We start from the raw sequence: 288,358 nt of genomic DNA, 5'->3' as shown, positions 1-288,358 counted from the left end.
TTGATATATCCATTCAATTTCTATACCGCTGTCCCAGGAGAGCTCAGAACCGTTTACATAAGTTTATTCAAGTACTCAAGCATTTTTCCCTGTCTGTCCCGGTGGGCTCACAATCTATCTAATGTACCTGGGGCAATGGGGCGATTAAGTGACTTGCCCAGGGTCACAAGGAGCAGTGTGGGATTGAACCCACAACCCCAGGGTGCTGAGGCTGTAGCTTTAACCACTGCACCACACTCTCCCCTTAGGTTTCTCAAAATTTAGGGATCCTTTTACTAAGGTGCGCTAACTGATAACTGAGTGCATCCCATGAACCCCTCCAACCAACCCCAATTGTAACAAATCAAAGAACATTAAGGATATCACTTCGAGCCCTGGGACTCAAAGATTGAATGTAGGGGAGTCAGATGGATAGAAACAACTTTGTCCGCCTAGGGGTAGTAGGTGCCCATCTATGTTCCAATAATAAAATGGAATGAAATGAATTGTGCCATGCCCAGAAGGAAGGAAGGAAATCTCCAACCCACAGGGAAAGCACTTCTTTTTTCCCCAATACTCCCACTTTCCTCATAAACAGTCGCTGCCCACATTGAGGAAGACAAAAAGCCTTGTATTTATCCAATAATAGCCCTGCAGCTGATAAGGGGATACGCCGGTTCAAAATGCTGGCAACATACTCAGTAATCTTTCTCCAGAAGATCCGAATTTTGGGACATGTTCAAAAAGCATGAATAAAAAAATGGGTACCCAAATTGCATTTCTGACAACCAGAAGACTCACTATATCCTGATTTATGCAATCGTTCTCTAATAAAATATGCCTTATGCAAAACTCGAAATTGACATTCCCGAAGATCAGCATTAACTGAGATTTCCGGTATACGACCAATCAACTTCGAAAAATCCGCGATATCAACCTCTACACTCCAATAAGTAATAAGAGTTACGGTCCACTCCAGGGACCAAACTTTGAAGAGATTTATACAAACCCGACACCCGAAAACCATTGTCTAAGAAAGGTTCCAGAAATTCCCTAAGTTTCTTGTCAATGGGAAATAACAGATCCTGACAATCCAAAGAGCGAACATAATGTTGCAGTTGCTTATAGGCCAAAAAATCCCCTAGCTGAAAATGATAAGTTTTACAAAAATAACCCCAGGAAAACAATGTACCATCTTCCTGAAGAACCTTGGAAAGCGTCCAAACCCCCGCAAGAGACAGTCTACAAAAACTAATCTAATCTAAACCTTAAGTTTATATACCGCGTCATCTCCATGAGTATGGAGCTCGACACAGTTTACAAGAACTTAAATAGTAGGTAGAGAAGAAGAAAAAGGATTACATGAACTTATGTGTAGAAGGGAGGAGAAAAAGGCATCCCTGGTAAAAAGTGTAGATTCCATAGAATGGGTAAAATACCTGTGGAATGACTATTACCCTGCCACAAAGTCACCGGCTCTACCCAGGCCTTACGAAGAGACTGCAACAATAGGCTAGACTTCGCTGAAGAAGGCAATGCAGTAAATGGCACCTGAAGAAGAGATAATATACTTCAGGGGGCCGAAAGAGCCATTTTGAGAGCCTTGGGGGTAAAATCCTGACGATCTGAAAACCATTCGCCCAAAGAACACAAAGCACAAGCCAAATTGTAGAGGTGAAAATCGGGAATACCCAATCCCCCCCTCAATCAATTCCCCAACAAATATTTAAACGCTAACCGTGGCTTTTTCTTATTCCAACAGAACCGCGATAACATGGAGTGTAACCAACGAATATCCCTTGTGTTCAACCAAAGTGGTAACAGCTGCAAGGTGTAAAGCCATTTGGGAAATAAAGTCATGGCAAGAAGTTGGATACGGCCATGAAGCGATATAGGCAAGGGGGCCTAGCGAGACAGACACTCTTCCGTATACTGAAACAAGACATCTGTATTCCATTTATATAAAGTAGAAACAGAGGTGGTAAGTTGTATACCCAAATAACGGAAAAAAACTGAGGCCCATTGAAGCGGGAAAGAACCCACCCAATCTCGCTGTACCTGCGGCATGGTAGCCATTTATCCAAATTCAGGCAAAACCCTGAATAATTTCCGTATTCCCGAAACGCGTCCATGAGACTAGTCAGGGAGGTCCCAGAATTCTCCAAATGAACCAAAAGATCATCTGCAAAAACTGAAATTTTAAATTCCGAAGCTCCGATCGAAATACCCTGAATATCCGGATTAGCGAAAACATCTCGGAGCAAGGGATCTAGAGTCAATACAAATAAAAGAGGGGACAAGGGACAACCCTGCCGAGTGCCATGTGCTATCGGGAAAAGCGAGGAATTGAGACCATTCACCCAAACCAAAGCCTGAGGCGCTTGATATAACACCCAAATTGCTGATTGAAAAAAGCCAGTAAGACCATACCAATCCAAAACAAAAAACAAAAAATCCCAGGAAACCCAATCAAATGCTTTTTCGGTGTCAAAACTGATAAGTAAAGAAGGGAGCTCCTGCCATTCAACAAATTTCAGAGAGGCTAAGATCATACGAAGATTTTTGGTGGTATGTCGCCCCCGCACAAACCCAGCCTGAGGAGAAGCCAATAACACTGGTAAGAAGCCAGCTAATCTGTTGGCCAAAATTTTGGCAAACAATTTGGTCTCTACGTTGAGCAGAGAGATCGGGTGATAGGAAGCCGAATGTTCTGGATCTTTATTCGGTTTCAGTAATACAATGATTTTGGCAACGTTAAGAGAATCTGGGAGCTCCCCGGATGACACAAAATAATTAAACATACGGGACAAAACAGGAGCTATGGACTCCTGAAGCAATTTATAGAATTCTAGATGAAAGCCATCTAATCCAGGAGCCTTAAGCAAAGCACCCGAACCAATAACCATGGATATCTCTGCCTCCGAAATAGGTCTATTCAACTGAGCCCGATCCTGCTCAGATATCTGAGGCAAAGAAAGACCATCCAGATATACCCCTCTCCATTTTTCTCTCTCTGTCACCACACCCTCCCCTAAGCTCTGGCATCTCTCTCTTCTCCTTTCTTTCCTTCCCACCCCACGGTCTGGTATCATCCCTTCCCCTTTCTTTTCTTCCATCTCTCCCTCCCCCTCCAAGCTTTGACATCTCCTCCTTCCTTTCCCCTTCCTTTTCCCTTGGTCTGGCATACCTTCCTCCTTCCCTCCATGACCTGGCATCTCCTTTCATTCCTTCCCTCATCTTTGTTCTCCCTCCAGTTGGGTACAGCAACACTCTCCCCAATTATCTCCCCAACTGCTCCCTTTCCTCCTTCTGTCACCCAAGGCCTGGTGTCCTGAACTTTATCGGGAAGCAGCAGTGTTTACAATTCACTGCTGATGCTGGCTTCAGGCCTTCCTCTCTGTGGGATCCTGTCTTCATGTAAAAAGGAAGTAGGCAGGACCCGGCAGAGAGGAAGGCCTGAAGCTGGCAACAGCAGCGAATTGTAAATGCTGCTGCTGCCTGAAGAAGTTAATGGTGCCAGGCCTTGGAGCGCCCGAGGCAGACCGCTTCTCCCCCCTCCCAGCTGAACCCCCACTGACCCTCCTATCTCTCCCTCCCATGCAAATCCTGCTGACCCTCCTAGCGAGATGACCGAGCAACAAACCTCCCTCCTGCAGTGTTGGCAGCCGCAGCATGCTAAACAAGCTGCTTCGCGGCTTTTTCCTGCCGGTGAGTCCCTCTGCCATGTCACTGATGATGTCATCAATGATATGGCAGAGGGACTCGCCGGCAGGAAAAAGCCGCGAAGCAGCCTGTTTAGCCTGCTGCGGCTGCCAACACTGCAGGAGGGAGGTTTGTTGCTCAGTCATCTCGCTGGGAGGGTCAGCAGGATTCGCAGGGAGGGAGAGATAGGAGGGTTGATGCAGGGGGGGCCGTTGCCATTGACAAGATGAGTCATCCTCCTTCAGCGGGCCCCTCTCACAGTTTCAGTCCCTAGGCACATGCCTACTGGGCCTATTGATTAATTCGGCCCTGGCTCCCAGAGCTCCCTGCTCTGTTCAAACTCCCATGAGTTCAGCCCCTTGAATCGGGTTCTCCCCTGTAGCAATCTCTGTGCAGCGCTCCCCTGAGTAGACTGTGAATGAGGCAGGTTGTGGCGGTGGAACAGCTTCTGGAGGAGAGAAGAAAACCTCCAATTCTGAATCTCCAGCCACTCTTCCAGCGGTAGACCACTGTAGCTGCCCCACTTACTTATCCAGGGTATATTGGATACACATTGAGTTCTGCCTTTATAAATGTCATACACAGTGTGACTACAGAAACTTGGACATTGATATTCAGATGGCAAAGCTCAGCATTTTGCTGACCACCACCAACATTATGCCCAAGGTGAGGCCTTATCTGGGCTCTGGCATTGAATTTTTGGGTTTTTGGAGCCAGCAAAACCAGTCAATAAAATGTGATATTTGGCACTTAACTGTCTTGACTGACTTTTATGTAGTTCTAGTTAAGGGGTTATTTTAGCCAGTTAAGTGCTGAATATCGGTATTTAACTGATTCAGCACTTAACTGGCTAAGTGCTGACTCTAGCCCCAGAATGCCCCCAAAATATGCTTCTTTTTTGTTGGGCACTAACCAGTTAAGTGCTGCCAAAAAAGACTGGTTAGCCCCGAACAAGCAATTTAACTGGCCTGGAGCCATTTCTGACTGATTAAATCACTTTGAACATCAGCCCCTTGGTTACCACATTCATCACTTATATTTGTAACATGAACCCCTTCTCACTTCTTATACTTCCATCATTCCCCCTTTCTGCTTTCCACATTGCCCCTACTCCTTCATCCCACCATGCACCTTTATGAAATCATTAACAATGCATATCCTTATTGTTCAAAATATGCATACTATTTATCCCTCCTTATAAAGAACCTCAGCGATGCCACTCAAAGCTCAGAATCTTCATTACTTTAAGCTTCATGTGTCATTTCATCATTGGTTCTCAATTTCCTCGCTTTTATACTTAATTTTATATAACTCTTCGATTTAAATTTTTAATTAGTACTTATTTGGACTTAGCTTGTGGTTTCATATGTAGGAGATTTACGTATGTAGCCAACATGTTTCGCCCGATGCTCATTGGGCTCATTGAGTATCATTGGGCTTTAATTTATATCCTTTATGAAGTTCTGTTTTCCCAAATGGTTTATTATCATTTTTTGGATGCACATTGCTGTACTCATTCTGTTGGCTGCCCCAAGGCCACCATCTATCGAGCTTGCATAAAAGTGCAGAAATATCTACAACACTGCAAGCTAAGGCTGTGCTACTTCAAATAATTCCTTTTCTCTACTTAAAACATTTGACTTGCTAGTGAATTAAATGAGCACCTCTTCTCTGTTCATATTAAGTGCACAAGAAACATGTGGCTAAAATGACAAAAATACAAAACGAATGCATAGTTAATGCTTTTAGCACTTAAATACCAAACCAATGCTTCATCGTTTGTAAGAAAGGAGAGATCATTTAGGGCTCCTTTTACTAAGCTGCGATAGTGTTTTTAGCGAGTGCTAAACCCACACTACGCATCTTGGAGGTCTCGGTGGGAGAAACGCTAGCCACAAGTGACCATAACATGGTATGGTTCAACCTTAGGAAAGGCTTCCCTAAATCACAAACAAAAACGAGGGTACTCAATTTCTGGGGCACTGACTTCACACGCATGGGAGATTTCGTCCATCAGACGCTGCAGGATCAAGAAGCAACTGATAATGTGGAAGCAATGTGGACAACCATGAAATTGACCCTACACGAGGCAACTAACCGCTACATAAAATCGGTAAATAAACAACAAAGGAACAAAAAACCCCAATGGTTCACTGATGATATTTCGCACCTCGTCAAGGAAAAAAAAAGAGCATTTCTTTCATACAAACGTACGGGGAAAGGAGAAGCTAACATTGAATACAGGACTAGGTCTGCAGCAGTCAAAACAGCAGTCAGAGAGGCCAAACTTGCAGTGGAAGAAACTCTAGCAAAGAACATTAAGAAAGGGGACAAATCCTTCTTCAGGTATATTAGTGACAGGAAAAAAAAAAAAAAACGGGTAGTACGCCTTAGAACACCGGACGGGAACTACGTGGAAACTGATTCCGATAAAGCCAAACTACTGAACGAATACTTCTGCTCGGTCTTTACCTACGAGGCACCAGGGCACGGACCACATCTGGAAGCAATGTCAAGCACGGAAGACCCATTTCAGAATTTTGAGTTCACACCAGCTGACGTCTACAGCGAACTGTCAAGACTCAAGGTGTGCAAAGCCATGGGTCCGGATGAATTGCACCCGAGAGTGCTCAGAGAACTGTGCAATGTCCTGGCAGAACCATTAGCCATGCTCTTCAATCTTTCCCTAAATATGGGGAGAGTCCCCCTGGACTGGAAAAAAGATAACGTCGTTCCTCTGCACAAAAAGGGTTGCAGAGCAGAGGCTGCGAACTACAGACCAGTGAGTCTCACATCGATAGTGTGTAAAATCATGGAAACACTAATTAAACATAAATTAGACACGATCTTGGATGAAGGGAATCTAAGGGATCCTAATCAGCATGGATTCACTGAGGGTAGGTCATGCCAATCCAATCTCATCAGCTTCTTTGATTGGGTAACAGGAAAGCTAGACTCGGGAGAGTCTCTGGACATAGTGACTTGGATTTCAGCAAGGCTTTTGACAGCGTCCCACACCGCAGGCTTCTAAACAAGATGAAATCGATGGGGTTGGGCGAAACAATAACTGCATGGGTCAATGATTGGCTTAGTGATAGACATCAATAATAAATAATATTATTATTATTATTATTATTATTATTAGTGATAGACATCAGAGGGTGGTGGTCAACGGCACCCTCTCTGAAACATCAGAAGTGACCAGCGGAGTGCCGCAGGGCTCAGTCCTGGGTCCACTCCTTTTTAACATATTCATAAGGGATTTGACACGAGGGCTGCAGGGTAAGGTAACATTATTCGCCGATGACGCCAAACTATGCAACATAGTAAGTGAAGGCTGTTTGCAGGATAATATGACACAGGACCTTCTTGCGTTGGAAAACTGGTCCTCAACATGGCAGCTGGGTTTCAATGCTAAGAAATGTAAGGTCATGCACCTCGGTAGCGGAAATCCATGCAGAACTTACACCTTAAATGGAGAAACATTGGCTAAGACCTCAGCAGAACGAGATTTGGGAGTAATCATCAGTGCAGACATGAAGGCTGCCATACAAGTAGAAAAGGCCTCATCCAAGGCAAGACAAATGATGGGATGTATCAATAGAAGTTTCGTCAGCCGGAAACCAGAAGTCATAGTGCCACTGTACAGGACCATGGTGAGACCTCATCTGGAGTACTGTGTGCAATTCTGGAGACCACATTACCGTAAAGACGTGGTTAGAGTCGAGTCGGTTCAGCGGATGGCCACTAGGATGATCTCGAGGCTCAAGGGTCTCTCGTACGAAGAGAGACTGAACAGATTGCAGCTCTACACTCTAGAAGAACGCAGGGAGAGGGGGGACATGATTGAGACATTTAAATACATCACAGGACGTTTCGAGATGGAAGATGACATCCTTTTTCTCAAAGGACCCTTGGCCACAAGAGGGCATCCGCTTAAACTTAGAGGGGGGAAATTTAGTAGTGACACCAGGAAGTATTTCTTCACGGAAAGAGTGGTGGATTACTGGAACAAGCTTCCGGTGCAGGTGGTCGAGGCCACCAGCGTGGTTGACTTCAAGAATAAATGGGACATCTACGTGGGATCCCTACGAAGGTCGAGTTAAGGAACTGGGTCATTAGCATTCAGACTTATTGGGGTGGGTCAGTAGAGTAGGCAGACTTGATGGGCTATTGCCCTTTTCTGCCATCATCTTTCTATGTTTCTATGTTTCTAGAACTAAAGCCAGCTCAATGCTGGCATTAGCATCTAATGTGCGCGGCAATTTAGGGCACTAAAACCACTATTGCAGCTTAGTAAAAGGAGCCCTTAGACTTCAGAACATAGGTCTGGATTCTGGAACCTGTGCCGACTTTTTTAAGTGCCGGTGGGTACACAATCTCAGTTAAAGATGCTATTCAAATGACGTTTTTAACCGAGTTTCAGGGCGTATACCAGCACCTAAAAAAAAAAATTCAGCGCTGGAGTTGCGCCTACATAGGCGCTTTAGGCCATCAAATGCCACTGTAGGAGTTAGTGGAGTTAGGTGGCCTAAAGTGCTTACATAAGCATGATTCAGGCAAAGATAGGCATCCGAAATGTAGGCCTGGAAAACCCTGGCCTACATCTCCAGCATCTATCTTTCCCGCAGGCACGATTCTGTAATCAACGCCAATGCGTGATTGGCGGCTGCTTTATGTGGCCACCGATATCAGTGCTGTTTATAGAATCTAGGCCATAGTTTATTGTTATTATCATATAACATTATTGAAAAACTGTTTTCCTATATGTGATTCTTTACGGGGGGGCGTTACATACAGTAGATCTCTCCTTCCAGTAGATATTTTGGGATTTTCAACTGAAAAGCTACAGGTATTACATAGTCAGCATTTTCACATGAATTGTTTGCCAAATCAGACTGGGCTGGGCACTTAGACATAGCTTAAATACTCCTAGCTTGGGTGTAGATTTCCTCCAGGCAGGATGAAGCAAGGTTTTGTTTAGTGTCAAGTGTTCCTTCTCTACTGGTGAGACGCTGTGACTCAGTGTTTATCCAGCAAAATATTAATTGAAGTGTCTTTGTGTGTGTGTGAGAGAGAGAGAGTGAGTGAGAATGCATACACTTCTCTTCTTCACAGTTCTTTCTATATGTATATACTGCACTTGATTGCAGTTCAGTTGAACTGATGTCAGAAATTTGTCATCATGCTGTCATTTGTTTCTACTTGTAAGCCACAATTTGACAACTGAATTGCACTCACACTTGATCATGTTTGAGCATAAATCCTTTTGTAACAAACTGTAGTCTTTAAAGCTACACAAGCTACACTTTTATTCTATATCTTTTATGAGGGCCATTTTCGATAGGACGTCTAAGGTCCGACTTTGGACATTTCTCACAAAATATCCAAAGTCGGAGGTGGAGGAATGGACATTTTTGAACGGGACTTTCAAATATTTTTTTTCCCGAAAATCTCCTTCAAAACATATTGTAGAGGATAGCAAAGCAATTTATACAAGACCTTATGAATGTTCTGCTAGTCTCCACCAAGCTAAATGTGCCAACTGATTTTCTATGCCTCATACTGTAGCTATTTTTCTTTAAAATTCAAAAACAAAGCCAGAAAAAGAAGCTATTCATCCAGACAGCCTGATGATTATCATTAGCTAGAGAAGCTCTCCCTTTCCACTAAGGTGCACTAACCGATTAGTGCACGCTAATTGATTTAGCGTGCGCTAAACGCTAATGTGTGCATGTTTGTCTATGGACGCGTTAGCGTTTAACGCACGCTAATTCGATTAGCGTGCACTAATCGGTTAGCGCAGTGTTCTTCAACCACCGGTCCATAGAAATTTCCTGCCGGTCCACAGGGCCAGCACGTACATCAGGCCCAAAACAGTGTTCTTCAACCGCCAATCAACAGTGCAAACGATGCGGCATTATCATCAAGCCAGCTCCCTCTTCCTAACTGATTCAGTGCACAAAGCCACGGGCAGTGGCTCCTAAGGGCATCCTGTGCCTGAACCGTAAGCCTTCTCTATGATGTTGCAACGTCAGAGGGAAGGCTTCCAGATGAGGCACGGGACGTGCAAAGTGCAATTAGTACTATTATGGGGGCGGGGTCTGGGGTAGAGATGGGCGTGGTCTGGCCTATGACTTAGCACAGTGTTCTTCAACCACCGGTCCACGGACTGATTCCGATCCACAGAATAATTCTTTTACTTCTGCCGGTCCATAGGTGTAAAAAGGTTGAAAAACACTGGGTTAGCGCACCTTAGTAAAAGAGGGGGTGAATGTGAATCCAGTAAGAACTGGGCACTCTCTTCAATGTGATATACAACTTCTGGTATATGTTTTGCAAGTTTCTAATTTTTATCAGCAAAGGCTGCACTACTTTGCTTTATCATAATTTTTGCTGAACGCTCAAGAAATGTTTCATGACTGAGCATATTACTTCTTCAGGTGAGCTTTTGGTTCAAATTCAGTTATATGGCTTCTTTTTCCTTTTTCCCATTTAGGGGCCCTTATACTAAGCTGCGCTAAAAAGTGTCTTGCAACATTTTAACACACGGGTTACCCACACATTGATGTCATGTTTTAGTGCAGCTCTGAAATAGCCACGGTTTGGCTTTCCCTATTAATGACCACATGCTAATTTCAAAATTAACACTTGGCCATTAGCATGTGAGCCCTTTACCATCACCTATTTCGTAGGCAGTAAAAGGCCCGGATTTTATATAGGGTGCTGAAATCGGCAGACATCTAATAAGCGACCACTGATCACGTGTCAGTCATGCAATTGCACCCTATAGATAATTGCCCCTCCATGAAAGATAGGCATGGAAATGTAGGCCAGGGTTTCCTGGGTCTACATTTCTAGTGCCTATCTTTGCCATGAATCGTGCCTAAGTAGGCGCTTTAGGCCACCTAACACCACTTCCGGCATTAGCCGTGCCCATAGTGGCGTTCCGCGGCCTAAAGCATCAACATAAGCACGATTCCAGAGCGTATTATTTCAGTGCCAGTAGGTGCTGTAACAGTGCCATTTTTTGCCATTTTAAATGGTGTTTGTTAATTACTTAGGCGCCAGTAGGGTGCCATTTCTAGAATTTCCCCCTAAGGCAGGGGTGTCAAAGTCCCTCCTCGCGGGCCACAATCCAGTCGGGTTTTCAGGATTTCCCCAATGAATATGCATGAGATCTATTAGCATACAATGAAAGCAGTGCATGCAAATAGATCTCATGCATATTCATTGGGGAAATCCTGAAAACCCGACTGGATTGCGGCCCTCAAGGATTAGTGCAAGGCGAGCCTATTCTCCATCCTCAAAACACACCCTTGTGCTAAAAAATATAAAATGCATTTTTTTTAGCACATGGGTGGCATGCACTGAGCCCACATTTAGCAAATGGCTCTTGTACACAGCCCGCTAGCGCCATTTTTAAGCCGCGGTAAGCACACGTTAGTGCGTCTTGCTGCTTAGTAAAAGGGCCCCTTTATTTGTATTTATTTTTGTGGTTTATATGTGCAAATATTTATGAACAGCTTGTATCAATTAGAAAAATAGAATACTAATGTAATCTCTACCTTTGAACAGGGTTGTATTTCTCTACAGTACGGCAGTTCAAAGTAGAACTAGTTTAGCAGCTTTACTGGGTGGGTACTTTGGTGAACAATTAGCCCTGAGCACTGAAACTATCAGACCTCACCCTACCACACCTGGAAATTTTATCTACATTTGTACAACTGGAAAAACAGATTGAACTGTGAACTTGACAAAGTCTTTGTCATGAACTGTGTATAAATCGATCTTTCTTGATTCACCTGTTAGGGCTGCAGCTTTGACTTTAATTGTGCTATATTCTGATATTCTTGTATAGCAATTCATACTACCTCTGTGAAGTTCTAATATTTTTCTGTTTTCACAGCTCCACCCTTCAGATGCTGAAATCAGAAGACACCAACTTGCACCATAGTACACTAGCAATGTACTAACCACAAGGGATGAATTGTAAGAAAATGCTGAAAACTCAATTATTCGCCAATGCCTTCTTATGTTAAGGTATATTTCAGTTGATAAGCACCTTTTAGAATTTTTTTCTAACACCAGTATATGATTTAAAGCTTGGTTGTATTTCTGAGTTTATTGAATTTGCCTTCTATCCCTGTTTATAACAGAGAGGATTAATGATGTTGTTTAGACATGTCTATGTTATATGTGATAATCGTAGGGAAACAAGATTTGATGTATGTGATATGGAAACCACATAGTTGTATGCGGTATATAAATTTTTTAAATAAATAAATAAATATTTGGTTATTCACATTGATCTGAATAATAAACCATCAAATATCATTTGTTGCTTTATTTTTATTTTAAAATAAATTGCAGTAATATTCAGTATGCTATATTGTGTACAGTAACCGAACTATGCATGGGACATGAAGCAATTAATTTTTTTAATAGAAAAGTAAGGATAATGCCACAATCAAACTACTCATATGTTGACACCTAAAAATAGTACCGTTTGAACCCATAGCTTGCATGGGCATGAGCAAATGGGGTTTGTTCCTGCCCAGCATGTCCCGTCCCGTCCCCCAACCCCCTTTCCCCCCCCCCCCCCCCGTGACCGTCAGGTACTGTAACGTAGGCCCAGAAATGCCTACAAGAGTATGAAGGGTCTTCAGGTAGGAGGAAGCTTGTGAGCGTGTTCTGGAGGGAGGCTGCTTTGGGGGGAGATTAGAGAAGGGGTAAGCTTTTGTGGAGGAGGGGTCAAGGAGATAAACTCTTGGTGAAGGATTCAAGAAGTAGGATGATCTTGGAGGGGAAGGGCTGATCTTGGGGGAGGTTTGGAAGAGGACAGATTCTTGTGAAGGGTTTCAACCCACTACTGTACACAGTTAACTTGCCATGTAGTGGGTTAAATATTGTACCTACCTGGTTGCATTTCGGGCACATCTACATCCTGTCCAGATCCCAGATAGTCAATGCTGCTACCCGTATAGTTTCCAGCACTGAATATCTGGGCCTAATTCAGCTTGCACTGTCAAATGACTTCTGCCAGCTGAATATTGACCAGTATATTCATAAATCATGACTCTGCTCATGCTCTGACCAAACATTTCCCCTGAGGACACCTATTTATTTGTTTATTGGGATTTATTAACCACATTTATGAAAAGATTCACCCCAGGCAAAGTACAGCTGGTATAGCTTGACATAAAACTTGCATCTTTAACAATATAACAATAGCAGAATGGACCAAATATGAACAGATATATGATCAGTGAGGTAGAATGAATCCTAATAATAGATATAACCTGATATCGTGTCAGAAATATATTTATTTTTAGTATTTATATACCACTTATAGCCTAAGTGGTTTACATTCATATACTCAAACATTTTTCCCTATCTGTCCTAGTGGGTTCATACTCTATCTAATGTACCAGGGGCAAAGGGTGATTAAGTGACTCAGCCAGGGTCACAAGGAGCAGCATGGGATTTGAACCCACAACCTAAGGGGGCTGAGGCTGTAACTCTAACCACTACGCTACACACATATTAAAACAGCACAATAGAACAATCATATGACAGAAATATGATAAATTTCAACAGGGTACAAATGATATATTGTAACATATATGGAAGAACGTTCATGGTACTTATATCAGCATAGCATAAATGAAACCCCTTAATAGTCAATGTATTAGAGCAGGGATATCAAAGTCCCTCCTTGAGGGCCGCAATCCAGTCGGGTTTTCAGGATTTCCCCAATGAATATGCACATAGATCTCACACATATTCATTAGGGAAATCCTGAAAACCCGACTGGATTGTGGCCCTCAAGGAGGGACTTTGAGACCCCTGTATTAGAGCATTCATACAACATAGAAGTGATGCTCATAATGGCAGTATAATACAATGAAATGTCTTAATTGGCGGGAGAGGGGAGATATGCTAGAGACGTTTAAATACCTACGTAGCATAAATGCGCATGAGTCGAGTGTCTTTCATTTGAAAGGAAGCGCTGGAATGAGAGGGCTTAGGATGAAGTTAAGAGTTGATAGGCTAAGTCAGGGGTAGGCAATTCCGTTCCTCGAGAGCCGGAGCCAGGTCAGGTTTTCAGGATATCCACAATAAATATGCATGAGATAGATTTGCATCTCAAGGAGGCAGTGCATGCAAATCCATCTCATACATATTCATTGTGGATATCCTGAAAACCTGACCTGGCTCCGGCTCTCGAGGACCGGAATTGCCTACCCCTGGGCTAAATAGTAATCTAAGGAAATATTTTTTTACAGAAAGGGTGGTAGAGGCGTGGAACAGTCTCCCAGAAGAGGTGATAGAGACAGAGACTATGTCTGAATTCAAGAAGGCGTGGGATAGGCATGTGAGATCTCTTGAGCAGTGTTTCTCAACACGCAGTATGTGTACCCTTGGGGGTACGTGGGCTGCTTATTGGGGGTAAGTGGCCTGGCCGCCACTGGGGATCCCTCCCTGCCTCCCTCGCTACCTGCCTGTCTGTTCGCCCTCTGCACCCCCCCCCCCCATCTCCGAAGCTGACCCTATTACTTCACTGGAGCCGGACTGACTCCCTCCTCCCCCAACAGCACTCCATGCAGGGACGCAGGCAGTGATTCAAATGCTGTGTAGCTGACCCGGAACCTGCTACCTGACGTCAGAGGGAAGACATGTGGGCCAGCCATGTGTTGCGTGTGAAATGCTGCATGTTCCGTTCCTGCACAGAGTTGCTGCTGGGGGAGGATGAAAGAAGACCGGGAAGGTAAGGAGAAGAAAGGGAAATGGATAGAAGAGGATGATATTCCCGGACCAAACACCAGCCCTGGTCACATTAGTCCCCCCAAATATTGGGGATGCTCAGTCACTCACAGTACCCACAAAGCTGGTGGCTATAGTGACTAATACTCTTACACTAACCTAATTTATGTTTCTGCACCATCTCCTCAGCAGTACATAACTGGCTAGGTTTGGGTAATATTGCTGAGATTCAGTGAACTATGAAAAGCATGATTTAGATGAATTTGGTGCAGAAAAGATATTAATGTGAGTGTATAAATTAAGGCCTGCCATTCATGTGCCTAGATTTATGAGCCTAGGGCTGAAAATCAGTGCTAAGCTCCTTTTCTCTGCCCTAAATTCATCCCCTACCCACAGATCTTTAGATTCATAAATTTAAGAGTTTGCTGAAATTTTGATTATAAATTTAAGCACATCCCCAGTAAAATTTACGCCAGTCTAGGAGTATAATTTCTCAAAAGTAGAAGCATAACTCTTTGGAATATTGAGCTATATAGTTTTTAAACCATGTGATTAATATTATTGATAAAGGGTGATTTCTAGAATTATACATAATAAATTCACATAGACGAATAAGCCTATGCTTTTCCAGGTTGTACCCTGCACCCATTCCCACTTCAGACAGCTGAGCAGTCTAAGCTTCTGAACATGCACCACATATCATTTTATGACTCCATCCTCTTTGTTTGAGTAAAATGTGATTACACACAGCTTCTGAGTGTATTTTCAAGGCCTGCTTTATCTTACTTTTCCCTGCCCCTTCTATGGAATACTCCTCCACTGAGCTTTCTCTTTGCATTGAACCAAAGGCTGGACTTCATTCCTCTCTTATCACATCTGCTTCACAACTGCATTTTGTGCTTAATGTTAGAGCTAGCCAGCTACAATTGTACACTGAACTTTGAACTATTCAAGTTGTTGTTTTTTGTTTTTTTTTTTGGGGGGGGGGTTATTTTGCTGTCATGAGAACAGTCCTGTTCAGCCTTATCAGTTTATGTTTACAATTTGCTGATTAAGTGTGATTCACTCAAATTCGAGACAGATTATGTTCCGCAGAAATATGTTACCAGAGTTTTGTTGACTTACAAAAAAAAAAGCAAAATGAGTATGAAATCTTGAATAAAACTGTTTTATCTAGGATTATAGCACAGAACCCACTCAGATCATACAGTTCACCAGCCTCATTTCAATATAGCTAAACCTCATTGCTTCTTTTCTATAGAAATGTATCTTCTGGTATAAAGCTTATCTGCAGACGTAGGGGGATGAATGACAAGCCCAGGTTCTGAAGTCTACAGGGCAGAAGGTCACAAAGTCAATAAATTACCACATGCTGTTGAATGTCACTGAATATTAGCATTCTGGCCAGCTACGCTAGCACAGCTTAATAGAGCGGGAGAGTCTTTTGTCCCGTGAAAATACACATTAAGCAGTTTTATATATTCTACCCTCCCTATTCACGTTTGAGGTGGATTACAATAGAAGGAACCTAAAAAAACCTTAAGGGAATGAAAACTATGCATAAAAACAATTTCAAAATACATTGCATTCTTAACCTGCTGAAAAGTTAGTATTAGCAGATTTTCCAATCTAATTTGCTCACATCGAGTAGCTGAGATCATCAAATTGATTTAGAGAGTATATTTTTTTTTAAAAAAAAGAATAGTTTTAAAGCAAGATTTTAATCTATCATAGTTACTCAAATTGACTACTTTTGCTAGTGAAGCATTCCAGTTTGGCTGCTTGATAGGAAAACTACATTGAAAAGATTCTGGAAATGTCAGTTTTAATTGATTTCTAGTTCCATATTTTGAAAATAAAACTTTTATCAAGTTAATCATATTTCTGTGTAAATCTTTTTATTGAGCAATGACAACAGCAGGTATAACCATAGCAGAAAACAAGGTTTACAATAACAACCAACGTCGCGAAAGACAAAGGCGTGCCCAGACAATTGAGCGCAGCGCGGGGGCGCGCACCACTCAAAATTACTGTTTTTAGGGGCTCCGACGGGGGGTTTTGTTGGGGAACCCCTCCCCACTTTACTTAATAGACATCGCGCCGGAGTTATGGGGAGTTTGGGGGGGTTGTAACCCTCCACATTTTACTGTAAACTTAACTTTTTCCCAAAAAACAGGGAAAAAGTAAAGTTTTCAGTAAAATGTGGGGGGTTACAACCCCCCACAACGCCCCCACAACGCGGCGCGATATCTATTAAGTAAAATGGGGGGGTTCCCCCCCATGACCCCCCGTCAGAGCCCTAAAAACAGTAATTTTGAGCGGCACGCACCTCCGCGCTGCGCTCAATAGTCTGGGCGCGCCTTTGTCCCGGCACGCTTTTGACCTGACACCCAACCAACTACCGCGGAGGACTGGACTCTGATGTCCTCCACGATCCAGATCAATATCCCAACCCCCCCCCAGAAAGAACCCCACCCTCCCCCCTTCCAGAACCCCACCCTCCCCCCTTCCCCCCACCCCCTCCAAGAAAAATATACCCCAACACCCAAATAGGGGGAGGAGAAACGTCAAATAGAGATATGCCATTACATCTGGAGTCTATTCAGGATATGGCTACGATTCGCAGGGGACAAAATGTTCAAGTATGGTGTCCAAGTGTTGACAAAGTCTCTGCTCCGGCGACGAGAAGAACATGCCAAACGGGCCTCTCTTAAATATCAAACAATATAGTTTGAAATAAATTCTTGCTTCTATTGATAACCAATGCAACTGAATATACTGTGGATTGATACTTTAAATGTATATAAAGTGCAAATCAGTTGAATGGTCGTATTCTGTACAGTTTACAGTACCTATGGGGATTGACAGATGTACCATCTACCAGTTAACCGGTACCCATGGGGATTAATAGATGCCGAATAAATGAAGCTTTTGGTTGTTTGAGACTTACTATTAAAAATAGGCCTAACTAATACTATATCTAACGTGACCATTTATTTTTTTCATCAGAACGGGACATCTATTAATTGTCAGTCTCGCCCCCAATCCCGCCCAATCCCACCCCCAATTTCTTCCATTCATTTTTCATGTACACATAATATCTTATTAATTCATAATGGTAACCATAAAATTAAAAAATCCCCACAAAGCACACTATACGCAGAGAAAATGTTAATTATCATTTATATTTGGGGGGGTTTCAAAGATGTCAAGGCAGATGACTTTAAAATATGCAATGTCACCTCAGTAACTATAGAAAAATAGACAAATATAATGCAAAACATAGACAGCAGATATAAATTCATAAAACTGACATATTTTGATCACTAAATTGAAAATAAAATATTTTTTCCTACCTTTGCGGTCTGGTGATTTCATGAGTCTCTGGTTGTGTTTCCTTCTGACTGTGTATCCTTCCTTTTTTTCTTTCTTTCTTTCTTTCTACACTCAGGCCCAACAATTGTCCCTTTCTATTCCCTCCCTCCTTCCTTCCTATGTCCTTAGTGCCCCCAGTGCCTCCTTCTTATGTCCTTAGTGCCCCTTCCTATATCCTTAGTGCCCTCATTGCCTCCCTCCCATGTCCTTAGTGCCCATTTCCATGTCCTTAGTACCCCTTCCCATGTCCTTAGTGCCACCAGTGCCTCCGTCCCATGTTCTTAGTGCCCCTTCCCATGTCCTTAGTGCCCCCAGTGCCTCCTTCCCATGTTCTTGGTGCCCCTTCCCATGTCCTTAGTGCCCTCAGTGCCTCCTTTCTATGTCCTTAGTGCCCCTTCCCATGTCCTTAGTGCCCTCAGTGCATTCTTCCTATGTCCTTAGTTCCCCTTCCTATATCCTTAGTGCCCTCAGTGCCTCCTTCCCATATCCTTAGTGCTCCTTCCCATGTCCTTAGTGCCCCCAGTGCCTCCTTCTCATGTCCTTAGTGCCCCCAGTGCATCCTTCCTATGTTCTTAGTTCCTATATCCTTAGTGCCCTCAGTGCCACCTTCCCATGTCCTTAGTGCCTCCTTCTCATGTCCTTAGTGCCCCCAGTGCCTCCTTCCTATTTCCTTAGTGCCTCTTTCTATATTCTTAGTGCCCCCAGTGCCTCCTTCCCATGTCCTTAGTGCCCCCAGTGCTTCCTTCCTATATCCTTAGTGTCCCTTCCTAAATCCTTAGTGCCCTTAGTGCCTCCTTCCTTTGTCCCACTCACTGCCTTCCAGCCTTTGTCCTACCCCCTCCCCCGAAGCCAGCCTGCCTCCCTGCTGCAACAAAGACTGCCTGCCTACCTACTTCCCTCCCTCCAGTGCCCAATTCAACCCCCCAGGTCCACCACCACTGCCTGCCAGCCTCCCTCCTTCCCTTTCTGCTGCGCTGATTCAAATCCCCCTCCCCCCATCCGCCACCGCTGCACCTTCTTCTTGCCACCCAGAAGCCTTCTTCCCAACATCAATTCTGACATTGTAGAGGAAATTCTGGGCCAGCCAATCGCTGTCTGATTGGCCCGGAACTTCCTCTCCGACGTCAGAACTGACGTCAGGAAGAAGGCATCTGGGCGGTAAAAGAAGGTGCAGCAGCGGCGGCCCAATGGGTTTAATTGACGTGGCAGGGAAGGGAAGCGATCGTCGGTCCTGTTGTCTCCGCACCGCTTCGGGACACTGTCCCTGAAAATGGGACATTGTGGCGTTCCAAAGCAGTGGTCAGGACAATGGGACGGTTGGTCCAATAACGGGATGGTCCTGTTGAAAACGGGACGTATGGTCACATTAACTATACCCTATACTATGCCATACCATAAACTGTCCCAGACAAACTATCGAATATATGGTATGAAAATTGTGGGCATACTCAGGTGTGGCATGCCAAGTTTACACTTAAATCTCCACCAGAAATTGATTTTATTTTCATTTTTATTTAATGTATTACAGTATTTCTTAGATTTTTTTTTCTGGATGTTTGAGAGTTCTGGTTAACAGAGAGTCCCCTGTAATTGTTTGGAAAAACCTGAATAAGCAACATTGCAGTAGGCCAATTTGGGCAACAATAATGCTTGAACAACCAGTCTAAATTTGTCTGCGTAGAAGTACTGTACTTTCAAATTCTTCTGAGGTATGCATAATCTGAAAACAACTTCTTATAAGAGTATTTACTTCAATTTCCATAGTTATTTATTGATCAAGAGTAATATGCAGAATTTTCAATGTAGATTTTAGATTAATAGTCATGTTATTTAGCACAAAAAGTGGCTTCCAATCACATATCAGTCAAGGCAATCAGAGCATTAGGGAGGGGGAAAGGTCACCATTTTGAAGAGGCAGCCCTATCGGCATAAGGCAGTGGGCACCCCTTCGATTTTTCATCCAAAGGAACAGGGGAATGTGGAGGGGTGTCAGGGGAGTGTGGAGTGTCAGGCTTGATGGGAGGGGATTCTCTTTGGAGGGGTGCTGGGGTGATTGGTGGGTGGGAGGGAGAGAGGGAGACAGGTATAGGATTAGCTGGTTCAGCTAATCATGACAGGGGAATCCCAATCAGCTAAGCTGGCAGGACTCCCCAAAGCTGCAGTTTAAGGGAGTTCTGCCAGCTCAGATGATCGGGGTTCCCATGCCATGAACAGCTGATGGCATACCGTGGACTATTTAGATATTTAATTTTGACATTTCTGACAGGGTAGGACAATTGGGTACAATTGGTAGAATGAAAATTGGTAGGAAGATCTATTGTCGCTCTAACAATTTTCTTCATACCAATTGTCAGGATTCCCCAGCAAAGAGAGGTGCTGGAAATTGTAGGCCAGGGTTTTCTATGCCTACATTTCCAGCATCTATCTTTGACGTGAAGTGCACCTTCGGAGACATCTACCAGTGCCTGTCACTTCTGTCATTAGCCACGCCTTTAGTGGTGTTAGGCACCAGTGGGCACCTCTGGAGGCAGGATTCCAGTTTAGGTGCTGGTAGGTACTTTGAAAGAGTAGTGAAATGCCATTTAAAATTACATTTTTCACATTACTTTAGGTGCCGGCTCCATGTTTATTAGCTTTATGATAACAAAAGTCATGTGTAATTTTAAATGAATGAATCTAAGGGCTCCTTTTACTAAGGTGCGCTAGCATTTTTAGCGTGCGTTAAAGATTAGCGCGCGCTAACCACGCGCTAAATGAAAAATACTAACACAAGCTCTATGGAGGCATTAGCGTTTAGTGCGTGCGGTATTGTAGCGCGCACTAAGCGTGCGCTAAAACCGCTAGCGCACCTTAGTAAAAGGAGCCCTAAATATTCCATTCCTCACCTATATGATCTATACAAAGTTATGTACTAGATTAGGGGTTTCAAACCATGGCCCTTGCCAGGATGGGTTTCGGGATTTCCACAATGGATATGCATGAGATCCATTTGCATTTAGTAGAGGCAGTGCATGCAAATAGATCTCATGCATATTTATTAGGGAAATTCTGAAAACTGGGTTTTGGGCCTCGAAGAACAAGTTGGGCATCCCTGCTTTAGATCATTTATGAAAATTCAAAGAAAGATAATAGAAATATCAATAAGAATAATTTTATAACAGACCACTTAATTATTAAAATTATCCCAAGTAATGTACCTGCACCACATTTATACCTGTTCTTAGACATTAATAAGTTTGTACAGTTATTTTTATATATTTTTTATAAAATATGCACATATATTCAAACCTTGTCTAATCCCCACCCCTTCCCCCCGTAATTGCCTCCAACCAGGTTGAGCAAGCTTATAAATATACAGGCTGCATGATCATAAGATTAAGATCATATAGCTCAGGCAAGTTTTAAAAAGTCAAGTTAAGCATGAAAATACTCTGTTTTATGTGCAGAAGTGTCTTACAAAATTAGAACATAAGAATTGCCGCTGCTGGGTCAGACCAGTGGTCCATCGTGCCCAGCAGTCCGCTCACGCAGTGGTCCCTAGGTCAAAGACCAGTGCCCTAAATGAGTCCAGCCTCATCTGCGTACGTTCCAGTTCAGCAGGAACTTGTCTAACTTTGTCTTGAATCCCTGGAGGGTGTTTTCCCCTACAACAGACTCCGGAAGAGTGTTCCAGTTTTTCACCACTCTATGGGTGAAGGAAAACATCCTTACGTTTGTACAGAATCTATCCCCTTTTAACTTTAGATAGTGTCCTCTCATTCTCTCTACCTTGGAGAGAGTGAACAACCTGTCTTTATCTACTAAGTCTATTCCCTTCATTATCTTGAATGTTTCGATCATGTCCCCTCTCTCTTCCCCTTTCTACCTCCCTTTTATTTTGACTTCAATGTAATTTTGTATCTTCCCCTCCTATTACCACCAAAAGCACCCAAAAAATGTCCTGGCTATTAGTGGCAACTTATAATTTTAAAAAAGACAATTTCAAAATATTCAGCAACACCTGTCCATATAAAATGGACAGATGTTGCTGAATAGGCCTAAGACTCGCGGGCCTATTCTGATTGGCCTAGGTGCCTTAGGCCCCACCTGTGGGCGGGGTTTCAGCCGCCTGGGCCAAGACTCCCGGGCTTATTCTGATTGGCCCAGAAGCCTTAGGCCCCACCTGTGGGCGGGATTTCAGCCGCCTGGGCCAATTTGGCCCCATTCTGGAGCCAGCTGGCCTGCCGGACGGGCGGGCTTGGCACCCGTCCGTCCAGCCAACATTTCAAAGGTATGGGGGGTGGGATTGGGGGTGGGGGGTTGTGGGGTCAGCAGAGGGTCCAATCAGGGGTTCGGGGGGACACTCATTGGGGGGGTTGTGTCAAGGGCAGGAGGGCTTGGGATCCCTCCTGCCCGTATTGTAGTGGGGGATGGGGGTAGGGGGTCCACCTGGACAGGGGGGGTCGTCGGTGCCGTGGGGCATTTCTCCTGCCACGGGTCGCAGCAGTTCGGGTAGAGGAGTGATGGCATCGCGGTAGGGGAGATGAGGCATCTCTCCTGTCGCGATCATCGCTGTAGGGGGTAGGCAGGTAGCTGGGGCTGCTGAGCTGATTGCAGCAGCCACCATCAGCTCAGCGGCCCCTTTTTCGGCATTTAGACCTGTTTTGACTTCATCTAAGTCCAAAATGTATAAATGCCGACTAGGCAACCTGCCTAAGGTTTTGGTTATACCTGCTGCATGCCTAGGTGTAGGTCTTCCCACCTCCCGCCCACCGCCCGCCCTTTCCCCTCCTCTAAACACGCCTCTTTCTTCTCTGTGCGTTTAGTGGCAGGGGAAAGACCTAAGCTGGTTTTAGATACGTCTAAAACCAGCTTTGGTTATGGGTACTTGGACGATCAGGATTTTTGATCGTCCAAGTAGCCATTTAGGACACTTTTTAGATGGTTTTTTTTTTATTATGAACCCCATATGATCCACATAGAACTCTATGTTCTTCCCAACAAAACCTTTTAGCGGTCCCTTCAGTACGCCAACTGATTTATGATACAACGCAGAAAACAATCTTCTCTGTGACCACTCCCACACTGTGGAATATTTTACCTCTAACCTTGAGACAAGAAAAGAATCTCAGTAATTTTAAATCTAATCTTAAAACATTTCTGTTCAGAGATGCTTTTGAGATTTATACTTAATTTTTTAAATCAAAATCTCAGACATCAGGCCTTACATTAATGATTCCTTTTGTGCTTTTTGTTTCTTACCTCCCCTCTCTTTTACTTTAAGCAATGTAACCTTCCCATTTGCCCATCTGTATCATGTTGCGTCTGTATGATAATTGTGAATTTGTTCTCTTTATTTTATTTTTTAAAACTTTGTATTAATTGGAAACCGCTTTGACTATAAAAGCGGTATATCAAGATTTAAATAAACTTGAAACTTAAACTTAGGGCTCCTTTTACAAAGGTGCGCTAGCAGTTTTATGCCGCGCGCTAGCAGCTACAACCTCCTTTTAAGCATGCGGTAATTTTTCGCCTAGCACGTGCTAATCTTGTGCGTGCACTAAAAATGCTAGCGCACTTTAGTAAAAGGAGCCTTTAATGCACCGTGCTGGGTGCATCTGGTAGTGCTATAGTTATAATAAATAGTAGTAGTAGTACTATATTGCTTCAAAGGGGTGAATAAACATGTGGATAAAGATGAACCAATCAATATTGTGTATCTGGATTTTCAAAAGGTTTTTGACAAAGTATTTCATGAAAGACTTCTGAGGAAATTATAAAGTAATGGGATAAGAGGTTAAAACCAGAAAGCAGAGAGCAGGGTTATATGATCAATATTCTCATATTAGAAGTCACTGCCTAGGAAAAGAATTCTGGTATCATCATTGATGATATGTAAAACCCTCAGTTCATTGTGCAGCGGCAGCTAAGAAAACAAATAGAATGTTAGGAATTGTCAAGAAAGGAATGGAAAGCAAAGATGAGAATGTTATAATACTCTTGTATCGCTCCATGATGTGGATGCACCTCTAATACTGTGTGCAATTCTGGTTGCCGCATCTCAGAAAAGATATAGCAGAATTAGAAAAGGTACAAAGAAGGGCAACAGAAATGATAAGGAGGATAGGACGATTTACCTATAAAGAACGTCTAAAGTGGGTAGAGCTATTCAGCTTGGAGAAGATAAGGCTCAGGGGAGATATGGTAGAGGTCTATAAAATACTGAGTGGAAGGGAACAGGTAGCTATGAATCTCTTGTTTACTCTTTCCAAAATATTGGCATTAGGGAACATTCAAAGAAGCTACCAAGTAGTAGATTTAAAACAAGTCAGAGAAAATATTTCTTCAGTCAACTTGTAATCAAACTCTGGAATTCATTGCCAGAAAATGTGATTAAAGCAATTAGCTTAGCAGGGTTTAAAAAAGGTTTGGCTAATTTCTTAAACAAAAGTCCATAAACTATTAAGATGCACTTCGAAAAATCCCCTGCTTAGTTCTAGGAAAAGCAGCATAAAATCTGTTTTATTCCTTGGGATCTTGCCAGATTCTTGTGACCTAGGATGGCCTCTGTTGTAAACAGGATACTGGACTTGATGGACCTTTGGTCTATCCCAGTATGGCAACTCTTATGTTCTTATGTTCTCTATTAGTAGGGATAAAATGTCTTTCTAGTTGTGTTCACGCTCTTCGCAATGTTTTAGTAAGTTCTAAAACTTCCTGGTACTGCTTTTTATTTTTCAGATGTGTATAGTCATGGTACAAGTACATGGACTTGTTGTGCCACTGAGGCTTGCATGCATCTGAGAAGCTGAAAGCTACGCCGTTGGTAGTTTCACTACTAGCAGGGCCTTCCATGGCAGACAGGTTTCAGCAGAGATGTCAGACTAATGATGTACCACCCACCTGAGCAGCAACAGATGGACAGTGTTGGAGGTGAAAGATCATATTTGATACATCAATGTTGACAACATTGAATTTATACTGTGCAGAATAAAGGCCTGGCAATCTAGTTCTGTATTCTGCCACGAAAACTTGATGATGTTCAGCAAGTTGCTAGGACTAGAACAAGAGTTGATGATACCTAATGCACACAGGCGATTCTCTCCTCTCATCACAGCCTTTCCTGCTTCCCAAAACAAGAGCAGGTTGTCAACATGTTAGGAATTACACAAAGAATACATTTCCCATTTGGAAAGCAACATCTTCTCCCAATCACCTAGGGTATTGTCAAAGTGATTTCTGGTCGCAGCATGCAAAAGTCCAAGGCACAATAACTGAAGCATGATTAGACACAGCTAACAGGCCTATTTCCACAGAAAAACTTTTGAGAAGAGATGTTTCGCTAATAAAGTATAATCTATGTGAGTGTGTGTATCATGAACTTGGGATAAATATGTGTATTCCCATTCTAATAGAGGAAAAGTTCACCAGACATCTAATAGGCCTAATCCCTTACCCAGAATATGACCTCCCCAAGTTCCCCTGCTAATTCAGTTCCCTACAGAGCTATCTTTATCCAGGAAGGGATCTGCTATATCATTAAAATCATCCCAATAAGTATATTTGTTCCAGAAAGACCCACTAATTTGCTTAGTAATTAGGTAGAAAATTATCTTTTTGGGTCATTTGGCACATAGAAAACTACAAAAATTAGAGGGTCCCCAAAACAACATACTTGAACAATGAGCTACCTCTCACAATGATCCTTAATGACACATTGCTCCTCAAATACTGTTTATGAATAAGGATACTGCTCCCACCTATCGACTGACTGAGCCAGATGAAAAGTAATATTTTCCAACCTATTCTAGGATCAACATTTTATATTCTACATCTTTCAGACCAATGATATATTAAGGAATCACTTATTGATGGGTCATGTGTCAATGAGTGATTCATTAAAGTATGAGCTCAATTTGATTGATGATAACAAATTTAACCCTCAGTTAAATTAGAAAAGGTATAGAGAAGGGCGGCAAAAATAATAACAGGTTTGGGATGACTTTCCTATGTAGAGAGGCTAAAATGGCTAGAGCTCTTCAGCTTGGAGAAGAAACAGCTCAGGGGGGATATGATAGAGGTCTATAAAATACTGAGTGGAATGGAAAGGGTAGGTGTGAATTGCTTGTTCACTCTTTCCAAAAATACTAGAACTAGGGGCCATGTGATGAAGCTACTAAGTAGTAGACTTAAAACAAATCAGAGAAAATATTTTTTCACATAATGTGTAACTAAACTCTGAAATTTGTTGCCAGAGAATATGGTGAAATCAGTTAGCTTAGCAGGATTTTAAAAAGGCTTGGATAATTTTTTAAACGAGAAGTCCATAGGCCATTTTTGAGATGGCTTGGGGTACTCCATTGCTTATTCCTAGGATAAGCAGCATAAAATCTATTTTACTACTTGGGATCTAGCTAGGTGCTTGGAACCTGGGTTGGCCATGGAAACAGGATACTGGGCTTAATAGACCTTCGGTTTGTCCCAGTATGGCAATTCTTATGTTTTATCCAACTATATACTGTAGAAATGCACACACATATAGAATGTTGCATTAGAAAAAAAATGTTCAAGTCTATATTGTTGAGAACAACAAAAAAGGAAGGAGAGGTCCAACCTTATCTGCAGAAAAAACCAACCAGGAACAAACAAAAATCAACTGCAGATGTGTACAAGATGCAGGCAGAATTTATTGTGACAAATATAAATTTATAAAAACCTTTTTCCCAAACAAGGGACCCGACACGGTCCGTGTTTCGGACAAACCTTCGTCAGGGGTCCAATATGCAAAAAGGTTTGAAAAATATGCCACAAAAAATATGGAATAAAAAATCATAAACCAAAAGGTCCAATGTGCCGAGACTCGCCAACTCCTGTAAAGCGTCTCACCGTGTCGGGTCCCTTGTTTGGGAAAAAGGTTTTTATAAATTTATATTTGTCACAATAAATTCTGCCTGCATCTTGTACACATCTGCAATTGATTTTTGTTTGTTCCAAGTCTATATTGTTCACATAATGATATATGTTCATCTGGCCTGAAATTAAACTATAAAACACTGACCTGTGAGTTTTAAGGATTTATCAAACAAGAGGAGGATTGTGTATCGATAGTCATAAAAAGTTACAGTGGATTCCAGATGCTCAGGTATTGTAACTGTTTTAGGCATGAGGAGGTTGCTGTATGCACCCTGTAAGAGCAGTTAACGTAGCTGTTTTTAAGAAAGGTTTGGACAGTTTCCTGAAGGAAAAGTCACGGGGGAAGCCACTGCTTACCCTGGATCAGTAGCATGAAATGTTACTACTTTTGGGGGTTTTGCCAGGTACTAGTGAACTGGATTGGCCACCATGAGAACGGACTACTGGGAGATGGACCGTCGGTCTGACCCAGTAAGCTGTCTTATGTAGTAATTGGGACTATGAGAAATGGCTAGGTGTGGTGTGGCAAGTGGGTGGAGAGACAAGCGAAGCTCATAGCTGCCAAGTAAAGACCTCAGCAGCAAGCTGCTTTCTCCCCTTTTTTTAGTGTTTGCACTCAGGTACCAGATGAGTAAGTTTTACTAAAACTCAGGGCAGGAAGACAATCAAGAGGGCTGGGGAAATGTAACTTTATTTTATTGTGCTTTTCTTTCCTGTGTTGAAGGATTAATGGGAGGGAGATGAGTGAGAACTGTGCAATAATCTGGCCAATACAAGATCAGAATACAGACAAGGGTGTTCATTGTTGAGGTAAAGTATCCTTAAACCATCCCTGCCTTCCTGCTGTTTCTTTCTTTGTGAATCTTCTCTTCTGCTTTTTTTTTTTTTAGGTGTGTCTTTATATGATTAGCTTTATATGACTAGCGAATAGAAGACAAGAATGACATAAGCCATTGAATCATGTGATGCTAATTAATTTTGTCCCTAAAAGTCAGCATTTAGGTCCAAAAAGTAGTCACTAAGGTCTGGATTCTATTGTTAAATGATTTTTATTAGAGCCAGCAATAAAACACAGATAACAACATTTCAGCCAGAGAAACAGGGCTCCAATTTTGATTAAAAATTTCCCCCAAACCTCCCCCCCAAGTCCAGAGTCCCCCAACACCCTCTCTAGAAGGATAAACATAGGATATGAGACATATAGTGAGACCTCAAGTAGTACACTCAACAATTCAAAATACAACTTCTGGCCACAGGAGTCATCGTGTTCCAGAAAGGCTCCCAGACAGCCGTAAATCGCTCTCCCCTCAAAGTAGAAAGATCAGAAATGCCCCGACGTTCCCAAGACAACAAAAGAATCATCTGAGTCCATCACAACGAGGTAACTGGGGCCTCTGAATCCAGCCACTTTAGGAGGATGCACTTCAAGGCCGGCAAAATGGACCAGCGAAGAAAGGCACTCAAACCCGGCTGTCTGTGATCTAAGGCCTGGATTCTATAAAGTTGCACACCCAAATTTACAACAAATGTCCAAATTTGGGCATGCAAGTTATAGAATAGAGCTAATTGCACATCTAACTTACCCCCTCTTTTACAAAGCTGCGCTAGTGGCTGCTGTGTGGCAAAAGCCTCAAAACCCTTTAAATCTCTATGGACTTCGGGGCAGTTACAGCAGCGGCAGCTGCTAGCACGGTTTTGTAAAAGGGGATTAATTGTTAAATTAGGTGTCAATTAGTTTAAACACCACTAATAGCCTGTAAGTGGTGTTTATTGGCATGAATTTGTAACTACACATGTACACGTGTAACTACACGCGTAACTACACGCTATACTAGGGCTGCCCAAGTCCAGTCCTCGAGATCTACTGGAAGGTCAGGTTTTCAGGATATCCACAATGAATATGCATGAGAGAGATTTGCCTGCACTGCCTTCTTGGTATGCAAATCTTTCTCATGCATGTTCATTGTGGATATCCTGAAAACCTGGCCTGCTAGTAGATCTCAAGGACCGGACTTGGGCAGCCCTGCGCTATACTATAAATAGGCCAGCCGATATTCAGCCAGTGGTGGTAAGAGTTTTACTAAACGATGACTGTCGCCTGCTAGATTGGCCTCAGATACTTAGTTCCAGGCACTGGCATAGAGAGGGTTGGAGGTGTCTAGGAAGGTGGTGTCCACCCTCGCCCTCTTCTCCATCCCCCACTCTTTCCCTGCCCCCCCCCCCCCAACACGCGCACGTCCTTTCCCTTCCCCCGTACCTATTTAGCTTCCTCGGTGTGAGCAGCATGCCCCGTGCTAGCATCGGCTCTCCTTCTAACATCATTTCCTAGTTGCGGGATCCAGAAGTAACGTAGGAGGGGAGCGCCGAGGCCGGCGTGAGCAGCAGGTTGGAGCTGCTGCTCGTGCCGGCGAAGAGCTAGAGGTACGGTGGGGGGGGAGTGAAGGTGTGTGCGTGGTAGGGGAGGAGTGGGAAGGAGCAGGGGGGCGGAGAGGAGGAGAGGTGCTGGCACCCCCCCCCCACCAAGACACCCCGCCCCCCCTTACTACGCCACTGATTCTAGGCCGTTTTCAGGCACTTGCATGTCTGGGCACTGTATTGACTGCACCTAACAGCCTAGCTTCTGAAAAGCTTTGCTGTTAAATACTTGTAGTTTCTAAATATTTTGATGTACTATCTAATTAATATAAGCACAAGCCGTTCTAATAATTACTTGAAGCAATGCCATATTTCCCACCCTATCAGGAGGTTATTCCACTTAGTTTCTCATAATGAGAGAAAGTCCTTTCTAGGTTGTGCATTCCAGTCTATCATCCTGTCCTCATTCTTCTGCAAAGCATTGTGATTCTGAACTACAGTACCCTGCACACCAATATCAGCCCATTTCAGAATTATCCACTTGTTTTCAGGGGCCATTGCATCAAGCAAGGAAAGATAGCGAAGAAAGTTTAAGCCACAGCATTGAATTCAAATGTGCTCTGAAAGATTGAGATGTTGCTATTACTTACATACACTGTATATAACTTCATGCTACTACTCCTGGGTGTGACATGAGTGGGTGGAGGTATGACTAGCTGTTAAAACTGGTGCATGGGTTGGTACTGCACAATAGCTATCATGACTGCTGATAGTGCAGCTGAATTTACTGCCACTTCAGGAAGAGGTGGTTAAGTGTAGCTATGCTACTAGTAGCCTAGTAACATAGCCACAAACAAAATGGTGGAGGTTTGTGACCCCCCCCCCTTGCCCTTCCCCATACATCCTTTAATTCCCACCACTCCTAATTACAACCCCCTCTTGCACAATAACAAGCCCAACCATCCTGATCACAAGACCGGCTCCCACCATAAGCTAGAACCCCTAATCACAATGTCCCTGACACACCAATTATTCACCTTACACATATCATGCTCCCATGACAGAAAAAAAAAACTAACCTTCAAAGCCCCTTCTCCTCAGGACCTATCTGGGGTCTTCAGTGGTAATTTAAGGGGTCCTCAGTGGAACGCTGATCTTTGGTGAAAAAGATGTAAGAAATCTACCTATACCAAAGATGATTTTCAATAGTGACGATACAGAGGAACTGAAAGAAATCTCAATGAACCTGGAAGATGTACTGAGCCAAAATGACAAATCAAAGAGTAGTAAATCACCTGGACCAGATGGTATGCACCCCAGGGTACTGAAAGAACTCACACATGATATTGCTAATCTATTGTTATTGATTTATAACCTGTCATTAAAATCATTTGTGGTACCTGAAGATTGGAGACTGGTTAATGTAACACCAGTTTTTAGAAAGGGTTCCAGGAGTGATCCGGGAAATTATAGACTGGTAAATGTGACTTCAGTTCTCGGCAAAATAATGGAAACTATTATAAAGAATAGAATTATTGAAAACATAGATAAACATGGATTAATGGGAAAGAGTCATCTTGCATTCTGCAAATGGAAGTCTTGCCTCAATAATTTGTTTCATTTCTTTGAAAGCATGAATAAACACATGGATACAGATGAGTCAGTTGATTTAGTGTATCTAGATCAGAGGTGTCAAACTCAAATCACATAAGGGGCCGAAATCTAAAATGCAGACTAAGTCGTGGCCGGATTTTTTATTAAAATATTGCCCCCTTTTTTGCCAACCTCTCTCCCTTCATCTCGCTCTCTTCACAGCCGTCGTGCCTTTCCCTCCAGTGCCGGTACGATGTCGCTGCCAGGCCGGGGAATCTGCCGGCCTCGGTGATTCGGGAGTGCTGTGCTTGGCTCCTCCTCCTGCTTTTTGCCTACTGCGGTCTGTTTCCAATGAAGCGCAACTTCCTGTTTCCGCCCAGGTGGACTGCAGCGGATGGAGGGCAGGAGGGGGAGCCACAAATGGCACTGCTGAGTTGCTGCTGAGGCTGGCGGACCTTCCGACGTGGCAGCGGCAGACCAGCGCGGAGGGGAGGACATGCTGGGCTCAGAAGGGGAAGATCGGGAACGTTGCTGCGGGCCACATAAAAAGGCCAGGCGGGCCGGATTCGGACCACAGGCCTTGTGTTTGACACATGTGATCTGGATTTTCAGAAAGATTTTGACAAGTCCTTCATGAGAGATTCCTGAGAAAATAAAAAGCCATGGAATAGAAGGCAATGTTCTGTTGTGGATTAGGAACTGGTTAATGGATAGAAAACAGAGAGTAGGGGTAATTGGTAATTTTTCTCAGTGAAGGAGGATAAATAGTTGAATCCCACAAGGATCTGCATTGGGAGCGGTGCTATTTAACATATGTATAAATGATCTAGAAATTGGGATGACAAGTGAGGTGATTAAATTTGCAGATGACACAAACTCTTCAAAGTTGTTCAAATATATGTGGACTGTGAAAAAGTGCAGGAAGACCTTAGGAAATCAAAGACTGAGTATCCAGGTGGACGTGGGCATATATACATAGGTAGAGTTTGGGTATAATGTACAGATACATGTGTAATTTATAGAATTCTATTGTTTGGACAAGGTCCTACAGGAAAAGTTCATAGTCTGCTATTGAGACAGACATGGGGAAGCCACTGCTTGCCCTGGAATCAGTAGCTACTATTTGGATTTCTGCCAGATATTTGCGACCTGAATTGGCCACTTTTGCAAGCAGGATGCTGGGCTAGATAGACCCAGTATGGCTATTCTTATATTCTTAAGAATGGTTCTGGATAATTCCAGGGCCAGCCAAACCATTAAGCAAGACTAGGTGGTCATCTAGGGTGGTCTTTGGGAGGCGGAGGCAGCAAAATGCAGCTACTGTCAAAGCAAAATACATCTCTCCTGCTCTTGGGGGTGGGGAGTATCGGGGGGTTGCTTGACAGCAGCAACATTTTCTGTCAAGCCTTACTTTCCTGTCAGTGCCTGAGCCAATCAGTGCTCAAGCACTAATCAGAAAGTAAGGCAACAACAGCTCAGACCTGTTGGTAAATTTTGGCCTCAAATGTGGCACAACAAGGTTAGAGAATCGCTCGGAGTGCTCATTTTAATATTAATGACCTTGTTGTACTACATTTGCATGGCAGTATCGGAGACTGTTAGAAAACACAGAAAAAATCACGGAAAGCCTTTTTAATAATCTGCCACTATAATACATGCACGCTAAACCGGCTGGAACCAGTTTAGCGAGCACATTAAAGGCAGATTTTAGTTTTGAGAATCTGCCCCTAAGTCTCGAGAGCCACCCACACACAAAGAACCATAAGTGCTTACTTTTTCCTGTGAAGTCAAGTTCAATATTTAACAACATGAGGCCCAATTATTCAGGTTTATATTAGGGTTTATATATAGGGTGATCATGACTGCAGAGTTTATAAAATTCTTGGAAGGTGGCTGGGGTCCTAAAAATTAATTGAAGGGAAATAAATCCAAAGGTTCACCTATGGTACCCAATACTCTTGCACCAATCCTCTGTAATTCTAAATCTGGGTGCCTTCTATAGGTGCTGGCTACGACACCTATTTCAAAGCCTATTCTAAAGCAGGTGTCATAACCAGTGCCTACTTTTCTTTACACTGTAGAATACTAGCACAAAATTGCAAAACGTGTAGAACATTTAAGTGTGAACACATACACCAACCCTGTAGCTAAATAAAAACTACACCTAGAGGTTAGCACATATGAATAGAACTTTAAAGGCACAATTATAGCAAAGTATTTCCAAGATAAGCTAAAAAACCTAATAGTAATTACTTCAGTTTATACAGTAATATTCTAATAGATAGTAAATAGATTAAAGAATCTTGGAATTTCAGAGGTGACACTCATAAGACCAGGTTAAGTCGTGAGTGAGCTTCCACTATTTATCTTCACTAGTTCCATTTGTTTAGTTGTTTTTCTCTTATTTTTTTGTATTGTATGAAGAAAATAATTGCTCAGTCATCTGAACCCCGCTCTATTACAGCTTGCGGGACATGGCAAAGGTGTGAACATCTGATTGTGTGCCCTACCTGGACTGATCCCCAAACTCATACTTGCATCAAAACTTGTAAATTTGGATCATGTACATCTATAAATACAGTAAAACCTTAGATTGCAAGTAACTTGGTTTGCAATTGTTTTGCAAGACAAGCAAAAGATTTGACTAAATTTTAACTTGATATACAAGCAATGTCTTGCAATACAAGAACATACAGCATACACGCGTCACATCATCATAACTGAGCCGATGGCTCTTCTCTCTCTGACGCTGCAGGAGTGTAGTGACTGTTCTAAATGAGTGAGGTCTTGCAATACAAGTACATACAGTATTTTGTATTAAAGTTTTGGGTTGTGAAACAAATCGTCTGAGTTTCCATTATTTCCTATGGGGACATTCACTTTGATATACGAGTGCTTTGGATTACAAGCATGCTTCTGGAACGAATTATGCTCGCAAACCAAGGTTTTACTGTATTGTTTATGCTATAATGTGCACTTGTAATTTAATCTATATTGGCAGGAGTAGTCGTACCATCAAGACTAGACTTACTGATCATAAATCCAAGATAAATAAGGGCTCCTTTTACAAAGGTGCACTAGGGCCTTAATGCGCGCAATAGCACGTGTTAAATTCCTGAGTGCGCTAGCCAGGCAGATTTTTGGCTACCACGCGCTATAGCACGTGGTAATTTTGTGCGTGCGCTAAAAACCCTAGCATACCTTCGTGAAAGGAGCCCTAAATCTGAAGAAGCCCCTTTGGTTAATCATTGGATCGCCAAGGGACATGCTTTAAGTGATATTAAATGGCGCAATATTGACATTGTGGATAGTGGGTGGATGGGTGGCGAAATCCAGAATAAACTGAACTACAAAGAACAGATGTAGATTTTTAAACTCAACACTGTGGAACCATATGGGTTAAACAAGGAGATTAAATGGATGACTGTGGTTTGATCCCTGAGGTTTGTCTGTCTAATAAAGTTGCTAATTTCAACTGTTTTGTTTTCTGAGATCGTCTGACCGCGGCGTCTGTCTGCTGTTTAAAAAACGCCGCAGCCATTTTAAGCTTCCTTTTGAGATCTTCTACAAGTTGTGATAAGTATAAGGTAAGTTTTTTTGACTGACATTTTGGATCTTAATACTTACGATATATAGAGATTTAAGTACATCTTTTGTGAGACTCCGTTTGTACTAATTTGTTGCACCCTTGCAGGGGGAGTGCGCCTTGAAACAGCCTACCCGGCGAAACATGATCGTATCGGCGGCATCGTCTTCCCTCCCCGACGCGTCTAAAAAGCTAAGTCACTGATATGCAAAGTTTTTTCTGGATATAAAGTTTTAAGTATTTATATACTACTGTGGAAACTGTGCAATATCCTTTGAAAATATTATATTTTTTATGCACTTTAATGCACTTTGAAAAACAACTAAACAAACGGAATTAGTGAAGAGCAATGGTGGAAGCTCACTCACAACCTATCCTGGTCCTATGAGTGTCACCTCTGAAGTTCCAAGATTCTTTAGCCTATTTACTATCTATTAGAATATTACTGTATAAGCTGAAGTAATTGCTACTAGCACATATGAATAGTCATCTGGGTCAGTCTGATGGTTCATCTAGGCCAGTGTCCTGCTTCCAAAAGTGGACAATCCAGGTCAGAATCCCAAATAGAAGTGACATTCCATGCTACTGATCCCAGGGCAAGCAGTAACTGCCCGTGTATCTATCTCAAAAGCAGACTATAGACTTTTCCTCCAGGAAATTGTCCAAATGATAGACTTCTATAAATTGCACGCTTCCATACATTTTGCCCAAACTCTATTCATGTGCATGCCCACCAGCAAAGTAAACACCATCAAACACGGCACATACATATCTGCTAGTTAATATTCTGTTTGTAGTCATTTACATGCAGAAGTGGTGAGAATTTCGTAAAACTCGGCTTTCAGTGTTAGCGATGATCTTGTTTTCAAAGGAGGAAGTTAAGCACTTTGATTATACTCTCGTCTGTGTTGTGTTGCAGCTTGTTTGCAGAAAGAGTGTTAAGCTATTGCTTAACATCCAGTGATCTATTTCATATCTACTGTTTGTGACTCACAGACTCTAGAAAACTCTTAGAAAAATGTTCTTATATCCTCTTTTGAACTTACCTCTGCAGCCCTTCTCAAGAAATATAAAATAAACAGTGCCTGTTATTTAACATGCATTAAAAGATAAGTTTTCAAAGCACTTAGACGCTCAAGTACCACGGAAACCTATGATGCCTTGTGTGTCTAAGTGCTTTGAAAATGAGCCCCTAAACCTCACCCCAGCATCCAGTAGCTACCTTTTAACTGGTACATGCTCATGGGAACAAGAAGCATCAGATCAAGCAATTGTTAAGTGATTTTCAAATGAAAAAGGGAGTTGACCGTGGCAGCAAGTCAAGATCAGACAGCTAAAGCCGTAAATTACGCCTACACGCCCAGTAAAAAAGAGAGAGACTGTAGATATTTTGCTTGCAGAGCTGCGTCCTTGCCTCAGTAATTGTAGCATTTTTTTTTTCATCTCAAAGTAATGCATCACAAGCCTGTCCAGAGCTGAAGGAAGCTGTGATTCTATATCTCCACTGCTAGAGCTTTTATTTAACACAAATGAAGGCTTAAAGGGTAATTCTGTGTTCTAAGCTCCCTCAATTGTGCGTGTGCTGCATATGTAAATATTTAGAATAACGGCATATATGTGCATATGTATTCAAATATGTGCATAAATGCAAAAATTCTGCCTTTGCAGGTATTCTGCAAATACCTGTTTAAATTAGATGGGGTGGGCACAGTTAAGATGGGTTGTATGTTAGTAATAAGTCAAGTTATTTTAGCACAGGGTCTCATTGCGTGCCTACTATATGGTAAAATAGCATGTATTAGGTATCATCTACTCATGTTCAAGTCCTAGCGACTTGACGAATTTCAGATCTAAAAAGAAATTGGTTTTGTGCGAGTCCTCCAGCGTTGTCCCCATGGTTGTTTTTAACATGTCCAAAAATCTGGTTAAGAACATAAGAATTGCCATACTGGGACAGACTGAAGGTCCATCAAGCCCAGTATCCTGTCTCCAACAGTGGCCAACCCAAAGTCCCAAGTAGCTAGCTAAATCTCAAGTAATACAACAGATTTTATACTGCTTATCCTAGGAATACGCAGTGGATTTCCCCAAGCCACCCTCTTTGCCTGGTACCTTCGATCTTCCCAAACATGATGTCCTTCTCCAGTGATCTCTCTCTTCTGATGGTGTGACCAAGATAAGTCATAACTTCATCATTTGGGCTTCGAGTGACATAGCCAGTTCGATCTCTTCCAGAATTGATTTGTTAGTTTTTCTGGTGGTCCACGGCACACATAAAATTCTTCTCTAGCACCAAAGCTCAAATGAGTCAATCTTCTTTCTGCCTTGTTTCCATGTAGTGTCCAACTTTCGCATCTGTAACTGACTACTGAGAAAATAAGTGTGTGGATCTTCATTTGAAGTGCTATTTCCTTGCCTTTGAATACTTTATCGAGAGCCTTCATTGAAGAGTGACTAAGTGCTATTAACCAAGTGCTATTCAATGGAGTATTTCTTCCCTGTTAGTTGCTTCTTTGTTTACAAAAGAGCCCAGAAGATTGAAATCCTTTAAAAGCATGACTTGTAGTAAAAAAGCTCATCTTAACAGTACCTCACTTTGATAACTTCCCCCCATAGTTTTTTTTTTGTAAGGGCGTGTACACAGGGGTGAAGCATGAGTGGGACATAGGCTTCCACTTACACTCAGAACTTCTCTTCTCTGTTAAAGAAAATTTCAAACTAGTCAACCTATAATTTAAAATGGGGATCCTGAACTGCACACTTCTGAACTGTATGTTGGCTTGCAAGAATATTAAGTGAATGAATAAAAAGGTGTGGTCACATCAGTTCCTCTCCATGAGAACAGTTTCACTTTGGTATAAAACAATATTGTTGGCCTATTTTTTTTAAGAACACATTCGCATTCTGATTTCACATTTGGGCATTGCAGAGCAACCAGAAGGGTTGAGGATGTTGTTATAGTGATTCTAAGATGAAGGCATAGCAAGTCAGAGCCCCTGTGGTTTCTCCCTCTGATGCAAAAATGAATGCTAAAAAAAAAAAAAAGTAGGCTGCATCCTAGTTCTAAAGCCTGCTAGAACCTTGTTTAACTGAAATGCTCAATATGTGTGAACTTTGCAAAGGTTTGCAAAGGTTTCCCCTAGATTAATGAAGACAACAAAAAACAAAAGTGCGCTTATCTCTTGGCACTTCCAAAATAAAGACGCTGTGAAACTGAACAGTTGAAAATAATCATGGGAAAAGCAAGTTAGACTGAAGTTATAATGTTGTTTAATAAAAACATGGCTCACTTCTCCCCCACAAGGGAGCAGGATTTAAGGAGTTTCAGTAGATTGTGATGACGAAAAGGACAGGAAATAATCTTGTAGTGCATGAGCTTTTGAGATCACAGAAACTCCATCCTCAGAAGACTTTGAAAACAAACAGTCTTGGAATGCATGCTATAATTTACATGTGTAGTTAGACAACATCTTCCTTAACTCATTCTGCACAGACCTAGGAAGGAAGTATATACTGCTCAAGAGCTAGAAACACATTTTTTTAAACACTCCACTAAAAAGAAATGTATTACCTACAGTATAACTTGTTTGCTAATCTTTCTTTCTGCCACTTCAAGAAAGTATAAAATCCCCAAATGAAATCTAAGTAAGTTTAAAGCTTTTGGGGATTCTGCCCCAAAAGTACTAAATATAAGAATTGGGCAAAAGTTCCACTCAGCTTTCTCTGAAAGTTTCAGCTTGCATGACTCATTGCTGCATAATGCTAGGTCATCATCAAGGAAAAAGATTTAGATATCATCATGGACAATATATTGAAATCTATTTAGTATGCAGCGGCAACCAATAAAACAAACAGAATGTTAGCAATTATTAGGAAAGAAATAGAGAATAATACAAATATCATAATGCCGCTAAGGGTCTCATTTTCAAAAAAGAAAAAGGTCTTCAACATGGCATAAAGGAGCAGATGGACGTTTTTCTCGCTAAACCCTTCCAATTTGCTATTTTTGAAATGTATTTCTGTGGTGGTCTGCAGTGTCTACATCTGAAGGGGGCATGTTGGAGGTCAGATTTGTGTAGGACTAGAGTGAGCCTAAGATTTAGACATTTTCTGCAATAATCAAACATTTTAGAAAATGTCCAGGGCATAATTTGGATGTTTGGGGCTAGACCTGTTTTAATAACAAATAAGTGCCAAAGAGGTACCCAGACAGACCAAATGAACAATGAAAGGATGAAAGCATGACCCCCCCCTCATCCTCTCCCCTAGTGGTCATTGATCCCCTTCCAGTCCCCAAAGATGTGAACGAAACAGTACATACCTACTTGTATGACAGCTTCAGATGTTATGGCCAGTCCTAGTAGAGGAGCAAGCAGGTTCCTGGCATTGTGATCTAGTGATCAGTGTCAGTGATGTACCAAGGGTCCGCCCCATGTGCACGCCCCAAGGGAGTGTACAGCTGGCACGCTGGGTCTGGAATAGAGAGCTGCACGGGAACGGGGACGACGGGAATCCCGCGGGACCCGCGGGCATCCCGCGGGTTCCCCCTTTGGGTCACGGGGATCCCGTGGGGACGCCCCTAGGATCACGGGGATCCCGTGGGGACGCCCCCTAGGGTCGCGGGGTTCCTGCGGGGCTGGATGTACTCAGTCGCACGGCTCTTCTCCCTACCTTCTCTGCTTGCAGCACAGAGCCGAACGGAAGTCTTCCCGACGTCAGCGCTGACGTCGGAGGGGAGGGAGGGCTTAAACAAAGCCCTCCTTCCTTCCGACGTCAGCGCTGACGTCGGGAAGACTTCCGTTTGGCTCTGTGCTGCAGGCAGTGCAGGTAGGAGGAGAGTAGCCTCGCGGTTCGAGTGGCTACCAAGGGAGGGGGCGGTCCGCCCCGCCACACCCCGCCCCCGGTTGCAGCACAGCCGGCCAGGTCCCCTTACTTTTGTGGCACTTCCCCGACCGACCGACAACAGCCCCGGTCCGACAATCCTCCCTGCCCTGTAGCCGCGAATCTAAATTATCTTCTTACAGCAGCTGTAATAAGGTAATTTAGATTCGCAGTTAAGGGCAGGGAGGTTTGTCGGACCGGGGCTGTTGTCAGTCGGTCGGGGAAGTGCCACAAAAGTAAGGGGACCTGGCCGGCTGTGCTGCACCCGGGGCGGTAGAGAAGGAGTGGGGAGAAGGACGCTGAAAGGCCATGGGGAAGACGGGAGGGGGGGGGAAGGACTCTGAAAGCACTTGAAGACAGAGGAGGGAGAAGGACGCTGAAAGCACATGGGGAATACAAAGGGGTGGAGAAGGACGCTGAAAGGCCATGGGAAGGGCGGGGGGGGGAGGACTCTGAAAGCACTTGTGGAAGACAGAGGGGGGAGAAGGATGCTGAAAGCACATGGGGAAGACAAAGGGGTGGAGAAGGACGCTGAAAGGACATGGGGAAGACGGGGGGGGGGTGGAGAAGGATGCTGAAAGGCCATGGGGAAGACAGAGGGGGGAGAAGGACGCTGACAGGACATGGGGAAGATGGGGGGAGAAGGACGCTGAAAGGAAATGGGGAAGAGAGAGTAGGGAGAAGACGCTGGCAGGGAAGAAGACAGATGCCAGACTATGGGGGGAGCGGAGAGAAGAAGATGGGTGCCAGACCAATTTGGAAGGGGGAAGAAAGGGAGAGGCACAGTAACAGAGCAAATGGAAGATGCAGAAGGAAGAGAGACAGTGGATGGAAGGAATTGAATGAGAACATGAGGAAAGCAGAAACCAGGCAACAAAGGTAGGAAAAGAATTATATTTCTTTTTTTTATTTTGCTTCAGGATAAAGTAGTATATTAGTTGTGTTGATAAAAATTTATAAACATTAGAGGCTCTGGTAGAAACCCATTTGCAAAGTATGTATTCTTCCCAATTAATATTTTCAAATTAATAAAGTCTTTTTGCTTATTTGTAAATGGGTTTCTACCAGAGCCTTTAATTCAGTAGCATAATTAAATGAAATAATTATTTCTGAAGTTTATAGGGACGGGCGGGGACGGAGGGGATTCCTCGCGGGGTCGGGTGGGGACGGAAGGGATTCCTCGCGGGGACGGGTGGGGACGGAGAGAATCCTCACGGGGACGGGTGGGGACGGGTGGGATTCCTCACGGGGACGGGTGGGGACGGGTGGGACTTTGGCGGGGACGGGTGGGGACGGGTGGGATTTCTGTCCCCGCGCAACTCTCTAGTCTGGAACTTCCCGCTCTACTCTGCTGCAGGACCTTCCTGTACCTCCCCATGGCTGCCGGTCCACCCCCTCTAACATCATTTACTTGTTCCAGAGAAGAGTCGGCAACCGTGGGAAGGGGCAGCAAGGTCTCACGATGACTGCGTCTGCCGGCTCTGCTCCAGGACAAGTAAGTGATGACAGAGGAAAGATGATAAACTTTAACTGTGAGGGCCACAGAAAAAATAGGGTACTTGGAGGGCCACAGAAAAAATGTCTTATTAACAATTAAAGGAAAGATTTATAAACTATAAAGAGTTTTACCTCATGCAAAATTGTCATTTCTTTAATAAGACATTAACTATTTTTTTTCTGCGGGTGTGAGTTTTTTGCCAATGACAATAAGAACACCAGCTGAAAATCATCAAAGATTGCTGCGTGATATAAGTTTTTGAGGATTTTTCTCCACCTGTTTTATATCTTAATGTTAGATTTTATTGTGGTAACCCACTTCTGGTGAGTGACATTTTTTTGAATTTTTGGTTTAATTGTCACTACGATAGTGTTCTTGAGAGATGTTTAAATACCTACATGGCATAAATGTGCATGGCTGAGTCTCTTTCATTGGAAAGGAAGCTCTGGAATGAGAGGGCATAGTTTGAAGTTAAGAGGTGATAGGCTCAGAGAGTAATCTAAGGAAATACTTTTTACAGAAAGGGTGGTAGATGCATGGAACAGTCTCTAGGAAAAGGTGGTGGAGAAGAGACTGTGTCTGAATTTAAAAAGGTATGGGATAGGCAAGTGGGTCTCTTAGAGAGAGAGAGATAATTGTTACTGCGGATGGGCAGACTAGATGGGCCATTTGGCCTTTATCTGCCATCATGTTTCTATGATGTTCCACTTTTTTCACTCCATATTTTTCCAATGGAATGAAAAAAATGGAAAATCACTGGACTAAGTGTAAAGTCCTCGATGGAGACCACCCCAACTTTGTTGTTTGGGCTGAGAACTTTTCAGAGGACCCTGGTATGTAATGTGACCTTGTTACTAATAACACACATTAAAGATAGCACTAACATAGAAGCAAACTTTAGCATATTAAGAACATAAGAACATAAGCAGTGCCTCCGCTGGGTCAGACCTCAGGTCCATCCTGCCCAGCAGTCCGCTCCCGCGGCGGCCCAAACAGGTCACGGCCTGTCTGAGACACCAGAAGGGGCCCCCTTGCCACCTTGGTTTCCCATTGAGTTTTATCTTCCCATCGAAGTCCTAACCCTCCGGTCTTGCACATGCACGACCTGGTCAGATTTCTATACTTATTACTTGGTTTGCTTTCTATACCTGTGTTACATCCCAGCACCTCTCTCAGTATCCCACGATCCCCCTATCCCTCAGGAATCCGTCCAATCCTTGTTTGAATCCCTGTACCGTACTCTGCCTGATCACTTCCTCCGGTAGCGCATTCCAAGTGTCCACGACCCTTTGGGTGAAGAAAAACTTCCTTGCATTTGTTCTGAATCTATCTCCCTTCAGTTTCTCCGAATGCCCCCTCGTGCCTGTTGACCCCTTCAGCCTGAAGAATCTGTCCCTATCCACCCTCTCTATGCCCCTCATGATCTTGAAGGTCTCTATCATATCTCCCCTGAGCCTCCTTTTTTCCAGAGAGAAGAGCCCCAGCCTATCCAACCTCTCGGCATATGGGCAGTGTTCCAGCCCTCTTACCAGTTTCGTTGCTCTCCTTTGGACTCTCTCAAGCACCGCCATGTCCTTCTTGAGGTACGGCGACCAATATTGAACGCAGTATTCCAGATGTGGACGCACCATAGCTCTATACAATGGCATGATGACTTCCCGCGTCCTGGTTGTTATGCCCCTCTTTATGATGCCCAGCATTCTGTTGGCTTTTTTCGAGGCTGCTGCGCACTGTGCAGATGGCTTCAGTGATGCATCTACCAGCACACCCAAGTCTCTCTCAAGACTGCTGTCTCCCAATAATGCCCCCCCCAATTTGTATTTGAACAGCGGGTTCTTTTTACCTATATGCATGACCTTGCATTTTTCCACGTTAAAGCGCATTTGCCATTTGATTGCCCAGTCTTCCAGCTTGTCCAGGTCCCTTTGCAGGTCCTCACACTCCTCCCTAGACCTAACTCTGCCACACAGTTTGGTATCGTCTGCAAATTTTATAACCTCGCACTTTGCCTCTTTTTCCAGGTCATTGATAAATATGTTGAAGAGTAACGGCCCCAGCACCGATCCCTGTGGCACACCGCTCGTGACTCCCCGCCAGTCAGAGTATTGTCCCTTTACTCCGACCCTCTGCAGTCTACCCGACAACCAGTGCTCGATCCATCTGTGCACATCCCCTCCCACCCCGTGGTTCCACAGTTTCCTAAGCAGCCTTTCATGTGGCACCTTGTCGAAAGCCTTTTGAAAATCAAGGTAAATGATGTCTATAGGTTCCCCATTGTCCACCCGACTGCTTATTCCCTCAAAGAAGTGCAGAAGGTTCGTTAAGCATGACCTTCCCTTACAGAATCCATGCTGGCTTGTTCTCAGTAGGCCATTTCTCTCGATATGCTCGCAAATACCATCCTTGATCATAGCTTCCACCATCTTCCCTATAATTGAAGTCAGGCTCACCGGCCTGTAGTTTCCGGGGTCACCCCTCGATCCCTTCTTGAAGATAGGTGTGACATTCGCCAATTTCCAGTCCTCTGGTACCTCTCCAGTTTTCAAGGATAGGTTGCAAACATGCTGGATTGTGCCCGCTATTTCTTGTCTTAGTTCTTTCAGAACCCTTGGGTGGATCCCATCCGGGCCCGGCGATTTGCCGCATTTTAACCTGTCTATCTGCTTGAGGACATCCTCCTTACTTACCTCTATGTGTTCTAATTTTTCAGCCTGTTCCCCACTCATGAGTTCCTCTGAGTCTGGTATATTAGATGTGTCTTCTCTCGTGAAAACCGACGAGAAGAACGTGTTCAACCTCTCAGCTACCTCTTTATCCTCCTTGATCACTCCCTTCCTATCCCCATCGTCCAACGGCCCCACCTCCTCTCTCGCTGGTCGCTTCCCCTTTACGTAACTGAAGAATGCCTTGAAGTTTTTCGCCTCCCTGGCCAGCCCCTCTTCATATTTCCCTTTTGCTTTTCTAACCTCTCGGTGGCATTCCTTTTGGCATTTCCTGTGCGCCTGGTGATTTTCCTCCGTTGGGTCCTTTTTCCATCTCCGGAAGGACACTTTCTTGTCGTTTATTGCCCTCTTTACTTCTGTTGAGATCCAAACCGGGTCCTTTGACCGCTTGTTCTTTCCACCTTTCCTGAAACTTGGAATGTACATTCTTTGTGCTTCCTGCAGGGTGTCCCTGAATAGGGTCCAGGCGCTTCCTACAGTCTCCATCTTAAGGACGTTTTTGAGCTTCCTCCCCACCATTTCCCTCATAGCAACATAGTTCCCTTTCCTGAAGTTGAGCGCAGTTGTTGCGGTCCTCTTTACTGTGGGTGTCCCCCTTTCTAATGTGAATCGGATCGCGTTGTGGTCACTGTTGCCTAGTGGTCCTCCCACTTCTACCCCTCTTGCAGGCCCCCCTAATCCGTTTAAGATGAGGTCAAGAGTAGCACTCTCTCGTGTTGGTTCCTTGACTAGTTGCTCCATGAAGCAGTCCCTCACAGCTTCTACAAATCCTGTTTCCTTAGTGCAGTTGGAGTGACCCGTACTCCAGTCAATCCCCGGGTAGTTGAAGTCCCCCATCACTGTTACACTTCCAGTCCTGCATTCTTGTCTCAGTTCAGCTTCCAAGTCGTGTCCGATTTCCTCCGGCGTACCAGGTGGGCGATAGTACAGCCCCAGTTTTATGTCTGTACCCTTGTTTCTCGGCAATTTGACCCATAGCGATTCCAGCCCCTCTGCCTTCTTTGCCATATCCATCCCGACCGAGTAGATAGAGTCCTTTATATATAGTGCTATGCCTCCCCCCTTCTTGTGGGTCCTGTCCCTCCTGTAGAGCTTGTACCCTGGCAGTGCCACATCCCATTGATTTTCCTCTGTCCACCATGTTTCTGTAATTCCAATTATATCCAGGTCCTCCCCCTTGGCTACGACCTCTAGTTCACCCATCTTGGCCATGAGGCTTCTTGCATTGGCGTATAAGCACCGCAGGTCCTGTCGTTTTTCCTCCACCTCCTTATTTACCTGGGCCGCCTCCCCTTGAATTTCGGGCAGTTCTCCTGTTCCCTGTGCTTCTGCTTTGCCCTTAGCCTTTACTCTCGCAGCTTTCGGTTTCCCCACATTTCCGCCACCCCTCTCCCCAGCTTCTCCTCTGGGTTTTCTAGCCCTACCGGTCTCCTCCTGGGCTATCATCCCTTGAGGCTCTGTTTGATCCCCCTCGCCTTGTGGCACCCCTATATTGCCCTCAGTTTTCGCCCTCGTGCCACCCAGTCCCCCTGTGTCTCTATGCCCCTTAGTCTCTTCCCAGCAAGCTCCCTTTACCTGATGTTTCCCTCGCTGTCTGATCATAAGATCCACCGGTCTCTCTACTTCCTCCTTGCAGTCAGCCCGTTCAGCATCTGTTCTGGATGCTGTTGTCCGAAGCGTCAACATCAGATCAGCTGTCGGCTTTCCCCCTCTCCTCAGGATGCATTACTTCAAAATTGTACAAACAAACTGATCTGTGTTTTTTCATTCATTTTTATTGGTGTGAGAAAACAAGTCCATTAGATCCACCGTAGGGAAAACAAAGAAGTAGAGCAAATAAAATCTAAATCTAAAGTCTTTATTAGAAGTACTCCCAGGAATACAAAGATGTGGCCGATGTGGCAGTGTTTCACCAATATATGGCTGCCAGATTTTTCTTTTAGAGAACATATCCAGGGAAATCCAGACATTTGGTAGCCCTACATTTGGGCACATCAAAGCTGGAAATATAAATGTGCCATGGAAATAGCTAATTTTTATTCTTTTTTCCAGAAATTTAAATGTGGTCATAGGTAGAAGTCTCTCCTCACTTGAATGTTATAAAAACCTGTTACTAGGTAACCCATAATAGAAATGTTATCTATCCATACACACACACAAATAAAAAGGAACCTTTGTCAAAAGTCAGACTTTGAACTCTTCCAATGCTGTTTTATTGCTGGCCAGAACTAGGATTAGGCAAGTTCACTGTGATTAATTTCAAGCCAGGATGAATGATATTGGTTATTCAGAACTGCAGATGACATTTCATATCAAGAATGTATGAACTTTCTAGTCATAAAATTGATAAAACCTATAGATATCTCCAAGATCTTGAGACAAAATCCATTGGGTTTTCTCCTATGGATTTCAGGAAAATCCAGTATGGATTCTCAGAAATCTGAAATGGACAATCAAATTCACAAATAAGAACATAAGAGCTGCCAGTATCCTGTTTCCAACAATGGCCAACCCATGTCACAAGTACCTAGCAAGATCTCAAAAAGTAAAACAGATTTTATGCTGCTTATCCTAGGAATAAGCGGTGTTTTTTTCCAAGTCCATCTTAATAGTGCTTATGGACTTTTGTTTTAGGAAACTATCCAAACCTTTTCTAAACCCTGCCAAGCTAACTGCTTTCATCATATTCTCTGGCAATGAATTCCACCGTTTAATTACACATTGAGTGAAGAAATATTTTCTCTGTTTTTTAAAAATCTATTATTTAGTCATTTCATTGCATAATCCTAGTATTTTTGGAAAGAGTAAACAAGCAATTCACATCTATCCATTCTACTTCACTCAGTATTTTATAGACCTCTATCATATTTCCCCTGAGCTGTTTCTTCTCTAAGTTGAAGAGCTCTAGATGCTTTAGTCTTTCTTCATAGGGAAGTCAGTCATCCCATCCTCTTTATCATTTTCATCTCTCTTCTCTGTACCTTTTCTAATTCTTCTCTATCTTTTTTGAGATGTGATCACCAAAATTTCATAAGATATCCATGCAATTTTCTGTATTGTGTTGAGTTTACCAAAAATAGAATCTCTCTCTTGCAAAAAAGTTTATCTATCCAATAGAGATGAGCATCTATTATCACACATTTTACTTATTACTGCACCATAAACATTGAGTGCATGCAAAATTGATTTAATGTTCACTAGCCTGCCAATTAATGTATGTAGTCAATTTTAGGCATTAAAAATATCTCTTAGCATGAATGTGTGAAAGAAACTGCAATAATTTTTTTTTTTTTTAAATTGGAGCAGAAAGACCCAAAGATTGTTTTGCCTGTACATATCCCTATGAACCATTTCAGTAAATCTGTTGATTTTCCATAGGTTCATTGAGCTGGTTTGTGAAAGAGGCCTGAACATTGTTAGAATCAGTGAGGCCCAAGTCATACTGGGCACGTACTCGACTCAGATCACAAAACTGTGAACCAATTCCCTAAATCATCAAACTGGCACAAGATTAATTCACTGGTTGGATACTCAAATAAATAATAATATTTTTAGATACGAGGGGGTGCTGAAAAGTTCTCAGCCCAACTAACAGACTTCCTAAATTGTGAATGTTATTTTGCCACTGTAGCTGAAAAGAGTGTTATCTTATTTTGTTAAGTGCCAATTTGCAGAAACCAGATCATTGATTGAATCATATCCATGTCATTCTCTTCTTGGTTGGGCTGAAAACTTTTCAGCACCCACTCGTATATAACACAAATGATACCCAATTTCATGTATATCTATTTAAAAAATAATAATATACTCCTTTACAAATAATACTGCTTGTTCAAAGCTGTTTACAATGCTACATTCCTAAAAATGATTTTTTTTAAAAACCAAAGCAAAAGAAAAGCATCTTCCTCTCACAGCACAATCTACAATACTGTTACCATAACAGGCCCAATGAAGACAATTCTGTAACACTGCTTCTATATTTAAATGCTTACTTTCCTTTATACTAGTGTAATAGGTAAGATACAGTGGCGTAGTAAGGGTAGGAGGCGCCCCCCCCCCGTACCCTCCTCTCTGCGCCCCCACATCTTCCCATCCCTACTCCATGCTTGTGCTTTCCCCCCCCCCCCTGTACCTCTAAATCTTCATCAGCTTGAGTGGCTTCTGCAGCATGCTCCTCGCACCAGTGTTGGATTTCCCTCTGACATCACTTCCTGGCTCTGTGACCCGGAAGTGAACCAGGCTGGCACAAGCAATAGGCAGAAGTTGCACATACTAGCGAAGATCTACAAAGGTATGGGGAGGGGGAGGGACAGCATGAGCATTGAGTGATGTGGCTGGGCAGAGAGGTGCCAGCACCCCCACTAACAAGGCGCCTGGGGCGATCTGTCCCCGCCCCCTTTTACTATGCCACTGATAAGATGCATACCTATCGTTTATGTGCAAGCACTTACACCAACCACAGAGCTGGTGTGAAGGTCAGGTGACTTGCCCAGTTTTACAAGGAGCAACAATAGGAATTAAACCTAATACTCCAGCATCTTAGCCCGCTGTACTAACCATTAGGCTACTCCTTCATGTCTAAAGAGCCGATATATGTGTGTAAATTTTGGTATTCTATTATTTATATGCATAAGGGCACACCCCAATCCAGGTTGTTCCTAAAAGCTGTCCATGTGTTTGTCCATCTTCCTAACTATGTGCTGTTGCATTTAGGCAGCTTTTTATGCAGAGTTTTGGCATTTACACATATATGTACATATGCATGTATATTTGAGGATTATAATCACTTATGTGCCTATTCAGCATGTTTTAATGTACAGCGCTGTGTGCATCTGGTAGCACTATAGAAATAATAAACACTAGTAGTAGTAGATGTTAGTGCCTTATTTGTAGAGATGCTTTTAACTGCTAATTTTTTAGAACTTCATTGCTATTTTAATCTTTGCCAGATTTTTACTTGTCGTCATTTCCTTCCGTATCGTTTTTTTCCTTGTCTCCTTTACTGTCGCATATTGTATTTCTCCTCCCATTTCCCTCAAGGGTTTGTTCATGTCCGTCGTTTTGTCTATATTAATGAGGTCGTCTCCCCGTAATGAGAATTGTATTACATGTTTTTTAGACTTGTTCACCGCTTTGTATTAAGATTAAGCGATTCATCAGATTTTAATAAAACTTGAAACTTGATACTCCCAGTAAATTTCTGTCTGGTAGCCATTAGAATATAAGTAGATATCTGAGGAAAAAAGGAATATCAGTGAGGAAAGTGGAATTTGAATCTCAGTTTCCCTGGTTCTCAGCTCATTGCTCTACTCCTTAAGATCACTCCTTTTCCACATGATATTAGCTGCCATAATATTGCTGGCACAAGTCATAATTATGTGAGAAGGGTATTTAGACAGCGACTTTGCTGCTCCTCCTCCCCAAGCTTGTCAATCTGGGACTGGTTCACATCAACATTCAAGATATCACACTTGAAAACAGAGGTAGAAATTAGCTTGGCAAATTTAACTAAACTAAACTAAACCTTAAGTTTGTATACCGCATCATCTCCACAGAAGTGGAGCTCGACACGGTTTACAGGAATTAATAAAGAAAGGAACTCCAATGGAAAGAAGAAGGGCTTAGTAAAAAGGAAGGAAAGAGGGGACTTAGTATAGTGGAGAGGGAGGGAGTAGTTACATTTTAGAGAAAAGCCAAGTTTTCAAATGTTCATTTACAAAGTATGTATTCTTCCCAATTAATATTTCCAAATTAATAAAGTGTCATAGATTATTTTATAAGTGGATCTCTACCAGAGTCTCTAACGTACTTCAGTTGCATAATTAAATGAAATAACTACTTCTGAAGTTTATGGGAACGGGTGATTATGGAAGAGATTACTTGTGGGGACGGGTTTGATTCCTGTCCCTGTGCAACTCTCTAGTTAGATGTAAAGCTCCCTCAAAAAGGTGTGTTTTGAATAGGGCTAGAAAGCTACCAAAAGGAGCAAGAAAGCTATAGCATGATGGCTGAAAAAGTTGATTCCACTTTCAAACATGACAATACCTAGACAACTGCAACCTTTAGATTTCTATTTGGACTGGATCCATTTTGGAAAAAGTAAAACCAAATCTTTCTATTCTGAGCTAGCATTTGAGAAGAAACGTCATCTTTCTGTTAATCTCTAGCCAGAATAGCTGGTTTCATGAAGCTTCAAACTTGTACGTTTCTCTCACATTTCTAACAGCTTCTCATTTCTGTTCATTCTTGAGACAATAACTATATTATGAGCGATCTTTAACTCTGCTATCAGTTCATCTGTGAAGTTATTGTGAACTGGTTACACGGGTGGCTGAATGTTTTCTTGGGTGTGTTCACAATGTTGACAGAAAGCCACACCTCACTTCTCCTATAGTATTCATCTCTTACAAGTATGCTGCTCCGTCTCTCAGACACTCGCATCCAGACTAGCACCTAATACCATGACACATTTTTGTACTGAATCATATATTCATATTTTAATTTACAATAAGACAGATATTTTTGCTTCTTCATAGTTTCATTTACCTTTCCAGCAGTTTCATCTTTATATTTATCATTTTGAGTCACAGGGTGTCCAGCACTTGAGTTATCTGATGGGCACATTTTCAGAAGGTTACTAGGAATTAACACATGTACTGTGCAATAAAAAGTTGCATGGATAGATATCCTGAATCCACCTGGAAGTATATGCATATTTTCATAATGCCTATGGGGTTCATAATCAAAAAAAAAAAAAAGGTCTAAAAAGTGTCCTAGATGGCTACTTGGACGATCAAAAAGCCTGATCGTCCAAGTATCCATAACCAAAGCTGGTTTTGAGACGTATCTAAAACCAGCTTAGGCCTTTCCCTTGCCTCTAAATGCACAGAGAGAAAAGAGGCGTGTTTAGAGGAGGGGAAAGGGGGGGAGTGGACAGGAGGTGTGCCGACCTACACCTAGGCGTACAACAGGTATAACCAAAACCGTAGGCCTAATCGGCACTTAGACCTTTTTGACTTAGACGAAGTCAAACCAGGTCTAAGTGCCGAAAAAGGGGCCGCTGAGCTGATTGTGGCTGCTGCGATCAGCTCAGCGACCCCAGCAACGTGCCTACTCCTCCACTGCAAGCATCGCGGCAGGAGAGATGTCTCATCTCCCCTACCGCGATACCATCACTCCTCTACCCGAACTGCCGCGACCCGCGGCAGGAGAGATGCCCTATCTCTCCTGCCACAGGTCGCGGCAGTTCGGGTAGAGGAGTGATGGCATCGCGGTAGGGGAGATGAGGCAGCTCTCCTGCCGCGATGCATCACCCCCCACACACACACAACATCGGGGCAAGAGGGAGCCCAAGCTCTCCTAGCCCCGGCGACCCCCCCCCCCCCTCCGACACGAAGGGGCCAGGAGGGAGCCCAAGCCCTCCCGGCCCCGGCGACACCCCCGACTGGATTGGGCCAGGAGGGAGCCCAAGCCCTCCTGGCCCCAGCGACCCCCTACCCCCCACTAAAATATGGTCAGGAGGGATCCCAGGCCCTCCTGCCCTCGACACAACCCCCTCCCTCCAACAACCGCCCCCCCAGAATCCCCAATCTCCCCCCCCCGCTGACCCGCAACCCCCCCGGCCGACCCTACGATCCCCCCACCCCCCTTCCCCGTACCTGTTAAGTTGGCCAGACGGATGGGTGCCAAGCCCGCCCGTCCGGCAGGCCAGCTGAGTCCAGAATGGGGCCAGATTGGCCCAGGCGGCAGAAACTCCGCCCACAGGTGGGGCCTGAGGTGCCTGGGCCAATCAGAATAGGCCCGGGAGCCTTAGGCCCCTCCTGCAGGCGGGACCTTAGGCACATAGGCCAGGTTGGGCCCCAGCCTCTCCCTCCTCATTCCCTATCGCCAGGCAGGCAGCAAGCAGGCCCCGGACTCTCCCTCCTCATCCCCCAGGCCGGCGTCAGGCAGGCAGAAAGCAGCAGGCAGGCCTCGGCCCTCTTCTTCCTATCCCCTGCTGCCCCTCTTCCTCCTCCCCCACTCCCCCCTGCGCATACCTTTTTTTAAAAACTTCTGGCACCTCATTCAATAAGATCAGCGCACAAGGGTTGCTGGTTGCTTGGTCCCACTGTTTCCACTGAGAACGGCAGATGTGGCTGCCTCCTCTTCTGTTCTCTCATGGCATAAGCAGCACACCAGGTTGCCTGCCTAGTCCTGTGCCGCTTCTGCGAGAACTGAGTTCTGTCGGAAAGCGGCACAAGACCAGGCAGGTAGCCTGGTGTACCACTATGCCACGAAAGAACAGAAGAGGAGGCTGCTACATCTGCCGTCCATTCTTGGGGAAGCAGCGGGGACCAGGCAGCCAGCAACCCTTATGCACCGCTCTCAGCAAATGAGGCACCAGAAGTATTTTTTAAAAGGTATACGCAGGGGGAGGAAGAAGAGGGCCGGCAAGCAAGGGAGGGTGGCAGCATTAAAATAAGTTAACAGGAAAGGGGGCGCTTTGGGTATTCGCTCCATTAGATGTACTCTTATTTCTACCCATTTTTTGGGGGGGAAAAGTGTGTCTGATGGAGCGAAAAATACGGTAGTTACTATGTATTATACTTTTTAGCACAATTCAGCAAACTACTAAATCCGCTGAGAGATTTAATACTTCACGGTAATTTTGATCGGCAGTGTTACCCTGTGAATTTGTAGATTAAACTGCAATTCGTTGCCATCTTAAATTTAATGTGAATTATCATTCATTTAAATTTTCATATATTTTGGTTTAGATTTTTAATTCAAGTTAGCCAAGTGTTGCACAGTTTGCTAGGGGAACCTGGAATGAAGAGGTATCCTGATCAAGCAATTCTCCCATGAAACTTATATTTTGGACAGAAATCATATCCTACTAGTGAGCTGCCAAATGAATTTCCATCTCATAATCACTCTTGTCTCTGCTTGATAAGCAGGTTTTAAGAAAGAAAAATCAGAGCCGAGCTGGAATTAGCCCAAAATATAACAGGACAGAACAGGCTATAGCTGAGAAAATTAGAAGAGCACAAAATTCCTGGCTCAGAAATGACCCCAGTTAAACCTGAACAGGCTTGCCCATCCCTACCTACATGCAAAAATATGTTATTCCTTAATCTTAAATTTGATTTTTTTTTAAATGCATTGCCTTATTAAGTGGATTACTTGCATATATCTTAACAACTCATAGTGTAGTGAGGTTTCCATGGTGTGAAAAAGGCTTCTATTTTTTGAAGTTATAGAAGCTGTGATGTTGGGTTCTGATGTTAACATAACATCATATTTTTATACCATATAACCATAAGTTCAATGCAGTTTACAATAATTACATAATCTACAAAAAATAAAATAAAAAAGCCATAGATTACTACTCAGACAAGTACTTAAACTAAACTAAACTAAACTAAACTAAGCCTTAAGTTTATATACCGCATCATCTCCACGGAAGTGGAGCTCGACACAGTTTACAAAGCTTAAAAATATAGGAAGAGAGAAGAGAAAGAGTTTACAAAGCATAAAAAGAGGGGATGTAATCAGGAGAAGAGATGTTATATGCTAGGGAAAAGCCAGGTTTTCAGTTGTTTTCGGAATAGTTGGAGGGAGCCCAGGTTCCACAGCGGGACAGTGAGATCGTTCCAGAGGCCCGTGATTGTGGAGAGGAGGGATCTCCCCAGTTTACCTGCGTGGAGGATGCCGTGTAGAGAGGGGAAGGATAAGACTTAGGGAAAAGATAAGACTTCAATTGTTTCCTAAAGTGTTCATAAGAGTGAGAAGTAAGTAACATTGAACGAAAGTCTTTGTCATGAAAATCTGCTTTGAAATGAAAGCAGATATGATCTCAGAGGTTTGTTTGTGTGTCTGTTTTTTTATTTTTTTTAAATAATTTTATGTATGTAAATTATGTATACTGTTTAGTTCTAAACGGTATAGAAATTTTTAAAATAAATAAATAAATGATCATGGTATTTCTTACCTTTGCAGCCTTTAAAAGAGGGAAATACAAACAGAGCATGTGATTTTCTAATATTCTCATGGGGTGCAATTGAAAATCTGTCAGCTAAATAAAGTGGGGCTTGTCCATAGATGACTTTGTAACATATGCAACCCAGTTTAAAGATAATGTGTGCCTGTCACAGGGAGCCAGTGCAACTTATGATAGAAAGAGGTTACACAATCATATTTCTTTAGAACTTAAATCAGTCTGTATGGGGTTTTTTTTGGTGTTTTTTTTATCTTTATTCATTTTAAAGCTAAAAATAAGTGCAACATATTATACAGACATTTTACACTTTAACAGCACTTAAATTCTATCAACTTATATTTCATGACAAATACATATATCATCCCCCCCCCCACCCGCCCCCTTCTACATATCCAACAATTGCACTCAAATTAAAAGTATTTCTCCACCCTGGACGTGTATGTTCAAAGGGCAAAATCAACAATCACTCCTTACATAATCTTGTCAATGGCTCCCAATCCTCCTTAAATTTCCTTTAATGTCCCTGCTGTATGGCAATCATACGTTCCATTTTAAAAATGTGGCATAAAGATTCCCACCAGAAGCTATAATTTAACTGATTCCAGTTTTTCCAGTTCTTCAAAATGAGTTGTATGGCAACTCCCATCATAATAAAGAGAAGTTTATTATTATGGGAAGATATTGGGCTTTTAGCCCTCATTAACGTGCCAAATAGCACGATATTGTAAATCAATGCCACTGGATTTTCCAATATTTTATTCACTTGATCCCAAATGGATCTCCAAAATTTAAGTATCAAGGGACAATAGAACAGTAGATGATCAAATGTCCCTACATCGAGATGACAGTGCCAGGATCTGTTAGACTTGGAACTATCTAATTTCTGTAATCGAACAGGGGTCCAAAAAGCTCTATGTAACAGGGGTCCTCTGTACACGCCGAGCCAGTCAGGCTTTCAGGAACTTCACAATAAATATGCATACAATGGAGGCAGTATATGCAAATTTATCTCATGCATATTCATTATAGATATCTTGACAACCAGACTGGCTTGGTGTGTTCTCCGGACTGGGTTGAAATCCCCTGCTTTAGATAGATAGATACTATAGATCAGTGTTTCCTAAGTCAGTCCTGGATTAACCCTTTGCCAGTCTGGTTTTCAGGATATCCATAATGAAGATGCATGAAGTCGATTTGCATACATTGCTGCCATTACATGTATGCAAATCTCTTTCATGCATATTCATTGTGGATTTCCTGAAAATATGACTAGCAAGGGGTTACCCAAGGACTGACTTGGGAAGTACTACTGTAGATAAATGCAACCTGTTTTTAATTTGTAGCTATCAGCCATTTAAGAATGCATCTGTCAGAAGTACCCAAAATCTTTTGACTGTCATTTTATCATTTTCTAGGTGTGACAGGGTGAAGTTCCCTGTCCCTGGTATTCCACAAGAATGAGTCTGAGCAGCTAAAAGAAGGAACCTAGCTAATTTGCATAAGAGCTGCAAGTGCTGCTGGGAGCTGTCTACTCACCCTGAGTGGACTGTGGTGCTGAAAAGAACAGCTCCCCACACAGAGCACACAGAAGATGACAAGTGCCTTTGGAACTGGGTGATCCTCAGGAGGAGAATTGCAGGCCTCTGACCTAACTCCCAGTAAGTCCTTAAGGACAGTGCCTGACTGGTGCTGACAGGGAGCACAGTGAAGTGAAGTGAAGTGGAGTAGAGTAGAGTAGAGTAGAGTAGAGTAGAGTAGAGTGCCCAGCTGACCAGTCCTGACAGGGGGGGACTGGTGCAGCAGTAGGAAGTCCAATGGTAAGAGGATCTGTGGGGATCTATACACTGGCAGAGAGAGATCTAGCCCTGTAGTGAAGCCCAGTGGTGGGAGGGTCAACAGGGGCAAATACACTAGCAGAAAAGAGCTAAGAAATAGCCAGAGGGCCTGGTAAAGCCTGGAGTCAAGGAAGTGGCTCAGGCTTGATGACCAGTGGTATTTCGAGATGCGTTCTCTTCCACTTAATATTTATCCTCTCAATCTCTTTTCTATCTAATTTTACTCTTTTAAACATTCAATATATCTTATCCCCATCCAGCATGTTTTTTCCTAATCCCTCTTTCTCCTTTTCTTACTTACAATGTAACTTTACCCATCCATTCCCTCCCTCCTCACTGTCAAGTTTGTCTCGTTATTGTCGTTAATGTTCACTATACATTATTTAATTTATTTAATATCTTTTGTTTTTTATTTTTTCTCAATTGTTTCTACTCTTACCTGTAAATTTTTTAAATCCAATGTAAACCGTCCAGATATTTGCTTGATGGTCGGTATATTAAAATCTAATAAACTTGAAACTTGAACTTGGTGTGACCGGTAAAGATGAATCCAGGCAGTGGGGATCCAAGATGCCAGGGAGTGAGGGACTGGCGGTGGCCCCACAAGGAGAGTCCTCTGTGCTTGCTTCTGCAATAAGATGACTGAGGGGTTGGGAGAGCCCTCATTGCATGCGTGCAGGATAAGATGACTGAGCGACATAGAAGCTGGAAGAGTCCAAGGCTGAGGCAGGATGACTGACAGCTGACCGGTGGAGGGACTGGCTAGGATAGTGGTGACCTGCAGAGAGACCGGTACATGGAACCAGTAGTATCAGTGTTGTAAACTATTGTGCCCCTTATTTTTATTAATATTGTACTTTTGCCTAAAATTTGGATAGGCGTGTAATCAAATTTTAAATAAACTATGAAATTATTGGACAGAGTTCTGAGCAGCATCCGGTGAAGGGACCCGTAAATGGCACCAGAAGCTGCCAAAGACCTGGAGGGCCATTGGAGGGTCAGAAAGGACTTGGGAGAATACCAATGACCAGAAGGAGCTAGAAGGCCTGGTCGGGGATTCAAATGTAATGTACGGTGTGTGCTTAACCCTATGTTTGTGTTGTGTAAACACAGAACCCAAGGTGCCTGAGGATGGATATTTGATGTGTGTCACCACTCAGCCCGATCACATGACAACAGGTTGTATTTTATGAACGTTTTTGCATTTGTCCATGTAAAAGGCCTCATAAAATTAAGTCATGCCTAAGATTTGAGTGCTGCACACCAGTGTATACTTGTTCAAAAAGCTCAGGGAGGAGCATGAGCAGAGCTTGGGTAGAGTCCTGTTTTGCATAATATTTTGTAAATGACATGAAGAAAGACTTGAAGAATGGTCTAAAATTTGGCAGCTAATAAATGCAAGGTCATGCATTTGGGCTGCAAAAACCCAAAGGAACAGTAAAATTCAGGGGATGAAGAACTTTTGTGCACGACAGAAGAGCGGGATTTGGGTGTGATTATATGTGGTGATCTTAAGTTGGGCAAACAGGTTGAAAACTTGACAGCGAAAGCTAGAAGGATGCATGGCCAGCTAGAGAGGTATGGCCAGTAGGAAAAAGGAGGTATTGATGCCCATGTATAAGACTTTGGTGAGACCTCATTTAGAATATTGTGTACAATTCAGGAGACCGCATCTTCAAAAAGATATAAAAAGGATGGAGTCGGTTTAGAGGAAGGCTACTATAATGGTGTGTGGTCTTCTTCATAACACGTATGGAGAGAGACTTAAAGATCTCAATATGTATACTTTAGAGGAAAGGCAGGAGAGGGGAGATATAATAGAGACATTTAAATACCTACGTGGTATAAATGCAAATGAGTTGAGTCTCTTTCAATTGAAAGGAAGCTCTGGAATGAGAGGGCATAGGGATAAAGTTAAGAGGTGATAGGGAACAAATTGCGAAGTTATTAAATTTGCGGATGACACCAAACTCTACCACAGGGTTGAAACCATGGAAGACTGCGAAGATCTGCAAAGGGACCTAACGACACTAGAAGAATGGGCCAAAAAGTGGCAAATGAATTTTAACGTAGGGAAATGCAAGGTCATGCATGTAGGGAAAAAGAACCCGATGTTCAGCTACAAAATGGGGGAATCACTGCTAGGGGTAAGTAACCTTGAAAGAGACCTGGGAGTGATGGTAGACACATCTTTGAAGGCATCGGCACAGTGCGCCACAGCCTCAAGAAAAGCAAACAAAATGTTGGGTATCATTAAGAAAGGTATAACGACCAGGACGAAGGAGGTCATCCTGCCACTGTATCGTGCAATGGTGCAACCGCATCTGGAGTACTGTGTCCAGTACTGGTCGCCGTACCTCAAGAAGGACATGGTGGTACTTGAGGGAGTCCAGAGAAGAGCAACTAAACTGATAAGGGGTATGGAAAACCTCTCATATACTGACAGACTGAAAAAGCTGGGGCTGTTCTCCCTGGAAAAGCGGAGACTTAGAGGAGACATGATAGAAACCTTCAAGATCCTGAACGGTATAGAAAAGGTAGACAGGGACAGATTTTTCAGATTATGGGGAACCACAAGTACAAGGGGGCACTCGGAGAAATTAAAAGGGGACAGGTTTAGAACAAATCCCAGTAAGTTCTTTTTCACCCAGAGGGTGGTGGATACATGGAACGTGCTTCCGGAGGCTGTGATAGGCCGGAGCACGTTACAAGGCTTCAAAGAAGGTTTGGATAGGTTCCTAGAGGATAAAGGAATTGAGGGGTACAGATAGGAGTAGCGGTAGGTTATAGGGATAGTCTGGGACCACTGCTCAGGCAATGGGCCTGATGGGCCGCCGCGGAAGCGGACCGCTAGGCGAGATGGACCTCTGGTCTGCCTCAGCGGAGGCAACTTCTTATGTTCTTATGTTCTTACAGAAAGGGTGGTAGATGCGTGAAACAGTCTCCCGGAAGAAGTGGTAGAGATAGATACTGTCTGAATTCCAGAAGGCATGGGATAGGCACGTGGGATCTCTCAGAGAGAGAATGAGATAATGGTTACTGCAGATGGACAGACTAGATAGGCTATTTGGCCTTTATCTGCCATCATGTTTCTATGTTTCTGTGTTGAAAGGGCACACCACACTCCTGCCATGTTGAGGCCTATCGACAGACACCCAATACTGATTGTGATTAATTTCTTCAATACCCCCTGCTAATAGAGATAATGCAGAAAGCTAGACCTCTTGCACCAGTAAAATATGGAAGAAACAACTTACTTTTTGTGCCGGATCTTAGTAAAACAACTGTGCACAATAGGAAACAATTGCTGGCTTTCTGGCCTAAACATAAAGCCATTGGTGCTAGATTTTTCATATTTTATCCTGCACGCATGAGGGTCACCATCACAACCAAACAAAAAACTTCACTGACCCTGCTGCTCTTGCATCTTTTATTGAAGAAACAGCCCCAACACCGATTGATGAAGCCTGAATATCTCAGTCCTCTCCTCTGGATATCATGGTCACAGTCTTATTACAGTATTCTGTATCACTGCTTGTATTACAGTGAATCACAATTCACTTATGTTTATCTCTACTTTCTACTTATAACGGCTTCCATTGTGGCAAATTCTGGAGCACATTATGACAGTTATTGTTTGGTACTAGGCATGCAACACTTTAAAAAATTTTGCTCTCGGTTAAATGAAAGATACCTCATTCCTGCAATAGCTGATTTAAATTCTTTGAATAATCAGCACAGGCATCTGAGAGCTTATGAGCATACAACGATCTATATTGATGACAATTAATATAGTAAGTCCTGTTTCTCAGTTTGTGTTTATTAAAACCTTTGACATTCAATGAGATCAGTGTAAAAGATATTACTTATTGATAGTTAAGTATTATATGTGGGTGCAGCAAAGTTGGTAGCCAGTGAAGTGTTAAAGCACATTGAAATTTATCTGGTGATGGTAGTGTGTAAGATATATTGCAAAATTTATAGATGCAGATAAGGTAGATATGTGATAAGTTAGACAATCTGCGCCTACTGTTTAGTAAGGGCCTTAATGCCCTGGTTATGCAATTCGATATGAGTTCTGCCTTTGATCTAGTAGACCACGGGAAACTGCTGCAGTGCCTAGACGCAATTGGTTCCGTGGCTTCCTTATGTCCCGCACTTATCAAGTACGTTTTAATTATGAACTTTCAGATACCTGGAGCAATCCATCCGGTGTGCCACAAGGGTCTCCGCTATCTCCATTGCTCTTCAACGTCTACATGTCCTCACTAGGCACGCAGCTAACCCAGTTAGGGATAAAACTATTTAGTTATGCAGATGATTTTACGATCATCATCCCATTCGTTAATTCTATCTCTGAAACTATTCCTAAAGCTTTAGAAGCCATAAACGTGATGGCGCACTGGATGACAACCTTTAGACTCAAACTTAATTCAGAAAAGACAACTTTCTTCGTTGCGTTGCCACATCCGCTTGACACCAAATCACCACTATGTATCAATAATCTTAATTACCCTATCCAACCTACCATAAAGATACTAGGTGTAACTTTGGATCAGTGCCTACCCATGAGAGACCAGTTGGACTCCTTGATCAGAAAGGGATTTTTCACTCTCTGGAAACTCAGATCCATTAAAGCTTATTTCGATAGAGTGGCATTCAGAACCCTAGTCCAATCCCTCGTACTGAGTCTACTTGACTACTGTAACATCGCCTATTTAGCAATTTCCCAAAAGAACATGCAGCGTTTACAATTGATGCAAAATGCAGCGGTCAAACTGATCTTTGGGCTGAGGAAGTTTGGCAGGCAGCCAACGACAGAATGAGGCCGGATTGGCCCATCCATCCCAAAGCTCCGCCTACTGGTGGGGCCTAAGGCACCTAGGCCAATCAGAATAGGCCCAGGAGCCTTAGGTCCCTCCTGGGGGCGGGGCCTTGGGCACATGGTCGGGTTGGGCCCATGTGCCTCAGGCACCGTGCCCAGGTGGGACCTAAGGCTCCCGGGCCTATTCTGATAGGCCCAAGCGCCTTAGGACCCACCAGTAGGCGGAGCTTTGGGACGGATGGGCCAATCCGGCCTCATTCCGTCGTTGGCTGCCTGCCGGGCAGGCGAGTTTGACTCCCGTCTGTCCGGCCAACTACACAAAGGTACGGGGAAGGGGGGTGGGGGTGTCGTGGGGGTCGGCCAGGGAGGTCGCGGGTCAGCTGGGGGGGGCAGTCAGAGGTTCTTGGGGGGGCGGTCGTTGGGGGGAGGGGGGTTTGCGTCGAGGGCAGGAGGGCCTGGGATCCCTCCTGCCTGTAATGTAGTCCGGGGTGGGGGTAGGGGGTCGCCGTGGCCAGGAGGGTTTGGGCTCCCTCCTGGCCCGAACAACTAATGGGGGGGGTCACCAGGGCTCCCTCCTGGCCCAATATTGTCGGGGAGTTGGGGAGTCGGCGGGGCAAGAGGGCTTGGGCTCCCTTTTGCCCCGATCGTGTCGGGGAGTCGGGGGGGCAAGAGGGCTTGAACTCCCTCTTGCCCCGATCATGTCGGGGGTGCCGTGGTTGTCTGGGGCAAGAGGGCTTGAGCTCCCTCTTGCCCCGATTGTGTCGGGTGTCGGGACCGCCAAGAGGAAGCAGCAGGACACCGGTAGGAGCTTTTACATGATGGGGGGGGGGGTCGGGAGGCTGTGGGGGTGCGAGCGGTCCTTCAGGGTGGGGGTGCGGGTGCGGGTGGGAGTGCGTGCGAGCGGTCCTTCGGGGTGGGGGTGCGGGTGCGTGCGAGCGGTCCTTCGGGGTGGGGGTGCGAGCGGTCCTGCGGGGAGGGTGAATCGGACGTCGGGGGGAGGAACTATGTAAAAAAATTTTGTACAACGCGCTCACGCGTATACCGCGCAAGGTTATGCACGGTTTGTAAAAACACGTATAACGCGCGCGTTATATGCGTGAAAATACGGTAAGCTGTTATTATTATTATTATAAGTAGACCACATGTAGATACATTGTGGGGCATCATGAGTGCTGAGAGAGGACAACATATAATACCCTACAACCTCCTATAGCATATTAGATGTTTGTCATATCAAGTGAACGCTTGTAACAAAAAACAGTGAAAGAAATACAAGAATAAGAACATATACTCATACAGTTCTAGCAAGTAAACAAAACTAAACAATAGTTAGCCAATAGCTATACACATCCTGAAATCACTGATTGTATCTTTGACAATTTTACAGTATTAAGTAACATCAATCTAATGAGCTGAACTGGTATTATAAAATAAAGCTATACGTAACAGATATTATGTTTCCCCGCTTTTGTTAAAATTTCACTGGCTCCCAGTAATCTCTAGGGTTTACTTTAAATGTGCCTGCCTAACATTTAAGTTCTTGCATGGCACTCTTCTCTCTGTAATTCCTCTATCCTGGAACTCTGTGAGAAATTGAGAAGTTTTTTAAACTAAGAAAAAGGGGAAAGCCAACAGTCAACCGAGAGTCGATGGTTCAGCAATCGGTATACCCAGAAGATACCATGCAGAAAGACAGCAGGGAAGACTCACCAGATCATAGGCAACACAAAATCCTGACAGACCGAAAGGGACACAAGAGGGAAGGAAATGCAAGAAAGTAACAGGCCGCAAACTCAAGTGTATGTACACGAACGCAAGAGCCTAAAGAATAAGATGGGTGAATTAGAAGCTATGGCACAAAAAGATAATCTTTACATCATCGGCATCACAGAAACATGGTGGAACGAGAAAAACATCTGGGACACTGTGCTACTGGGATACAAGGTATACCGCAGAGTCAGAGTGGCTCAAATAGGTGGGGACATTGCCCTATACGTCAAAGAGGGAATTGATTTTACCGGAGAGAACATGATGAATAAGTTAGAATCTCTATGGGTCAAAATTCTGGGAACAAATGGAATGGAAACGAAGATCGGCATCTACTACCGACCCCCAGGGCAGTCCAAAGAAATTGATGGAGAAATGATGGACAAGATTAAACTCAACTGCAAAAGAGGCAACGCAGTTATCATGGGTGACTTCAATTATTCAGGAATAGACTGGAACCTAGGCACCTCCTGCTGTAGTATGGAGACCAAGTTCCTGGATGCTGTAGGTGATTGCTTCCTGGAACAACTTGTCTGAACTTAATTCTAAAAGGACTACGAGGACCAACGCAAGGTGTAGAAATAGAGGGGATATTGGAGCCAGTGATCATAATATGATCCACTTCGACCTGGACACAGGGGAGAAACATCAATCCAGAATGACGGGCACGGCGCTGAACTTCCGAAAAGGGAATTACGAAGGGATGAGATTCATGGTGGGGAAGAAGATTAAGAAGAGGATAAGCACTGTAAGGATGCTAGAACAAGCATGGTACCTTTTTAAGGACACAGTCACTGTGGCGCAAAATCTATATATGCCGCGTATCAACAAGGGACCCAAGAGTAAAAGGAACAAGGATCCAGCATGGTTCACTGTAGAGGTGAAGGAAGTGATCAGAGATAATAAAACTTTGTTTAAGGAATGGAAAAGGTCAAAAACAGACGAGAACTGGAATAAGCACAAACAACATCAACGCAGCTGCCATAAGGCGGTAAAAGGGGCCAAAAGAGACTACGAGGAAAAAATAGCCATGCAGGCAAAAAACTTCAAGCAGTTGTTTTGATATATTCAGGGGAAACAACCTGCGAAGGAAGCGGTGGGGCCATTCGATGACCATGGAATAAAGGGAGTGCTAAAGGAGGACAAAACTATCGCCGACAAACTGAACACATTTTTTTGTGTCTGTGTTTATCAAAGAGGATATATACAACATACCAGAAGCCGACAGGCTATTTGCAGAAATGAAGACGGGAAACTGACAGGGTTGATGGTCAGTCTAGAGGAGGCATGCAGGCAGATTGATAGGCTTAAAAATGATAAATCCCTGGGACCGGATGGCATCCATCTGAGGGTAATCAAGGAAAGGGGCTATAGCTGAAAGGGGCTATAGCTGAACTGCTTCAACTAATAGCCAATCTGTCGATCAAATCAGAAAGGATTCCGGAAGACTGAAAGGTGGCAAATGTTGTGCCGATCTTCAAGAAAGGTTCGAGGGATGATCTGGGAAACTAAAGACCGGTGAGTCTGACCTCGGTACCAGTAGAGACGCTGGTAAAGGACCACATCATTGATCACCTTGACGGACACAATCTGATGAGGACCAGCCAGCATGGCTTCAGCAAAGGAAGATCTTGCTTGATGAACTTGCTGCACTTCTTTGAGGGAGTAAACAGGCAGATAGACAAAGGCGACCAAGTCAACATTGTATATATGGATTTTCAGAAGGCTTTCGACAAAGTTCTGTATGAACGACTACTTTGAAAAATTGCGAGCCATGGAATCGAGGGTGAAACACTCACATGGATTAAAAACTGGCTGGTGGATAGGAAACAGAGAGTGGGAATAAATAGACAATACTCGGACTGGAAAAGCATCACAAGTGGAGTGCCGCAAGGTTTGGTGCTTGGGGCCATGCTCTTCAACATATTTATAAACAATCTGGAAATTGGCACGATGAGTAAGGTGATTAAATTTGCAGACGAAACTAAGTTATTCAGAGTAATAAAGACGCAGGAACGATGCGAAGATCTCAAAGTGTCATAAACACGCTCGAGAAATGGGCTGCAATATGGCAAATGAGGTTCAACATGGATAAGTTTAAGGTGATGCATGTTGGTAACAAAAATCTTATACATGACTATAGGATGTCCGGGGTGGTACTTGGAGAGATCCTCCAGGAAAGAGACTTGGGAGTACTAGTCGACAAGTCAATAAAGCTGTCCGCGCAATGCATGGCTGTGGTGAAAAGGGCAAACAGAATGCGAGGAATGATTAAGAAAGGGATCACCAACAGATCAGAGAAGGTTATCATGCCGCTGTACCGGGCCATGGTACGCCCTCACCTGGAATACTGCATCCAGCACTGGTCGCCGTTCATTAAGAAGGACACAGTACTACTCGAAAGGGTCCAGAGAAGAGCGACTGAAATGGTTAAGGCGCTGGAGGAGTTGCCGTACAGCGAGAGATTAGAGAAACTGGGCCTCTTCTCCCTTGAAAAGAGGAGACTGAGAGGGGACATGATCGAAACATTCAAGATACTGAAGGGAATAGACTTAGTAGATAAAGATAGGTTGTTCACCCTCTCCAAGTTAGGGAGAACGAGAGGGCACTCTCTAAAGTTATAAAGGGATTGATTCCATACAAACATAAGGAAGTTCTTCTTCACCCAGAGAGTGGTGGAAAACTGGAACGCTCTTCCGGAGGCTGTTATAGAGAAAACACCCTCCAGGGATTCTAGACAAAGTTAGACAAGTTCCTGCTGAACCGGAACATACGCAGGTAAGGCTGGTCTCAGTTAGGGCACTGGTCTTTGACCTGGGAGCCGCTGCGTGAGCAGACTGCTGGGCACGATGGACCACTGGTCTGACCCAGCAGTGGCAATTTTTATGTTCTTAGATCTATCCAAAAGCTTAAATTATCTTTCCCCTCATTAAAAGGCATTATCTATATCGGAAAATTAGGGAAATCTCTCTACTTTAAAATTACTGAGCTTTGGAATAGCTTTCCTGTTCTGAAAGCGTGGCTATTTTCAAAAATGTAATTTCTACTGCTCTCTATATAACCACTAATTCTTATTATATTTTCCTTTCTTAAACTCTTGTAAACCGTGTCGAGCTCTATCTTTATAGAGAAGATGCAGTGTATAAGCGTGGAGGGGCATAATCGAAAGGAACGTCTAAGTTTGTTTTTGTCTAAGTCGCCCAAAGTAAAAAACAGCCTAGGACACATTTTTGAAAAATACGTCCAAAATTTTTTTTTGTTTCGAAAATCGTCTAACTATACGTCCTGCTGATCTGATCGTCCAAGTCGCTAAATCGTTCATCTTTATACCACATTTTCATCCAACTTTTCGTCCAACTCAAAAACGCCTAGAACAAGCCCTGTTGGATGTGGGAGGGGTCTGCAAAGTGATGGACTGAACACCCAGACATGGCACCTAAAGGGTGGGGTACCTTACAGGGCACTGCTGTGAACTTCACAAAAAGGGTGCCATGTCTTCTCCTCACTACAGCTCCCTTATAGGTCATGGTGAGCCCCCAAACCATCTCTCAGAATCCCCTAGACCCACTTATCTACCACCTAATAGCCCTTATTGCTGCAGGAGCCACTTATTTGCCAGTACAAAAGGGTTTTGGGGGTGTATAGGGGAGTGCACATGTTTAAGAATCAATGCAGTGATTACAGGGGCTTATGGGCATGGGTCCTCCTCTCCATGAGTCCCTAACCCACCCCCAAGATGGCTTAAGCCACCTCTGTGCTGGATGACTAGGCTTTCCTATGCCAGGCTGCTAGGTGATGATGGTCTGGAGGCTGAATTTTAAAGGTATGATTACAATTTTTATGGGGTGGGGATGGGGGGGGGGTCGGTGATCACTGGGGTAGTGTGTAGGGGGTCTGTTTTATGTTTTTGCAGTGATTATCTGGTGACTTTAGGTGGGTTTTTGTGACTTAGACCATGTTTTAAATGGTCTAAGTCACAAGGTCCAAGTTCTGTCGATCCTAGGCTGTATAACTTTTGGTTATATATGGTGTACGCCCTGCCCAACTCCCGCCCTCGACACTCCTCCTGAAATGCCCCGTTTAGCTTTGGTCGTTCAGCGGCACTATGAAGGCCTAGGTCATTTAGAAATATGTCCAAAACCCGTTTTTATTATCGGCACTTGGACGTATTTGGACAATGTTCATCCAAGTGCCGACTTAGGCCAGTTTTTGGATGTTTTTCTCTTTCGATTATGAGCCCCTTAAGGTTTAGTTTGGTTTAATGAGCATATCGTAGTTACCTGTAGCTAATGAACAGATCGACTGGTACATTAAGATAATCCAGATCTTGATTATAAACATATAATATATATATGCTAGCACATTGTGAGGCTATTATGCAGGCTGTGCAGTGAAACAAGAAATTGTAAGGAAACAACATTATAAAGCACTGTTATAATGGATATCTATATCCGCTTAAAATATGCTAAACTAATATGTATAGAAATACCAAATATAAAATGTGTTAGCTGTGTTAGTTGTAAGTCAGTGTTCGTTTATTTATCAGTCTCAATAGTCATCTGTAGATGCCCATTATGTCATGAAGAAATTTGCAGACTTAGTAGGGAAAGATTCCATCGACACCAAAGAATGCAACCAGTTCTGTAGTTTAGCACAGTGATATCGCACTCGGCAACCACTGGAGAGATCTCCACAGCCAACTCTTCGGCTTTTTCAGGGGTCTGAAAGTTAAACTGCAAACATAACAATACATTATGGTATATCCTACTCGTTTAAATATCCAACAATTAACATAATGAACCCACAGTTATTCACTATGCAGCCTTGCTAGGTTATAATGCAAAAAATGGCGCTGGCGACTAACAAATGCCACGCATGCGCTTTAATACTCTCTGTTGGTAATATCACTAATACAATAGCGCATGCTCATAAACATCTCTTTTGCTTAAATCTAAGCTAAGACTGGTGATTATGAAAACTAACTAAAGTGAAAATCAAAAAATTCTAAAGATTAAAAATTATTATTATTATTAAACATTAAAAGAATGAACACCAATCTACTGATACATTTAATCCCCTTGGTTTTAAAGTGCCCATATTGAAGATCCAACGGGATTCACGTTGCTGTAATTTGGAAAACTATTAGATGTTTCCACACAATTTGACATTACTCAATCTACTGATAACAATGCCTCTAAGTCGTTTAAATCCATAATAGGTATGGAAATTAATAGTGACATGCTTATTGAGTACTGAAAAAAAAGAAAGGATACCAAGAGTTTTATGGATTGCTAAGGCTCCACAGATTTTCAAAGATGATAGTCAGTTCTTGGAAACTTGGAACAAAATTTTGAATAAATGTGCACTTGATTTGATGTTATTAATAATAGAAAATAGTAATAAAATCATTAACCAACAGAAAGAGCAATTAGATAAGGAGATTGGGTATCATTAAGAAGGGTATCACGACCAGGACAAAGGAAGTCATCCTGCCACTGTATCGTGCTATGGTGCGCCCGCACCTGGAGTACTGTGTTCAGTTCTGGTCGCCGTACCTCAAGAAGGACATAGAGGTACTTGAGAGGGTCCAGAGAAGAGCAACTAAGCTAATAAAGGGCATGGAGGACCTCTCATATACTGACAGACTGAAAAAGCTAGGGCTTTTCTCCCTGGAAAAGCGGAGACTTAGAGGAGACATGATAGAAACCTTCAAGATCATGAAGGGCATAGAAAAAATAGACAGGGACAGATTTTTCAAATTAAGGGGATCAATAAGTACAAGGGGGCACTCAGAGAAATTGAAAGGGGAGAGGTTTAGAACAAACGCCAGGAAGTTCTTTTTCACACAGAGAGTGGTGGATACATGGAATGCCCTACCAGAGGATGTGATAAACAGGAGCACGCTACAGGGGTTCAAAGAAGCTTTGGATAGGTACTTGGAAGACAAAGGGATTGAGGGGTACAGATAAGAGTAGAGGTAGATTATAGGGATGGGATTAGAGGTAAGTTACAAAATTAATCAGGGACCACTGTTCAGGTACTAGGCCTGATGGGCCGCCATGGGAGCGGACTGCTGAGCAAGATGGACCTCTGGTCTAACTCAGCGGGGGCAACTTCTTATGTTCTTATGTTCTTACTAATTTAAAAGAGAAGATGCCAGAGGGGGAATTCACTAGTAACTTCAAAGATTTAAAGGAAAATATGGATAAATTTAGAGACAGTCTTAAGAAGAACAAAATGAAAAAATTTAGACAAGACGAACAAGACTATATTAATAATAAAGTTTATCCTTGGATGTACCAGCTAGATAAGAAAGATAAGAAGACAGATGAAGCAACCAGTTCTGATACCTGTTCATTCCCCACATCGAGTAGTGATGGAAGTTCCTCCACTTTTTTAAGAAGAGGCCAGACTATGAGACGGGGGTCGCATAAGAGACAGCGTTCAAGAGCCAACACCAGATCACAGACCCAGAAAAATCAGTGGTGATTAATCTGTCACAGAGAATATTGAGTGTAGCTGAATTAAGAGTGCTTACCTATGGCTTATTGTTTGTACTATCTACTCCTTTTGATGAATTTCAGTTTCATGTGAAAAGTTTATAAGAAAACTTCAGTTAAAAATTTATTTTGCAGCTCAATTTTCAACACAAGACCGCACTACCTTAGCTCCAAAAACAACATGGTCTCCACCCATACCATTGGATCCAACAGTGACTGTATTCAAACAGTGTATACTAAAAGACATCTCAAAGTGGCAACAAAAAGGTAAACGTTTTTTCAATAATTTAAATAAAGAACAGCAGGCTGTCAATACCCTAAGAACAGATGAAAGGATAGTAATTAAAAAAGCCGATAAAGGAGGGGCAATAGTTGTAATGGAGAAAGAAAAGTACCATCAATAAATTTTGGGACAACTAAATGAAGAGGAAATATACGAAAAATTGGCATTAGACTCCACTAAAAGGCTACAAAGACAGATTTTGAAAATAACAAACCAGGGATTAACAAAAGATTTTTTTTAACATTGAAAGATCATAAATTTTTGAATAGGAAAACTCCAGTAACACCAGCTTTTTATGTATTACCTAAGATACATAAAAGCCTAAATAATCCTCCAGGTAGACCAATAATGTCATCGAGAGGTTCATTATTAGAACCTCTCTCCATGTTTGTAGATGAATTCTTAAAACATGAGGTATTAAAAATTGAGTCATATGTACAAGACTTAAGAGACGTGATGGTCCAATTAAATGATATTCGGAGTGATAGTTTTCCTTTTATTTTGGTTTCTTTGGACGTCACTTCATTGTTCACATCAATCCCCCAGGATGAGGCCTTAACAACTATTAATAAAGTTTTCGACATGAGAGAAAGACCATATACCATACCCACATCTTTTTTAGCACACTTGGCAAGGTTATCAATGAAGGAGAACTTTTTTCTTTACAACAATAGATTCTACAGACAGCTAAAAGGAGTAGCAATGGGGGCGAAGTTCGCCCCTTCTATAGCGAATTTATATATGGCGGATTTTGAGGCTAGCTGGATCAAGCATTCACTTTTTAGCACTTGGGTGTACAGATGGTTCCGGTACATTGACGATGTGCTAGTATTATGGAAGGGAAACAAGGAAGATCTACCCAGGTTTTTAGTTTGACTTAATAGCTTTGATATCAATATAACTTTTACAATGAATTTTTTAAAAAAACAATTGGTTTATTTGGATTTATTAATCATTCAACAAGATGAACATTTTGATTTGATATTCATACCAAGCCTACAGACCGTAATACGTTTTTGGACTTCCGTAGTTGTCATCCTGCAAGCCTCAGGATGAACCTTCCGTTTTCACAGTTTTTGCGCCTCAAGAGAAATTGTTCAACTAATAACAGCTTTAAGAAACATTCTAAAGCCTTGATGAAGAGATTAGAACAACGGGGTTACCCCAAAAATGTTTTAAAGAAAGCTTTTAAACATGCAAAATACTATCAGAGAGATTGGCTGCTACAGAAAAAAGTTTGATCTGATGAGAATAAACTGAACGATAGTTTTACCTGTGTGCTTTATTATTCAGCACAAGGTAATGAAATAGCAAAGATATTGAAAGAAAATTGGAAAATCATACAAACGAATTCTACCTTTAACAATTCAGATTTACTGATAGCTTTTACACGCAGTAGAAATCTTAAGGATATTTTGTCTCCTACACTGAGCAATGTTGAAAAGCAAATTCGGGTGCTACCACAAAGATTTTACAAGTGTGTTAAATGCAGCATTTGTCAAATTACAATATCCCAAAGAGAATTTGTTAATCCAGTAGATGGGAGAAAATATTACATCAGACATTTTTTGACCTGCACATCAGACCACATAGTGTATGTGATAATTCGCCCATGCAATAAATGGTATGTGGGTATATCAACGCGACCGTTTAAGACAAGAATGGCAGAACATAAATCTAGTCTAAAGTGTAGAAAACACAATGCTCCCTTAGTAGAACATTGTATGGAGATGCAACATCGATTTTTAGACTTGAAATGTTTCTGCATTGATAAGAAAGCTTCACATGTAAGAGGAGGGGACAGAAGGCGTAAATTACAGCAACGTGAATCCCGTTGGATCTTCAAATTGGGCATTTTAAGATCAAGGGGGTTAAATGTATCAGTAGATTGGTGTTCATTCTTTTAATGTTTAATAATAATAATTTTTAATCTTTAGAATTTTTTGATTTTCACTTTAGTTAGTTTTCATAATCACCAGTCTTAGCTTAGATTTAAGCAAAAGAGATGTTTATGAGCATGCGCTATTGTATTAGTGATATTACCAACAGAGAGTATTAAAGCGCATGCGTGGCATTTGTTAGTCGCCAGCGCCATTTTTTGCATTATAACCTAGCAAGGCTGCATAGTGAATAACTGTGGGTTCATTATGTTAATTGTTGAATATTTAAATGAGTAGGATATACCATAATGTATTGTTATGTTTGCAGTTTAACTTTCAGACCCCTGAAAAAGCTGCAGAGTTGGCGAAATGGGGCCCATAGGGTTGCAAGCCGCAACGAAGGGTTGTAAGTTGCAACAAATAATAAGGAGCAAAAGTTACACCAGCATATAAGTAAAAGTTAGGTGTTGGTTTTCATGCTGCTAGGTTGTTTTTTAATATTAAGTATTTGATAGAGCACTTTATTATTATTTGGTACTAGGCACGCAACACTTTAAAAAATTTTGCTCTCAGCTCAATTAAAGATACCTCATTCCTGCAACAGCTGATTTAAATTCTTTGAATAATCAGCACAGGCATCTGAGAGCTTATTTGCATACAACGATCTATATTGATGACAATTAATATAGTAAGTCCTGTTTCTCAGTTTGCGTTTGGACATTGAGGACTTAATCCACTGTGATTTGTTAAGAAAGGTTTTAATGACTCAACAAAAGAACACAAAATATCATCTTATCGAAACAATTCAGCTAAACTGAAAGCCTACCCTTTCCTTCCCCACCCCCACTCCCCACACAATTTTTATTCAGGTGCTGTAGAAAAGAAAAATGGTGCCATCACTCTAATATAAAGGAAATTTTAATATCAGATCATGAGGCAATAACTATTTCGTTGAAAGACATCTCCTCTTAAAATATGAATAGGAAAAGGAAATTCAACTCTGCTCTTCTGAACGAACCGGGTTCATTGACCATATAAATTCTTCTATTCAAGAATTTTTCACTTTCAATTTACCTGAAGACACCAACTGGTCAAATACCTGGGATGCATTTAAAGCATGTATACGAGGGGTCATTATGACATTTTCAGCTAAAACAAATAAGAAGAGGAAAAAAGAGTGCTGTAACGTAGAAGATGACATTAAACGATTAGAAGGTCTACATCAAAATGACATCTCAAATATTTCTCTTCTAACGAAGCCTCACAAATTAAGATTTAAACATAACTCCATATTAAGTAAGGCATCTGCCCAATCGGTTTTCGTTAAAGCTGCAAACTACTATGCGAAAAAAACAAAAGTGGACACCTATTAGCGAATTATTTGAAAAAAAAAAATCAGATAAACCACTAATTACTGGCATAAAGGAGACATCTCTGGACAGGAGGGATGCCCACTCCCTCCTGCCGCTGGCCCCATCATCCCTGAACACTCCCCAAGATCCCCCTGCCACCCCCCTGAACACTCTGTACCTTTCTCTAATGGCCAGCAAGAGAGATGCGCAGTCCCTCCTGCCAGCAGGCCTGCCTCCATAAAATGGTGGGCCTTCCCCTTCCTGCATTCTAGGCCAACTGGAGTCTTAGGCCTCTCTCCAAATGGCCTCTAAAGGTTAGTACAATTCTTATTGTCCACGAGAACACTAGTTTCATTGGAAGAACTGAGCTAGGAAATCAGGGAAGTGCCCTGCCCCCACCTTCACAAACATGCAGAGAAACGTTTAGCATTTACCTTTGACTTCACAGTAAACTCTAGGTAAAGGGGTATATTTCCTCTCAAACCATTTCACATTCTGGTTCTGCAATGTTATTTTATAACTACTAAGAGGGGGTACAGTCGTATAGATATGGAAAATCAGAGAAAGGAACGTACTGTATGTTGGTTTAACTGACAGACCACACTCACACTTAATCAGACATCAATAGACACAGAAGCCAAATAATAAGAGTTCCAGGGAACGAGTTCCACTATTTGAGACATTAGATAAGAAACATATGCCTAAGTGGAAGCGCTCCTAAAAGATAAGTTTTGCTATTTCCTTCACAAGCATTACATGCGTTAATTTGAAATGCATTTCATACCTGTAGCTGTAGCTATTTTAATTTGTTTTACACAGATTTGATCACTGATTCACACAATATATTCAACGGAAGAAGAAGATTTTTGTGAAAACTATTTACGAAAAACTGAGTGTAAGAAGATTTCTATATATATGTACGGAGTTTTTTTCAGACCAGTGATGAAACATGAGGCTTAGGGTACTGTATAGTCCCAGCCAAACGTGGATGAGGCCCGTTTTTCTCCGTCCTTTTTTTACTCACTCTTATTATTTGGCTTCTGTGTCTATTGATCTCTGATTAAGTGTGAGTGTGATCTGTCGGTTAAACCAACATACAGTACATTCCTTTCTCTGATTTTCTGCAATGTTATTCACATTCTCAAGCTCTGAGACTTTAGCAGACATTTCAATATCTTTGCTTGTATATTCTTCCTGAGCTTGGCAATCAAAGCTGCTCTCATTAACTGCCATTTCTAGCCGAGAGCTGGCTACCTTATCACTGCCATCAGCCTGATAAGCCTTGAGGCATATAGGAGTCCCCACTTGCCTAGCAGAATCCTCCTGTCATGACCCCAGCCAAGGTAGGTCTGGTCCCAAGTCTGGCTCAATGTGTCTCCAGTATCTTTCCCAGTTGTTTCTTCCTGGTGTTGGTCTCTGAGGTGAGCTCCGAGGTGAACTCTGAGGTGGCCTCCTGCTGCTGTTTAACCCACTGAACTGAGCCACTCAGCTTCCTGATTGGCTGCCAGGTCAATTGTTCCCTGAGGTCTGATGTTACTCTGTAAGAACTTTGCAACCCTCTCCCACTGTCTGTTGCAGCTTTGTAAAAGGGTGTGAAACCTTTCCCTGCCTGTTGCACTCTGCTTTGCTTATTCAAAGGCAAATAAATCTCTGCTCCTGCCCTTTCTAGGTTTATAGGAACTGCCTCTGTGTGATCAAGGTTTGCAATGCTAGAATTGCAACCAGTGGCAGGGTTGTCACTGACTTGCATACTGTATGTCTTAGGGCTTGACCCCTTTTGCCTGCCACAATATATATACCTTTTTTAATTACTTCATACAAAATGAGTTCCCATGGGAATGGGGAAAAATTTGTCCCCGTGTCATTCTGTACTCTCCAAGACCTCAGGTATAAAAGTATCTGTCTATAATATGTAAACCACTTTGATTATAACCACAGAAAGGCAGTTCTCGTATCAAATCCCATCCTCTTTCCCTTCATTTATGTATTTGGTTTTATATCACATCCTCCCCAAAAAGCTCAGAACAGTTCGGTACGGGAGTTTTACAGTCATAGCATTACAATGCACCATCACTTAATATTACTCTTAGAACATCGCATGGAAATGCAGCTTTTTTTGCATGGCAATGTGACTACAAAATTAAAGAATTATAAAAATTACAAAGTTACATAAGGAATTTAAGTGATGCATAGGGTACAGATTATCCTGTTTGGGGGATGAGGTTCAAAGTAAGGGAAGTCTGTCTAATAATACAAGTTCTGTCAAGATTCTTGGACCTAGCAAATGATCACGTGCAACTGTCAGGTGGTGTCATCCTTTATGCTGAGCTCTTTTGCAAAGCCTCTAACTTTCCATTGTACATAGCAAAAAGACCAGGAATGAATCGTCACCCTCTCTCCCCCTACTTCCCAGTAATTTATGGGTTATGACTGTAATCCAGAATAATTTTATTTACAATGGGGTCTTATCATTCCACAGGAAAAATGCAATCCCATAGACTGAAGCATAAAGTGTTAAGAAAGGATGGTTGAGAATATCAGAAATCAGCTTGGACAAATAGTAATAAATTTCTCATCCAAGACTTACAAGTTTCACGTTTCCATCATTACATTACATTACATTGGTGTCTTCTATTCCGCCAATACCTTTCAGTTCTAAGCGGTTTACAAAAGAATTGGTCTGGGCATTCCCAGGGAGATTACAGGGTTGATAGTTGGAAAATGCATTAGGATCTGGGGAGTCGGGAAGGTTTAGTTAGATCAATTGACAAATTTCTTGAATAGCATAGTTTTCAATTCTTTCCTGAAGGTTATTCACACTCTATAATAATCAAATATATTCTTTATTGCTTCTTTCTTTAAAATACTTTCGATGGTGGTTCCTTTCTCTCATATTCTTAATAAATAGTCCTCCACCCAGCAAAGAAATAAAACATCTTAAATAGATGCAAATTTTAAAGCCCGGCAGGACCCGTTTCGCCTTTCTCTAGGCTTTCTCAAGGGTTCAGTACTGACGCTGCATTTCTGGCTGCGTCACTCCAGATAACAGCTGGGTGCTCAACTGTTGAGCACCCAGCCTTTATGCTTTAGTCTATGGGATTGCATTTTTCATGTGGATGTCTCCTTTTTGACCCCATGCACCGTCTTTAAAGAAACTAGTGTGGTCTTTTCATTCCACCATAGTAGACTGAATCCAAAGGCCTTCTATACTAAACTAAACTAAATCTTAAGTTTATATACAGCATCCTCTCCATAATTATAGAGCTCAGTGCGGCCTTCTAAAAGAAACCCAAGGTAGATTAAAGTCAAACCACCTGATATTCAGCACTATGTAACCAGCCAGGTATGACTCCTGGCCAGTTAGCGTTTGGCTGGCTAACTGCTAATATTCATCATGAGAAAGCCAGCTATCTATGCTGAATATTAGTACTTAGCTAAAACTTAGCCAGCTATATCGCACAATAGCCACCGATTTTAAGCGCTGATCAGTCAAGTTTCATAGCCAATCAGGCCATGCAAATAGTTGGTCTATCTTTGTCTGCTATAACTTAGCCAGCTAGTGCTTAAAATAGACTTAGCCAGCTAACCCTCCTTCCACTCCCCCCCCCCCCCCCTTTTATCAAGCTGCACTAGAATTTTTTAGCGGGGGCTGATGAGGTAAGTGCTCTGACACTCATAGGAATTCTATGAGCATTGGAGCATTTACCATGCCAGCTTGCACTAAAAACCTCTAGCGCAGCTTGATAAAAGAGGCCCTAAGTTTAAGCTGGTCAAAATTAGACCAAATATTCAATGCTGGTCACTAGAAATGGCCAGACACTGAATATCTGGGCTCACCACTGACTGTGGAAGTTAGCTGGCAACCCAACTGCAGAAAGAATATCAGTCCCAAAGACCTCTCCAGCTTCATCCAGGCTATGAATTCATTAAATTGCGCTCTACAAATATGGCTGGGAGCTGTCAAATAAGGATCTGCAGTCATTATTACAAAATGTATCTGCAATTAGCTTCTTTCCAGGTGGGCAGAGATCATCTAGCCATACGATCAGACTGTGATCACATGAACTCATATTGAGGATTTTATAGTATTTTTAAAATAATATATGTATTAAGTTGTCACAATTAACAATTGTGATTCAATAAACCCTCCTTGTTTTTATTTATTTTATTTATTTATTTATTTAGATTTTTATCCCGTCCTCCCAATAGCTCAGAACGGTTTACAAATGAACATACACAGTGCGGAGTAACTAGACATATAAGTAGTACAACAGGTTTAGTGGTTGGATTTATAGTTTTTAGAGAGAATTGAATACCGGGAGATTAAGCAGAGAGAGAGAGGGGGAAATTGTCAGAGAAAAAAAATACCTGAATGAGAGGTGGAGCTTATGGTCATTAACCCAGATTGCAATTATTTTGCCCAGCTCAATTTTAAAAAAATATCTTTTGCTTTTATCTGTAAAAGTGATTTAAAAATGTGCTGTTCATACTATATGTAAAGAACACTATAATTATTTCTGGTGCTGTGAGTAATTTCCATGGTGCTTTCCCAGTGAGACTTGCCTTCAGTCTGCAAAATGTTCTCTTTAGAATCCAAGGAAAGGTTTCATTGCAACAACTATCAAGGCGTGTCTCCAAGTTTTTACCTGGAAGCAAGAATGACGCTCTCAGGTGTTTCAGGTGAGTCCAGCCCAAGAGTTTTGGGTGGGGAGACTGACTCTGTTATAGAGCATCTTTAGTGCATCCCTCAGAGTAAGGGAGGCACCTTCAAAACCTGGGTGTATGAACATCTAAGTGTCTTTTTTTTCTAAGATCATAATAGTCACGGAAGGGCATAGGACTACTTGCAGCAGTGGGGTTTTGCATCTGACAGGAGAGAGAAGGGAGAGAGAATGGACCCTCTCCCTTACCGAATACTGACTGCTCTGTTCATCTTAGTGGTAAGTGGGCTTAATGTCATATACTGACTTTTTCAGAGCCTCCTGAGGAAATTCTTCTGAGCACGTTACCGCTGTGTAGAGCTATGCCAACGATTTCATTTCTCTGATCCCTTTTAGAACTAATTGAGGCACAGCATTCATTTCAGAAACTCTTGTGAGCATCCAGCACTCAGCTCTTTCAAGACGTTTCGCAAGTTAAAAGTATTTGTCGATGAAGACAGCTCAAAGAAACCAGCCTTTATTTGTGTCTGTGTTTTGTCATGTCTACATCTGAAAACAAAACAACAACAAAAAAGCAATGGTTAGATGCTAAACATCTTAGCTTTTAAATCATAGTCAAAGATCTCTCGGGCCGTTATTGACGTAGTGATTATGATGTGACAGATCGACTGTTCTATAGAGCTGAGAATGTCATAGATTTAGAGAAGTGAAAGGTGTTCTGTTCTCAGAGATTGTTCCTTTTGTTCAGAAAAAATGTGGTATGATGATAGGACAGACTGGTTCTCAGTAGTATTCTTGTGCTTGTCGCAGAGAGAAAATCCTTACGTGGAGAGGGAGAAGATAATACAAAAATCACAAATGTTCCACCAATCTATAATTTACTATTGTCTCAAATCTGAAGCATCCTTCAAATTGATGTGATCCTATTTCTCTGTTTGTTTGTAATATCGTGAACATCAGTTAAGAACTTGGAAGAGTTTAAATGTCTTTAGCCTGAGTGGCTGGCTCTGTTTTTCTTGTGTACACGATAACTTCTGGAGTGCTGGTTTTCAAGATAAGGACCTTATGAACAGCTCACCCTTGAGAACAAGCAGTGGGGCACACCGATCAACAGGTCTTGTTTTGACAGTAAACAGAGCAAACCGTAGAAGGACCACTGTTTCTCGTTCAGTAAGGTAGAGCTCATCAAAACACCCCCGCTGCCAAGTAAACGCCCTCTGTCTTGGCAAGAGATCTGATCGAAATGAGCTTCTTGATTGATGCAATAGCTTTTGCTCCTTTCTCAGGGCTGAAAGGCTGTGCTGTGTGTCGCAACAACACAGGCCTGGTCTCGGTATCACTGGAGAGAGTTACACTCAGGCTTGCGCATGCCTTTGGTATATATTATGCTTTGGGCTCCTTTTACGAAGGTGCGCCAGCATTTTTAGCGCATGCACCTGATTAACGCGTGCTAGCCGAAAAACTACCGCCTGCTCAAGAGGAGGCAATAGCAGCTAGCACACACGGCATTTTAGCGCACGCTATTCCACGCGCTAAGGCCCAACGCGCCTTCGTAAAAGGAGCCCTATGTGACGTACATGAAAACAATAGTGTCCAATGCAATTGTGTTGTCTATTCCTTTAACAGAAAGTGTGGTCTGCTTTTCTAGCAAGTGCTCTTGCATAATAATATGGCCTTATTCTTAAGACTTGTGTGATTGAGCAAAACCAGAGATTTGGCATAGTTCATCGGCAAGTGTATAAAATAAATTTGAGGTTTAATGCAGACACCTATAGTTTTAGGTAGAGAATGACACAGGGACCAATTTTTCCCCGTCCCCGCGAAAGCTCATTTTCCCGTCCCGGAGAGTTCTTTTCCTGTCCCGTTCCTGCAAGCTCTGTCCTCATCTGTACAAGCCTCAAACACTTTAAAATCATAAGTGTTTGCGGCTTATGCTGTTAAGGCAGAGTTTTCAGGAATGGGACAGGGACAGCGACAAAACTTGCGGGGACGGGACGGAAAAATTGAATTCCTGCGGGTACAGGGAAAAATGCGTCCCCATGTCATTCTCTAGTTTTAGGTATGATCAGAGACTGGATGTCAAAAGCTGTTTAGCATGATTTCATCAACTTGTATGAGGAGATGCATGCCTTGACAAAGGCCTATATGACAGTATTTTCTGCTGGAATGTAAAGAGGTTACTTCACAGCCTGCTCACAGCATCTCAGACATTGAAAACATGCAAATCTCTGTAGAGCTCTGTATCTAAATACTGGAGCTGAAAAGAGGATTTAAGACATTTACAATTGATGTGACCCAGTTCTAAAAGATAATATGACCTTTAAACTGAGGGATAAAAGCCTGCCACTTCAGGTCCTAGATGGGATATTAATTGCCAGTACCAGTGAGAGTCATGAACCAGAGACCGTGCAGCAAAAGCAGCCATCTGATATGCCCACTGCATAGCCCACTCTTGCTATTAGAAAATGAAATTTAATTTGAATCCATTGTTTTCATTGTGCTTTTATTTTTGTAAAACGCGGCAGCTACAGCAGAATTTAGCTAGGCTTCCGTCATCATTTAATACCCACTGATTGGCTAGCACTGAAGTTTTGATTTCAAAGCAGAGTTGGTACCTTTGAAAAGGAATGCATTCTTTCATGTTTGTAAGCTATTTGTTTGAATGGGAGGAAATAGTAGTGAACGATGGACTGTAATTCGCCCAAATGAATCTGGTGGCAGCAGAATCAGTCACAAGTGTTTGTATGAGACTACTGTACGCAGAAATTAGACAGCCCACTGTTATCTAATTCTGGGGTCCCTGTATACAAAGGGAAAAAAATAACAGTTGGGGGGGGTTGCCACATTCTTTCAGTATATGGGGGCCATTCTTCTTTTTTTAAACGGTTTCTTAGATAATACAACTGCAACAAGTATGCATGAAAAAAAGAGGTGCATAGAAGGTGCACATACTTTTTAAATTCAATTGCCTCTCTGCAAACAAGTTTTAGGATGAAAAAAAGCGCAGAGGTGGAAAATGTCCAGATTCACTTTATTCTACCATTTCTAAGAGAGGGATTTTGAGATTTTAACTAACCCATAAAGAACTCAAAATTTCTGATCTAACATTCTAAATCAAAACCACCCACAAGGCAAATATAAAAGGTATTTTCAAACATGGAACTTAACAATAGTTATTCTGTATAAGGTGGTACGTTAATTCTAAATTATTTTGCAATATACCACATCCCTTTTTTAAATAGATAAAATCTCTGATGCAAACTAACAATCTTAATTTGACTTTTCACCTGCTATTTTGGGAAATTTTGAAATGAGCTTACACATAAGGAAAAGCCCTGCAGCAAAGCTCCTGAAAGCCTGGAGCTGGTTTTGGAGCATTTGCAAAACTTTTCGCTTTGCTAATTTATCTTGCCTGTGGATTTGACTCAGAGAACATGCCATTGTGGAATGCTCTGTGTCTTGAGGAGATTTTGTTTCTATTTGTCTTGAAAGCAAATGTGTGATGCTCCAATGATAGATTTTATTGACATGATGGAATCCTATTAGCTGCCCCTGTTCAAATGCTTGGATGAGTTCAATAACCTTTAGTCAAATTTCCAGCCAAGTAGTGCTTTACTTTATTTATTTATTCAATTTTCTATACTGCTCTCCCAAGGGAGCTCAGAATGGTTTATATGAATTTATTCAGGCACTCATGCATTTTTCCCTGTCTGTCCTGGCAGGCTCACAATCTATCTAATGTACCTGGGGCAGGGGGGGATTAAGTGACTTGCCCAGGGTCACAAGGAGTAGTGTGGGTTTGAACCCACATCCTCAGGGTGCTGAGGCTGTAGCTTTAACCACTGCACCACCCATACTTTCTTCTATTGTAATGCAGTAACCTGTAATGTTACCACCTGAACCATGTACTATAGGCTTATTACATTGAACACACATTTTCTTCCTGTTTATCCATATTTAACAATGCTTATCATCTACTTTAATAAACATGTTGGACAGTACCCAAGTGACATTAAAATGCTGAGTACTCCATACTAAGAAACATGTAGGCATGTTTAAAAAAATTGAGAAAGATTATAAATGTTAGACACAACTATACAAGGACTTGCATTATTTTCAGAGGGTTTTCTCTCATTTTGCAAAACTCCTGAATGAAATTAATAAAGAAATGTGCATTTTACTTTTAAACTAGGGATCTGCATTCATTCCGAGATGAATGGGTTAATGCGATGAATGAGTCCATTTTCAGTTCTGTTATATTTCAAATGAAATGAATGGACATGGGTCCCAAATGAACTTAAAATGATTCATTCCCTTTCATGTTGTTTTATTATTTTTATTGCGAAGTTTTGTGGTATTTACTACTAGGAGTTAGAAGACATCATAACCACAGAAGGCCCCACGGGAGAGGAGCAAGCGGAGATTGTTCCTGCCCCCCAACTGTCTGGGACTTAAGGGAGTGAGTTGAGACTTTGGGATGTAAGCAGTCGGAGAGTTTGAGTGAGGGGTACCCCTAGCCTAAAGGGGTGGAGCTCCAACAGAGAGCAGATTGTGCTATTATGAGCACTAGGTTTGAACTTGGAAAAAGTGAGCGGGCCTCTGGCTCACCAGGAATCTGAGGTCTACAACAGGGGAGAGTCTGCAGGGAGCGATTCAGACCCTGTGTATTTTTAGGAGTACCTTTGGGACAATGTGTTTTTTTCATTTTACTTGTAGCCCTATGACTGGGAATAACCAAAGCTTCTAAGAATGAGAATTCAAATAAACCCTTTTTTGCAAAATTTACCCATGGATTCAATTGACCCAAAAGTTAATTAACTAAATTTCAGAGTCCAACAAAGGCTTCCCATATTGACTTCAAAACATATGAATGAATCAATGAGATTCTGAGCTCCAAAAAGACAAACCAAACGAAACACAAACTGATCTGGAGCAAAAAAGAACAACCATGTTTTCATTGTGTGCTTCCAATTTGTACATATAATTCCTTAGGATGAGAATTAGATTAAATTAAAAGTTTAAACAGTAATATAGTTGCATACATTGTAACATATTAGATGATGGTAGATATGGACTTCCATGGTCCATCCAGTCTGCCCAACATACCATATGCTATGATTACAATATATTTTGCATTCATGATTCCATTCTGTCTTTTTGCCGTTTTCGGGACAAAAACTGTAGAAGTCTGTCCAGCACTGACCTTACTTCCCAACTCCACATCGTGTTTGAACACTGTTTGAATTTTGGATGGTGATTGTGCCACTACTTGTCCTCATTAGCACTGTGTTTTTTTATTATTTTTTTGCACATTTGTGCACTCAAATTCACTGTTAGCACATGAGACGGTCCTATAATGGTGTGCGGGTTCAAGTAGGCTTACCACTTCAAACATTCATTCAAATGCTGGGATGATGTTTACCACCCCTTATGTTTGCTTTGTCACACTGAGGACCTATCACGCCTTCATCACGATTATTATTATATGCTTTAATTATTATTGTTTTGAGTTTCACGAGTCTATTAAGGGCAATCCAGTGCACGTGGAAGTTTATGCTCGCTCGTTTTTTTGGCATTTGTTGCTGTTTTCGGGATCTTTCAAGTATCGTAGCAGCTACAAGAGATTTTTTTGAATCATAACATCAAATGATAACCCAACTTGAGATCTCCGTAGAGGATGGAAGTCCTGTAAGGCTTTTCTCAAAACATACCCAGACCATTGCCCCCTTGCCATTTGCACACACATACGTTAAGTTTTGATGTGACTGTGGCGTTGGCTACAAAGAGGTTTTGTTGTGGATTAATGTAAAATTTGGCAACCTTAAGGCATTTTAGTATTTACCTAATGATTGACACCTGACGCAGGCAATTTTGCCGAATCACATCCTCTGTTGGGTTCAATAAATTTAGTTTGTTTGCCTGGACTTGAAAGTCCTTTGTGGGGTTTTTTTTTCATCTTTTATTTTACCATAACTCATGTTATTTTATGCAATGAGACCTAGGACTCCTTTTACGAAGGAGCGCTAGCGTTTTTAGTGCACGCACCAGATTAGCACGCGCTAGCTGAAAAACTACCACCTGCTCAAGAGGAGGCAGTAGTGGCTAGCTTGCGCGGCATTTTAGCACGCGCTATTCCACACATTCAGGTCCTAACGCGCCTTCATAAAAGGAGCCCCTAGTTACTAATAATCTGAATTAATAATACAATAATATGTCTTTATCATTGATAACTTCCCCCCCTAAGATGTTTATATAAGATAAATGTTTAAATGCTGGTTCCTGCATGTATGAAATGTGAATAGGGCTTGTAAAAAATAGGTACAAAACAAAACGGGATAAAAATCCACAGTAACTTGTATCTTGATGAACCAACACAAATATAATGTAAAAATAAAGACTTGATTGTAGCTATTAAATAATTCTCAAATATAGGTGATAGTGAGTGATGTAAATGGGGACCCAACACGGTCTGTGTTTCAGCAATTTGGACCTTACTCAGGATTCCAGACTTCCAAACATTACATAAGATATGTTTGAAACAATATGTAATTCCATGCATCATATAAATAGACAGCGTGCAGCGATATGGACAATATAATATCACAAAACTGATTTTCTTGGGGGGTGGGGGCATTTTTGTCCCTCTTTGCTTTTTCTTGAAAAATGAGGGCCATAAATATCCTGGTGTCCTAATAAAATTGTCTCACCAAAAATGCTGAAATCCCAGCTACAATGCAGCCTTATTTTATGATTCCACATGTGCTCCGCCCAAACTTTGCCTCCAAGCATGCCTGCATGTAAGTTGTATAGAACTACAGGCTTTTTTGTCACTATATGTGCTTCTATGCACATAACCTTTGTGTTAATTTTATGAGACCTTTCACAACAAAACACCTTATCTAAAATATCCCCCTTAGAATGTATGCACACGTTGCCCACCGACCTCAAAGCACTTGCAAACTTGTGAAGAGCAATTGTGAAATACTGGGGTTTATTTTACTGGCCAGCTTTTAGAAAGGCATATCAGATTATTATCAGGATTTGGCTCACACCTTTTCAGTAATAGTTTAAGGTGAGTTACATTCAGGTAGGTAGATACTTCTCTGTCCCCTCGGGCTCAAAGTCTGAGCTTGTACCTGAAGTGTCTCTCTTGCCTTTATACCGGGGTAGGGAACTCCGAACCTCGAGAGCCATATTCCAGTCGGGTTTTCAGGATTTCCCCAATGAATATGCATGAGATCTATTTGCATGCACTGCTTTCAATGCATATTCATTGGGGAAATCCTGAAAACCCAACTGGAATACGGCTCTCGAGGACCGGAGTTCCCTACCCCTGCTTTATACAATAAAGTTAGGCATCCAGTAGGCACATTTTGATAATTTTTCTAAACACCTCATTATAAAAGTACTCCCCAATACTATTTCCCAGTGCTATACATGTTTCACTTAGGTGTAACCCAAGCATGAATATACTTGTACACTGATAAAAAGAACAAGAAAATAATCAGAGGAAAAGTAGGGTAAAAGTGATAGGAACTTTGGGGGGCAGGAATTCATCAAGCAGTGTAATGGCCTTAATGCACCTTAACACGTGTTAAGCAAATTAGCATGCACTGATCCCCAAATTCTGCATATAGCACCTTAAGATGTACACTCAAATCATTGCACATGCCAATCTGTGTGCACAACTTAATTAATAAGACCAATTGGTGCTAATTGGCAATTAACACTTCACAATTGATACTAATTGGCACTAATTAGGTGTTACACACACAACCTGGTAGGCACATTCGATAAAAGCGTTGTGCGTCAGTTCTAGTGTGCGACTCTAAAAAGGGGGCATGGCCAGAGGAGGAGCAAGGGCAGATCGTGGGCATTTCAAAAAGTTACGTGCGCTGATACAAAATGCGCCTGATCTGCAGACAACTTAGGCGCAGATATTTGGACCTGGTTTTCCTTGGCCTAAATGGGTGCACCTAAAAGTTCTGCCGTGCACCGGTGCTGTGTGATTCTATAAGGTGTGTGTACATAAGAACATAAGCAGTGCCTCTGCTGGGTCAGACCAGAGGTCCATCACGGCCAGCAGCCCGCTCACGCAGCGGCCCATCAGGTCCAGGACCTGTATAGTAATCCTCTATCTATACCCTTCTATCCCCTTTTCTTTCAGGAAATTGTCTAATCCCTTCTTGAACCCCAAAACCGTACTCTGTCCTATCACACCCTCTGGAAGCGCATTCCAGGTGTCCACCACCCTCTGGGTACAGAAGAACTTCCTAGCATTGGTTCTGAATTTGTCCCCTCTTAACTTTTCCGAATGCCTTCTCGTTCTTGTATTTTTCGAAAGTTTGAAGAATTTGTACCATTTATAGAATAATGCTAAGCTCCTTGCTATATATAGATTCAGGCCCTAAATGCTAAAATCCCTAGGTATAGAATGAGCTTTTAGCATTTAATACATGCTAATTCCTTTAATGCAAGTGAAGGCCACACTTGATGAATTCTCCTCTTAGTACTAATATTTAAGACTCATGTTGCTAACAACATCATGTTAATATACTTTTCCATGCCTTTTATTAGTTTTGTTTGTTTACAAATTACAAATATTTTTAGTTGGTTTTAAATACAAAGAGGCTGTCTGTTTTAAGGGTCATGGCATACAGATGCCTTTTAGGGGCCCTTTGACTAAAGGCCTCTTCTATTAAACTGCGCTAGCAGTTTTTAGCGCGGTGAGCCGCGCTGAATGGGCCGCGCTGCTCCCGACGCTCATAGAGTTCTTATGAGCGTCGGGAGCAGTGCGGGCCATTCAGCGCAGCCCTCTGCGCTACAAACTGCTAGCGCAGTTTAATAGAAGAGGGGGTAAGTTTTGCTAAAAAGTGGCCAGCCTTATTACTAGTGCAGGGCCTTCCCATGTACTGAGGCTATTTTTAGCATGGCTGTAAAATAGCCGCATTTATTATTCCCTCCATTAAAGGCCACAAGATAATTTCCCCATTAGCACGTGGCCATTAGTTTGTGAGCCCCTACCGACACCTATTTTCTAGGTGGTAAGGGCTCCTGTGTTACTCCCACATTAATCAGTTGGGACATGACAATGTAGCTGTACTAGTAATATTTCTCGTTGGAGTCTAATAGGCCTTTCAGCCTACAGACAGTTGCATCCATGCTCCTGAACTAGTAAAAGCTGTTTTGCAGGTTAGATAGAAAAAATGTAAATTATTCCTATTATTCTGTCTATTTCGTTTATAAATTACAGGTTTACTTTTAAAAGAGGTGAGACACTAGCCTGAGACGAGCAAATGAGATAGGGTGGGGTGGGTGGAAGGCATAGTCATTCATCTAGTTCAAAGCTGGATGTTCATAAAGGGAGCAGAATAATTAGAATACAAGTTTTGGACCTGTTTGTTATGCAGAATGACTGTACGCATCTATAAGTCTCAAAGGGGCAGATTCTTCAAACGGCGCCATTTTGGGAAGCCACCTCCAAAAGCAGCATTGATCACATGTCAGTCATGCAACGATGTCTTTTGCAGAGTCGTGTCCATGGCAAAGATAGGCGCTGGAAATGTAGGCCAGGTTTTGAAAGGCCTACTGTACATTACCAATGCCGTCTTTCAAGAGAATAGCAGCTACGAAGTGTTTTTTGTTCCTGCTAATGGTGCCTAAGGTCACGTCCAGCATTAGTCATGCCTACTGTGACCTTAAGTATTGCAACAAAGTATCTAACTTGTTCCACTTAGAACCAAGTAGTAAAGAATGTCAGCTAGATCCTCAGATGCACCACTCCACGTTGAAACAACTTTCATAACGTTAAGCTTGATATGCATTGTCTTCACCGGATCGACTCTAATGAATACTCTATTTGGATTGCTTTTCAACAGTATTTAGAACCTTTTATATTAAAGATAATAAATTATGTATTCAAACTTATCTTTTAACATTCGTGGTATCTTTTCTTAGGGACTTTCTGTTGCCGACATGTTTCGCTAGAGGAAGCTTTTTCAAGGCTGGGTCCCTAGTCGTTATTCGCCATAATCTAGACCACTGCTTCTATGTGAACAGAAGCAGTGGTCTAGAGTAGATCCGGTGAAGACAATGCACATCAAGCTTAACGTTATGAAAGTTGTTTCAACGTGGAGTGGTGCATCTGAGGATCTAGCTGACATTCTTTACTACTTGGTTCTAAGTGGAACAAGTTAGATACTTTCTTATTAATGAATGAATGTCTAGCATTATCCTAAAGACAAAGTGCAGTGATTTGGATTATATCTTAAGTATTGTAAGGCACCTCCATAGTTGAGAGAAAGGTGTCATTTATGGAGGCGTCGTTAGGTACCTCCGTTTTTGGTTGTTTTTTTTTTACAGGGTATTAATTGGTTTTTAATCAGTGCAGTCAATTCACCAATTGAACCAATTAAAGCAAGTTAGGCCATGTTAGTTTCTTATATATTAGTTTCATAAAACAATGTTCCATGAAAAACATTCTACCTCTGCTGTAATATTTTCACAATATTTTCAAACACCAGAATTACTCAAAAATAACTGGACTAAAGGTTCAAGATCAACAATACATCATTTTTTTTCAGAAGTGCAGACCTACCGGTACATCTGGAAAGGAAATCTGCATGGCTTATAAAGTTTTTAGATACTTTTTTAAGGGCCTAATTTACAAAGCCCTATAACGCAGACAGATGAGGTAAATGCTCCGACGCCCATAGGGACTGAATGGGAGTCAGAGCATTTGCCGTGTGGCACTCGCTGGCGTCACTTTGTAAAAGGGGGCCTACGTTGATCCAACCAAAACTACCACAATTTTCAAAGAAAGAAAGGAAAATTTATCCCGGTGCTATTTGACTCCCCAGTTACAGTGGAAGATTCTTTTAAATTTCATGGTGTTTTTTTTCGATAGGGCTCTTACATTTCATGACCAAGTCTCAAAGGAACTTAAATCAGGCTTTCTGGCATTACAACGCTTATGTCCTTTGAAGAAGTTTCTTGACTTATCAGTCTTACATAACCTCTTGCATGCCTTTGTTATATCACACTTAAATTATTGCAATGCGGTGTGCACGGGCTTATCTCAAGAGTTGAAACGTTTACAACCCTGTAAAATATCACTGCTCGATTTCTTTGTAATGCAGGTCCTTTTGATCACCGTGTCCCACTTTTGAAATCACTTCACTGACTGATTTGAGTATTATACGCACTTTAAGATCTTATGTTTGGCTCATAAGATCTTATGTTTGGTTATGCAGAATGACTGTACTCTTCATCAGAGTACTCCTTTATATCATTCTAATTTGATTGCTGTCTAAACACCAGCCAGGCCCCTTCACTCACTGGATGCCAATCAGTTGGTCTTGCCTCCACCTTCTAGAGCCTATATGAATCCACAAGACACTCAGTATTCTTTTTCTTAAGTCTTAAATTATGGAATAATGTAGCTCATTTGAGCAAAAAAAGCCTTGAAAACCCTCTTTTTTGAATTAGACTTTGCTTAACATTCCTGGGAATGGTTTCACAGGACTTCTGAATAGAGGGGTTTTGTTTTGTTTTGTTTTTGTTGTGGTGGTGGTGGTGTGTATGATTACTGATTGGTGTTCTTGAATCCATCCTTTTAATTATGTTATTGATTTCCTTTCTTTTTTCATTTTAGATTGTACACTGCACAATTTCAAATAAATAAATAAAAATAAAAGTTCTGCCCACTATTGCTAGAATTCTGTACTAGAATTCCAGATATACATACGGCCAGATTCAGTAAATGGCACCCAAACCCCCTCTTTTACAAAATTGTGAAAGCAGTTTTTAGCGCCGGCCAGTATGCTGAATGCTGTGCGCTGCTTCGACACTCATAGGAACTCTGTGAGCATCATAGCAGCGCACAGCATTCAGCGCACTGGCCGGTGTTAAAAAACTGCTTTTGCGGTTTTGTGTAAAAGGGGGAGAAGTTAGGTGCTTGCAAGAATTCACACTTTCAAGAAAGGGATTAAAGGAGTCAAGATTTTTAGTCAATCTTTGATCTTTAAGTTTTCTCAACTTTGGAATGATCTTCCATTTCTTTTAAGGAGTTCCGGCTCATAAATCTTTAAAAACCACTTTATTTGCTAAACACTTTGAAAATTAATTTCCCGAAACTTAATCTTACTCTTTATGGTTTTTATTTGTTAAGTTAATTATTGTAAACCGAGTTGAGCTTTCTTAGAATGATGACTCGGTATATAAAGCCAAGCCTTAGATTAGATTAGACTAAACGCTCTTCTATAAAGAGCATTCCGGGCTGAGTGTCCTATATAAAAAAGTGCTTAGAGCAGATTACTTATCCAACTTTAGGCATGAGGACTTATACCTGCTGAAATCTGCTGTAAATGTTGGTGTGCATCTCATCAAAACAACAAAAATAGAAGGCTGGATGTACCAGTTTGTAGTTTACTAAGTGCCTAAATAACTTAAAAACAATCCAAAAGAATGTATACAGTCACAAGAAACCCACAAGAGAAAAAACAAATAATGTATTCAATAAAAATGACCCAACATTGGCCGTGTTTCAGCAAAATAAAAATGACTTCCTCAGGGGTCTTATAGGGTCCTTGGCTGTCTTAAATATACAAACATAAAAGTCACAAAAAAAATCCTAGTTAAGGGGCTACAAACAAGCAGCCAGCTCACAAGGCTCATGAAACCAGACTGCATTGGAGTCTCGTGAGCTGTGTTGCTTGTTTTTTGTGACTTTTATGTTTTTATATTTGACAGCCAATGACCCTATAAGACCCCCGAGGAAGTCATTTTTATTTTGCTGAAATACGGCCTGGGTTGGGTCATTTTTATTTTATATATTATTTGATCTTTATCCTGAGGGTCACTTGTGACTGTATACACCCTTTGTGGATTGTTTTTAAATTATTTGGACGCTTATTAATATACAAACTGGTCCATCCGGTCTTCTGTTCCACAATCTTTTTGTTGTTTTGCTGCTTAATTTCCTTTGTGGAACCTTTTGGTGCTACTTGGATTTTGTTGTTATGGTGTACATCTCATAGCAGTTTTCAGGAATTTACGAAATAATTGCAGCTGGCCTATAAGCCTAATGGAGTCAGAAAGTTCATTCCAGATCTCTACAAACTTGAAAACAAAAGATTGACTGAGCTTCCCAGCAGATTTAATTCCCTTAAAGGAAGGGAAGGCTAACTTATATCTTTGTGTGTTTCTCAAATGGCAAAGTCTAAGGGTATTCCAACATAAGGGGACAAAAGGATCAAATATTCCATAGAGAAGCTTGAAGATTATGCATGCGCGTTTAAACTGGATCCTAAAGCGAACTGGGAGCCAGTGAAGCTTTATCAACAAAGGGGAAACATGATCATACTTTTGTTTCCCAAAAATGAGTTTAGCTGCAGTATTCTATATTAACTGAAGTCGTTTTAGACTGCTCTGCTTAATGCCCATATCACTGTATCCAAATTTTGGGAGCATCCATGACCCACCCATGCCATTCTCATGACCACACCCCCTTTTGAGTTGGTCACAAAACAATTTTAAAAAATAAGAACATAAGAATAGCCATACTATTAATGTGTGTGTTGTTGTACTTCACCTTGAAAAAGGCAGATTATAAATAAACAAACCATAAACCATACTGGGTCAGACCAATGGTCCATCTAGCCCAATATCCTGTTTCCACAGTGGCCAATCCAGGTCACAAGCACCTGGCAAAAACCCAAATAGTAGCAACATTCCATGCTACTAATCCAGGGCAAGCAGTAGCTTCCCCCATGTCTGTCTCAATAGCAAGTGTACAGTGTTACCGAATAGCATGTAGGCTGATCCAAGCATAAGTCTTCATTAGTGCCAATTGATATCAATAATTGATTGCTAATGGTTCGGTAACTATGTTCTTCTTAGGCTTCCGTGGTTAGTGTCATGATTGTTGTAGCTGTCCAGGACTCAACGCTTCTGGGTAGGTAGAACCGATGTGAAGGCTGAAACATCAGTTCTACCTATCCAGACGCAGCAAGACTCAAACAACTGCAACAGTCAGTAACTAATTATTTTGCACATTCATCTGAGATCCACACTCATATCTGAGCGACCTTCATAGAATCTAAGGAATAATTTTCACTTGCAGAGCAGTACAATAAAATTCAAGTTTCAAGTTTATTAAAACATTTTTTATACCGCTAATTCAAATTTCTAAGCAGTGTAAAGCCTTAATGAAAGAAAGCTTTTAAAACACAAATAAAAATTGGTGTTAAAATATTATACAGTACTATACTAGGTTAGTAGACTTTTAGCATAGGATACATATACTGACTACACATAATTTGGGAAGTAGGGTTGAATTACAATAATTATAATAAAGAACACTTAAGGGTTAAAACAATAAGTGGGGAAAGGGACTATTGCTGATTTAGTCCTAAAAAGGACAGTTTTATCCAAAAGCATCCTCAAATAAAAATGTTTTGAGTTTTGCTTTAAACTGCTTTATCGAGGTTTCTGCTCGTAAGTGATTGGGCAATGAATTCCATAGGGAAATTCCACAGTGACGACAAAGTTATTAGATCTCAGCAAATTGATTAGTTTCAAAGATGGTACAATTTAGCAGGTTGATATGGAATAAGGAGTCTATCAATGAATTCGGGTTGGCTATTGGAATGAGTAGTAAGGGTTAACAGTAAAATTTTGTAACTAATTCTGTGCTCGACAGGCAGCCAATGAGCGTTGATTAGAAGGGGAGAGACATGGTCATACTTCTTTGCGCCGTAAATGATCTTAATAGCAGTATTCTGTATTATCTGAAGGCGTCTTATTTCCTTTTTGGTAATGCCCTTATAGAGGGCATTACAATAATCTATGCAGGAAATATCCAAAGAGTGAATTAGTGTGTTCAACGATGAGGGATTGAGCAGTTTAGCAAGAGACCTTATCATTCTGAGACGGTGGAAACATTTCTGAACCACCGTACTGATGTGATTGTGATAGTAAAATTTGCAGTCGAAGGTAACTCCCAAAAGCTTTAGAGTAGATACAAATTTAATTGAAAGCGATTCAATTTTCAGAGGGGCCTGAAAAGTTAATCCCTCTTTAAAAGGAAAGATCATTAGTTTCGATTTATTGACATTGAGTGATAACTTATTTGAATCCAACCATGACAAAGGATCACTTACAGGTCATGGACCTGATGGACCGCCGCGGGAGCGGACTGCTGGGCGCGATGGACCCCTGGTCTGACCCGGCAGAGGCAACTTCTTATGTTCTTATTTAATTTTTTCGAGTTTTTGATTAATGGAAACGACATCCCCGATGTAATTCAGGTCAATAGGATGAATTAATTGCACGTCATCAGCATATGCAAAGGTGGTAAAGCCGATAGATTGACCGACTGTCAGAAGAGGGGATAGAAAGATATTGAAAAGTAATGGAGATAAGATAGAGCCTTGCGGAATACTGTATTCAGTAGATGAGGGTTCAGAAGATGAGTTGTTAAAGATAACCTTGGATGATCTATCAGAAAATTGGGTTCTGTCCTTATTTTTGATAAGGGAGGTTTGAACTTTTATTGCAGGTCTTCTGACATGATCCAGTATTCAAAGCAATAGTCTACACCTCTTCACAGGATACAGGCATGTTTAAACTGAATTTCCATTTAATAAAAATTGAAAGACTTGCAGCAATCATCATAACAGCTCATTTTTCCCCCCATCAGAATAAAGTTTGGGGTCATAAGGTTTGTACCAATTTTGCTGTGGTATAAAAGAATCCCACTACTTTCAAAGACTTCAGTTGATCCAGAATACTGCGGCTAGGCTGATCTTTGCAAAAAGTAAATTTGATCATGTTTCTTCTTTTGCTAAAACTTCATTGGCACCCAATTATTTCTAGAGTCTATTTCAAATGTGCCTCCTTTACATTTAAGATCTTGCATGGCATCTTTCCTTCCTTCCTCAATTTTGGAATTCTACAAGATCTGAGATTACCAGTCCTACTCAAAAACTTAAATTATCTTTTCCTACACTGAAAGGTGTCATCTGTACTGGAAAATTAGGGAAGTCTCTTCCTTTCAAAATTACTGAACTCTGGAATAATTTTCCTGTCCAGTTGCGTGATCTGGGCTCTCTCCAATTATTCCAAAAACATCTGAAAACTTGGCTTTTTTCAAAATTGTGATCTTTGCTTCCCTCTTATTATCCCTATTCCTATTGTATTCTTATTAATTTTCTGATAACCGTGCCAAGCTCTATCTTTATGGAGAAGATGCAGTATATAAGCCTAAGGTTTAGTTTAGTTTAAAAATGCTTGCTCAAAAGTGAATCAAAGTTTGCATCAAACCAAAACTGGCACAGAGCTTTAACAAATGAGTCCCCCAAATTTCTTCATTATGGGGTGGGGTTGTTTGGTTGTTGTTGTTTTTTTGTTTTATTTTAAGAAATGAAAAGGCATTTGACAGCACTATGCCCTTCTAATCAGGAGGATTGAAGGATGACATTGTTACTGCCAAGATATCTGAAAAAAATATATATACTAAGGCATACTTGAGTATGAAAAATAATGGACAAGCAAGTAACTGAAGGTCAGATTCTGTAAATGGCATCTTCATAGGGCAGTGGCTACAAAAATGGTGCTGTTCATTTGTCAGTCATGTATAGGTGCTTTTAACAGAATCGTGGCTATAGAAAAACAGGCGCCAGTAATGTAGGCCAGAATGCCTAAGTTTGATAGAGAATCATGGCTCATGGTGCCTAAGGTCATCTCCGCCCCCTAACCACACCCACTTTGACCTTAGGCACTGTTAAGCACCATGCGTAGATGTGATTCTGGGGCCTACTTTCGTAGGCGCTTCCCGGAGCATACTATTTTTTAACAAGCTTTTAATTGGTTTTTAATGGTGTGTTCAATTACTGCGCTGATTAAAACCAATTAAAGCAAGTTAGATAGCGGTAGGGCACCTACCACCTCCTAACTTGCAGCACTGCTTCTAGAATTTGGGCCTGAATGACTATTGGTGATCATAAGCACACATAAGGAATATCTGACAGGTTAGATCAGCAAAAACTGGCGATACTGTACAAAGAGCATGGTCCAAGAAGTAGAAGACTTTTATGGCATAAAAACATAAGAATAACCTTACTGGGTTAGACCAATGGTCCATCTAGCCTACTATCCTGTTTCCAACAGTGGTGAATTCCACTGAACACTCCACTCTTTCCATGCATGCTCAAGCTGAATTTGATGTTCCTCTTACTGTTAAAGAGTTAGACGTATATGATATATAATAGTCCTTCTAAAGACAGCATTAGAAATCTGTTCCTTGCCATTTTACAATCATTTTAGCTTATTTTACATTATTCTAGACTATTTCTATTTTGTTTCTCTTCTTTTTATTTTTTTTTCCCTCTTCCCCTCTCTTTCTTTTTATATATATTGTATTTCTGCCCATTTCCTTCCTGTATCGGTAAGTCAATGTTTGTTAGTGTGTCTGATCGTTTGAAGCATTGTTTTGCCATTTGTTTTTAATGTACGTTTTTATTAAACCCTGTTTTTATATATTATGTAAAACCGCTTTGAATTTTGATAAGGCGGTATATCAAATTTTAAATAAACCTGAAACCTGAGAATGTGTTCTTAAAGGCCTAGCTATCAACAAAGTCTCTGGACTGGATGGTCTTGTGAAAAAGTTCTATAAAAGGTCTGGGCTGAGTCTTGCACCTCAACTGTTAGCCTATTATAATTGTATTAAGAATCACCTGGATAAGCAAGGTAGATTCACTGGAACTACTAGTCCTAATACCTAAACCAATTGGATCAAAGCTTTATATTCTCGACCTATCTCTCAAATTTACTAAACAACACTTTATGCACAGATGTACAACTATGAAGAAAAACTAAGCAAGATTACCCTCATCCCCTCTTTTATTTAATTTAGGGCTCCTTTTACAAAGCCACGTTAGCGGCTTTAGCGCGCGTGACTTTTAATCACACGCTAACCCCCACGCTAGCCAAAAACTACCACCTGCTCAAGAGGAGGTGGTAGCGGCTAGCGTATCTGGTGGTTTAGCGCATGCTATTATGCAAGTTAAACCGCTACAGCGGCTTCGTAAAAGGAGCCCTTAGTTCTTGAACACCCTCCTATCTGCAATTAGGCAATCCCCTGATATGCAAGGTATCAAAGTGGGTGCTTTTAAGACTCTAATTCACTCACTAGATCATTCTGGAATTTGTAGCTCAAAACTGATAGTAAGCTACTTTAAATGATTAAATTAAAGAAAAATGTAGTTGAAATGGGGAGAAAAAGCCTCAGGGCTTAGTCCAGGACTACTGTCCTCTCAAACTGGTCAATGCTCCTCAGAGGCATTAAAATAAAAAAACTTCCCCTTAAATGTTTCAGTGCTTAACAACAATTTGCTAAATCAGTTCATTTAAATACACTTATCTTAACAAAAAGAGTGTGCATAACTTCTAATTGTGGTAATGTTTACTACAATTGCCATAGTTTCTAACTCTGATCCCGATGACGACGATGACCAGCGTTTCTCCTGTCTGGCTGCTTCTGGGCTGGAGGGATCTAAAGGTTTGCTTCAGCATGTCTGTTAACTTTTCTTTAATTTAATTATTTAAGTAGTTTATGACTATCAGTTTTGTGATACAAGTTCCAGAATGATCTAGTGACTGAATTAGTGGGTTTAGATTGTTTGCCTTCATTTGTTTCATGATTTATATTTCGTTTGAAGACTTAGGGGATATCATCTTTCTGCACTGCAGTCATTCATTCATTTATTCAATTTTCTATACCGTTCTCCCAGGAGAGCTCAGAACGGTTTACATGAGTTTATTCAGGTATTCAAGCATTTTTCCCTGTCTATCCCGGCAGGCTCACAATCTGTCTAATGTACCTGGGGCAAAGCGGGGATTAAGTGACTTGCCCAAGGTCACAAGGAGCAGCGTGGGTTTGAACCCACAACCCTAGGGTGCTGAGGCTGTAACCACTGCGCCACATTACCAGCTGAAATCTCTATTTTTTAAGCAAATCTTCTTTAATACAGACTCAAAACAAAAGAAAATATACTCATAGTTGTTGCATGTAGAGTTGTGGCTCTGGACAATGCCCACCCTCTATCAGTGTAATTCCCTGATTCAGGGACTGGGAGGGGTACTTCAGCTGCTGATCAGGATAATACTATGATCTTAGAGATTAACATTACTAAGGATTTTTAATGGGACAGTGCTTTGTACAAGCCATGCTGCTGCGAAAACATAGAGAGGTAACTTCAGTTCAGAGAAAGAGCAGTAGAGAATAACAAAGAAAGCTGCCAGCCCAGTGTGTTACTGTGTCAGCAACCACCAGAAAGCATCCCACAATACACAGGGGGAGCTCATTCTTAAAGGCACAGTTGCAATAACCTGCCACAGGCAGTGCATATGTATTAAAAGCAATAGTAAACACACGCTTCAACACCAATAACCTGCTCCCAAACAAGTAGAAAGCAAATAAAATTAGCAGGGATTCAAGATATGGTTAAATAAATTCCTCCTGAACCAGAACGTACGCAGGTAAGGCTAGACTCAAATAGGGCACTGGTCTTTGACCTAAGGGACGCCGCGTGAGTGGACTGTTGGGCACGATGGACCACTGGTCTGACCCAGCAGCGGCAACTCTTATGTTCTTAGGTTCTTATTACTATTCATTAGAAATCCTTGCCAATTCCTGCCATCTTTTATCCACTTGGCTGAGAAGTATTTGAAATTTTCTGGCTACAAGGTGAATTGTCTAAAGTCTGAGATTATACCCTTAAATAATCTGAAGCTACCCAGAGACTTGATTGATGTGCAGTTCATCTGGGCCCCACGGCTTTCAGATATTTAGAGATATCCTTGCATAAAGATTATGACCAAGTGCTTTCTCTGAAAATGGAACAGATTAAGAGTATAATGAAAAAAATGTCTGTATAATGGTCCCCTCTGAACCTTTCCTGATGGGGCAGAATGAATACCTTTAAAATGTCTCTGGCTTCTTGAATAATGTATATATTATTGATGCTCATTGGCTTTGCCATAAATTTTTCTATAAATGGTTGGATTATATTAAACACGGTACTCTTTTTCCTCTTTCCATGCTGGGCACTGTGCTGCCACTCTCCACCCCTGAAAAAAAGGAAATCATTATTTAATTGATGCCACTATTTTAGGTTGCCAAGACCAAGTGGACTCATTGGTTAGAAGGAGTTTTCTTCACTCTCTGGCAGCTTTGGACTATCATAGAGAAATGCAAGGTCATGCATGTAGGGAAAAAGAACCCGATGTTCAACTATAAAATGGGGGGATCGTTGCTGGGGGTGAGCAACCTTGAAAGAGACCTGGGGGTGATGGTGGACACAACATTGAAAGCATCAGCACAATGTGTGACAGCCTCAAAGAAAGCGAACAGAATGTTGGGTATCATTAAAAAGGGTATCACGACCAGGACGAAGGAAGTCATCATGCCGCTATATCGTGCAATGGTGCGCCCACATCTGGAGTACTGTGTCCAGTACTGGTCGCCGTACCTCAAGAAGGACATGGCAGTACCTGAGGGGGTCCAGAGGAGAGCAACTAAACTGGTAAATGGTATGGAAAACTTTTCATACGCTGACAGGTTGAAAATGCTGGGGCTGTTCTCCCTGGAAAAGCGAGAGACTTAGAGGAGACATGATAGAAACCTTCAAAATCCTGAGGGGCATAGAGAAGGTGGACAGGGACAGATTCTTCAGACTGTGGGGAACCACAAGTACAAGGGGTCACTCGGAGAAATTGAGAGGGGACAGGTTTAGAACAAATGCGAGGAAGTTCTTTTTTACCCAGAGGGTGGTGGACACATGGAACGCGCTTCCGGAGGTTGTTATAGGTCAGAGCACACTACAGGGTTTCAAGGAAGGTTTAGATAGGTTCCTAAAGAATGAGGGGATTGAGGGTTACAGATAGATGTAGAGGTAGGTTACAGAAATGGTCAGGAACCACTTCACAGGTCACAGACCTGATGGGCCGCCGCAGGAGCGGGCCGCTGGGCATGATGGATCTCTGGTCTGACCCAGTGGTGGCAACTTCTTATGTTCTTAAAGCATACTTTGAGGCTTCATCATTCAGAATTCTGGTACAATCCCTTATACTAAGCCATCTGGACTATTGTAATATTGCCCACCTGGCAATCTCCCAGAAGAACTTGCAGAGACTACAACTGGTGCAGAACGCAGTGGTTAGGCTAATTTTCGGGTTGAAGAAGTCCGATCACATAACCCCCTTCCTACCGACTCCTGCACTGGTTGCCAACGGAGGTACGTGCGAAGTTTAAGCTGGGATGTTTCTGCTTTAAGGCACTATACGGTTTAGCCCTTAAATATATAACTGACCTCTTCTCCTTCTCAACCAACAAACATAAGAGAAGCTCACACCCGAAGTTCATCTTCCCACCGGTTAGAGCAGGGGTAGGGAACTCCGGTCCTCGAGAGCCATATTCCAGTCGGGTTTTCAGGATTTCCCCAATGAATATTCATGAGATCTATTTGCATGCACTGCTTTCAATGCATATTCATTGGGGAAATCCTGAAAACCCGACTGGAATATGGCTCTCTAGGACTGGAGTTCCCTACCCCTGAGTTAGAGGATGTAAACATCTCCTCTCATATCAAGCAGCATCATGGGGCAAAGACCTGGAAAAAGTACTTAGGCATGCAAACAACTATGGTAAATTTAGGAAACACCTAAAAACATATCTGTTCTTGAATTACCTAGGTAGCTGATCTGCACAATCTCTCCCACAACAACCGCTCTCATATTCTGTTAGTCACTAACCTCCAACTATGTAAGTTCTACTCAATTGTAGCATTCTTTTTAATCATTGTAAACCGCATAGAACTTCACGGTCCTGCAGTAAATAAACTGCTATTATTATTATTATTATTATTATTTAGATGAAATAGCCATGAATCCCTTGTGGTCAGAAAAGCATATGGTGATTTGATACAACCTCTACTTAAAAATAGGTGAGAAAGTCATATCCTAAAAAAAAAACTGACAATATGCACAGGTTTGGTCTCTTGACCCACTATTACAGAATGGTCACTTTCGAACCTTTGCAGACTTTAGTCAGCAATGTCCTACTTTGAGAGCTTGTGAATACTAATGGATGCAGTTGATTCACTGTGTTAGCATGAATTTGAATATGTAAATTTATCTGAACAGGCTGACATTAGGGAAACTTGTGTGACAACTAGTACTGAAGGGAAGACAGTGTATCATATTGAAAGACAAGCATGATGTCCTGCCTTCTGGACGGCAACTATATTTGGCAAGATGAGCGTTTTTTTGTTTTTTTTACCTAATTGGCCTATGTTCTGGGGCACAATTAACCAAACTCTCATAGCAGCTGGAATGACTCAATCCTTATTTTTCCTTATGCACAGAGTAGTCTGGACACCATGGAGAATGTTGCATGCCAAGCTCAGTGACACTGGTGTTTGTTGGCATTGTTCGTACCATGCAGGCATCCTCCCTCATATACTCTTTCAATGCCAGCATGTTAATTCTTTTTGGGAGGATGTCCAAAAAAACATAATTAAGATGATTCTAAATTGTACCTTTGACTTGTCTTTAGATGTCATAATACTTCATTCTCTCCACCCTGCTTTTGCTAATATGCTCTGTCAACCAAAGCTTATTGGCATGCGTTTTGCCATTGGTATCCAACTGATTCTTGCCAACTGGAAAACCATGAGGTTTCTTAACAGTACGTTCTGGTGGAACACTGTCTGCCTCTACTGGCGGAATGAACTTCAGGCGGTAAAAATGATGCAAGCTTATCACAGCCTCGTACCCGCTTGGAAATCCATAGAGATGGTTCTTTCTTGCAGATTTAACATAGCAAAATGTCTCCTATTCCCTGTCATTGTTACATTAGCTGTTTTGTTATTATTTTGCTGTTGGTTATTATGTACGATGATTTGGAAAAATCAACAAAAAGATTGAACAAAAAAAAAGTCCACCACATCACAACCCCTTCACCTCATCTTGGAAATTAGCTATAAAAATCACTATGATAAAGGCCCCAGGCTTTCTGTGCATTAAGAATCCCCCACCCCCCAGCTTATTTGATAGTAGCAAAATTTGATGAATTCTTCTACTTGGCAGTGATGTCTGGATTCCATACAGCGTGGGAAAGACTTTCAATATAAATCCTGCTCTTCTGTTCTGTAACACAAAAATGGAGCAAAAATATTCAGAAAAAAATAGCTACCATGCAAGTTAGTGTGGGCTGACAGGTAAACAAGCATTTTGCAGTAGCCTGCTTTTCGGGCTAGGGCTTAATATTCTTTAGTGAAAGGTCCCCCTTCTTTCTTAACATCTTCCTAACCTCTTCAGATCCTTCAATCTCTCTACCACACACTTCAGATACCCTTCCTCTTTTCTCTTCTATCTCCAGAGGCTTTCCCCACAGTTCCTCTGGTTTCTGCCAGATGTGGGACATTGCCTCTGTAGGAATCAGCACAGCCCATCCCTCGCCTCAAGGCAAGATCCATCATGCTTAAAATATTTCAGACAGGTGTTCATCTCATTTTTTTAAGTTAGTCATTTTTACCAGGTTAGATGGGAGAGTTTATTAAATACTGTATTTATTTTTTTCAGCTGAATTAGACAATTACGTTTGTCTGTTTTATGCCTATTACAGCATGTGCATAGTGGAGCAGTGTTACGAGTGTAATTAACCCCCACCCCTTTTTAAAAAAAACGCGGAAGTGTTTTTTAGCGCAGGCCGTTGTGCAGAATGCTCTGCGCTGCTCCCAAAGCTGATAGGAACTCTATGAGTGTTGGGAGCAGCGCAGAGCATTCAGCATGCCAGCCTGCACTAAAAAACGCTTCTGCGGTTTTGTGAAAGGGGGGATTAAAAATAAATATTTGTTAGAAGTCTTAATATGCCAGTTCTCTGGGTAACTTGCAACAGTGCTTAGCTAAGTCTTACATTTTGAAAGATATCTCTACTAATTAATTTAATCCACGTAATAGTCATAAGCGCATGCCCTGTAGCAAGGAAGGTGACAAACATCTGATTATTATCTCTACAAACACTTTTTATATATTTGAATACAACTTTCAAGTCCCCTTTAGTTTTCTCTATTCAAAAACTAGAGTTATCTCATGGCTAAGTGTGGTTTATGTATAACTTCATTGTGCAGACCACTCATCACCTTTAAACACTTGCCCAAATCAACTGCTATTACAAGACGAGGAATCTCTTCATAACATTTAATACTTACTAGCTATCACTTTCCATTCCTCCAGCTCCAGCTCCAGCTCCAGCTATAAAAGAAACTGCACAGACCTGCCTATTTCTTAGAAAACAATAATAATAATAATTTATTTCTTATATACCGCTATACCGTGAAGTTCGAAGCGGTTTACAATAAAGATACATTTGACAGTACATGAGGTAGAAACGGTTTACAAAAAAGATACGTTTAGTCAGTACATGGGATGCAAGAATACTGCTGCTATAGTAAACATATACAAAACATACATAAATTAACTTCCCCTTTTACTAAGCCATGGTAGAGGTTTCTACCATGGTTCAAGGCACTAAGGCCCAAATTCTGTAATCAGCGCCTAAAGTTAGGTACCTATTTCAGAGGTGCCCAACTACATAGGCACCTATCTAAATTGAATAGCATGCTCAATTAAGCGTTTTAATCAGCACTGATTTAAATATAGGCACCTATGTAGGCGGTCTTCAAAATTTAGGCTGCCTTCAAAAAATAGGCACCATGCATGTTAGGCGTGGGCGTGACTACATGTTAGGCGCTTTCTTACAGAATCACTGCTCTTAAGCGTGCTTAAGCGTTCGCACGGGCGCCTACCTTTTTGTTCTGCCTAGAGCTGGCCTATTTAATGGGCGCCTCCAAAATAGGCACCGTCCAGTGCGATTCACTACACAGCACCCAATTGTGTTTGAATCATGCTGAACGGTGCCTATATCGCTGCCCAACTTTTGGCCGCTTCTTATAGAATTTGCCCTTAAATGCTCCGATGTTCATAGGAATTCTATGAGCGTCGGAGCATTTAGTGCTCCAGGCCATGGAAGAAATCTCTACCGCAGGTTAGTAAAAGGGGGGGTAAGTTTGTTAAAACCCTCCCAGAAGAAACACCTTTTACCAGTGAAAACATAAGATCTGCCACAGAGTTCAGCCAGGCTTGCAGAGGTTGCCCTTATTGCCTTCTGCAGTCAGCTTATTATAGCAATGTCATTTGGCATTTTGTTCCACTTTTCACTTATCCTAACCATGTTTGCTAGCTATACTAGTTTAGCTATGACTGCATACTGTTTTAACACTTCAAGAGAGGAGACATGATCGAGACGTTTAAGTATATTACCGGCCGTATCGAGATGGAAGAAGAGATTCTCTTTCTCAAAGGACCCTCAGCCACAAGAGGGCACCCGCTCAAACTCAGGGGTGGGAAATTTCATGGCGACACCAGGAAATATTTCTTCACCGAGAGAGTGATTGATTCTTGGAACGAGCTCCCGGTGCAGGTGATCGAGGCAAAAAGCATGCAAGAATTTAAGAGCAAATGGGATGCCCATGTGGGATCCCTTAGAGCACAGGTGTCAAAGTCGGTCCTCGAGGGCCGCAATCCAGTCGGGTTTTCAGGATTTCCCCAATGAATATGCATGAGATCTATTAGCATACAATGAAAGCAGTGCTTGCAAATAGATGTCATGCATATTCATTGGGGAAATCCTGAAAACCCGACTGGATTGCGGCCCTCGAGGAGGGACTTTGACATCCCTGCCTTAGAGGGTTAAGCCAAAGGAACCTGTCACCAGGAGTGAGATCCCTAGGATAGTAGACTTAGGGGAGGGTCAGTAGAGTGGGCAGACCTGATGGGCTATGGCCCTTATCTGCCATCATCTTCTATGTTTCTAAGTATATTTAAAAATTTATCTAGAGTTACAATCCTGATTAAAGATGTCTTGGTACCTCCAAACAAATCATCTTCCTTTCACCGCTTCAAATGCCTCTCTCCTTTCCCATCCCTAGCTTTGACAGTGTGGGATCAGCCAGCAAACCAAGACCCTCTGCATGTGTATCTTAAAGGAGGCTACCTAGAGTAAACAGTTAAACACTGAGCAGCCCTTTCAAAGCTTGTTCAATACTTTGATTGATAATAGGGAAAGGCCATGGTACCTAATAGATCGCACAGTGTGGAAAGATGGAAATTGTTCATCTGCTTATTCTCACTTTCTATTATAATAGTGAATATCTTACTTTCTACCCAGCTTTACCCTCAGTTCCCCACTGCTAAGTATCCTCAGTGCTTGTTCAATGCTTTCTTATATTCCATTATTACTTTTGCCCCACCACCTTGGTTAGGAGACTACTCCATGCTTCGACTACACTTTCTACAAAGAAATGCTTCATGTTACTCCTGTCTACCGCCACATTCAAACCTGTATCTTTTGAAATCTTCAAATTGATTTACAGAGGCGCTTTATTAGTTGAAAGCATTCAAAAGAGTGATTCCTATCACTGGAAAATACCATATCAACCATTTTATTGCAGTGGGACCTGTAGCAGATAATATAGGTTGCCTCCCCCCTCCCCCTCTGCCTAAGTAAAGTCAAATGCCCAAAAAGATGTTCTGCCTGTGAAAATGTGCAAAATCTTTGGCTGTATAATTTACCCAATAAATTTCTCACTCATTAAGCATCCCATTGTAAACTATTCTCAAGCAGTAGACAGATTGCAAAATTTATATCTTCTGGAAGTACTGCATACTTTCACATTGAAAACCGCCAAAGGCACAAAGTACCCATTGATATTTTTACTTTGTTTTTGCGTAGGTGCTTTTTGAAAGGAAAAACATGAGTGTACATTTGAAAATGCAATCTCTAGTGATTATTTTCTGTCTGGGAATAGTATGCTGACTTTTAGCTGCATTGAGAAAGGGCAATTTTTAGGTGGCTGACTTGTTTGGTTAAGATACTTTCACTCCCTCTCCTCTCATGGCTTTGGAAATTTATCTCAGATCAATAGGAGGGATTTTGAATATTTTTTTAAGCCACAATGGCCAATATTTGCTTTGAATCCAAGTATGTACTAGAAAGAATATTGTGAACTAGGAAGCAGCAAGAATTAAATATACAGCCAGTACAATAGCACATTTGAAGGACTATTATTAGCAGTAATAATCATATATACGGTATAACACTACCAGGCATACAAAGAATTGAATTGAGAAACATAAGAGACAAGCCCTGCTTCTTGGCACTCACAATCTAGTTATGACATGAGACATAAAAGAAATAAGAGTCTGAGGTAAAACAGTGAATCCATGGTTAGGAAGAACTAAACCAGATGGATTATAAGTAGGATTAACTGTACCCAAGAAGATAAGAGTACAAGAACATAAGAACAGTCGTGTAACTTCATGGAGTGTCCGCTAGTACTAGTCTGTTGTACTTTCTGACAGAGTAAACAATCGATGCACATTTACCCATTCTACTCCACTCCGGATTTTGCAGACCTCTATCATATTCCCCCTCAGCCATCTCTTTTCTTAAGCCATTCCTCATATGAGAGAAGTTCCATCCTCTTAATCATTTTGGATGCCCTTGTTTGTGCTTTTCTAATTCCACTATGTATATATTTTTTTGGAATGCAGCAGCCAGAATTGCACACATTAATCAAGGTGAAGATGCATCACGGAGTGATAGGGACATTATGATATCCTTTATTTTAATTTCTATTAATTCCTAACATTCTGGGGCTTTATTACTAAAGTGAATTAAGCCGTAGTGCATATTTAGCATGCTAGACAAGGCTTACCACAAACTAGAGTATTTTGTGGCATTGTACCTGGGGTATTTTGCCTGTTAGTGTGCGCTAAAAAGTGTGTTACTCATTTTTCAACATTTTTTTGTAATCTGTCAAGGGAGACAAAAGGGCATGGATGAATTATCCAGCTTATGTGTTCCTATTATTATGCACTAACTGGATAACACAGGGTTAACATGAGAGCCTTTAGCTTAGCACCTCCTAAATAGGAGGCAAGAAGTGCTCTCATGTTAGAACTTAGAGCTTGGGAAAGTCCTAACTTAGAACACACTAAGCTCAAATTTTACTGCACTCTATTAAAACACTGAAGTGTCCTGTGGTAAAAGTCCAATGTGCATGTGAAAGTCACGCACTAAAAATGGAAAAGAGATGGCTGAGGAGAGATATGATTGAAGTTTACAAAATTCTGAGTGGAGTAGAACGGGTACAAGTGGATTAACAAAAATTACAAAGACTAGGGGACACTCAATGAAGTTAAAGAGAAATACTTTAGAAACCAATAGAAGGAAATATTTTCTCTCTCAGAGAATAGTTAAGCTCTGGAATGCATTGCCAGAGGATGTGGTAAGAGTGGATAGCGTAACTGGTTTTAAGAAAGGTTTGGACAAGTTTCTGGAGGAAAAGTCCATAGTCTGTTATTGAGAAAGACATGGGGGAAGCCACTGCTTGCCCTGAAATGGTAGAATGGAATACTGCTACTCCTTTGGTTTTGGCCAGGTACTAGGGACTTGGATTGGCCACTGTGAGAATGGGCTACTGGGCTTGATGGACTATTCTTATGGCTATTCTTATGTTCTTATTTTTCTCTGAGAGAGTATGACTAGGGGTAGAGAGTGGGTGTGAGTGTGAATCAGCGTAGTCACATTTCTGCATGCTGTTTTATTAGCATGGAATTAGCACATGAGCCCTAACTGCCTACAAAACAGATGGCAGTAAAGGCTCATAGGTTCAAGTTCAAGTTTCAAGTTTTATTTAAAATTTGATAAAACACTTACCAAGCAACTTTCTAAGTGATTTACAAAAGTAAAATATACATTTAAGACCATAAATGATGGATACACACCAGGACATACTTTACAAGGGAGGAAAAAAAGGTGGAACTACAATTTGTCAGGTAAAGCACATAGAAAGGGTAAAACATTAGGGAGGGGTTAAAAAATGCCTAGAGAAATGGTTTCCCAGAAAGTACCTAAATGAAAAATATGAAAAGAAGATAGGACTTACAGGAAAAGACTGATTATTTTTCAAAAGCGTCTTTATAAAGGAAACTTTTGAGTAAACCTTTGAATTTCTCTAAATTAGTTTCCGCTCTTAGATTGATCGGTAGATAGTTCCACAGTTGAGGAGCGGTAATCGAAAAGATTTGTGTGCAGATTTGTGTGCAGAATTAAGAGTTTATCTAAGAATGCGGGAAGCTTGGACTGTCGGATTTTAAAAGTTAGGAGGGCAATTTTATAGGAGATTCTGTGAGGGATCGGTAACCAGTGTGCTTTCTTGAGAAGAGGAGTGACATGGTCAAATTTCCTTGAGTTTGTAATGATTTTTATTGCAGTATTTTGTACAATTTGCAGACGTCTGATTTCCCTTTGTGATACCACTTTGTACAGGGAATTACAGTAATCTAATTCTGAGATCATGAGGGAGTGCATTAAGACATTTAAAGCTGCAGGTTGTAGGACCTTTGAAAGGGACCTAATCATCCTAAGTTTGAAAAAACAATTTTAAACTACTGAGCTTATTTGGTCGTGATATTTTAATTTCTGATCTATTACTACCCCTAAGATTTAATGGTTTTACCTCTTCCAGAAGGACTTTGTGTAGTTTGATTGGAGCTGTTAATGAGAGTCCTTCCTTCCATGGGAATAACATTGTTTTTGTTTTGGAGATATTTAGGAACAGCATAGTTTCACTCATCCAATTGCTAATCTGTTCCAGTTTAGAGGTTATCATTGTTATGTCATTTGGATTTTCTGTGTTTAGCGGGTACAAGAGTTGAATGTCATCTGCATAGGCATACATTGTAAATCTGATTGATTGACCTAATGTCATTAATGGAGCTAGAAAAATGTTGAAGAGGAGGGGGGGAGAGAATCGAGCCCTGAGGAATTCCAAAAGTGTTGGTAAAGGAAGAGGAGGATGAGTTGTTGAAAGACATTGTTGATGAGTGATCTGTGAATTATGAACGGAACCAGTTAAGGACAGTATCGGAAATACCAATTGAAGCTAATCTATTTAGGAGGAGAGAGTGATCGATGGTATCGAAGGCTGAGGAAAGATCAAGGGAAATGAGGAGTACTGACATGGTGATCAAGAAAGTAGAGTATAGTAGTTGTCAGCCTGCTGCGTTTTGAAGCCTGTCTGATTCGGATGAAGTGTTTGTGTTTTTACGATGCAGTCTGTTATTTGATTAAAGACTATTTTTACATTCAGCTTAGAGAGAAATGGAAGATTGGCTGTGGGTCGATAATTTGTTTCATCAGCCTGAGAAGCAGAACAGCCCTTAATAATAGGTCGAATAATTGATTTTTTTCCATGCTTTGGGGTTTTGGCCTGTGGATAGACTATTCGCAATAAGTTTATGAATGATTGAACCAAAAATGGAAAAGAAACGTTTGATTGTAAATGGAGGGATTAGATCTAAACTAGAGCCCTTTACAATGATGGACTGAAATAATCTTTTGAGATCGTTTAAAGACAGGATATTAAAGTTTGCACATTTTAAAACTGGCAGGATTTGGTGATCTACACTCTAAGTGATCTTGGAGAGTCCTTTAGAGTTACCAAAATCGTTGCTCTGATATTTTCAACCTTTTCTTTGAAATGATTTGCAAGGATCTGGGCAGTAATATTGTTAGTATGTTTATCATCATGTTCCTGATGGGTTGTCGTAAGGGATTTTAGAATGGAGAATAAGGATGATGAGTTTCTCACTTTAATAATACGATCCAAGTAGTAATTTTATTTTTTCTCATTAATTTTTCCTTTATATTATTTATTTATTTAAAAAATTTATATACCGCATACAACAATGTGTTTCCATATCACATTCATAAAATCTTGTTTCCCTATGATTATCACATATAGCATAGACATGTCTAAACAACATCATTAATCATCCCTGTTCCTTGTTCTTTGTATTTATTTAAATTCTCAGGTGTTTTGTTTGAATGCCATTAACTGATTTTTCGCTAAAGCTAACTCTGCTGAGAACCATGGGTTCTCAAGTCTCTTAGGGTGGACAGTATGGGTCTTTATCGGTATCAGAAGATATAAGAGATCTTGAATTGCATTGTTCCATAATATGAGCTGTTCATCTATGGTCAAGTCTTCCAACGCTTCTACACTCAATGAAAATGATGTTGAAACAGTGGATGGATCCAGCTTGTTATATTCTCTGTATGTGATTGATTTTGGTGAAAAAGTTGGTCTACCAGATTTTAATTGGTATTGAAATGTAATCAATGAGTGGTCCGACCATGGGATTGTGATTATGGAGGGAGAGGAAAAACAGGAGGCATGTGAGTTAGAGATAAGGATCATATCTAATATACAACCCCCGGTATGAGTCGGGGCATTGATTAAAGGGGTTAAATTTAGGTCAGGCAGCAGTTGAACAGACTCTGATGTGAAGGCATTTTTGGTGATGGATGCACATTAATGGCAGCGTGAGCATATGGCCATTAATTTGTAAAATGAATACTCAACCATTTTCTGGCAGCAGTAAAAAATGACCTTAGCATGCAGGAAATATCCTGCATAAGGGCGCCTCTAAAGTCACTTTTTGCCACAGCTTAAAAAAGGGCCTCATGAGATGGGAGGGCAAGGGCAAAAAGTAGGGAGATAAAGACTTTGTCAAACCTTAATTTGTACAATAGGAGAGAGATCCCAGCACCTAAGAAACTTTATTCAGTTTTTCAAAGTCTGTCTTCATCTTCCTCTTCTGAACCTAATTCTTTAGCTCCCGCAGCAGAATCCCTTTCCCAGTTTTTCTACAATAAACTTCTTGATTTCTGCCGCTCATTGACAGTGTCATCATCTGTAACTTTAATCATTCCTTCCCTTCCCCCCCAAAAAAAAACCCTTTTGCTGGTCTGTGGAAGGATATTAGTCTTTCTTCCTCCCCCTCATCTTCTTCATCAGCTCTTTCTCCTTTCTCAGGAATTTCCTCCTGGACTTCTTTCCAGCTTCAAACACTTCACTCTATTTCTAAAACTATTCCATGTGAAGATTGCTTTCTGTTCTTTGGAACCCTTTATCTTCCTCTTGGTTAAAGGCTTCAAACAAAGGCCTTCTCCCTAAAATCCTTGTATTGATTTATCATTGACTTTTTTTCCAGTAAGTTTCCAGCTAGATATCATTCATCTAATTCTGTTTTTTAAAAAAACTCTCTCTGAATCCTTCATTACTGTCCAGTTTCAAATCTTAACTTTTTGTAAAAGATTGTTGAAAAAGTAGTGTATACTCAAATATCTTCTTTCATTGAGAAAACCTTTGATCTTCACCCTAGGCAGTCTGGGTTTCAGACTTTTTACAGTACTGAGATCATTCTAATTGCTCTGTTGAATGAGGTTTATTCCCACATAGATAAGCATAAGATCATCCTGGCTGTTTTACTTCACCTTGGCTGCATTCAATTTGGTTGATTCTCACACTTGATTTTCTTTGGTGGTGATCTGGCATGGTTTTCTTCATTTTTCTCTAACCACTCTTCTTCTTCTTCATCTTCTCAGCCTTTACAGTGTGGGGTTCCTCAAGAGTCAATTCTTTCTCCTCTTCTTTTCTACTTGTTTCTTAGCCCTTGTAACAATGTTTTGGGGCCTGGAAACACAGCCAGATACAACCAGCAATAGTGCAGAAAAGTTCTTTATTGGCTTTAAACAAAACATTCTCTGAAGCCTGTTGTTTCACAGAATTAGGCACACACAAAAAAAGTCTCTTGATTTGACAAACAAAAGTCCTGAGCTGAGCTGAGCCTGGAGCTGGTACTGCCATGCCCTAAACACAGACTGCAAAAAGTCTTCTTCCAAACAGGTAGCAAGATCTGGTCCTAGCCAAACCTTAGAACAGGGCTCACATGTAGTTAGTACAGTGTCTCTCAAACTTTTTTTAGCTCCGGCACATTAAACGGAGCACATGTTTTTCGCAGCACATTATAATTGAAATTATAAAATTGCAAAGCCAACAAAAAATTAAATTTAAGAGGTATTTAAAGTTATTTAAGTAATTATGGGTGACTATAACAACAGTGAAACTAAAATAGATAGAATAGAATTACTAATCAATGTGATAGATGTGCTTGTTTTTGAGTGCAAATTAACTCAAAACACAGCTCGATAGTTGACAAGCAAACACGCATTTCATCATCCACCATCTGCAGTCGTTCTCTTTTTTTAGTTTAATTTCTGTCAGAGCTGAAAATCCAAGTTTGCAAAGATAAGAAGATCCAAATGGTAACAAAGTCTTGATTGCTTTTTAGCTCAAGTTAGGATATCTACTGCATAAAAAATAAAACTAAAATTACTTGCCATTAGTTTTCAAGGACCAATCACGTCAAAAAATTATGCTCGTCTGAGCGGTTTTATCCTTACGTACACAGATGCTCATAACATTGACAGATTATTGCGTTCGTGACGTACATGTCATCTATTCTAGTGTATACTTATGAAGGGAATTTTTGAAAATAAAGTAAAATTCTGGAATCTCTCATGGCACACCACTGGGCCATGGCACAAAGTTTGAGAGATACTGAGGGCTCCTTTTACTAAGGTGCGCTAGCGTTTTTAGCGCACGCTACGCACCAAAAGCTAATGCCAGCTCAATGGTGGCGTTAGCGTCTAGCACGCACGACAATTTAGCACATGCAAAAACCGCTAGCACAGCTTAGTAAAAGGAGCCTTGAGTTAGTACAAAGAATTGGCTTACCTCAGCCAAGCAGAGTGAAGTCAAATAGTATGCTGGAGCCACTTCTTCCTCCTACTCCCCAGGGCCTCTCTAACCTAGCTCTAGCACTGCCTTATATACTTTCTGGCAGCTGCTTCCCTGACTCTTCCTGCTCATATCACTTCCTCCTAAGGAGAAGCTACCTGTGTTAAGGTGGTTCTGACGATGTGAGGGAGTATCCAGCAGGGTGAATGGTAGTGTCCTGTAGACTCCCTCAAAATCCACTTACAAGTCTTATTTAGTCTGTTAGCATCTCATCCTATTGCAAGCATAAAGATATTCAGGTAGCATCCACAGTTGTTTCTGCATTTACTTTTCTTCTAAGTAAATCGTTGTATTAATTAGCAGCTACACTGCACAATCTTTCCCCACAACTGATCGCTAAACTTCAACTCTGTTAGTACTACTCAATCTAACATATTTAATCATTGTAAACTGCATAGAACTTCACGGTCCTGCGGTATATAAACTGTTATTATTATTATTATCATTCAAATGATGTCTTGGATTTGGATACAATATTAAAGCTTTAGATTCTCACAATATTAACTTGAAATATATGCTCTTTAAATCTGAATAGAAAACGTGCTCTGTTTGGCATGCCCTTTGCCAACAATAGCATTATGTAACAATTCAGAAGCCAATCCATTACTGGCTGTTTTGGCTTCCAAAAGGCAAATAGTAATTTAATGCTGCGTTTCATAAATATCTATTGCAGCAAAAGAAGATATTTGTCTAGTATTTGGTTAGGTTTGTGATTTGCAAGGGAGTTAAATACAATTATTTGGAGGAAGAGGAAAGTAGAGCCTGCATTTCTTGGGTGAATCTCTTCATAAAGGCACTTTATAAATCTTAATAGATAAATCAATATATTTTAACATTTTTGCCTTAGAGGGGTATGTGGTGAACAGTAAACAGCAAGTAGGATGTGGGGTATCTTAACTTAGAAGGCATTGAGTCAGTCAATATAAATGGCTACATTATACAGCACACCATTATAGAGCCAATCAGAATTACTACAATGAATATGTATGAGATAAATTTAATAAATAGGAGACGAATTGTATATAAATCTATCCCATGCATATCCACTGTGGTAATCCTGAGTAGGTGTGCCTTCTGGAGAGGGTTAAGGAGCACTGTTTGAGAAGGTGACATGATGCTTGCAGGGATAGGATATATGAAGGAATAAAGTATCTGAATTATACGTGAAATGCTGGGGCTGCAAGACTGGTGGTGCAATGATTGAACCCTTGTATGTATTCCTACTCACCCCCTTTCTGAACCACCAGGGATTTAGAAGTACTGTAAGTATGGGTAGGGCTGGGTTCGATGGACCTTTGGTCTGACCCAGTATGGCAATTCTTAAATGAAGTCTCAGGGTCCAGTACCTCTAGACTTGCTAGCCTATATGGAAGTGGATTGTGAGACTGAGCCCATGGGAACAACGTAAGATTTGAGGATTGTACTGTATGTTTAAGGGAAAGCTATATGGCCATTATTTCTTCATTCCAAGGACAGTTATTAGCGAAGGGTGCAAAATAAAGACAGAGATAGAAACAAGTGTTAATTTTTGCATTTAGATTTTCTTTTCTTATTTTATATATAATAATTACTCACCTAAATACCATAATTTAGTATATCCCAGTGAAATCCTTAGCTGATGTTACTACACATTCTCAACCAAAGTAATGCCAAATGTTAGGACCTCCGTTCTGGGCTTGTCATCTCTTACAAGGACAGGCAAGCTACAAAATGAGCCCTTCCTGGCGAGTGTGAAAGGGGTTGGTCCTCTACCCATCCCCCTTCCCACTTTGATTGAGCAAAAGTTCTATGCAACCTGTACACTCTATGAAGCACATTCCCCAACTCTCATCACTACTCATATTAATTTCATATCCCCTCTGGTCTATGGAGTAGGGGCAGGAACAATTCCCAGTCACTCCTGCCTCAGCATTCTGACATATCACTAGAGGTCAGGTGGCACTTCCAGGACAAGACTAATTAGGAATTGTTTTGCTCCCATCCCATTCTAGCTGATTGCTAGAAATTTGGGCTAAAGCAACATAGGACTATTGTTCTCTGTGCTTGGGCTTTAGGACTGAACCTGATTCCCAAAATTTGGGAATCTTATGAGCATTGGGAGCAGCGCGGGCCATTCAGCACAGCTCTTTTCGCTAAAAACTGCTAGCGTAGTTTGATGGAGGAGGCCCTAGGTGTTTAAACAAATTTATCAAATAAGTAGATTTTTACTGACCTTCTGAAAGTTTGATTAGAGAAAGCATGAGGAATAAGATGACTTAAACTTTTATTCCATTTACCAGCTTGAAAGGAAAGAGTCCTATCAAAATGTCATTTGTAAATATAACCTTTCAAGGTTGGAAAGGTAAACTAGTGTACATGGCTAAAATGTACCTCCATTTTAAGCACAATCCTTACACCACACTATAGCTGGTATAAATGTCTACTCCTACACTGAGCAACAAGAATGAATATACGTTATGGAATTCTCTAATCACACACAAACTTGCTTGCACTGCTACATTCTACCCAAACTTTACCCACGTGCATGCCCACACTGAAAGTATTCACTGTGTAAATAATATATGTACTTTAAATACTAGTCTGTATTTTATGAGGTCACTTACATGCATAAACATGTGTATAAATGACTAAACTATCAACATTTATATGCATTCTTCATGTCTAAATCTAGATGCCACCTTAAAAAATGATCCTCTGAATGACCTGAGGTAAGACAGAAGAAAATTAGAATTTAGAATAGACTTCCTTATCAAAATGAGGAGCAATTATATTGAAGGGTTTCCTGCCATCTTGTTTCTATAGGAAAAGCACCAATCTAGCCATTTTAGAGTTTGCTTATAAATTTATAGATCAATTATACATGTCTACCATTCTGTCAAGATTTAAGAAATGAGCAGAAAGGAAAACCACAGATTGCAGAAAACTGACAGGCCTCTATAGAATCTGCTGGATAACTACAATATTATATTTTAGTATTAAAAATGGCAACAAACCTGAATCATCCAACCTCAAATCCCAACCCACCTCCCCCAAAAAGACACAAATTGTTATGTTAGTTTCTTCAAAAATATGAAAAAGATTGTGAAAAACAGCATATCCTCAGCTAAGCAACATATGTTCTACTTTCTCTCTGTCCATATTTGCATATGTAATATACTGCCAGAATTTTATTTCTAGTTTTCTAGTTGAAATGTGCTGGTTTTGGTCTTCGATTAGATCACTGATAACATTCATATTTAAACCATAAAGTTTCCTCCTGCTTCTTTGGAACCACTGCTGGGATCTACACCACAAACCTTCATTTGCAGCTATCTGGAGGTTATATGCTCATCCAGCTTATTTCATTCCTGTCACTGCAGTGACAGTCCTTGGCTGGGGACCATTGCACAAGGGCTCCTTCCAGATCCCTGTAGTCATGAGCCCAAAATCCAGCCACAAGGAGTCATCATTGCTGATGCTGAACAACTATGACTCTGTACAGGCCAGCCTCATCAAACCCAGACAAAGGTGACCTGCCCCAGGAACTAAATCTGGGTTATTCTGCATCACCATGTGCCACACTGCCACCAAGGACTAGCCCTTACTATTAGCTTTCTGAATAAGTTTTTTTTCACTCATGTCTGAGACAGACTGCTCCTGATTTAAAAAGCAATGTTATGAAGTACAACATCTCTAAAATGAAAGTCTTCTGTCCTAAGGAGGCCTTCATTCCAGAACTTTCACTGCATTTAGAATGGAATTTCGAGTCAATACACAAATAAACTAGGTAGAAGAACCTTTAGGTCCCCTTTTATGAAGCCACGTTAGGCTTTTTTTTATCGCTGGTCATGGCGTTATTAGCCCCGACGCTCATAGAATTCCTATGAGCGTCAGAGATAATACCGCCACGGCTGGCGATAAAAAAGCCTAACGCGGCTTCATAAAAGAGGAGCTTAAACTTTTTGTAGCACTTCTAAATGTGTAAAGCATCATACCTAGTAATTTTTTAATATTTGTTCCTTTTCTTTGTTTACTTCTAGGTATCTTTAGAACTTACAAATGGATGGAGAATACAGGTAATGTAGAACATCTTTGTGCTATTAATTAACACTAGAAGAAATGTTTTAACATTTCTGTTTTTTAAGCAGGAAAGGGGAAAATAGCAGTTATTAGTTTATTACATTTATTTGCTTGCTTATTTCAGTATAAAATTTCACAGTGAAGTACAATAAAAGACCATCACAATGAAAATTAGAGTAAAATTAATGAACACGGACATAATTCCCACTTAACGTTGCCTCCCTTTTCATACAAAACCAACTGCACAAAATATGCATCCTACACAATCCCCTCAAATCTACTGTATAAAGAACAATGTTTTCAATTTCTTTCAAAAATCTATATAGCTCATAAGGCTGGTGGCAATATTTTTTTGCACAACCTGGAACCTTGGTACCCAATAACCCAGTGATGTTCATCAATTTTTAAGCTGGGGCCTCTTTGGGTTCTAATGAGTTGATGGAGAGGGAGGGTCATGGCACTGCTGACATACTATTCAAGTTTGCCTGTATTTGTTTCAAGCAGGTCTGGGGACTAGCGCCTTCTTACCTACTACCACACTTCATATTACACAACCCCACACGACTAACCAGAAACCGTAGCATATTTACATACCCAAAGATCACAGGCTGCAAATACAAATTCTTTTTGGACAGGTCCTTCATGTTCTAAGCAAGCAAACAGCAGTCCTGGCTGGGAAAATGCATTAATGGAACCAGGCTGACCTAGGCGCATTCCGGAAAGCAATTAAAACCTTACTATTTAATAAATTCATCTCCTAAACAGAAACCTCACCACTTACTAAGTTATATTTTCCCTCTGTCAATCTTGGTGTAATATGCTGTCCTTTTATCTATTTCTTATGTAATAAACTGTATTCCCACTTCTTGCATTCTGTAATTTGCTGATTGTCCAGCCTTCTTCGATGTGAACCACCTAGAAATCTTTCGACTGTGGCGGTATAGAAGAATAAAGTTATTATTATTATTATTATCCATCCCTAATGCCTACCACCTAGAAATCTTTCGACTGTGGCGGTATAGAAGAATAATGTTATTATTATTATTATCCATCCCTAATGCCTACCTTCAGCCTTCATTGGGGAGTATTCTCAAGGTTGTGACCATTTCCGAATGCATTCTCTTGTCTATTCAGAAATGCCTTGACCTTCAAACATGTACTCATGCCCCATCTACTTTTCCCTTTCTCTCATGAGCCTGGGTAGAGAGACAGAGTAGCAGAAAAAAAACTGCCAGCATTGCAATGAAGGCCACCAAAGAGGTCTCCAGGGACTGCCATTGGCCCCCAGGCCTTGCATTGAAGAACATTGCAATAATCCTATAATCTTTCACATCCATTTTAAAACTTATCCCCAAGAGGATGGGAACATTGGAAGGAGTTACTAGAATGCTGTCAGCTAAGCATTCAACTGAAACATTTAATCAAGGTCATTCATGCTACATGTTGGCATGGCATAAACAACTGTGCCTAAATGTCGGTGTGCAACTTGTGCTAGCATTCTATAATGGCAATTACACACATAGGCCCAGATTGTCTAACCGGCGCTCTTGTCAGCTTCCGTCTTAAAAGCGGCCGCTGATCACGTTTCAATCACGTGATGGCACCGGTTAGAGAACTACATTTCCGGCACCTACCTTTGATATGAATCGTGCCTCTATAGGTATTTTATGGCACCTAATGCCACTATATTTTATGGCACCTAATGCCACTATAGGTGTGGCATTAACCACACCTATAGTGGCATTAGGCACCATAAAGCACCTATGGAGGTGCAATTCCGGTGCTGATTTTTTAGGAGCCAGTAGGCGCCTTGAAAATCTGTGAAAAACAGTATTTAAACTGTGTTTTTCACTGAGCTTGGGTGCCTACTGGTGCCAAAAAACTGGCGCCGTTTAGAGAATCTGGACCATAATGAGAAATGGCATGAATCATAGTGCACAAGGTGGGCACCTATCCCCAGTATTCTATAACAAAGCCCCAAATTATTGGAACACCCCTGACCTGCCCATGCCCCTCCCATGGCTGTGCCCCCTTTGGAAGGGTTACCAGATTTTACTTTAGTAAAATCCGGACCCCCTAGACCCGCTGCCAGGTCCACCCAGTTCCACCTATCTCCGCTCCGTTATGCCCCAGTCTTGCCCCCAATCCCGCCCCTGCCCTGCCCCCGCTGCCTGCTCTCGTCGGGCAGAAGAGCATCTGCACATGCACGGATGCAACGCGATGACATTATGTGCACGTGTGAATGATTTCATCGCGTGGCATCCGCACATGTCCTGTCCGACACAATCTCGAGAAAGCTTTTCAAAACTCAGACAAAGTGCCGGGTTTTAAAAGCCGTCCGGACCCCCAGACTTGTCCTCAAAAAGGAAGACATGTCCATGGAAATCCAGACGTCTGGTAACACTACCCTTTGGAGTTGCATGCTATGTGATTTGGGTGCCCAGTATTATAGAACTGTGTAAGGGCAGATGCAATGCAACTTCTAATTGGTGCCAGTTAACAGCGATAATTGATTGTTAGCGTCCAGTTATTGCTTGTTCATGACTCGTTAACAAATTATACTGCACATGCATGTAAATTCGGGTACCCAAATCTGGGTGCCCTTTATAGAATCGAGGGGCAATTATATAGCTTCCTGGCATCTTAAATTTTGTAATATGTTTAGAATTACCCCCTGTTCTTAGAAATTTCCAATCGTATTATTCACAACAAAGATAAAGCAAATAGCTTTAGGCAGTTGAGTGAAACTGCCTAGGAGAGGCATTTGTGGTGACCAAACAAGTTAAATACCCAGAGGCCAACTTGTCTCTAACCTAATTTTAAAATAAATCCTCTTCTGAATGGAAAACCAATGTAATAGCAGCAATGTAGTCGTTCAATAATCACCAAATGTATTCCAATGAAGTGTTGTGTTTACTTTTAAGTCAGCATAGAGTATCCCAGGGATCCTTAGACCACCACCCATGTGGCAAAACTCAATGTGGTTTCATTCCTCATCAATCCCAGTAGAAATGATACTCATATCACTTATTAATATTCTTATTGTTATTATTCTTATTATTCCTCTATAACATATTTCTTAACTTGATGCAGAAAAGTGAAACATGTGTAAACTTCTTTATGACTTAGTTTTTATATTAGTTCGTCCCCTCACCGAGTAATAAAGTCGTAGCATTTTTCCATCAAGTTGGTTCCAGTTTCTGGTTTTCTTTGCTTTCTTCTGCATTTTTTCCTCTCTCTCCTCCACCCCCATGAACAAAATGTCTCCATCTTTCTCTCTCACAGTGCACCATCTCTGTTATTTTCTACCTTGCTGCATAGGGAGTGAGAAAGGAGAGAGAGAAAGGTGGGGATCCAGAGTGCATCTTTCCTACTCCCTCTCCTGCCAAATGTAACATTTCTCCATCTCATCCCTTGGCTCCTGTACAGCATCTTTTGTTCTTCCCCACTATCCCTATACCCAAAATTTCTCCTTCCATCAACCCTCTCCACCACCATGTTCAACATTGCTCCCTCTTACATCCCTTTCAATCTCCCACCCTTCCCTCTCAACAGCCAATATATATCCCTCCTTCTTCTCCACCACTATCATGTCCAACAATTCTCCCTCTCACTCCACACACCTATGTCCAACAATTTTCCATTCCTTTTCCTTCCCCCTCTGGTAGCATTTCTTTTTCTCCCTTCCCACTACCCCATCTGTGCAGCATCTCTCATTTCCTCCTTTACCCCCACCCCCAGCCCTTGCATTTGTCCTTCCCAACCCTCTCCCAGTATGTGCAGTATCGGTCTTTCCCAACCCCCCAAGCCCCTGAGCATCTGTCCTCTCTGCCTTCCCAGCTCCCTACCCCAAACCCATGGCATGTATCACATTATTTCCTTCCTTCCCCCCTAGTGGGACCCTTCCAAATGACCTCTTTCTTCGGCTTTCGACTCTCAACTCTCAACTCCCAATTCCCCCACACCTACCTCCTCCCCGGTGTTTGTTTTTTTAAATCTTCGGGCCGTGTCAACGAGATCAGTTTGCTGCCATCGACCTGCTCCAGAATCCTTCATTCAGCAGCAGCCCGCCTATGCAGAAACAGGAAATCATTGCTGAATGAAGACTTCCGGGGCAGGCCAACAGCAGCATGCTGATTTTGTTGATGCTGCCTGAAGATTTAAAAAACAAACAAACACCGAGGAGGAGGTAGGTGGGGGGGAGTCAGGAGTTGAGAGTCAAAAGTCGAAGAAAGAGGTCATGCAGCAGGGTCCTGCTGGGGGGAAGAAAGGAAAATCTGAAATCCTGCACTATAGATTTAATTCTTATTTCTTTCCCAACTTACAGATAGGATATCTTTTCATGTGACACCCACAGGACCTTTAGACAGATTCAGCTTCAGAGTTGTAAATGTGCAGAAAAAAAAAGAATATATTTCCCATGCTTCCATAGTAAGGGTTTATTCAAAAAAGGGCTCTTTCCAATTTAGTGCCAAAATTTTGTTCAATGAGCTATGTATTACTGAAAGTGTCTTGGACTTGATATACTGTCTTTCTGTTGGTACAATCAAAGTGGTTTACATATGTAAACTATGAGGAGACAGTGAAATTTTCTCAGCTCAACCAAGAAGAAAATGATATGGAGCCATGAAACCTACAAGTTATTCCATATTTTTCATGACACTTTTTGTTTCATTTCAAATCCTATCTTAGAGAAGAATTCATATTAGATAGATTCAAGAGTTCCCTGAAATCCTTTCTTTATAAGGATGCATTCAAAAATTAAAACTATCAGATTCAGCTTAACTAATCATTAGAATGCTTAATAATTATTTCTTATCTTTTCAATATGATTTGTTGCTCTTGTCCTTCCCTAACCTATCATTTTACCCCTTATTGTCCTCTTTTTCTTTAAACCATTGTAGTTCTTCCCCCATTTCCTCTTGTTTCTATTTGTCTGTCATCTGAGTTTGTCCTTGTTCTTATATTTATGAGTTCTTTGTTTCCCCTAATCATATGTACTTTGCTTTGAAATGTTGTTATAAGCGTTTGTATCAAATTGTAAATAAACTTGATGGTGCTCTTCCATTTAACAAACAGATATGTACATTAAAAAATAAATTCTATAAATTAATATCTGAATTATTGAATAAAAAGCCAAAAACTTGTCTTAGAGACATTTGGAGCATTGAGATAAAGCAGCATATTTCTGCATCTCAATGGCCACGAATTTGGACTTGAAGGATGAGATGTACAGCATCAACCTCTATGAGACAAACATGGTTTTTTTTGTTACATAGAAGTTTCTGGACCTCTGTTCGTTTTAAAAAATTAGACAGTTCTAAATCTAATAGATGCTGGCACTGTCATCTTGATATAGGGACACTGGATCATCAGCTGTTCTATTGTCCTTTGATACTTAACTTTTGGAAGTCAATATGGGGACAGATTAATACCATACTGGAGGCATCAATTCCATTGACGTATGAGGTAGTAATATGCGGAGCGTTATTGCATAGTAAGCCCCCCATGGACCGCTATAAATGCCGGCTTTTCCTGATTATGACCGGGATAGCCATGCAAATGATTACTCGCAATTGGAAGAATTGGGATCGCCTTAGTTTTCCTTTCTGGTGGGTGAGCTTATACTTAACTTATAAGTATGAGAAAATGAACGCTGACTTGCTGGGGCATAATAAGATATTCAAATTGGTTTGGGGTCCATTGACATCTTTTTTGTAAATTTGTTATAGTTGCCCTTTATCTCTATTTTCCATTGTATTGCACCCACACATCCGGGGGGGGGGGGGGGTGCGGGAGAGGGGTATATCTTTTCTTTTGGTATTATTCCTTATGGTAATGATAGATGGGGGAGGGAATTTTTATCTTTTGTATAGATTCTGATTGTTTATAAGTGCTTATTTGATTATTATTATTTGTATGTAAATTGTATTGCACTTTTTTGTCGGCATTAAAAACTAGAACTAAAAAAATGAAAATACAGTACATATTTCAAACAGCAGTTCATTAATACTGAATTTTATTCAAATTGTGTGGAAAACTGAATATTCAACATCATTTTTATGTACAAGGTGAACAGAATGAACCCGCGCAATGCTATACACATCTCAAGAAGGCAAAAACGTGAATGGGTTGTACCACCTGTCATGATGAGAGAAGAGGAAGATAACTCATACAGAAACCCAATTGCCAAAGTAAGTATTGAAGCTATGATAAAAAACAAGAATTTGTTTTAAAAAATCTAGATTTTTCAGGATTATATCAGGGGTGGGAAGTTAATATTTCTACAGTATTTTATACTTAGAGGAAGATTTTGGAAAGAACATATTAATCAGAATTGAAACAACCATGTCAGGATGTGTCATATTCCGGTATTATTTCAGAAAAGGATCTGCTGATGTAGAGCCTTTCCTAAAATATACAGTATACAGAAAAGAAGGTGAATGGGCTGGCTATATGCGGTGGTAGCATCCGTTTTGCAGTAACCATTATCCAACGGGTCCTTTTAAAAAGCTGTAGTAAAGCGTGACCTTTGTGCACCCTTATGCTGGTCTTTCCTGTGCATTAAGTCCATTTTTACCACAGCCATAAAAATCCTGATTTAAAAAAAAAAAAAAAAAATTTTTAATTAATGGCTGTGTGCTAATATTTTGCAATAATCAATGGCAAAGAACTTCAATTAGGAAGTGATGTCAAAAGGGAGCCAAGGCCGGTGTGAGCAGCAGGTGGTATGTGGGGGTGGGAGCAGAGAGGAGGAGAGATGCCGGCGCCCCCGCAAAGATGGCACCTGGGCTGCCCCCATCCCTTTTACTATGCCACTGGAAGCATGCACAGATAACAAAATTATCAAGAGACACTTGAGTGTGCCCTGCAGTACGGCATTTTAAGCTGTGGTAAACACACATTAGTGCTTACCGCAGCTTAGTAAAAGGACCCTTTATAAAGACAGAGAGGCACCCATATTGTTTTAAATATTCCTAAAATAGGTGCTTATTTGGATTTCCTACCTAGGAGACCTATTATAAGATTATATTCTTTAGTGCTGGTAACTATGTGACAGTATGTGACATAACATGTATATAGAAAACTTTCCATCTAATTGCACCATGTTTTATTTCAATTCCTCATGTAAGTGTACTCTCTTCTTTTGTTTTAGGTCTATTCAGACATTGCAATAAAACAGCTAATCATGTACAGATGCTATGGAAAAGGAATTGATGAACCACCTTATGGAATATTTGTTATGGATCCCATGACTGGAAACTTGAACGTAACAGGAATAGTTGATAGAGAGCAAATTCCTGTGTTCTATGTAAGTAAAATAAACACTCTGTGAAGGGCAATCACTATTGTAGTAAAGGTTCATGGGAAGTGTAAGTAGCGCATAGTCATGCTGTGGGCACCTCCATTTAAACACCCTAGTGCAGTGGTCTCCATTGCAAAGGCTGTGAGCCAATGGAGACTTTCTGAGATCTCTGTGAAGGTGGCCCGCGGAACCTGTGCAGAATATCATCTTCCCTCCCTCCCCCCATCCCCGGTCAGAATCTGGCACTCTTTATATCCAGTGTTGCAGTCCTGCTCCTCTGGCTGTGGGCAACGTGAAAAAAGTAAACATGCTGCCTTCGGCGACCTGGAAGCTTTCTCTCTGCTACTGCTTCCCTCCTATGTGGGAACAGGAAGCAATAGCAGAGGGAAAACTTCCATGGCACCCAATTGTAGAATTGCTCTGCACATGCTTTCTTTCTTTATGTATTAGGCTTCCACAAACATCAAAGTTAGGCCACAGATGACCGAAGACAACAGTCTTTCTTCATCAAAATAATGTGCTTTTATTTTTCAATCCGTGCATTGGAATTTGTTTTTAGTTATTGTAATAAAAGCTGTTAAGCTGAAAAGGTTAGATGGCCTATTGGCATTTCGAGCAGGAAATCTAGAGTTGGATATACTGTAATTAAAATATTATGTAGCACACCAGATTATAGAATTTTTCAGAAGCAGATTAAAACAATTATTCTTTAAATATATTAGGGTGTGTTAACGTATTGGTTAGGATTTAATGTTTTAAATTTGTAATTCCTGATTATGTTCCAGTCATGGTTTTATTGTAATCCGCCTAGAACTGAAAGGTTAAGGCGGAATAGAAGTTAATAAATCTAGTGTAATGTAATGTTAGTATAGCTGGATTTAAAAAAGGTTTTGACCTCCTAAAGGTTGAGGAAAATTCTATAGACAATTAAGAAATCCACTGCTTATCCCTGGGTATAAGCAACCTCAACCTATCTACAATGCCCAGCTACTTCTGACCCTGATTGGCCACTGTTGGAAATAGGATACTGTGCTTTGTGTTCTTTAAGTTCAGCATTTAGTCTTCATTAAGCGGTCCTTTTACTAAGTGCTGCACGTGTGCCATCTTTAAGAAGAGCATGCAGTATCCCCCTGTGATAGAGTGGGGCAGCTTGCTCAGGCGAAGAGTTGCATAGCCGGACAGACAGACCACATTCTGGGCATTCAAGAAAAAACTATTTTATTCAACAGTGGTGCAGAGCCTGTTTCTTCATAGGCTCCTATAAGTGTGTTCTTCAAATAAAACAGTTAGGCTTTTCCCCAGTTTTTCTCAAACACAAGTCCCCTTCTCCATAGGGCGTGCCATGCCCCAAATAGTCTTTATTCCATGTGCAGGGAACAGTTAAGAAGCATTTTGTCCCAGGTCTTAGCAGGAACTAGAACAAAGGCGAGGGTTTTAAATGCAGTAGAGTCTTACCTCCTACAAACTCTGTCCATGCCAAGTCCTTCCAATCAGCTTCTTCAGCTCCTGGGCTCCCTCTAGCACACCTCTTCTTCTGGGTCTGGCTCGGCCTTATAAGTTCCCCTGAGTCACTTCCTGGTTTCCTACTTTTCTCCCCTCCCCCTTCCTCAGGAAAACTCTTTCTCACTGCTGCTGTGGTTGAGAGACAATTTAGCCAGGAGGGGGAGTGCCCGGACCGGGTGGATTTTTATCACCATATTTTTTAGCATTGTACTTTTTAAATTGAATTTTTATGGTTTTATATGTCAGTGTTTAATAAATTATCTCCAGAACATCTGTATCCACGGAAATAGAAGTGTCATGGGGATATTTCTCAGAGTTCTATGCATAATTATAGAAAAAGGGGCATCTGCGCCTAATTTTAGGTGTGAGGTTTAGCGCCATGTTTCCACTGGTGAAAATGGTCACATCTAAAGTTAAGCGCTGTTCTATTCCATAAGCCGGGGTGTCCCTATAATGAGGCCAACTGAAGCAGCGGCCTCAGATGGCATTGTTGAGGGAGCAGCATCTTGCTACCAGCCAGCCTACCTGCTGGTTGGCTCTCTCTGCCGTTCCCCTTCCCGGCATCTAATACTTTCACTCTTCTACCCCTAGTTCAATTTGTCATAAATGTTGCTGGGTGGCAGTAGCAATTCACAGAGCTACCCTGCTGCCGGTCCCGGCGTTTTCTCTCCATAGCAGCCCGCCCCAACGGAAACAGGAAGTTGTCAGAGATGGTAGCTGCAGTGGAAAGAAGATGCTCTGTGAATCGCTACTGCCACCTGGCAACATTTATGACAAATTGAAGGTAGATGCAGGGGGAGTTGGAATGGGAAAAATGCCGATTGGGAGGGAGAAGGGTGAAAGCGGAGAGCCTAATAGTTGGGGCAGCCCCTGTCTCACCCCCATTTTGGATGCTTGAGGGGAGGGGGTGCCAGCTCATCCCTTGCCTCGGGCAGCAGATTGCCTTGAGCTGCTCCTGCTATAAGCTGTGTTTAACTTTAACTGTCACTTAAAGAATAGCACTTAGGCATTTTTTTCTGTGCTGATTTTTTAGGCTTAATGTATAGAATTTAGTCCTATGAGTGCACTCTCTTAACAACAGACATGCACAGTCTGTGTCTGTATATGGCCATTTGGTTGAGGTTGGGCTGGGGAGGGCTTCAATGGCTGGGATGGTGTAGATGGGCTGGAGTGAGCTTTGACAGAGATTTCAGTAGTTAGAACCTAAGAACAGTACTGGGCAGAGCTTTTGATTCTTGCCCAGAAATAGCTATGAAGAAAAAAAAATTTAGATTGAATCAGGTTGGGCAGACTGGATGGACCATTTGGGTCTTTATCTGCCGTCATCTACTATGTTACTATGAACACATAAATGAACTTTTTTATGGGTGTGCCCTACAAACAATATGAATCAGCCTCACGGTGCTATTATTTTTAATGATTCACCTGTGACTGCACATTGCAGTGAGAACTATTAGAAATGGTTGGCCGATTTACACATTGGCATCAAAAACTGTTGGGATACAACACAAAAAAAGACTCAGTTTCTCTATGGTTTTCAAGTGAGTTTGTTTATATCCATCAATTATTAAATGCACTGTTGTTGTTTTCCAGTTATATGTAGATGCTTTAACTATGTCAAATGTTAAAGTGGAAAAGACGCTTGAGCTTCGTGTCAGAGTTATGGATATTAATGACAACCCTCCGATATTTACACAAAGTGTTTTTGTTGGGTCAGTTGAAGAACTCAGTGCAGCAAGTAAGTACCAAAATATCCTAAAAGACCCATGAATCATGAGATAATGAGATATCTCAAAGCTCAAAGAGTGGTCGACTGATAAGCTGAGAGTCTTGATAAGGTTGATATCTTTGCAACACGCATGTGAATGGTCTTCATTATGGCCTCCACGAGGACTTCTGTGGCAGAAAACCAGCTCAGTAATCACTTAAGCATGCCATCACACACTACGTTTTAGTGATAACTGTAAACCTTTTAGCCTTAGAACATATACTGTATGTATTTGCGGTAAACTGTACACAAGTCAACCTATACTAGCTATTTTAACACCCATGTTAAATTTACTTCATTGCCTCGCCTGAGCAAAGAGGATTGATAGCATTTTCATTACTGTATTTAGATCATGAAGAAAATAGGGATGATCTAGTTAACCAAACAAGCTTACAAAAATCAAACAAAAGACTTCAGATAGAAATTTTCCAAAAATGGAAAGCAACACATCATCTGTGTTCAGTTCATACACTACAGTATAAATTTAAATATAAATTGTGTTAGAAGGTAAGTTGTAACATCCTTTGTAAGCGAGATGCAAGTATCTTTGCATCAACATTAATTGTGATTATGATATATGCTATGATGTTTTTGTATAGTTCTGTTTTATTTTGTTAAAAAAACTTCAATAAAAACTTTAAAAAAAAAGAAAAGAAAAGAAGGTAAGTTGTATTCGTATGGAAATTATGCACCAATTATGGAATTAATTCACCTAACAACTTAGATTAAATCATAAAATCATCCCTGATTTCAAAGGGAAAGGGAGGAAAACCAAGAAAATAGGAAAACATATTATAGCACTCCTACATATTATAACCTTTTCCTATCGTAATAAATTTTATGTTACGCTGGTTCCAATCGTAATTATTTTAGCAAAATTTTGTATTATTTACCGTTATCATTTACGGCTATTGTAAACATAATGTAAATAAGTCATAAGTCTGTAAATTCAAATATTTTGTGTTCTTGGCTCTTTATTAGTCCATACAGATTGTTTATCCACGATGGCAGCGACATTTTTGGAATGTCCCGTCATCTGGGACACACGATAGGAAAAGGTTAAGCATTGGCATAACTGGTCTAAGGGCTCCTTTTACTAAGCTGCGATAGCGTTTTTAGCGCACGCTAAACCCACGCTACGCGGCTAGAACTAACACCAGCTCGATGCTAGCATTAAGGTCTAGGCATGCGGCAATTTAGCGTGCGCTGATTTGCCGCACACGCGAGACCTTAACGCCAGCATTGAGCTGGCGTTAGTTCTAGCCGCGTAGTGCGGGTTTAGCGTGCACTAAAATCCTGCGTGCGCTAAAAACGCTATCGCAGCTTAGTAAAAGGAGCCCTAAATCTTTTGTTGTTGTTGTTGTTAGTTCCATAAAATCTATGTCCTTGTCCTACTATAAAATAGTTCATGGAGTATAAGAATTACTGTTAATGTAGCTAAAATAGAAAAAGAACACACAACCATCAGTTAGAAGGCAGTGGAGCACGGTCCACACATAATATCTCTACATTGAAAAGCTAAAATGCTTTAAATTATTGGATTAAAAGAGCTGAAAAGGTGCAGATACAGCCTTTAAGCAACTGCAAAAACTTTTAGTAGACTTTTAGTAAAGTACTGCAGTTAACAAAATACCTTTAGGGGACGCTGAGACCAGAATTAAAATATGGCGGTCAAAAATCACCTGCCCACCGCTAAGCTCAACCAGCGGTGGGCGGGAGTGGGACATGGGCCTGAGTCCCCATCTCTATGGTTGACTATACACCCACTAGGCTACTCCAGGAACCTGCTTGTTGCTCTACTAAGACTGGCCATAAGATCTGAAGCTATCATACTGAAAGGTATGTACTGTTTCATTCACATCCTTGGGGGGTGGGAAGGGGTTGGTGACCGCTGGGGAAGTGTGGAGAGGTCATGGTTACATCCCTCCAGTGGTCACCTGGTCAGTTAGGGAACGTTTTGGCACTTATTCGTTATTAAAACAGGTCTAGCCCCAGACATTCAAATTATGCCCTGGACATGTTCTTAAATGTCATAAACGCACCCTAGTCCCGCCCATACCTTGCCTCTAACATGCCCCCTTGAGATTTAGATAAACTACTGATCAACAGCATAGATATCTGTCTAGAAAACAGGTTTCGAAAATAGCGAATTGGAATAGTTTGACCAGAAAAACATCTATCTGCCCCATTATGCCACGTTTTGGACGTTTTTCTCTTTTGAAAATGAGCCCCATATCAAACGTGCCAACAATCATAATTTGGCCTCTTCAAATTTAATGGTAAGCTTTATATTTTCTTCCATTCAAAACCCATACAATTTCAAAATCACACAAAGTAGTGCATATCATAAATCTGGATGTGAAAAGTAAAAAAAACACACAAAAAAAACCCAATCAGGGACAAAATAGATAAAAGTTGCTACAAAAACTGATTTCCCCAGTGAGGGCAAACAAGAAATATTCCCTAAAGTGGCAGAGGATATGAAAAGAGCAGTGTAAAAATATGAAACCTGACTTTTAAAATAATTGAAAACTGTGTTCTGCATTAAATGATATCCTTGAGAGGTACTTTCTGTTATACAAGGCTTACAACATAGAGCCCTGGATTTATTTTTGTTTTGTCTTTTTATCCCTATTTATTTAATTCATTATCTATCCTGTTTTCCCCAAGGTTACAGGTTGTGATGTGCATCAGAAAGCATCTCTATGTTTATACTGGAAGTCAGTTGGACAATGGGTCTTGATTTAAAGAATTTTGTTTTATTGAAAAAAATTCCAGGCATGCATGGCTTCCATATATTGACGGACATTTGTACTTGGCATGCTAACAAAAGATAATACGCTGTATTGAAATTCATAATCCAGTGCTCCCACATTCTTTAAATGTTGTAGTATCCATCATAGGTCTTTTAAGGAAATAATTCACTATCTGCAAGGTGGAGTTTATCGGTTTCATCTTTGTAATGGCCCCATCTTCCACAGAGCCCAATGCATATAAAACAATAGTTAAGCACTAATGGGGAAAAAGTCACATTTTTTTCTTTAACCAAGACTCTCAGCTGGTTCTATTCCTGCAGAAACAAAGGGAAAGGGAAGAAAGACTTTGAGGTCCTTTTACTAAACTGTGGGAAAAAGTAGTCTTTGCATGCCCTTAAATGGGTCTTTCCCACAAACCAGTGGCCTAGCCAGAGGGCTGATTTAGGGTGGGCCTGAGGATTCATCTCTTCCTCGCCCTTCCCTCCCCCTTAAACTAAAGGAAATATCTGAGCTGGCAGGGCCAATAAGTCCCGCCAACAAAAGTCCTGCTCCCAACAGTGTTGCCTGCAGCAGTGTAGAACCAAGTAAAAGGAACAGAAACCCCACTAAAAATACAACAGAGAGAACAAGTGGGGAGTGGAATAAAACACGTCAATCTTGAGACAAACAATCTTTTATTTCTATAAATTCAAAAAAATGCAGGAACACATGAATAAACACATGCATAAAAAGGTCCTATGAATGTGAGGTTCTAATGTTGAAAGGTTCCAGTTGATGGCCCGACACGATCTGTTTTTTGGCCCCCAGGTGGAGGCCTGCCTCAGGGGTGTGTCTATTGGTCCACTAGGTGAAACTCCAGTGCTGGGAATACAAACTGTAAAACAATCTTTAAAAAGACTGTAAGCATATGCGATGTTGTAGAAAAGCCAAAAAGGAACTTAAATCAACAGGGTACACAGAGGTCTCCCACCTACAGCAGTGTCCCAGAGTTGCCAGCCTCCGTAAATGCACACAAATTGAATGTGCATAAGGGATGGGGTGGCAGAGCTCAGGAACACTGCAGCTGACTGTATAATATGTATATGCTCTTTCTGCAAAAAGGAGGTCTTTGGCTGGTGGATTCCTGCCAGCTGTGCCAGTGGAGCATTGATCATGGCTACACCACTGCCAAGCACTAAGGCCATTTTTACCACAGCTCTAAAATGGCCAGTTTACCATTATTTATATTAATGGTCATGCACTTATGCTACCATTAGCAGGCAGCTAACAAAAAAAAAAAAAAAATCAACCTACCAAGTGAGCATTTACTGACACACATTTTGTAAGTGGTAAGGGCTCATGCACTATTCCTGTGCTAACCGGTCAGCGTATGATAATGTAGATGCACTAACTGAAGGGTCCTCTCTTTGTGGAAATCCTGAAAGCCAGGCTGGGTTGTGGGCCTTGAGGACTGGATATGAGGACCCCTGAGTTAGTAAAAAGGCTTCTCTATCTCCCTCTTTTACTGAGCTGCAGTAGAGTTTTCTACCAAGGCCCAGAGTGCTAAATGCTCTGACGCTCATAGAATTCCTATGAGCATCAGAGCATTTAGGCCCTGATTCTGCAAAACGCGTCTAAAGGCGCCCTTTAGGTGTCTAATTAGGCATCCTATGTAGAATTGCGTTTAGACGTCTAACTTTTTAGGTGTCCTTTAGAGCAGTGGTTCCCAACCCTGTCCTGGAGGACCACCAGGCCAGTCGGGTTTTCAGGATAGCCCTAATGAATATGCATGAGAGAAATTTGCATATAGTGGAAGTAACAGGCATGCAAATCTGCTCCATGCATATTCATTAGGGCTATCCTGAAAACCCGATTGGCCTGGTAGACCTCCAGGACAGGGTTGGGAACCACTGCTTTAGAGAATCAGGTTTTAGGTGAGATTTAGACGTCCAAACAATGTCTTTAATGTTATAATATTTTATTATTATGTTATTAGAATGGCAATTTTATGCTGTTTTTCATTATAACTGTAATACTGGGAGTTGGATTTGTTTAATGCTTTTATTTATTTCTCTTCCATCAGACAGAGTGACTGGGATTTGAACCAGTAACATTAGGGTAGAAAGCTATAGGTTTAACCAGTGTGCTATAGAGTGAGCTAGCAAGCTGCAAAGCAATTGTAAAACTAGATCTTATAGGCATTGTAAGGAAGCCTACTTTTGATCATAGTTTAAACTTCAGATAGACCTGAGTTTTATGGATGGAACTTAGGCACAGTTTGGATGTCCTTAATGCAATCTGCTAAATAGCTCTCTGGGTTTTTATTTTTGCTTTAATAAACTCAAAATACATTTAATAAAATACATTTAATAAGCCACCATATAAACATGGCACATCAATACAAAGATATTGCATGCAAAACCTTCTATTTTTCTGGCAAACAGTAATGCTATTTGCTAATTAGAGGGAAAGATCCATTAACTGAAGCACAGTACATGAAAAAAATAGCTTTATGTTTCTTGCTAAAAAGCTACCCTTTTTTCTCTCTAAAGATTGCTCCAATGAGGCCATTCTTAAAACATGTGGATTCAGCAAATAAAGCACATGACAAAAATATATAGATTGCATACATAACTTCATTTGCAAAAGGTTAAAAACAGAAAAAACTAGATACAGACCTTAGAATGGCTTCTGTTTCATTGCAAATGGAGGTTTGCAGCTGCACAATGGTGAACTCATTGTGAGATCATCAAGGTGCACCTGCAAGATAGAATGCCACAATTAAAATATGTGCTGGGGGAGCTGGTTGGGATTTGAACTTATGACCTCTAGAAGAGGAGCACAGGGCTTTTACTGAGGCCTGAGTTTTAAACATAGGTGTCCATGAAATTATGACTGCATCTACAACGTGGCATCTACGTCCTTTGGACATCTAAATACCAATTTTCGCTTGCTAAGACCCTTAACTGGCTCATTAACTATGTAGATTGGACGCCTATAGCACGCCTAACTTTAGGTATGACTTAGGCGCCCTCTATACTCATAGAATCGGGGCCTTAGTGCCCTGGGCCGCGGTAGAAACCTCCACCGCAGCTTAGTAAAAGGGAGCCTATATTTTGCTAGTTACTCTCCTCAGCAGCCTCTGCCTCATTTTGAATAGTGATATCTTTTCTACTGACCTGTCTGAATAGCCGTTCACTATGATTTCCTTAGCATGCTCAGAATGGTTAACTCAAAATCTATGAATTTCCCTGAATCATTTTAGGTGACCATAACTGTCCTGCAAAGTTGCCAACTTGAGTTCTTTATTTTTGCTTCCCAGGTACACTGGTAATGCAAGTCAATGCTACAGATGCCGATGAACCAGGTTCCTTGAATTCCAAAATTGCTTATAAAATGATTTCTCAGATGCCTGCGATCCCACAAATGTTTATTGTGAACCAGCACAGTGGAGCAGTCTACACCATGTCAAGCTACCTTGACAGAGAGGTAAGTGCCCCTCCTATTTACTAGGATATCTGGAATTTGTCAAACAATATGCAATTTTTTTCATTTTAATTAGCTCCATTGAATTAATGTTCCATATTCTTCTCTAATTGTGTAAGAAATGAACCTTTGAAAGTACATTTTCAAATTAACTTTGAAAGGAGAGGAAGATCCATTAAGGTAATGCTAGAGAGGAAAGTAGGTTTGTCAAGTGGTTGCCCCAGCAAGAGTTGAGGGAAGATTTTCTGCCCCAAAAGATCATATGAGTGCTGTTCAAAAAGTATCAGACCTTTATTCATATAAAATACTTGTATTCAGATACAACAATCTTATACTAATCTCCTTCAAAGAATTCCCCTTGGGCTGGCACACACTTCTTCCAACAGTTCTGCCACTGTCGGAAGCAGCACTGGAACACCTCTTTTGAGATTGTTCTCAACCGGTCCATCGCATTCTGCTTGATGTCTTCTCTTGACTGAAATCCGGTCCCTTTCAGGGGCATTTTCAGCTTGGAGAAAAGCCAGAAGTCACACAGAGCCTTGCCGGGAGAGTAGGGAGCCGGAGGAATCACAGGTGTGTTATGTTTGGCCAGGAAACTCCATATCAAATGTGAAGAATAGGCAAGTGCATTATCGTGATGGAGCTCCCAATTGCCTGCTGTCCACAGGTCTGGCCATTTGCATCTCACAGCATTACAAAGGCGACGCAGAACCTCTTGGTAGTACCTTTGGTGATTCAATGATCCTGCATCACCAGGGTCCTCACTTGATCAATGACAATCTCATTTCTGAATGTTGAGGGCCTACCAGAACGTGCTTCACGCTCCACCGATGTGCGTCCATCTTTGAAACGGTTGTACCACTCCTTTATCTGTATGGTGCCCATTGCTTCATCCACGAAGGCCTGTTGAATCTTGCAGATCATTTCCTACATGGGAATCACCAAGCTTTACACAAAATTTAATGCAGTAGCGTTGTTCAACTTTTTCTGTCATTTTCTCAAAAATAAAAATCGGATGGCGCTCACTTACACTTCTTCACTCTGCTGGCGACTGACAACTTCTGTAGGTGGGAAAAAATTCAAGCATTTGCATTAGGGTCACCTACATATGTGCACCAAACCACACCTCCCTAGCTTTGTTTACACAAGAAAAATTAAGGTCTGATACTTTTTGTATATACTAATGCATTTTCCTCATTTGGAGGGTTGTTCTATAAAGTAGGTGCAAACATTCATGTGCATGGTACATGCACTGATGTTTAATTCTAGCATATATGCCTACATACATCTAGGGGTCAATATTTAGACCATGAGTGTTAGCTGGGCAGATTCCTGCGGATGAAGATGAACCTGGAAATAAAATGCTGGACTTTACCTAGGATCTTTTTATTTGCTGAATCTATTTTTTTACTGAGTTTGTATTTTAATATGTTTTTAGTTGAATTTGTATTTTTTTGTAGGTCTCATTTTATGTACGTTCATTTGTAATCCGCCTAGTTGATAGATGGAATAGAAATTTTTTAACTAAATAAATAAATATTTGGTGATCGGCATTGGATTTCTGGTTGTTTTTTGACAAAACTGGTTAAGATGATATTAATCAGCTGGTTGGCTAAGTTATCTTGGCCAAAGATAGACCTGCTACTTAGACAAATGAATATTGGTGTAAACCAGCTATTTTGCACAACAGAGCTGGTGACTAGGCTAGCTGATTGCCACGAATATTCAGCAACTATCTCGCTCTGAGTATTCATGAGCTAGACAGCTATTAACAGCCTGGAGCCATTTCTGGCCAATTAAATAGCACTGAATATCGGACAGCTAATCTATAAATAAATTCTTATCTTGCATAGTGCATAGTGCATATTTACATGTTTTTTCTTTTTTAGAAATGAGAAAACAAAAGCAATAGCTCTCCAAACAAAAGAGTTGATGAAATAAATTAATAGAAAAATGTAGAAAAATAAAAACAAATAAAAAAGTGTTGTGAGTTCTTAGGGCACCCTTAAGTATATGAGCAACCTTTCACTTAACAGATCTGTGAGACTAGAAAGGCAAAGCGCTAACATAATGTTTGTTTGTTTGTTTGTTTGTTTTTTGGGGGGGTTCTCTTCCTCAAATCAATAAACAAATGTTACTTTTTTCACACAAAAACATTAAGGCACAAAGCAGCTACAATCTTATTGTGGGAGGTGCAGATCTGGACGGTGGTGCAGGAGGAATGTCCTCACAGTGTGGTGCAAACATCAAAATTCTAGACGTCAATGATAATTTTCCATCGTTTGAACAGAGTTCGGTAAGAATTTATTTTGATTTTTTCGTTTTGTTTTGTTGTTCTTAGAGTTAAATCTTTATTAAATTTTCAATGCTAGTACAAAGTTCATAAAATTACACATACTCAGAATCAGCACTAACAATACAAAATGAATTTTCCCCGCCCATCCCTTCCAATACATCCAATCAAGGAATCAAACAAAAGAGATATCCCCCCTCCCAGCCACCCCCACCCTTCCCTGGATGTGTGAGTATAACAACAGGAAATTAAAGGTATGAGCAACTATTCCGAAGTAACAAAAGTCGTTAATGGACCGCAAATTAATCTGAATAAATTATTACATCCCAACATATCTGAGTTCATTTTCTCATATTTATAACATAAGCATAAATTCACCCACCAAAAGGAAAAATTAAGCCGATCACAGCTTTTCCAATTCTGAGTAACCATTTGCATGGCAATCCCGGTCATAATAATGAAATGCCTGCTTTTATACCGATGGGCTTTACCAACTTACCCTTATTATTTCCTTTTAAAGTTGTACTCTCTCTCTCTCTCTCTTTGCTTAATGTGACATTCTCTAATCAAGAACTATCATGCTTTTTTGGCATTGCTTATTTCTGTACAATCAGAAATATGTTGGTCACATTTAAATAATAATAATAACTTTATTCTTTTATACCGCCATAACCAAAAGTTCTAGGCGGTTTACACTAAAAAGAGCTGGAGAATCAACGAAATATAATAATACAGTATAAAATGCAAATATTTTGAAAAAGAATTTCAATAATAAAACTCACTAAGTAATAAACTTATCAAACAAAGTGGTCTTAATTAATTTCCGAAAACTGCAATACGATAACATAGCTTGCTGAATACATTTACCTAATCAAGATTGTTGCCTACCTGCTTGAAATGCTAGGGTCCTATCTAAGAAGGTCTTATACCTACACCCATTAATTTTTGGATAAGCAAATAAACAGAACTAAAGTGATTTTAATGAACATATGTGTTTGTCTTTTGTTCTAGTATTCCGTAAACATACTTGAAAATCAATTTAGTGAGAGCTTGCTACGGATGAAAGTGATTGATCTCGATGAAGAATTTTCATACAATTGGTTGGCAATGTGTGATATTGTTTCTGGCAATGAAGGAGGATGGTTTGCGATAGAAACAGATGCTGCAACTAATGAGGCAGTCCTGAAAGTTATAAAGGTATGTTCCATAAATAACTTGTGACATACTCAATTAGAAAAAATGCAGCAATTCTAAAAACACTTAACACCCTACCCAGCCAGTCAGGTTTTCAGGATATCCAAAATGAATATTCATCTATTCAATTTTCTATACTGTTCTCCCAGGGGAGCTCAGAATGGTTTTACATGAATTTATTCTGGTACTCAAGCGTTTTTCCCTATCTGTCCCAGTGGGCTTACAATCTATCTAATGTACCTAGATAGATTGTAAGCCACCTGGCCCCCCCAGGGTCACAGGGAACAACATGGGCTTGAGCCCACAACTACAGGGTGTCAAGGCTATACTTATAACCCCTGCACCACACTCTCAGACATTGTAGGGTAGAAAATAGCAAGGTAACCATTGCTTGGTAGAAATGGCAAACATACCCCCAAGCTGAAGAGCCCTAACCTTTTTGGTCTTTCTCAAAAAAACAGGATTTGGGGAAAGAAACAATTCAATGCATCCAGCAAACAAACAAATAGTCATGAGAACGCTGAAATAAACTCAAAAGATTTACCCAGCTGAAAAATATGGTTTAACCAAATCAAATCAAACTTTAACCACTAAGGGGGGTGGGAGGGGCTTACCTTAGCTCAAAAAAGGTTTACTGTGGAACGCGCTGTGGTGTCTTGCAGTAAATGGGCACTTTGTGTATGCTATAAAGTTCCATTTTATGTTTTTGAATGGGGCATGTCTGAAGTCAGGGCGTAGGCGTGACAGTGCAAATCAGTTAGCGCTTGGGGCACTGGCGCACACTAATTGATTAGCATGGGGAGAATTACTGCCTACTAAATAGGGGGAAGTAGGGGTTCATTTGCTAATTTCTTTAAGGGCCACGTGCTAATGGCCATTAAATAGAAAATGGAAAAATCTGCCATTTTCCAGCCATGAGAAAAGTGGCCTTAGCACATGGGAAAGACCTGTGTAAGGAGCACACTAAGGCCACTTTGTGACACAGTTTAATAAAAGGGCCCCATGGAGAAGAGTGGTAGGCACCCAGTTGTTAAAGCAGGGCTGAATTGAAAGGAGATGATTCAGGGCTTTCCGGCTGCAGTGAAGCCCAATTAAGATTGCAATACTACTGATATCAGAAGCTATAAGCGTCGGAACGGGGAAGGCCACAGGGCCCATGGCTTCCACAAAGATTGGTGGTATCTCGTTTGGTGCCCACCCTCCCACCCGTTTCCTGCTGTTGTACTTTTAAATCTTCAGGCAGAGCATCAATGAGCAAATCTGCCCTGGAACACTTCATTCTACTTCCGGGGACAGGTCTGCTCGCTAAAGATTTAAAAGTACAGCGCAGGGAGGAGGTGGGTAGGGAGTCGGGAGCTGGGGAAAGGCCTTGCTGTAGGATTCTGCTGGGGCTAGGGCAGAGCTCCTGCCCCCCCTTCCCACCCCCCAAACCAAGTTGTTTAGTATAGTTTGGATTACTTGTCCATCCCATGCTGACTTTCTTTTTCTTTGTTTATTACAGGCACTAGATTATGAAGACATGCAAACTGTCAACCTTGGTATTATTCTCAGAAACCAAGCAGAATTTCATCATTCAATTGCATCCCAATACCATGCAGTACCGACCATCATCAAGGTTGTGGTTCAAAACGTGAAAGAAGGGTTTCAGTTTCAGCCAAGTTCTAAAGTGTTTGTAATTCCGTCTGGCATGACCAGAGAGCAATGGATGAATTATATTATTGGATCGTACACAGCTACAGATCTTGACACTGGGAAACCAGCTACAAATGTCATGTAAGATATACATTTTGAAAAGATTGCTATATAATTGTTTCATACTATTAGGGTTTCCAATAACTCATCATTTTAGCCATGCTTTGAGAGAGAAGTATTCTGTCTGTTTGATGTCACACTCTGAAAGTTAGTCCTAGAAAACAGATGCCAAGTAGAATGGATGTTGATGGATGGAATGGGAGGGGCCTTAAGTATCTGAGCCAATCAGGGCCTTAGGCTCCCTCCCTGGTGCATCCCATAATGCACTGGGAAGGGGAAGGCCTGCCATTTTTGGAATGGCAGGTCTGCCAGCCAGAGGGTGTAAGCATCCCTCCAGCTGGACTTTCTACTACAGAGGTAAGGGGGTGGGGGTGTTGGGGAACTTAGGGGTGCTAAGGGGGGGTCCACAGGTTTGGGGGAGTGTGGAGGGGTCTGGGGGTCTGGATGGGGGTGTCGCCAGTTGGGGGATGGGAACCTGGGGGGTGGTGGCAGGAGGTAGTGGGCATCCCTATTGCTGGGGAAATTCAGGTGGGGTTGATCCCTCCTGCCAGGGGACTTCATGGGGGATTGGCGGTTCCTGCCAGAGGGAGTGAGCAACCCTCCTGCTGGGGGACTTCGCAGGGGGGATGTTCCCTGCTGCAGCTGCTCACGGATCAGCTGATGGCAAGAGATCAGGTGCAATTCTCTAACCAGTGCCTGTGACATGGGTGCCGGTTAGAAAATTGGGGCGGTTAGGCATTGTCAGGCATCTGTCCATTATGGCAGACACGATTCTGTATAAAACGCCGGTGTGTGATTTTCAGTCGCATCTTAGGCAGCTGCTGAGACCGGCGTCCTATACATTAAGACGTCCAAGTGCTAGTTTATGCTATCTTTTGGACATCTATCATTTTTGAAAATGAGCCCCAAAGCACCTACATTATGTGTGATGACATTTACACCTGTTCTGGAGTAGATATTTCATAAAATAGGTGTCAATCACAGTGCTGCCATGCTTTGCCTAGACTCTTCCTCTGCGTTGATGTTTATGGTAATTATTTTTATTATTTGCAATACCACATTTTCTGGAAACACTGCATGTTCTTATAGGCTTAATCCCATTTTATAAGAGGCCTTTTACGTGCATATGTCAATATTTTTTGCACATAAAAGTTTATAAAATTAAAGTGGATAGTGTATATAAAATATTAGGTTGGAATTACCTATGAGAAATCAAAGTTGAAACATGCCTTTTGTCCATTCATTCTTCTTTCTTGCCTCTTCTGTGCAAATTGTATCCCCTTTATATTTCAGTCTTTCATCAAACATTGTCTCAGTGTTTCCACTCTCTTTTTCCAGTTTTCTGTGTCATCTTTATTTCTTTTACTCTTTGCTGTCCCCCCCCCCCCCCCCCCCCCCCCCCGGCCTGCCTTCACCTCTACTGTATCTGTTATTTCACTATCATAATCAGTTTATGCTACAATCTAGGATTGAGTTGAGCATGCAACATACGAGGGGCCGCTGAAACGTTCTCAGCCCATTCAAGAAGAGAATGATATGGAGCCATGAAAACTACAAGTTATTCCACACTTTTTTGACACTTTTCATTTAATTTCATATCATTGAAACAAAAATGGATTTAAGAAGAACCTGAAAATTTAAGGAAAACTGTATTTATTTTAGTTGAATTTACATATAGGAATATGAAATCATATATACTGTAGTCACATTTTGTTGTCAGTGTATAAGTTATAAAATACTTACATAGATAACAGAGGAATGTAACATGGCCATATAACAATTCTTGTCTAAACTTTCATTTAACTGTTTTCAGAAATTATATCTATTTATTTTTAGCACACAAGCTTTAAAGTGAGCATCTTTTTTATTTTTAAAACAGATATGCAAAAGGAAGGGATCCAGAAAACTGGTTAATCATTAACTCTAAAACCGGCGAGATCAAATTTTCTAAAGAGATAAGCCGAGATTCTCAATACGTTGTCAATGGTACATACGCAGCTGAGATTTTGGCCATCAGTGATGGTAAGAAGTCAGGTGTCCTGGTTGACCATATTCCTACTGCAAACATTATTAACATAACACAGTAACATAGTAAATGACGGTACATAAAACCTGTGTAGTCCGTCCAGTCTTCCTGACAGCCACATTCATTTTCAGGGCAATGTTGAAGCCACAAACTAATCCTATTTTTATCTTATGAGCTCACAAGTATCTTATGAGTACACTGCCTGAAAAAAGTATCGAAATGGGGTGTTCTGATGGGCATTTCACATGCTTCAGCAACTAAAGATAAGTAGCTGACGTTTGTGAACCTTGTTCTAGGATGAGTTGACATTCAAGTTTTGGATAATGGCTTCCATGTTGCGCTCACATACAAGATACTGAACTAATTATGTGAACATTGATAGAAAGGTTTACGTTGTGATTTGAATTAGAATCAACTTTCAGGTTTTGTTGTGTTAAATTCACTGGGCACTTGCTAATGAGAGGCCAACTTCATTCGCAAATTCATAACAGCTGCTCTCAGAGACTAGGGCATGGTCCCATTTACTGATTATCCTCCATTCACTATTTAATTTTTTTTTAAAGTTTTTAACTCTTAAGAAACCACTCATTTACAAAGAGTGAATTCCTTATAATTTTCAAACCTTGTGGGAGGTGTACCAGCCGAAGAGGACTTTGAGATCAGAAAGTACTATGAGATTGACCTCTATGAAGGAGAATACTGTTCAGTATATTAAATCTAGAACAGCAATGATGTCCTTGGAGGGAGTAAAATTGTTGAATTACCTCCCTGGCATCCTGAGGACCTGGTCTGACTGGTTACAATTCAGGAAAATGTTAAAGACCAAACTGACTTTTTTCTGAAATCTTGTAGAGATAATTAATGTAACTTGAACTGTGATTATTGTGCTATAATTCAGTGAAGATTGACGATATATAATTTCCTCCAGTTTTGTACATTACCTTTAGGAGGTTAAGTTAATATGTGATTGTACTGTAATTGAAAGTGTTTTCCATTTATGTTGTCTTGAACTACTGTGAATGTTTTATTGTGTTAATCACGTAGTTATAGATGGTCTAGAAATTTTAGAAATAAATAAATAAATAATTCACATTATGTGTGGGTTTTAGAAGGACTTTGCTGTTTATGTCCTCCTGTATGTTGGGTTTTGTATTATAGAGTTAACTGATTTTTCTAATCACAAATAGAAAGGGATTCTGGTAGATATAGCTTTCTAATGCTGTTCTACATGAAAGGCCAGTGAACAGGTTTATCAGGCTGAAACTGGAAAAAAAAAAAAAGACATTAAACAGATGAGAAGTTGGGTACACAAAAGCAGGGGTGCTCAAAGGGGTCAACAGGCCAGTCAGGTTTTCAGGATATCGCTAATGAATATGCACGAGAGAGATTTGCATATAATGGAGGTGAAAGGCATGGAAATCTCTCACGTACATATTCGTTAGGGATATTCTGAAAACCAGACTAGCCTGTGGGCCCCCAGGGCAGGACTGAGTTCCCCTGTACAAGCGGAATCAAAATATGATGATCAGTGGTATGCTCCCTGATAATGGACAAGTGGCCATCTGGGTACCATGAAAATGAGAGCTAGACTCAGTCTTCTCCTACGTCTTTATAAGTGGCATTATATGAGAGAATAGAGGAAAAGCATGCTTATTTGTACATGATATTTCATCCAGCAGCACCTATTTTTCAATTAGAACGTCTATACATACATCGTATAAAATGATGTTATGGGGAAATTCTATAACTCTAAAACAAAAAATTGTGGAGAGTTGATGTCCAAGATGAAGGCTTTATTAAAACAAATATATAATCCATAAAAAATTGGCTAGGGCCTGAACCACTGGAAACATATGGACCCAACACGGTCCATGTTTCGACACTATTGTCTTCCTCAGGGGTCTCTATCGGTCCTATAAGCAGGCACATGGATTAAATAAGAACAACAAAGCCTCTGCGCTGATGAGAAAAACTCGATAGTGAAAGTGTTGTGTTGCAATTCTATAACTCAACATCGCCATTTAGGTGCCCTGAGGGTAGACAGTCAGAGCCTATTCTGCAATGAAAAACTGAGGCATTTAGGTTCCATTATAGAATACTAGCATAACCTAATACTGGCATGCCTGACATATAGGCACCCACACTTTCAGCAGCCATGAACTGGCATAAGTGCGAGCACCTAAATACTGCAGGCAGCCATGTAACTTACTGTATTCTGTAAGATTAGGGTTACCAGATTTTACACTAGTAAAATCCGGACCCGAGACCCACCCCAAGGCCCGCCCAATTCTACCCATCCCCGCCCCATTATGCCCTAACCCAGCACCCATCCCGCCCCCGCTGCCTGCTCTTGTCAGGCAGAAGGGCCTCTGCGCATGCGCAGATATCCTCCTGCCCAATGCCGATTTAGAGGAACATAAGAATAGCCTTACTGGGTCAGACCAATGGTCCATCAAGCCCAGTAGCCCGTTCTCATGGTGGCCAATCCAGGTCACCAATACCTGGCCAAAACCCAAGGTGTAGCAATATTCCATGCTACCAATATAGGGCAAGCAGTGGCTTCCCCCATGTCTTTATCAATAACAGACTATGTAGTTTTCCTGCAGCTAAGCTATCCGCTCTTACCACATCTTCTGGCAACGCGTTTCAGAGCTTAACTATTCTCTGAGTGAAAAAAATTTTTCCTCCTATTGGTTTTAAAAGTATTTCCGTGTAACTTCATCGAGTGTCCCCTAGTCTTTGTAATTTTTGATGGAGTAATAAATCGATCCACTTGTACAAAATGCTGGGTTTTGATAAGCCGTCTGGACTCCCGGACATGTCCTCAAAAGGAGGACATGTCCAGGGAAATCCAGACATCTCGTAATCCTATATAAGATACCCACTTAAGTGGGAATATCAACTAGGTCCTGCCTATGCTTTGTCCCTATGTACACCCCTCTGCAAATGCATTAAGGGGGAGATTCTGCAAACAGCACTTTCAGTAGCGGCCTCCAAAAGTGGTGCCGATCGCATGTCAATCATGCAATGGTGCCGTTTGCAGAATTGCAGCCATGGCAAAGGCAAGGGCCAGAAATGTAGGCCAGGGTTTGAAAGGCCTACATTTCCAATCCTATCTTTCATGCCTAAGGTCACTTGTGGCATTAACCACGCCTACTGTGACCTTAAGCTTCGCAAGGTGCCTCCATAGTTGGGAGAAAGGCGCCATCTTTTTAATAGCATTTTCATTGGTTTTTAATCAGTGCAGTCAATTACTGTGCTGACTGAACCAATTAAAACAATTAAGTTAAGTGGCGGTAGAGTGCCTACTGCCACCTAACTATCGGCAATGTTTACAGAATCTTGGCCTAAGTGGATATTTGCAGATAGTGTTTAGGCACTTATGTGGGTATCTACAGCACTTATGTGGGTATCTATATACATACATGCATAAATGCCAGTATTGAAAATATTTATGCAAATACATGTGCATAAATAAATGTGGGCACCTAGGTTATAAAATTTTCTTTCATATGTTATAGATATGTATGCTCCCAGGTAATTTTTATAGAGCCCCCTTGATTCTATAAACAGCACCTAATGGCAAGAAGCCACTAGACGGCATTTGTAGAATCAGACATAGCGGCACCAAAGCAGTCTTAGATGCTGGTAGTTATCATAATGTTAGGTGCCAGTATACCAAGCCAGGGTTTTCTTGGACTAATATACTTGTACCTAAAGTAGAAGCCTACCAGTGCCTAACTGTATCCATGCCTAAACTCCATCCCTAACCATGCCTACTTTCCTTGTAGGTGCCTGTAAGTGCCTTGGAGTAGACACCTACAGCCAAGTGACAGCACCTACTGAGCTAGGCGCCTAAGGGCAAATTAATTTTTTTAATTGGTTTTTTAATCAGTTTTTAATGGCACTTTCAATTATCAGCGCCAATTAAGTCAATTAAAAAAAAATTAAGATAGGCACCTACACTGGTAGATACCCTAATCTAGGTGCCCAATGGTAAGTACCTTTATAGAATCAGAGCCAAAATGCTGGTCTATATATTCATCCCCCTTATAAAATTAACAACAGTTACTTGTATGTGTGAAACAGATCCATTTGGAAATACTACCTCTGGGAGGAAAAAGAATAGGAATACAAAAAAGCAATATAACCTTTGTAGAGATCTGTGTGAACTTATCATTTAATTGCACAAAAAGGGGAATTCTATAAACGGTGCCGTCAATTAGACACCAACACAAATCAGTATTCAAAGTTGTTCTACAAAAGGTGCTCTGGGAGGAGCGTTCTTTATAGATAGCATTGAATGCTGAATTCTGTGCTCAATTTTGGGTGTGAGAACATACGCCAGCTGAAACCGGGTGTAACGCCTGACGTGCAAGTTGAGTACAGATACCTGCTATGCTGTAATGCTGCATGCATCATTTGTTAACTCCCCTGACCCTCCATTCCCCCTCCCATGGTCAAACTCCATTTTGAGTTGAGCACTATCCAATTTAGGCACCCAGAGCTACAGAATAGCCCACAACCAGACTGGCACCTAAACCCTAATTAGTGCCAATTAAAGTACTTGTCAGTTCCAATAATTAAATCATTGGAGCCTATTAACTAATTATTTGGGATGTCAATTTGGGATCTGCGTCCAATTGTGGGTGCCCTTTATAGAATCTAGGTGAAAATGCATTAGTAGACCTGAAATGGCAAAGGAAAAATCTGCTTAATTAATTAATTTTACTTTTTTTTTATATACCCCCAACTTTATTTACAACCAACATTTTTTTATTCTAGATGGTGGTCTTGCTAAAACGTCCACTGGCACCATTGTTATTAATGTTCCGGGAACCAATCAACATTGTCCAACTCTTTCGACTGAACCACGATATACATGTTTTGAGGCGCCATCTGTTGATATTACTGCTATAGATAATGATCCTGCTCCATATGGGCCACCCTTTACATATAGTGTTGTTGGCAATTCTGCAGGATTATGGACCATTGAAACAATAAATGGTGAGTACAGACAAAATAAAAAGCTTCCAGTAAGCATTAAGATTAAAAAAAAACAAAACCCAACCAAAAAACTGTTCCTTCATAACAGAAAACAAGTAATAGTTTCTCAGAGATGCCAATGTTTACCCAGTTCCTGGATGGAGATTTTGGGACAGTTCTAGAATGTTGACCATCCCATCCTGATGCATCACGAGACTTAAAGCACTGATTTCAATGGGCAGGATCAGAATCCCTTACTCCTTTTGGAACTGGCCAAAAATTCTCCAACATCAAAGTGGGTAACTTACCACCTCCAGACCATGGGAATTAGCTGGGCAAACTCCCATGGTCAGTGCTGAGCCTGGATATTCAATTCCAAGTCATTTCCAGTGACCAGCATTGAATATCCAGTTTATTTTTGATCGCTATGGACATCAGCTAAGTCAAAAGACTAGCAATTTAAGTGGCCTGATTAAGCAGCTAAACATGGTCAGCTAACACTTAAATTTTGCAGCTAGCTAGCTAAGTCATGCAAAATAGTGGTTAGTCGCTAAACACTAATATTCAACAGCCATTTCACTCTGAATATTCTTGCTTAGCCAGCTTAGCATTATTTAACCAGCCAGGACCCTGGCTAGCTAAATAGCGCTGAATATCGGGCAAAATAAACCAACTGAAAGAATTATAAGATTCCCAACAATTCTAGAATGCATCTAGGAAAAGTACATTCAAAAATCTGTTCAGATTCATGAATTTGGCTCTTTGTTTTAAAACTGTATTCAGAAATCAGAACTGTCATTCACCAGTCAGTTCCTGACCATAATCCATGTAAATAAGGCATGAGCGTGATAACTTGTACTGGACTCTTATCTGCCAAAGACAATTCTATACTGCTTTATTCAGGCCTCTATTTTAATGAGAAACCATGAATTTGTAGCAAAATGGGCTTCAAATGTTCAAGACTATGTTAATATTGCTTACATCAATTGTATGAAGGCCCAAAGGGTAGACTCCAACATATATACAAAACGCTACTACTAGACTAATCTTCTCTGCCTCTAAATTTGAATGAGTTACACCTTTTTGTATACAGTTACACTGGTTACCAGTTGAGTGCCGGATTTGTTATAAACTTTGGGTTGCATTCTTTAAACGTCTCCTCTCAGTGCGGTTATCAATCAACCACTAGCGGTCTCTTTTACAAAGCCGCACTAATGGCCCCGAAGCCCATAGAGATTTAAAGGGCTTCGGGGCCGCTAGCGTGGATTTCTAAAAGAGGCAGTAGGTGTCATTTATAGAATAATGCTCCGTCTCTAAAGTAGTATTCAAATCCAAGCTAAAAGACTACTTTTTTGCAGCTGCTTTCAATTCTTAACTCCCACTCACTGTCATATATCTATACCATTGTATCATTCCTTCTAACAGAAATTCCCCAGCCCTGAGGTTCCTAAATATATACCACTAGGCATTCTAAAAGTAGATGCCACTCCATTAGGCCAGCTTTTCACTCACCTAATTTACAGGTGTCTTATCTCAGATGCCTAAGGATGCTTAAGTTTAATATAGGCATTGTTAGGAATCCTTGGGCATGGGAGGGTGGCTACATTTAGGCGTCCTAAGAGTTTGGCACCAAATACTTAAATTAATTGACCTTTTTCTTGATTGGCTGAAAACTGTTGCGATCAATTACCTTGGATGCACTGGGTAGAGGCCTAAGGCTCTGATTAGCCCAGACACCCCATAGGAGGGGCCTTAGGCGTCCAGGCCAATCAGAGCCTTAGGCTCCTTCCCGGTGCATCCCAGAATACACTGGGGAGGGGAAGGTCCATTTTGAAGAGGCAGCTCAGCTGGTCGCAAGGAATAGGCATCCATCCAGTCAGCCAACTAATTCAAGGTAAAGGGGAGAGGCAGCGACAAAGGCAGAGGGGGGTTGTGTGGCAGTGGGAGAGAATGGGTATCTCTCCCACTGCTGGGGTGGGGTTACTTGGCGGCGGGAGAGAGTGGGCATTTCTCCCACTGCTGGGGGGGTTGCCACTGCAGGGGGGGTGTTATTTCTGGAGGGAGAGAGTGGGCGTCTTTCCCGCTGCAAGGGAGGGGGGTGTTGGTTGGCAGCGGGAGAGATTGGACGTGTTTTGGGGTGGGGGGGTCTTTTTGTGTTTATTCTGCGCATATGCCCATCATTATCACCAGCGATGGGCACATGCAAATTTAACAAGTCTTCGCTACTCTCCTCCAACCTCATTTACATGAGTGTTTTTTGGAGAATGGCTCGCTTTTTTAAAATTCACTACCAGAACGGCTGCGATAGCAGTCCGTCATTTTCTGGTGCATTTTTTTAAGAATCTAATCCTCTGTTTATTTACAATTCAGGGCTGGTCACACACAAAAGTCACCAGGCAGCAGAACACTTTGCTCTGATATAGCAAACTATTTTTGTTCAAACCCAAGCTTTGGCACACAATCCCTCCATCTGTCAGATCACTAGATGGACTCTGGAACTTCAGGAAGGCCGTGAAAACCTTCCTCTTTACTAACCCAGCGCCTTAAAGTCATTCACCCTGAAATGCCACCCAGTCAACTCACCTATGTCACTTAATTTCACCAGATGCTACTTAGTACATATGTTTTATTGTTATGTCTATATTGTAATTTATGTATAATGTCATCTCTGCTCTGTCTGGATTATTATGGATGTACTTTGTAACCCGTTCTGGGCTCTTTTGGGAGGACGGGCTAAAAATCGAATAAATAAATAAATAAATAAGCAATGAAACATGCAAAACAATTAAATGGTTCCATGAAAACTACAGAGTCGTACAACTATAAAAACTAACCCCTTTTTTCTTTATTTTCTTCTTAACAGCCACAAGTGTGAGATTAGTTTCAAGGAACAAACTCAGTGGTCAATCAAGTTCAGTATTTGTCTCGGTGAAGGATAATACAAATCAAAACTGCAATGAGCCATTTGAAATTCCAGTACTTCCCTGTACATGTGGTCAGAATAACCTGTGCCAGATAAGTGACCCCAGTAAAGCCACAGACAGAGGCGCTAGCCTTGGTCCTGCTGCGATTGGTCTCATGGTCATGGGTGCTTTAATACTGCTCTGTAAGTAGTCTTGAAAACACCTCTTCTCATTTCCTAATGTACCATCACAGAAAATAGGTTTTGAAAATAGCGATTTGGACGGTTTGGTGAGAAAAACGTCCATCTGGCACTTTATATCACTTTTTGAATGGTTTTCTCTTTTGAACATGAGCCGCTAAATACAATAGTGCATGGTTTGAAGGTAGAAAGGCACATGGGCAGAGCACACAGTCATTCACTTAAAAGACAGAATACTATTATTTATATATGTTGTTCAACATTCGAGGCATGAGCAAGCACACCAGCTTCATGGCTGGCATAAGTGCTTATGCCTAAGATATAGGCACAAAATTGATCTGTTAACTTAATATTCTTAAAGAATATGAAGTGCCTACTTTTTTAATGTAATAGACTCTTTATAGAATTGTCCTCATTGGGGCCAATATTCAGAATTAACTGGACTGACTCCCACGATTGGCTGTGGATCTGGAAATTCAATGCTGGGCCATATCTGGTAACCGGCAATGAATTTCTGATCTTTTAGCCACTTTTAACATAGCCAATTAAGCCAATATTTATTGGTTAAAAAATATACTGAAGGGGTAACTAACTCAACCGTTAAATTAATATAGTAGAGTGACTGAAGGAAAATGTTTGATAAAAGAAAAAGTCACTACTTGAAAAGGTCACTTCATAAAGATGTAATCATGAACCTTTGTACATACTCTTGTACAATGAACTCTGCTCAGAGATATGAAGGCATAATATTCCGCCTCTCCCACCAATCATTGCAGTGTTCAATTCATACATATTTCTCCAGGTTTAAATTCTAAGCTGTTGTGTTGCTAGCTGCTAAAGCTATGCTTAATTCGTAATAGCAATAGCAAAAATATCAAAGAAGTCATTCACTTATCTTTGAAAAAATATCTGGTTCCGACGTGCCACTTTTCGAATCTGCGTCAGGGAACCGACACAACATATAAAGTTAGACTGGAGGTGCAAACTCTGAAAACAAATATAAGCATACTCAGTAACTATAGAGTGCATTTGTGAAACATGTATTAAAGAACTCACTTTACACAATTAAAAAGATGTGCATGGTTCTATCTGAAAGGGAATACTCACCACTAAATATGGTCTATAAATTTCTAAAGAAGTCAATAACCCGATTTCTTCTTGGTGTACAAACGGCGACTAAACGCCAAGAGAACAGTTTAAAGGGCTATTTCGCGCCAAAAATAGCGTGATGACGTCAGCACATATGAATATTACTCTAAAGCTGACCCACTCGTTGAAATAGAGCAAAATACCGACAGAATCAACAAAATGCACTGACTGTCCTGCACTATCAATAAATGTGAAAAATTAAATGAAAAGAAAATGTTGTAAGAAAAAAATACCGAACGACAGAACTTAAATGAAGTAGAATGAATATTACAGAAAAGCTTGCCATTCTATTTCACTGTTTAAGCCCTGGGGTACCAAAGAGCCTAGAGTGTAAATCCATCTCTGTTCTAAAGTATGTAATCTGGTTTTAAGATCACCGCCTCTGGGGAGAGTTAGAGTGTCCAGAATGGAGAAACATACAGAGGAGATAGAATGTTTGGCTTCAATCCAATGGTGGGTGAGGGGTGCTTCCATAACTTCCCTGCCTATTCTGCTAATGTGTTCTCTTATTCTGACCCGTATGCTCCTCATAGTGTGCCCTACATAGAGCAAATGGCATGGGCATTCTATGACATATACTACCCCTTTGGTGTTGCAATTAGTCATTTTTAAAGATTTACGGTTCTTCACCCATTCAGGGATGGTCATATCAGTTAACTTTACACTGTAAGGACAGACAGAACAGGCTGAGCATGGGGAATGAAAACCTTTTAAGCTGCTATTTGGAGCCTCAGAATGATATTGAGCTTTGGTAAGGTACTGTTTAAGGTTCCACCCTCACAAGTAAGCAAATTTCGGGGGGCTTTGAAAAACATTATGATATTGTAAAATGCTCCAATGTTGATTGATGATGTGTTTGATTTTAAAAGCGTGTTGAGAATAGGGAAGGACACAGACTGCATCAGCGTCATTATGTTGGTTATTTGGCAATAGTAAGTCATCCCTATTGGACCAAAGTGCCCTTTTGTAAGCTCTTTTAATGACAGATGTTGGGTATCCCCTTTCTTTGAATTTGACTTTCATATCTTCAGCTTTCAGTACATAGTCACTTTTAGAGGAACACAGCCTACGGAGATGTAAAAATTGACCTGTAGGTATGTTATTTCGTAAGTGTCTAGGATGGAAACTTTCATACCTCAAAAGATTGTTACGGTCAGTGGATTTTTTATAGATCGTGGTGCAAAATTTACCTTCACTTAAAGATATGTTCATGTCTAGAAAGGGCAAAGATTAGGTGTTGGATTGGGCTGTGAAATTCAAATTGGGATCTTCTTGATTGAGCCAACTCAAAAAAATGTCAAATTCTGATTGAGTACCTACCCACACCGCAAACACATCATCAATGTATCGTTTCCATAAGAGTAATTTAGGAAAATACACTGAAGGGTATAGATGCTGTTCCTCAAATGCCACCACATAAAGGCATGCTACTGTGGGAGCCATTTTGGCACCCATAGCGGTGCCACGAACTTGTAGAAAAAATTGATGATCAAATTCAAAATAATTTTTGCTTAAAGCTATGCGAGCAATGGTGACCAAAAAATCAATCCTTTTGGAAGACAGTTTCATGTGTACTAAATGCTGACGAATAATCATTATAGCTGCCTCCTGCGGTATGTTAGTGTACAATGCTGTGATGTTGAAAGTCACTAATATGGCATGGTGTGGAATGTCCTGATAGGTTCCCAAGAATTTAATCATAGAACCAGTGTCCTTCACATATGAGGTACATAGAGGAACTTCATTCTTCAGTTGTAGGTCCAAAAATTCAGATAGGGGTTCAAGAATAGAGCCTATACCTGCCACTATGGGGCGCCCCGGGGTGCCTCCAAAGATTTATGGATCTTGGGCACAAAATAGATCACAGGAGTGATAGGATGTTGACAATACAAAAATTTGTATTCCCCTTCCATAATAATACCTGCTTCTAAAGCTTGTACTAGTATATGAGAGATACCTTTCTGCAGTTCATCAATAGGATCTTTATCTATGGGTTGATAATAAGTTGTATCAGACAGCTGTCTCCAAGCTTCTTGTTCATAAGACTCTGCATCCATAACAACCACTCCTCCTCCTTTGTCTGCAGGACGAATCACTATACTAGAATCTGCCATTAAAGATCTTAGAGCACCTCTTTGTGCAGTGGTCAGATTGTCCTTTATAAACGTGTGTTGCATTTCCAATGTTGAAATATCCCGTTCAATAAATTGTTTGAATACTTTAATATGTGGATCAATAGGACCCGGGGGACACCACTTTGAACGAAGCCTCTTAGATTGTAATCTGTACACTGTGTCTTCATCTTGGGTAGCTGATGGCTCTTGCTGCGAACTGAAAAAGTGTTTCAACTTTAAATAATCCAATGCGAGTGTCCAAAGGATTATACTTAGCCACTGGGACAAAGGCCAAACCCTTCTCTTAAAGTTCTAATTCAACATTAGTAAAAACTTTTTGAGATAGATTGAATACATTAGAAGAAGAACTCATTGCCTGGGGTTCTTTTGTCTTGTCGATCTTTGATTGGTGCCTTTTGTGCTGATGGACAAAAAAGGCTTCTTCTGTATGGCCCCTGTGGAACCAGTGGCTGCAGATGCAATTTTTACTGTTTGATGAGAATCGTCCTCTGACGTGTCACTAGATGTTTGTGCATATGTTTGTCGCTTGAATGGTCTGCGTCGCGCTTTGTCCATCCAAGTGTATACAAAACCTCTTTGATAGTCAAGCTCATCACGTCTCAATTTTTTAATTTTTGAACCCTTTAAATCGGCTCTAAAATCCTCCAATTTCTTAGTAAGATCTTGTAACTGTGTCATATACATCTGGTTGGACGATGGTTTTAAGTATACGATTGCAAATCAATTTTATATTGATCTATTTCTACCTTGGTAGTTTCAATTATGAGAAGCATAAGGTCATATGAGCACTTGTTCAGGATAGCATTCCATTTTTGTAAGAAATTACTATTGTCCAAAAATAAACGGGGCTCAGTTCTCATATGCAGATCTCTAGGGATCCGCTTCACTCTGCAATATTCTGCTAAGGTTGCTGCATGCAATTCAGCCCTAACAATTCTTTTCTGAGTGGATTCAACTTGATCCCAATCCGAAAGTACTGAACACTGTTCAGTGGAAGAAAACAGGTGAAATTCAGCCAGCAGGTCTGTGGCTTGTTGCTCACTATAAGACATGGTGAGATCCCAACCAGTAGAAGCCATATTCCACGTCGGAACCAGCTATTTTTTCAAAGATAAGTGAATGACTTCTTTGATATTTTTGCTATTGCTATTAAGAATTAAGCATAGCTTTAGCAGCTAGCAACACAACAGCTTAGAATTTAAACCTGGAGAAATCTGTATGTATTGAACACTGCAATGATTGGTGGGTGAGGCGGAATATTATGCCTTGTCATCTCTGAGCAGAGTTCATTGTATAAGAGTATGTACAAAGGTTCTTGTTTACATCTTTATGAAGTGACCTTTTCAAGTAGTGACTTTTTCTTTTTTCAAATATTTATTGGTTGGCTGGCTAAATTATAAACGCCAACTATAGGCTTGCTATTTATGCAGATCTATCTGGTCACTCAACTTAGCCAGTCAGCCAGTGAATATTGACACTAACTGGCTATGTCATGTGATATAGCCAGTGACTGGGATAGTCAGATTCTGCAAATGGGGTCATAATCGGCGGCCTTCAATAACACCACCGATCGTATGTCAATCACACTGTGGCACCATTTGCAGAATCACGGCTCCCATTAAAGGTAGGAGATGGTAATGCAGGCCAGGGTTATAAAGGCCTATATAACCGGTAACTATCTTTGATGGAAAATCATGCCTAACAATGCTTAAGGTCATTTCTTGCCCAAAAGATGCCTATTTTGATCTTAGGTACTGCTAGGCGCCTCCATACACATGATTATGGCGGCCATTTGAATTGTTTTTTAATCAGCACAGTCAATTAGTGTGCTAATTAAACAAATTAAAACAATTAAGTTAGGCGCCAGTAGGTCCCCTACCACTGCCTAACTTCCGGAGCTATTTGTAGAATCAGCCCTTAAGCTCTAACACTGAGCAGCCATCTTGCGCAGAATATTAGCACTTAGCTGGCTAAGTACTTTTGAACCGTGCAGATTGACTTTAAATTAGTAGTGAAATCTGCAGATAGAATGTCAGACAAGGAGACAGATGTGGGGTGGGATTTTTCTGGTGTAAAGAGGTAGATCTGGGAGTTGTCAGTATAAAGATGATACTAAAATCCATGGGAAGTGAGAGCACCAAATCTCTCTCAAGAATATTTATTGTGTAAAATCTGAAACCTTGACTGGCTGGGGAGCCCCCAGGACAGGTTTGAAAATCACTGGGTTAGGTTATCAATCTTGGTGAAGGGGTGGAATCTAAAAATTTCAGACAAATAAATGTACTCAACTCTACTTATTTTGTGCCCAGTGTACTAAAGGGTTTTTACACTGTGTTTCTAAAGCAGTGGTTCTCAAGCCAATCCTTTGGAGTAGCTCAGCCATTTAGGTTTTCAGGTACCCACAATAAATGCATATGAGGTAATGCATGCAAATTCATCACATGAATATTCATTGTGGATATCCTGAAAACTTGACCGGCTGGTTGTGTCCAAGGACTGGGTTGTGAGCCCCTGGTCTAGAGGAAAACATGCTTGGCTCATAGGCCATTTGTGCTAATAGCCACAAAATAAATACAATAATGAGCTATGTATCCTTTCCCTCCCAACAGTGATACCGCTTTTGTTGCTGCTGTGCAGCTGTGGAAAAGGAGGAGGAGGCGGATTTATGCCTGTGCCTGATGCATCAGAGGGTGCTATTCAGGCTTGGGGAATTGAAGGAGCCCATCCAGAAGACAGGGTCAGTTACTGGTTATAAAATTGTACTTTAATGAAGACCACAGTGCGAATTTATATAATGCAATTGAGATTTAGAGTGGTAATATCACTTTCTTCATTGCTGTAGATGTAGTTTTGAGATTTATATGATATATGCGACTCCGATATCAATAATCATACCTCTATAAATAGGCTTTATCCACCATCCATATGGTAGAAGAGAATGGGAGATCGCTACAATGCAGTGATTCCATCAATATTGTACCAGACCTTGACATCATATTACATTATGCAATGCATGTCTAAGGATAAATAGAAACATACTCAAAAACAGCTTTGAGCATGCATAGAATGTTTTTATTAATCCCTTAATATATTTTTAAAAACACAGAATCACCCATAATATTGTATTTTTGCATTTATGTGTTTTGATTATTTAACAAGAAAATAAATGGTACATTGTTGCAGGATGTTTCACATATGCATATACCAGGAGGAACTATGGATCACCATGAAACTGCGGATTACTCTGGTACGTAGTGTTAGCTCTTAAAAGGGACGGAGCAGCTTTGCAGTGGGTACACATCAGTCACAGAAAAGGCTAGCATCATTTTGCACTCTTAAAGCCACCTCTTGCTATGAAGGTGAGGGTATACCGGGAGATACTACTTAAAAGAACAGTGGCACTTAACCAGGAAACCCCCCTCCCAATAAAATTTACCATTTAGAGCAGGGGTGTCCAACCTCGGCCTTCACCTTGTAGGGTTTTCAGGACTTCCCCAGTGAGTATTCATGAGATCTATTTACATACAGTGGAGGTGGTACATGCAAATAGATCTCATGCATATTCATTGGGGGAAATCCTGACTGGGTTGCGGTCCTCAAGGACTGAAATTGGACACCCCTGATTTAGAGGGTGATTTTATAACAGAGCGCCTACATTGACAGAATAAGAAGGTGCCTATTTTTAGATGATTTTATAAAGACACTTAAGGGTTAATATTTAGCTAATAGCAGTCAGCAATTTTTTTGGCCACCTCAAGCAATAGCCTCGGATATTCAGTCCTCAGATATGTCCAGGCACCGGCACTGAATATCTGGTTAAAATAGCCAGATAACACTTACCTAGTTAAGTGGGATATACAGAACCAGATAAAGATAAGACTGTGTTTTATGAGGTCCTATTTTTCTGGTTAACCTATCTGGTGAAGTGCTGAATTTCGGCACGCAGCTGGATATGTGCTGACTCCACCCCAGACTACCCACAAAATAGCAGATTTTGGCTCAAGTACTATCCGGGTATATTCGGTGGCACTATCTAGTTAAGTGAATATATCTGGTTAGCCATGGACAAGCAATTTAAATGGCCAGGATCCTCTCCTGGCCATTTAAATTGCTTTGAATATCTACTACTACTGCTTACCATTTCTATACTACTAGACGTACGCAGCACTGTACATTAAAACATTCAAGAGACAGTCTCTGTTCAGTAGAGCTTACAATCTAATCAAATAGACAAATGGGACAAATAGGGGGGTCAGGGAATTTCTCAGGCATGGGTGCTTTACAAGCCAGTGGGAGCTAGGAGTTAAAAGCAACCTCGAAAAAGTGGGCTTTTAACCTGGATTTGAATACTACCAGGCAGTGGTGTAATAAGGGGGGGGAGGAAGGGAAGGCAGACTGCCCTAAGCGCCATCATCACAGAGACGCTAGCGCCTCTCTTCCTCTCTGTCCTCCTCTCACGTACCTCTTGAAATGTTCACCGGTATGAGCAGTCTCTTCCACCTGCTGCTTGCGCTGGCCCCATCTCCCTTCTGACATCACTTCCTAGTCCCGAGACCAGGACGTGACATCAAAAGGGAGACAAGCTGGCGTGAGAAGCAGGTAGAAGGTAATGCTAACGATGGCAAACATTTTAAAAGGTACGTGGGAGCAGTGAGAGGCACTCAAGCACCGAGGGGGTGCACAACACAGCAGGGAAGAGCAGGGGGGTGCACTCGGCAATGCCGGGTACCACCGTTCCAGGCGCCAACCTCCCTAGCTATGCCACTGCTGCCAGAGACGGAGCTTGACATACTAACTCAGGCAGTCTGTTCCAAGCTTAGCCCTAGGAATGCAAGTGAAATATTTTTTGTTATTTATGGCTATGGGAAACTGGAGATGAGCTCATTTCCTTCCTGCAGCTAAATACCATTCACCCGATATTCAGCTTGTTAAATAGAACTTATCGGGCTAAGCGCTAATATTTAGCGTGAGATGGCCGCTGAATATTAGCGCTTAGCAGCTAGCCTGGTCACCGGCTGTGTCGCGCGACATAACCAGTTAGCGCCAATACTCATTGGCTAACAGGTTAAGTTTAGCAACCAGATAGACCTACACAAATAGCAGGTCTATCTTAGCCGGCCAGCTAATGAATATCAGTTTAGCTGTCCTGACCAGGTTTCCATGACTCTATGCACCTGTACATACATACACACACAATCCATTGGTAAGGTGTAAAGGAAAACTTTTATTTGTTCTCAGACCTGGGCTGTTTACGGCACAGGCTCAGGGATGACACCATAACCCTTAAATCTTCTCTCTCCTCCCTGGGATCTCTTCTCCACCCACACCTGCTTACCTTTAGCCAGTCTCCAATATATATATCCAGCTTTCACTTCACAAGTCTCTCCCATACAAGTGACACTGCTTCAGCTCCTAACTTGGGAAGCTCCCTCCTTCTGGAGACCTTTCACTCTTGGGGACCTCTTCTCCTTGGAAACCTCTTTCAAATGAACCCAGCCTGGGCAGAAGTATTCCTCTCTCTCTGGGGCCTGCCCCTGTGACTCAGCCATTGCTCCAGCTCCTGTAAGGTAGCTCAGCTCTAAGCTGCTGAGTCCAGTGCTCCTGGAACCTGAAATCCATCCCTTCTCTAGCTAGTGCACCCTGCTGCCTGGTGGTGTAATAGTTGCATTGGTAAGGGAAAACCCCCTTAATCCATCACAATCTAAGAACTAGAATCTATTTAGGGTACCTATATTACAGGGGTGTTCAATGTCGGTCCTCGAGGGCCGCAGTCCAGTCGGGTTTTCAGGATTTCCTCAATGAATATGCATGAGATCTATTTGCATGCACTGCTTTCAATGCATATTCATTGAGGAAATCCTGAAAACCCGACTGGATTGCGGCCCTCGAGGACCGACATTGGACACCCCTGCTATATTAGGTGCCACTAGGTGCCCTAATCGAGGACGCCTAGCAACTTTGGAATCCACTCAACTTTTTTTTTTTTAATTGGTTTAAATGGCATGGTAATTGACCACGCCAGTTTTCAGTCAATCAAAAAAAATGTTTAAATATCCAATTATGAGTTTGGCGCCAAACTCTTAGGATGCCTAGCAACGCCTAAGTGGAGGCACCATCTGAGGCCTAACAGGCCTAACAACACTACAGAGAAAAGGCTTCTCTTTATAAAAATACAATTAATCATGCTAAAAACAATTACTATTCCAATAAAATTTATAAAGCAAAAAATCCTTCCATTTTATATACTATTCTAAAATCCATTACCCCTGAGACCAAAAGAGGCAACACTAAACAAAAGTCCACTCTCAAGGCCCAAGAACTGGCAGATTACTTCTGCCAAAAAATCAGTACCATTCGAAATAATTTCTATCCTAACACATTAGGTAACTCCACGAACAATTTTAAAATTGAATCTATATCTACAGCCAAATGTACTAAATTTAAGATCCCTTCCCTAAAAGATATAGAATCCCTTTTCAAAAAATTAATATAAAAGGCTCATGTTCTGAAATCATTCCTCTGTTCTACCTGAAAAAATTCTTCTCCTGCTCTGGCCCTTTCATTCACTCTCTTGTCCTAAAAAGTTTACTTACTGCATCAGTTCCTCTTCTCTGGAAAACTGCCATTATCACCCCAATATTAAAAGACCATAAAATCAGCCTGGATGAAGTGTCAAACTATCGTCCTATTGCCAACATACCTTTCTTTCCTTGACAAATTAACTGAAAGACTGGTATTTGATCAACTTTCAGATTTTGTTGAATCCACAAATGCACTTCACCCAAATCAAACAGGCTTTCGAAAATTTCACAATACAGAATACAGATAGGACTAATAACCAATATTCACTACTATTTAGATCATCACAAATCAATAGTTCTTTTTTCACTAGACCTATCTGCGGCCTTCAATACAATCGATCATGATTTATTACTCAATCGATTAGAATCCTTAGGTATCGACGACCAAGTCTTAAACTGGTTTACTTCATTTCTTTCCTACCGCTCTTCAATTGTCAGGTTCAATGACGAAAACTCCAAAGTCTATTCCTTAACCTATGGTATCCCCCAAGGTTCTATTCTATCACATCTTTTGTTCAATATTTTTCTTTCCCCATTACTAAGCATATGTCAATCAATAGGCTTTACATCATTTACATACGCGGACGATATTCAGCTTCTCCATCCTTTTGACCTAGAAAATAACTAAGAAATTACGGCAATCAATAAGAAACTTGAAATTATAAAAAATTGGCTTAACTCCAATAAATTAGCTCTAAACATTCAAAAAACTAAATCGATGCTTTTCACCTGGAAAAAGGACATAATCCTGAGGACCCCTTTTGTCCTTAATACAGTTAGTGCCTACTTTAATAATCTTAGGAGTTATCGTCGACGACAAATTATCATTTCACGACCATATTAGTTGTATAGTTAAAACATGCTTTTACAAACTACGTTTGATACGCTCAGTTTCTAAATTCCTTGAGCCCAAATCCATCAACATATTAATTCACTCTCTGGTCATAGCCAAAATTGATTATTGCAACTCTCTTTTACTCAACATCACACAAAAAGAAAAAAGAAGGCTCCAAATAATACAAAATATGGCTGTTAAATTTATCCATAATGCCAAAAAATATGACCATGTCACGCCCTTAATGATTGATTCCCACTGGCTCCCAATCAGCTACCGCATCACCTTCAAGGTATTACTATTAGTATATAAAACGTTAATTTTTAACGAACCTCAATTTATAACTAGAATGCTCATCCCTCATAATACCCCCCGGTCTCTTCGATCGACATCTCAAAACCTCCTAACCATCCCTTCACTGAAAATTGTAGGCACTAGAAGACACGATATGTTTTCGGTAATGGCCCCTCAACTGTGGAATTCACTACCACAGTACATTAGAGAAGAAAAAGATCTTACCTCATTTAAAAAATCTTTAAAAACATATATTTTTAAAGACGCATTCAACATCTGAGCTTTAGACCTACGACCAGATGCTTTAGGTCTTTAACTTTTTCCCTTCCTCTCGTCTTTTCCCCTTTTGTTTATTTTCTCTAGCAAAGAATTGTAACTATTCCCCCCTACCCTCCACGACTCATGTCTGTGTAAAATTTGTAAGTTTGATACTTTTTGTCTGTTCTCACAATTATGTTTTTATGAAGTTGTAAATCGCTTAGCAAATTGAATAAGCGATTCATCAAATATTAATAAAAACTTGAAACTTGAAACTAACTGAAAAGTAGGCATGATTAGAGGTGGAGAATAGGTATGTTTTACTTAGGTGTTACTAGACATCCGAGTTAGGTGCTGGTAAATTAGGCCAGGTAAAACCTGGCCTAATATACCAGCGCCTACCTCTAGAATGCCTAGTGATACCATAGGATGCATAGGCTCCACTAGGTAAGATTATATAAGCAACAACTAGCGGTAGATTGACAACCATACCAAGCGGTACCTTGATCCAATACAATTAGATAATTTTCTTAAAGCTAGGGAGGGTCTTAATGAGATTGTTTACCACTGTGTGGGAGGGTGTGTAAGGGCATCTCTGATTCTTCTTATATATTATTTCTTTATCTTGGATCCATTTTCCTTGTAGACAATATCTGATATTTATTTTTCCCTCATTGGCAATTGTTTACGCTAGTGGTGTAGTTTGTCCTGATCTTGGCTTCTATTTTTTCTCTGCACCTTTCCAATTTTGAAACTATGTAATATTGAAAAGCACAATATAAATAAAGTAAAAAAATAATAATAATAATTTGGTCCAACATTATAGTTAGCGGAAATCCAGCAGCAATATTATGTGCTAGTGGCATAGCTATGGTGGGGAGGAGCTCACAAGCCTGGACCGTCACACATTGGGATCAGGCCCCCTCCAATACTGTGGCAGCCAGTACGTGGCTGGCAGGGATGCTCAAGCTAGCTGGAGCCCATCCCGCACAGCCTAAGAGACAGAGGTCAGCAGGCTGCTCCAGCCTCTGACACCTAGCAATTCCATGCATGCTCATTTCATATATTTGAACTGCGCTTGTGCAGAAGTGCTGGGTATTAGAGGCCGGAGCAGCCTGCTGACTTCTGTCTGTGCGGGCTGGGCTCTGACAGAGAAACTTTGGCTGGTGGGGCTTGAATATCCCAGCCAGCAAAGATATGATGGGGGGGGGGGTTCAGCATCTGCAGTGATAACAGCAACGGGAAGTAGTGTGACAACAGCAACAGTGGCAGTGGGGGGAGGGAGACTCAGAAGAAATGCATACTCCCCTCCCCCACCGTCCACCTTAGGCCCTTCCCCCAAATCAACTTCTGGTTACGCCCCTATTGTGGACAATGATGGTATGCACATTATGACTGCTCAAAAACAGGCAAAGTCAATGCATGTACCCAGACTGCATCCTCCAGTGGTGGCTCCAGTAAAAGTATACATATTCATGCCAACATGCACACTTTCATACCTGGCCTAATTTTATATAATAGCAAAAGAAAGTAGAACTCAAATTAAATGATAAACAATTATTATTATTATTAGTTTTTTTTAGTTGTTTTTTTTATATTCCGCCTATCAAGGTTATCTAAGTGGTTTTTACAATCAGGTACTCAAGCATTTTCCCTATCTGTCCCGGTGGGCTCACAATCTATCTAATGTACCTGGGGCTATGGAGGACTGAGTGACTTGCCCAAGGTCACAAGGAGCAGCACGGGGTTTGAACAACACTTCTACTATTGTCTACACAGAAACACAGTATAATCTAATCTAAATCTTAGGGCTCCTTTTACTAAGTTGCGCTAACGTTTTTAGCGCACGCAGCAGATTAGCGCAAGCTAACCCCGCACTAAGCGCCTAGAACTAACGCTATCATTGTAGCTTAGTAAAAGGAGCTCTTAGACTTATATACCAAGTCATCTCCTAAGATTAGGGGCTCGACTTGGTTTACATAGTAAGATCACTGAGGAGATATAAATAACTCAGTTTAGTATGAAGTGAGCCTATCAAAGAAACTAAGAGCTCACAGTATAATGTTTTTTACAAGTTTTATACATGTTTTTTACACCCTGAAGAAACCGTGGAGGTGAAACACTGGCCATCGTCGCTGTATGGCATGTGAACCGATCCTGCACAGTGGGTTTTCTCAGTTATTTCAACATATACCATTTGCTCTATTTTTCAGACATTTATTCAAACACACATTTGGTAGGAGGAGCTGGAGCACTGTTAGGGGCTGCCGCTGGAGCAGGTGGATATGGAATAAATGAAAGATCCAGAAGAGAAGGACATGGATTCTCAACTACAAGTGGAAGAGCAGAGTCCATGGCTGGAGGAACATTGAGAGAAGGAGGGGGCCTAAATCCAGCCTTCCTCAACAACTACTTCAGCGAGGCAAGTTTTCAAAATTGCTATTTAAAAAATTAATTTTCATAATCTATTTATTTATTTAAAAAATTTATATACTGTTTAACAATTTAAAAATTTATATACTGTTTAATGATTTACATATTTTACATGCACAATATTTAAAATAAGCACTTAATAAACAAAAACATAATAAAATGCACATTGATAAAATGGACATACATTTTCCAAACGCAGTCTCCTGTTATGTGGCCAAGGCAAGACTTTCTGAAAGGCAGAATTTCCCATGTTTAAGTTAACACAACCTTCTTTGTAAGAGCAAATGAACATGGATTTATCTTATTCTTTTTAGAATTTAGAGACGATGGCCCTCATTTTACAAGCCCTATTCATATTTGTAACATGCATAAGCAGGCACTTAAAAGTTTATCTTGCATAAACGCCTAAGTCTGTATTTTATAACACTGCAATATGCATGTGTCAAATGCAAATGTGTGCAAATGGCAAGGGGTATCGTTTGGGCATGTTTTGAATGCGACAAAGGCATGACATGTTCATAGACGTTTGTCCCCCCCCCCCTTTTGAGGACACGTCCGGGGGTCCATCCGAGTTTTGAAAAGCTTCCGACGGGACAACATCGGCGAATGCAACGCGGTGACATCACATGCACAAGTGCGACATCATCGCATCACATCCCGATGCACAAACAGGTTAAGGACGGGGCTGGGGGCAGAACGGGACGGGATGCGGGCGGAACTGGGAAGGCCTGGGGGCGTGGCCATGGGTCCTTCAGGAAAATCTGGTAACCCAAAGGAAGGATAAGTAGTGTAGTAGTTAAGGGCCCTTTTACTAAAGTGTGGTAAGTTTTGCAGTTACCACATGTTATTTACCACAGAAATGAACAAGTGCTAACTGCATCGTCTGTGTGGTAAATGTAAAGGGTATGTCCTGCATTTACCGCACAGGGTACACAGGTAACACACAGCCAAAATGTTACATGCCTGGGCCAGTACCACAGGCCCTCTGTGCTATTAGCCTGGACTTGTAATGCAGTGACCATGAATTAAGACATAATATGACAGCTAAGTGTGGTAGCATCACAGTTTTATTTTTTTTTTGCACTCCCCCTTAATACCACTCTGATCTCACTGATGGCTCCCAAACTCCCCATACACAGCCCAAATCCCAACACAAAAGCTCCACCCCAGCATAGATCCTGCCTATCCAACACAATCCCAACCTCCCCAACACAAACCACACCCTCTGATACATCCTGATATCCCCGGAACCTCTTCCCAATGACAGGCCAGACACTTCCCATTAACAAATCAGGTCCCTGTGTAACCATCCTACCCCTTTCCTTAACTCCTCCAAAAAAACCATCCCAACAAAGCCCAACCCTCCTTCCACCCCCTATTCTCCATAGATTTACCCAGGAGTCACCATTCATGGGGTAGTGAGTCCTGGGCATCAGCCTAGGTTGGCTTCTTATTCAAAACGGTACCAATGGTACCCTAATAGTAGTCTTGTGGTACTACTGCTAGAGGTTAGCCTTACAGAGAAAAAGTTTAGATGGATGACCCCCCAATGGATGACTCCCATAACAGCTTTTGTCTATCCCCCTCCCAAGTTTCCAAGTTTATTAAAATTTTGATAAAACGCCTACTACCTTGTCATTTCAGGAGCCTGCAATATCTTCAGAGCTGCCCCTTACCATGACATAGTAAATGAAATGATGGTCTATCCAGTCTGCCCATTAGTTATGCCCATTAAAAATACATGATTAAATTAACTTGTCTCTTCTTTTATATTTCTGGGTCATAGACTGTAAAATCCACCTGGTATTGTCCTAGGTTCCAAATGCTGAAGTTGCTGTCCAAGCTCACTCCAGCCTATGCAGGATATCTGTCATAAAGTTTGACCAGTAACATCCTCATGTTCCAAGTTAGTGGAGTTCCCATTGATGCCCTCCTCAGCCCATCCTACACCAAATCATCACATATGGGATACAGACCGTGCAAGTCTATCCAGTACCGGCCTTAGTTCTTTAATTTACATTCTTCGTTTTCTAATTAGAGATCCTCTATGTTTATCCCAAGCTTTTTTGAATTCCATCACCGTTTTCCTCTCCACCACTTCCCTCGGGAGGGCATTCCAGGCATCTACCACCCTCTCCGTGAAAAAGAATTTCCTAACATTGGTCCTGAGTCTTCCTCCCTGCAACCTCAAATTATGCCCTCTAGTTTAACTATTTTCTCTTCTCTGGAAATGATTTGGTTCAATATTATATGACATCATGGGAAAAGGTTTCAAACTTGTCTGCTTCTAGCTTTGCTGCTGGTCTGATTCTTTCTGCTTCTTCTCTGCTGGCCCCATGTCATGCTCCACTATTAGCCCAGCACTGCTGCTTTCTGCTCCTGTGCAGCTTCAACTTGCCTCACTCAGCAAGCAGCAGTGCAGATCTTCATTTCATAAGAAAAGTGTTGGGCTCTCTCAGACTCTGGGAGCTCATGGTAATGAGAAAGAATTAGTTCCAGTATAATGCTGCTGGCAGAGTGAAAGGGGCAGAAATCATTGGTAGGCCAAATGGTGGAACTATTTATGCTCCATAAGAAAATATGAAGAGATCATAGCATCCAAAAATAACTCACCTTTTTAAAACTTGGGCTCCCTTAGACAGATATTGTAATAATACTAATAATATCTCTTGATATGTCATTTCATGTAGCTATACACCTGCTACGATGCAATTATTGTAATTAATATTTTGATGCTGTTCATGTTCATGTTCCTTCTCTTTTGTAAACTGCATAGAACCTCAAGGCTTATGCAATATATAAATAAAAATTTATGTTATGTTACTTCATATGTATTTGCTTTAAATCCAATAAAGATACTTGAAAAACAATTGCTAGGAAGGGAGAGGAAGTCAGGGAATGAGTAAAGGGTAATGGAAGGGGAGAATAAATAATTAAGTCTGAAACTAGGCATGAAGAATGTAGAGAGAGAAAATGTATGAATGAGGGAGAAGGGAGAAAAGATGGAAGAATAATGGGAGGAGAATGGAGAAATTACATGAAGTAACAAGAAGAGAATAAATGGAAAGGAAGAAAGGACATGGAAGGAGGGAAAACAGAGAAAAAGAAAGAATGAAGCTACTAGAGGAAAATAAACAGATGTCAGGGAAGTATGAAATGAGAATGGAACCTTTGTGAGAGGATAGATAGGTTATAATAGAGAAAAGAGAAAAATAATTAAAAACTTCAAAAAGTAGAAAAGTGAAATATGGAAAACTAGGAATGTAAACAAAGGAAATTAGCTAAATTTATGCAACAGATGCAGTTCATTAAAGACTTTTCAATAAAAATTCCAGAAGCAACCAACAAACTTGCTCAGATTGTTCTTACTGAAATAAATCATTGCATAGCAAATTTTTAATCAAACTTTTCCTGCAACACAATATATAATATTTGTATTTTTATCATGTTTAGAAAGCAACCACCTATGCTAATGAAGATGAAAGCCGACCCACAAATGACTGTCTATTAATATATGACAATGAAGGAATTGGAAGTCCTGTTGGCTCCATTGGCTGCTGCAGTTTCATTGACGAAGATTTGGATGACAACTTCTTGGATACCCTAGGTCCAAAATTTAAGACCCTTGCAGAGATTTGTATTGGTAAAGAAATTGTAACAGAAGTGATTGAGAGTAGACCTCCCATAGTGCCTGATAATTTAGGAATTGATTCAAATTTTACACTATCTGAACCTAACATGGTTGTCCGTGAAACTCCAAATATTCCTCCACCCATTGGTAATTCAACTGTTGTTACTGAAAGTACATATACCTCTAGGCCTGGTGGTTTCCAACCTGCTATGCCTATACCTGATTCCTTAGTTCCCGGTAATGTCGTAGTAACTGAGACCTATACTACTTCTGGCCACCCTAGAAAACCTCCACCACTGCTGGTCAATCCTAGACAACCCAATGTGGTGGTGACTGAAAGGGTTCTTCGTCCAGCTTCTGGTCTAGGTGGCATGATAGATATCCCTGATCTGACAGATGGTTCCAATGTGGTGGTAACAGAAAGGGTGGTTCATCCAGGGTCTGGTCTAGGTGGCATGTTAGACATTCCTGATTTGGCTGATGGTTCCGTAGTGGTGAGGGAAAGAGTTATTGCACCCAGTGGTTCCAGGCTGTCTAACTCCTTTAGTATTCCTGATCTCAGGGATGTTGGGAATGTAGTAGTGACAGAGAGAGTGATACAGCCTGCTTCTACATTACAAGGCAACTTGACTATCCCTTCTGCTCTACAAAGCAACTTGATTATTCCTTCTGCTTCTTCTCTACAGGGCAACTTTACTATCCCTTCTGCTTCTACTCTACAAGGCAACTTGACTATTCCTTCTGCTTCTTCTCTACAAGGCAACTTTACTATCCCTTCTGCTTCTTCTCTACAAGGCAACTTTACTATCCCTTCTGCTTCTACTCTACAGGGCAACTATACTATCCCTTCTGACCTGTCAAATGCACAAAATATGATTGTGACTGAAAAAAGAACAGTTTCTACATCTGGCGCACAAAGCCAGATACTAAACCCCGACCCTTTCCTTAGCCAGCCTATTGGGTCTACTTCTCCAAATAAATCTGTAAGTAGATTAACAAAGTACAGCACGGTGCAATACTCCTAAACCATAAAATATTTATCTTCCATTTTCACCTATGTGACTTTCGTTTACATTTGATTTACCTGGAAAAAAATATAACTACCAAGTGCATCAATTCTTAGTAAAGACCAGAAAATCACATTAGCGCTACAATGATAGTCACATTCAGGCTATCCCACCAAAACATTATTCTAAACAAGGAAGCACCTAGGTAACTCTACATGTTTCCTGTCATTAAATGCTCAAGAGAAGGAACCAGGAGCTTCTCATCATTTTGCAGTGCACTACAATGAACCCGACAAAGCAAAAGCTGTATTGTTAATTATGCAGCAAATTTTAAGGCACTGTATAAACTATTGGAAGGGTTAGTTTAGTCCTAATTTAAATTTAATTCATTTAATTGTTTGGGATGACAGAACTCTCAAAAGCAGGAAATATAAGAAGTGAAAATATTGTCAAACAATGACCTTTTTAATATCCTCATTCTGGTGAGACGGTGTCTGGCTGCTCTTGAAGACCATTGCCAAGTATTTTTCATACCAGAAAGAGAGTTACCTATTGAAGATTAAAGCTTTAAGACTAATGAAACGTGTTCATATTTTTCTACAAATGATTTATTAATTCAGGGCTAAATTAATTCAGCAGATATTTTCAACATTAAGGCCCTCTTTTACTAAGGTGCGCTAACCGATTAGCGTGCACTAATCGATTTAGCGCACGCTAAATGCTAACGCGTGCATATTAGTCTATGGACATGCTAGCGTTTAGCACGCGCTAATCGGTTAGCGCACCTTAGTAAAACAGGGGGTAAGTTTAAATACGGTACATACAGTATATTTAAAGAACACCTAGAGGCCAAGTACATGAACATGTTAAAATGCAATATCACAACCTAGTCAGTTTTTAATTTTAGCTCTGTAAAATATGTATAGATAGACACAAATTCATAGATAGTGTAAATAGTTCTATGGGGTTAGTTTCTTATTGAATTTCAATAGTGCTGATTTGTCATACACACTAAAACTCAATCCTAAATGCAAAGTTGCCCTATCATTGCTTTTGCAAGCTAAGGGGGCGTGGTGTTTTCATGTGGTAGAATAGAGGTTGTCAGACATTTGACAACATGTCTGACAATCTCAATGCAATATGTATTGCTTCTAGGGAAAGGGTCTGATCTAGTGGCTAGGGCTTGGGTCTAGGAACTGGGAAATCCTAGGTCAGAGCACTAGCTCTGCTAGCACCTTACCATTTAACCTTTTAACAGATAACATTAATGAAGTATTATGCATCATGGCTGGAATGCTATTAGTTCCAAATCAAGTCAAGGTCTTGAAGCACACTGTTACTGACTTTTCCTATGCACTGTAAAACTCATATATTGTTCAACTTTTAGTGACTCTTCTTTGGCTGGATTTCTCCTAAGAATGTGTTTCTATTTTTGCCTAGTGCAGTGTCTCTCAAACATTTTTAGCTCTGGCACACTGAACGGAGTAAATGTTTTTCGCGGCACATTACAATTGAAATTATAAAATTGCAAAACCAACAAAAAAGATTTAATTTGAGAGTTATTTATTTAAAGTTCTGTAAGCTATGTATGGGTAATTGTAATAACGGTGAAACTAAAGTAGATAGAATTGTTAATCGATGCGATGGATGTGCTTGTTTTTTTAGTGCAAATTAACTTAAAATGCGGCTCGATAGTCGAGAAGCAAATACGCATTTCAACATCCACCATCTGCAGTGGTTCTCTTTTTTTCGATTTAACTTTTGTCAGAGCTGAAAATCCAAGTTCACAAAGATAAGAAGGTCCAAACAGTAACAAAGCCTTGATTGCTGTGTTGGTCAAGGTGGGATAACTACTACATAAAAAATAAAAATAAAATGACTTGCCGTTAGTTTTCAAGAACCAATCACATCAAAGAATGACGCTTGTCTGGGCAGTTGTATCCTTACGTACACAGACGCTCATAACATTGACTCTTGAGTACGCAACATACATGTCTAGTACATGTAGTCTAGTGTATACTTATGAAGGGAATTTTTAAAAATAAAGTAAAATTACGGAATCTCTCGTAGCACACCCGGAATCTCTTCGGGGCACACCACTGTGCCATAGCACACAGTTTGAGAGACCCTGACCTAGTGTAATGAATATTCTGGTTTTTAAAGTATATTCACATTTATTTCCCTTCATATAGCATATTTGTAAACTCCTGAAGCATCTCAACATTTGTCCTAAAATAAAAGAATGCTTATGTAATTTGCACTAACTTCTAAGACCATATTTAAGAACTGGACAAAATACAGCAACCTCTAGGCACATCATTTAATTCATATGATCAGGTTTCTCGGATACCGGCTTTTATAATGCAGCTGATTTCTACCCTGGGCCAACGCTCACTATTCCAAAGTGATAAAGGGGGGAGCCGCTATGTTTTTGTGTTGCTTTTAAGCAATTGCCAAACTTTGTAGACATTTTAAGGGGGAGTTGTGTTAAGTAATGTGGTGCTAAATGTAAGAAAGTGTCACAGTCTTCCTGAAGCAAACACTAAAATAGAGAATAATGCAAAAGCAGGCCCTGTAAGAATTGTGCTTACAGTTTATCGACTTTAAATTGTGCAAGTAAACTGGAATTTTTCTTTTCACTTTTGCATGGGCTTGTGCCTTAAGATCTTTTTAAAAAGAAGAAAACCGATGTTGTCTTCTTTATTATTACAGATTACTGGTGAGAGAAACTGATCAAATATAAAATCCTCTCTTAGTCTAGACTTCCCATTTACATAGAACCAAATGAGCATTGCTTATTTTAATTTGCGATTTGCAAATTTGTGTGCAACCAGGCTATTTTTGTCCAGTCATTAAATTTAGCCTTTAACCCCTTCTAATGTAGAAAAGAGACGGCAAGAAAAACACCAACAAAATTATTTAAATTTTAAGTATTTTTATGGATATGCAGGCACAAGGTTTTTGTTTCTTTTCTTTTTTTTCATTTCATTTTTTTCTTTTGTTTCATTTTATTCATTTACGTCCAGAAACATGATTTGCATGTGTAAAAAATGCATTGTGCATGTAAGTTATACTGATACATTTATGCACTTAAAAAAACGAAAAGGAAACAATGCACGCCACTAAACATCTTCCTATCTGCATTTTTAAGGCTGCTGTTGCGGATATGTTTAAAATCAACAGTGTTTTCTTATTTATAGAAAATGTATAGCAGAACTGCATAATGATTTGGCTTCTTATAGAATAGGCTCACAACCTGCATAATAGGCTCACAACCTGCATAATTTGGGCATCTATATTGTAACATCCAGATATAAAATTGCCCCCCATCTAGCTCTTTTTAATTACATTTACCATTGTTGCTTTAAAAGCCAGCCTTGACTGTTATCAAATTTGTGGTCTTATTTTACTACAGTATGAGGGTATTTTAAACAGTATTCCATCCATGTATATACTTTCTTCTTAAAAAAAATAAACAAATAATGAAATGTGGCTTTATGACTCCATATCCTAATTTGCATGCTTGAAAACCACAGTGCATTCTTGATGTAAAAAAAAAAAAAAGGCCTACCCTGTATTACAAGCTAATGGGATGTGCCCTTCAGCAGTAGAGAATCAGGTTTCCTCTATGACAGTCAGTAGGAAACCAGTGCACTCTGGAGACTACATATTCATCCTGGGAAGACTGGGGAAAGGGACAGAAAAATGTCTGCTGTACTTGAATGACACCATTTTGATGGCTTTCAGGTGATATGCAAAAAAATTATTAATAATAATAATATTAGCTATAACTATTGTTTTGAGCCCTAATGAACAAAGGAAAAGAGCTCAGGTGATTTCTTTCCGACTTCCAGGCCAACAAATGCATACCTGCCTCCTATCATGCTAAGTTCAACAAAGCTAATATGGGAGAATAAAGACTCATCCTTCCTCCCCTAGTGTGTACGGAAAAAGTTATGACAGAAGTTAGTGATAATTAAAAGTTCAGAATATCCTAAACCAGGGCTGCCCAAATCCGGTCCTCGAGATCTACTGGCAGGCCAGGTTTTCTGGATATCCACAATGAATATGCATAAGAGAGATTTGCCTGCGCTGCCTTCTTGGTATGCAAATCTCTCTCATGCATGTTCATTGTGGATATCCAGAAAACCTGGCCTGCCAGTAGATCTCGAGGACCGGACTTGGGCAGCCCTGCCCTAAACTGTATTATTTGGACTTGCAGAAAAAAAAAATCTCATTCTTGGCGTGCGGAGATAGCTTTGCTCAGTACCCCACAATCTCTTTGGCCAATGCACTTGTTTTCCTTTTATGTCCTCGGTGGGGGGGTATTGGGCCCTTCCTCCTATTTCTGCAATGTCATGGTCTTTGTATCACTCACTCTATCTATTGTAAGCTGTTGCTGATTGTATTGCATTGTTACTAGTCGTTTCTTTCAGCATATGTTTTTACTGTAACTTGCCTATTTCTCTGGTTGACTCTAATAAAAAGGATATATAAAAAAAAAATTAATAATAATTAACCCTTTAATTGGCAGATGGTAAAATGGCTGTTTTATGTAACTTGATACTGAACGAGAGCAGGCATTTGGAGATGCAGATCTCCCATAAGAGCCAGAGAAGACACATGTTGCTTCTGAGCAACAATGCCAAATTAAGGGTTAAAATAAATAGCTCACAATAAGGGTTTTGTACTACTTCCCTCTTGTTATCTTCAAGTAGGACCTCCAATGTATTTATTTAAGCAAAGAGCATCCAATTCACACTCCTATGGCAGCTCCTATCATCAGATAGAAGAGATGATACATAGCTCAGACCGTCAAATGAGATGAACCCTAGTAGTAATTTTGGGCACATAATATCTGACATCTGTTCATGAGACACATGTATGAATCAGGCCACATCATATATGAGACATCAGAGGAATAGTTATTAAACAGATATAGGGGATTTTCAGTTTCTTTTTTTTTTATTCTGCAGTATCAATGCTACCTGAACTTCAATATGTTAAATAGTACAGCCACGCAAAAAAAAAAAGTGGGAACGGACAATGAACACTTCACAAAAGAACAAGAATGTAAAAACAGACTTGTTCATTCCCCAAAAAAGGGGGACAAACATCAACTGTGGACCCGACCCAGTACTGTGTTTCGGCGAATCAAAACGCCTGCATCACTGTGGTGTGGTAAAACACAGGTGAATAAGTCCTTTGTTAGCACAAAGCTAAAACCATACTCTTCAAAAAATACATAAAACCTATCTAGCACAACCAATCCCAACCCAACATCCAACACTCTCTATACCCTTAATACTCTCTAATATTCTTCTATTTACCAAACGTTATCTAAAACCCCATAATTCACCCTATTCCTATCTCCTAAAGACTAATACTTCCCGTTGGTAACTCTTTTACCCGACATTTTTATTACCTTAAAAAAAAAAAAAAAAATTTATGTCATCGCTTATTCTATTCCTTCAAATTTTGAATGTAATTCTTGTTTTAGTTTGGATGTAATCCGCCTTGAACCGCAAGGTAATGGCGGAATAGAAATCACTAATGTAATGTAATGTAAAGCTGGGTCAATCAAACACAAAAAAAAAAGGGGAGCGCTGAAAAGCTATCAAGGCATTGGCTATGAATTTATATTTCAGAGATGGATAACTAACCTACTTCTTATCCCACGAAAACAAAACAAGGCATGAAAAAGGAGTGCTTGCCTTCTGAAACACAGAGCTGATACAAAGAAACAATTTACAAAAAAATAAAAATGAAAGCCCTTGCTGCTGTTAACAACAATGCTTAAAAGCAAAAGCTGGCTTCTTTTCCAGACTTTTCTGCAGCTATGGCTTCAGATTACTTTAGCATCCAATTCACTGCTTGCAATTTTAATTGTCTTGATTGCAAATTATCTAATGCCAGCCAGTATGAGTATAACTATGAAGCTACATGAAACATATAGATCATCAATGGATATTGCATTTTTGCATGTTTGGGGAATTTGCCCACCTTTCCAAATAATGCTCATGGCAGCTTGTAACATCAATTAGTATTTAGGTGCAATAAACCCCTGTTCCAAAGACCATATATATTCTGAGTGATGCTTGAGACAACAGGAGATAAAGGGTCCCACCTGTAAAAGGTTGTAAATTAAAAAAAAAAAAAAATCACCAACATCTACTGTCCTATCAGGTAGCTCTATGAGGTAAGGCTTTAGATCGATTGATCATGATTTCTAGTCTTTACTTGGAATTCAGGGGACATCTAAAAACATACCTGTTTGCCAAATATTTGGGTAACTAATTTCTTCCTCCAATTCTATATCTTATCTTTTGTAAACCGCATAGGGATTCACGGTCCTGAGGTATATAAGTTGATTGTTATGTTATGTTATTGAGTTTGGTCATGGATGAGTTAGGCGCCAGTATTTTAGGCCAAGAAAATAGTGGCCTAATATACTAGCGCCTAAGTTTTTGATGCCTACCAGCATCTAACTTGAGTCAAGTACCACTAGGTGCAAGTCTACAAATGCGCCTAACTTTGAATGGCATGCAGTAGGTGCCATTTTTGTAGGCACCTTCTGATTTAGGCATTCTTTAGAGAATCAGGCCCTACGTTCTTCTGCATTAACTTGGGCAAACTAGATGAACCATGCAGGTCTCTTTATCTGCTGTCATTTACCGGTACTATGTTATTCTGTTACTATAACTCTACTTAGTTAGCATACAATAAATGTAATGCACTAACACTTCCATGTCCAACCTAGACCCATGTCATGTCCCACCTAGACCCATGTCATGTCCCCTGTCAGAAAAATTCAATGGCACACTGTATAATGTGTGGAAATGGAAAAATGTATATTTATTTCCAATATTTATATTCCACTTGATCACGAAACAAACATAACTAAAACTTTTTAAACAATACAACATGAAAAAGACATACATACAATAAAGTAACTATAAATAGTACTGAAAAAAAATCCCTTAATGCAACTGCAAAGTAGCCTGTTTCAGTAGGTTAACCATGCTTCCATGCTTCAAGTGCTTAAAGCCCTTTAGCAGAAGGGCCCCCAAATTACCTGCCCAAAATCACAAGAAGTGTCAATGTAAATGATGGGGAAATGTGAAATTTAAATCCTAATTTTTGACTCTTTGCTCGCACAAGTGCATTCTTTCCTAATTAAAAAGAAACATGCATTTTAAAGTTGCATAGCAGATCACAACATGTTAAACTATTTTATTTTATAATTGTTTGAAGAAAAATGTATTCAATGGTAACAATGCCTGGCTTGTTTTTAGTTGCCACTGTAGGGGGAAAAAAAAACCAACAACCAGGCACACTATCTTGATACGGAAAAACTTACATTCAGCAATTTGCTTAATTTTATTAGAGATATGAACTTATAAATCTGATGTTCCAAAGACTTTGCTCAACTGGTTTTATACATAATCCCTATTTGTCTCTATTTTGGTACTGTAAAGCAAAAATAAAGAAATATTGTAACACCTAGGTTTGCTGTGGAACTCTGATTTCATTTGCCTTGCAAAGACTCAATTAAAGTTGGGCTCCATTTTAGTGCCTACAGCCTGGCTGCCCTGGGTAGGTCCACCCTTACCATCATAAACTTAGCAGTGTCGGGCCTGGCTAATACCTGGATGGGCAACCACCTGGGAACACCAATTGCTGTAGGCTGAGGGGCACATACAGGTGAAGGCAATGGCAAACCACTCCTGTACTCTGCCAGGAAACAACACAGGGTGGATTACACAGGGCTCAGTGGCATAATCTATCCATCTGTTTAAGGAGAAGGCCAGAGCCTTAATTTCTCTTATTCTGTACTACCACTATTTTATTCAGTAACATGCTGTTGAAAACAAGAAAGGCTGCATTGTGACTCTTTTCTGAACTTACTGAAATGTGCTTTTACCATACTGTTTAGGAGGCAATAAGCTTTGTCCACTTGTAGAGCATATTTTGCACACAGGAAATGGCTGTTATAAAATGTTGTGTGGTGCAGCACAACACCACACCTGATTTTATGCAATCTGCATGTAAGAATTCCTGGGGTGTACTTGGATAGAGCTGCAATGTACATCCATGTTGTATAAAGTATGTGTGCACACACAGAGTATACAGTATGCACATACTTACACCTAGAGAATGACACGGTGACAAAATTCATCACTGTTCCCGTCCCCGCGGATAACCGCGGGAAACCATCTTCATGTCATTCTTTAAGGAGAGAGGGAAGAATCAGAGTATGAATGGCCACAGCCACTGACCCACAAGCTTTGCTTTGAAGAATGCTGGTGTAGAAGGATTGAAGTTGAGATAGACGCTACAGAATGACAGTCTCTGGTATCCAGAGCAGATATTGTGATGTCATAATGCCTCATTCCACCAGTGCCTAAGAGCCAATCACATCAATGATGTCACAATGGCTTCATTATCCTTGGCTCACATAAGAATCAGAGTATGAATGGCCACAACCACTGACCCTCAAGCTTTGCGTTGAAGAATGCTGGTGTAGAAGGACTGAGGTTGAAATAGACACTAGAAAATGACATGGGATTATTTCCAGCGGTTATCCGCGGGGACGGGAACGGTGATGAATTTTGTCACCGTGTCATTCTCTACTTACACCTTCTCTACACCAGATGTAAATTAGCCTGAGAGGATCTGTGTGATACTGAGGATCATTGTAGTGACCTTTTTTAAAAAAATAAGACACATAGGGCTCCTTTTACAAAGGTGCGTTAGGGCCTTAATGCGCAGAATAGCATGCGCTAAAATGCCCCGTGCGCTAACCGCTATCGCCTCCTCTTGAGCAGGCGGTAGTTTTTCGGCTGCTAATCCAGTGCGTGCGCTATAAACACTAGCGCACCTTTGTAAAAGGAGCCCATAGGTGCCTATACTGTCTTTATAAAATATTACTATCAAAAGAATCTCCCAGAAATGAATAATTAAATGTGATACAAAATCAAATTGGATCCTAGAGTACTCGTAAATATACACAAAGGGCTAGATTCAGCAAATGGCATTCAAAAATAAGCACTGGGAAAAATCCTTGCTAAGCACTATTCTATAAAGAGCACTCCGGAAGGAAACCTGCTGTAAATTCCGCCGTGCAAGTTGGGAGTGCAACCCCCAAATTCTATAACACTGCACCTAAATATCTGGAATGCCCCTGACTCATCCATACCCCTCCCATGGCTATGTCCCCTTCTGGGTTTTATACAGTGTTATAAAATAGGGCATAGGGCAGACATGAGCATAAATCCAAATTAGCGCCAATTAATTCTTAAAACCAATATTAGTTGTTAGCACCCAATTAACTATGCATGCATCTGGGCTCCTCACCCAAATTTGGGTGCTCAACTTTGGGTGGCATATATAGAATCTGGGAATAATATAATAATTGGTGTGAAAGGATCTGCAGCACTCTGCTCGCTGCTAACAAAAGTCCAATTTATTATCATCGGAAAAGTTCTTGTGCCCCCTATGTTTTTAGTCCTTATCTCAGTGCAAATAAAATGATATTTATCAATGCTTCATTCACAAGATTTCAGAGTATTCACACAAACTTTTAAGTACCAACAGGTAAATAGTAGTTGTAAGTTAAATTATACATGCCTTTTCACACCAGAACAAAGCACAGCAAAAAAAAGTAAAAAAAAAAAATTAGCACAATGGGTCCTAAAACTTGAAGCGAGGAACAAATTTTATTGGAAGATCCAACACAGGCCATATTTCAGCAAACTGCCTGCATCAGGGGTCTCTGAATGAAAACATAGAAAACATTGATATGTAAATCATAAATAATTCATGCCTATAAAAATATGACAAATACTTTGGATAAAACATACGAATTAAATGCTCATTTTACAAAGCCACATTAGCGAGTGCTACGCAGCAAATGCACAGAAGCCCATTCAATCCCTATGGGCTTCGATGCATTTACCGCACCAGCCCGTGCTACTTGGCTCATTAAAAAAAAAAGGCCCTAAAAATATCATGCAAAAGTAAAAATGTTAAAATATTAAAAGGATCACTATATAAACAACAAAAGAAAGCTCTCCCTTTTAGCCCCAGTAGATCATCCACCACAACCCAACACAGTGAGCTACCTCATCAATGTGTTTTCCCTGCTTATTTTGTCGGGGAAAGGATTATTTATCTGATCCTTCAATTCCGCCCATCTCTTACATCTTCTTATACGCTCCTTCTTCCTACTCTATAACCTCGCTCACTCAACTGTCTTCCACACCTTCCCAAATCTAATTGATGTAACCTCGCTGTACTTACAGCATCTCTTATTATATACCGTCTCGAACTGAAAACGTATGACGGGATATAAATAAAGCTATTATTACTATTATTATTATTATTATGGAGGTCTTATCAGAAATAGAGGGAGGGGAACCAATTCAGTGCCAGCACCTGAAGCATTTGGGGGGAGAGCACCCCCACCCATGCTTTCCCAAACCACTCCTATAGACTATCTCCAGACCATCATAACTGGTGGACATAACTTAATTAATCACATCAACTGCCTCCAGAGTCTACAAATATTTTCTGTTGCCAGCCAAAATAGGCAGATTCACATTCCCTTGAACAAGAATACCCAACAACTCAATATTAAACAGCATGGTCAGCTACTACTTTTTTTTTTTTTTCAAATTCTGCGGTGTTTACATATTTTACATATATTCAATACCTGTAAATATATATTACTAAGGTGATTAGCGCAGGCTGGTGCAGCAATTGCACCAAAGTCTTTTAAATCCCTTTGGGCTTTGGTGCAGTCACTGCGCGGCATTTGCTAACACCGTTTATTAAAAGGGGACTCGTGTTTTCTTACTTTCTACAGTATTATGTTGGATCTATATGAAAATAAAACTCAAAAGAAGGCAGCAAATAGGGGATACTTAGGCTCAAGTGTGAAGAAAAATGGGATATATAAACGGTGAACTCAAACAATGGATGGATGCTATTAGGTGCATCTTTTCTGTCTTTTGTAGCAAAAGCCCTTTTGAAATATTTTTTTTTTTAAACCCAGCTTATTTATGGTGGGGGAATTGACTCCTTAGACTACTGCAACTCACTACTCTCAGGCCTTCCGCTTAGCCATTTTGCTCGAATTTGGCTGCACAACTCATATTCCGGAAGAGCCGCTTTGCTCACGTTACCCCTTTCCTAAAGTCACTTCATTGGCTTTCCATCCATTTCCAAATACAATTCAAATTCATCTTACTGACCTACAAATGTACTCACTTAGCTGCTCCTCACCATCTCTCTTCACTTATCTCCCTCTATGATCCCCACCATGAGTTCTGCTCAGCTGCTAAGTCCCTCCTTTATGTGCCCTTCTCTTTGGCTGCCAACTCCAGACTCCATCCCTTCTGCCTTGCTGTGCTGTATGCTTGGAACAAGCTACCTGAATCCCTATGGCAGTGTTCAAGGCCCAATTAAAAGTCTACCTCTTCGAGAGTGCTTTCGACTCCTAACTTCTTTCACCTTGGGTTCTACATCCCCAACTCTATATGTCATGTCTGTCTGTCCAAGTTATATTGTAAGCTCTTCCGAGCAGGGACTGTCTATAAATGTCAAAATGTATAGCGCTGCGTATGTCTTTCAGCACTATATAAGTGATAAGTAGTAGTAGTAGTAGTAAGGAGTTAACATTTTTGACTTTGCATTAATTTTTCAAGTTGTGTCCCATCTAAGCATTCTCAAGATTCAAATTCAGCAACCTTTGGAATTTGAGACAGTAACAATATCAGGCTTCACTGCCACCTTAAAGACACATGAAATTGGCACCTTAGAGAAGATCCTTAAATGAATTACTCAAGTAAAGCCAAAGTACAACATGTGTAAAGCCAATGGGAAATATCAATGGAAGAAAGGTAAGAGTTAAATATTTGTTAGAAATTACTGAAAAATAGGCTACCACGATCAAGCCAACAAGCATTGCATATCTGTGAGCTGCATTTAAGTGACATTGCTAGTGTGCATTTTCTTGTGTGAATTGTTGGCTCCCTATCTGCCATCGCATACAGTTCAAGATCTTATTGCTGACCTACAAGTGTGTTCATTCTGCTGCCCCTCAATATCTCTCCTCGCTTCTCTCTCCTTATATACCGTCCTCAGATAAGTCACTCTTAGCATTATCCTTCCCCTCCACTGACAATTCCAGACTTTGCTCCTTTCATCTAGCTGCCTCCTATGCCTGGAATAAATTACCCGAGTTTGTCCGTCAAGCCTCATCCCTTCCCTTGTTTAAAAGCAGACTGAAAACCCACCTTTTTGATATAGCTTTCGATCCTTAACCCTGCTCCTCTGCCCTCCAACTCAGCCAGCTGATTAACCGTTCCCCTTAACTGTATCCATGACATCTTGTTTGTCTGTCTTGCCTGTTTAGATAGTAAGCTCTTTCGAGCAGGGACTGTTTTCTTACTCTTTGTGACTCTGTGCAGCGCTGCGTGCGTCTGGTAGCGCTATAGAAATAATTAATAGTAGTAGTAGTAGTAATTTTGTGACAGGCTCCTAATTTGTGAAGCCAGAACATACATAATTTGTACCAATTTTCAAAGAGAAAAAACATACATACTGTACTTTACCTTTGAAACTGCACACGTTTACACCTGTTACCCAGTATGTACATACCCCCCCACCCCCCACCTTTTTATAAATGCCAACATGCTCATAGGAATAGAATGGGCAGCTCGGCATTTAGCTCACACTGCTTGGCAGCGCAACTTGATAAAAGAGGGGAATAACTTTGAATTCCAAACCTTACCCCAGAAATTCTTAATCTGGGGTCCATAAGGTCTGTGAATTTGAACGGGGAAAAAATTACAGCCTCTAACTGAAATTTAGTTCATGCAATAATGGATGTAGGCAACAAAGTATGTTTCTAGACCCCCAAACAGTTTGTTAACCTCAATATTGGGGGGGGGGAGGAAGTTATCCACATGGGCCACTGTTATATCAGGTTATTTTACCACAAGTTGGATTATTTTACTACAGGTTCTCATTGTATTACATAGGGCTCTGTGCTAAAATATTCCAACTTGTGGTAAAATAAACAAATTAGACAATAGCTCATGTTGATAACTTCCCCTCTACATCTCACTGTCTAAGGGCTCCTTTTACAAAGCCACAGTAGCAGCTGCTGCTTCGGTAATCGCTCCAACACCCATAGGGATTTAATGGCCATCGGAGCGTTTGCCCAGCGGCAGCCGCTATTGCAATTTTGTAAAGGGGGTGGGAAGGGGTAAATTATTATGTTCTAAAAGAAAATGAATCCTTAAGTGTGGCTATTATAATTAGATAGATCACAGATTTCAACCTTTCACATTTATTAAAGATTCAACCTATATGGTATGAGCAGTGAAAACACTGGTTTATTTTCTCAGTTCAAACAACCAAATTCTTCATAGGTCCCAAGTTTTTCAATTTACTTTTTATAAATGTTTGTTTTCACAATTATTTTACTTTAATTAACAAGAATGCACTTATCTTCTAGTTAAGACTTTGCAAGGAAAAACTTGGAACCTATGAAGAATTTGGCTGTTGAAGAGAGAAAATAAACCTCTGTGTTTCAGCTTTCTGAGGATCCATCAAAAAAATTGTAATGATTGATAAACAACATTAAATGCATATAGGTTGGATCTAAAAAAATGAAACCAGAGTATACCCCCCCCCCCCCCACACACACACACACACACACTTTAAGAAAAGATCCCTTGCATTCCAAGCGGGCAAATGGAACAAATGCCTCACAGCACTCATCTCCAATTCCCCCCCCCCCCCCACCAAATGTTCAGGAAGTCAATCAAAACCTACCTTTTTGATAAATTCCTCTAACTTCTCCCCCCCCCCTCTTCCTTGCCTCCTCCTCGGTCCTTGACTTACCTCAGACTCTCGACTCCTCCAATCCTGTCAGCCACCAAATGGCTTAACAAAATGGATCACCCTATCCAACTAATCACCCCTTCTTCATTACCTCCCTTACTAAATGCCTCTGCTCTGCTTTATCGAACTCCGCAGTATATATCACCGCCGTGTGTAACACTACTGTATGAACTCCGCTATATATATGCGACTTACAACAAATGTAACTTCTCTGCAATAGTAACCGACCTGAAAAATAACTTCACCGTAAATGTAGCGTCGCCGAAAATGTAAATGTAGCTATGCCAAAAAAAAAAAAATGTGTAACTTTGCTGTAATGTACAGTCTCTTCATCTGTTGACCGCATAGAACTTCCATGGTAATGCGGTATACAAAAATAAAAAAATAAAGTTAAAAGTGTAGAAGTTTTTAGTGCTGCCCGGTGCGCTGAATGCTCTGCTCCGACAGTCATAGAGTTCCTATGAGCGTCAGCGCAACATAGAGCATTCAGCGTGCCGGCTGGCGCTAAAAACGTCTTCCACGCCGGGGGGGGGGGGGATAACTAGTTGCATGAAACACTGTTTATCTCAGAAAGTGTGTAGTTGATAATGTTCAACACATATTTGCTATTTTAATATTGTGGTAACTGTTTCTGAGCCTAATTGGCTTCCTTTGTAATACAATCTACATTTTATTTTATACAACTAAATATATTTTTCAATTCTTAGTATGTAATATGACTAAGAGAACAATATATTTCTGTATTTCTTTAAACATCTTGTATAGGATGCATTAAAATGATAAATAAATAAATTTAAAAAAAATATATATATATATATTTCTGAGGAGTGCATAGGTTTTTACCAGACCCTCAAAGGGGTTCATGGCACATAAAGGTTAAGAACCCCTGTCCTACCCCAAGTCCGCCCTGGGTACATCTCTGCTCACTCTGTAAATGTGGGGAATGGCATCATACGCATACTTCTACCAGCATATAATCCAGGGAATTTACAAAAAGTGATATCTGAAGAGGTGCTGAGTGAGGATCTGCTAAGGGGAAGAAAAACTCCTTTGGGATATCAGACCTTCTGGCATTCAAACTTGGGAAAAGGTAAACTTGGGCTTCAGTAGGTTAACTCATTGCCCTTCTCTTTTACTATTTTATAGTTCAGTACACTGCTTTTTCAGCAAAGTCAGTTTAGGCAATAGTGTACCCTTTAGAGCAGTGTCTTGCAAACTTTGCAAAGCCGCAGCACTCTAAATGGGGTGGCCACAGCTTGAGGCATCCGTATGCGTGCCTGCATCAATGTGATGACATCACGTGCATGCATATCATTACGTCGATGTCTGCGCATGCGTGAAGACTCTCCGGACGAGGCCCTGAGCTGCCAGTAGGGGTGTTAGAAGGGAAGAGGTGCAGAGAGGAGAGGCGCTGGCGCCGGTTGACTGCCTACAGGATGTGCCTCTCACCGCGAGAGGTACGTCCTGAAGGCAGTCAGCCAGCATCTCACGGCACACCTGGAATCTCTGGCAGCACAGTTTGCAATTCACTGCTTTAGAGTCTCGGTTAAGGTTTTATATAAAAAGTGTTTTAGTCTAGATATAGTATTTTAGATTGCATTTCAGAGCATAAGGTAAGATCTGATTAGGGCACAGGTAGAAGTTGAGGAGTTTTTGTATAGTGTGTAATTCCCATCCTCCCACTGCAAGGCTGATTTTTGACTTATAGGTTCTTCACCAATTAGGAACATGGCATTGCTTTGGTAGGAGATATTCTGGTTTTTCTTTTTTTTTTTTTTTTTTCATCAGATGTGAATCCTTTAGCAACCACAGCATGGGTGGGAAATATTGTGTCACCAAAGCTGTTGCTCAGGTTACAGCTTCTGTCTCTGCAGAAAGAAAATGTTACCCAAACAGAGGGAGTGGTTCCTTGTGCAAGCTGCTTCAGCTTGAATCCCTCATGAAGGAAGTAAAGGAACTATGAGAGGAAGTGGCAAGACTGAGAAGCATCTTTGAGAATGTGAGGTATATTGATGAAATGTTTCATGTGGCATCAAAGATTTTCAGCAGTGAGGAAGAGGAGGCTGTACTGAGGGTGGACAGCTGAACTCAGATTTCGGGACCCTGCAGAATTGATAATGTGACTCCATCTACTCTTGAACTGAAAAACCGGTATGCAGCCCTGGAAGAGGAGGACATAAGAGCATCCTGGGGAGATGATTTGATGTACAGTGCTATGTACAGTATGTCTAGTAGCACTACAGAAATAATAAATAGTAGTAGTAAGGACCAAAGCTCAAAATCCCCAGTTGCTGGATCCGTAACTACTAGGAGGTATAGGTCAGTGGTGGTTGGTGATTCCCTTCTGAGGGGTAGAGAGGCATCCATCTGCAGACCAAACATGATGTCCCAGGAGGTATACTGTCTGCTTGGTGCCAAAATCCAAGATGTTATGGAGAGCTTGCCAGACTCATCAAGCCTAATGACTATTACCCAATACTGCTTATCCATGTTGGCATTAATGACACTGCTAGGTATCCCTCCAAATGTATCAAAAGTGACTTTGTGACTCTGGGAGAGGTGGTGAAGTAGTTAGGTGTGCAGGTGGTTTTCTCACCAATCCTCCCTGTCGATGGAAAAGGCCAGGGCAGAGAAGCCTGCATCCTGGAAATGAAAGCAGGTCTTTGTGGATATATTGTCGAGAGCGTTTTGGCATCTTGGACTATGGGATGATTTTCCAAGGGCTGCTGAGCAGGGTTGGTGTGCATCTTTCAAAGATGGGAAGAAGTCTTCAACATAAGACTGGCTAATCTACTAAAGAGGGCTTTAAACTAGAATTGTTGGGGCAGGGTGATCAAAGCCCCCAGGTGAGTATAAGCCCTAGGCAAGTGAATCACTAAATACCTCTACACAAATGGGAAAAGGGGGCAGGGTCTGGAAAGCAGTATATACTAATGCTTAAAGTATGGGAAACAAGGTTCCGGATCTAGAGGCTGTAATGGAAAAGGCTGAGTTGGATTTAGTGGCAATCACAGAGATGTGGCTCACAGAGAACCATAACTGGAATATGGTTATACTGGGCTATAATCTGTTCAGAAAAGACAGGGTAGGAAGAAAAGGAGGGTGAGTGGCAGTGGCGTACCTAGCATATGTGGCACCCAGGCCCATCATTTTTTGACACACACACCCCCATCTATATCAAAAATATGATTTTTAGTAACAATCCATATATTGCACAAGAGTGTACCTAGGAAAAGGCAGCATCTTAAACACTGCAGTGAGCACTAGAACACCAACACATACATTGTAAAACTAAACAAGCCAGATCCTGCACAGTCAATTGATCCTGTAGTCAATGCCAACTGAAAACTATGTCCTTTTCATACACACAGAACAGAGATACACCCTCGCCCAATATGGAATAATCACTAACTAAAAATAGAAATATGTAGACAAAAGTTAAACTGAACCGTCAAGAAACCAGACTCTGCATACAATGCAACACCACACCACAAAAACAGTGACACATATCCCCTAATACTGTGCAAAATATAAAGACAGTAGATGTAAATTTGAAAAAACTGATACATAACAATCACCACTTTACAAATTAACAAATAAAAATAAAACAAATGAGAAATAAGAAAATACCATTATATTGGACTAATCCATTTTTCAATTAGCTTTCAGAGGCCAAATCTTTCTTCAGAACAGTACAGTATACTGCTGTTATGGTTTCCTGTCCTGAGGAAAGGGGTTTAGTCCAAAAAATTGCCTTATTTCTATTTCCTATTTATAAACTTTTATCAATACAGTTACAATACTACTTGATTCTAAGTAAAGCAACAAAAAAATATTTCTCTTTTCTCGTTTCTGCTTTAATCATCTTCTCTTTGCTCTCTTCTTTCTATACAGCGTTTGTCCTCTCTCCTTTCCATGCAACATCTGCCCTCTCTTTGCCCCTTCCACCCAGCTTCTGCCCTCTCTCTCTACCCCTTCCATCTACTGTCCACCCTCTCTCTCTTCCATATGGCATCTTCCCTCTTTCTATGTCCCTTCAATAAACTGTATATCTGAGGTCCCTTCTCTCCTTTGCATGATTCATTTCAGCTTCACCCCCTTTCCATTTCTGTCTCCACCCTCTCCCCTATGCTTTGGCATCTCTCTCTCTTTCTCTTCTCCTTTCCTTCCTTCCTTCCTTCCTTCCATGGTGTGATATCTCTATCTCCTTCCCTTCCCTCATGCCATGGCATCTCTTCCTCCCCCTTCATGGTCTGGTATCTCCTTTCCTTTTTTCCTTTCCCTCCCATGGACTTGGCATCTCTGGTTCCTCTCCCTTGTTTTCCTTCTCCCTCCTTCCCTCTCTCTCCCCAATTGGGTGCTGCTGCTGCAGCATTTCTCTCCCCCCTTCCCTGTGCAGCAGCAGCATTTCTCCCCCCTTGCCTGTGCAGTATTTCTTCCCCCCCTTGCCTGTGCAGCAGTAGCATTTCTCTCCCCCTTGCCTGTGCAGAATTTCTCCCCCCCCCTTCCCTGTGCAGCAGCATGTCTCCCCTTTGCCTTTGCAGCATTTCTACCTCCCCCTTCCCTGTGCAGCAGCATATCTCCCCCTTGCCTTTGCAGCATTTCTCTCCCCCCCTTGCCTGTGCAGCATTTCTACCCTCCCCCTTCCCTGTGCAGCATTTCTACCCTCCCCCCTTCCCTGTGCAGTATTTCTACCCTCCCCCCCTCCCTGTCCAGCATTTCTACCCTCCCCCCTTCCCTGCCCAGCATGTCTGGCCAGTTCCCCTGCTAAAAGCCGCGGGCGTCTACACCTCACCGATCCACGGCTGCGTCGGAAACCTTCTCTCTGACGTTGTGACATCAGAGAGAACGCTTCCGACGCAGCCACGGATCGCGCGAGGAGCGAACGTCCGCTGCTTTCAGCAGGGGAGCCAGCCAGAACCTGAGCAACGCCGGTGAGCACCCGAAGACACCCGTTTACTGCCACTACTGCTGGTTAAGGAAAGGCAGCAGTGGCAGAATAGGGAGGGTGGCCGGCTGTGCACCCCTTGGTCATGCACCCGGGGCGGACCGCCCCCCCCCCCCCACTCCTCTCCTTGGTATGCCACTGGTGAGTGGCATTACATGTTAACATTGTTTAAAGCCACACAATTTCAGGATCTGTAGGGTAAGGAAGAGGCATTGTGGGTAGATCTGAAAAGAGGGAATGGAAAATGTATTTACATTGGTGCAATATACAGGCCTCCTTCACAGACAGAAATGGACATAGATTTAATAGAGGACAATCAAAATATATCTATAAAAGGGGAAGTACTACTAATAGGTGATATTAATATGCCAGATGTTAGATTAGGGTATCTCAGTTGCGAGATCTCCTAGAAGTAGTGAGATCCTGGATTCTCTACAAGGAGTACTGTTCCATCAGTTGGTAATGGAAACCATGCGGGATAAGGCCATATTGGACTTAGTGCTTACAAACAAGGAAAGTGTTTCTGATGTTACAGTGGATGATCATCTGGCATCCAGTGATCTGCATGGTGTAGTTTAATATTAAGACAGAGTTAAAAAGGGCTCATTTAAAAGTAAAGGTTCTAGACTTTTTAAAAAAACTTTGTTCAGATGGGAAATTATGTCAAGGAATTGTCTGGTTGGGAACATCTAGAAGAAGTAGAAAAGCAGTAAGCACAACTGAAAGCTATTATAAGGGCAACAAACCATTTTGTAACGAAAGTAAGTAAAAGTAAGAGGAAAAGAAGGCCATATTAGTTCTCAAAAGTAGTAGTTGAGAAGGTAAGGTAAAAAGAGGTTAGCTTTCATAAACTACAAAAGATCGCAGAAAGAGGAAGATGGGTAAAAATATCTGGAAAAGTTAAGAGAAGCTAGTTGAGTAGTCAGGAAAGCAAAGATGTAAATGGAAGAAAAAATATCCAAGACCTGTGCCTGGGCCAATCAGGCCCCTCCCAGTGCATCCCAGGGTGCACTGGGAAGGGGCCTAAGGCCCTGATTAGCCCAGGTGCCTAAGGTTCCTCCTATGGAAGGAGTCTTAGGTGCATGGGCCAATAAGTCTTAGGCCCCTCCCAGTGCATCCCAAGATACATTGGGAAGGAGAAGAGCCTCCATTTTGACGAGGCATGTCTGCCAGCAGGAGAGAGCGTGCATCCCTCCTGCCAATTCTCCATCAAAGGTATAAGGAGTGTGTGGAAGGGTATGTGGGGATGTCGGGCTCGGTGTCTCTCTTTGGAGGGGTATTGGGAGGATCGGTGGGTGGGAGGAAGAAATGAATTGGGGCTCTATCTGCTGGTTCAGCTAATCACAGCAGAGGAATACCTGATCAGCTGAGCTGGCAGGACTCCCCAAAGCTGTGGTTTCAGGGAGTCCTGCCAGCTCAGCTGATTGGGTATTCCTCTGCCACAATCAACTGATGGCAGACAGAGGAATATTGTCAGGATCTCCCAGCAAAATAGGCACCAGAAATGTAGACCAGGGTTTTCTGGGTCTACATTTCTGGTGCCTATCTGGCGCCTATGTAGGTGCTTGAGGCACAATTCTCTAACCGGCGCTGTCATGTGTCTGACATGCAATCGGCAACTACTTTTAAGGCAACCACCAACATGGGCACCAGTTAGAGAATCTGGGGGTAACTGATTATTAATACACTCCAATCTTGCACTTGATGTTGGTTTTAAAAAATGAATAAAGATATGGGGGGGAAACACACTCCAATCTTTCATGTGTAGTGATTTCATACCATTTGCTTAAAGACGTTTTATAATTGTAATAGCAATAGTTTCTTATGTCAATTTGTCCAGGCAATTTCATCTGTTCTCTTCTCTTATTGTCATAAGCCTGATCTTATAAACAGCCATCAGATAAGAAGCTTAGATCCTGAAGGGCATGAGATGGGAGTGGCTGCTGCCATAATTGTAGTTGCAATAACTGAAAACCAGGTAAATGTTTAACAGGTAATTGCTTTAAAATAGCATTAAGAGGCCAATGTATAAAGCTACTGCAAGAGACTGTCATGAACATGCCCATTGTGAATTCCATGATCCCCCACAGAATACATCGACAGGAGGGATGGGCCACACTGTCTGTAATGCTCTCAATAATTCAGTCAAATAAGTTACTTTACTAGAGATGTACTATTTTTATTTTTATACAATTTGTTCAATTTGTACAATTTATTTTTATACAATATCTGTTTCATATTGGATAGTTTGTAATTGCCGAGTTAGTCCTCTTTAAAGGTAATTAATAAAAAGATATGAAAAGGAGAGACCTTTTTTATTGGCTTAACAATACAATTTTTTCAAGCTTTCAAAGGCACAGCCTTTTACTGCAAGTCAATTAGGAGCAAAAGATGGCAGTATCAAAACATATGTAGTGAAACATGAAAAGCTTTTATTAACCTCTTTTATTAAAGCCGGCAGCGCGGACTGGCACGGTAAATGCTCCAATGCTCATAGGAATTGAATGGGCATTGGAGAATTTGCCAAGTGGAACTCAGCTGCATGGCTTTGTAAAAGAGGCCTAAGTTAATCCAATAAAAATGGTGCCACCTTATTTTCCTTTCTTTTATTTCTACGTATTACCTGTCTCAACACAGAAAATAGTTATTAATGACAGGGCCTCTTGGACACATACATAAACATTTTTCAGTGATTTCCTGGCAACTGCTTAATGAATAACATGAAAAAAATCAATTGCATCTCAGACACTTTCATATGATAATGTATGTTTCAATTAAACTGAGCTCTTCAATGATATTTTTCATTACCCTTTAGGGAAACCTGGATTCATCTGTATTAACATGACAGGGAATCATGCATCTTCTCAAAATGAAGATAATATGTTGCAAAGAGCTTCTGCCAGAATCTTTAAAAAGTAACAGGGAAATTTCTCCAGAGACTGTAGATGGAAAAGTATATGGGTGCAGTGAAATTGGGGTAATAAATACTTACTACCTGCACAATATGGGGTCTTTTTTTTATATTTCTTTATTCATTTTTAAACTTTCAACAAGTAATTCATTATACAATCATATATACTGTAATATTACTTATTAATCATACATTCAATGAAATCGTACTATAACTTCTCCCTCCCACTCTTCTTCCAATATAATCATATAATTTTATAAAATATAAATTCATCCCTCCCTCCCCCCCCCTTATACTTCAAAATTTTTTCTTTCAAAAATCATCTACTTCTACATCCAGCCGTTTGATTGTCCAGGCCATAACTAGTATGTCTGTCTTTATACTACATTCTAATCAAAAAAATTGTCCAAGTCCCAAATGCCTAGAAAAAGACCTTTTGGACGTGGGAGGGACCAGCAGCAAAGTGATGGCCACCCAGACATGGCAACAGAGTAGTGAGGTACCTTACAGGGCACGCTGTGAACTTCACAAAAAAAACCAAAACTATGGGGTCCTTTTACTAAAGCCACACCAGAAGTGGTCTGAGTGTGCCACTTATGTGTGTCTTTTTTGCATGCTAAGACCACTTGTGCAATAACCAGAAAATGATTGATTTTCCCATTTTCTGAATGAAGGGCCGTGTGCTAATTTCACCATTGGTGCGTAGCCATTAAAAAAACAGATGATCAATCTAGTAGTCTGCATTAAAAAAAAAAGTTACCATGTAAGCTCCGACTCCTATTTTGTAGGAGTTAAGAGCCCATGCGTTAACCCCGCACTAATCAATTAGAATGTGGCAAAGCCTCACTCGCTAGCTGATTAGCATTGGCATGCCTACTCTCCATCCCCAAACTTGCCCTCGTAGTGGAAAATTAGGAATTATTTTTTTAGCGTGTGGTGTATGCTCGTGCCTACGACTTATAGGGAATTCAGGAAACGCCTAAAAACACATCTGTTCCTGAAGTACTTAGGTAACTGGCCTATACAATCTTAATCCTCAACAATTGATCTTCGAATTGTTATTCACTAACTCTGAACTTTGTTTATTCCACTCAATCTGTAATACCTTTTAATCATTGTAAACCACATAGAACTTCACGGTCCTGCGGTATATAAACTGTTATTATTATTATTATTATTATGCCCACAAACAGGTAAATTTACCACAGGACACCAGTGCACATCCTGCAATCAGACTTTTACTGTGCAGTAAGTGCATGCTAGCAGTTTAGTACAATGACCCCTATATGAACAAAATGGCAGGAAATGAAGGATAATAAAATAGTAGAACCCAGTTTCTTTAAAATGTTGCTAACCTACTAATTCCTGAATCAGACTGCACCCATCTCAAAAATGAAAACAACTTTATTATAATTCTTCTTTTCAGATCTCACTGCACAAAGTTCAAGATCTCCTGTGAAGAAACAAAAGATTTGAGGAATAGATGCATATCCTTACTTCTATGAAACTGCTGGATCCAGTCAGAACTCTCAGCGTGATATGATTCTTCGGTGGTAAGTTTCTTGACATTTAACCCACTGCATGCTGCTGAGGAAAGGCGGGAGAGGGGGGAAATATGATAGAGATGTTTAAATCCCTATGTGGCATAAATTTGCATGAGGCGAGTCTCTTTCATTTAAAAGGAAACTCCGGAATGAGAGGGCATAGGATGAAGTTAAAAGGTGAAAGGCTCAGGAGTAATCTAAGGAAATACTTTTTTACAAAAAGGGTGGTAGATGCGTAGAACAGTCTCCCAGTAGAGGTGGTGGAGATAAAGACTGTGTCTGAATTCACAAAAGCATGAAAGCATGGGAATTCACGAAAGCATGGGATCTCTTAGGGAGAGGAGTGAGTGGATGATGTGGATAGGCAGACTGGATGGGCCATTTGGCCTTTATCTACCATCAAGTTTCTATGTTTCTACATCAAGTTTTCCCGGAAGATAACTGTCCTCAATTTTTTAATTAGCATCTGTTTAAAAATACTCTGTTGCATATATGCTAGTGTGAGAAGTTTTTTTTCATGGTAATGTGTTGAACAAATTAATACCAAACTATTTTGAGCTATTAGGGCTTATGTAGCGCAGGACCGTTCCGAGTCAGAAATGTGCCTGCATGACACACCTTCTAGAGCCCCATCCCGCCCACTGTGTCACAGCCAAGCAGGAAAGGCAAATAGGCAGACTGGGTGGGCCATTTGGCCTTTACCTACCATCACGTTTTGCTGTTTCTACATCAGGTTCTCCCGCGAAGATAGCTGACCTGTTTTTTAATTGTGAATAATTGTGCATATATGTTATGCATTATTCTAGCAATTCAAAAACAAAAAGGAATGGAGGAACAATAATTCAACCACCACACAACTCCATCGATTCACTGCAACGGCGTGATACTGAAAATCCTAATTTAATGGAAGAAAAAGCCTCAGGCTTGAAGAGAGCAAAGAAATGAGCTCAACTTCTAAAACATCACTGGCTTTAAAAAAAACCTCCACAACGCTGTGGGAAAATATGTTGAGGATAATACAATCAGAGAAGCACCCTTCTCTGGTTGTATTACCCTCGACACCCTTCTCTGGTTGTGTTACCCTCAACACATTTTCCCACAGCATTCTGGAGGTTTTATAAGCCAGTGATCTTTTGGAAATAGAGCTCATTTCTTTGTTCTCTTCAAGCCTGAGGATTTTTCCTCCATTAAATTTGGATTTTCAGTATCACACTGTTGCAGTGAATTGATGGAGTTGCGTGGTGCTTGAATTATTCTAGTAATTTGTGGATATATACGGTGTATAAATGGTAGCACCCACTTTATAGAATTAACCCCAGGATGCAGCCACTGCTATCCTTTAATTTAGGCCTACTGAACATCACTGCATCTCGATAAATTCATGGCTCCTCCCTCTCTCCACCTTTTTACTGTATAGAAAGTGTCAGGCTGTTTAGAGGGATTTTCAGCTTGGCATGCTCTGCATAGCATTTGAAAACATAGGGGATAGTGGATTTATATATTCACTGGTCACAAGTGGATGTATAAGTCCATTTAAATACTGACTTCACGATCTCTTCAGTGTCTATCCTAGAACCAATACTCTTTAATATCTTTCTTGACTCATTTATAGAGTTAGACCCGGATTCTCTATAGGGCGCTGAAATTGGCAGCCACCTAAAAAGCAGATGCCAATTGCGTGTCAATCATGCACTGGCGCCCTAAAGAGAATCACTTTGTTGCAAGGCGTGCCTATGTAGCTGCCTTACGATGCCTTTTGCCATTTCCAGAATTAGCCACGCGCTTGGTGGCATTAAGCACTGTAGAATGGCTATGTAGGCACGATTCTGGCACCTTTTATTTAGTTTTACCATTTTAAAGTGTTTCTGGCACCTTTTATTTAGTTTTTCTGTTTTAAACAGTGTTTCTCAATTAACTTAGGTACCAGTAGGGCACCTACCGACACCTAAGTTTTGGCGCTGTTTATAGAATAACCCCTTAGTGCACGGTGTCTGTATTGATTTGGGACTATTTATTAAACTTTAAAACAAAGGAAAATTGATGAAGGACCCTTTAAACTTTACTTGGTTCTGTCTTTCTTTGAGCTATTACCTTTCTATGGCCCTCTTTTACTAAGCTGCAGTAGAGGTTTCTACCACTGCCCGGGGTGCTAAATGCTTCATCTCTCAAAGAAATTCTATTAGCTCCGGGCCATCTACCATGGCTTAGTAAAAGGCGGCCTATACAGTGGTACCTCGGAATCTGAACGCCCTAGAACTCGAACGTTTTGGAATCCGAACCTTTTTTTGTAGTAAATTTTGCCCCAGAATCGGAACTCTGCTTTGGAATCGGAGCGCCCTGCACATTGTATATGTGTGTTTATGCACCAGAATCTGAATGCTGCTTTGGAATATTTGTTAATATTTTACCTTAAAATCCAGTGTATTTACTGTTAAAATTTGAGTTTGTGGAACCCAGGAACGGATTAATCCAGTTTCCATTATTTTCAATGGGAAAAATTGTCTTGGAACTCGAACTGATTAAGTTCGGATTCCAAGGTATCACTGTATATGTAATTTGTAGTCCCTTTCCCTTTTAATAAAGGCAGTATATTAAGACTAGGAAACCATAACCATTTTACAACTTGCTGTTTCCTACAATGAATTCAGTGTGTGGTAAAACAAAATCCATATCAGAATTCACTAAAAACAGTTCCTAAACAAACACTGTAGTGCTCAACATCTCTAACAATTACTGTAAAATAATTTCTATAATTTGCCAGAAGTTCTCAGGATTGTTCGCTACCACTCAACTAAATATGTTTTTTTGGAGCCTCAACAATTAATTAATTTTTTGGCTCTGTCCCGTTTGGATAAAGATAAATCTTGAGCTCTATAAGTAAAATGTGTAACTCCGCTCCCGCTGTATAGAAGACAGCATTACTTTGTTGTATAGATTATGCTTTTCTTTAGTTCGCCAGTTTAAAACTTCTTGGATCTAGAAAGTTCTCAGGATTAAAAAAAAAAGAACATTTCCTTGTTAAGGATTTGTAACAAAGAAAATTGACCAGTAAATGCATAGTAACACAGTAAATGACAGCAGATGAAGACCTGGTCTATCTAGTCTGCCCAACCGTACCAACGTTAAAAATTCATGATATAAATTGTCTATTTTCTTAGATATTTCTGGGCCAGAGATCTAGAGGTCTGCCTAGTTCTGTGCTTAGTTTCTAACTACTGGAGTCTCCGTCGAAGCTTACTCTAGTCTATCTAAACCATCCTAGCTGAAGCCCTTTCCAGCCCATACTCAACTGAATGGACATGCATGGAACAAAGACCGTGCAAATCCACCCAATACCGGCCTTAGTTACTACTACTACTACTATTTATTATTTCTATAGCACTGAAAGACGTACACAGTGTTGTACATTTTAACATACAATAGACAGTCCCTGCTCAGAAGAGCTTGCAATCTAATTTCAAGGTTGGGGAGATAATGGTAGAGGAAATGATTTAGTGGATATAGGTATCTGACAGCAGTGAGTGGGAGTTAAGAGTTGAAAGCAGTTTCAAAAAAGTGGGCTTTTAGCTTGGATTTGAATACTGCTAGGGATGATGTTCTTCAATAAATACCATCATTTTCTTATTAAAATATCCTGTTTTCAACCCATGGTTTGTTTTTTTACTTTTTCTCTCCGCTACCTCCCTAGGGAGGGCATTCCAGGCATCAATTACTCTCTCCGTAAAGAAGAATTTCCTAACATTACTCTAAGTCTACCACCCCTCAATCTCATTATGACCTCTGGTTTTACCATTTTCTTTTCTCAATCATTTTCCTTTATCATTCTTCACTTGGCACAATTAAGAAAAAAATTAGGACCTATTTTATTATGGGTTTGTAACATGGGCACAGAAGAGTTATTTGGAGGTTTAATGCTTGCAGTAACAATAACAATAATACTGTAAAGCAGAGGTTAACTAAAAAGGATTGAACCATCCTGAAATAAATCTAAATTAAATCTGAATGAAAGTGTTTGAATAATCTAAGACAAATAATTCAACTGAGATAAATCCACATTAGCTAACATAAGAACACAAAATAGAAGATAAATCCACCGCAGCTCCAAAGACAAACAAAAAACAACAGCGGAGGAAATGAAGAAACATACAATCTACATAGTATAGCATTCCAATAGGTGGATTTATTTGTGCAAAAGGTCGGCCATAAATTGTATGTTTCTTTGTCTCCTCCACTGTTGTTTTTTTTAGCAAACATAACACAATATAAAACGTACTCAGAATGAGTTTTGGTGCACAAATATTTTCAGAAATGGGCACTACCTGTACATGTTTTAATAACTCAAATTTGTGAATGTCTACTTGAATTTGAACCAATCCATATAAGTCATAGTAAAAAAAGAAAGAAATAGATATGAAATGGATCAGGATTGACTCTGGTTAGTTTTTTATATTCATTCTAAATATTGATCTGCTCCTGGGCTGAAAGTAATTCAGAAGAGGTGCACAAGTCCTGAAACAGTCTTATTCGAACATTTAAGCCAAGCATAAGAACAAAAAAATAGTCTCACTGGGTCAAATCAATGGTCCATCAAGCCCAGTAGCCTGTTCTCATGGTGGCCAATCCAGGTCACTAGTACCTGGCCAAAACCCAAGGTGTAGCAATATTCCATGCTATCAATACAGGGCAAGCAGTGGCTTCCCCCATGTCTTTCTTAATAACATACTATGGACTTTTCCTCCAGGAACTTGTCCAAACCTTTCTTAAAACCAGCTACGCTATCTGCTCTTACCACATCCTCTGGCAATGCAAAGACCCTGCATACTAAGACTATACAGGATGTAGCTGGGAGGACCAAGATGGGTTCCACCAGGTCTGGCAGAGCCCTTCCCCACATGCTCAGATATTTATTCACCTGCCGGGTCCTCCACATGATACAGTGGAAGAGACAGTGTTAAAGGCTGCCTCTCTGGTCAGCGGGCCTTTCTTCTACTGCGTTCCACCACTCTGATACAATTTCCTGTGGGCGGGACACAGCAGAAGAAAGGCCCTGCCAGCCAGAAAGACAGCCTTTAGCACTGCCTCTACTGACAAAACGTGTGGAGGATCCAGTAGGCAGGTAAGTAGCTGAACACAGGGGGAAAGGATGCGGGATCCTGGGGGAGGAGGTCAAGAGGTGGTAAGAAGCATCAGACCCAGGCAAATGGAAAAGAGGGTTCAGCTGCAGGAAAAGAGGGTTCAACTGCAGGTGTCCCCTACCTTTGGGAGAGCCCTGGACATTTTGCAAGGCTCGCTTAATGGTAGCTATGCCCCTGACAGAATAAGCTGTGAAATAACAAAGAACAAGTTAGCCAATCAAACCAGTACTTTAACAACAAGACTGGATGCCTCACATTTGACAAATGGTATTTTCAAACTATGACAAGTGTGTTTTCTCTGTATTACAAAGTTCTGTAGATTACCAGTTCACCAGATTCTTCCTCTGCTCTCATCTTCTGACCTACCTCAAATGCAGACCTTCTCTTTCATCCTTAAGAAGAAACAAATGTTTGCTTCTGCAGAGGATGGTGTGATTTCAGGCAAAGGAAGAAAGTAGGAGGTCAAGGCAGGTCATGTTAGGGAAGGGACTATATCAAAGAAGGCTTTTCTTGGCCAGTGATAGGTTTATAAAATATTAGTTAACTCAAAATTCTGTCTTCCTACTTAAACAAAAAGAAATCACTGGCACAGAAATATTCACAGCACTCAGCTTGCTTCAGAACCATTTAAAATAAACAGGTTTTTACTCGTCTCTCTTTAGCCCAGTGTGTGATTTGAGTGTGGCACTCCCTAAACATGTCAAGTGAGATCTAAAAGCAATCTAAATAGGGAGTGCACTACAAATAGTGCAAGAATAATGCTACACATTTTTCTTTTGTCTCCTTTATACCATTCCCCTTTTCCCTCTTTTCTTTATAAAAGGTGTGATTTTATCTTGATCTTATTTAACCCTTTAACAGCATGCTGAGTACAGTACTGTATGTACTGTAAAAATCAAGCATGTGAAAGATGTTTTCTTATTACTTTACAAAAGTTTTCAGAAGCTTAAAACTGTCCTGTAGTGAAAGTGTGTTAGGTGCTTTAGTATAACATTCACACCAATATCAAATGTCCCGGAGGGTTAATAGATAATACCAATAAGACTCTTACTTTTCTGAAATGGTGGGTTATAAGAATGATTAATAAACTGAGCAAATGCCCAGCCATCATTCAGCCTGCGTGAATACACGCCCGGAATATCTACTGAAGACACTTTACTATCTGGAAAAATTGATAACAACGGAGGAGCCCCTAAGATAAGTTCTTGGAAATCGCTAGTTTGAGCACTTTTTTTTTTTTTTTTTCCAATTCTTTATTCATTTTCATATCTCATAACAAGTATACAATAATCATTCAAGATTCATACAATTCACTTGTATAATTCATATAATATTAAATCTTATATTATCCCCCCTCGTATATTTCATCCAAGAGACCCATCTGTCCACAATAGAATCTAGAAAGCTGGAAGGGGGATGGATTTCAATAGTTTGAGCACTTTTTTGATATGATGGATTGTACTTTTGAATAACGTATTTATTTAACACTTGTACTTTTTGGTGATTTATATTAATGCACACAATGTATACCTATGATGGTGCTAAGCAGGCATGAGAAGTAGCCCCTTTACTCATTGTTTAAGCCTGAGCACTCGGGTTTCTGAGGCCTATAGCTTTGACCATTGCACTGAGGTTACATCAATAATATTTAATTATTTAACATTTAATACTTTTATGGGCATTTGCTCATTTTATTAATCATTCTTACAACCCACCATTTCAGAAAAGTAAGAGAGGGAGTATTATTGGTATTAGTGTAACGTTCAGCATTATTAATCCACCCACCTCTCCCCCATTATCTCTTAGGCCATAGCTTCCTCCTTTATTTGATAATTGAACTCAATAAATCATAAATACCTTAACAGCACCCCTCTCAGATCAATCCTGTAAAAACATAATTGGGCATGTAGTTTTAAAATACTAGGCAACATAGAAAAGAAAATACAAGTTCATATGAAGAGCCTTTAAGTTCCTTCATAAAGTCATCTCATAATTTAAAGGGGAAGTTATCGTGTGTTACCATCAAGATGGGTTATTTTACTCTTAACTCAGGTCTCACTGCATAAAATCAGAGCCGAGCTAGAATAAGACAAGTTAGGGAGAACGGTATAGAAAAATTGAATAAATAAATAGTGGTAAAATAACCTGTCTTTAATGGCAGCCCACATTGATAACTCCTCCCCCCCGCCCCCTCCCCCCCCCCTCCACACACACACATATATACACCATCAAAACCAAGACCAAGCCAAGCATTAGCAGATACGGAGTTTTCTATACTCTTTGAACCTACATAGAAGAAAACATCAGATAGACACCATACAGTCTGCCTATACCATTTTGTTGTATATTTTGTTCTGGCCCTTCAGTTAAATCAACAGATGAAATGAACAGATAGCTAGGTACACTGCCCATGTAAGGTCATCCCAGACGTGCATTTTTTTTTTCTTTTTAGTCATAAATGCAAACTTCTGTGATCAGCTAAAAACAAAATATATTCATTGAAGAGTGAGAGAGCTGTGAACTGATTTGATAATATCTAAATACTTTTTGACTGACTCCCTGCCATCATTTCCTGATCCCCTACCTTCCTTATGTATTCTCTAGATTTTTGGGTAATTAAATTCCATGATGATTGCCTGGTTGTAAGTACACTTCCCCCTCCCCATTCGCAGTTTTAGGACTTGCAATTCCGATTATTTGCGATTTCCCCCACCTCCCTCCTGCCTCCCGGACCTCCCCGGACTTTACCTGGTGGTCTAGCGACCTTTCGGGACAGGAGCGATCTTCCTGCGGTCCTGCCCCATGCAGATCACTCATCCAAAATGTCTGCCATGAATGCCCATCGTAGTCTCCACCCCCACCCCAGTCTGCTCATCACCCCAGGTACTGTCTTATCGCAAGCACCTGTTCTTAACAGCAACTTTGCATAAATTCTAGGCCTGAGTTTCTGTTATCTGTGAGGGACCACTTAATTGATCCTAGCTTCTGCCCCCCTTCCCCCCCCATAACAAACAAACCAAGGCCTTAACCCATTCCCTCTAGGGCCTCCTGAAGTACGATATTGAATATCTAACAGGTGTCTGGCCTGTGGAAACTTATACTTCCTTCTTTGACTCAATTATGATAGACCCTAAAGCCTCCTTGTGACAATATCCATTTGCCCAAATGCTTATCAACCTTATTATCACATTTCTTTCAATTTCATTTTGAAGTTCAGTTTTGTGATCATGTTTGACCATCGCCACTTAGCATCCTGGACACAACTCCATTAAATATCTCAAATCAGTCTGAGATATTTCCAAAAATCTTTGTACAGGTTCTTTCCCCGATATCGTATCCCCCTAAGTGTACAATTATCTGCAAATCAGTTTTCACTTGCAGTTGCTTTCTGATCAGCACCCTGATATGAGCCTAGAATATACCACAGATTCCCAGCTTATGCCAAACCCAGACATGGGCATAAGGCCAGGTTAGCACTCTTCTGTGTGCCCAGTGTATGAAGGAGTGGCCCGTGACTCAGGTATCTCTCTTCATTTCATTGTCACACCCTGAAAAATAAAACAAGAAGATTGATTTCCCCAAGTAGAAACTATTGCTGGTCTCACATAACCTTTGAAAACAACAGATTTCCACCTGCCTATCCAGACTCTGACACTCTGCTATTCCAGCCATTATGGCACGTGTCAAGCACCAGTCCTAAAAGAATTCATGCCATACATTCTGAAATCTTCCCCACTTGTCTAACATTTTTATCAAGATAGCACTGAACTGAAACTTAGAAAGTGGGCTCCCACTGCTAAGGATTACAATTGCTGGTCTCCCTAATGTTTTAAAACAAAAGGAATTGACCTCAAAATATCTACAAAGAAGAAAATCCAGAGACGACCAAAAAAACTCTGTGGAGTGACAATGTTCCTAAATGGACTTTATTTGAAAGTGTCAAAGTTTCAAAGGTACACTGAAATCATCCACATAAAATAATTTCAACCACATAAAAATAAATCATCCACATAAAAGCCTTAAAGGACCTAGTCCGCTAGGGATACAGGACCCAACACGGTCCACGTTTCGGCAAAAAGTCTTCCTCAGGGGTCCCTGGGGGTCCTATAAAGGTGAATACGTGGGAAACAATTATGTGGTGAGCCGGAAGTGAGACACTGCTTGCGTTTGCAATAGAAAAGGGTCCTTATCCCTAGCGGACTAGGTCCTTTAAGGCTTTTATGTGGATGATTTATTTTTATGTGGATGATTTCAGTGTACCTTTGGAACTTTGACACTTTCAAATAAAGTCCATTTAGGAACATCGTCACTCCACAGTTTTTTTTGTTTTCTCCCTAATGTTTTGCCTGCAAAAAATCTTACATATTCACCACAAGACAAACTGGTGACTCCTATATCCTGTCCTTTGGATCTTTTATTCATTTTTTATTTATGGATCCTTAAACGTACTGTTGCCTCCAGTCACTTCTGTATTCCTTGCTGGCAAACCCTTCTTAGTTGCCCTATCATTTGACCCTGCTACCAACTCACTCAGCCTTATTAATCCAAAGAAACCCAAAACAAAGATAATTTTTGAATTGCACCTCATAGTTAAACAACAAAACTTTTAGGAATAAGATGACCAGCTTTTTTAATACTTCATATGTGACTGAAAGCTTTCCATCCACTCTCGGCTCATTCCTCCTTGCCCACGCTCATAAAATCTTTTGCATACAAATCCTGTCAATTGATTACCACAAATTTATTTATTTATTTAAAATAATTATATTCCAATCTATCAACATTTCTAGGCAGATTCCAATATACATACCGTATTTTTCAGACCATAAGACTTAGAGGAGCCAAGAAAAAAAAATTTGGTTCAGAATTTTTTTCTTCTTGGTTTTTCCTCCTCTACACATAGGTGCATCTGGTGGTCTGGTGCTGGGAAGCCCAAAAGCCTGAAGTCCGCAGCCGCCCAAAGCCTGAAGCTGCCAGAAGCCACCCGCAGCCCACCCCCCTCCCGCCGGTACCTTTTTTAGTGGCGGTGGTCCGGCGCAGTCTCCTGGATGGCTGCCTTTGTGTTAGAAGAGCGACGCACAATGCAGGACCGTGACCTTTGCACTTCCTGCCTGGTCCCTCACCACTCTATGATTGGCTGCAGTCAGTAACTGGTGATGAAAAGTGTTTTATGGTCCCAAAAATACAGTACTTAATTTATAACAAACAAATACATTAAAACAACAATTACTTAATAAGCTTCAAAACACTTAATGAAATATATATATATATATACACAAACAAAAAAATCTTGAAACAGTCACATCACCAAGCTCTCGCAGTTGCTCAGGTAATTGGTTCCATAACTGGGTCCTAACCGTAGATATCACCATCCCCTCTTCACTTTCCCTGAGGAATACTGAATTATCCATTCCTCCTCTAGCTATGTTGCCCTAAGAATTTGGAAATTACGTTTGGATATTCCAATATCCCATAGCTGTGCTGGAACCTCTACTCTTCCTCGACTGTATGTGCAGATACAATCTTCAAAAGATATTCCACTTGAAAAAAGGAAGAGAATCTGCAATGGAACATGCATGACTGTCACTGATATATTAAGAGCCCCCCCCCCACACACACACACACACACACTACCAGGGGGCACACTCGGACGTCCCACAACAATTTGGGGATCAGTGCACACTTCCTGTCTGGGGATAGAGAGTAGGCATATTCTGCTCTAATTGGTTAGTGCAGCTACATCACCACACTGCCAACCAGTTAGCACATAGGCCCCCTTTTATCAAGCCATGTTAGGGATTTTTATCACTGGCCTCTGCAGTAAAAGCTCCGACGCTTGTAAGAATTGCAGCTGGCGATGAACAAACCCTAACGTGCGTACCCCCACCCGCGTAGCAGGAGATAAGATGAGTAATTTATTACTAAAATATATCTATTGAAAAAAATCTAAAAAGTATTGCTAAATAAGTAACATGACCAATGACGATTAGGGATACCGACTATGTCTGTATGATCTAAAGTCTAGTGGCATACAGATGGTATCTCTGAGGTCTGCGAGTACATTGAGATAAATTATTGCTACAAGCGTTTACAAGATCTTCTTATTGATATATATATGTTGATTGACTTGAAGGAAGATTAGAAAACCTATAGAGTCAGTGGTTAGGTTGTATTGATAAAAGTGGGGCATAGTTAGTGTGCAAGCCCTTACCGCCTAGAAAACAGGTGTCGGTAAATGTTGACAGGCTAATGGCCACATGCTAATGGAGAAATTGATGGCATGTGGCCATTAATGGAGAGAATGGAGAATGGGGCCATTGTACTGTCACACTACAAGTGACCTCAGTGAGTGAGATAGACCAAAACTGGGGATAGCGCTGGCCACGTTTTAGCACAGCTTAGTAAAAAGGCCCCTAAGTCTCAGGAAAAAAACACATATTCTTAATAACCCTGAAATCTATAAACATTTTGCTGCTTGATAATTTGATTTCTATTACATTACATCAAAATAGAAATCTTATTTGCTGCTGATCCCCAAGCTATTAATGCCACTACTCTTTGGAACTGCTCCAGGAAGATCATTTTCTTGATTAATCCACTGCCCCCCTCCCCCCATCTTCTTGACCAATTGGCAGTATATGAGAAACCATGCAAAAATACTCCAAAACCTACTGCCCTCATATCCCTATTTTTTCATCCAATTTTCTTATAATGTTCTCCCAAGGGAGCTCAGAACGGTTTACATGAATTTATTCAGGTACTCAAAGCATGTTTCCTGTTTGTCCTGGTGGGCTCACAATCTATATAATGTGCCTGGGGCAATGGGGGGGTCAGGTGGCTTGCTCAGGATCACAAAAGGAGCAACGTGGATTTGAACCCACAACCTCAGCGTGCTGAGGCTGTAGCTTTAACCACTGTACTACACTCTTCCTATAATACTTACACACCACTACATTCCTTCAGGAAAAGCCTTCCAAATCCCAGATTCTCCCACGTAGAAAAAGACACTCTTACGAAATACTGCTTTCTTTTGACCCTACTCTTCCACCCGCCACCCCCACCCCCGCCAATACTGCCAACTTCAGAATGAGTTGGAAATCGCCAGCCTCCTTTCTTCATGTCACCAAAGTACTTTTCCAAATGGTGATTGCAGAAATGGGCCACTAGTCTCCTTAGCTCAATTTTGCTTTCTAACCTCCTTTTGACCATCCATGCCAGGTCAACAGCCAGTTTACAATCCCCGTTCTTGTTCCCTATTCCTAGACCACTACATGGAATTGTAAATCCCCGACTGAAACCCTCCTGTAATAATTTTACTGCCCTATGATTGGGATACCCCTTCAACCAATCCTCCAAAAAAAATCAATCCTTATGACAAAGAGGCTTTATTACTTATACCTCTCCTCATCCTTCTTCGTACGTTTTTGAACATTTTGATGCTGCCTGTGCTGCTCTAACACTCCATATACCTGTCAGAACTTGCAGTCCAGGAAAAAGCAAGTAGCTTTATTAATCTGCAATGCACATTGCAAAGGCTTCTGCCTGCTTGGTTACAGCTGCATTCTTTTATGTTTCTTCCAGCACCTTTTGGGCCCTGAAAAGAATGCTCCTGCTCATTTGTCACTGTGCCTCCTACACCTATGTCACTTTTATTAATCAGCTGAATTAACCAAAGTTTGATATCCTGTTAATCTCAGTTAATGAAATGGTCCTCCTTAATCCTCTCTCTAAAGCACTCATCAGAACAACCCTTCATAATCCTTATGGGCTCCCATAATACTGTCCACATATGCTGGGTATGCACCGTACTGAGAAGCATCAAGGTGCCCCCCACAACACTAGCCTATTTTAGGAAGCACCTCACCCAAATAAATATATTCTTTGGGACGCCTCTCATTTTCACCATCCTTTTTTCTTTTTCTGTTCTTTCTGCTCCCTCCTCTCTCTTCCAATACTTTATATAGCTAGCTAGCGTATATGCTGGATATTCAATGCAGGTGCCCAGATGAGGCCTAGCATTATCTGGGGATAGTGCCAGCAGGGGACCAAAAAAAACCCCAAAATACTAATCGACATCAGCTGAATATTTGCCATCCAAAAATCTGAAAAGAAGCCTTTAATATCTTTATCAATTTCCCTTCCCATGGTGGCATCTGAGTGTAAAATAATCTACTAAGGAACCTAACAAGTGGTCTGTGAATTCAACTACTGCTTTTATGTTTCGCTGTGGCTGTGTGTGCACAATTAGCATTTGGTTTTGGAAAGATACAATAAAATTTATGTGCTCCTGATCTAGGAGGATTAGCAGTTTTGAAGAAATCCAGTGTACACACCTACCCATGTCTGAAAGACAGTTACACTCATGCAAGAAGTGATCTGACAGGTTTTGCTTTTTCTCTCTCATTTTCCTTTATGAGAGTTCATTATACAACCACTGGCCTCAGTACAGGCACAATTACCGTAATAACCATGAGTCAGACTTTGGATTCTTAAATTAAGGGAATTGGTACAACATGTAATCATCATCAGTGCCATTACTGCCCCAAAGTGTGTTACTGTAATATTTATAATCCATGTTTTCCAGTTAAAATTGTTTATGAGACTAGAGAATATGATGGCAAATAAAGACAAGGCTTTCTATGGTTATTCCTTGCTTTCTTCTCATTCTTCCACAACCTCTACTGTACAGCTATTCCACCTATCCACTTCCTTTCCTGTGAAGAAGTACACTTCTCCCTCGGTATTCGCGGGGGTTAGGGGCAGAGCCGGACTGCGAAGTGTGAAAAATCACGAATAACTCTGTGCCAGATCTGACTCACCCCCGAACCCTACCTGGTGGTCTCTCCCTCCGATCGCCTCCTTCCATGCGTGTTGCATGTTTGCAGGGGCCAGTGCGGGTTCTTTGGTCTCCTCTTTCCCCTCTTTGGGCCAGGCACAGCGAAAATCATTCCTCTCTGGGCTGGGCAGCCTGTGCCGGCCTTATCTTGTGGTCTAGTGGGCTTTCGGGGCAGGAGCGATCTTCCTACGCTCCTACCCCGTGTAGATCGCCAATAGGAAATGGCTGCCGTGAGCTCCCTTAGTCTCTCGAGACTATTATGGGAGCTCATGGCAGCCATTTCCTATTGGCAATCTGCATGGGTCAGGAGCGTAGGAAGATTGCTCCTGGCCGGAAGGGAAGGCGGGAGGGAGGCGGAGAAGGTCCTTACCAAGTGGCTGGAGACTTGATCATCGAGGCCAAAAGAATTGCCAGAATGGATTCTCTTTCCCACATCATTGAGCTAGAGACTCTGTTCTGTGAATTCAAATAGCAGACGAGGAAAAGCCATATAAAAACAAATGGTTTATTGACAGAGCTTTCACAGTCTGGGAAGAGCAAGCCCTCAAAATTTCAGTGCTCTTCAAAGAGAGAAAACAAGGCAAACAGATTTATACCCTGACATCATTTGTAATAATTATCATGCTTTAGAATACAATGGCACAGTTGATCACATGACTTCCTTTCCAAAAATGTTTTACGTCATATTAACATTAAAGTCCATTCTGTTAAGTTTTTAAACCCAGCAGGTGGCAGTGTTTCACTTTTCTTCCTAAATCAGTTTTGATCTTTGACCTTTCCAAGTATCAATCATGTCAGTTACAAAGCCCTACTTCCTCAAAGTAGTATTGTATTTTCTAATCTATAAGAAACAGATTCTCTGTAAAACACCCAAATTTCCTGTTCCTTTGAGAACCTTATCCCATAGATCAGGGGTAGGGAACTCCGGTCCTCGAGAGCCATATTCCAGTCGGGTTTTCAGGATTTCCCCAATGAATATGCATGACATCTATTTGCATGCACTGCTTTCAATGCATATTCATTGGGGAAATCCTGAAAATCCGACTGGAATATGGCTCTCGAGGACCGGAGTTCCCTACCCCTGCCATAGAGACAATGATATATAAATCTATGTCTCTTAAGAGTCACAAAATCAACCAAATCAACCTTCTGAACTTCCTAGCATTAGCTGAAATGTAGAATCAGCAATTTAGACAGGGAATGCCAATCTGTGAACTAGCTAAATCTATTTATTACAAGGCCTCATGGCTGAGTTTCTAATGCAATGTGCAGATAACTGTATTTTTTAATGAATTCACTTAAGTTTAATTAATTCACAATCTCAGTTTTCATATCATCGGTAACAACTGTCACACCTGTAAATTCCAGAAATCGTCAACAGTCCGAAACAAATCTTTTTTTTTCCCCCCTTAAAAAAAATCGCGAATAACTGAATCTGCAGATGCTGAAACCGCAGATTCAGAGGGGGAAAGTGTATTTCCTTGTGCTACTCTTCATTTTTACTTTATGTGACCATCATATTATGACTTCTTGTTCCAGAAATTCTTTTCCCCTGAAAAGTGGCCAGTGGTTAAAGTAGCTGCCTCAGTACCCTGAGGTTGTCAGTTTGATTCCCAGTGCAGCTCCTTGTGACTCTGGGCAAGTCACTTAACCCCCAGGTACAAAATAAAGTATTACATTACATTAGTGATTTCTATTCCGCCTTTACCTTGAGGTTCAAGGCGGATTACATAAGAATTGTTATGATCTTAAGAAGTACACATTGATAAGATATTAAGAACTACTTAAGGAATAGGTTGAACATTTTCTAATTTGCTAAGGAGTAGTTGGTAATGCAGGAGGAATTCGGAACATTATTGGTTGTGTTATATTGGTTTTATGTATTTTTTGAAGAGTAGGGTTTTTGTTTCTTTTTTGAAGGTTTTGTAGCCTGTGGTCGAAGTCAGCAGATTGGTGAGTTGTCGGTCCAGTTTCACTGCTCTGGTGGCCAGTAGGTTGTCATACATTTTTCTTCATTTGACATTTTTCATTGGCGGGTGTGTGAATAGTGTGCGAGTTCTCCTGTGTCTGTTTGAGGTGGAATGAGTTAGTCGATTGATCCAGTAGGTAGGACTGTTTCCGTTTATAGCTTTGAATAGTAGGCAATGGAATTTGAAGTGTACTCTGGCTTGTATTGGGAGCCAGTGTGAGTCGTGGTATGCCTCCGTGATGTGGTTGTATTTTTTCAATGAATAGATAAGTCTTAGGGCTGTGTATGATGTTTTTATTATTTTGTTGATTTGTGGTTGCATGGTACACCTTCTGAGGAGTTTTAGTGTGGGTTGAATGGGGTATGAGATTGAGTTTATTACTAGGTTAGTCAAGGTTGGGGTTTTGCTGTCTTCAAGGAGGATGAAGTTTGTTTTGTCTGGGTTAAGTTTTAGTTTGTGTTCTTTCATCCATGTTGCTACTGTTTCAAGTGTTCCGTGTATTGTGCCTATATCTGTCTAAAATAAGTAAATCGCTTTGATTGCAACCACACAGAAAAAGAGGTATATCAAGTCCCATCCCCTTTACCCTATCCATTTAGAAGGTTATTTTAGAAGTATCTTCACTGAAAGTAGTGTCATTAGAACGTGTACATCAAATATTGATGTATATGGTGATTTCAGAAAGCTGCTGTTTTACACAGAGATCCATACTTTTAACCAGTGGTTTACCTAGCATATGTGACACCCGGGGATGATCATTTTTTAACCACCCCCTCTCCTCATATGAAAAACATGATTTTTGGTAATAATACACAAGTCTCACAACAAGAGTGTATCTAGGATAAGACAGCATTTTACAGTGCAGAGTGCACTTGAACATCAATACACCCAGATTAGTACAGATCGATCCTGTACAGTCAGTGCCAACAGAAAACCATGTCTTTCATACACACAGAACACAGAAATACCCTTAAACATTACTGTAACCAATGTGGATATTTTTTTTTTATTGTTTAAAGATTTTTGCAAGAAATAAAAGGAAAGTCATACCTGTATGTAAACCATTTTGAATGCGGTTGTAAAACTATTAAAAAAAAAAAAAAATCAGTATACAAGTCCCAATCTCTATCCCTAGCAGCTCTAGCCCATTTTTCCTCACTGATACAGGAAGAAGAAAAACCACGAGGTAGCAAAAAAAATGTATTATACTTCCCTTTGCTCTCCTGAGAACCTAGTTTTGTAAATAGCACTGTCTTCCCTCTGGCTAGCATTTCCTTTACTGTAACACCAACACAAAGGTTAATATTTCATGTCATGTATTCATCAACAATTTGGCTACCTACCATTCTAAGCAAGTTACAATCAAGATTTATAAAAATCAAAAACATAAAGCTCTCCCGATTAGAATAATAATCAACAGTAAAACATATTCATCTTCCTAAAAGCTTTTAAATTATGTTTAAGTTTCATTTTAACTCATTGGAACCTTGCCTCCTCTCTATTTTTACTCCCCCCCCTAAACTGAAGGCTTTTTCTTTTCTTTTCCAGGCACCTCCACAGAATGCACAGCAGATGGAACAATTTTGGTCATGCCAGCCATTAACAATTATGCAGGTCTCTCTCTCAGGAAGATGTACGTAAGTTGGTCATCTTAATTATTTTTCAAGCAGAAACTCTTTTGTGAGAGCCAGGACCATCACTGAACAAAGCAGTGGGCACACTGGGCAAGGGAGGAACCCATCTCAATAATACAGCTGGCTTGGTGGGGGAAGGACAAGAATTCCTGTCCAATGATGTAGTCAATCTGGCAGCCCTTTAAGCACAGTTGAGAGAGATTCATGTAACTATAAGCTCTACTCCCCCACTTTGTCTCCCTCAGTCTATTCCCCCAATCTCTCTCTCTGTTTCTTTCCCTCCCTCAGCGTATTCCTATTCCCACCTCCAGTCTTTGTCCCTTTTTTTCTCTCCCCTAGCCATTCTCTCTGGCCAGCTGCTGACCACAAGCACTGTTTAATCAGTGCATAATTTCCCTATTCCCATCCTAGCTAGTTTTAACCTCCAGCCACCAATCAATCAGCCCCAGCCATGCTATCTCCACCCCCCCTAGCAGAATATTCAGACTCCCACATTACTGTCAGTCTCCCGAGGAAAGCGCAGAAGTGCCTGAAGATAACAGAACACCTGAAGTGTGTTCTAACATTGGATTTTATGGCATTTTTAATTAATCTACAAGCTGCTTTAAGGATCCAGTAAAGTATGACTATAGTCCAAACAAAAACATTCTTCCAGAGAATGGTGGGGGGGGGGGGGGGACAAAGCAGCAATCAGGAGCAATTAGAGCCACTAGTGATCCCCACCAACCCTCATGTGAACAATGCTAATGTAAGTCTGACCATTAATGATAGTCTGGAAGATATCATACTTTCAAGGGCTCAGGGAGCAAGTGAAGAAAGAGAAGTGGTCAGATACCAAAGAGTGCATCAAAAACTCAAACCAAATTTGTCTTATTAAATGTGTAGTGGCTGACTGGTAACTGATTTCTCTTCTAAAACAGAAGACCGGTATATACACCCGGTGAAAGGAGCATATCATCCAAGAAAAAGAAACTGCGAGCTACTGGAAGTGAAACAGACCAATCCTAAAACCCAGGGAACTTTTCATTTCTCTTCGGAATGTCAAAAACTTGATTTCCAATAGACAACCGAGGAAAACTTTACGAACGTTGTTGTTGTTTTTTTTCACGCTGTAACAGGACAGCCTCTTCTTATAAGTAAACTGTATAAACAGGAATAACACCTTCCAGGACCACAGCAACAAGGTTTCCCTCACAAAACTAAAACCCCGGAACCTAGAGCGTTCTACCACTTAGCCCTCCTCACCAAGGTCCTGCAACCGGAGCAGCGCGCGCAACCCGTCCACTGGGCGGGGCTTTCCTTCCCCACCCCCTTCCCCCAGCTTCGTGTCACCTGGAGACCAGCTTGTGACGTCACCCACTGGCTCAGGTGGGAGAGGGGAGCGCGCGAGCGCCCCTCCCCTTCCCCCTTCCGCGGGTGGAGCGTTATCGATACCGCCGGTGCCCGATGAGCAACCGGGGGTTAATAGCGCGGCGCGCTGTAGTGTGAAGGACGTCCCCCGGCTTTGGTGTTCGTCTGGCTATGGTTTCCAATGTGGCGGCAGCGCTCGGCGCTTACCTTCTGCTCCAGACGGTGAGTGAGGCGTTTTGCTTTTCCCACTGTTTCTTTTCTGGAGCGGTCGGACCGTCGGTAAAGTTATGCCGCTTTTTTGAGCGTGAGGCCCAGAGACTTTTTGTGCATTACAGATTCCGACGGGGTAGGCACGGTGAATGTTGCCTGGGCAAGCAAAAACAGTCCTGGCAGTTGGCTAACTCTTACCGGGAAGTTAAACGTGTATTGTACTCGCACACAAAAACACCCTGACAGTGTTGCTGTAGGCAAGATCGTGCTGGAGCACCTTTTAATTGTAATGGTGCCTGAAGTTTAGCCACACCCTACGAGAGCAGAAAGTGTTGTGGTTTTGTTTTGTTTTTTTTTCGGCTGCTGACTGGCTTAGACGGCTCTAGTTTCGGATTGCAAGACTAATACAGCTTGTCTCAAAACAAAGGGTGACAACTTTGATGCATCATTTATGGCTGGATCTGTTAAAAGACTAGTTAATGATCTCTTATGTAGGGTCCACAAACTCATGCTAAGTAAATGGTTATACATAAATACTTTTAAACTTGTTCAATATGTCGAAAGTTTGGGAGCGAAGAGGCTGCATTCTGATTAGCTTCTAAACTGAGCTTTAATCACTAGAAAATATGCATTCGATTAGACATAATACTAGCACTATTTCATTTAAAATGACTTGCGAGGAAGTGGATTTTGTTAATTAAATCTATTAATACATGCTTAGTTCCTAGAAAAAAAAATGCACTAGTGTTGAGGTTGGTTTGTGGTTTTGGTTTTTTTATACATCCTGTTGGTATAGCAGCAATGTCAAAAAGGAGAGCATTTGGTTTTTTAAGGCTTTCACAGGAAGTTCACAGCTTTATTAGACTTTCTTCATGTCTAAGATAAATTATTTTTAATTGAATTGGTAAGGGGAAAAGCCTTAAAGGCTCTTATATTTCAATGTTTCATGTCAAAATATTCTGCTTCACTAGGACATGTGTGCTTCTTAACAACAACAAATTGAAGTTCTCAGCCATATATCCCCATGCATTCATCACTTGGAATGATGATGTTGGGACAACAGAAATTTTCTTGACTAGGTCTCAATTGTTAGATCTGGAGTCTAGCTATCCACAATAAATCATGAGTGATCTGTAGGCTCATATAACACTGACATTGCTTATTTAAACCAGGTCAATAACGTAACATGTAATAGCAAGAAGAAAAAAATATCCCTCAACTGTGTTAAATGATCTTGTATCTACAGTGTATATGCAACTACTAGGCTGATTTATTTTGACTAGGCTAAATAACAGCCTGAAATTTGAAACCACTGTTTGGAGGGGCCAAATATTGTTACTTTGCATTACAGTATGTGCTAAAGCTTGGCACACAGTTTTCTAATACAAGCATAACTCAACAATTTTGCAAATTATTGTTGTTTAAAAAGTGCACTTTCAGCAAAAACAGTGCATACCACTGCAGTAAGACGCAGCCATGTGCAACATCAGAAGTAAACTATCTAGCTCCCTTCCTGTCAGTGTGAGCAGGGCAATATCTCAACATGCTGGCACAATGAGAGAGACTGAAATCCTCCAACTCATCCCCCTGCCCCAAAGTAAAATCCATAGTGGCCCATGGGCTCTCTAGCCTTTCCATGACCCGCCATGGGGGACTTGCGGCAGTCCTCTTAATAGTCTTGATTCTTTCAGACACCTGTAAGTGCACCTTTAAAGTTGGGAGACAGGAGCAATTCACACTTGTTCCTCCCTTTGTGTTCTATCTTGGAAAATGACAGCACCTGTCCTCTTCCAATGCATTGCTTCTGTCTTCAACTTTAAGGGCCTGTTTTACAAAGCTGTGCTAGCGGCTGCAGTGCAGTAACGGCCCTGAAGCCCATAAAGATTTAAAGGGCTTCGGGGATGTTGCAGCATGGTCCATCCAGTCTGCCCAACCATACATGCACTATAAATCGATCATTTAATTTAAATGGTCCTTTTTCTTAGATATTTCTGGGCCAGAAACCCAGATTCTGGTTATATGATCTCTGTGGGTAGTTGGTTCCATAGTTCTGTGATTTCATAATTAAAAGAATCGTCTTATACTTTACCTTTTCAATGATGGCAATGATAATATCAAGCGATCAGAGTCCCGATGTATAGCAGATCTGCCTAGTAATTCAGTAAATCTGAGGAAACTCTTAGGAGTTTCTCCATACAGGGTTTTGAATGTTAGGCAGCATAGTTTAAATCTGATGCGCTTTTGTATTGAGAACCAGTGTATCTCTTTAAACTCAATGGAGTGATGTGATCAAATTTGGATTTATAGAATGAGTCTCGCTGCATTGTTCTGTATCAGTTGGAGTTTATTAATTAATTTCTTTTGAATACCTAATAGTGCATTACAGTAGTCTAGTAGTGGTGGTGTGGTTGATTTGTACAAGTAACCTGTAATGTTGGTAGTAAAAATATGGTTTGACCCTTCATAACTGTTGTTGTGTGAAGAATGTGTTGACTAGATTGTTGATATGGTTTTTGAATTTCAGTGAGCTATCTAAGATAACTCCTAGTACTTTTGGAGGACTTTTCAATATTAAAATTTATTCTGTTCATTAATTTGATGGAAGATAGGATCAGGTGTGTTTGTATTCCAAACCATAGAAGTTTGGGGGGGGGTCTGTGTTTAGTTTGAGTTGGTAATTCATTGATCATTTTTGTACTTCAGGACTTTTGCTAGTTTGGTGGTTCAGGTCAACAGAGATTAGAAGAAAGATGTCATCTTCATATAACCATTCACCTAAGGTTTTTAGTGGTACACCACACCGGAGAGACCATTGGTTGGAGTAAATTCCATCCTTCAGTACTTTGTATTTTCTATTTGTAAGGAAACCTTGAAACCACTGTAGAACAATTCCTGATATTCATAATTTTGATAGTTTGTTTAATAGTAGATTGTGATTTACTGTGTCAAATGCAGCAAAGACATCAAATTGCAGTAGCAGTATTTGTTGACCTGAGCTTAAAGCTGATCTCACCCTGGATATGTTGTATGTGTTTTGTATGTCCCTTTGCTATCCTTTAAAACTGGTGTTCTCAACCCAGTCTTCTAGGCACACCTAGCCACTCAGGTTTTCAGGATACCCACAATAAACTTGCATGAGATAGAATGGAGGTAGTGCATGCAAAGTTAATCTCATGCATATTTATTATGAGTATCCTGAAAACCTAAGTGGCTTGGTGTGTCCAGAGGACTGGGTTGAGAACACCTGCTTTAAAAAAAAAGTTAGTTCCCTGTATGCAAGTCATAAACAATTTGAGGGATGCTACTTGCAAGACTTTTTCTTGGTGGGCTATCGATGAAGGGGTTTGCCTTTACCTTCCCCACTCAACTTTACTCCCCAGCTAAGGTCAGGTACATACTGACAAAGTAGCTGGCTGGAATCTTATTGTGGGAATAAAACTCAAGTCACAGGCACAGTAGGCAACTGTCCTACCAATTACACCACAAGGCCAGTCACTGTCATTTTAGTAAACCGGTTTTACTCATGATTTTCCTCTGCTTAGAAGTCTTTCTGTGCTAGGGAGGAAAATCTTGAGAAAATGCTTTTGACTACAGAATGATGCACTAGAAATATTTTGTTGCTGGCCACTTTGAATTGATTTAAGTTGCCTTTAGAATTAGATGAGTATTAACAGGGGATCATTATCCTCATAAATGGAGCTTAGTGCCCAATGTTTAATTCTGTATAACTTCATATTTACCTCTTTACCTTATTACATACCGTATTTTTCACTCCATAAGACGCATCCTAGATTTAGAGAAGGAAAAACAAAGAAAAAAATATTCTGAACCAAATTGTGCCTCTGAACCCAGCCCCCTAGAAAAATAGACAAATATTCTGCAGCAGACAGATTTTGATCACTAAATTGAAATTCTACCTTTGTTGTCTGGTGATTTTGGGTTGCACTAGATCTTTCTTTTTTTTCTCTTTCCTTTCTTCCTTACTTCCTCAGGCCCAACAATTATCTCTCTTCCCTCCCTCCCTTCCTCCTTCCTTCCTGAGTTCTTGCTCCCTCACTGCTTTCCAGCCTTTGTCCTTCCTCCCTCCTTCACAGAAGCCTGACAGCCCGCCTCCCTCCCACTCCGAAGCCTGCATGCCTTCCTCCCTGCTACGTCGATTCCTCTTCCCTGGTCTGCCACTTGCCCACTGCTGCCGCAACTCCATGCAGCCTTCTTTCCTCCCTGCCATGCCAGTTGCTCCTCCCTGGTCCGCCACTCGCCCATTGCTGCCGCAACTCCACAAAGCCTTCCATCCTCCCTGCCACGCCGATTCTTCCTCCCTGGTCCGCCAACAGACGCTGCCATCACTGCAGAACGACCCCTCCGAGCTCCACCACCCTTCCCTCCCCTGGAACCAGACTTTTTAGCAGGCGCCATAAGGAGCACAAAAAAAACCTTCACCAAACCCTGGATATACCCCATCCTACCAACACCCCACTACCCCAAATAACCAGAGGCTCACCCCACTACCCCAAATAACCAGAGGCTCACCTCCCAGGCCATAAACCAGTGCCATTAGCACAACCGCACCAAGCTACCTCTCCCCCTCTTGAACACACACACACCCCTGAACTTGCCACAGGAATGATCCTCAAGGCCCCACCCCAGGAACTGCAGTACTGCCCACCTCTCAGGAGCCCGAAGATCCCTCCACAAAAGATCAAAAGCCGGCTCCTCTGACCAAAACAAGGCTCCTGCACTCCTGGACCACAGAGCACACCCACTGCCGACACAGCAGCTGCCGACTCCTGCTGCTGACAGGGCAAAGCGGCTGCCGACTCCTGCTCGCAACTCCACGAAGGGCAGGTAGCTTGCAATCGGGCCCACAAGCCTTCCTCCGATGTCAATTCTGATGTCGGAGATAAGGTCTGGGCCCTTCTCTTCCTTTACTGTAGCAGCGAGCAAGTAAGAGGGTGGTGAGGGGATGGCGGGGTGGCGACGAGCAGCAGAACGCCAGTGGGGTGGGGGGGGCGCGGAGGTGTATTCACTCCATAAGACGCATCCCCTTTTTGGGGGTGGAAAAAGTGTGTCTTATGGAGCGGAAAATACGGTAACATTGTTGTAAAATATGCTCTTTTTTGAGACAGTGTGATCATTTCAGAAGGCATATGTGGTACTTCTCTGTGTCGATCTATCCTTGCAGATGTGGAGTTCTATTGGACCGGATTGAAGATTGGACTTAGAAACTTATTTGTATATTTTAATTTTATTCTTTTTATTTCTTTTCTCTTTTTTTTATTATTTGAATTGTACCTTTCCCTCACAATTCTTGGAATTTTGTTATATTTTTCTATTTTAATAATTGTTTATTCAGGTACTTTAGCTAGATTGTGAGCCTTCGGGACAGATAGGGAAGTTCTAAGTACCTGTATTTTATTGTAAACCGCTTAGATCTGTAATATACTTAAGTGGTATATCAAATGTTAATAAAACACAAACATTTCAGAAGGCATATGTGGCATTTATACCTACATGTCTGACATTTTATAAAAGCCAGAATTGTGTACGCTTCTCCATCCTTATTCACTGTGATAGGGGATTAACAGAACTGCAAATAACTTTTTCATATGTTATTCGCTGTTTTCTATTAAAAACCATCGTGAATATGGCGAAACCACGAATAACATGGTGGGAGACCTGGCCTGTTCCTGAAAGAGAGGCAAAACACGGTGAAGAAAGTGCTAGGAATCAGCAATTTTCTCGGTAAACGCTTGGAATCGGCGATTTCTCTATGCAAGCTGTCGTAATTTGGGGGGGGAGCCATCATGCTAAAAACCGTGAATAATCGAAACCGCGAATGCTGAAACTGCAAATATGGAGAAGTGTATATGCATGCTTGTCAGCATTTATATTTACTCATCTTGGACGTCCAGCTTTGTGACATCCAGCACTTAGACAAATAAGTGGTACCTATATGCATGGGTTATAAAGGCCAGCTCCTGACCGGGGCAATTATTATAATTCATGTGCTCAAAAAACAAAGCAGCATCACTCAGGGCTTTGAACTTTCTTCGTAAAATGGCTTTGCTGATGCATATGCTGTCAGCTTTGCATGTAATTCCCATGGTTTTCTAGGCACTTTACAAAAGGCTTCCTGTTTTGTGAGGCTTCTTGACAAACTCAACCAGCAACACAGGTCTCTAAACATCGAGGCAGGCTTTCAGAAGGAATCCTGTTTCTTCAAGACAATGCCACTTCTCACAAGACGGCTATTACACAGCAGAAACTGACAGATTTTCACTTGGGTGTTCTGACACACCCAGCCTACTTGCCCAATTTGGCCCTTTTGACTACTACCTCTTTCCTGACCTCAAGAAACACCTCAAGGGAAGAAAGTTTTCAAGCATTGAGGATGATGCCACATTAGCTGCAGACAAGTGGTTTGCAGCACAGCCAAAATAATTTTTCTTGGATGTTTTAAAGAAATTGGAACAAAGTCATAAGTGTGGGGAGCTCAGTGGTGAATATGTAAGTTACCATATATACTCGAATATAAGTCAAGACCCCCATTTTTCCCCCCCAAAAGGAGGAAAAATGATTGACTCAAATATAAGATGGGGGCTTAATATTCAAGTGCCCTGACCGACTCTGCATCCAGCCTCCCTCACTCGCTGCCAGGCTCTGCATCCTGTCTCCCCCCCCCCCCCCCTCAAACTTTCCTGTACCATATCCCTTCCGATGCTTTGCAGGCCTCCACCGAGCCTACCGTGTGACCCGTTGGGGGCCGGATATGAGCGATCCCCTTTCTCCTGTCCTAGCCAAATCCAAAATAAACCCACTCACATCCCCCATCTCCCTCATACACCTCCGACTCCTCTGTGGCCTCATGGTGGGTGAGTTGAGAACTCTCAGCAGCCAATCAGCCAGCTGCCTCGAATGGAGCAGGACGGCAGGAAGATCGCTCCTGCTCTGTGCACCTGCTGGCTACAAGGGGCCCGAAAGGTAGGTGGGAGGGGGGTGTAGTTCTCAATTTCAGCAGGCACAGGAGGTAGAAGGGATTCCTCCTGTCCCGTCGACCACGAGGCCGCTGAGGAGGCGGAGGGTTATGGATTCGGCCGGGACAGGAGACTGGGGGATCCCTCTTGTCCCAGCCCACCGCTGGACCACCGGGTCTTGTGGCATGACCTATGGAGGTCTGTAATAGGTCCGGGAGGGGGGCGGGTAGGCAATGTCCTTAATATAAGCTGAGACCCCCATTTTTTGGCCCAAAAATCTTGGCTTATATTTGAGTATGTACGGTAAATAATTTTTTTTTTCAATCCCATAGCTGCTTGTTTTCTTTAGAAAACCAAAGCCTTATCAGCGCCCCTTCATATATGAATACTTATAAGCTTATTTTGTATGATTTTGAGTAGCTCCTAAACTGAGCATTAATTATGTAAAATGTTTCTATGAAAATATTTATTTAGAAAAACTTACTATATATACCACCTTTTAACTGAGAAATTGCAAGCCAAGGCGGTGTACACACTATTAAAAATAAAACATAACATATGCATTGGTTTAGACTTGAAACTTGAAAATACCAGAAATATTTCATTTTAAATTACTTGTGATGGAAGTAAATGTTGGCAATGAAAAAATGAACGTACGCTTGGTTCTTGTAAAACTTACACTTTTTTTTTTTTATCATTCATATTCTGCAGCCATTTATTATATTATTAGTCCTGTTACTGGGATTCAATTTGTCATCTCCAAGTTTACCTCACTCTTTGTATTTATGCTAATATTTGGTCATTTTACTATTATTCTTGTAGCAAAATTTTAAGTTTGTCAAGCTATACACCGTTTTAGGTGAATCTATTCATAACACACACACACCCTGCCCCCAACACACACTTTTTTAACAAAATCATAGCGTGTTTTTTAGTGCCAGCCGTGGTGGTAACAGCTCCAGCACTCATAGGAATTCTGTGAGCATCGGAGCTGTTACCGCCACGGCTAAAAGGGGGGGGGGGAAGATGTCTAATAAATCCCAATAAAAATGCATCACATGAGCTGCAATTCTGCTGTCCTCTTCAGCTTTCCTTAAGGCCTCTGTGTTTTGATAGGAGGGATGAACTGCAAGCTAATTACTTTTTTTTTTTTTTTTTCTTGAACCCCCCCCCCCCCCAACACCAATTGGGGATTCTGATCCACAGTGTGAGCACTTGCTTAGTTTATCTGTAGCTTAATCCTGCTTCTGCTGACCCTGTCCCCTCTTAAGAAAAAGATGTCTAGGTTGTTGAAACAACTTGAGCTTTACAGGTTCAACAACTGGAGTGGAGTATACTTTGTTTTGCCCAAAGGGCATTGACAGCACTGCGTTGTCATTTTTCCAATCCTAAACAAACGATACCATCTGTCTCTCTCTCTCTCTCTGTGGTATTTTGCAGAAGTCTACAATTCAGAAATGAGCTTACTTAGGCAAGAATTAAGATTGGACTAGAGTGTGTGTGCAATTTCACTTTATTAATATAATTGCATCCCAGTTTGGAAATATTGCTCATGTGAAGACAAGTTTTAAGATGTTGCAGCTAGAAGATGTTTGCTGCTATTTATATTGCCACCAAGCCCTCTGCAAAATGGTAACAAGCCATCAATAAATGTTCAGTGTGTTTTAAAGCAGTGTTTCTAAACTTCTTCAAGCCAAATACCCCCTAAGTCTAACAAGTATCAACCTAGTATCCCGCCCAGGCTCCGCACACATAATAGTACTAATTGTAATGCAATTTCTTCCATCCAATTTTTTTTTTCATATACACACAATATTATCTTAATACATAATGGCAACCACTAAATTAAAAATAAAAAACACAAAGCACTCCGTATGCAGAGAAAATGTCAATTATCACTTATATTCCGGTGGGGGGGGGAGTTTTCAAAGAGGTCAAGGCAGATGACTTTAAAATATGCAATGTCACCTCAGGAACAACTTTAGAAACATAGACAAATATAGTGCAAAATATAGACAGCAGATATAAATTCTCAAAACTGACACATTTCAATCACTAAATTGAAAATAAAATCATTTTTCCTACCTTTGCTATCTGGTGATTTCATGAGTCTCTGGTTGCACTTCCTTCTGACTGTGCATCCAATATTTTTTCTTTCTGCTTCCTGCATGCTTCCTTTCTCCTTCAGACCTCATTCCCTTACTCAACCAACATCTCTCTGTCCCTCCATGAGTCCAACTTTTTTTCCTCTCTCCTCCGCCCCCATTGGCAACATGTCTCCTTCTCTCTCTTATTCTCTCCCCTGCTGCAAAGGGAGTGGGGAAAGAGAGAGAGAAAGATTAGAGAATGACACAATGGTTGTTACCTGCGGCTAGCCATGGGTAACCCGCTAAAACGGGGAGAGAAAAATCAGTGGTCACTGCGAGGACGAGGCCATACACCGCCCTGTGGAGCGGTGAATGATCTTGTCTCCACAGTGAAGCCAGCATGGATCGCACGGTCCAGCATCCCCACCCGATCGCTGCATCCCACATCTTGCCAGCTCCCCCACTCCACCTCACCTTAGGTGCCTGCCGAGTCCGACTTTAATTCTTCTCCCAGCCACACGCTTTCTGCCGTCATATTCTATGTTTCTATTAGCCGCGCGTACGCGACTGCTTGAATTTCCTCCTCTGACGCAATCGGAAACAGGAAGTTGGATCAGAGGAGAAGATTCAACAGCTCAAGCAGCCACGTGCGTGGCTTATCGAAAGCGTGCAGCTGAGAGAAGAATTAAAGTCAGACTCGGCAGGCACCTAAGGTGAGGTGGAGGGAGGGAGATGGCAGGATGCGGCGATCGGGCAGGAGGGGGCTTCTGGACCGTGCAATCCATGATTGCGCATGTTCTCTCACTCTAGGAAGGAGGGAGTAGACAGTAGTTGCGGGGACAGTGGTCACGGGGACAGGGATGGGGCGGGGACAGTGGTCGCAGTGACAGGGATGATGGCCGCGGTGACGGGGACAAATTTTTCCCTGTGTCAGTCTCTGAGAGATCCAGGGTGCATATCTCCTACTCTCTACATCCAACATTTCTCCCTTTCCACCAGTCCAACATCTTTCTTTCTGCCTCCATGAGTTCAACTTTTTACTCTCTGCCCTCTTCCCCTCCCCCGAGTGTGACATTTCTCCTTCCCTATTTTCTGCCCTCCCAATCTCTCACTCTCTCTCACTCTTTCTGCCTCCTGCACGCTTCCTCTCCTCCAGACAACCAACATCTCTCTCTGTCTCTCATTGAGTCCAACTTTACTTCTTCTCTCCTCCACCCCTATTGGCAACAATTCTCCCTCTCACTGTCCCTCTGTCTTGAGAGATCCAGGCATCTCTCCCACCCGCTGTACTGTCGCATCCAATATTTCTACCTCTCTCATCCCCCGGATCATGTGCAGCATTTTTCACCACTACCCACCAGCCCCATGCTCACTTCTCCTTCTGTCACCCCTCTCCAGCACAATACCATATCTCTCCCTCCATTCCTCCCCCTTGCAATCTCCTTCAATCTGCCCCTCTGTTCCCTCTCCACCACCATATCCAACATTTCTCCCTTTCATCCATCTCTACCTCTCTCTGTGCCCAATTTTCTTCTTTCCTGTGCCACCATCTCTTTCCCTCTCACTCTCATACTCATGTCCAACAAGTCTCCCTTTCTATTCCCTCCTTCCCACACTCGTGGCCAATAATTCTCCCTTTCTATTTCCTCTTTCCTATGTCCCAAATTAGTGCCCCCTTCCTCCCTCCCTTCTGTGTCCCATGTTCATGCCACCTCCCTTCTTTCTGAGTTGATTTCATGCCTCCTCCCCTCCCCGCCTTCCAGCTGTTATCCCAGAATCGTGCCCCTCCAATGCCCCAACGTGCTCTCCCCCCCTCACTTTCTCCCAGAAAGATTGTGTCTTCTTATTAGTTCAAGCCGCATTCGCTCCATCTTCCTTCAGCAGCTTGTTGGGGGACGCGCTGGCAGCAATTTATATGCTGCATGTGGCTGACCCACAAGCCTTCCCTCTGACGTCGGAGAGAAGTTTTCCAGGTCAGTAACATGCAGCGTGTGAACCACTGTTGGATGCTTATTCCCCCAACAAGGCGCTGAGGAGCATGTGTGGTAGGGAGGTAATTGGGAGCCTCCTACCCCCTCGCTAACCCATAAGGCTTTCCTCATGTCAACTCTGACATTTGGGTCAGCTTCGAAAAGGAGGATGGGGGGGCAGACAGGGGTTCCCGGCAGCGGGTGGAGCGGGCAGCAAGGAGAGATCCCCGGCAGCGGCAGCGCAGCTTCGATGGATGGGCGGGCTGGGAATATTCTCCATGGCGGCCATGCCGCACACTTCATGTTGAGAAACAGTGTTTTAAAGTTAAGGCTTGTATATTGGGGACAAAAATAGTGATGGAATTCAAAAAGGCATGGGATAAAGATAAAGTATCACCATGTAGCACCAAGATAAAATCAAAGGAAAAAGTAAACGACCTTTGTATTTCAAAGCAAGGCATAAAGGGATGTAGCCTGCATGCAGCAGCAGGTACAACTCTAGCCACTAGTTCTGCCCAATTCAGGGAAAAAAGTTTTGATTGAATTCAGCCTCCTATCGATTCTCCCTCCTATCTCTCTGTGCAGCACTTCCTGACCACCCCCTTGTGAGGCCTAACATGCCTCTAGGGCCTCATAAAGCAGCAGCAGCAGCGGTGGACAGCTAGCAGATATAGGCTCTGAACAGGCTTGTTCGCAGCCTGCCCTACCAGGGCTTCCCTCTGCTACATCACTGATGACTCGGCAGAGGGAAGCCCTGGCTGAGTAGGCCACAAACAAGCCTGTTCAGAGCCTATGTCTGCTAGCCATCCGCTGCTGTTTTAGGAGGCCCTGGAGGTATATCAGGCCTTATGGGGAGAGAGCTGTTAACTGAATTAGCGAATCTGATTGGGGGGGGGGGGAAATGAATCGATTCACCAAACTGGACAGCACTACTAGCCACCTTACTGGGCAGACAAAGACCTGAACAGTCCATCAATTTGCCAACATTTACTATGGGTCTCTTTTATCAAGCTGCGCTAGAGGTTTTTAGGGCAAGCTGGCATGGTAAATGTTTCAACGCTCATAGAAATCCTATGAGCGTTGGAGAAGGCCTGTGCTAAAATCCTCTAGCTCAGCTTGATAAAAGGAGGGGGGTTTGTTATTATGTCATGCTTCTGTGTGGGACCTCTTTGAATATTGGTAACCTTGGATAATGAAACATTGCAACAGCTGACATGGAAATACTGTGGCTTTGTGTAAAGAGAGAACAAATAGCAATCTTGTATGAAATTTACTTTCCTGGATTCTTGGAGTCAATATACTGCAGTGTGTGGGGTATTTTTTTTTACTGTCTCTTGGCACTCTTCATTATGCTGAATGAACTGGAAATTCCCTACTGCTAAAGTCTACCCTTATGGCAGTGGAGGAGTGGTTTAGTGGTTAGAGCTGCTGCCTCAACACCCTGAGGTTGTAGTTTTGACCCCAGCACTGCTCCTTGTGACTCTGAGCAAGTCATTTAACCCTCCGTTGCCCCAAGAACCATAGTTAGATTGTGAGCGTGCCTTGGGTGAATCACTTCATAAAGGCTATTAATAAATCCTAATAAATATAAATATAGCTGCCTTCCATTTAGGTAAAATATACAAAAGACTAGTATATCTTTCTGATAAAAACCTCTCCCCCACAATATGCTCAGGTTGGAAAGCGCCTACGATATGAAGCAGGCATGAGATTGACATGTCTCCTAACTGAAAAGTCAGGAGGAGAGAGGGAAGAGGAAAACTTTGTTAATTTGCTTTAGCTGTTGAGTGCATTTCAATAAGATTAAAATGCCCTTGGTGACGTTACTACTTACACATGCTATATACTATTTAAAAATTGTTGCTGTCATGGCATGATGAGAATTATTCAGTACTAGTGTTTAAGCCCGTTATATTAACGGGTGCTAGAATAGATGTGTAGACTTTAAGCACAATGGGGTGCTGAGGCGTTTCTTTCTGTCTGTCTTTCTTTCTCCTTGCCCCCTTTCTTTCTTTCTGTCTGTCTCTCTCCCTGGCCCCCTGTCTGTCTTTCTTTCTGTTTCTTCTCCCTTCCTTTTACCTCCCATGTCCAGCAGTACCCCTTCCCTGCTCCCCATGTCCAGCAGTAACCCCTCTCCCTTCCTTTAACCTACCCATATTCAGGCTCCCATTTCCCCTTTTACCTTCCCTATTTTCACCTTTTTCTCCCCATCCAGCATCATTCCATCTTCTCTCTCTCTCTATTATCCCATCCAGCATGCTGCTGTCTCTGTCTTCCCCTCCATCAAGAATCACCCCATCTTTCTCTATATATTTCTTCCCTCATCCATCACCAACTTATTTGTCAATCCCTTGTATCCCTTCCCCCTCATCCAAAATGGCTCCCTTTGTCTCTGTTTCCCCTTTCCAACATCCAGTGTCATCCTTTTACAACATTTCAAATTCAGTGACAGAGCAGCAGTAGTATCAGCTGTAAAAAGAAAGTCCACATGCTGCAACTGGAAGTGCCCCTTTCCCCCTTCTCAGTTCCTTCAGTAGTACTGCTCCCAGCGATCATCTTTGCCGCTTCAGTCGAGCCTGCTATCCCGGTGCAGCAGTAACTGCACCCTCTGCCCGGGTTTTTGCAGCGCCTGCACCTGGGTGACCACACCATCCAACACTTTCTCTCCCCCTATCACCCAGATCCCTGAGCCCTGAGCCCTGTCCTCCCCCTCCCATTTCCAGGGTGCCTGCAGCATCCCCTTCTGTCCAGCTCTCCCCCAACGCTCGCACCCTTTCCTTTTATAAGGGGTGAAGCATACGGACGTCGGCATGTACCCGGGCTCAATGCGCCCCCACCCCTCCCTGCAGAGCTACCCCAGTGCCGCCCAGTACCCCGACTACGGAGGCTACCACAGCCTGGACTTGGATCCCGCTTCGGTATCCTCGGCCTGGCTCTCCCCCTATAGCGCTTCCCGGGAGGAGTGGGGTCACAGGAACTATAGCGCAGGAGCGGCCGCTCTCAACCTGGTTTACAGCCCGGTAGCTGAGTACCCGACCCTTTACCTGCTCTTCCTGGTCTGCCCCGAATAAAGAGAGAGAGAGAGCAATCTGCAATCAAAAAAGCCTTCTGAGGATCGTAGTCGGCTGTAGTGAACCTCGCAGGCGCTAAGCACCTCGGTAGCACATTCCCTCTGATGCGATCCGGTGCATCAGAGGGAACATGCTACTGAGGTGCAGAGTGGCCAGCAAGGTTCGTTACAGCTGGCCGCAATCCTCAGTAGACTTGCAGACAGAAGAGCCCTTAGGTGGACTGGATGGAGGACTGCCGCTCGATGCCTGGAGGAGCTGGAGAGCAGGGAGGTCCGTGCTAGCTGCCAGTAGCGCGCATGTGCACTCCTGTGGCCACAGACCTACAGATCATGGAAGCACACAGTTCAGAGTGCGCATGCGCGGCTAAGGTTTTATTATTATTGATAGTCTGTTGTAGAACATAAGATTTGCCACTGCTGGGTCAGACCAGCCCTATTTGAGTCTAGTCTTACTTGCGTATGTTCTGTTCCAGTAGGAACTTATCCAACCTTGTCTTGAATCTCTGAAAGGTGCTTTCCCCTATATCAGCCTCCGGGAGAGCATTCCAGACCTCCACCACTCTCTGGGTGAAGAAGAACTTCCTAGTTTTTGATAAAGTAAAGCTATATATTATGATTGTTTTTAAATATGTTTGTAATGTTTCTACTAACTACAAAATTTAACTAAAAAGTTAAACTATATAAGGTGAATAAATGCAGCTGTTTGCAAGGTGCCTCAATTTGCATTTTTACTTCTTGTGCACAGCGATTTCTGATTACATGTTTAAAGACAATTAGATTGTTTTCAGTCCATTTCTTTATCTGTGCAATTGAGTTCCATTGGACCTCTGAGGGAACGCGTGTTCACCGAAACACGGACCATGTAGGGTACGGTTGGACCTTTACATTTGTATTTTTATGTCTTTTCATGTTTTTAAAGTGTAAGACTGTACAATAAATTCATCTCAGAACATCAGTATCCACAGCTTTTTTGCTTTCATCATTGGATTGACTTTACTGTGGATCATTGGGTCTCCATTTCTTTTTGGTGTGTTATATAGGAATGAGTCATAGGTGAAGGCAGAGAAAAATAATTCACTTCATAAGAAGTTTTGGGTTCCTTTTACAAAGCCGCGATAGCAATTCTTGTATGGCAAATGCAGCAAAGTCCATTCAATTTCTAAGGACTTCATCAAATTTGTCTCGCTGATAATCACTACCATGGTGTTGTAAAAAGGGCCCTTTATACTTTGAGAGGCTTCCAGGTAGTAGATAAGTATTATGAGCTCAGGCAAGACACAGAATATGTTGGTGTGTACCTCTGAGGCAACGGAACTTTATTATGCTTGTATATTTGGAATGGTCTCTGAGAGAGCAACCAGTGACTCATTACCCATGAATCATATCTTAGGCTCAGACTTATTGAGATATGTTTTAGTGTATTAGAAAATATGAAGCTGCTGGCATTGACCAGCTACACCTTGATTCAGAATGTGTGTAAGACTTACTTGCCTTAACCAGGATTTCATACAATGCAGTTGGAATGACCAGATTGCATTGTGTAACATGAAAAAGAAAATCCAAACTAAGTGCAGGAAAAAAAAATACATATCATGCACAAAATTGTAAATGCACACTCCAAAAGGGTCAAGAAAACCAACAAGTTAATCAATTGACCAATGGAGGGGGGAAAAGACCTCAGCAGCCTACACTATAACCCTGATACTCATAAGGATGCCAAAAAATTAGGCGGCGGTAGGCATCCGACTGTCGCCTAACTTAATTGGTTTAATTGTCAGTAAACGATACAATAATTGACCACATTGTTTAAAACCAATTAAAAATTAATTTAAAAATAAATACATCTGCTGGCGCCTACAAAACAGGCTGCCAATGTTCTGTCCACAGAGGTGCCTACTGGCACCTACAGTCAAAGTGAGCTTGACTTGCACCAAAAGTGACCATAAGCACCGGTAGGAGCCCTTGTGGATGCAATTCTCTTGGACAGTAAAGTAGGCCTTGGAAATCTAAGCCAGTAAAACCCTGACCTACATTTGTGGCATCTACACACGTCTGTGTTTCTTCAACTGGCAAAGATGATGGATCTGGAGGTGGAAGGGAGGGAGATGATCAGTCCTGAAGGGAAGGAGATCGGATTTGATGCACTACCTTTGTGTGGTTACAGGCAAAGCAGTTTGTATGTTAGAAGGCCTGACCCCCCCCCCCCGAAGGTCTGCACATTCCCCCTCAAAGGTTGACTCCCCCCCTGAAGGCCTGCACTACCCCTTGAAGGACTGCACTCCCCCCCCCCCCTGAAGGCCTACCCTCCCCACATCCATTTACCTAATTCCAGCAGGGAGCAGTCTGCAGAGAGGATCGCTGGTACTTTAGCGATCCTTGCAGGTTGCCATAGGCCTCAGGAGCTGTCTTCCTTCTGCCCCAAGCCTGTCTCTGACTTAGAGGAGGGGCAGGACCACGGCAGAGGGAAGACAGCTCCTGAGGCCTATGGCAACCTGTAAGAATTGCTAAAGTACCACCTGCCACCGGCCGTCTCCCATTCGTCCCCTTTGGAGATCCCCACAGGAATAAGGAAGTTAAATTAATAGAATACTTAGGCACAGAAAAACAAAGAAATGCTTCCAAGAACTGCCCCATAAGAACTGCCTGTCCCAATGCTCATTAGTTGAACTGAATAAAAGACAAGTGGATTTAGAAGGGGGACGATCCGCCCGGGTTCACGGCTTGGAGGGGTGCATAGCCGGCCAGGTCCGGGTCATCCTGCCTTTCTTTTCTCCGGTCCGCGCTCGGGGCTCGCTCCTGCCTGGTCCCGCGCCGACACTCGAATGGTGCCGTCAACTCCCGCGAGTCTCGCGATAACCAACAGCACCATTTGGGCGGCGGGTGTGAGCCCCGTGCGCAGACCGGTGGAAAGGAAGGGCAGGAGGACCAGGACGGCTGTGCATCCCTCCAAGCCGTGCACCCGGGGCGGGGGCGGACCGCCCCACCTTGGTACGCCACTGATTGGGTGGCCGATTTTGGGGTTTTTTAAATTGTATATCGGGCAGCATTAGGCCTCGCTCTTACCTCAATCATTACAGGTGCTTCTATTTCTTGTGATGCGCTGAGCTCCGTCCCCCACCGACCTTCACCCCGCCCTTCCAGCACTCTGATTGGCCAGCGTTCTTTAAGAGGCGGGCCAGTCAGGAGGGGAAAAAAAGAGAAGGGAAGAAGGGAACCTGCTGTGCGATCGACTGGGGTCGCCTGAGCGAACGACCTGTTGATCGCGATCGACGCGTTGGGCACCCCTGTCATAGTGTCTTTCTCAACTTCAGCACTTCTACACCAGCATTCTTCAATGCAAGGCTTGAGGGTCAGTGGCTGTGTCCATTCATACTCTAATTCTTCCTGCTCTCCTTAAAGAATGACACTGGGAGGGTTTCCCATGGTTATCCATGGGAACGGGGGCAAATTCTGTCCCCATGTCATTATGTTGTGTACTTGGGGCAGTGGAGGTTTAAGTGACTTGCCCAGTGTCACAAGGAGCTACAGTGGGAAATAAATAAAATACCTTTAATTGTGTGATTAATCATGATTAAAAAATTTAATCAAAATGCAACTCTTGTCATAAGCACATGGAAATTTATTTTTAAAAAATTGTTCACCCAGGTTTTGGGACTAGGGCCAGATGGCGTTATGTGGCTGTTAGGCAAGAGTATTTCTGTGTCTGTGATGCCCCGCTATTACTCTATTGCCCACCTGGGCCCCAGAGAGTTCCTAAATTATTACACTCCAAGCTATATGTTGCATCAAAAACCCAACCTTTATTAGCTACAGTTATCACAGCCCTCTATGCCTCTGACTAGGGTTACCATATGGCTCCAGAAAAAGGAGGGTGGATTGAGACATCCGAGCTTTACTTCCATTGAAAGCAATGGAAGTAAAACCCGAATGTCTCAATCCATCCTTCTTTATTCTGGAGCCATATGGTAACCCTACCTCCTGACCCACCACACTTTTGCCCAGTTTCTTCCCCTACTGACAGTAGCTAGCACTGGATTTTTACCACATTAAATTTTTTTTTGTTTTTTTTTTTTTTTAATGCTCTGTTCATTAGCATGTATATGTGTTAATGTTTACCACACAGTAAAATCTGCACAAGCTGCTTAACATAGCTTAGTAAAAGGCCCTTAAGTCACTTGGCAAGGTTTTATTTCTTAAGAGATGGTTTACTTTCTTAGCTGAGTTTTGGTTTTGGTTTTGGTTTTTTCTTTCATAGCAATCCCACAGCTTTGTTTGTCTTGATTCTCCTTCATTAGTATACATTTGCTTGAGCGTTTTCCTTTTTCTTCCATATGCTCTGATCAATACAGGATGGCTAGTATATCCCAGAATTGTGTTCCAGACTGGGAGAACTTACTGGTGATTCTCTGCAACTTAGGTCTGTGTTATTTATTCATATTTTTTTCATGCAAGCTAGCACTGGCACCAGCAACCACAGAGTATTGCCTGAAATTTCTTTAATTGTCTTTTTCCTCTGCCTTTATCACTATATGCTTAGTATTGCCAACCAAAAACACCCTAACACCTATTTTATTTCATGCTCCTCCCTTGTCCCATTCCATGTCCTACCGCAAGTCTCTTGCTTCCCCCACCCTTCCTCTCTACAACCAACTGTGTACACTAGGGTTGCCATTTCAGAAGAAAACACAGCCACATGTACATACATTCTATAAGGCTATGGAAGTCGAGTCAGAAGCAATTATTGGTTTATACTGGACTCGGAGAAAAAAAAGTACCGACTCCAACATGTTGGAAAAGGAGCCATTTCTTTGGATCATGCAACATGGTAGGGAAACACTTACTTGATGATCAAGCGTTTGCTTGAACAAAAAATCTTTCTTGAAGATCTAGATAATGAAAATGTTTCACTAACTGAAAGCCAGTGGGACCAAGTGGCACAATTAGAAAGTCTGCTTTCTCACCCTTTTACGGTCACCAAGCACGATTTAACACATGGTAGGTTTTTGTTGGAGTGGAAATGCTTGATGTATCACCTGAACAAGAGTGGAGGATTAATTGCTGATGGCATTGTATCGTCAATGAAAACAAGAGAGGGTCTCTTTGTAGATAATCAAATCCTGTTGTTGAACAATAACCAAAATATTGTTGAACAGTAACCAAATTGCTAAAGGAAAAGAGGCACTCTATGAAGTAGCAATTTACATGAAAGGGTTACAGGTAGTACCTGAAACTCCTGGAACCCAGGATGAAGAAGCTAGAAGCATTGGTCTGTAACTTCTTTAACAAATAGTATTAAAAAGCCACAACAACATAGCTATAGTCTTTAACCCCAAACTTTTACAGAGTAGGATGCTACAAAGTAGCCTGATGATCCACATTGACAATGATGAAATGCTTTGTATGTTTACTCCTGGTGGAATTCTGCGCAAAAAAATGTCAAATTCTGCAAATTTATTTGACATTTTTAAACAATATTTTTTGCTAATTGTTGTCCAGAATTTCAGTACAATTTCGTATTTTCATTAAATTCTACTAGAGAAAACAAAGAGCCTTCAAATTTTTCATACTTAATGACTTTCTTCTAGCAGAAGCTATCAAATTGAACAATGAAAACTTCTCTCTGCATCATACCCTGGACCAAAATATCTCTCGCCCCTGTCCCCAGCCAGCATCTTTCACCCTTTCCCCATTGTCTCCATTCCAGCATTTTACCTCTTTGACGCCAATGCCAGAAAATCGCAACATGCTGCCAGTTCTGCAGACTTCCCTCTACTGCGTGGTACAACTGAAGAAAGAGGAAGTGACGTAATTGAGGGTGGGACCACAGTAGAGGGAAGCTTGCAGGCTGCCTGAAGATGTTTCAGCAGCAATTTGGGCCGCAGTGAGGGAGTACTGGAACAGGCCATAAAATCTGTGCAAAACGGAGGTAATTATGCGACCCTGGGGAGTTCTTCACAAATTCTGCATTATTCAGTAGCACTGAATTCCACCTGAACTATATGTTGTGTGCTTTCAATCAGTGTAGGAGTCGAAGTTGAAGGTTTTTGTGTACCAACTCCCCAACCCTGCATTCAGTGATTATTTCACAAATGTTGCATAACAGAAACAAGAGCTCTTATGAAACAAGTCTTGGAACCCTCCCCCCGCAATATTCCAGATCTATACAGAAAACCTGTCATAATAAAGCAGCACTAAGGGCCAAATTCCATAAACAGTGTCCCGATTGTAGGTGGCCGAATGCTGCTTACCCACAAAATCAGGACATATGTTAAAAAAAAACAAAAAAACAACCTCCCGAGGCAGGCCACCTACATTGTAGGTGCCTCCAGGAGTCTAGAGAGGTACGTAAGCCCGACTAAGCTCACCTAAGGGTAGGCATGGGCGTGCCTTGGACCGAAAGTAGCCTAGGTGGCCCTACCCACCTCCCTAGGCCCACGATGGATACCTACAATGTAGGCCAGCAAAATGCCATGATATGTTTAGCAGCCGCCTGTCCCCACCAAACATCGCTGGCAGGAGGGATGTCCCAGGGATGCCCATGGGGGGTGGCCTAAGGGATCTAGCCAATCGAAATCTTAGGCCACTCCCAGTGCCTCCCAGAATGCACTGCGAATGGGGCCTAATATTCAGTTTGGCCCAGGTGCCTAAGTCCCCTCCTACAGGCCAATCAGGGCTGAGGCCCCTCCCAGTTGCATCCCACAATGCCACCGGGAAGGGGCAGGCCTGTCATTCATAAGAAGATAGGGCCAGCAAGCTGGATGAAGGAAGGATGCCTCCATTTGGCCAACATTTTAGGGTGGGGGAGGGGGTTCTGGCGGAGGGGATGCCCATGATGTCCGGGGGGGGGGGGCTTGGGGGGGTTCCGGTAGGAAGGACTGGGCATTCCTCCTGCCGACGATGTACCGGAGGGAGAGGTCTGGCAGGAGGGACTGATTAGAAGATAGTAGCTGGGACCATTTTTTTTTTTTTATGGGGCGTAGATCTGGATATGTTTTGATATCTTGTACACTAAGGCCCAGATTCTCTATATGGTGCCGATATCAGCGGCCGCCTAAAAAGCTACCTCTGGTTGCGTGTCAGTCATGCTTTGGCGTCCTATATAGAATTGTGCCTCTGCACTCTATAGAGAATTGCGCCTCTGCAAAGATAAGTGCCAGAAATATAGCCCAGAGTTTTCCAGGCCTACATTTCTGGCACCTATCTATGCCATGAATCACACCTTTATAGGTGGTTTATAGTGCTTAACACCACTTATGGCGTTAACTACGCCCACAGTGGCTTTGAGCCCCATAAAATGCCTATGTAGGCGCAATTCTGGTGCCTTTTATTTAAGCACTGGTAGGTGATATATTTTTATAATTTTTCACCATTTTAAATGGCATTTCTCAATTAATTTAGGCACCAGTAGCACTTGGGGGTAAATTCTGTATAAGGCACCTAAAAAAAATCAGAGCCCCAAAAAATCACTTGAGTAGTATTCTATAAACTGCACTTAAAGTTAGGTGCAGTTTATAGAATAGTGCTTACACCTGGGAACCATGCCTAATTCAGGCGCAATCATTTGATCCAACTGAATGTAGTGCAACTCTTTGAGCCTAACTTAGGTGCAACTCAAAGTGCCATATATAGAATTCAGGGATTCATTTTTAATGACTTAGTAAAAATGGCGCTTTTACTAAATGGCGCTAGAGGTTTTTAGCTCAGGCTGGCAAGGTAAATGATCCAACACTCATAGAATTCCTATGAGCATTGAAGCATCGGCCCATGCTAAAAACCTTTTGCGCCATTTAATAAAACCTAATGTTATTTTATTTTTTTGCTTTGTGCCCCTCAACAGATCTTGCTTTTGAAATCCTTGAAAACATAAATTTAGTAGAGGGGGTTGTTTTTGTTCTAGTTAAAAAAAAAAAAAAACCTTCTAGGCAGAGAAAAGGTCTGAATTTTCTAAAAAAAAAAAATTTCATTTTATTTTCAGGTCTTTCTACACATTGGCTATGGACTTCATATTCAGGCAAGTCGATTCAAATTATGTATTTTGTTTATGGGAGATAAAGGATCAGATTGCATGGATTTAAGATGCAATTATCTTTTAAGAACTGTATTTTTTAAAGTGAATTGGTTTTTGATTACGCACCAAGTATACTTTTAATAGTTTGCACCGCATGTTCTTTGTTTCCTAATTACTATGGGTTCCTCTTCTCCCCTGATCAACGTTTCTCAGACTGTCTCAGAATATTCAGCTTTTGACAGAGTAATTGTTGTGAATTAAATATTTAAGAACATAAGAAATGCCTGCATCGGATCAGACCTGGGGTCCATCTAGCTGGTGATCCGCACACGCGGAGGCTCAGCCAGGCGTACCCCGGCAAATATCTTAGTCACTCGTATCCCTCAATGTGTCCTGCAAGAAGATGTGCGTGCAATTTTTCCTTAAATCCTAGAATGGTGGTTTCCTCCACTACTTCTTCCGGGAGAGAGTTCCAGGCATTCACCACTTGCTGTGCGAAGTAGAACTTTCTGACAGTTGTCCTGGCCGTGTCCCCTCTCAGCTTCAGTCCATGACCTCTTGTCCGAGTCACATTTGACAATGTGAATAACGTTGTTACTTGCTCACCATCCTTTCCCCCTGCTGGTGAGTGAGCTTGCTCCATTTTATCGATTTGGGAGACACTATGATGGAAATTTGTGGAGCTTGCTTTTGGAATTTTCTACAGTTTGATTTAAGAAATATACCTTCTGTTTTACAGTTCAGAAAACAACTTAAATCTGCTTTATTTGATTCAGCAGCTTTTAAATGAGATTTATAAGTTCTAAGATTTTGTTCTGGTTCCCAATTTTGATTTTTAGTTTTAACAATTTAGAATTTTATTTTTCAGAAAGCAATTGACATTGTGTAAATCTTAAATTCCAGGCTAGGCTGTGGTCCTGGATTTGAGGACTCCTCCTCTAGTGCTTGTTGATTTTCAGGAGTTCACTCTTTGGATAAAATGTAGTTAATTAATACCAACAGGAATAGAAAAGTTATGTTGACCATTTGGAAATTGTGTGTAAAAATTCTTATGAATTTAATACAAATATAGGTACAAAAAAACAAAGTTTTTCACCAGACTTCGTGAATGAAGTTTCAAGTTTTATTAAAATTTGTTATACTGTGTAATCGGACTTCTAGACAGTTTACAAAGGTAAAAATCATACTAAGGTAAATCCATCCATAAAAACATAGGGGTCCTTTTATCAAGCTGCGGTAGAGGTTTAACGCGCATAATACAGTGCGTTAAACCGTGCTAGCTGCTAACGCCTGCATTGAGCAGGCGTCGGTTTTTAGCCAGCCGCGGGGGTTAGCGCGTGATGAAATGCCCAACGCGCTAACCCCGCTAGCGCGGCTTGATAAAAGGAGCCCATAGTAAATAAAGAGCTAAATAAAATACTGAGTAGGCATAATTTTAATGGTGACTTTTTATTGTTTGAATTGGTTTTATGTTTCTTTATAGGTTAAGAGGAATAATGACATTTCATACAATTTGCATAAATTTGCAAGGCAAAAGCGAGCGTGGATCATACCACCTGTATTTGTCACTGAAGAGGTGGACAATTCTGCAAAGAATCCAATTGCTATAGTAAGTTAAAAATAAGTTTATTATACAACATTGTGATTCAAGTTTTAGGCCCTCTTTTCTAAGCCGCAGTAGAGGTTTCTACTGCGGATCGGAGTGCTAAATGCTCCAACGCTCATAGGAATTCTATAAGCATTGGAGCATTTACCCCCTCTTCTATTAAACAGCGCTAGCAGTTTTTAGTGCAGAGACCTGCGCTGCTCCTGACGCTCATAGAGTTCCTATGAGCGTTGGGAGCAGCGCGGGCCATTCAGCGCGGCTCTCTGCGCTAGAAACTGCTATCGCAATTTTGTAGACGAGGGGGTTAGTGCACGGGGCTGCAGTAGAAACCTCTACCACAGCTTAGTTAAAGGGGTAGGGGGATTGGTTGATTTGTGATTTGCTATGTTCACGTACCTCACAAAAGTAAACCATGAAAAGATTGTGCTTTAACCTCAGAGATTGAAGCACCAAGACTGTAAGAAAATAAATACATCCATATTTGTTAATATAACCATTAGCATTCTTTTCAAATACAGAGCCTTTACATCTACCATCTAATTATACATATAAAAAAAAAATAGTTTTATTTTCTTAGATTAATTAGAATTTATTATAAAATTGTGGCTCATTACTAGGCAATAAAATGCTAATTTTTTTAATATATATACTTTAGGATTATATGCATACTGCAGTTAAGCAAGCATACAAACAGCATTTAGAAGCCTAGAACATGATTACATTATTGTGGGAGGAAAATGCTGCTGCTACTACTATTTATCATTTATATAACGCTGAAATATTCTGATGTATTTTATGGTCTGGCAAGTTTTTTGGCCATAATGATGTTCATCGTTGAGGCGACTTGTATGTTACATGTAATGCATTATTTTGTATGTAAATGTGTAACTCGCCCTGTATAAGGGCGGGGGATAAATAAACAAACAAACCACACGAGTGGACTGTCAATTCCAAAGTTTACACTACATTTTTTTCTCTTTGGGGGACTCCTCAAATAGACATTTTTGCGTCTCCCAGCAATCACAAGTTGCCACAGTTCTGCTCCAGACAGCTATCCCCATATTGGCTGGAAGCTGATGCCTTTCTTCTGGATTGGTCTCACAAGTTCCTTCATGCATTTCCACTAATCCCTCTTCTCACAAAGACATTGTTCAAACTAAAGCAGAAACCAGCCACCATGATTCTCATAGCTCCTCAGTGGCCCAGACAACCATGGTTCTCTCTTCTACTTCAGTTGAGTGCCAGAAATCCCATTCCACTGCAGATCTTCCCTACTCTGCTTACTCAGTCAGGGCTTTCTTCTGCATCCTAACCTACAGTCTCTATATCTCATACCTTGATACCTCTCCACCTGACTTCATCAGATTTCAATCTTTCTGCACCTGTGGAAGCTGTAATTACTGCTTCCAGGAAACCTATTCAGCAATGCTACCAATTTAAATGGCATGTTTTGCTGCGTGGTGTACTCTCCATCACATGGATCCCACAACGTCTTCTGTTCCCTCAGTATTGGATAATCTCCTTCATCTCTCTAATTCTGGCCTCAAGACCACTTTGGTGAGGGTTCACCTCAGTGCTATCAGTATTTTCCATGTCCTTTTTAACAATAAATCTCTGGCTACACATCCACTAGTTTCCAGATTTGTGAAAGGACTACTCAACTCCAAAATTACACTTTAAACCATCTCCGGTTGTCTGGAACCTTAATATAGTGCTTACCCTTCTCATGAAGCCTCCATTTGAACCGCTTGCAATTGTGCAACTGAAATACTGTATCTCACTTGGAAGGTAGTTTTTCTTTGTATCACTTCAGCTCATTCAGTGAGTGAGCTTCAAGCATGTGTCTATGATTCATCTTTCACTGTTTTTCACCATGACAAAGTGGTCCTCTGTACTCATCTAAAATTCCTGCTAAAAGTCACAGAATTGAATCTACTGTCCTACCTGTTTTTTTTTCCCAAAACTTCATTCTCATCCTGGGGAAGCGGGCCTTGGCTTAATATCTGGATCGAACTAAGCCCCATAGGTCTTCTCCTGAACTATTCATCTCCTTTGATCCTAACAGATTAGGAGTGTCTGAATCCAAAAGGACTATATCTGGATGTTTGGCGGCTTGCATTTCCTTTTGCTATACTCAGGCTAGGCTGCCACTCGAAGGACATGTTACAGCACACAAAGTCTGTGCCATGGCAGCATCAGTAGCATTTCTATGTTCCACTTCTATTGAGGATATTTGCAAAGCAGCTAATGTTGTCCTCAATTTACACATTCACATCTCACTACTGTCTAGAGACCTACTCCAAGTGAGATGGATGTTTTAGCCAAGCAGTCCTACAAAATTTATTTTCTTCTTAAAGGTGAACTCTCCCTTCATCCCTTTTCAGTTAAGCTAGGGAATCTCACATGTGAGAATATGCTGCCTGCTTGTCCTAGGATAAAGCACAGTTACTTACCGTAACAGGCGTTAATCCGGAGACAGCAGACAGATATTCTCACATTCCACTCACCTCCCCATGTTGGCTTCTTGGCTCTTAGCTGGTTTACTGAACTGAGGGCCGAAGACACTCGTGTGTGCAGTGCGCACAGTCTTCGTAGAAGTTTAAAGTGACAGTACACTTTTCTACTGTCCATACTGGACTTCGTGGATGACGTCACCCACCTGTGAGAATATCTGCTTGCTGTCCCCGGATATCACCTGTTATGGTAAGTAATTGTTCTTTATGATCACAGACAGGGTAATTATCAGAAAGTTTCTCTTACCAGCTACTTCTAAGTATAACACCATTCTACCAGTTATTCACCGAGTTTTCATTTGGCCTCTTCCTTGTCGCTTAGCATGCATATGTATGTTGTTAGATTTTGCTCATGCCTTTTCAGCTGTAGCTTGCCTTCAGTACTTCGAGAGAGAAAAAATACTAAAAATGTGGCTAGTTTACTATCTTTTTAAATAAAACCTGATTTATAAAACAAAATTGTTGCTGAAGTAATCCTGTATGTTTAAAGTTTTATTTTCTTGGCATATTTTCTTGTCAGATACAATCTGATGTACAGTTGGAACCACACAGACAAATTACTTACAAAATCATTGGTGAAGGTGCAACAGAGCCACCCTATGGCTTGTTTGTAATTGATGGAAAAACTGGAAAAATGAACATAACAGCAGTAGTAGATAGAGAAAAAAACCCAATATTTCATGTAAGTTAAATAATTGTTTAATGTATTATTTTTTTCTTATAGTATTTTATTTAACTCCTAGATTTTGTTTGTTTTTTTAATTTATTTACTAACCACTTAGGTATTTTACCACACACATTTTTAAATATGCATATTGTGTTACTATATTTCAGATGACTGGTTTGGCTGTAGATCAAAATGGAAACGAAGTGGAACGTCGAATACCACTTCGAGTTAGAGTTATGGATATAAATGATAATTCTCCAGTATTTACTCAAAAAGTATTTTTTGGTGCTGTTGAAGAGATGAGCTCACAAAGTAAGATGCTGCATTGTTAACTTTAATTATCCAAATAGGACAAATTATGTTTAGCTCATTTTGGAAATGTGAAAAAGGCTATTGTCTAACATGATCTTTTCCATTAACGAGCTAGATTTGATTCAGGCACACGAATGAGTGACATCTGAAAACACCAGGGTAGTACAGTTGGCCCAGAGCTCAGAACGGAATATAAAGCTCTGAGCCTCTGCATACAGGCCTAATTCTATAAACAGTGCCTTAGCAGCACCTGTATATTGCTCAGCGAGTTTGTCAATCAACCACTAGGTGCCAACTCGTAGAATCCCACCTAGCGGCGCCTAGGTGTGCTTAAGCATTGCCAGGCATAAGAATATTAGGCTGTCAGCATACCTATTGCTAGCAATCAGCATTTTCAGTTGGCATAACTAATGACCAAAAGGGTCAAATGTTACACCTTGGACTAAAGCATGAAGCCAGACAGGTCCCAAGGAGACTGGAGGAAATGAGTCACATGCAGCATTTAGCCCATAAGAATGGAGATCACAAGAACACAGCAGGAAACTGTTGCTTTGCTTTAGATGAAAACAATTTTTATTGAACAGCCAGAAAAAATAACAAGTACAACAACTGGAGATACAGTAGTTCAAGAAATTATACAACAAGGAGCCCCCGATCCCAAGATCCCACCCCCGCACTCCCTAGCCCTCACAACAAAAGAAAAGTAGACGCTTACTTTAACTTTCCAGGCTATCAGTACAATACAGAACACAATGAAAACATACAAGCTGTGGGGGCAAACCATCTTGCATAGCCTGCTATACAGACCTAGCTACATGAGTGCCACAATTCTGCTAAGACTTGTCATTTCATAGTGCCCCGTTTGCCATAAATTGTGGCAATTCTGAAATTAATTGTTATATCCACTATCATGTACAGGCAGTCTTTGGGTTAAGAATGAGTTATGTTTTTAGGTTGTAACAATTTTTATTGACATGAAAGAAAGTCATGCAGAAGTGAATACAGCAACAACAAATGCCAGCACAGAGAAAAAGATACAGTGGCTGCATAAACAAAGACAACCATACATAAGCATGTCAAATATACCTAAAGCTGTTCTTAAGTCGAATTTGTATGTAACTCTAAAATTGTAAATTTTAAGATTCTTGCTGCTTACCTCTGCTCCCAGCTGACAAAAGAGCCCACTGCCCCTACCAGTGTTCCCTCTAAGGTACGAAACAAGCAAAAACCTCCCAAACCCCAAGAATAGAGAATGGATAGGGGGAAGAGACAAAGACAAACAAAGAACTCAGCTAGCTTTAATATAAATTGTTAGAACGGGAGAGCCCTCAGTCACACAGCCACCACTGGGAATTCCCAGGGGAAAGGCTGTCACGGGCTTACTCCCAGAAGAGTGTTAACTGTGAAACATCCCCGGGCTCTCTCCGCGTGAATAAGTAAATAAAGTGCATCAAACACGTGCAATGTGTGAAAAAATATGTAATAAATCAAAAAAACACACTCAGGTAACTAAGTTTGAGTTTGTCTCTGTCCCCTAACCAGGGGGCCAAAAGGAAAAACAAGTGTCCAAATCTAGCCAAGCCAAACACAATCTGGAAGTACTTAGCTTCTCCGTGTGAAAACAGCCAGCAAATGATGACTTCGTCCTACGGGACTCCGTTTCGGGGGTGCACACCCCCTTCTTCAGGAACAACTTGACTGCGCTGAGTCTCTCAATTCCTCCGACACAGCTTGCACGTGTTTGATGCACTTTATTTACTTATTCACGCGGAGAGAGCCCGGGGATGTTTCACAGTTAACACTCTTCTGGGTGTAAGCCCGTGACAGCCTTTCCCATGGGAATTCCCAGTGGTGGCTGTGTGACTGAGGGCTCTCCCGTTCTAACAATTTATATTAAAGCTAGCTGAGTTCTTTGTTGTCTTTGTCTCTTCCCCCTATCCATTCTCTATTCTTGGGGTTTGGGAGGTTTTTGCTTGTTTCGTGATTTTTCTAACTCCCTTACTTTAGGGTTTCATTTTTGCCCTCTAAGGTACAGCATACACAACCACACACTGTTCTTAATGTGGCCATGTATCATTTCTGAATCTACTGTAGGAGAAGTATACTGGAAATACTGCTCAGTGAAATCAAATGAAGCTGTGACCACTTACTTAAATATGAGTCGAACTTAAGTCGGGTGTCTGTAACTCAGGGACTGCCTGTATTGTGTTTCTTTTTAAAATCCTTGTCTGCTATGGGAAATTAACATATACGTTTCTTCTTTTAAGTTATATTTGTTCTAGCTTTAGTAGGTTTGATTTAAAGTGCATCATGTGTGAACATGTATGGATTTCAGTGCTTTTTGGTAGGCCTGTAGGCCTAATGGATGTTTTTCTCATTTTGCAGATACTTTGATAATGAGATTAAATGCTACAGATGCAGATGAGGAAAATACTTTAAACAGTAAACTTGCTTTCAGGATCCTTTCTCAAGAATCTGAACTGTCTCCGCCATTTGAAATTAATAAGGATGCAGGTGAAATTCGCCCAAGGGTAGCTTCCATTGATAGAGAGGTATTAGAAAACTTCAGATTCTCAGTAAATCAAATGTGCCATTAGGAGAAAGAAAGATAGGACTGAATGCTAATTTTGCTAGAATTCATAAATGAGAGGGGGAAAAAAACCTCCCTCTTTTTTGCCTTTTTAGATGACAACTGTTATCATTGCTGGATATTTCTTGCAGTGATATTAAGAAGCAATTTATTAAGGGCTTTTTGTGTACATATGTGTATGAAATGCAATTCCACCTCCCCTCCAGTGTGCCAAGTTTGTACGTACTTATATGCAACTGGAATGTAAAGTTTCTGGTGAGGAATACGGGCACAATGCAAGATGTTAAGAAGTATGCACATAGGTTAAGTGATTGAGTATTCTTGCTGGTGAGTTAGTACATGCCATGTTTACTTAACATAACTAATACTATAAAGTCCTCTACGTTTGCCAAAAGGTGTTTAAAAGATACAAAAAAGAAGGCAAAAAATGTCAGTAAGGACTCTATGAGTGTGTCTATCAGCTAATCACTGCTAACAAACCATACCACACAAATACCAAATGTCAATTAAGGAGTAGGGACGCTCTCAGTGTGAGGTTATTAGCGACGGGAGAACAAACTCCAGCGCTTCCACTTACAAAGACGGAGGTGAATCACCCCGCCTGCACATCATCATCGGGCGTCCCTAGTGTGCAAAATCAACTGTACAGAATTAATAACAATAAATAAGTCACAAACAGTGAACTAGTGAGAGAGTGAATCAAACTGAAAACCCACTCATAGAGTCCTCCCCAGCCTAATCCCCAAGATGCAAAATGAAACCACAGCCAACTTAGCTTTTAAAGCGAGCCAAATGAAGTCAATGAGAATTGCAGGAGACCAGAATAGTCATTGGATCAACCGGTTTCGGGTGAAACCCTTCATCAGGATCTTAAGGCTGGAGCAGAACCGGCCTGCTTCCCTCCCAGCTGGTTCTGCTCCAGCCTTAAGATCCTGATGGAAGGGTTTCACCCGAAACCGGTTGATCCAATGACTATTCTGGTCTCCTGCAATTCTCATTGACTTCATTTGGCTCGCTTTAAAAGCTAAGTTGGCTGTGGTTTCATTTTGCATCTTGGGGATTAGGCTGGGGAGGACTCTATGAGTGGGTTTTCAGTTTGATTCACTCTCTCACTAGTTCACTGTTTGTGACTTATTTATTGTTATTAATTCTGCACAGTTGATTTTGCACACTAGGAACGCCCGATGACGGTGTGCAGGTGGGGTGATTCACCTCCGTCTTTGTAAGTGGAAGCACTGGAGTTTGTTCTCCCTTCGCCTAGCTGATAGACACACTCATAGAGTCCTTACTGACATTTTTTGCCTTCTTTTTTGTATGTTTACTTAACATGACATTCCTTATCATTTGTAATATTAGTGAGCAGCTTTGTGCACAGCACAACCCATTAATTTTAACCTTGGCTAACCCACGTACGTGAAATTGTTAATGTGTAATCTAATATAATAAAATGGTAAGCCGCGCATGCGCACTAAAAAAAACGTGTTCCCTGAGCTGTCGCGAAAAAAACAATTGCGCATGCGCGGCCCCGGCAGCGGCTTTCAAATAAAAAAAAAATTTCCATAGCTGCGGCGGCCTTTCTCACCCCCGGCTCCTCTCTCGAACTGGACGGTCCTCGCGTCTGCTTACCCTTCCCCCCAACACAGCGCATTTCCCCCCCCCCCCCCAACGAATTAATAAATCGAGCCGGGCCGCCCTCCACAACAGACCAGAGGAGTTCTTTGCCGCTCACCCCCCTTCCCTTGCCGCTGACCCGAATACCTACCCGGCGATTCAAGCAGCCTGTGCAGCAGTCTTCACACGCTGCTTCAGGCCCTTCTACTGCCCTGATTTGCTCTGCCGCGTCTCTGATGGTGTCATCAGAGACGCGGCAGAGCAAATAAGCGCAGTAGAAGGACCCGAAGCAGCGTGTCAAGACTGCTGCACAGGCTTCTTGAATCGCCGACTTACAAGGGAAGGGAAGGGGGGGGCGCAAGGACTCTATCCGAGTAATTAAAAAACTCTGCACAGGGGAGCAGAAAGAGATGATGATGGACAGGGGGGGGGGAAAAGGAAGGGAGGCCTATTGTTGGACAGGGGGAGCAGGAAGAGGTGCAGATAGACAGGGGGGGAAATTAAGGGAGACCTGCTGATGGACAGGGGTGGAAATGAAGGGAGGCCTACTGCTGGACAGGGGGAGCAGGAAGAGGTGCTGATGGACAGGGGGGAGGTAAAACAAAGGGAGAAGGGCTGCTGCTGGATAAGGGGAGCAATGAAGAGGTGGTGGTGGACAGGGGGGAAAAATGAAGGGAGGCCTAATGCTGGACAGGGGGAGCAGGAAGAGGTGCTGATGGACAGGGGGAGCAGGAAGAGATGCTGATGGACAGGGAAAAAATAAAGGGAGGCCTACTGCTGGACAGGGGGAGCAGGAAGAGATGCTGATGGACGGGGGGGAAATGAAGGGAGGCCTACTGCTGGACAGAGGGAGCAGGAAGAGGTTATGATGGACAGGGGGAAAAAGGAAGGGATGCCTATTGTTGGACAGGGGGAGAAGGAAGAGGTACTGATGGACAGGGGGGAGGTAAAACAGAGGGAGAAGGGCTGCTGCTGGATAAGGGGAGCAGTGAAGGGGTGGTCATGGACACAGGGGAGGTAAAAAGAAGGGAGAATGGACAGGAAAAAGTGGCTAAGGAGACAGAGAGAGAAAGAAATAAAGACAGACACACACATATATTCTAGCCCGAGGGAGGAAAATGCTGCACAGGGAAGTAGGGAGGGGGGAAATGCTGATGCACAAGGAAATGGAGGGGAAGGGAATGCTGATAGTGCTACTGTACAGGAAAGTGGACAAGGGGAGATAAATGCTGCATAGGGGGCAGAAAGAGAGACAAATAGAAAGTAAAACAAATAATAGGATGGAGGGACAAAGAAATAAAAGAAGAAAGACACAAGGGCAGGGAGTGAGACAGAAAGAAAGACAGACATACATATATTCTAGCACCCGTTAATGTAACGGGCTTAAAGACTAGTAACTGAAATAAAACTGGTGTAGGTTATAGTGCGTTGGCCCTTTTAATTACTAATGTCTTTTGGAAGGGATAGCAGTGCTATCACATTATGCACCATGAACCTCCTGCTGCTTTTTTAATTAGTCAGTGCTCAAACCATTCCTGATGCTAAGACCCCCAAAGACTACGTACAAATCTAAATATCACACTTGAGTGTCTATGCTTAAACATCTTCCTTGGATAGAAAATGGAGGGGAAACCTTTTAGCACATAGGCCCCTCAGTACAGAAACATGTCACTAAAGCCTAATGTTACTAGTAGCTCAGTCTTTGCGTAAACGGACAACTGGCTAACCCAGAAATACATAGCGTGAATCAAAATAGATTTTGAGTAGGTTTTCATAAAAATCTTTCTCTCTTTATTTTTAATAGCAACAAAGTTCCTACGTATTTACGGTGGAAGTGAGAGACATGGATGGTGAATCTATTGGAAGGACTGGTAAATCTATTGTCAATATCAAAATTTTGGATATCAATGACAATGTCCCAAAGCTTGAAAAGGAAATGGTAAATTGAAGCTGGCATATGAAAAGCATATTGTTTTATAGTGTATGCAAGTCTTTGCTTTTGATACCATTAAACCAATCACTTTGGGCTCCTTTTACTAAGGTGTGCTAGCGTTTTTAGCGCACGCACAAGATTAGCGTGCGCTAGCTAAAAAATTACCGCCTGCTTAAAAGGAGGCGGTAGCAGCTAGTGCGCGGCATTTCGCGCTATTCTGTGCGTTAAGGCCCTAACGCACCTCTGTAAAAGGAGCCCTTTAAGGAATAAGAGCAGAACCCATAATTGTTTTTAATTTCTTAGCATTTTTCTCCACCACCAACATTAATGTATGTATTTTTTATGAAAACAATCATTTACTTCTGGAAAAATTAAATTCTTTTAGATTATACAGGCTAACAAAAAAATTTATCCCAGGAAAAGCAGGCAGCATATTCTCATATGTGGGTGACGTCACCGACGGAGCCCATGTATGGACACTTTAAAAGTGCATCGCCACTTTAAGACTTTCAGATATCTTGGGAGTCATTGTGTTCTCGTTGGGCTCTGGAGTTGGGCCTGTGGCCCACTGGTTTGGATATGGGATGTCTTAAGTGTATCCCAACCCTTTCTGTTTCGGCCGAACTTAGGGAGTGTCAGTTTCCGGTGTTGCACTGTGCATATCTTACGCGTGTTCAATTGTTTCATTCTGGTCTTGCAGAGTCAGCGCAGTGCAAGAAATGCACTGGTGCTCCTAAGTCCTTTTTTCTTGCCTTTTGGAGCTGTCCAGCGGTCAAGGCATTTTGTAGACGTATGGTTCGCTATTTGGAGCTCTTGTTAGGTTGTTCTATACTTCTCACTCCAGCGGGGTTTCTTTTAGATAAATATGAAGCTTTTCAATTTCCCCCTGGTATTGGCTGGCTATTTTTGTGGAAGGCAGGGTTGGTGGCTAAGAGAATTTTTTAGGGGTGAATGGGTTTCGGATCGTGCTCCTTATTGGGCTTGGCATGTTTTGATGTTGCATGAGAGGGGTCGGGTGCATCATTCCTTACAACAATCTAAGGGGGTTTTTGTTTTTTTTGCAGGTTTGGGGTCCTTATATATGCTCCTTGTCTCATAGAACATGTAGTATGATCCTTAATGCCTTACCTATTTAATTTACCTTGAGTGGTGAAGGGTTGACAGCCTTGGGGTGGCCTTACCCCAGCCTGCTCTGCATTTTTTTTTTTCTCTTGCTTTATGTTGGGGTGCTGGAGGTCTTTGAGAGGGGAGGTCCTCTGCATTGTTTTTTGGGGCTCATCAGAGTCCAGGGCCCTGAATGTCACACTGTCACTTTGGTCATGTTCAGACCTCCTCAGTGAGGTGGATGGGGATGCTTGCTTTCTCTTTGTTCCCATATTGCTGGTTATCCCAGGACAAGCAGGCAGGTATTCTCACAAGTGATGTCATCCGACAGAGCCCCGATATGGACGTCTCGCAAGCATGTCTTGCTTGAAGAAACTTAGAAGTTTCGAGATGCCTGCACCGCGCAAGCGCAAGTGCCTTCCCGCCCGATAGTCCGGGCGTGTCTCCTCAGTTCTTTTTCTTCCGCGGAGCTGAGAAGTTCACTTCAATTCTGCGCCCATTGAATCTGTTTTTTTGCCTTCTTATTGCTGCGGGTTGGGTTCTTTTGGCTCTCCCGTGCATTTATTTTCTTTCTTTGATTTCTTTTTAAAAAAAAATAAAATTTTTACTTCCGATACCGGGTCGGCCGCGTGGCTGGGGCCCCGCGCCTTCGACCTTGCGGCGGAACTTTTCCGGCCTATGTCCCGGCCGATCACCGGTTTTAAAAAGTGCAGCAAGTGCCAGCGCGCGATTTCGCTCACGGACCCTCATCGACGCTGCTTACAGTGTCTGGGCCCGGACCACTTTCCGAAATCGTGCCGGCCTTGTTCCACTCTGATGGCCCGAGCGTTTAAGCGCCGCTGTCTGCTGTGGGAGTCCATGTTCAAGATGGAAGCTTCGTTGGATCCTTCGGCTTCGACATTGACTGGTGCCTCAACTCCTTCGGCGAAGCCCTCTGCCTCCCCGGCCGCTTCGGGCCTTCTGAAACCAGCCTCGTTCACGCCGGTTTCGGCCTCGACCTCGGCGCCAGTGCCTTCCTCCGTCTCCTCGGAACAGGTATCGACCCCTATAGTTCCACCGGTGGTGCTTAAAGTGCCGAAGGCTGGCAAGCAAAAGCACGCAGCACCGAAAGAGCGCGGAGACCGTGCGGAAGGGCCCCCTTTTGGTGCGGATCCCTCCATATCGGCTTCGTTGAGGTCCATTTTGGAGGCTCAGTTTGTGGAACTCATGACCACCATGGGTCCCCGGCTGATTGCCTCGATCCAGGGTGACCTCCCAGTTCCGGCTCCGAGGGGCGGCCCGCCCCCCCTCCTCCACCGCACCGCTCGACTTCGTTGCTTAGCGAGGAGGAGCGGCGGGCGGTGTCCAGTTCGTCGAGGCGGCCCTCGGATAGTGCCATGCCTCCCTTGGAACCGATTCCCTCGAGAAAGGCCTCCCTTAGTGATATGCCTCCTTTGGAGCCTATTCCCTCGAGGAAAGCTTCGCTTAGCGACTTGCCCCCCTTGGAACCTATTACCCCGCCCCATGACACAGTGTGGTGTCCACCTTCGAGGCCTCCCAGTCCTGGGCATAGCAGGAAGCAGGACGAGTTCTTCCGAACCCCCTATCAAGCCTGGGCGGTTTCTGGGGAGGCGCCGACTCTTCCGCCTCTCCGATCGACGGCCTCGAGTCCTATCTGCTCCTTGGAGGCTTCTGGGGACCAGTATTCTCACAGAAGGGCTCGATCCTCTTCCAGACATCGAGAGGGGTATCGATCCAGACACTCTTCGAGGCATTCCTCTCGGCACTCGACCGTCTCACCTCAGAAGAAATTGCCTCGAATGGGGTATTCTGCTTCGGCTGGGTCTCCTCCTCCGGGCCCGGAGTTCGAGGACCCCGAGGTGTTTTACTCGCCCTGTTGCTCACAGGCCTCTATGGAGCCCGAAGCCTCGACTTTTTCTAGTCCTTCTCGCAGACCGGCAACGGCAGACCAACTGTCCTTTTCGTTGTTCCTCAGGCAGATGGCAGATGACATGGACATTACTCTCGATGCTGGGTCTCGATACTCCAAGGAATACCTCGATACCATGCACTTGCCTCGTCCTCCGGCGGAGTCCTTGCGACTTCCCCTGCACAAGCTCCTCGACCAGACCTTCATGCGATGCTTCGAGTCTCCTTACTCTATCCCGGCGGTCCCTGGCAAATTGGATGCGCGGTACTGCACGGTGCATCATAAAGGCTTCGAGGGTCCTCAGCTTTCTCACCAGTTCCTCCTTGTCGAATCCTCGCTCAAGCGGTCTCATCCTGGCCAGGTGTATGCTTCGGTGCCTCCAGGCCGCGAGGTCAAGACCATGGATAAGTTTGGACGACGCATCTATCAGAATTCTATGATGGCGTCTCGAGTCCTGAATTATAATTTCCACTTTGCCACCTACTTGGAATTTTTTCTACCTGTGCTTCGGAAATTCACGCCCTACATCGAGTCCCAGGCTCGGTTTGAGTTCGAGGAGGTGGTTGCCTCGCTGTCCCAGCTTCATCTTCAATTGATGCAATCTGCCTATGATGCTTTCGAGCTCTCGGCCCGGGCGGCAGCATGCTCTGTGGCGATGCGCCGTTTGGCCTGGTTACGAACCATTGACATGGACCCGAATCTTCAGGACCAGCTGGCAAACGTCCCGTGTGCTGGGGCGGATCTTTTCGACGAATCCATCGAGACAGTCACTAAGAAGCTGTCTGATCATGAAAAGTCCTTCCAGTCCATTCTTAGGCCGAAGCCTAAGCCTCAGCAGTCTCGGCCCTCTCGACCGCCATTGATCTATCAGCGGTGTTATCAGCCGAGGCAAGCTCCTCCTGCGAGGCAACCTGCGAAGCGGCAGCCCCCTCAGAAGGCTCAGCAAAAGTCTCAACCGTCTGCTGTCCCTAAGGCTCCTCAGCCTTTTTGACTGTCTCGTAGAGGGCATAACCAGTCTCGTTCCGCCTCCCCTTGTTTTTCCCATCGGAGGGTGCCTCCATCATTTTTATCATCGCTGGGAGGCCGTAACCACCGACCTCTGGGTCCTTACTATCATCAGGGAAGGATACTCTCTTCATTTCCATCGGGTCCCTCCGGACCATCCGCCAAGAGAGTATCCTTCCAACTTGACACAGACCGCCCTTCTTCTTCAGGAAGCCCAGGCCTTGCTCCGGCTCCGGGCCGTCGAGCCGGTCCCTGTGGACCAACACAACCAGGGGTTTTACTCCCGGTACTTCCTTGTTCCGAAGAAGACGGGCGACCTGCGCCCCATTTTGGACCTCAGGGTCCTCAACAAATTCCTAGTCAAAGAGAGGTTCCGCATGCTGACCCTTTCTTCTCTCTACCCCCTCCTCGAGCAGAATGACTGGTTATGCTCTCTGGATCTCAAGGAGGCCTACACTCACATTCCCATTCATCCGGCCTCTCGCAAGTTCCTCAGATTTCGGGTGGGACATCTGCATCTGCAGTATCGAGTGCTTCCCTTCGGCCTGTCATCGTCTCCCAGTGTCTTCACGAAGTGTCTGGTAGTGGTGGCCGCGGCACTCCGGAACCGGGGTCTTCAGGTTTTCCCCTACCTCGACGACTGGCTCATCAAGGCGCCCTCGGCCTCGGAGGTCATCTCGGCGACCCTGTCCACGGTTCTGTTCCTGCAGAGTTTGGGATTCGAGATCAACTTTCCCAAATCTCATCTACAACCTTCACAGTCGCTCCCCTTCATCGGGGCGGTCCTGGATACCATCCGCCTCAGAGCATTCCTTCCTCCTCAGCGCCTGGAAGCTCTTCTTCGTCTCTGCCAGTCTGTGTCTTCTCGCCAATCCATCTCAGCGAGACACATGATGGTCCTCCTGGGCCACATGGCCTCTACAGTTCATGTGATGCCGTTTGCCAGACTCCATCTCAGAATCCCTCAGTGGACCCTGGCGTCTCAATGGACTCAGGTGTCAGAGCCGTTGACTCGACACATTATCGTCACTCCTGCTCTTCGGCAGTCTCTACTTTGGTGGATGACCTCTTCAAATCTATCCAGAGGTTTGCTGTTTCACTCTCCTCCCCACCAGAAGGTTCTCACAACCGATTCCTCGACCTATGCCTGGGGAGCACATCTGGATGGTCTTCGCACTCAGGGATTCTGGACCAGTGCGGACCGCCTCCATCAAATCAATCTTCTGGAGCTCAGAGCCATCTTCAATGCTCTTCAAGCTTTTCAACATCTGCTTCACGACATGGTGGTCCTCATTCGCACAGACAATCAGGTCGCCATGTATTATATCAACAAGCAGGGGGGCACGGGCTCGGCCTCCCTCTGCCAGGAAGCTCTCAGAGTCTGGGATTGGGCGGTTCGCCACAACGCCTTCCTCAAAGCTGTCTACATTCAGGGGAAGGACAGTGTCTTGGCGAACAACTTAAGTCGTCTCCTCCAGCCTCACGAATGGACACTGCATTCCTCGTCCCTTCATCAGATCTTTGCTCAGTGGGGGACACCTCAGATAGACCTCTTTGTGGCTCCCCACAACTTCAAACTGCCTCACTTTTGCTCCAGGATCTACACTCCTCATCGCCTCGAGGCAGATGCCTTTCTGCTGGATTGGGGGAATCGCTTTCTGTATGCGTTTCCTCCATTTCCTCTCATTCAAAAGACTCTGGTCAAGCTGAAGTCGGACCATGCCACCATGATTCTAATAGCTCCACGGTGGCCCAGACAACCTTGGTTCTCCCTTCTACTTCAACTCAGCAGCAGGGAGCCATTCCTTCTTCCAGTGTTTCCTTCACTGCTTACTCAGCATCAGGGATCTCTACTTCATCCCAACCTGCAGTCTCTCCACCTGACAGCTTGGTTCCTCTCAACGTAACTCCTCACCAGTTTTCCCAGGCGGTGAGGGATGTCTTTGAGGCTTCCAGGAAGCCTGCTACTCATCAATGCTACTCCCAAAAATGGACTAGATTTTCTTCATGGTGTAGTTCTAACTCTAAGGAGCCTCAGCGAGCCACCCTATCCTCTGTGTTGGACTATCTTCTACACCTGTCTCAGTCTGGTCTCAAGTCGACATCTATACGAGTCCACCTGAGTGCTATTGCGGCTTTCCATCAACCTCTGCAAAGGAAACCTCTCTCTGCTCATCCTGTGGTTTCCAGATTTATGAAAGGACTTTTTCATGTCAATCCTCCTCTCAAACCGCCTCCAGTGGTTTGGGATCTCAATGTTGTCCTTTCTCAGCTTATGAAACCTCCTTTTGAGCCTCTGAGAAAGGCTCCACTAAAGTTTCTCACTTGGCCCTCGCATCTGCTCGCAGGGTCAGTGAGCTTCAGGCCTTGGTGGCGGACCCACCTTTCACAGTATTCCATCATGACAAGGTGGTCCTCCGCACTCATCCAAAATTCCTACCTAAAGTAGTCTCTGAATTTCATCTCAACCAATCCATTGTGCTTCCAGTGTTTTTTCCAAAGCCTCATTCTCATCCTGGAGAATCAGCTCTACACACTCTGGACTGTAAACGTGTTTTGGCTTTCTACCTGGATCGCACCAAACCACACAGAACTGCTCCTCAACTATTCGTCTCCTTTGATCCAAACAAGTTGGGACGACCTGTATCGAAGCGCACCATCTCCAACTGGATGGCGGCTTGTATCTCTTTCTGCTATGCCCAGGCTGGATTACCCCTTCCCTGTAAGGTCACAGCCCGTAAGGTCAGAGCAATGGCAGCCTCTGTAGCCTTCCTCAGATCGACATCAATTGAGGAGATTTGTAAGGCTGCCACTTGGTCCTCGGTTCATACATTCACCTCTCATTATTGTCTGGATACTTTCTCCAGACGGGATGGACAGTTTGGCCAAACAGTGTTACGAAATTTATTCTCCTAAGTTGCCAACTCTCCCACCATCCCATTGAGGTTAGCTTGGAGGTCACCCACTAGTGAGAATACCTGCCTGCTTGTCCTGGGATAAAGCAGTGTTACTTACCGTAACAGTTGTTATCCAGGGACAGCAGGCAGCTATTCTCACATCCCACCCACCTCCCCTGGGTTGACTTCTCTGCTAGCTACCTGAACTGAGGAGACACGCCCGGACCATCGGGCGGGAAGGCACTGGCGCATGCGCGGTGCGGGCATCTCGAAACTTCTAAGTTTCTTCAAGCAAGATATGCTTGCGAGACGTCCGTATCGGGGCTCTGTCGGATGACATCACCCACTAGTGCCTCTTTCACCGGCCCTCTGCACAAGGAGAGGAGCGTGGGAGCCCTGCTCCGCCCCCCTCCCGACACAGAAAAGCCTTTTAAAAACACCATCGGAGGAACCTGCCTCTTTCACCGGCCCTCTGCACAAGGAGAGGAGCGTGGGAGCCCTGCTCCGCCCCCCTCCCGACACAGAAAAGCCTTTTAAAAACACCATCGGAGGAACCTGCCTCTTTCACCGGCCCTCTGCACAAGGAGAGGAGCGTGGGAGCCCTGCTCCGCCCCCCTCCCGACACAGAAGAGCCTTTAAAATCACCATCGGAGGAACCTGCCTCTTTCACCGGCCCTCTGCACAAGGAGAGGAGCGTGGGAGCCCTGCTCCGCCCCCCTCCCGACATAGAAGAGCCGACTTCTACCTTAAAAACACCATCGGAGGAACCTGCCCGTAAGGTCTGGTCAGAACCGCCTGCGCTTGACCCTTCCCTCAGCCCTTGAGGGCTACCGAACAGACTCCCCCCCTTTACGAAACAGAGGAAAGGGGAAGCTTTCCTCCACCTTGTTCCTCCTCCCCCCTTCACTGTTCCAAGTTCCTCCCACCCCCGCCAAATCTTTATCTCATGTACTTCACTGTATTTCATTGGACTCTGTTAGCCGCTAAACTGTACACCTTCCGAGGTCAGTACATATGGTTCAGCTGTTAAATTGTATGTCATTGTATTTCATTGTAATTCTTGGAATCTATTAGACGCTAAACTAAAAGGAACATAGATTCAGATATCAACCCACTCCCATTGCTGGGATCCGGGTTTAACGCTCACTCCCTCCTGTGCTGTCCTCTAACCGCTCAGTCCCACTCCCGACAAACGTTAAAAAAAAAAAAAAAAAAAAAAAAAACCAGACACCCTTCTACACCCTGCTCCTGCACACTGCCTCTACCGACTCCGTGCTGTTGCTAAGTCTCTCCCCACTTAGCAAACCGTTTCACACACGATCTAAACAAGCCCTGCCTTTCAGCTTAAAAGGCTCCCCAAGTTCCATCATGAAGCCTCCCTTCTGGCTCCTTTTCCTCCTTCTCTGCTCTTCTCTTAAGATCACCTTCTGTCTGATACCCCCCTCCCCCAATCTACCAGATTCCCCAAATGTCACTACTACCTGCCCCGACCTCAAAATTCCCACGCTGATGCGCACCAGAAGTCACTCTTACAAACAAAAACCCCGCAAAGCCAACCTCACCTCTTTAAAACCTGTGCCCCCCGCCAACCTTCCCAACCACACCCCAGACTCTCTAACCCCAGTCCCGTTTCTCTACTGCAACGCCAGATCCGTATGCAACAAGACCCAAATTGTGAAAGACCTTCTCGCGGATTCTGATCCTGGATTCTTCTGCATCATAGAATCCTGGATCACCAAAGACGATCTCTTTACACAAAACGAGCTATGTCCCCAGGGCTACCAAGGCCTCTTTTCTCCTAGATTAAACCGAAAAGGAGGTGGCCTGGCACTCCTCTACAAATCTTTCTTTGATGTTCAGCTTCTCGAAAAAGGCAGCCATCGCTCACTTGAATACATGTTAGCCTCAGTTAATGATGAGCTCCATCTTCACCCACTGGGTATCTTATCATTATATCGCCCGCCCACCCCCTGGAGCAATTCCTCCGAGCTTGTTTACGAGACCATATCCAACGCGTTCCTTAAGTTCCAAAGACTCCTGATCATCGGAGATATCAACCTCCACCTCGATGACACCACCAGCAAGGATGCATCTGATTTCAATAATTTCCTCAATTCCCTTGGCTTCTCTCCCCCCGCCTCCTCTCCAACCCACGATAGAGGCCACACACTAGACATTATCAGCTTCCTCGATCTCACGGATTACAAAACTTCGACCAATGACATCCGTTGGGACCACGTCCCCTGGTCCGACCACTTCTTAGGAACCTTCTCCCTCCCCATCTTCATGTCACACCTTGGAACCTCATCCCATACCTCTAAGTCCATTACTTTCCGCAAGAAAATTTCAAGTAATCAGTTCTGGTCCAAATTTCTCGACAATCTCTCATCTAACCCTAAGCCTCCAGATACTGCAACCAACTGGCACAACTGGATTACTCTCTCAGAATCCACCTACCACTCTCTTGCCCCGCTCTCTACCAAAACCGTCACCTACTCCCGTAAGGCCCCCTGGTACCTCCCATACCACAGGGTACTAAAACAAAAATGCCGATCCCTGGAACGCATCTGGAAAAAATCTAAATCCCCCACAGACAAACAAATCTGGAGAGTCAACATTAAATTTTACAACAACGTACTCAAAAGCGCTAGGAAAAACTTCTATGGGGACAAGATCTCCAGATCAAACAATCAGAACAGCATGCTGTTCAATATCTGGCGCTCCCTAATCCCCAACACCAACCCTTCCTTACTCCCCTCCTCCCCATCAGCCGACCTACTAGCAAACTTCTTCAATGGAAAGGTCACCACCTTAAGAAGCTCCTTCCCTCCCGCAGTCTCCTACAATTCTCTAGTGTTCGCCACCCCCAATCCTACTCCAAATGTCATCACCCCTGTCCCAGTCAACAGATCCTGGACTGCCTTTGAGCAAGTATCCGAATTGCAGGTCCTCAAGCTCTGCCAGAAATTGAAATCCTGTAACTGCTCCTTGGATCCATTTCCATCCTATCTATTCGAGAAAATACCCACACAGGCCATCTCATCACTCACCAAACTCATAAATTCTGCTCTGCTATCGGGCCTCTTCTCACCTGAAATGGGACACATTGCATTGACCCCCCTACTGAAGAAAGCTGACCTAGATCCCTCCATCCCATCCAGTTATCGCCCTATAGCGAACATCCCGTTCCTAACCAAACTGCTTGAGTCCATTGTCTCCTCCCAACTCTCAGCCTACCTGGAAAGATTCTCTATCCTCCTACCCTATCAATACGGCTTCAGACCTAACTTCAGTACTGAAACCCTCCTGGCCTCCCTAATCTCGAAGATCCAACAACTCCATTCTCACAAAAAATTTGCCGTTCTACTCCAATTCGACCTCTCTGCAGCCTTCGACGTTGTCCATCATGACATTCTAATCTTCCTACTCTCCGAGATAGGCATCAGCTCCACGGTCCTCGACTGGTTCTCGAATTTCTTACGTTCCCGCTCTTATAACGTTACCAAGAATGGTACCTCATCCTCCCCGTGGAAACCGACATGTGGAGTTCCTCAAGGCTCCCCCCTATCTCCTATCCTCTTCAACATTTATATGTCCTCCCTGAACCTCCTCCACCTCTCCCCCCTAGAAATACTCTACACTTACGCAGACGATATCCTGGTCCTCCTCGAGACCGACGCAAACCTCACCAATCTCGCAGCAAACATCTCTTCATGCATAACCAAACTTCAATCCTGGGCTCTCGCTGTACAAATGAAACTGAATGAGTCCAAAACCAAACTACTTTGGCTTGGCCCTAAACTTGATCATTTACCCACTTCCATCCCACTGCCCACAGGCTCCTCCCTACAACTAGAGTTCTCTAGCAAAGTTCTGGGCATCACCATAGATTCCTCGCTATCCTTCAACGACCACCTCAACTCCCTGATAAAAACATGCTTTCACAGCCTTCACATGCTGAGGAAAGTGAGGTCCTGCTTCCACCAAAAACACTTTGCCGTGCTCGTTCAGTCCATCATCCTCTCCAGATTGGACTATTGCAATTCCATTTACCTTAGCTTAACAAAGAAAAACCTCCACAAACTCCAACTAATCCAGAACACCGCGGCCAAACTTATCTTCTCAAAAAGCAAATTTGACCATGTCTCTCCGCTCCTGTCCAAGCTGCACTGGCTTCCTGTCATCTCCAGGGTCCATTTTAAATGTGCTTGCTTAACCTTCAAGATACTCCACGGCATCCTTCCACCTCTTATTCCTCTATCCTGGAGTTCCTCAAATCCACTCTCCACTAGATCCACGCAAAAATTAAAATTATCCTTCCCCTCCCCAAAAGGTATCTCCCTCGTCGGTAAACTCGGGTCCTCCCTCCACTTCAGAATCGCTCAGCTCTGGAACAGTCTCCCTTCCCCTCTCCGTAACTTGAGCCCCCTCCTACCATTCCGTAAGCTTCTGAAGACTTGGCTCTTCTCCAAAACGTAACCCGTCTCCTCCCTAGTATTATCACACCTAACCTCTCTCTTACTTACTTCTATAAATCCACTGGAGTTCCGTTCCTTCCCTAACCATGTAAACCGTGTCGAGCTCCACCTGTGGAGATGATGCGGTATATAAACCCAAGATTTAGTTTAGTTTAGTTTAGTTTAGTGAGAATAGCTGCCTGCTGTCCCTGGATAACAACTGTTACGGTAAGTAACTTTGCTTTACTCTCTCATTGTGCCTGTCGCATTTTGCTTCAGACTTTGTGCTGGGTTCTTCTGGGAGCTCTTTCCTTCTTTGTATGGTAGGTTTCTTGTTGAGTAGGGTATTGGGGAATAGGAGGTTAGGTGGAAGGTGGGGGTGGGTTGTTGGGATTGGGGGATAATTGCTGTATAATATTTGAGCAACTGTATCTTCTGCTGCATTCATTGTCCTGTTTGGCGTGTTCAATAAAAATTGTTTCAACCTAAGACTTTCAGAAAGTTCACAATAGCCTGCACCGCGCATGTGCAAGTGCCTTCCCATTTGATGTAGGCGCGTGGTACCTCAGTTTCTTAGTTTCCGTGGAGCTAAAAAGTTGCATTTCAACAGCCGTTGATCATTTTTTGCCTTCCCGCTCATGCAGTTTTCTTCTATTCTTGTTATTTCTTCTTTATTTTATTTTTCATTAGTCAATAAAATAATTTTTTTTTAAACTTAGTTTTTTTGCGGGTTTTGACCTGGCGGGGCCTTGTCCAGCACCTTAGCCATCGATTTCAAATTGGTGGAGGCAGTGTTCCCATCCAGGACACGCCCGCTGACAGGTTTTTAAAAGTGCGGTCGGTGTGCATGCACTATTTCACTTACAGACCCTCACAGCTGGTATTTCCAGTGTTTGGGTCCTGAACACCGCGTTCAGACTTGTAAGCAATGCTCTTCTCTACAAAAGTGGACGATTAAAAACCGTAATTTACAGCAGGAGAAACTTTTCAGTGTCGCCATGGAAGCAGAGACATCACCGACACTGAGTCCATCGAAGATACCGGCATTGAGGACTTTGACACCGCCAGCAGCACCACCATCGACACCAGTGTCGCAGCACATTGCGCCCTCTGGTAAGCCATCTAAGAAGCCATCCACTTCCCTATCAGGGATGCTTGTCACAAAAGGCATCGAACTAATTCATGCCGACCAAGCGCAAGTCCATGCAGCCACCGGTTCTGTTATCAAGGAATGCCTCAACATCAGTATAGTCTTCCCCGGACCGTGTCGCAGCACCTATAGTACTGGCGACGCCACCTCAAGTACCAGTGCTTAGTCTGAGACAAAAGCTCAATGCTTTGCTTTGGAAGGAGCTCAGTGACCAGTTTCATATTTACTGCTCCTGACACTGACTTCTTCGGTACTGGTCCAGTCTGAGCCTATGGTTGCCAGGACTCCCGCACCATTGATGCTCCATCGGTGTGCCCTTCAGAATTGACTCATTGTTCCAGCTGTACCATTCTGGCACTGGAGCATTACTCTTCCAAGCATCAATCTCCTCGACGTCATTCACCTTCTTCCAGTAACTCTGACCGAAGTACTGTTAAGTCAGATAAGGTGTCTCGAAAGAGGAAGCATTCTGAGACCCCAACACCAGAACGGCACTGGTCAAAGCAACACTCTCCCTCTTTGTTGCAAGACTCAGATTTGCTAGACGACTCCAACCCAGAACTCTCTCCATTGTCCACCGAGGCTTAAGAATCTCCAGCATCAAACTCTCCTAGATGTTCTCCAGCTCGAGCTACTTCTCCTACCGAAAAACTGGCCTTCACCAAATTTATAAGACAGATGGGAAAGGACCTTTCGGTGCCATTGGAGTCTGATTTTAAATACAGTAAAGAGTATCTCGAAACTCTGGATTATGACCAGCCTCCAAAAGAAATGCTGAAGCTCCCTTTACATGGCATTTTACATGAGACTTTTTACAAGAATCTTGAATCACCTCTCTCAGTGCTGGTAGCTCCCAGAAAACTGGAATAACTCTACAAAGTAATCTCTCTACCAGGATTTGATAAGCCACAACTTCCCCATCAATCCCTGGTAGTGGAATCTACTTTAAAGAAGTTGGCTTCAGCGAATGTTTATGGGTTGGTTCCTCTGGGGAGGGAGGGCCACACTGTGGGTAAGTTTGGCAGGAGACTTTACCAAAATTCCATGTTGACCAAATTGGGGGGGGGGGGGGACATAAAATATAAATATAGTTGTTGAAGTGAACTTTGATGGAAATTCCAGTAGTTGGACAATTTAATTTAATTGTGAATTTATAATGCGTGTAACTAATGGGGAGACTGGATTGACCATTGAGGTCTTTTATCTGCTGTCATTTGAAATGAAAATACATCTAAAAACTTACCCAAATTGGCACTTGGTCGATCAAAAAGACAAGTCATCCAAGTGCCGATAATTGAAACAGGTTTTAGACGTATCTAAAAGCAACTTAGGCCTTTTCACTGCCGCTGTTCACCTAGAGTGAAAAGGGGTGTTTTTCGAAGAGCGGTTAGGGTGGGAGATGGGCGGGATGTGGGCAGACCTAGACTTAGTTGTCTGCAGCGATAATCAAAAGTTTAATGAGACTGCCTAGACCAGGGGTGCCCACACTTTTTGGGCTTGCGAGCTACTTTTAAAATGACCAAGTCAAAATGATCTACCAACAATAAAATTAAAAAAAAAAAAAAAAAAAAAAACACAAAGCACACTGAAAGGCAGAGAAAATGTTAGTTATCATTCATATTCCGGGTTTTTTTCAAAGAGGTCAAGGCAGATGACTCTATGCAGTGTCACCTCAATAACAATCATACAAAAATAGACAAATATAGCCCCTCCCTTTTTACTAAACCACATAGCAGTTTTTAGCGCAGGGAGTTGCGCTGAATGCCCCACGCTGCTCTCGACACTCATAGGCTCCCTGCGCTAAAAACCGCTATTGCGGTTTAGTAAAAGGGAGCCATAGTGCAAAATATAGACAGCAGATATAAATTCTCAAAACAGACACAGTTTGATCACTAAATTGAAAATAAAATCATTCTTCCTACTTTTGTTGTCTGGTGATTTCATGAGTCTCTGGTTGCACTTTCTTCTTCTGACTTCTTCTCACTTCACTCTGGCTGCACTTCTTCTGACATCTTCTGACTTCAGCCCACTCCTGCATCCAATATTTCTTCCCTTCTTTCAGCCTCCTATATGCTTTCTCTCTTCCAGACCTCATTCTCTCCCCCAACTTTTTCTTTCTTTCTCCCTGCCTCCTGTTCTTTCTTTCTCGCTCTCTCCATGCCCACTTTCTCTCTGTCTCCCTGTTCCCTTTTTCTTTCTGTCTCCCTGCCTGCCCCCTTTGTTTCTTTCTCCCTGCCCTCCCCCAAGCCACTAGGTTTGCCATCGCCACCGGGGAACAGGTCTCCAAGCCACCGCCCCCCAAGATCTCCATGCAGAAACCTTGAACTGACCAGCATTCTGCTCCCCTTCAATTCTGATGTCGGAGAGGAAGTTCCGGGCCAGCCAAGCAGCGATTGGCTGGCCCAGAAATTTCTCTCCGATGTCAGTCTATCAAAGAGTGTCTACGGGAGAAAGCGAGAGAGGGAAGACGGGTTCTGGCAGTCGGGCAAGGAAGGGCGCAGCGAGAATGAGTGTGCATGAAGTGATGACCGGTGGGGAACCTTGGGGAGAGGAAGGTTGATCGGCCGGTCGATTGGGACGGCAAAACGAGTCTATCACGGAACCCGGGCCTAGACAGAACTTATATATTGTGACTTAGGCAATCTAAAAACAGGTATAAGTGTCCAGAAGGTATCCAAAGTGACCAGATAACTACTGTAGACACAAAGTACAGAGCCCCACACACTCCCCCAGTGATCACTGGCACACACACACCCCGGCACCCTCCTCCCCCAGCCATAAAAATCGGAATAAAAACATACATACCTGCCTCCAGAACATCAGTACCTAGCATAGGAAAGTCTAGTAGAGTTGCACAGAGGTAGTTTAAGTGCTCTGGGGGATGAGCTAGTGAATCATAGAGAGGGGGACCCAGGCCCATAAGCCACTCTAACCACTGCATTTATGGTAGAACCATGTGCTCCCCCCAAAAACCCCCCTACTGTACTGCTATATAGGTGGCACCTGCAGCCATAAGGGCTATTGGGGTGGTAGGCATATGGATATAGTAGATTGGGGGGGGGTTCACCATGACCTCCAAGGGAGTTGTGGTAAGATGTTTGTGGTACCCTTTTTGTGAAGTTCATAGTAGTGCGCTGTAAGGTGCCCCTCTACTCTGTTGTCATGTCTGGGTGGCCAATCCATTACTTTGTTGACCCCTCCCACATCCAGAAGTTTTATTATTTATTTATTATTAGGATTTTATATACCGCCTATCAAGGTTATCTAAGCGGTTTTACAATCAGGTACTCAAGCATTTTCCCTCTGTCCCGGAGGGCTCACAATCTAGCTACGTACGTAGCTAAGGTCTTTTTCTAGAAGTTTGGGACTTGGACGAGAATGCAATATAAAGATAGATGACTTAGCAGTCTGGATGATCAAACGGCTAGACATAGTAGTAGACGATTCTCTGAAAAAATATATTTTGGACCTATTTTTCGAGAATGGACTTTGGACGCTGCCGACTTTGGACAACTAGCGCCCTAGGCCCAAAACAGACTTGACTTTTTTTTTTATTATGCCCCTCCACATTACTATGTATGTAAGTTGTATAAAATCAAAGAAATATATCATAAAATCTGTGGTATACATATCGTTCCATCCAATTAACTATGCAAATCTTCATATGATGTGTGCACAAGAAAAATGATCTGCCTATATATTGTACCAAAAATCTTTTTCCAAAATCCAGTTCACAGTATTCAACACTTAACTGGCTATGGGATACTACATAAACCCCTCTTTTACAAAGCCTGATAGCACGAGCCACTGCGTTAACTGTCCCAAAGACCATAGGGATTTAAAGGGCTTCAGGGCTTTTGCTGTGTGGGTTTATAAAAGGGGGGGGGGGGGAGATAGGACCTCATAAAAGCTCTATTTATGCAATTACTTTAGCTGGTTAATTGCTGAATATCAGCACTTAACCAGCCAAGTGCTGATTCCACCTCCAAAACACTTCCCCCACCAAAAAAAAAAAGTTATTTTTGCGTTAAGCACTAACTGGCCTTTTTCAGCAGCAGTAACAGTTAAATACCAGTGAAAATGGCTGGTTAACCTCAAACAGGCAATTTAACTGGCCAGGAGGCGTTTCTGGCCAGTTAAATTGATTTGAATGTCGGCCCCAACATAATAAACAAAACTAATATACAAATAACATCATTAAAAAATTGATGTTAAACTCCTTTTTTCCCCTATAATTGGGTTTAATATCATTCAAAAGCTTGCTGGAAAAAAAGCATAAATACTGTTGGTCAGATTTATAGATATTAATTTATTATTTTTTTTTTTTTCCTTTTTAGTATGAAGGAAGCATTGAAGAAAATACAGCAAATGTGGAGGTACTACGCTTGAAAGTCTCTGATGAAGATGAACAATACACTGATAACTGGTTTGCAAATTTCACAATTCTTTCTGGGAATGAGAATGGCTACTTCAAAATAGAAACAGATTCTGCAACCAATGAGGGAGTTTTGGTGCTTGTGAAGGTAATTGATTGCAGTGTTTTATCAGAAGATGCTTTATTGAACATGAATAGATGGTGGACAAGAGACAGAAGGGGCATTCTTCTCTATTATGAACCATCAGAAGAATTGAACCATATTAAGTCAAAGAAAATATGTTTAGAATTACTGACGGTCTGGTATGCCCTTTCAACAAAGGGAACTTGTTTGGGTAACTTTATAAGCATTGTCTATTTTTTCAGAGTTTTGTTAGGAGAACAAATAGAAAGGAAACTTAAAATAATAATAAAAATGAAAAAGAGGCTTCTGAAATTTAACTTAATCAAAGAAAAACACCCTTTGTATTCAGTTTAAATGTGCTTTTCATTTCTCCTGTTGCCAGACACAGCTTTTGTCTTGTACTACCCAAATTCATTGGTTATTTCTGATTCTTAATTCTAGTTTTATCATAGTAACTTTAAGAGAGAACTTACCAATGTGGGCTAAAACAGGTTATTTCACAGTTAACTCAATTACTAATAACCAGTTCTCATTGCATAACATCGGGCCTGTGCTAAAACAGGACGTTAGTAGTAAAATACCTTAATGGAAGGGTAACTTCCACCCTTAGTGCTCTACCTGAAGCTGTGCCTTGATCTTTGTTGCCATAGGGCTCATGAAATAGTAAACAATGGATTCATGTTTCCCTCCATTCAGGATTTTACAGACCTCTATGTCTCCCTTCAGCTATGTCTTCTCCAAGCTGAAGAGTCTTTAATCCCTTTAGTACATTAAAACCTTGGATTGCAAGTAACTTAGTTTCAAGTGTTTTGCAAGACAAGCAAAACATGTTATTAAATTTTAACTTGATATACAAGCAATGTCTTGCAATACAAGTACATACAGTATACACACATCACAACTGAGCCAAAGATTCTTCTCTCTCTGACACTGCAGGAGTGTAGTGACTGTTCTAAATGAGTGAGGTCTTGCAATACGAGTACGTATAGTATTTTGTATTAGTTTTTGGGTTGTGGAACAAATCATCTGAGTTTCCATTATTTCCTATGGGGAAATTTGCTTTGATATATGAGTGCTTTGGATTACAATCATGCTTCTGGAATGAATTATGCTCACAAAGTTCTACTGAGTGATTCATCACTTTGCATTGTCCTTCTGTGTACCGTTTTAACTCTGTTATATGGCTCATTTTCAAAGCTCTTAGACACACAAAATGCCATAGGTTACTATAGTACTTTGTGTATAAGTCCTTTGAAAATGAGCCCTTACATCTTTTTTGCAATGCAGTGACCAGAATTGCACACAGTACTCAAGGTGCAATTGCATCATGGAGTGGCATGATATTAAGAACATAAGAATAGGGGGGGATGGGTAGGTTTACTTTTATTGTTCTTTTCTTTAAAGCCTTTGTGAACCACGGAAATCATGAGGCTTTGGGACATGGCTGGGGGAGAGATCTGGATATACTTGTCGAGTTCTTGAACTTTCCTTCCCTTATTAATCGTATCTCCTCTATATATATCTGAGGGAATGCCAATTTCGGGTGGTTTATCGAACATACTTTTCCCAGGAGCAGGTGCACAAAGTGTGTGGGGGGGTATTTCTTCCCCGACCTGCCCTAAATGTTAACAAGGTACTAATTCATTTATCCATGCTTTTTGGGGTTGCCCTCGTGTGAAAGTTTTTTGGAGGGCTGTACTCCGCTTTATGGAAAGATTTTTTGGGCAATCTCTTCCGATGTCGCCGGTAGGCTTACTTTTGGATCGGTATGAATCTTTGAGGGTGTCTGCTTGGGGACATTGGATGCTGATTAGTAAGGCTGCTGTTTGCTGTTTTGGGTAAGAAGATCATACTTAGTGTCTGGATGCAACCGACCACACCTGCTTACTGGGCTTGGCGGAACCGCTTTCATAATTTGATGCTCTTGGAGCAACGCCATGCCCACTTGTCTCTCAAGTGAAAAAAAAGCTTATTTGCAGATCTGGGACTCCTATATTCAATCGCTCTCTCCTAGGTCCAGAAGTTTGGTCTTAAATTCGTTCTAGGATATGATACTGCTTGTCCTTGGATGCTTCCCCAGCGTGCTTGGTATGGTGTTTGGCTGTGGGTGGATGTCTGGTATGGATGTGGTGGTGTGTGCTGTTAGACAATTGAGAAGGGTGGGGGTGGTTTCTGTGGGAGGAGGGTTGGGGTTGAGGACAACTCTGCTTGGTTCTTGCTGAGCGGCATAAGAACACAGCTTGCTCAGCAGTCCTTCTGGTCTGTTTTTTCTTTGGGGAGGTGGGGTTTGTGGGGTATGGGATTTGGGCTTAGATTCTGGGGTGCGTGTCTACAAGGGGAAGAGGTAGGGTTGGGGGTGTAAATATAAATCAAGTATTATTGTACTTTTGGTTTTCTCGACCTTGTGGTTCTCTTGAACTGTTATGTTTGTTTGCTGGTTGTACAACAATAAACAATTTACACTAAAGCCTTCGTGAAGAACCAATGCAGATGGCTTTATATTGCCTGTTCTACTGTGGTCATTGTTGTAATTGTTGTAATATAAAAGAGTAATACAAATTTATATTAAAAGAACATAAAAATTGCCATACTAGGACAGACCAGTATCCTATTTTCCAACAGTAGCTAACCCAGGTCCCAAGTACCTAGCAAGTAATAAAACAGATTTTATGCTGTTTTCTATTCCTTTCCTAATTCCCAGCATTTTGTTTTCAGCTGTTATACAATGAACATAAGATTTTAATGTATTTTCCATGACACCTAGATCCTTTTCCTAAATAGTGACTCCTAATGTAGAAACTAAAATTGTGTAGCTTAAAGTTATTCTTCCCTATATGCGTCAGTTTGCACTTGTTCATGTTAGATTTCATGTACTCTCTGGATGCCCAGTCTCCAAGGTCCTCCCGCAATTTCTCACAGTCTGCATGCAATTTAACAACTGTCATAGAGAATGACACAGGGACAAATTTGTCCCTGTCCCCATGGAATCTGTCTCCATTTCCGTCCCGTCTTTTGTGAATTCTGTCCCTGCCCCATCCCTGCAAGCTCTGTCCTCCTCTGCACAAGCCTCAAACACCTTGCAATCATAAGTGTTTGAGGCTTGTGCAGAGGAGGACAGAGATTGCAGGGATGGGATGGGGATGGAGAAAGATCCCATTTGGATGGAAAATATACAATACTCAGTCTATTTCTGGTTTTCCTCTCTAATTTTTTTATATTTATGTGGCTAGGGAATTTAGTTTCTTAAACTATATACAAATAAATATTTTCTCTATGCTATGTTCTCAGAGGCAAAAAAAATATATGGATTTTGCAGTCCTTTCTAGAAAGGGCAGATTGATTCTGTGTGTGATATTTTTTTTTTTCTTCTAAACAGGAAGTGGATTATGAAGAATTACAAAATCTTGAACTAAAGGTTGTTGCATCTAATAAAGCAGCATATCATAGTTCTATTCTTAGTAGTGGTGGTGGTGGCAGCTCCATTGGAAAAGTGGTTCCAATCAAAGTGAAGGTGAAAAATGTTCTTGAAGGACCTGTTTTCAAGCCTAAAACAAAACAGTTTTATGTAAGTGAAAACAAGAAGACTACAGTGATAAAGCAAATTATTGGATCATACCAAGCCCATGATGAAGATACCGGAAAAATAGCACAACATGTCAAGTAAGATTATTTACTTATATTTATTAGATGTTAATATTCCATAATTTCTAGGTAACATACAATTAAGACAAAAATATATACATGTATAAAAACTAAATATATAAAACAAGAACAGTCGCTACAACATTAAACCCAATAACAAAAACCTCTTCCCAATTGTCGCCTTTTCTAACAACAGCATCCTGCTTTCTGATTGCATCACATTGTTGTAAATGGTAAGCACAAAATCTATGTCTTTATCTGCTACCTAAAGCAATAAATCTCCACAAATCTTACACTACAGAAAGCAAATTGCAAAGTTCTGGAGCACAACAAGAAAAGCCTTTGCAGTTTCCACATTTTGCTGAATGCATAATAAATTTTTCTTGTGAAGATCAAAGTGCCTTATCTTGAATAATAATGTTCAGGTTTACCAGCAAGTACTTGGAAGAGCTAGTGCTGAAAACATTTAAAAAGAATTCTTATATTGGCAACTTTCACCAGGCAAATACGATCATTCAGTTGTCACCAGGCAAATATGTTCATTCAATTTTAAGCCTATCAAAAAAATGGCAATCATATTTTGTACACGCTTGAACTTAGAAATTTGCTTTTAAGTACTCCCAGCTAACACAAAATTGTAATAATCTTGACTTACCTATGATAAGAGCATAAGCCACTAACATCAGATCTTTACTAAGTTATGGTCTCAATTCATGTATATAGGCCATAAGTTCCAAAAGCAGGTCTTTGCCATATTTCCCTTTTGCTGTTACATTCTTAAAAATGAAATCCACCATTCCAAACACTTTGATCAAAGGTATTTGGAGGGGAGGGGTTCCTGATGGCAGCTAGATCTGTACACCCATAGCCCATAACTCATCTAAACATTCTGCTAAATTGCCTAGTTTGGTCTCTTGACCCTCACCCACATCTATGTGTTACCTACAAATCATCAAATGCAAAAAGTAAGGATAATAAAATTTGAAAATCCCTTAGAATATAACACCCTTCCAAAGTTTCAACGAACCTCAGAAACACCACTTAGTGTTCAATAGAATTTCATTACACTAAGCTTTAAGTGTTAAATGATCATCAGATCACAAATCTATTTATATAAATATGTTTAAATATTTTTAAATAGTTTTTAATACTTAAAAGTTGAAAGTGACTACTGTAATTTTTCTCTTTTTCATATAACATCAGTATAGTATAGTATAATTTGTATTAGCTATTACTTAGCTTTTACTTGTGGTCTGAATCAGGGATATGAAATTCACCGATATGTTTTGCTATTAAGCTTTCTCAAGGGGAAGTCCCTAAAGATAAAAACAGTATTCAGAAATTAGCTAATACCACAAATGCAAAATAAATCTTTTAGATAGGCATAAAACCCACCTCATATTCAAGTCACCTTCCTCATAGACCACTTTTTCCACGAAGATGGCGGTGGCATTTTTTTAGAGCGGTTTATACCTCCCCCAACAACAATCAGCTGATAACCCCGGAAGTACGGGGAAATCGGATACAGAGACTACGGAGGTCGAGCTCGGCCAAAATAGTTTAAAGCAGCTCATATGTCTGAAAATTATGGAAACGGACAACTCTCCCAACCCTCCTAGTTAGAACAAAGAGGTTTTTTGCCAAGTGTGTCGGTGCGCAATTATCCCAGAGCTTTCACAGGCCTATATTTACTATCATTTTTATATTGCGGTTTAAGTCGTACCTTAACAACCCTGGACCCTTGAAGAAGGTGTGTTTCCTGAAACACGGACCGTGTCGGGTCCTTAGGTTTGTTTGAAGGGTGGTAATATTTAACTGCATTTATATTTGATATAATAAACATAGCCTGCATATTGTACATTCTGTCTGCAGTCCTTTTTGTTTTTTCGTTTGTTGACTCATTTTCACTGCAGTTTTTGTTGGATTTTTTTCCTTTGCTTCCTCAACTACTAGACAAACATTTTCTCAAGTCTCCATCTCCCTATTAAACACTCTGAGAGCAAGCCAATTATTATATGATGACTATTCTCTCTATATAACTTTATTAACTCCACCTTTGTCTGTAACCCATGTTGACTTTTGCCTCATGATCTTGTATATCTCCTAAACACTTTGTGACCCTCTTGAATTATAAGTTGCCTAGAATCTAGTTAGGCATATTGTGACCCAGAAATCCCAGATTAGATTAGATTAGATTATAATGCATGTACCTATTGGGCAGACTGGATGAACCATTCAGGTCTTTATCTGCTGTCATTTACTATGTTATTGTCTAGAAGCCATAGATTTTATAAGCACATCATATCAATATTGAAACTGAGCTGCCAGAGGCCTAGTAGTGAAGTCCTGTGGAAATAATTCCTTTGTGCAACACTACAGGCAGGATATAAATGCATCCTGAGATGCAACCTTTGTGGCTCTGGTCTTGAGGCCTGGGCTTTCTGTTTCGCACCCACAAGAGTACTGCTTTAGTTTTGCCCACACATCTTACCTTTTAATTTGATTTGCTTTGCTTTACCTTTGGCCCTCCAGGCCAGTTCAGAACCTCCCTGTTTTAGGTTATATGGAAGTAAAAGAAGAATGCATATGTATATAGTTATGCCATCTACAAATCTGGGATGCAGTTGCATAGTTTGGTTTGTAATCTGTATTTTAATTTAGAAAATTGTTGCTTGTTTCTGCATTTTTGAAGACAGTGGTTTTGGTCCTATCTGCTTTGTAATTGAAATACTGAGTAGTGGAGAAATGAACAGGATACTTTAAAGGTGATGTCAGATTGTGGATTCAAACCCACACTGCTCCTTGTGACCCTGGGCAAATCGCTTAATTCCCCATTACCCCAGGTACATTAGATTATGAGCCCACCAGAACAGATAGGGAAAAAATGCCTGAGTACCTCAAACTAAACTCTGGCAAAACAAAGTTTTTTGTGGCGACTGCTAGTAATATTTCTTCTGAACCTTCTATTAGTATAAATTCAACTAGGTATATAATTCATCCAACGATTAAAATTTTGGGAGTTATTTTAAACCAGCATCTTACAATGTACGCTCAGATAGATGTTGTAGTGCATAAATGCCACTTCACGTTATGGAAATTGCGAACAATTAGATCTTATTTTGAATTTACTGCTTTTAGATTACTGGTTCAATTGTTACTACTGAGTCTTCTCGATTATTGTAATATCTATCTGACAGTCACCAAGAAAGAATTAGCAAGACTTACAATAATACAGAATACAGCGGTCAGAATGATTTATGGCCTGAAGAAATTTGATCATGTTACACCCTTTTATCACGAATTGCATTGGCTGCCAATGGAGGCCCGGGTATTGTTTAAACCAGGCTGTTTCTGTTACAAGGCTGTTTATGGTACAGCTCCTTCTTAGTCAATAGATTTTCGTTAGCATCATACAGACATAGTAGAAGAACTCATCCTTTGTTTAATTTTCCATCTGTCCAGGGTTGCAGGAGTAAGAAATTTCTTAATCATACTTTGGCATCTCAGGCAGCTCTTCATGACAACAAATTCTGAATATTGTTGCTTACTACCCATTCCTATGGCCATTTTAGAAAACAATTGAAGACCTATCTTTTTTTCTAAATATTTGACTGTTTAATGAATCATCTTATTTCATGTAACATGTTTACTTGTATAACTTTTTGTAAACTGCGTTGAACTTCTGGTTTCGCAGTCAATAAGAAAAATGTGATGTACCTGAATAAATTCATATAAACCATTCTGAGCTCCCCTGGGAGAACAGTATAGAAAATTGAATAAATAAATAAACCACACAGAAAAGGCAATATATAAAGTCCCATCTCCTTTACCCAATAGGGGCAGGAACACACTCCAATCACTCCTACCCCTAGCAGCTGCCCTTAGAAAATGCCTTCTGGTACTTTCAGGATAGATGATGTGCCTTGGTGGGGAAGGGAGGGGATCAAGGCAGCAAGGATCCGCATAAGCTCCAGCAAACAGCACAACTTAAATTGTCCACCGATATTCCTGCTTCGTATGCCTGGAATAAACTACCAGAGTTCATCGGTCAAGTCTCCTTACCTTGTTTAAAATCAGACTGAAACCCCTCCTTTTTGATTTAGCCTTCAATTCATTGCCTGCTCCCCACTGCTCACCACCCTAGCTGGCAGATTAACCATTCCCCCCTGTTTCCCCCAACCTGGCATCCTCTTTATCTTGTCTGTTTAACTTTAGATTGTAAGCTCTTTTGAGCAGGGACTGTCTCCTTTGTGACTCTGTACAGCACTGCATACGTCTGGTAGCACTCTAGAAATAATTAATAGTAGTAGTAGTTCTCAGTCTCCATCTTCTGGTAGGAGGCAGCAAATCACACATTTAGACTTGTCTAGAGAAAAGACAATTAGCAGGTAAGACTCATTTCTCCTTTTGCAGTATATAAAAACATTTTAAGAATTACTGTTTTTTCACTTTGATTTTTGCTCTCTTTCGATTCAAAAAATCATAGCCATTGAGCAACAGATGGTCTGAATACATTTGCCTATGCTTAAGAATAGTTCACATGGAATGCATATGTGATTCCCTTTTGAACCTGATGGTATTTGATTTAATTGGGACTTTGTAATATGTATACCTTCAGTCAGCTATGGAGAGAGAATGTGCCCGCTGTGAAGCCCTGTTTTCAGGAAGCATATGCAAAGCCTAAGACTGTCTAGTAACAATTTTTTTTTAACCTTTCTGAGCAATTGGTTCTATTTTAAAAAGTAAGCAAATTAAAGTTGCCTTTATCCCTCTTATTTGATGGATGTCACTATCGTCTTTCCTTTTTCCACAGATATGCAAAAGAGTCTGACCCAGATAACTGGTTCACAATTAATATGACTACTTCTGAGATGAGTCTTTTAAAAATACCTGATCGGGAGTCATCATATGTACGCAATGGCACTTACATTGCAAAAATTCTGGCTATTAGTGAAGGTATTGAAAACTTTGTCATTGTGTCTGGTCATGCTAATTTTCATAGCAAAAGATGGTCCACTTTCTGTTACATAATGTTAGCATTGTTTGTAGATGGTACAAAATACCTGACCTACCGTGTTTCCCCAAAAATAAGACCTACCCTGAAAATAAGCCCTAGTTGGATCAACCCCCGAAGCCCCTCATGAATGTCCCCAATACTCCCCGATATGCCAGCGGCAGCGCTTTCTCTCCCCCCCCCCATGTGCAGCATCTTTCCTCCCCTCTCACCCATCCCCTTGCGTAGCATCTTTCTATCCCTCCTTCCCATCCCGTGCTGCAGAACCCCACTGACCCTCCCACAGCAAGGCCGACATACCTCCATTCCAAGCAGCAGCAGCAGAACTGAAAAGGCTGCTTCGTGGCCTTCCCCGCCGGGGCCTTCCCATCCCTTTGCCACATCACCGATGATGTCATCAGGGTTGCGGCACAAGAAAGGACCCAGTGAGGAAGGCCGTGAAGCAGCCTGTTCAGTGCTCTCGCAGTGGGAGGGCCGTCGGGGTTCTGCAGCATAGGGAGATGGGAGGGAAAGATGGATAGATGCCGCACAGGGGGATGGGTTGGCGAGGTCATCGGGGTTCTGCTGCTTGGGGGGACCCTCCTGCCGGCGATCTTATGGGGGGCCATTGGGAGGGTCGGCAGGAAGGGTTGGGTACCCTCCTGCCACGATCGTCGGGAGGGCCATTGGTGGGGTCGGCAGGAGGGGTTGCGCACCCTCCTGCCAGTGATCTTAGGGGGGCATTTAGGGGGTCGACAGGAGGGGTTGGGTACCCTCCTGCCACGATCGTTGGGGGGGTTCTATTGGCAGGAAGGGTTGAGCACCTTCCTGCCGGCGATCGTCAGGGGGCGTGGGTTCTGTCGGTAGGAAGGGTTGAGCACCCTCCTGCCGACGATCTTAGGGGGAGAGGCGTTGGGGGTCCGGCAGGAGGAGTTGGGCAACCTCCTGCCAGTGATCTTCAGGGGGGCCGTTGGGGGGGGGTCCAGGGAGGGAGGTTGGGCACATTAAACCCGATTCTGTAACCAGCATCTGCGACATGGACATCAGTTATAGAATTGGGTTAACTTTGGGCGGGTGTAAGCCCGATTCTGTATAGGATGCCCGGGACCGGCGTCCTATACAGAATCCGGCCCTTAGTCTATAAAAGTATAGGGGTCATGGAAGTCTTTGATTTTGGAAATGTAGTCAAGGATTTTACTTACTCCAAAATATTTCATTAATTTAAAATGAATCCTGAACCTTTAATATCAGCTTTTGTATAAAACTAGGCATTATTCATGGATTAGAATCTAATTGTTATAACCTTTCTGTTCGTCAGACCTGCCAGGTAAGACTGCAACAGGAACAATTGAAATTCGGGTTGAAGATAGTAATGATAATTGTCCAACCATTGTGAACTCTATACAGTCTGTGTGTCATGATGCTAAATTCATCAATATTACTGCTAAAGATGAAGACGCCTTTCCAAATAGTGCTCCTTTCACGTTTACCATTGTTGATGAGCCAGTAGGAGCTGCAAAAGACTGGTTAATTGGAAATAAAGATGGTAAGTAAGAATTAACTTTTTGTTCAAATGACACCATTTGGTTTCATGTCAACATTTTGCCATGTGGGCATCTTCCTGAAATATTAGCATTGGAAACCTTTAAAGTTGTTATAAAAATGCACTGGTTTTGTACTTATTAATTTGTCATTTAGAGAGGACAGTTATTCCTCCAACCCCCAGCTATTAAAGACTTATAAATATCAAGGAAGCAGTCTACAACAGTGTGCTTGTATTCTGCTAACCTTGTATTCTGCTAACCTTGTATTCTGCTAACATTAAGTATTTTTGTTTGCAGTAAGGTGCTTTATTTAACATGAGGATGCTCTAGAGCAAAGATGTTTAGCCATGATGGTTTTATGTTGATACCCAAAAACTGGAGCTTTATAGTAGCAGAGATGAATACTAGTACATTTTGTTATTCCCTTGGTGTCCAATATTTCCTCAGCTTAACCTGCCTCTTGTCATCCATTCGAGACATAGAGAAATGCCCATGTTCTTCTGTGTTTCTTTCCTGTTCAAGTAGTATTCATGGTCTTAGCAACACTCTTCCTTGCTACCCATTTCAAGTGTGGTCTTCTGTGATGAAACACTCAATACACTCGATATCCTGGTGAAATTGTATTGACTCATCTTTTTGTTCTTCCTTCCAAGTATTTTCTCCTCCACGTGAATTTCTAGTACCTCACTTTTGGCCATTATTTCTTTATCTCTGTGGATCATGGTCTCCCATTTTTAGGAAAACGAGTGAAATAATGCTCCTAAAATGAGTTACATCCTTCATTTCATTGTAAACTATTTCTCACCCTAAAATTGCTGATCTTCTTTCATTGAATATATGTATATTATCTCAATCCCCAAAGGTAAAAGCATACAGCTGTTACCACAGAATCTTCAGTATAACAACCATGAAGTTCAAATTCTAGTAAGAGATATGCAAGGACTCAGCTGCCCTGAGAAGCAGGTTCTCAAGTTTACTGTTTGCACATGTTCTCCTGGAGGTGGTTGCAGTGAAAGATTAAGCGGTGGAAGTGCCAGTTTGGGAGCTGGAGCTATTGGACTAATGATTTTGGCGTTTTTGTTGCTATTGTGTAAGTAAAATTACCTTAAAAACTGTTTTACAATATGAGCAGAGTTCACCAGTATCCTCCTCACAAAAATCGTATACTCACCATTATTGGGTTAACAAGGACTGTAATTTTATTAGCTTAAATAATTTAACCTGAACCAAGCATGAATACTGTATGAATAAGTTGTTGACTTTACCCCCTTCCCCGCCTCTTATTGGGCAACACCATCAACACATCTCGGCAACTAGATAGGATTAAGAGGTTCGGATCCATAACGGGCGAGTGGACAATAGGTATCAAATTCCAAATCTTTTTTTAACATCAAACATACATAATGTCCAACGTGGCCATGTTTGGAACAATCTTCATCAGGGTCTGTAACATCCTTTTTTATTAAAATATTTAGTTTTCTCAACAAGAACACACTTGTTATAAAATAGCACTCAAAAAATATAAAGGAAATTTTATATTATATACAAAAATAGTTATACAACTATTATCACTGAATAGCCCACAAGGGGAAAAACAAAGAAAAGGAAGGGGGTCCAATATCACAATGTACAATCTGTAACATATCCTAAAAAATACTGAGCTTGATAAAAGCATCACCAGATTATGGAATCCTTGCCAGTATGATTTTCATAGGTTAATCATTTCACATCATTCATTGAATAAAATTTGGTGCCATTCTTTCAATATGATAGAAAAATCCACTTGCATTTTAGTGGACTACAGATATGCATAGGTATTTGCAGCTCTGCTAAGAAGCTAGTGTGGTTTGTTTTATTTTTTTCTTTATTTTAGGGCTACATTTTGATTAAAATTTTTAATTGCATGATTAAAAGTGGGGGCATAGCCAGCAGTCCATTGAGGAGGAACAGGAGGGGACTGGGGGCACATATTTCCTCTCCCTCCCCTCCCTACAATAGGTATCATATCTTTGCTGGTGGGAATGTCAAAGCCCTGCCAGTTGAAGAAACCCACTACCAAAGTTTCCTCCTTCCTCCATTTACTGCCTCAGGAGTGAGTAAATCTATGGGGTGCCTCCAGTAGCCAATGTTGGCACTCCCCAAGCATGCTCAGTTCACTACATCCTACATCCCAACACACAAGGCTACCACAATCCAGGTGGAAACCACAATGTCTAACCACCAGAATTTGACCTGCTTTTCTATCCACTCTAGACATACTAGTTCCGAACAATTAATGCAACAAAGGGCTTGCAGTTTTTTCCAGCTGTAGCAAATTCTTGCTCATGATAAAATTAAATCTGTGGGTGGGTGGGTAAGGAGAATGCCAAGCATGGATGGATAAGGAAAAAGGTGCAAACCATAGAATGACACGATGGCAGTTACCTGCAGCTTGCCGCGGGTAACCCGCCGAAATGGTGGGGAGGAAAAAGTGCTCACTGCTGGCAAGGAGACAAAGCCATCCACCGCCCCATGGAGCGGTGAATGGCCTTGTCCCTGCAGTTAAGCGAGGGAAGGCGCTCAGTCACCTCCCTCCCTCCGGCCAAATCTATCTTCCTCCCTGCCCCTTAAGTTCACGGCGCTTTCATAAAAAACTTACTGAAGCCTGCCTGCCTGCAGTCGCGTGTGTGTGTGGGCGGAAGCTGTGTCAGAGGAGAAGTGTCCGCCCACACACACACGTGACTGTAGGCAGGTTGGCTTCGCCGGCTTCAGTAAGTTTTTTACGAAAGCGCCATGAAAGTAAGGGGGAGGGAGGGAGATAAATTTGGCCGGAGGGAGGGAGGGGGCCACGCACAATCAGTGAACGTGTACCTTCCCTCCCTTAAGTTTCAATTCTTTACTAACGCGCCGCAAAGGTAAGGGAGAGGGAGGGAGATAGATTTGGCCGGAGGGAGGGAGGGTTGCCACGATCGGTGAACGTGTACCTTCCCTCCCTTAAGTTTCAATTCTTTACTAACGCGCCGCAAAGGTAAGGGGGATGGAGGGAGATTCTCGGGCCGCTGAAGGGCGGTGAGGTGGCGAGAGGGAAGGGTGGATGCTGTGGGGACGGGGCGGTGAATGGGACGTTGGTCCAGTGACGGGGACAGATTCCCCATGTCATTCTCTAGTGCAACCTCTTAGGGCTCCCTATTTTATAGCTATACCCTTCCTGCGGCCTATCTTACAGTGTCCTACAATTGTCCCCCTTCTGGCTGCTACTTGAAAATATAGTGCAGTGGCATGCCCACGAATACTAGTAGCTTACCTCTTCCCCTTTTCCTTCTGCTAGACTTTACCTTATTTATGGAGGAGGGAAAAAGGAACCATGTAAGGGTGAACACTTGGAACCACTACCATGTTACTGACAGGATGGGATAGTACATATACTCCACTGTCTCTGAATTAAGGGTCTGGGGTTTTTTTTTTGTTGTTTTCATTAATATTATATTGAAATTTTTAAAGAAAAACATCACAAACAAGAGGAAGTATTAGCATCATAGGGTATCATAACATATAATCCAAACTAAATATAATATTTAATCCTTGAAATTAAGTAAGCAAACTCGTGCTTTCTTAAATTATCTCAGATTGCCACACTTAATTGATATTAAGGGTCTGTTTTAGAGCCTGTTTGACTAAGTAAGGAATTCTTGTGCTTGGGTGTGGTGGGAGTTGTATTCAACTTGAACTGTGACAAGCAGAAAAATGTATGTTCAGTGATATTCTCTTTCTGTTTCACTTGCTTCTGTTTCAATAGTATGTAGAGGTATAGAGTAGAGAATGACACAGTGACGAAATTCATCACCGTTCCCGTCCCCGCGGATAACCGCAGGAAATAATCCCATGTCATTTTCTAGTGTCTATTTCAACCTCAGTCCTTCTACACCAGCATTCTTCAAAGTAAAGCTTGTGGGTCAGAGGTTATGGCCATTCATACTCTGATTCTTCCCTCTCTCTTTAAAGAATGACATGAAGATGGTTTCCTGCGGTTATCCGCGGGGACGGTAACGGTGATGAATTTTATCACCGTGTCATTCTCTAGTATAGAGGGACCAAGTAAATGACCCAGAGGTGATATTAATGTCAACTCATGAACAATATATTGGTTTTAAAATACATTTTAAAAAATTTGTAAATAGATTTCAACCTTCATGTGTGTGTTAGTGGTATAATCTCCATCTCGCTTACCTGATGAAGCTTAGATGAATGCAGTTGTTTTTATAAGTTTCTTAAGTTACCTTGAGTCTGAATGATACATGTTTGGTTTTGGTTAATATTTTTAAGATTAAGTGAGCAAACGTATTTTTATTCTGATTTTATTTTTACATACTACTTATCATGGCTTGAATTGGTATCGTGCCAGTACCGGTTGTTGGCTAAACTACACAATGGAGAGTTTTTAGAGGGTTTATGAGCATGTAAAGAAAAGGGTAACTGGGCACCCCGGAGGGGGGTGGGGGGAATGAGCTCTGAAGAAGAGAGAGAAAAAAGGAAGGACAAGATAAGGGGCTAAGTTTCTTGCTGTTATGGATGACGGAAAGGAAGGGGAACAGGGAGGGAAGGGGTGAAATGTAATAGCATTTGGAGAGGGAAATTATTTGCAAAATTTGGTTTTCATTTGTTCAGATTGTTTCAAAAAACATAAATTAATAAAAATGAATTCCATACCAAATGTTGCCATAAGTTTAACCCCCCCCCCCCCCAATTCTCTGGCAGTGGTACCCCTTCTGTTGCTGTTGTGTTATTGTGGCGGTGGAAGTAAAGGCATCATAGCAATAGCTGATGGCACTATGGAAACGCTGCGAAGCTGGAATAATGAAGGAGCGCAACCGGAAGACATGGTAAATATAATAGCATATTTTTTTTGTTTGGGTGTTAGCTTGGGGCAGCCAGAAATATCCTAAGAAATGCTCTTGAGAACCTCGCAAAACGAGGTCAGTTTATTAGGATTTATTACCCAAAAGGGGCAATTCCTGCATCATTTTCCTGACACCGTTGTAAAAGAAAAATCTTTGAATAAATTCTTTGTACATCAAGCAACATTAAATATGGAATGAATTGTTTACTATAGGCCCCTTTTTCAAAGCTGAGGTAGTGATTCCCATGCGACAAATGTGATGCAGCCCATAGGAATTAAATAGGGCTGCATCACATATGCCGTGTGAGAATCACTACCACAGTGTTGTAAAAGGGACCCTATGGGAATTCAATTTGTTTACATTATATCTTGAAGAAAAATGGAAACTTTTTTAAAAAATTTTTATTTTTAATGAAACTTCTATCAGCTGGATCTTTTTTTTCTGAAAATGTACTCCACGATTTGGACTCTTTATCCTAGAAATTGCTAGTTGTCTCTTTTGTGATCTATGTATATCCAGATGAATGGTAACTTGCAGAATATAAGCTTTCTATTAGTACTTGTAATAGAAGTAACAGTATTAGTATTAATAATAGTAGTATTAGCCACCTGTATGAATAGATTCACCCAAGATGGTGTACAAAGGATTGAGGGTTTTTTAAGCATTCTTTGTGCTAGAAGATAAAATTCTGGTATATCAAGTGTCTGATCAATGTGGAGGTTTCATTGTATATTCAAATATTTTTTTATTTGAATCGAAGACAAACAGAAACCAGAACAGAGTCTAACCAAACAAGGATCCAACAATGTACAATGTGTTATACATTCCTCCCCTCCTTATCCAAACCCTTCCCCAACAAACCAATTCCCCTTTTGGGAAACCCCCCCCCCCAAAAAAAAAAAATAACCCCCAAATGAGGGGACGAGAAAGAAAAGGCATTCCAGAAGGCGACCAAAAGGTCAAAACCCTTCCAGGGGCCCATACACTTGTGGCCTCTGGACAGCAAGCAAAAACTCTTCCCCAACTAAAATTAGAAAAGAAAGCAGTATCTGATCCCAAGGAACAGCTCGTTGCCCATAAGACCTCCTTAAAAGATAGTATTTAATATTAAACTACGACCTCTAGATGACAAGGAAGCCAAATAGGTCCCCCAAATAAACAAGAAATGTTTATGTCTATGAGCACATGGAGGTTTCATTTTAAATCTTGACTTTTGTAGACATGCACTGTAAAAAAGCTTTCACTCATATCATTTTCTAATGCTGTTATTCCTTCATGAGCAGTAATTTAATTTAATTCTTATATACCGCTAATAACCATGAGGTTTCTAAGCGGTTTACAAAAATGATGCATTAAAGATACAATAAATAAAAACTAAATAAATAAGATAGGTACTTGGAAATCCCCTAACTGTCCCAAAGGCTCACAATCTAACTAATACAGTATGAAAAATAAAAAGAAAGAGATAGATAGAGATAGAAATGAAATATTCCAACAAGTAATGAATAAATAATTTAAAGATAGAATTAAAATAATAATTAAAGTAAACAAAATAGAGATAAAAATAAGCATAGAGAGAAACAGAAACACACTCCAAAAAAGGCATCAAGATCTTTGACTTGTAATTATTATGATCATTTAACACCAGATCTTAAATGCCTTTCCGGAATACATCATATCCCTTTCCCTCTCCATACCCACCTCCATCTCCACCCCAATTCACTTCAACCACCATTCCCATTCTATTCTTTAACTGCCTTCAACCCCAGTTCCGATGGCTATCATCTGGGTCCCGAGTTTCCTCCAAGAACAGGCGACATCTCTGGCAAGGTAATCTCCACCGCTGCCGCACATGATGCGAGATCCTCAGAGGTAGACCCTTCGGAATGGGGGAGGAGTGAAGATGGTGTCGGGTACCCTGCTAGAATGGGCTCCCGAACTGACCGTTGGTCTGAGCATCGGACTGCAGCTCTCCTCTATCGGCTCTCCCCTGATGGAATGGAGGAGGAGTGAAGATGGTGTCGGGAGCCCTGCTGGAAAAGGCTCCCGATCTGGCCACTAGTGAAACTGGCAGTTGGTGCTGAGCACCGTCAGCGCTGCTCCTCCTGTAGTTCTCTCCCCTGCTGGAACGGGGGAGGGGTGTAGATGATTTAGTGAACTGGGAGCCATACTGGTTTTGATATTTTCAATAATCCAGCTACATTGCTATTGCAAGTGTGAAAATGTTGCTGGCAATAGGGGTCCAGGTAATAACTGGTTAAAATTGTAAATAGCAAGGCGCTTTTATTTTATAAGATAAATGTTTGTGTTCATTGTGATGTCATGGAAAGGAAGAGGCCACTGGATTTAAGCCCAAAATAACTTCCAAAACAAAGAAACCATTCTGTATAATTTGATGGTTAAGAGTTCTACACAAAAGGGTACCTTGCTACTTTGTGCAAAACCTAATTCTGGTAAAAGTTTTGTATTTGATCATGAGTACTTTAATGATGGGGGCTGGATTCCCATGCATTTCTATACATTATGGAGGTAATGTAATTAAAGAGTTTTAGTGCCTAAAATGCCGATTGTAATTGCAGAAATATACCCTTGGAGTACTGCATCCAAAAATTTGATGTGCGTGCCTACTTTTGTGTCCCTGAAACCATTGTTTGCAATTTAGAGGGGAATTCATCAATGGGCACAAACAGCTAAAGATACCCATAGGAATATAATGGGCATCTTTAGCATTTAGGACTCCTTTTACAAAGGTGCGTTAGGGCCTTAATGTGTGGAATAGCCGCTACTGCCTCCTCTTGAGCAGACGGTAGTTTTTCAGCTAGTGCGCACTAAAAACGCTAACACACCTTTGTAAAAGGAGCCCTTAGTGTGTGCTAATCATTAGCGCCTATTAATGAATTCCTCCCCCCTTAGTGCACCTATTTTGCTTTTTATGAAATTCATAGATACCCAACTTTGTGCATCCTTTGGGTGTACTCGGGCTTATTTTTATAAGGGTAAAAATGTAATCGCTTTCCCTGTAAAATAGGACTATTGTAAGCACCTAGCTCCTCTCTAGGATCTGGTTGCCCTGTTATAAAATTATTTTCAATATATTTTAGCTTTCTCATTTTGTCTCTTCTTGTAGACAGCTTTTACTTCTCTGGTATCAAGTGAAAACGCTGAACGAGTTGGAGCAGAAATGAGAAATGCTAGGGGATTTATTGGAAATGGCATGGAAGCTAATGGCAGAGGAATGTATGAAACCAGAGGAATGTACAGTAACAGTTATGAGATAGAAAGGAGACGGGAGGAGCACAGCAGAAATCTGCTTTCCAGAGCTGAGTATGGCACTGCCACTGCTGGATGTGCTACCGCCATTGGAGTTCTAGCTGGGAAAACTCTGAAGACAGGAAGTGCTGCTGGAGGCGCACTGAATGAAGAATTCCTAAAAGGCTACTTTGCTGATGTATGTTATTAATATAGACATTTTAAAAAATTAAGATGGAATTTATTTAAGTCGATCTTTCCTTTTACATAGTATTTTTTTAAAAAAAATTTTTAAGAGAAAATAAGTGAAGGTGAATATTTTCATAAATTGCTTTCAAACCCTTTTTAATTGCTAGTCAAATAAGAGACACTTTTCAAATTTAGCTGACTGACTTTGAAAGTTTAGCTGTCTAGATCAGCCCTGTTCAGCAGTATGGTTTGTTTGGAGGGGGGGTTGGGGGGTTGGGCGGGGGAAGGGGTAATGGAGCCATGCAAATAAATGTAGACACTTTTTCCTCACTAAATTTTAACTGCTGAAAAAGTGGATGGCTCAGGGATAGACAAGTTAGGCGCCTAGTCCTAATGATCAACCCTAGCTGAACCTTTAGGAACCTAAAGATTATATAGTAATGGGTCTAATCTAGGCAGCCTAGTTTTTAGCTAGCCAAATTTAAGGGAATTATCCTCTGTAAAGCTTACTACCCTTTTTTGGCTGGAAATTTATCTTTACCTAGGTGGCAAAAATTGGATGCCAGGTGAAATACTAAAAACTGCCACCCTCCCCCCCCCCCCCCCCATCCGTCTGCTTTGTAAAAGCCTTGCCCTCAAGACTTTTCCTCTTTGGAATCTAATTGAAAAGTAATGCTGTCACATCACCATCGGATTCACTTAACAAAATGAGTGAACAAAGTGACATGAGACACCGAGGGAGAGAAGCCTCTGTGGATAAAGATTTCAAGTATAAAAATGATTTCGGGCTATTCTTATAAATTGTTAGACTGCAATAAGAACTTAAGCAATGCCTCTGCTGGGTCAGACCTGAGGTCCATCGTGCCCAGCAGTCCGCTCACGCGGCGGCCCAACAGGTCCAGGACCTGTGCAGTAATCCTCTATCTTTACCCCTCTATCCCCTTTTCCAGCAGGAAATTGTCCAATCCTTTCTTGAACCCCAGTATCGTACTCTGCCCTATTATGCCCTCTGGAAGCGCATTCCAGGTGTCCACCACACGTTGGGTAAAGAAGAACCTCCTAGCATTCGTTTTGAATCTGTCCCCTTTCAACTTTTCCGAATGCCCTCTTGTTCTTTTATTTTTCGAAAGTTTAAAGAATCTGTCCCTCTCCACTCTCTCTATGCCATTCATGATCTTGTAAGTCTCTATCATATCCCCTCTAAGTCTCCTCTTCTCCAGGGAAAAGAGTCCCAGTTTCTCCAGTCTCTCAGCGTATGAAAGGTTTTCCATATCTTTTATCAGACGTGTTGCTCTCCTCTGAACCCTCTCGAGTAACGCCATATCCTTCTTAAGGTACAGCGACCAATATTGGACGCAGTACTCCAGATGCGTCCAGATGCGGACGCACCATCGCCCGATACAACGGCAGGCTATTTTTAAGGATTTAGCTAATAATTCATTTAGACACTAACAGGCCTATGTATTGAACCTCATTAAGGTTTTGTATTTAATGTTAACACACAAAGTTCAAATTTAATTCCTTTGGGAAAGGCATGGGGCAGTGGTCAACTCCACGTGTTAAGCAATGATGTTAACTAAACCAAGCAGCTTGCAATAAAAACAAAAGTTGGCACCAAAAAATGTCCAAAGATAAAATTCCAGTATTTCCTAGTAGAAAACTCACCTATGTATATTCTACTAATCTTGGAATTTTACCTTTGGACATTTTTTTTTATGTAATTAACTAACTTGGCAGATAATGTAAACAATTCTTCTACAATTCCGCTCTATTCCTGGATAAGTGGGTTTTCCTATGGTAACCACACAGCTTGTAGGAAGCCTCAATTATATAAAGTTTTGAGCCCCTCCCCTCTTACCTCAGGAATGCCCCCCAGGAGTCCAGTTTCTTTCCTACAAGACAGACTGTAGGAGCTTGTCTTTTCTTCTCGTGTTTGGTTTTCTTTAAACTCAGTCCTTTTGTTCGTGACTTCCGTTGCAGAGGTTTCCTGTGGGGACAGCTCTGGCTGCGAGATATCACAGACTTTGCGGAAAGTCTGTTTCCAGAGGATTGTCTGCCTGCACTTCAACTTGGGGCTCAGGGACCATTCCCTTAGGAGCTTGCTCACCCCAGGTTCATTCACTAGTGGGTTTAAACACAGGCTGCGTGGCTCCATGGAGGTGTTCCCAGGATCGGAAGCAGCTGTGTTCCTCTGCCATGTCGTGTGTGTGGTGTATCCAAGGGTGGTGGAAGTCCCCAATTGTGCTGGGCTGGGGGAGAGCAGTCAGAAGACCAGCAGTCCAGTTTACATGCTTGTAGAGGCAGAATATCTCCCTGTAAGCTGTTTCAGCTTCCTTTGCAGCAGTACACAGCAGTACATGGCACAGTGAACATGGAGCTCACAAATTGAATCAGCGATTTGGGGGGGAGGGGGTCTCTAAAAATGTGTTTTCAGAGGTTTTGAAGTGTGCCCTGATCCCCCACCCCTAAAATTGCTGTATTTTAAGGGTTCCTGTACTTTTCCTGGGCTGTTTTCTTCTTAAAAAAAAAAAAAAAAAGCACCCGCAGCAGCTATCTTGGATTTTCCCGATTTTAAATTTAAAATTATTTTTAGCCTCTACAGGCTTCATTTTTGCAAGAAAACCATTTGGATGGCCTCCCCAGGATACTGTGAATTCATGCTTCTATTATCAATGTCTTTTAGCTAAAAAGTGTCTTTTTTTTTTTTTTTTTATCAACCAACTAGTAAATCGGGGAATCCTCTAACCGTCTGTACCTGCTGATAAAAATCTTCCTCCTTTGTAGCCAGCTATAGAAACATTTCTCAGATTGTTTATACAATTTATTGATGGTGTGGTTTTTAGTAATGTCAAGAATGATTTGTTCTTGCGGGCGAGAAATATTGCTCTAGAAAATTAAAAGCTGTACAGTATTTAAGGGATTTGCAATTAATCTGTTCTTTACTTCCTGTGCTTTTTCTAGAAAGCATTAGCTTATGCTGATGAAGATGAAGCTCAACCTGCAAAAGACTGTCTCCTAGTTTATTGCCAAGAAGGGATGGAGTCTCCCCCCGGCTCTGTTGGCTGCTGCAGCTTTGTAGATGATGATTTGGAGGAGGATCTTCTGGATAATCTAGGTCCCAAATTTAAGACTCTGGCAGAAATCTGCCTAGGCAAGAAGCTGATCACAGATACGGAAATAAGCTGGCAGAGTTCCCACGGACAGCATGTTGACCTTCCTAGTACAACAGGAAAGGTGGTATCTGCATCAAGTGTGCATGCTGGTGAGCAGCAAAGGGCTGTTAGTTCTGAAAACACCTATTCTGTTTTCGAATCTAGCATCCATGCTCCTGAGCTTGTTAAAGTACCAGAGATGGTGACTCAGCAAACTATGTATACGGAGGAATCCTCTAGGTCTGGCATACAGTTTGCTAGACCTATACCTGATCCACATGTTCACGGTAGCATCCTAGTGACAGAAAAATCCTATACTACTGGCCCAACTTTAAATCCCACCCCAATTATTCCTGACCCTCTCCGGCAGCAGAATGTTGTGGTAACTGAAAGGGTGCTTGGTCCTGCCTCTGGTTTTCAAGGCATAGTGGACATTCCTGATTTGTCAAAAGGCCAGAATGTTGTTGTGACAGAGAGGCTAATCAAAACTGATTCTGGTCTACCCGGCTTACTAGCCGTGAACGAACGACCAGATTCACAATATGTTGTTGTGACAGAGAGGTTGCTTGCACCCACCTCTGGTCTACAGGCCAGTTTGAGCATACCTGATTTAACAGATGGACAGAACGTGATAGTGACAGAAAGGCTATTTACACCCATTGATAGCCTCCCTGGAAGTATGAGAATACCTTCTGAGGTTTCAGGTACACACACTGTAGTAAAAGAGAGAAATATTATTTCTGGAGCTAGTGTACAAGGGCTTATGCCAAATGCAGAACTTCTGATCAATCAGCCAAGCATTGTCCTAGGGGAGCCGCCTGCCTCAAATCGCAATTTAAGTCAGTCAACAAACAAAGTTACAAAATATAGCACTGTACAATATACACGTTCATAAAATATTTATACTTTTATAGACTATTTCATATCCAAAATGCCAATTTTTTTCTTTATTAAGAGAGAAAAACATTGCTTCCTATATGTTAGGCATTTTTATAAAATGAAAGAGGAGACGCTTCTTAAATGCTGAATTATCTAAATCTAAATTTGCAGTATCTAAAAAGTCTGAGTCACTACCTGCTTAGCTGGCTCGGTAAGAATTCGGTCTTATGTTTTCCACAGGCAAGGAGAGGCTCATTTCTTTTTTTTGAAAAATATTTTTATTGAATTCTGACAAGTACAAAAACCGTCGAAAGGAACACATCCACAATCCAGTAAAATACAAATATCAGCAGCAAATACTGTGTTATAACTAAACTAATGAAATATATGAGCAAATCAAGAAAAGAAATGAGGCATAAAAGAGGGAGAAATAAACATTTGTCAATTAAGAAACATGAGTGAGGTTTTCCTGTACATAATGATCTAAATAAGCCCAGGGTGCTTGACAGTGCGATGTTGATGAGAAGGTGACTCCTTTAGGAGCGGCAGTTTGTTCATATCTTTTATAAAGACAAATAGAATTCCACCAGAATGTGTAGTTCAGAAATTGAGCAGATTTCCAATTCTTTAAAATATGAAGGATGCCAATAGCAATCAGGAAGTCTATCAGTTTAGGTGGACTGTCTAATTCTGCAAAGCAAGGAAGTTGTGAGCGAAGAATAATCACATCAAGAGACATCTGCAGAACAATTGGTAATATCTCTGATAGAAATGGAAACAGGATCTGCTGGTAGAGCAATCCATAATTTGGCAGCAATTTTAGGGGCAGATTTTTATTTCTTCAAACTTATGTGCAGTTTTGTTAAAGCTATCTTTAGAAACTGCTTAAAGTGAGTCTTCATAAATTACAGTTGAAATATGTAGAAATTAAAAGTAATATTTAATTGAATGTACAAATAGTCTGAACTACATCCGTGGCCACATAATTTATCTTGTCATTTATGCAGTTAATTTACTGTTTAACAAAATCCAGCAATGAGGCCATATCTTGTTTATCTTCTGTTTCGGCTCATGAGCTCCCTTCTGACCATCTGATCTCTAATATAATGTTCCCTCCTCCTGATTGTACACATGACCAGCAGCCTCAGTTGTCATTTGTACATACCTTTCTATGGACTGGTTGTGGTGGCTGTTCTGGAACCATCATGGGCTTGCTCAGAGGCCTTGATCTCTGCTGTTATGATACAGGTAAGAGGGGCTCAGAGACTCCAGAGCTCCAGTCAAATAATTGGGGGGGGGGGGGGGTTACCGCAGTGTTGATGGTCAAGTATCATTGCTAGTGCTTGCTACACTGGACTATTGCAATATCGTTTATATGGGTATACCCAAAAAAACAGTGAGGAAACTTAGAATTGTTCAAAACACAGCGGTCCGCTTGATATTTGGATTGAAAAAGAGCGACTATGTTAGCCCCTACTACAGACTGCTACACTGGCTGCCAATGGAGGCGCGAATAATATTCAAGTTCTCTTGCATATGTTTCAAGCTTGTTTGGGGACTAGCTCCTACCTACCTGCTACCTTACTTTGTACTATATAGCCCTACAAGACAAACCAGAAACTGCAATCTATTTGCATACCCAAGCATTACCGGCTGTAAATACAAAACCTTTCTGGATAGAACTTTTATGTACCAAGCAAACAAACAACACTGGCTAGACAACTACATTAATGGAGCTAGACTGACCTATAACGCCTTTTGAAAAGCTATTAAAAACTGCCTTATTTGACAGAAATATCACCTAAAAAGTATCTACACCAAACACTAAATCAATTTCTATTATTTCAAATATGTCCACTCCTGGGTATAAGTCTGAAATTCTTAACAATTTCTAACAATCTGTATATTGTAATTCGCTGCCTTTAAAGATTCCGCATTACTTTAATAGTGTAATTCTCTGACTAACTGCATATTGTAAGTCGCTGACTGTCCAGCTCTCTTCGATGTGAACCGCCTAGAAGTCTCATGACTATGGCGGTATAGAAGAATAAAGTTATTATTATTTTTTTTTATATACCGTCTATCAAAGCAAGTGTCTAAACGGTGTACAATATAATGAGATTGATGAAAGCAATAAAAAAAGATAAATAAAAGCAATAGACGGATTCACATTGACATACATGGAACAAAAGGGAAGTTGGGGAGGTAATGTGTTTTTTTTTTTTTAAATACATCAAAGTAAAATTAGTAAAAAATGAAGGTAAATGGGGAGTAGTGAGACATTAGGGTAGAGATCACTTCAAAAGAAGCGTTTGGTGTTTCAAGGCTTCACAAGAGTTAAGGGTTTGAGAAGCGAGAGCTGGTACTAAAGAGTATAGGCGTTTTCCTGGGTCTCACCCTGCTGTCTCCAAGCTATGTATTCTCATCTTCATTTTTTTTCTTCAATATCTTCTCCACTGTATTTCTTTTCTTCTGTTCTCCTTTACTGCACAACATAGCTTGCATAATAATCATTGTGGTCAAGTTTATCAAGTTTTCAAGTTTTATTAATTTTGATATACCAACCATCAAGTTAATATCTGGCAGGTTAACAATATGTTTAAAAGAAAGAGAAACTAATCAGAACTAAAAATAAAAAAAAGAGGCATTGTGTATATACATATAACATCACAAGACGAACTAGACCGTGAGGATAAGAGGGAAGGGAGGGTGAAGTTACATATTTGAGAAGAAAATGGAGATAGTGGGGTAAGGATAAAACATAATGGAGAGGGGCGCTTTAAAGAAAGCGGTTATTGTTGGTAAATAGAGAAGATGGCTCTAAGTGAAAGCAAAGGCATCGCGAAATAAAAACGTTTTTAAATCTATCTTAAATTTATCAAGTCGTGATTCGTCACGAAGTTGCTGTGGCAGGGAATTCCAGAGAGTAGGGGCAGTTACTGCAAAATTTACTTTACGTGTATTGTAGAAGTCTTTGATAGTGGGGATAAATAGAAGTTTTTGATCGGTTGATCTTAGAGTGCGTGAAGAGCAGTAGGGAATGAGAAGTTTATCAAGGAATGAGGGCAAATGAGAGAGCTTTATTTTGAAGGATAGTAAGATAATTTTAAAGGTGATGCGGTGAGTAATAGGGAGCCAGTATGCTTCTTTTAGAAGAGGGGTAACATGGTCGTATCTGCCTACTTTATGAATAAGTCATATCAAGCTGACCTCACCAAGCTGTCTTCCTTACCTCTTCACACTGTTCTTTCAACAGTTGCAGAGGAGATGCCTGGGACTTGGTGTCCAGTTGCTATTAATTTTAGATTGTACCAGTTTACCATGTAAACCTCAACCTCAGATTATGCTTGGAAATCCATATTCTCATGAATTTTAGAGCTGTTGTAAGCCATCTGCTATGTGACACAGGTCCTATTTCTAACAGAGCCAGATCCTTTGGCAAGACACCTGTTCTAATGGTAGTTACAATTCTATAGCCATAGCTTTGATCACATCATCACTAAACAGAGAAAGATCAAAACCAACAGATATCTTGGTAAAATCAGGATCTATTTCCAGTTCAGTAGCAGAATTTTTCCAATGGGACTTGTCCATTTGTTGTTGCTTAATGTTATGCCTGAATGGTAGTTTGCCTGTGTGCAGGTTACAGACAATCCACACTAACTTCCTTTGTAGCTTCTCAACATAATGCATCACTCCTTCTTCCCAACCAATATTTACATTAGAGGAATCACCTCCAATAACTTGAAGAGTTTAGTCTGCTTCTCTTTTTCTTAGCCATGCAACCAAATTATCAGCAATTAAGTTTGCATGAGTCTTCTTGTTAGTTGCTTTTGCAGGAACAAAATGCCACAGATATCTGCCTCCTGGCTCCATACAAACTATATAATATTCCTCTTTCATCATACCTAGGAACCTTTTCCATTCTCTTCTACCTTTAACATGACCCTGGTATCACGATGACCATCAAAGAAAATGCAACTGATGCCATTCTTCTGCAATTCCTCCTCAAACTGTATACCCAGGTTTTCATGATTCTCGCCTGAGCTCTCTTCACCTTGTTGTGATCAATCAAAGCAGTGTCCGAGTGAGTGATGAGTCCTGCATCAATCCACACAGCAGTAGCAATCTCTACCGTCTCTTTCAGTCCAGTATGGCGTCTTAACTGGCAAGGGCTATGTTGGTTATATTCTCAGTGCTATATTTTGGAATCTTCTAGCCTTCTCTAGAGCAGTGGTTCCCAGCCCTGTCCTGGAGGGACCACCAGCCAGTCAGATTTTCAGGATAGCCCTAATGAATATGCATGGAGCAGATTTGCTTCCCTATCACATCCATTATATGCAAATGTCTCTCATGCATATTCATTAGAGCTATCCTGAAAACCTGACTGGCTGGTGGTCCTCCAGGACAGGGCTGGGAACCACTGCTCTAGAGGGACAGGAGCTTCCACCATTGGTTCTTTGGCTATGTCATCTGAATCTTCCTGTTCTACGTAAAGCATAAATCTCTCAATCATCTCTTTTTCTTCTCGTATTTTTCTCTCTTCATTTTCCACTTTTCTTTATCCTTTTTGCCTAACTTTCCTTCTGTAGTCTTTGTCTTCTGGTCTCAGGAAGGTCGATAGGTCAATCTGATGAGCTCTAGCATTCCCAACTTTCTTTGACTTTTTATAAAAGCTAACTTAATCACAAGAATTTTCTTCTCTGTTGCAGTCATAAAATATGTATATTCCACTGACATAGGTGGAATTGCATCCCACATCGGTACAACCCTTTGCAGGTAAGTATATCCATCAGTGCGTTTCGTTTCTCCATAAATCTGTCTTTTTCTTCCAGTTTTGCTCTGCCTTTGCTGGCTTTTTCCCACATGGATTTTCAACTTTGCTTTAATCCTAACATGGCTGTTTATAACAGGACCACTGAATTTCGGATTTGCTTAATACCAGTGAGCAAGTAAAGTAGTTGTTAGGTCATTGATCAGGTCATCAGTGCTGTCATTTCATCTGCCTTGATCACTGATGTCTCTCAAATAACAACCCATATCTAATAAGATCCCTGACAGTTAGTAGTTCAGCTATAGGTATTTCTCTTCCTGATCCCACCAAATGATGTAAATGAGTCCAAACTTGCAGTCTTGTTTTTCTTTTGGACATTTTCAATATTATATTATCGCTATGGTGACCCCCATGTTAAAAATCTGTGAATGAGAAAATGAAAGTAATTTGATAACTGTCAATATGGGTAAATAAGTAAGAAAAGTTTATAACTGAGGTAAAAGAAGCACTTAAATATATTTCAGTAATCTGTATATCTTTGCATAATTTCCAGTTAGGTAAATAACTTATACAAAATGTAAAGTTAGTTGTTGATTTTCCACATGAAATTGTACCATTTTTTTTAAACTAATGCTTTTTAAAATTATGACATCTCCAAAAATGGATACACCCTACTCCTTTACAATATATTAATTTTTCTGTTTTAACTTCATAATACAGGAAGCAACCCTAATGCAGCTTCTTAACTGGAAACCATTTGCATTCCTTACAATGAGCACCTTAGTACATATCCTTTGATTTTTGGAGAAATTCACTCTATAATATTTGTTAAATTACAACAACAAAGTAGTTATCAAATATAATTGGTGCCTTTTGTATTTAGTCAGGTAGCACATGCTTGACATTCACATTTTTTACGTACGTACTTCTGCTAAATTCTCAGCAGAAGTTCTCAACTCAGTTCTCAGTTTTCAAGATATCCACAATGAATATGTAACTGCACTGGTTACCCATGCCATTGTGAATAAAATTCAAAACAGCATGCATCATTCACCACATACTTCATGGAAACTTAGCAGTTCCACTTATCCAACTCTTCTCAATGGCACAGTCTACTTCTCACAGAACCCTCAATAGGATACAACTAAATCTAACTACAAAAAATCTGTTCCATTTGTGCTATTGATCTCTGGATCAAATGCTGATTAGTTCTCTGTCATCCTGGGGAAAAGATCATGCAGGATCCCGTAATCCATAACTCAAACCCCACCCCTCTGACACTCACCCACAATTAAGAAATTAGCCCTAGGTCATTCATTATTGACTTATTCTATATAAATACATGGCTATTGAATTTGTCCCCACCTATGCAAGCCTTATACATCTTGGCATTTGAAGCTCATTCTCCAAACTCTTGACCAATTTTCTAATTTTTTGTTTCAAGTTCTTTCATTTTTCTTCCCTTATGTTCATTCTGTCCACCCACTTGCCTATCTTTTCCTCCTCGGTGTCGTCTGGGTTTTCCAGGACTAAAAAGCCTCCTCTCTATGATGTGGAACCATGACATACTAATTGCATGTCCAGTGATGTAGCGAGGGTAGGAGAAGCCTGATGCGGTGGTGCCCCCCCCCGGCACCCTCCTCTGCACCCCTGTTCCTTCCACTCCAACACCCCCACGCCCTCCACCCCACCCACTCCTTCCGCACCCTCCTCTCCACCCCATTCCTTCCACTCCAACACCCCCACGCCCTCCTCTCTACCCCACCCACTCCTTCCGCACCCTCCTCTCCCCGTTCCTTCTGCTCCAACACCCCCGCGCCCTCCTCTCCACCCCACCCACTCCTTCCACACCCTCCTCTCCACCCCCTGCTCCTTCTGCGCCCTCACGCCACACTCTCTCCCTCCTTTCCTTCCCACCCCTGTATCTCTTTAAATCCTTGCCGGTGTAAGCAGCTTCTCTGGCCTGCTACTCGTGCTTGCATTGGCTTATCCTCTGGCATCATTTCCTGGCCTAATGACCCAAAGTGATTTCAGAGGGAGCCAGGCCAGTGCGAGCAGCAGGCTAAAGTGGTTACTCGCGCTGGGAAAGATTTTAAAGAGCTACAGGGGGAAGGGAGGGCGAGAGTGTGGCATGAGGGGGGGGGGCCGAGATGTGCCAGTGCCCCTACCAAGATGGCGCCTGGGGCTGTCTGCCCCTCTCCCTTACTATGCCACTATACATATCTAGTAACATCTTTAAAAAATAGTGAGTGGTTTGGGACAGTAAAGAGCATTGATGGTCCCACAACAGCCATAGGCTGTAGTTATCACAGATGTATTTGGATATGGGTCTGAACACTTTACAATTGTAATTTGCATATTTTTGAAATCCATTAGAGCTATGAGTATTGAAGTTTATTATTATTAATCCTCACAGATTATTATATAAATCTCCCTAGTAGGATATTATACATGTAGTAGGGAAATCTTCTTACCATTGCCACATGATTGGCTTAACATCAACAAGCAGAGCAGCATTTTTGCTAGCTCCTTCACTATGAAGTTCATTACCCAGTCATCTGAGCTTCAGATATTATACAAAACATTCAAATCCAGACCTAAAAACACATCGATAGAAATTTTGCATTTTTGAATTATGCTGCCATAGGGTTGTGTTGTCAGTTTTGATTATCATTTTTTTTATTGTTATTTATATGGAGGGGCATTTTCGATAGAATGTTTTAAGTCTGACTTTGGACGTTTTCTGCAAGACATCCAAAAGTCAGGGCAGAAAAATGTCCATTTTCAAAACTCCTAGACATCCAAATATCTTTTTTTGAAAATGACCCATTTGGACGTCCAACCTTAGAACACCTAACTTTGTTCTCCATTTTTGACCGCAAAAATATCCAAATCTGGTAGCCTGCATCAGGGTTCCTCAGAAAGAATACACTTAATAAATGAGCAAAAGCTAGTTCAAAGAAGAGCATCTGTTTACGGTAGCTCCGTTCGGCTGTTCAGATGTTGTTAAAGCTCTTCTTTGTTCTAGGATTTCTTCATTTCTCAAGTGGATTCTGTCTGAGGATCCCTGATGCAGGGGTTGGTTTGTTTTTTTAGCCCAAACATGGTCCATGTCGGGTCTGTTTTTAGTTTTTACTCTGCATGGTTTCTATTAAAGTGACTTTTAAAGCTTGAAGGTCTGGGTTTTTTTCTGCTCCTTTTTGTGGTTCTTCATGATTTGGTGCAGAGTTTGCTGCTTCCCGTTCCTTGGTTGTACCTAATGTTAGTCACATGCCACAGGCACTGTGCGTGATTCTATAAACTGCACCTAGCTATGGAAGCATTTTATAGAATTGCGCTAAGCGCTGTCCTTTTTGGCACCGATTGTTTAGGCATCATATATAGAATATGGCCCTAAGTGTGTCCACACTAAATTGCAGAAGTGGCAGCTTTCATTCTTTAC

The 288,358-nt window shown here is 41.7% G+C and overlaps 2 protein-coding genes and 1 long non-coding RNA gene across 4 annotated transcripts; all 3 read left to right on the top strand.

Annotated features, from left to right (window-relative positions):
• The first annotated feature begins 76,534 nt into the window (after positions 1-76,534).
• Positions 76,535-168,396, top strand: LOC117355966 (desmoglein-4-like). Its single transcript, XM_033935160.1, has 16 exons — positions 76,535-76,712; positions 114,289-114,324; positions 120,400-120,522; positions 121,485-121,640; positions 124,731-124,875; positions 130,963-131,129; positions 133,288-133,422; positions 134,431-134,616; positions 136,115-136,386; positions 138,245-138,387; positions 143,177-143,398; positions 146,241-146,483; positions 152,374-152,501; positions 152,948-153,011; positions 159,946-160,154; positions 163,619-168,396. The coding sequence occupies exons 1-16, from the start codon at positions 76,665-76,667 to the stop codon at positions 164,819-164,821; spliced, it is 3,480 nt and encodes a 1,159-aa protein (XP_033791051.1). The 5' UTR covers positions 76,535-76,664; the 3' UTR covers positions 164,822-168,396.
• A 19,138-nt stretch (positions 168,397-187,534) lies between these two features.
• On the top strand, positions 187,535-206,966 carry LOC117355346. Of its 2 annotated transcripts, none has more exons than XR_004538342.1 (3): positions 187,535-188,129; positions 205,610-205,694; positions 206,616-206,966. It is a non-coding gene; the product is annotated as an uncharacterized LOC117355346 (long non-coding RNA). The 2 variants fall into 2 exon arrangements; XR_004538341.1 differs by having other exon boundaries at positions 205,610-205,698.
• A 55-nt stretch (positions 206,967-207,021) lies between these two features.
• Positions 207,022-288,091, top strand: DSG2 (desmoglein 2). The gene is made up of 15 exons (XM_033933774.1): positions 207,022-207,267; positions 229,332-229,367; positions 230,848-230,973; positions 234,004-234,165; positions 234,318-234,462; positions 236,848-237,014; positions 240,468-240,602; positions 257,456-257,641; positions 260,994-261,277; positions 266,073-266,215; positions 267,571-267,798; positions 268,659-268,886; positions 272,531-272,655; positions 275,801-276,121; positions 279,073-288,091. Exons 1-15 carry the CDS (start codon positions 207,217-207,219, stop codon positions 280,156-280,158), a joined length of 3,423 nt encoding a protein of 1,140 aa, XP_033789665.1. The 5' UTR covers positions 207,022-207,216; the 3' UTR covers positions 280,159-288,091.
• Positions 288,092-288,358: the final 267 nt, after the last annotated feature.

Source organism: Geotrypetes seraphini, chromosome 2, assembly GCF_902459505.1.
Source record: "Geotrypetes seraphini chromosome 2, aGeoSer1.1, whole genome shotgun sequence".
NCBI classification, from domain to species: domain Eukaryota; kingdom Metazoa; phylum Chordata; class Amphibia; order Gymnophiona; family Dermophiidae; genus Geotrypetes; species Geotrypetes seraphini.
Note: the sequence above shows the minus strand (reverse complement) of the source record. Positions and strands in the feature narration are given on the sequence as shown.

Coding starts and splice junctions, on each gene's coding strand:
- LOC117355966 (XM_033935160.1), top strand. CDS start 76,665: ATGGACCCTCTCCCTTACCGAATACTGACTGCTCTGTTCATCTTAGTG. Junction 76,713..114,288: donor CTGCTCTGTTCATCTTAGTG/GTAAGTGGGCTT, acceptor GTTTACTTCTAG/GTATCTTTAGAACTTACAAA. Junction 120,523..121,484: donor ACAGAAACCCAATTGCCAAA/GTAAGTATTGAA, acceptor CTTTTGTTTTAG/GTCTATTCAGACATTGCAAT.
- DSG2 (XM_033933774.1), top strand. CDS start 207,217: ATGGTTTCCAATGTGGCGGCAGCGCTCGGCGCTTACCTTCTGCTCCAG. Junction 207,268..229,331: donor CTTACCTTCTGCTCCAGACG/GTGAGTGAGGCG, acceptor TTTTATTTTCAG/GTCTTTCTACACATTGGCTA. Junction 266,216..267,570: donor AATTCTGGCTATTAGTGAAG/GTATTGAAAACT, acceptor TCTGTTCGTCAG/ACCTGCCAGGTAAGACTGCA.